The 288358-nt window shown below is 39.7% G+C and overlaps 2 protein-coding genes and 1 pseudogene across 5 annotated transcripts; all 3 read right to left on the bottom strand.

The window, feature by feature from the left end:
* Positions 1 to 84766: 84766 nt before the first annotated feature.
* Positions 84767 to 278429, bottom strand: LOC149141481 (mitogen-activated protein kinase kinase kinase YODA-like). 4 transcript variants are annotated; one of them, XR_016264566.1, is made up of 12 exons: positions 277730 to 278429; positions 277503 to 277590; positions 239013 to 239075; positions 238708 to 238868; positions 208632 to 208707; positions 176293 to 176352; positions 176080 to 176190; positions 125122 to 125337; positions 124912 to 125015; positions 124255 to 124787; positions 85889 to 86065; positions 84767 to 85131 (listed from the first exon to the last, which is right to left on the bottom strand). XR_016264566.1 is itself a non-coding variant. In XM_089448703.1 (11 exons), exons 1-10 carry the CDS (start codon positions 278383 to 278385, stop codon positions 124304 to 124306), a joined length of 2019 nt encoding a protein of 672 aa, XP_089304829.1. In that variant the 5' UTR covers positions 278386 to 278429; the 3' UTR covers positions 85234 to 86065; positions 124255 to 124303. The 4 variants fall into 4 exon arrangements, 1 of the variants encoding a protein (XP_089304829.1); XR_016264565.1 differs by having other exon boundaries at positions 84767 to 85019; XR_016264564.1 differs by lacking the exon at positions 84767 to 85131 and adding an exon at positions 85234 to 85548.
* Positions 111601 to 114927, bottom strand: LOC149141483 (uncharacterized). The gene is made up of 2 exons (XM_089447829.1): positions 112034 to 114927; positions 111601 to 111903 (listed from the first exon to the last, which is right to left on the bottom strand). Exons 1-2 carry the CDS (start codon positions 114236 to 114238, stop codon positions 111709 to 111711), a joined length of 2400 nt encoding a protein of 799 aa, XP_089303955.1. The 5' UTR covers positions 114239 to 114927; the 3' UTR covers positions 111601 to 111708.
* LOC149141482 (eukaryotic translation initiation factor 5B-like) lies at positions 271235 to 273041 on the bottom strand (annotated as a pseudogene).
* Positions 278430 to 288358: the final 9929 nt, after the last annotated feature.

Genomic DNA, 288358 nt, shown 5'->3' with positions numbered 1-288358 from the left:
ATCAAGAGGAAAAGAAAAAGTAGGTAAATCAACATCAAGATCGGTAAGTCAAGCTAAACTTGGAAATTTGTTTGATGATTTTAAAAAAAAAAAACTTAGCAATCTAACAAAACAAGTAGAAATGTTAATAATGCAAGATGAAGGAAAAGAAAATGTTGATATTTGTGTCACAGAATCACATGATGTTAAATCTTGCTCCTCATTACCAAGGTTGAAGGAAGTTCACCAATACGACAATGGAGCAAGTCAATTACCAATGCAACAATGTTATGTAGCTCCAAGAGGACCGTGGTAGCCTATTCGCCCTGATATGATGCAAGAGCCTAATTCACAATTTCAAGCTTATGCACATCCACCTCAAAGTAATTGGAACACACACTTTCATTGGCAACATTGGTAATCTCAACCCCAAAACCAATCTTGGCAATAAGGTTTGCAAGGAACTTATGGGATCCATGTAGAAATTCTCATTGTAGATTAATCTGATTATGCAATGTACTAAATCAAAATACTTAATATACTTCTAGAATCAAACTTGTGAAAGCTTAATTTATTTTGAGCAAGATTAAATAGAACACATATAACAAAGAAGAAGATTCAATCACACATGAAACACAGAAGAATACTCTGGGGAAAGCCTCATCTAAAAACCCCGCTATCTGTATTATCATTCAAGTGGAAATATCTCAGGATTACACAAAGATTTAGCTCTCAAGCTATCCAGCTCTCAGTACAATCCCTCACTGCTACTCATAGACAGAATAGACAACGCATATGCCTTCTCCTCTGTCCTCCAAGCCTCCTATTTCCTTGCGCAATTTCTCCTAGGTCCTCCAGCAGTAACCTATGTGATTCTCACCTCACACACTGCTCTAACCTCTGTAGTAACTGCACAATCCTCAAGGAATAAATTCCTTCTGCATGTAAGAGATATTCACATGGGAATATTCTAGCAACTGATAGTACATTGTCCCTGCCTTTAATCTCAACTGGGTCTTTGTCTGAACTGACATGCATGATTTATTTATGAGAGAATATTCAATTATATAAACAACGCTAGTTGAATGCATGCATGCATTAACTGACTGAACTCACAATTAGTTCCACAAACTGTTTGGAACTAATTTAACTGGACTTAACTCAGTTAACTGAGCTAACTAATTACAACTCAAATACAACTCATCCTTATCTCCTTAATTAAGGGATAACTTCCTCAATCAAAGGGATAATTATTGCATGTCTTCACAAAGACTTCATGTTTGAATTTCTCCAACTAATTAACTCAAGATGAATTAATTAATTATTTTTCAAACAACTGGTGAGAATAAATTCGAATTTTAATTCTCAATTTTAATTCAAGGACAAATTAAAATTGGAATATATCCTAAAATGCTATCTATAACAATGCTATTTTTACCATTTCTATTTTTAGCATTTCTTGTTGCTATTTTCAACACTCTCTCTCAATAAGAAAGGGATTATCTGCCACCCCGATCCTGTCTCTGTGGAACTTGAATTTACACATTGACAATGCCTTAGTCAAAATTTCATTATCTTGCTCCTCGGTCAAAATATACAGCAACAACATGATCCTCCTCACCACACAGTCTCTGAGATGATGATACCGAATGTCGATATGCTTGGACCTGTCATGAAATACTGGATTCTCAGAGAGTTTGATACAACTCTGATTATCACAATAGATCACAGTTGGATCCATCCTCTGATCAAACAAACCAAATAGAATTTTTCGCATCCAAATGGCCTCACATGCTGCCTGACTTGCAGCCATGTATTCAGCCTCTACTGAGCTGAGTGCAACTAACCTCTATTTCTTGTTGTACCAATAAACTGCAGTTGAACCAAGGTTGAAAATTCCTCCTGATGTGCTCTTCCGATCTGATGGACTCCCTACCCAATCTGCATCTGTGAAGCCCTATAGCTTCACTCCCTCCAACGGTCTGTAACATAATCCATACTGAGATGTGCCTTTCAAGTATCTCAAAACATGCTTTGCTGCCTTCCAAAATAGTTTGGTAGGCTGAACCATAGCTTGACTCAACTAGTTCACCGCATAGCACAAATTTGGTCATGTGTTCACTAAGTACATCAGTGAACCCACAAGCTTCTGATACATGGTAGCTTCTACTACTTCTCCTGAAGTAGCATCCTCCTTCCTCTAGTTACCTGCTAGAGGAGTCTTCATGGGCTTGCACTTCTCTATGTGGAATCTCTTGAGTATCTCATTGGCATACTTGCCTTGAGACACAAACACTTCCCCATTGTTCTGGCACACTTCCATGCCTATAAAGTATTGCATGAGACCCATGTCTTTCATCTTGAACTCTCTTGCAAGGTCCTCCTTGCAAGACATGATCAACTGATCATCACCTGTCAATATCAGATCATCAACATAAAGAACAATGATCAACTGCTTACCTTCCACCATGATGTGGTATAATTTCACATCTGCTTCACTCTTTGTGAAGCCCAACTCGGTGACGTAGTCGTCGATCCTAGTGTACCAAGAACGAGGTGCTTGCTTCAACCCATACAAAGCTCTCTTGAGTCGGCACACATGCGACTCATGATCGAAGGTCTCAAATCCTTCTAGCTGCTCTATGTACACCTCTTCCTCAATCTTTCCATTGAGGAAAGTAGTCTTCACATCCATATGATGGATCTTCCAACCCATCGGTGCTGATAGTGCCAACATCGATCTGATAGATGAGTACCTTGATATAGGAGCAAAAGTCTCATCATAGTCGATCCCCTCAACTTGTGAGAAACCACAGGCAACAAACCTTACCTTATGTTTCTCCACACTACCATCAGTAGCTTGATTTACCTTGTAAAGCCAACAAGAACTCACAACTGAATTGTTCTTCGATCTTGGAGCCACATCCCAAACATCGTTCTGAAATATGGAGTCATACTCCTCAACCATAGCATCAACCCAAATCGGATGCTACACTACTTCCTCAAAGGAAGATGGTTCGGTCTCTACACATTCCCCAACAAGGGCCATGTAACCAGTGTACTGCTCAGGTGACCTCCTCTGTCTGCGCTAAGAAGATGGCTCTCCCACATTCTCTCTTGCATCCATCAACAATCTGTCAGCTTCCCTTGAGCGCTTCTGCCCATCTCTGGAAGACTTTGCTTGAGTGGATGTCTCCACTCCTGGAACCTCTACATGTGGCTACTCCGCATCAGTCTGAGGCTCCTCCTCCTTAGGAACCAAAAGTTCCTCCTCTGCCTGCAACTTGAGCTCCCTCTCAAGAGAAACTTGCATGGCCTTCAGCTCATCGAACTTAAGATCTCTGCGAACCACTGTCCTCTGACTGGTAGGCAAATACACCCGATAGTTGTGGGGAGTATCAGTGTACCCCACAAGTATCCCCAACTCTGTTGTCAGCTCTAGCTTCTTCTGGGCATCCTTGGTCACATGGCAATAAACTGATGAGCCAAAGATCCTGAAGTGACCCACATCTAGTCTCTTCCTGGAGAAAGCTTCCTCTGGTGTCTTCATCCCAAGTATGCGATGCAGGCTTCTATTCTGCAAGTAAACCACTGTGTTGCATGCCTCAGCCCACAAATGAAGTGGTAGGCCTTGGTCATGCAGCATCGCCCAAGCTGCCCCCACAATCGTTCTTTTCTTCCTCTCGGCCACCCTATTCTATTGTGGGTTATGAGGTGCTGTCAACTCCGTTTAATTCCTTCTGCTGCACAGAAGTCCTTAAACTATTGAGAGACATACTCTCCACAATTGCCGCTTCGCAAGGCCTTGATCTTCTTTCCTGATTCTTTCTCAACCAAGGCTTTGAACTCACAAAACCTTGAGAAGGTTTGATCCTTCTTTTGCATGAAAGATCCAACATTTACGAGAAAAATCATTAATGAAAATCACACAATACCTTTTTTTAGCGGTGGAGGCTATCGAGAATGGTCCACACACATCTGTATGAAATCGCTCCAAGATTGCTTTAGCTCATCTGTCTCAATCATGAAAGGAATATTTTGCATAATTACCCAAGGTACAACCTTTGCATGTGTCCACTTGCTCAAGTTTACCTTTGGGAAGTCCGATAGAAATCTGTTGCATTATCTTCAAGGCCCCATGATGCGAGTGGCCCAACCATCTATGCCATAACTCGCCAATATCTTGGCTTTGCACCAATTCTATTTTGGAACTAAATGCAGCATAGTCATCTACCTCCAACTTGTAAAGATTCTTCACTCGAATCCCAATCCTCTTGGTCTGACCTGTGGCTATGTGTCTCAGGAACACCTTTCCTTTACTGAAGACTACATCATAGCCTTTGTCTTCCAACATCGCGACTGATACCAAGTTTTTCTTTAGTCCAAGCACATACTTTACATCAGTCAGGGTGAGAGGAGCTCCATGCTCCCTCTGAAACACAACCATACCTTCACCTGAAACACGGTACTTTCCATCATCGCCCATCTCTATGTGCATCTGAAGGTATTTCTCCTCCAAGGTACTGAATAAACTCTTATCGTCAGTCATGTGGAATGAGGCTCAACTGTCCAGGTACCAAACACAACCCACCATCGATGAAACCATGCATGCGATGAGGGTAAAATCCAATTCAAAATGTGAGGCCAGTGCCTCACCATCTGATCCTTTCAAGGATCCCTTCTTGGATTTATTCAATGGACAATTAGTTGCATAATGGCCCACCTAATGACAATTAAAGCATCTCACTTTAGATATGTCAATCTTCTTCCCACCATGGGAAGAACTCGATTTGGAATGGGAATCCTTCCCTTTCCCTTTCCATGCCTTACTTGCTAAGGCTAGATTTTCTTCATCATAATGCTTAGATGAAGAACCATCTTTGGTGCTCCTCCTGATCTCCTCCTGCATCAAATCCAACCGAAGTCATTCCCAATCTAGCAGTTTCTTTCTTCCATTCACTGAGTCCTGGTAGCTATGCTAGCTCTTAGGAAGACCGAGGAGAGCAAGACTCACCATATCATCATTAGCTGTCGTGATTCCTACACTTCCAAGCTCATCTCTGCAGGTGGTGATCTTGTTTAGATATGTAAAGATCGTGTCGCCATTTTCACACTTGATTTTCCGAAGCTTGTCCTTCAACGCGAGCTTCCTCTGGTCACTGTTATTTTGATATAGGTCCTTCAATGTCTTCCACATTAAAAATGAAGTCTCCTTCCCATGGAGACTCTAGAAAATATGGTCTCGAACTCCCTCCATAAGAATCCTCCTCGCTCTCGCCACACATTTCTTCCATTCCGCCAATTATTGGGCATTAGCTGCTGCTGGCTTGGGGATTTCTTGATCAATGAAGTCCTTCAAACCATTGTCCTCTAATACCACTTCCATGCGATCCTTCCATGCTATGTAATTCGAGCTGCCATCCATGGCATACTCGAGTCTCAATCCACTGAACACCATTGGTTAACTTTGAGATGTGATAAGAAATTGATTTTGTACCTACAATCAAGAACTTCAAACTTCGAACTTCTCCCTTCTTTGTATATTGTTCTCCACTTTGATCACCTTTACTATGATACCATGTATAAATTCTCACTGTAGATTAATCTAATTATGCAAGGTATAAAGCAAAATACTTAATCTACTTCTACAATCAAACTTACGGAAGCTTAATCGATTTTGAGCAAGATTAAACAGAACACATATAACAGAGAAGAAGATTCAATCACACATGAAACACAAAATAATACTTTGGGGAAAGCCTCAGCTAAAAACCCTGCTATCTGTATTATCATACAAGTGGAAATATCTCAGGATTACACAAAGCTTTAGCTCTCAAGCTATCCAGCTCTTAGTACAATCTCTCACTGCTGCTCATAGACAGAATAGGCAACACATATGCCTTCTCCTCTGTCTTCCAAGCCTCCTATTTCCTTGCATAGTTTCTCCTAGGTCCTCCAGCTGTAACCTGTGTGATTCTCACCTCACACACTGCTATGACCTCTGTAGTAACTGCACAATCCTCAAGGAATAAATTCCTTCTGCATGCAATAGATATTCACATGGGAATATTCTAGCAACTGATAGTACACTGTCCCTGCCTTTAATCTCAACTAGGTATTTGTCTAAACTAACATGCATGAGTTATTTATGAGAGAATATTTAGTTATCTGGAGAACACTAGTTGCATGCATGCATTAACTAATTGAACTCACAATTAGTTCCACAAACTATTTGGAACTAATTTAATTGGACTTGACTCAGTTAACTGAGCTAACTAATTACAACTCAAATACAACTCATCCTTATCTCCTTAATTAAGAGATAACTTCCTCAATCAAAGGGATAACTATTGCATGTCTTCACAAAGACTTCGTGTTTGAATTTCTCCAATTAATTAACTCAAGATTAATTAGTTAATTATTCTTAAAACATCTAGTGAGACTAAATTCGAATTTTAATTCTCAATTTTAATTCAAGGACAAATTAAAATTGGAATATATCCTGAAATGTTATCTATAGCAATGCTATTTTTAGCATTTCTGTTTTTAGCATTTCTTGTTGCTATTTTCAAAAATCCATCCACAATATCCTCATTATTTTCCTCAATATCCTCCATACCAAACTTCATGTTATCCTTACCATTCACCTCCACCACAACCACAACCCCATCCACATCCATCTCAAATATACACTCTCACTCAACTACCTATACCACCATTTCCAAACCCACACATTAAAGTAGCTTAGCCCACTTACAATGTTGAGGTACAACACTTCCAAACATCTCCTCTTGAGATCAATGGTATTCACCACAGCTCAAGAAGAGTATTCCAAAAAAGAGATTATCTTGATATCATTGAAGGACCACATCCAGAAAAAGAAGATTCGAAAGAGAAGATCAAAGAATTGTTTGTTGCACTTGATGAAGAGCAGACATCAAAATCAGATATTGAGAAATCTCCCTCATGGTTACTATCAAATCCTCCATGTATTCAAGAGAACAATCAACAAAAAGAGGAAGATTTGAAGTTCATGGGAGAAGAAGACATGAAGAATGATCCAGATCAGCAAAAGGACCAGGGACATCACAACTATATTGAAATATGGTTTCAAATAGTCACCAAGTTGCAACATCACTCTCTTCTTCAACTATGCTTGATCCTTTCAAGGTCAAATCATTTGGTCTCTAAAATCCAGGTACATGTAAAAGCATACTTTTCAAGCCTACACATCATTTTATCTGTCATCTTGATTTGCACATGGCTCTATTAGAAGTATTATTATACTTGAAAGTGATTTTGTTTTTCAAGTAGGGTAGGGTAGGGAAAAAAAATGAAAAATAAAAGAAAGAAAAAAATATCAAGTGAAAACCTCCTTGGAGGTGCCTGAGATTAGCTCATTGATTGAAAACCTCCATGAGGTAGTCAATGGGTTGGGAAAAAAGAAAAAGATCCTAGGTGAAAACCTCCTTTGAGGTGCCTAGGCAGACCTACTAGTTGAAAACCTCCTTGAGGCGGCTAGTAGGCCTAGAACAAAAAAAAGAGAAAAAAATGAAAAAATGTTTACTTCATGTATCTTTTTTATGAATGCATGTTCTCTCCAACATCTGCAAACAACAAGAACAAGTTGGTACCAAAAGGAAAATTGGTCAAGCCTAGTCAAAAGAAGTCAAATTTTGACTTTCTCCTCCTTTGCTCAAATGCTCCAACAAGGCAAAGGCCATGCCAATCCATCACCCTCATCTATTTTCACCATCCACCCATCATTCTCAAGCTTCTACCATTCAGTTTTCTCGTTGTCCTAAAAAACTACAGGATGCCCTGTTTTACTACAGGATACAAAAATACATAGAGTAGAAATTTGTTTTTGCCATAACTTGAAAAGAATGCATCCATTTGCCAAGCTATTTCAGGGGGAGATGCATATGGATGATGGTGACATGCTCAAGCAATTTCAACAAATTCCAATTTACAGTTTTCGAGAAATCGGTCTCCATCACCTACAGCCAATTTTGCATTTTCTCGATATCTGTGCATCCATTTAAAAATATGTTTCATGGGGAGATGCATATGGATGATGGTAACATGCCCAATACATTTCAACAAGCTCCAGTGCATGGTTTCCAAGAAATCAGCCTCCATCACCTTCAGCCATTTTTAGTTTTTCTCACGATTTGTGCATCCATTGACCAAAATGTTTTTATGGGGAGGTGCATAATGATGATGGGAACATGCTCAAAAAGTTTCAGGGAAATACATTCTACCGTTTGGGAGATATGGACAAAACAAGTCGTTGTCCTGAAAACCTACAGGATTCCCTGAGATCCTACAGGATACAGAACAGCACCTACAGGATTGGCAGTGAGTAGTTTTAAAAGGGAAAAATAGAGGTTGGCTTCATCAAGCAGTGTTAAGGAGATAGGCTCTACATTTCCCTGCATTTTTCAAAATGAAAAGAATGTAGGTTTTAACCCTGTATAGAAATTACCTGCATACGAATTCTAAAACATAGAAAATAAACAATGCAAGAGCATAACACATAAAACACATATACACAGAGATTTTCCCCTGGATCCCAAAACTGGGACTACCAGCTTGATTTTTCATTATGTTCCTTTCAATGTTACAATACATATTTATACATGCTGAAGCATCCAATACCATGGACCGAAAACCATCGCGCCCAAAACCATGGACCGAAAACCATCACGTCCAAAACCATGTGCGAAAAACATGCACAAAACCATAGGTAGGTCCGCCCAACCTAATATAGGGTCCAAAACCAAAATTTTCTGGGGCGCCGCCCTGAACCCCATAGAGTAACTACACCCCTCAAACCCCCTGTGACTCTCCCCACTACGCAATCAGCACAACGAAGGGGGGGCTCCGCCCCCTTCTAACCCCCCGGCTAACTACGTGGGCTAGTCGTGGAAAGAATATAGCACAACCCAACATTCTCCCACTTGTTGTTTTCTTTTCACAAGGGGCCACAAGAGAGCTTAGTCATTTATCCAGCCCTGCAATGCCCATTGTTTCTCTACACCAAGAGAACCTCTCAGAGCTCACAGATTTTGTTAATGCATCTGCAGTATTCTTCAAAGTGTCCACCTTTACTAGCAACACCTTTTTGTCTTCTATCATATCCCTCACAAAGTGATACTGAACATCAATGTGCTTTGTCTTTGAATGATATGGAGGGTTCTTTGCCAAGAAAATTTCACTTTGGTTGTCACAATCTATCCTTATAGCTCCCTGTACTAACCCCATACTTGAACACAATCTCTGCAACCAAACTGCTTCCTTGCTTGTATGAGTGGCTGCCATGTATTCTACCTCTGTAGTTGATAGTGCCACTACAAATTGTTTCTTACTCATCCAACTGACTGCACCTCCAAATAGGTTAAACACATACCCACTTGTAGATCTTGTCTGATCCAGATCTCTAGCCCAGTCTACATCAACAAAGCCATGAATATCCAATACTCTATCCAATCCTAGTCTTCCTTGGTAGCACAAACCATAACCACTAGAGCCATGCAAATACCTGAAAACCCGCTTCACTGTTGTCCAGTGCTCCTTCCCTGGTTTTGACATAAACCTGCTCAATAATCCTTATGCATGTGCAATGTATGGTCTATTACAAACCATCGCATACATCAGGCTAGCGACTACACTTGCATATGGAACATGGGACATGTCCTCTTCCTCTTCTTGTGTCTTGGGACATTGTTCAGCAGATAACTTTACACCTATAGGAATAGGAACCTTCACCAGTTTACTATCCTGCATATTAAACCTCTGCAATATTGTCTCGACATACTTCCTCTAGTTTAACCAGAGCTTCCTCTTTGTCTGATCTCTTTTAATTTCCATGCCCAAAATATAGTTTGCAGCACCAAGATCTTTCATGTCGAATTTGGAGGATAAATGGGTCTTCAAATCCTGGATAATTTCTTTGTCATTTCCAACCAGCAACATATCATCCACATACAAGACCAGATAAATAACACGGTCACCAATTAATTTAAAATACACACAGTGATCTGCTTTGCTTCTGGTGAAGCCAAGTCCCCATATAAATGTATCAAATTTTTGATACCACATCCTTGGTGACTATTTTAACCCATACAGAGACTTCTTTAACTTGCATGCTAGTTCTTTCTTACCCTTCACCGCAAAGCCTTCAGGTTGCTTCACGTAGATCTCCTCTTCCAGATCCCCGTGAAGAAATGTTGTCTTCACATCCATCTATTCTACCTCAAAATCAAAAGCAGCAGCAACAGATAAAAGTAATCTAATAGAAGTTACCTTGGCAACAGGAGAAAAAATATCACCAAAATCAATTCCCGACACCTTGGAATAACCTTTTGCTACCAAATGAGCTTTGTATTTCTCCACCTTTCCTTCTGCATTTGTCTTCTTCTTGAACACCCATTTGCTGCCAATGGGTTTCCTTCCAGCCAGCAACTCCACGAGATCCCAAGCCTCATTTTTGTGCAAAGAAGCCATTTCATTAACCATGGCCTCTTTCCAGATTTTTCCATCCTCTGAATCTACTGCTTCGTTCACAGTTCTAGGATCATCATCAGTAATAAATAAAGCAAAATTTGAATAGAAAGCAGATGGAATATACCTTTCTGGCTACCTTCTTTCTCGAACTGATATTCTCGCACCCAGAGTTTGTGGCTCTTCATCTTCTAATTCCTCCTCTGCTGTAGAGTCTGATTCTTCCTCCTTTAGCTCAAACTCTATCTTCTCAGGTTCCTTTGGTTGGACTTCATGTTTAATAACATCTTTCACCTCTCTGAACACCCAATCTCGGTTGTACAAAACCTTCCTTGTTATTGGATTCCAAAGCTTATAACCCTTTAAACCATCCTTATACCCAAAAAAGATGCACTTTTCAGATTTACTATCCAACTTGGTTCGTTTCTCCTTTGGAACATGCACATATGCATCACATCCAAATACCCTCAGATGTGAAAGAGAGGGTTTCTTACCAGTGCATACCTCTTGTGGAGTCTTATCCTCCAACATTGATGAAGGTGATCTATTGACCAGGTAACATGTTGTCTCCATCGGCTCTGCCCAGAATTTATGTCCTAACACGGCACCACTGAGCATGCTTCTTGCCCTTTCCATCAACATCTTATTCATTATTTCTGCAACTCCATTTTGCTGAGGTGTATATGGAGTAGTCTTCTTCCATGCTATACCACACTTCCTACAAAATTCTTCAAATTCCTTACTGCAAAACTCTCCACCATTATTTGTCCTCAGCACCTTTATCTTCTTCTCTGTTTGGTTTTCCACCGGAGCCTTAAATTCTTTAAACCTGTCAAAGACTTTAGATTTCTTCTTAAGGAAATATATCCATGTATTTCTTGAGAAGTCATCTATAAATGATACATAGTACACAGACTTACCTAGTGATGGAACCTTCACAAGTCCAAACACATCACTGTGCACAAGCTCTAATATCTGTTTTGCCCTCTTACCACCAGAGGGGAAACTCACCTGATTCTGCTTCCCATATACACAATTTTCACAGAAATCAAAATCCAGATAGCTATTACTCATACCTTCTATCATACCTTTACCATGAAGTATTCGAAGGCCCTTCTCTCCAATATGTCCAAGCCGTTGATGCCACAGCATGGTCTTCTCTCTAGAGACCACTAGATTTTCTGCTCCACTTTCAGGAACCACAGAACTGTTGAACCCATCAACAACAGTGCTACCTTGCAGCTTGTATAGAGTTCCAATCCGAACTCCCCGCATCAATACCAGTGCTCCCCGAACCATCTTGTATTTATCCTTCTCAAACACTGTTTTTACACCTGCATCATCCAGCTTGCTTACAGAAATCAGATTTCTAGCCAATGCAGGAATATGTAGAACACCCGGAAGTGTTCTAACCCTTCCACCTTGCAACTTCAACTTTACTTTTCCGTGACCAATAATTCTAGCCTTCCTATCATCCCCTAAGAAGACATCACCACCATTGTATTTCTCATACTCGCAGAACCACTCTCTATGGGGAGTGAAGTGAAAGGATGCACCTGAGTCAATTAACCATGCCTCATGATCTACATGTGTACTTGAAGAAGCCAAGTATACATCCCCACCTTCATCTGAGGTGGTTTTCACCTCTGCAAAAGGAGCATCATCAAATCCCTTTCCTTTGTCAGGAGCTTTAGATTTACAGTCCCTTTTGTAGTGCCCTTCCTTTACGCATTTCCAGCACACCACCTTTACAGGTTTTCCTGGAGATTTAGATCTCCCTCTAGATTTAGATCTCCCACTCGATGACTTATTTTTGTTTTTGTTCTAGGACTATCCTTGTACAGACAAAGCATCACCATTCTGGCTTTGCATATTTTTCTGTCTCATCTGCTCTGTCAGCAAGGATGAGACTATTTCATCAAACTACAAGGCAGTTGCATTGCTACCTACTGCAATAACCAGACTATCCCACGAATCTAGTAGAGAACACAACAAACTAATGCACTTATCTTCATCTAAAATTTTGATATCAACATATGATAACTAACTTACCACAATATTAAATGAATTCAGATGCTCTGTCACCGAGTCTCCATCTTTCATCCTCAGGTTATACAGCTTTTTCCGTAGGAATAGTTTATTCACCAAAGACTTAGATTGGTACAAAGTCCCTAACTTGTCCCACAAAGCCTTCATCGTAGCTTCCCCTGGTACATTCAGTAATACTGAATCTAAGACACACAATCGTATTGTGCTCTTTGCCTTCCAATCCAACTTCTTCCATTCTTCATTAGACACTCCCGTTGGTTTAGTACCCAGATCTACAGTGATTCACTGATCTTTATCCTTCAACAGATCCTCCATCTTGAGTTTCCACAACTCAAAACTCTGACCATTAAATTTCTCGATCTCTTTCTTTCCATTGCTCACCATCTTCTTTCACTACCAGAATCGATCCCGTAGATCTCCCACTGAACGGGGTCTACCACAGCCCCGAGCGAAACCCCTTAGCAACAAAGGCGTCCCCTTGAAGCCAAAACAACACTGATACCACATGTAGGTTTTAACCCCGTACAGAAATTACCTGCATACGAATTCTAAAACAAAGAAAATAAGCAATGCGAGAGCATAACACATAAAACAAATATACACAGAGATTTTCCCTTGGATCCCAAAACCGGGACTACCAGCTTGATTTTTCATTATGTTCCTTTCAATGTTACAATACATATTTATACATGCCGAAGCATCCTTCAAACCCCCTGCTACGCAATCGGTGCAATGAAGGGGGGCCTCTGCCCCCCTTCTAACCCCCCGATTAACTACATGGGCTAGTCATGGAAAGAATATAACACAACCCAACAAGGAACATAGAAAACCCTTCTAGTTTGCTGAAAGTGATTGGAGCATAAGGGAATTGTAGACACAGAATTTTTAAATTTGATATCAGACATATACAAACCTCCATCCATCAAAGAAAAATGATAGGGGGAACCCATCAACACAGTGAGGATTCATCAGCACCCTCCTGTACTAGAGATATTCACAAGGCACAATTGGATGGGTTTCTTTGAAAAATTGAGGGGATATGATGATGAAGTAGCCAGAGATTTGCAGTCAGCTTCAGTATGGAGATCCAAAGGTCAAATATGCTCCTCCAGAGCTTAGCAACAACATCACCATCCAATACGTGCACATCAACATCAACTCAACAGCGGCATGCGTGTCTCTCCAACAACCATCAAGTAGGTACAAGTATGCAATATTATTGACCTCTTCTCTTGAGCATATTATAGTTGGAAATTTGTTGTCAATGCATAAGAAATGAGGTTTTATAAGCTAAGGATGGGTCAGCAGTCTCATCCACCTTCAACTAGTTAATTGCAGCTCACTCCTTCACTCATGTAATGTTGAAAAGTCAAATTACGAAGGGTGATGATTTCAAGGAATAAGGATAGAGTTAAAAGAAGAAATTTTTTCAAAGGCCAAGTCACCACAGCACTCCAAGCCCTCCATCCACTTCATATTCACTATTTATTCATCATTCATCCATCCTATTTCATTCTTGAAAAAATAAAAAACATAGCATCCTCTCCATTTTCACAAACCTACATCATTTCTCATCACTCCCATACAGTTAGAAGACTCTAAAGGAAGAACGAATGACTACCACACGAAGGCAAAATGCTACTACAAGAAGGAAGAAAGAAAAAATTTTGTGCTAAAACCCAAAATGACAGTGCCTAAGAGAGACCTAATCAAAACATAGAACTCCAAGGCCATTAGGAAATCATCTAGGCCACAAGAGAGAAGAAGAAGGCAACAAAAGGAAATGACGCATCCACTACCAAAACAAAACTCAAACTGTGGTGATGAAAAGAGGCTTTCCAAGAGGTCTCTAATCTCTTTGTAACTTTTGTCCAAGGCCTAAAATATGTTATAAAAATGGGAGAATGGCATGGAAGCCGAGTAAGGGTCTGCCCAACCTTAGACTATCATTTATGCTCAAAAATAGTTTCCTATAGTTTTAACAGGGTTTCCTGTAGTTTTGACAGGAATTCCTATAGGATGTCCTAGTTCTCATCTAAATTCATTTTGAAGGTGTTAGAGGTGTCCAAATGGTGGAACAAGGTAGCAGTAGGTTGATAAGTGTATGGAAGACCCTGACAAATTGAAAAATATTCAAGAACTCATCTTGAATAAGGGAAAGAAAGCAAGCTAATGGTCTCAAGAAACAATGATTTTTCTTTGCACAAACATGTTTTTGGGCTTGTCCTTGCAGAACTTACAGCCAAGATTCTTAATGCACAAGAGAGAGGCCACCAGGGCCATGGGTGAGGCACAATGAGGTCACTAAGTTGCTCATAGGATGAGAAACACTTTCAATAGGGGGATATGATGGGCCTATAAATTAGACATAAATTAAGGCCCATGCCTGTAAATTAAACATAAATTAAGGTCCATCTAACCATCCTTCAGCATATTAAACCTCTCTTCTTGCATTAGCTAATTTATTTTTAACTTTGATATATTCATTAGGAAGGTTTGTGAATAATTGGATATTTGTGCCTAATATTATTTATTTTTGTGGAATATTATGAGAATATTGGGCAGATTATGAAGATTTGGAGGAGGAGATAATTTAGAGACTTGTTCCCTACTACAGGAGGATCAATAATAAATAATAAATCAACAAGATATTATGGAATTATGGCACAGATTGTGGAACTCCAATGATTGAGAAAATCTAGGAATGGGTTCCACTAATCAAGGGCTTTTGGTGGGGAAAACTTCCTCCATTCATGGGGAATTATTCCTAATCATTTTGTATAAGTACCAAATCGAATTTGCCTCTAGGGAATGATTGAGAAAATCTAGGAATGTGTTCCCTGCCATTTAATGCAGATTCCTAGTATTGGGGACCATATCCACTAATCAAGGGATTTTGGTGAGGAAATATTCCTCCATTCATGGGGAATGATTCCTAATCATTTTGTATAAGTACCAAGTTGAATTTGCCTCTAGGGGGGGATTTTCATTAGTGCTATTGTGGAGAGAGCTTATATTGTTGCAGGCCCATTGTATTTTTTGTAGGGATGTAATTGTATTGATGAAATAATGAAGATTGGTGTCATGTCCAGCTTCTAAATCTTGTTCTCCTCCATAGGTCTCTGAGTTTCCTTGGGCTTGGCCATCCCAGGAACCTTAGAGCCCTTTTGTATCATTTTCTTTCCTTCTTTTCACTGCTTATTCACATGCATCTTTAGTTTTTATTTCTTTCTATTTCTTCATTTAGTATTAATGATTTCTTGTTGTAGGATTGAGTTAAATGGTTGATGTGAGTTATTTTTCAGGATCACAAGCATTATTTCAGCCTTGGAAAAGCTTTGGAAGTTCATACTAATCATTGAGTTGCTTGGATTAGTCTTCTTATTCCCAACTCTAGATTGTTGGACCTCCTTTTTAGCAAAGAACAACAAATTTATGCTATTTTTTAGAGCATTCTAACAAGCTTCAATATAGTTGGTTCCACTTGCATTAGATCACAAAAACATTGCAGTTCATAGCAAAAACTACCCCATTTAATTTGCACTTGATTTGGTTAGGATTTTTTTAGATTTACTAGCTCACTAGTTCTCGAATTTCTAGATTTTTGACTAGTAATGTTTTTTATTTATTTTGCATGGGTTAACAGAGGTATTTTTTATTGATTTGACTTGGAATAGCGACCTAAAACATCCTATTTAATAAAAAAATTGTCCCATCCAATTTGGATTCGATTTGCTTGGTCATTAAACCCTCACCAATTTCATCATTTCACAAGGAAACTTCTCCAAGCTTTTTGAGCAAATCCATCCATCTCCCAACTTTAGTTTTGAGTTCTGAGTGGTCCTAGGCACTCTATTACCTCATTCCATCCACCAAACACCTTCCCTAAGCTTTTCGTCACCTTCAAAATCCATCCTTTTTCTCTCGACTTTATCCTGTAGGTTTTAGGGGGATCCTGTAGGTTTTTAGTACATCTTGTAGGTTTTCCTGTGGTGGCCTGTTTTGAGGAAAAATTGAGGGAAAAACTCCAAGAAGCCACACAAGGTCACCTAAGGGTCTCCCAAGCCTTCCAACCATCCACCACCATCTCCAAGCCACCTGCCACATCACCAAAAGAGATTAGCTTTCACACTCTCACATGAAAAAAGACAAAAAGAAAAACAAATTTATTTTATTCATTTACATGCACAGCAGTAGAAGGTTTGATGGTTTGAATCTGCATGCTTAGGACAATAGGATTGCATACATGTTAACTTAGCATTCTTTTGAAGCAAAGCCTCTTAGAATTTAGTTAGAAAACTGTGTGTTTTAGCATTTGATTTTAGTCTCTTTCCTTGTACTTTCTTTCTTGCAATAGGTTAAGGTTCCATTTCGAACATTTCATTCTCTGCAATTAGTTTAGGATTTGGCTTGAGTATATGCACTCCATTCCATCATGACAGCAAACGAAGGACACATTGTGTGCCACACATATAGTGTCGATACCTCTTAAGTTTGTACGAACCCCGGGTTGATAATTCAAGTCGATAGCCTTAGGAGTTGCATCATTCTTGTTGCAATACCGAGGCTCATCAAATACATCAAGCAAAAGCAGGGGAAAAATATTTAGGAGTACACTAAGAGAAAAAATATAGTCGTAACGCTGGATATATCCCTAAAGAACCTAGATGTACTCCTCAAAATATTTGGGTGGTCTACACTGCCATCTGTGGGATAAAGTGATGTTGTTCAAGCCTAGATCGATGGAAGAGGCTTGTGAAAAGGCACAATTTTGGAATAAGGAATTACTGTGAGGGGGGGTGAATCAGTGATAGTGATTTTTTAAAAACTTTTTATGAAAATGATTTCAGGTTTTTCCTCAATTGTCTGATACTTATGAGATAATTCATACATAAATAAAATGAGCAACAAGATGAAACATTCATATGTACATACAATCCATCACATGAGAAGCATACACATATTGACATTGGTATTTTCACGTGGAAACCCAAAGGGAAAAAACCACTAATTTGTTTGTTTTTTCGATGTAAATTAAGCACCTACTTAATTACATCAATTTGTTTGTGATCAACCACTCACAAAAGGCATTGATCCCCTTAGGATAGAAAGCACCTACTTGCTGATAGGCACCAACCTCTTATGAATGCAAGCCACCAGTTGTTCTTTCCATTGTTCTAATTTTCATACAATTTTCAAACTGAAAACAAAGGCCCATACAAATATAGAAAAGTACCAAATTGGTTTACTACATAATCAACTTCTTCTCTTGATCCTCCATTGTTTTGCAGTCTCTCTTGGCCTCATGTAGAAACTCCCTATTCTCTCCACCTTTGTGTTTTATTCCACAAGATCTCTGCAACGCACTGGTCTAGTTCAACACTTGGTGTATTTTTGTAGCTCACACACACTTTGTTCTCAATCTTCAGCACTTGCAACAATACTCTCTTCCCCACTTTTCTCAATGGAAATCACTGGTTTTGTTCATATGTTTCACACTTCCCAATGTTGCCTTTCCTACCTATTGGCTCACTTCCTGAGTGTACCTATGCATAGAACCTCCATGTTGTTGTTGTGTCTGATGTTGCACTTCTTGTACCTCATTAATCTCTGAATATGGGCACCTGAGCACCGTACTGACTCTTTATGTGGTACTTTATGTTGAGAATTAATTCTCAATCAATATTGCACACTTCAACTAGGCTTTGTCCTCTCTATGAACCTATTATTCATGGCTCTCTGAGCTTTTTTATTCCTCAGGATGGCCCTTACTTATTTTTTTAACCTCGAGATAGGCCCGACGCTCTTATCTGTGACTCGTTGTCCTTGTTGCCTTAACACAAAGATCTCTTCTTGTGCCATAAATTCATTAATAAACTCCTCTGGCTGGAATTTAATCTCAATTTGTTGAACCATTCCTCCTTCAATACCTTTGTACAGCAATATCACAGCTTCCCATATCATAACTTTTGTTAAAATAAACGTTATGAAATTTTGGCATCCCAAGGTTCCGAGCCCCTTTAGGCTTAGCCCCTTCTTGTTTTTTTTATATGACCGGGTGTTGTGACCCGGGGCTTAGCACTTAGGTGCTAAGGCTTCCATGCTCCTGTTGGGGGCCTATATCCTTATGTATTTTCTCTCCCTCTTGGTTCTTTGAGCTAAGCGCCAATCACATCAGAGCTCTTCTGCATCATAACTTTTTCAAATTAATTACGGAGGATTTCTGAGGTTTCAACCTCTGAAATACTTTTCTCATGGCACCACATAACATTTAGGTGCTTAGCTCTCTCTATTCCCTTAGTATTTTGGTTACCCTCAACCAAATGCCAAACTATATTAGAGCCCCTGGTATCGGAATTTCTCTCCAAATTATAATTTCGGAGGAGTCCTGAAATTTTGACCTCTGAAATACTCCATAGCACTTCGGTGCTAATTCTTGCTTCTACACCCTTGGTTTTCTGGGTTTCCTACGACCAAGCACCAATACTCATCAGATCTCCTTCTATCAAATCAGAGCTTTTTCATAAAAATTTAATTAGAGATTACGAAATCTCAACCTCCGATGTTCCAACCTCTGATATGATAGCATTCTATCATCATTACTCCACATGGCGCCTCCTCAGTGGTGACACGTGTCATCCGTATTTTCCCCAATATATTATTGAAAACCTAATAAAAATATCATGTGTCCACTATACATCCACATCATGCTAACATCATCTGCCATGTCAAATTCACAAGGCCAATCACCTGTCCCCATTTATCCTACCAAAGGAGAGAGAAAGGGTCTCTTCAAGCCTTGATTTTGCAACAAAAACCTTTTTTAATACTCCTTTGCATCCCTCAGCACTTTTAAAAATAAACTCAACAATATTGGTAGCTCCATGTATTGTAACTTCTCAAAATACAATTGTTAATAAGTTCTGAGGTTTTGCTGGCCTCGACCTTTCGATATTCTAATATTCACCTACTCTGAAGTTTCGACCTCTAATATTTTGGTCTTATGAAATTTCACTTGCTACCCTAGTTTCATGTTATATTGGGTCTCATTTAAGTAAACCACTGAGGTCCCGATGTTCTGACCTTCTGAGGTCCCAAGGCTCTGACCTCCAATATGACCTGCTCAGTCCTTTCAATATCGGGCCTTCTGAAATTCGGCTACCGATGTTTTGTGGTCTTGAGGTTCCAAACCTCTAAGGTTCTGGTTTTATGACCTCCGATATTTTACCTTTTGATCCATGAATTGTCGACCTACTCAGATATTTTGGGTTCTGAAATAGATAGGGTCTGAAATTCATCCTACCTTGGACTTTAAGACCGTAACTTTGGTAGTCAATAACTTCTTATCCAAGAGACCATTTCTGGACTTCCACATACTATTAGAAAGCTCTTTCAGAGCACTAACCAATTGTCATGGTTCCAAGATTATTTTAGTTGATCTCTTAAGGAATATTATCCTCCAAATTATGGGCCTTCCAACCACCATAGTCATCTTTTTATGGCTTCTCCAGTAAGCCTACTACTATGATGATTCTCTACAAGACACTTTAGCAACCATATCAAACAAGTCCAACCCATACTACATCAATGCAAACACACTTGCATCCACTAGCCATCCATATAATACCAACTATTCAAAAATATCCCCCTTTGGCATTAACAACAACAACATAAGCTTCCCCTGAAACCAGGCATGGTCTTCTTGATGGCTTCTCTAATGCAGTAGTAATCTTCTCCCCCTTTAGCATCAATAGCAAAGGATTCTTTTGAATCCTCCCCCTAAACCACTGCATCCTACTCTTAAATTAGTCCCTCATGCTGAGTAGCTACAAACACACTCTAAAATTGATTCATTTTGCAGGAGGAATCATGACTCCTATTTGTTGCTTGATATATTCAAAGGGTTCTCTTGTCAGTGTCTTAGTAAATATATTTGCAAGTTGGTCTTTAGAGGCCACATATTCAAGTCTAAAAATATTGGCAGCAACTTGTTCCCTTAAGAAATGGAACTTGATAGGGATATTCTTGGTCTTTGAAAGCATGACTGGATTCTTTTGTCCAAATCCTTCAGCGACAAAGGAACGTGATGATGGACAATTTTGTCTAGATCCTTCAGCGGCTACCCAAGGGTGACGCATCTACTTCTAACAGCTACTCTGGAAGCACCACACCCTTTAAGGTACAAGTTAACTTTGGCATTCCCATATTTGAGGGTCAAATAGATGCAGACGCTATAGATAAATGGTTAAATCTGATAGAAGGATATTTTTCCGTTCATGATTTTTCCAGCCAGGAAAAGATCACTTTTTCACTTCCCAAAGTAGGCCCCCACGTCAAGGACTGGTGGGAAACCTACTGTGAGCAGAAGGATGAAAGTATGAACTCATTGTTTTCAGCTGCACCCACATGGAACTTGTTCCATGGTGTCATCAAGGAGCAATACTACCCTATCGGTAGCTATGAGGATAAATACATAAAGTGGACAATGCTGCGACAAGGAAGGGACCAAGATGTACCAAAGTTTACCAATGTTTTTCATACCCTTTGCACGAAGTTTGGTATCAAGGATTTTGAGAACCATTTGGTTCTCAAGTACCGTGGTTTCTTACACAAGTACATCCAGGATGAGATGGAGTTCCTGAACATCTCCTCGCTCAGCACGGCATAGCGATATGCCGTTAAGATCGAGCAAAAGTTTAAGCAGAAGAAGTGAGACTTTGGATCTGTGAATCCAAAGTAAGGGAAACGTACCCCCAAACCGCAGAACAAAGGACAAAGCCAAGGCGGGGCAGCCCTGGACAACCCGCCAAAGCTGCAAGAAAATAAAAACACCACGGAGCTGAAGAAGGACACGGGAAAGTGGTGTGAGTTCCATAAGATCTCCACTCACAACACAAGTGAGTGTCGAGCCAAGCAGTCACTGGTGGCCAAGCTAAAGGCTTCGGAATCAGATGCATGTCACTCTAAGTCAGAACCCAACAATGGGAATGTCAAAGGGAAGCAGATTATCGATGTGGATCCCAATGCCACCATTGCCACCACGAAGACCTAGAAGGAGGAACCCAAATATCTAGAGGAGGAGGAGCGCCTCTTCCACTCCCATATGTGGGTAAAGGGTTCCCCGCTATAGTTCATTGTCGACAGCGGGAGCCAAAAGAACCTCATTTCGGCAAAGGTTGTGAAGCAGTTGGGCTTACTGACCATAACACATCCACAACTGTACACCATCGGGTGTCTTCAACAAGGATGAGATCTTCATGTGATCCAGCAGTTCTGCCTTCCATACAACTTCAAGCCCTTCACAGATGAGGTATTATGTGATGTTGCTCCCCTTCATGTTTGTGATGTATTATTAGGCCAACCATACTTATGGAAGCGACATTCTGTGTATGAGTCAAGGCCTCGTGTTGTTATTGTTACTTTGGGAAATAGTTTGTACAGGATACTGAAGGTAGCACCGCCTACCGCCATCTCTTTAGTTAATGCAAAACAATGCAGTAAGCTCATTTCCAAAACCGGGAAATTTGTTTTCCTGATGATACACCCTTAGGGAAAGAAGAAGACGGTGGCCACGAACTCCATATAAGGCCCCTCCACACGAAAAAAATAGATGGACAAGGTCGTCGAGCAGTATGAGGACATATTCACCTGCCCCGCAGGGGTACATCTGCACTGTCAGGTCGAGCACTCCATCGATCTAACCCTAGGTGTGCCGCTGCCCAATGGACCAATCTACTGGTGCTCCGTTCTGGAGAACGAAGAAATCAAGAGGTAGATTCAGGAGCTACTGCAGAAAGGTCACATCCGGCGGAGTTCATCGCTCTATGGGAACCCGATCATGTTGGTACAGAAGAAGGATGGGACTTGGAGACCTTGTATTGACTATCGAGCGCTGAACAAGATCACTATCTAGAATAGGTACCCGATTCCACGGATTGATGACCTTCTGGACCAACTGAAGGGGGGGGAATATTTCAGCAAGATCAACTTGAAGTCAGGATATCACCAGGTACCAAACGAACCCTTTGATGTGTGGAAGACTGCCTTCAAAGCCAAGGAGGGCCTTTTCGAATGGTTGGTTATGCCTTTCAGGTTGACAAATGCTCCTGCAACCTTCATGAGGTTGATGGATGACATCTTGCGGCCATTCACCAACTCATTTGCAGTGATATACTTGGATGACATCTTGATATTCAGCCAGAGTTGGGAAGAGCACCTCCACCACATCCGAAAGGCTCTCCAAACACTGTGGCAACACAAGCTATGTGCCAATTTGGAGAAATGCACTTTTGGCATGACCCACATTCAGTATCTGGGATACATTATTGATGAACGGAGGGTGCATGTGGATCCAGCCAAGATCCAAGTCATCCGGGATTGTCCAGATCCAACCACTTTGATAGAGGTCTGCAGCTTTATGGGTCTTGCCAATTTCTACAACAGGTTCGTGTTGGGATTCTCTCATATCACTTGGCCCTTGAGTGAAGTCACCAAGGGAGGAGCGAAAGAAAAAATATTTTGGTCTGAATCTCAACAGGAGGCATTCACGGAGTTGAAACATCGCCTCTGCTCTGCACCAGTGCTCACATTACCGGACTTGCAACAACCATTTGAGATCAAGATAGATGCCTCTGACTATGCTATTGGGGCAGTCCTTACTCAATAGGGGCATCCAGTGGCATATCACAGTGAGACACTTTCAGACACCGTCCGAAAGCATCCCACTTATGACAAAGAGATGTATTCCATTGTGCAGGCCTGCCGACAATGGAAGCATTACATTTTGGGGAAGGAAACGGTCATCCACACAGACCATCGGCCCCCGTAGTTCATACAGACGCAAGGGAAGTTTCAGAATGATCGCCATCAGAAGTGGTCCACATACCTACAAACTTCGATTTGAATATTAAGTATAAGAAGGGCAGCACCAATAATGTTGCATATTGCCTCAGCCGACCACTGATCATGGCGTTAACCACTGTGCTCAACTCTTGTGGGCACGAGACTTCTGATTGGCCACTTCTCTACAAAAGTGATCCAGAATTCGGCCACACATACGAGACGCTCTTGGGGGGTCAGCAAGTTCCAGATTTTCACCTCCAGGATGCCCTATTATGTCACCTGGGACACCTTTGTGTTCCTTCAAGAGATTGTGCCAAGATGATTTGGGAAGCACACTATAGTCAAGTCGTTGGGAATTTCGGGGTCGAGAAAACAGTGGCAATACCGCAGAAGTATTTCTATTGGCTTAATCTTCAACAAGATGTCAGGAAGTACATCATATCCTGCACTAGCTGCACCATTTTCAAACTGACCATCAAGAAGCAAGGCCTCTATACTCTGCTTCCTATCCCTAGTCGACCTTGGGAATCCATATCCATGGATTACATGTTGGGCCTTCCTTCTACTAGACATGGAAATGACTGTGTTTTTGTAGTCGTTGACAGATTCTCAAAGATGGCCATTATGGTAGCCTGCAAGAATAATATCACAGCGGAAGCCACTTCTAAACTTTTCTTTGAATGAGTGTGGGTACACTTTGGGATCCCACAATCTATCATCTCAGATCAGGATAGCAAGTTCCTCAATAAATTTTGGTCCAGTCTCTCATTGATGTTGGACACCAAGCTCACTAAGTCCACAACTTTCCATCCTTAAACTGATGGTCAAACAGAGGTCATCAACAGGATGATTGTACACATTCTGCGCATGTACAACTCAAAGCATCCATGCACATGGGATGAGAGCCTCCCCTATGTCCAAAATAGTTATAACCAAGCTCTCCACAGCTCGACTGCCCATAGCCTCTTTCAAGTGGGTTTGGGATTCCAGCCACTATGTCCCATTGATGTGGCCATGCCATTTGCAGCTACTCATGCAGATTCAGCTCATGTCCAGTCCGAAACTGATAAGGCAAATAGCTTAATTGAGCACATCCAACATATCTACCAGCAAGTCCAATACATTCTGGAGAAATCAAATTCCAAGTACAAGTAGCGACATGATCAACATCAGGTGCCACACAAGTTTCAGGTGGGCAACAAAGTCTGGTTGCATTTACAAAAGGAACGCCTTACCGGAGCCTATCGAAAACTTAGACCACTCTGATATGGTCCTTACACCATTACCAAGGCAGTGGGAGACAATGAATTTGAGCTCAGCATTCTCCCATTCCTTGGCCTGCACCCAGTGTTCAATGTGGACAGCCTTCAACCATACTTCCCACCATTGCTAGACACATCAGACATTGCAGAACAGTTCACACCTACATAGTTAAATCCAGATTGCATGGAACAAGCCACAACTGATCGAATCATGGACACGCAGATCAAGAACACCCAACAGCAAAGGATCCAACTATATTGAGTTGTCAAAGCAGGCCAACTCCTTCACCAAGGCAAGTGGCTCACTAGGGACCAAGTTCAGCAAAAGGTTCCTCATCTCATGGAGGAACTCAAAACAATGGGGACCATTGCTTCCTAAGGGGGGAGGAATGATCCAGGTGGATATTGGTGGCCACCTGCCTATCCCACTTAGACCCCCAACACTGTCTCTTTCATTTTTTCAATTTCCTTAATTGTAGCACAGTTTACTATTTTTGGCAGTTTTTCGGGTCCTGAACTTCCGAAGCCATTTTGAGGCCCTAAACGACATTTTTAGGGGAAACAGAGAGACCAGAAACGTTCCAAATTGACTTTCCAATTTTTTTCAACCTTCTCTTTGAAATCTCTGAAACGAGGTATTATGATAGCCAAACAGAGATCATATGCCAAAGTTACAACCCCGGGACGTTAATGTACCAATTTAACCAAACGGGGCCCACAGTTTTGGCGCTTCATCTCCTAGGGTCAGGTTTTTGGATGTTTAGGGTTTTCCAATGTTTCTTAATAATAAATAGGCCTTTGAGCCTCATTGTAACACAGTTCACAGGCATGTAGCCGCCACATCTCTTCTCAAAGATAAGCTACCATCGCCCGAGCTAGTCTTATTTCCATTCTGTTTGTAAGCATATTTCAGTATCTGGTATTAATGAAATGAAGTGTTATTTCTACTGCATCTCTGTATTTATGGTCATATCTGTAATTTGTTGGATTCTTGTTTAAATCCGGATCAATTATTCTATTCTTTATCTCCACTACTCCATTTTGTTGTGGATTTATAGCCACTTGATATTGCCCCCTAATGTCATGCTCTTCACATAATTATTCAAAATCTCTTGAAGTGTATTATTCTCCTCTTTCTAATCTTACGAATTTTATCTTTAAGTCTTTCTCATTTTCTACTTAAGCTTTAAATTTTTTTAGTTCTTAAATGCTTCCGCCTTTTCTTTTAAGAGCACGATCCAAGTGGCCCTAGTAAAATCATCAATGAGAAACATGAAATACCTTTCTCCTTTTGGGTTTTGTTCTCTCATTGGACCACAAATATCTGTGTGAATTAGCTCCAATGATCTAGATGAGGAAAACTCTTTCAACTTGAAATGAGTCCTAGTTTTCTTTCCAAATTGACATGACTTGCAGATTGAGTTATTAGGCCTTAATAGTCTTGGTAGTCCTCTCACAGCTCCCAGCTTGCTAAATTTTATTAAACTATCAAAATCCATAAATGGCCAAGCCTCTTGTGCCATAACCATGCTTCATTCGTCTTGCTTAAATAGAAGTTTACTCTAGAGTTGTCAAACACATATACATTATTGTAAGTTTTGATTGCTTTTCTCACCATCTTTCAATTCTTCACATTGCGGATCTCACGGTCCTTAGATAGAAAGGTCAAATCATAACCATCATCACACATTTGTCTAACACTAAGCAAGTTGTGTTTGAGACCTTCCACATACAACACATTTTGTGCTTTTGTCTTTTGATCAAGACTAACTATGTCTTTACCTTTAATTATCGTTAGAGCATTGTTACCGAATGTGACATTGTTTCCTCTGCCATTCTCTTTTAGCAACAGAAACTTACTCTTATCCCCATTAATATGCTTGGAGAATCCACTATCTACATACCATCTATTTTCTTGATTTTGTGGTGATAGAGCGAGTCCACATTCCATGTTATTTCCATGTTTTTTTTCTAATTCTTCTTGTCCATTCAAACAACTGACCACAAAGTGTTATGAGACCTGGATGGATACTCTATTGCTTCTGCAATCACTTTCCTTGTGCCCAAAATTATTACATTTAAAACATTCAACATCACTCAATAGGGGAGCGAAATCATTTCGAGTTTTGAGTGTAGAGTTTGGAGATCTAAAATTTTGATACTTATTGTATCTGAAATTTTCATCTCTTTCAACTTTGATCCTTTTACAATCAATAGCCTTATGCCCAAAGATGTGACATTTATAACAATGACCATACAATAAATGATTGTACCTGAATTTGGAAGGTCCATAAGTTTGTGCATGAAGGTACCTCTGTTGTTTGGTTGATTGATTCATCCTCTACTGGTGTGGTTCCTTGGGGTAGATGAAGTTATTATTATAGTGAAGGGTTCCTCTTTGGTTTGATCCCTTTTTGTCTCCATTGATTCTTTCTTGATGAAACTCACATTTCTATGTGGGTTCCTCAAATGTTGGGGACCTAAATTTCATCCTTCCCATAGAAGATTCCTATGGTATGGAGTAACCCAGACCTATTTTGTTTCCTAGAGATCTCTGGCTACTTAGAATTTGATCTAGCTTTCTTGTTCCTTCTGCAAAATTTCTCATTTATTCTTTTTTCAATCTTTGTTTTCTCAAGAACTGTTCTTAGAGAGACAACCTCTCCCTCGAGACTCTGACAGTTATCTTCCCATTCATGGATCAAATATTGAATAACCTCTTCCTTTCATTTAGCTTCTTCTAGTTTGACTTTTAAGGACATAATTTCATATTTGCATGTTTTTAGATCGTTTCCTTCTTTACCTTGAACAACTCATGTTTTAATTGTTTGTTATCTTCTTCTAGTTTCTTACATGTTCCTTGTTTTTCTTCTAGTAGAAGAGCTAAATTATCTTTTCTTTTAATGGATTCTTCGAGTTTTTCTTTTTGATAAAAAATCCTCATTGTTAGAGTGTACATATATTCTTCAGCACATTGTAGTTGTTCTCTTAGCTTCTTATTATTTTTCCTTGCTTTCTTTAACTCATTAAGAGCACTGATGAGTTCCCCTTCAAGGTCCACCACTCCTTCTTCTTCCTCTTTAGAGTCAATAATATTTTGATTCTTGGAGTCATTTCCAAATTCCATAAGTAAATACTTATCTGAATCATCCTCCGAAGACTTTTCATTGTATGACTCTAGTTCTGAGCTATCCTCTTTGGAGTAGAGCCCTTTCTTCTTATAGAACTTCTTCTTCTTGTGTTTCTAAAACTTGTTTCCAAATTTCTAATCATATTCCTTTTCATCCTTTTCTTTGTAGGGGCCTTTGGACGAAAATTGTACAACTCTTCCACAGTAAAAAAATTTAAAGGGAAACTTCCCTTTATATTTTCTTGAGCCATGCTTTAGTTTCCTGGCTAATTGAGCCATCTCTTGATCACATTCACAGCTAGAGCAATCTTGATGATATTTTTTCTCATTGACCTTCTTGGACACTTTGAACGTTGCTTCCTTAGGTTCATACTTTTCTCTTCCTACTCTCATCTCATAACTTGTGAGAGTACCAAGCAACTAATCCATCTTGAGATTCTTTAAATAATCCATCTCTTCAATAACGAGATTTTGGCATTAAATTTCATGGGCAGAGATCTTAAGACTTTTTGAACAATCATATCTTCCTTGACTTCTTCGCTAATTCCTCTAATCATATTGGTTACTTCATCAACTCTGAGGAATTATTCTGCTATGCTTTCATCTTCACTCATTTTTAAGATTTCAAACCTCATTCTGAAGGTTTGAAGTTTAGCCTACTTGACTTTGTCATCTCCTTCATGACCCTAATTGAGCTTCACCCACACTTCCTTAGCAGACTTACAGTGCATAAATTTTACAAGTTCTAATTGACTTAGTCCAAAGAGAATGGCGTTCTTGGCTTTATCATTATTTCCATATAACTTTTTACCATCTACACCAGTGGTAGGAACATCAAGGAAATTATAATCTACTAGTACGAAATTCCAAACATCTACTCCTAGGGAGATAAGATATGCTTCCATCCTTACATTCCAAAAGGTGTAGTTTGTCCCGTCAAAGACTGATATTTTTCTTGAGTAAGCCTCTTAACTCTCTTTCCTAGACATAATTCCTTATGGATCTATATTCCAATGGTTAGACTGTCCTTGAAGGAAATTGGCTCTAATACTAATTGTTGGAATAAGGAATTACTAGGGGGGTGGGGGTGAACCAATAATAGTGAGGTTCTTAAAACTTTTTATGAATATGTTTTTAGTTCTTTCCTCTACTATCTGATACTTATGAGAGCATTCATACATAAAGAAAATGAGCAGCAAGATGAAACATTCATATGTACATACAATCCATCACATGAGCAACATACACATATTGACACCAGTATTTTCATGTGGAAACCCAAAGGGAAAAAACCACCAATATGTTTGTTGTTATGATGTAAATTAAGCACCTACTTAATTACATCAGTTTGTTTGTGAGCACCCACTCACAGGAGGCATTGACCCCCTTAGGATAGAAAGCACCTACTTGCTGAGAGGCACCAACCTCTTATGAATGCAGGCCACCACCTGTTCTTGCCATTGTTCTACTTTTCATATAATTTTCAAACTGAAAACAGAGGCACATACAAATATAGAAAAGTACCAAACTGGTTTACTACAGAATCAACTTTTGCTCTCGATCCTCCATTATTTTGCAGTCTCTCTTGGCCTCGTGCAGTAGCTCCTTATTATTTGCACTTTTGTATTCTATTCCACAAGATATCTGCAACACACCACTCCGGTTAAACACTTGGGCTAGTTTCTCAGCTCACACACACTCTGCTCCCGTTCTTCGCACTTGCAATAATATTGTCTTCCCCAATTTTCTGAATGGAAATCGTTGGTTTTGTTCATACATTGAACACTGCTCAATGTTTCCTTTCCTGCCTGTTTCCTCACTTCCCAAGTGTAACTTTGTATAGAACCTCCATGTTGTTGTTGTGTCTAATGTTGCACTTTTTCTACCTCATTAAAATTTGAATATGGGCACCTGAGCACTTTACCAACTCTTTGTGTAGTTCTTTATGCTGAGAATTAATTCTCAGTCAATATTGCACACTTCAACCAAGATTTTTCCTCTCTAAGAACCTATCTCCTATCATTGATACTATCCATGATTATTCATGGCTCTCTGATTTAATTTGTACCTCAGGATGGTGCTTTTTTATTAAACCTCGAGATAGGTCTGATGCTCTTATCTGTGACTTGTTTTCCTTATTGCCTTGATACAACGATCTCTTCCTATTCCATTAACTCCACTAATAAAATCCTCTAACTTTCATTTAATAATCTCAAGTTGTCGACCCATTCATCCCTCAGTACCTCTGTACAAAAATATTGGGGCTTCCCATATCGTAATTTTTGTTAAAAGAGACGTTACGAAATGGCGAGGTCCTGAGGGTCTGAGCCCCTTTATGCTTAGCCCCTTCTTGTTTCTTTTATATAATGACTAGGGGCTTAGCTCTTAGCTGCAAAGGCTTCCAGTCTCCTATCGAGGGCCTATATCCTATGTGTTTTCTCTCCCTCTTGGTTCTTTGAGCTAAGTGCCAGCCACATTGGAGCTATTCTACATTGTAACTTTTTCAAATTAATTACGGAGGAGTTATGAGGTTTCAACCTTCGAAATACTTTTCTTATGGAACCACACAGCACTTAGGTACTCATCTCTTCTCTACACCATTGGTCCTTTGTTTCCCCTCAATGAGAATCCAAACTATATTGGAGCCCCTGGTATTGGAATTCCTCTCCAAATTATGATTTTGGAGGAGTCCTGAATTGTTGACCTTTGAAATACTCTATAGCACCTCATTGCTAAGTATCGCTTCTACGCCCTTGGTTTTTTGGGTTTCCTACAACCAAGTGCTGGTCCTCATCATAGCTCCTTTATCAGATCAAATATTTTTCATAAGAATTGAATGAGAGCTTACGAAATCCTGACCTCTGATGTTGCAACCTCTGAGATGACGTCATGTTTTCATTATTACTCCATGTGGCACCTCCTTAGTGGTGACACGTGTCACTCGGATTTACCCCAATAGATTACTGAAAAACCGTAATCAAACTATCATGTGTCCACCATACAACTTCGTGATGCTGACATCATCTGCCATGTCAACTTCACAGGGCCAATCACCTATTTCCATCTGTCCTACAAGAGGAGAGAGAAGGGTCTCGTCAAGCCTTGGTTTTGCAATGAAAACCTTTGTTAATCCTACTATGCATCCCTCGACACTTTTAAAAATAAATTCAACAATATCGGCAGCTCCGTGTATCATAACTTCTCAAAATTTAATTTTTAAGAAGTTTTCAAGTTTCGATGGCCTTGACCTTCCAATATTCCGATATCTTCCTGCTCCGAGGTTCCAACCTCCAATATTTCGTCCTTCCGAAATTTCGCCTATTGCCCTGGTTCCATGTTATCTTGGGTCCCTTTTAAGCAAACTTCCAAGGTCTCGATGTTTTGACCTTCTGAAGTCCTGAGGCTCCGACCTCTTATATGACCTGCACTGTCCTTTCGATATCATGCCTTCTGAACTATGCCTCTCAATGTTTTGTGGTCCTAAGGTTCCAAACCTCCAAGGTTTCGATTTTCTGATCTTTGATATTTTGCCTTCTGATCCCCAAATTGGCTGACCTGCTCCAATATTTCAGGTTCTGAAATCTCTAGGGTCTGAAATTCATCTTGCCTTGGTCTTTAAGACCCTAATTTCGATAGTCAATAACTTCTGATCCAGGAGGCCATTTATGGACTTCCACATACTGTTAGAAAGTTATTTCAAAGCACTAACGAACTGTCTTGATTCCAAGAGTATTTGAGCTTATCCCTTAAGGCACAATATCCTCCACAGTCTAGGCCTCCCAACCACCATAGTCATATTTTTATGGCTTCTCCAGTAAGATTGCAACTATGATGATTCTCTACAAGAGATTGCAGCAACCATATCAAACAAGTCCAACCTAGTTGACATCAATGCCAACACACTTGTAGCCATTAGCCATCCATACAATTCCAACTATCCAACACACAATACTTGGAAAACATAGGCCTAAAGAAAGGGAAATCAAGTGGATTGAAGCAGAAGGAGAAATATAACACTTTTAATGAGGGGAAGAAGAAGTAGAAAGGGTGAAAAGATAGGAAGACGATAGCCACTGACACATCAGTGAAAAGATCCCAGCAATTGCTACAACATTGAAAACCATACATAGGAGAAGTGTTGGAAGTTGCATCCAAAGCTTAACCAATAGAACAAAAAGAAAGATAATAAGAAGAATAATATCATGGCCACTAATTCGAGCAATCAAGTTGAAAGAAGCTCGAATGTGGATTAGAATATTGTATGCACATCAGTGTAGAAGGAGGTGAACCTAAGTAGCCTTCAGCAATAGGAAGAGAAAGAAATGACCAAACTCTTCCATATAAAGATACAGGTCAAGAAGACCAAGATTGATGCTTTGTTTGACTCATGATCGTAGGAAAATCTCATTGCAACAGAGTTGGTCAAGAAGTTGGGTTTGGAATTTCATGATCATCCAAGCCCATATCCATTGGGATGGGTAAATAAGGATGCAGATTTCAAGGTAACAAAAAATGCAAAGTTAGATTTTCCATAAGTGTTGATTTTATTGATGAAGTAGAACTAGATTTGGTTCCCCTTGATGTATGTGGAGTCGTTTTTGGGAGTCTCTACATGTACGTGTGAGATGAAATATTCATGCAAAATGCCAACCAATATTGACTCGCCAAGGATGGAAACTTGTTCACCATCAACACACACAAAGGCAAGTCAAAATTTTCATGGGTAAGTTTCAACCAATCCAATAAATTGATCAGTTCCAACAAGAACTATGTTTTATTTTTTTTAAGAGAAAATCAATTTGTAGGAGAGTCAGTGAGAGGCAAGGCATCCCTGGAAGGGTGTACTAAGAAATAGAAACAATAAATGGAATATTTTCTACAAGAATAGAGAGATGTGTTATGGGAGCCAAAAGGGTTACCACCTAAGAAGGAAGTGGAGCATGAGATCCAACTATTTCTAGTCTCCCATTTCCAAACATTGGGTTGTACAAATAGTTCTTTATAGAAGGGAGTGAGGTGAAGAAACAATTGCAACAGCTACTAGAACGGGTTGTCATTCAATCGAGAACATCAACATTTTGGTCACCCATCACCATTGTGCCAAAGAAGGGTGGGAATTGGCAGATGTGTATAGATTACAGAGCATTGAACAATATCACACTCAAGAACAGGTACCCCCTGCCTAGGATAGATGATCTATTCGATCAATTACAACAAGAAAAATATTTCACCAAGCTGGACTTAAAGTTTGGATATCACCAGGTCCAAGTTAAAGAAGAATATACATGGAAGATCGCCTTCAAAACCAGGAAAGGTTTGTATGAGTGGTTAGTCATGCCATTTGACCAATGTAATGCACCATCTACATTTATGACATTAGTGAATGATGTATTGTGTCATTTTACATCTTCATTTGTTATTGTCTATTTGGATTATATATTGGTATACAGTGCTACCTAGGAGTAGCACATCTCACGTCTAACACAGGTGCTAGAGACATTAAAGAAGCAAGTTACTAGAAAATCTCAAGAAGTGTGAGTTTGTGCAAAAGTATTTGGTTTATTTTGGGTATGTGATAGGTGGAGGAGAGATGAAGATAGATGCTGCCAAGATGGAGGCCATCATGAAATGGCTAGTTCCTACTAATGTTTCTGAGGTCAAGAGATTTATTGGGGCAACACAATACCTGATGAAATTCATAGCCTCATTTTCAATGGTATAAGCACCACTCCAGATTATAACAATAGGTGGAAAGAGTTTCCAGTGGGGAAATTAGGGTTAGCAGAGGACCATTGAGGAGCCAAAGAAGAAGATTAGTCAAGCACTAGTTCTGGTATTACCAAACTTGCAACACTCCTTTGAAGTGGAGACAGATTCAAGTGGGTATGTTATGGGAGCAATCCTAATACAGGGAGGAAGGATTGTATGATACCATTCTGAATTATTTCATGGGGGAGTTCTTAACTACCCTATCTACGACAAGGAGCTCTATGCCCTGGTGCAAGATGTGAAGAAGTGGAAGCACCATCTGATGGGAAAGAATATTGTAATCCACTCAGATCACCAGCCACTATAGTACCTGCAAACCAGAGTAAGCTACAACAAATCACACAAGTGGATGGAGTTTATACAATAGTTTGATTTCGTAATCAAGTACAAGAAGGGTAGCACAAACAAGTTGGTTGACATGCTCTCAAGACCACCGACAACAAAGATCACATCTTTGGGGACTCTTATGCAAATGGACCCATTCACCCATGACGCATATAGAGAGGCATATTTAGAGGATGAAGACTTCAACAAGGTGTTTCAGTAGTTACAGATTCAAATTCATGTGCATGATGGAAAAATCACCATTGACTACCATCTCCAACATGGGTTACTCTACGTGATGGATAATTTATGTGTTCCCAAAGGTGAGTGATTGCAGCTTATTAGAGAGGCTCATGCCTCCAAGGTTTCAAGGCACTTTGGTGTAGGGGAGACCGTGGCCAAGTTTTAGAGGTATGTGTATTGGCCCAAGATGCAAGGTCATGTAGCTAGATTCATAAGGGGATTCATGCTTTGTTGTACCAAAAATCCTAGCAATATGAAACATGGTCTATATCACCCCTTACCTGTACCCACTCGTCGTTGGGAAATAAATTCCATGGATTTTGTGGGAGGTTTACCAACAACCAGGAACGGACGTGGCTACTTGTTCATGGTAATTGATAGGTTTAGCAAGATGTGTGTTTTGATGCCCTATTAAAAGATCATAAATGGGAAAGAAGCAGTGAAATTTTTCTTTGGATAGGTTTGAGTGCACTTTGGGATACCAAGGAGCATCGTTTTATAAAAGGACACAATATTTATCAATGAATTTTGGACTATATTGTGGGAGAATATGCACACAAAGTTGAAGATATATACAACATCCCATCCACAAATAGATGGGAAGATATAAGTAGTCAACGTGAATTTGGTACAACTTATAAGGGGATACAACTAGAAGAATCCAAAGACCTATGATGAAAGTCTATTATATATACAACATTATTACAATAGAGGAGTCCACACTTCTATTGGAAAGTCCCCATTTGAAACTTGTTTTGGATATTTGTTTCCTTCACATTTGGACATTGCATATGGGCAACAAGGAGGGGTGAGGGAAGATCTTACAAGAGACGCATTGAGGGTTGGAAAAATTATAGAGAATATCAGGAATATCCATATACAAGTACAAGAGACATTGCAGAAGTCACAGGAATAATATAAGGCTATGCATGATCAACATATAACAGAGAAATCGTATAAGGTTGGAGACAAAGTATGGCTACAGTTGAATAAGGAGAGGCTACAAGGACCTAGTAAGAAAATCAAGGCTCTGTTGTATGGTCCCTGTTATCTCTGCTACAGTTTGCAGCATTTGATGGATAAAATCAGGTCAGGCAGTGCTGGTTTGGGTTGCAAAGGGTTTGCAACAGTTTATTTTATCCTTCCCTTTCATTTACCTTATTCCCTTATAACTCCCGCCACCTCCGTTTCCTCCTTCCACTTAAAACCTCCTTATTATTCTCCTTTAAACCCCTTTATCCCTGTTTTTCTCCCAAAACCCTGCATAAACCCTTTTTCCCTGGCTCCCACGCGTTTTTGTTTAAACATTATAAAATCGCGCATAAACCCTTTTTCCCTGGCTCCCGCGCGTTTTTGTTTAAACATTATAAAACCTCGTGTAAGTCCCTTTATTCAGTTAAAACCTTTATTCGCTTAATTTCAAAGCCCATATGATGTTAATCACATAACCGCACGCATATTCATGTCACGTCACTCAAAGCACGTGCGCATTCACCCACCGCCATCCGATCTTCTCCCGCGGGATCCGACGCTTTACGCAGCCCCCACTCCCGTAACTTGAACGCCTGTTAGTCAGCGGGGAAAGTTCTTTCCCTGCCGTCCCATCTGCCATATGGCGCCTTATTACTAGATCGCGCCATCATGTATGAAAACTGCCTGTCTCCTATGAGTGGTGCAGGGAAACCGCTTACCGCCCATACGTACGGCTCCCCGCTCGTTAACCTGCGCTCATCTCTGCCACCCGTTAGCCGTCGGATCTACCCGACCATGATCCGACGGTCCATGTTCTTCCCACGCATGTGCCTTCCGATAGCCCGCATACCCCGATCTCTGCCATCCAATTTGTCAGATCCAACGGCTTATGTTCAATCGCGCTTCCATCTCCTCCCGACGCTTCCCGCCATCCGATCTCGGTCGTCCATCTGAGCCATCCAATGGTTATTATTCTTTCCCATCCCATCATCTATTTTCCATACATTTTCCGTGTTTTTGGCCTGTCCCATGCACGCGAAGAAGGAAGGAAGACATGATCCGGTACTCTGCGCATTGAATCCTCAGCAACCACATTCAAAGAGCAGCACGCCCAGGGAAGGAAAGTACAGCCTCGAGCAGTTAAATGTCTTCAACAGATAAACACAGCATTCCACCTGTTCGCGAAGTACAGCAGAGTACCAGAAAGGGCCATTTTGTTCATTAAAAACAATCAAATTGTATCAAAGACCATATCTAATTGTAAATGTGGTTGGTGGTCCATTATGACCCCTCCATGCATAGGATAGCAGATATTTTTGTGATCAACCTCCATATATACCCAGAAGGAAAATGTAATGAGGTTGATGGATATTTTATTGATGTAAGGTTCAACTTTTGGAGACTGTAACTACTGTGATACCTGCAACGTCTGGTCTTCATTTTCAGCTAATGCAAGCTTCTTTTGCTGTTAATTTCTCACTTTCCACTTCTTCTTCGTTCCAGGCTGTGCCTGTTATGCATGTTTCATGTGCTCTTGATATTTAGCATTAGAGGGGCTGTCATCCCACCTCTGTGTTAGAATCTAGTATGTATCATTGAATTTGCATGCAGGATTCTATTTGCTTAATGTCAGAGAGTTGTCATCCTATCTGTGTATATAGAAATAGATTTGCAGACCTTTTAACTGGTTGTAGCCAGCCATCACAGGGTCCTGTGCATCAGCTGGTGTGGTCAGTATTCTCCATGCTCACCTAATCCTCAAACTCTGAGTAATTTGTGGTCTAAAGCCTTGTAGTCTGGGGGTGTTCACCCATGTCTGGGGTCAAGCACAGTAGAAGTGGTTATCTGGCTTGAATATGCATCATTTCTTCCATTCATCCGTTTCCAACATTTTTTTGAGTTTGTAATGTTCCCGAGCATCTCCAAGATACAACCTAGGAGAGTTTCTTGGGGTGATAACATTAATTGGCGCCGTTGCCGGGGAGAGGACAATTGAAGCTCAGCTTCCCTTGGAGAACAACAAAGTTCCAGATTTTGATGATAGACAAGGTCTAGGCACATATTTTGGTTATAATCATCTATCTGGCGACTCCATTGGAGGAAGACCAACATTTGGCGAATCCACATCAAAGTTCTGGCTCAGTTTGTGAGACACACTCGAAGAAATCCTCAGAAATCACCAGTTGAACCAGTGCCTAACCCTGAGAGGACTGTCAAATCAAAGAAAGCATCACAGAAAGGGGCATCAGGATCAGGTAAGCCTAAGAAATCTAATTCATCTCTGAAAGATAAAGTTGTAGCTGAAGACATACAGTTTGAAGATTTAGAGTACAGCACTGTTAATAAGGAAACTCCTTCAAAGATTAATTCAGCCCCTTATGCAGTTAGTTTCCCTTTGAATCTCAGTCCAAAGAAAGTTTCCCATTCAGTCCAAAACATCCCTTTGTCTCTGCCATCCATCACATCACTTCCTACCATTCAAACTGCTAGTATTCTTCCACATATTCCAATCATGGCAGGACAGCAAGCACCCACGAAGATAGAGAGAATTGTTGCTGCTAGATATGGACCTTTGGTCTTGCCTATCCCTTTAAATCCTATGCCTGTGGGGGAATATCAGAAATATATGCCTAAATTCACTGGCACAGAGGGAGTGACAACAGAAGAACACATGGAAGCTTTTTACAGTTATGCTGATAATTTAGATATAAGTGAAAATGATGTGTGGATGAGAGTTTTTGTCCAGAGCCTCGATGGAGAGGCCAGGAAGTGGTTCAAAGAATTACCCCAGAGATCTATAACAAATATAGAAGCATTCGATGATGCATTTTTGAAGCACTGGGGAGATAAAAATGACTTGATGTATTATCATACTGAGTTTGGTAATCTGAAGAGTGAAAATGGTGAATCTTTACCAGATTTCAATAAAAGATTCAATCGTATGTATAGTAAGATACCAGCTGAGGTAAAGCCTACCCCCACCTCTGCCAAACTCACTTATGCCAATGCTTTTGACTCATATTTATGCCTATTATTGAGAGAAAGAAGATGTGCCACTCTAGCTGATATACAGGATGCAGCACTAGAAGTGGAATCTAATATTATGGTTGCAGAAAATCTAAAAAGTCAAGCTGACAGAAGGAGGCAAAGAGGTCGGGCTTCTACCTCCTCTAGTTCTTCTACAGAGCCTAAATTAGACAAAATGACTAAGATGATAGAGTCATTGGCTGCTGAAATTTCTGAGCTGAAGGTTGAGCAGAATTCAGGAAAAACAAGGCAGCAGAACACATTTGCTCCAAGAAATCCTAATCCATTCAGAAGAGCAAATGAACAGTTACAAATTATGCAGAGGGATGAAGAATCAAAAGAAGAACAGAAAGTTAAAGCTCCTTTCCAAAATTTAGTCATGGAGGAGGAACAATTTGAAGAAGATGAGGATGAAATTCACTGCATGGAAGATAAAGGCAGCGCTGCATTTTTTACCTTGGCTGCTTATGAAGAATCATTGCTGCAAGAACAAAATAGTCAAGAATGGGATAGAGAAGTTGTTCTACAAAATGAACAGCAGCAAAGATACAATTTGATGTCCAATGCAAAAAATTTCAAGGAGAATGTTGCCCAAAGAGCTGTTGTCCAAACAAAATCACAGAATACCAGGCAGAAAAGACCAGCAGCTGATCCAGTCATCCTTAAAGCTCCAATTCAAGAGGTAAGAGGTTCTGACAAGTTATCTTCCTCTTTCAGCTTTGAATCAAAAGTCCAAAAGTTAAAAATATTTGTGCCTCTGGTAGAACTTGTAAAGAGTGAAGTGTTTAGAAAGCCTATCCTTGAGGGTCTTGAGATGAGATCCACACAAACCTCCACTGACTCTGTCAATTTGCAAGATGACAAGCCTGTTGTTGTACTTAGCCCTATGATTGAACCTGCTGATAATAATTCTCCATATTTTTATGTCTCCTTGACTATTCATGACAAAATCCTCCACAATTGCCTGCTAGACACAAGGGCCAGCCACAATTTAATGCCTAAAGCTGTCATGGAAGAGTTAGGCCTTGACATCACTAGACCATACCATGGTTTATGCTCTTTTGATTCAAGAAAGGTGAAATGCCTAGGATTGATTAAGGATCTGGCCACTACCTTAACTCAGCTTCCCATGAAGAGTATAATGATGGATATTGTGGTAGCAGATGTCCCTCCAAAATTTGGCATGCTGTTGTCTAGAGGATGGATTAAGAGACTAGGTGGGACATTACAGAATGATCTATCTTATGCCACTGTCCCAGTTTTTGGAGGAAAAAGCAGGAGATTGTACAGAGAAGCACAGTTGGCATATATCATTGGTGATGAGAAGAATCCTACTAATCATCCCATATATGCTGTGGACACTGATTTTGGAGCATGTATCCTCCAAATAGAAGAATCCCATAAGGCCTCAATGCAGCTCAAGAAACCAACAAATCAGACCGAGGAAGAGCAAGGAAGTCAGGTTTGGGAAATGTTCTTTGATCGAGCATGTTCCAAGGAGACTGCAGGAGCAGGGGTGGTGCTAGTATCTCCAAAACAAGAAAGCATTCAGTTGTCTTTTAAGCTGGTTTTTCAAGTCACAAACAATATAGCAGAGTATGAGGCTATGCTATTGGGTCTTAATGCAACAAAAGACAGAGGAATCAAGAATCTGAAGGTTTTTGGAGATGCTGATCTGATTATTCAGCAAGTCAACAAAACATTTCAGGAAAAGCACCCAAGGCTGAAAACATACAGAGATGAGGTATGGAGAATCAGAGATTATTTTGATTATTTTTGTATTTCATATATTCCTAGAGCCCAAAATCAGCTTGTTGATTCCCTTGTTGTTTATGCTAGTCTATTTATCCCTCCAATGCCTCCCAGACTGGTGTACGAAGTCCAAATGAAATATAGACCATCCTTGCCTGATAATGTCCACCATTGGAAAGTCTTTGAAGATGATGATGAATTGAATAGGTTCCTTCAAGTCATTGATGAGTTTTCCGAAATGCAAATTGATCAAGATAATGAAGCCTTGCAAGAAAGCCCCCAATCCCAGCTTAGAAATAAAATTGGCAAAAACAACGTTGTCCAGCTTCCTAGTAACCATATTCCTAAGGGTATAATTCCTCTTGAAAGACTGTTTGACCAAAATGATGTGCCTTACAAGGCTGCCCAAAAAGAAGATCAATCTGCAGTCTATAAGCATGATATAGGAAGTCCAGGTCAGCCTAGATACATAAATTTGTCCACTCATCTGTCTACTGATCAAAGTTCTGAATACTGTAATTTAATGAGGCAATTTGCTGATGTGTTTGCCTGGGAGTATAGTGATCTGAAAACATACGATAAGAACATAATCTAGCATAAAATCCCTCTGGAGAAAGACACTATTCCTTTCAAATAGAAGCTGAGACCAATAAACCCTATGCTTCTTCCTCTAATTGAAAAAGAAATTAAAAAATTGCTGGCTTCCAAGATCATAGTTCCTCTTACATATTCCAAATGGGTAGCCAATCTAGTGGTGGTAAGGAAGAAAAGTGGAGAAATTAGACTGTGTGTTGATTTTATAAATTTAAACAAATGTTCTGTTAGCGCTTGAAATTTCACCTCAGGCTGAGAAAGGCAAACTCCAAGGCAACATCAAACCACTTAGCCTCGTAGCTAGCCCTACGGGGCAGGAGAGGGCTCTCTCCGGTCTATCTCGGCAAAGATCTTCAACAGGCAGAGATAACCAATAAAGACCACTGATTTTAGGCTAGTAAACTGATAAAAAGGTTTGATTTGTGATTTTTATGGTTTTGGTGGAAAGTTGGGGAAAGGCAATTTTGGGTGCGGGGATTGGACACAGTTTTTGCAGGGGGTTCTTTGGGGCAAGGTAGGAGACTGTATTGATGCCTTTGAAAGAGTTGGATGGATGAGAATGACTGGTGAGGAGCTAAGGAGAGCAAGCAATCACCTTGAGTTCTCCTTAAACAGATGAAAACATTGATATTAAGCAAACTTAAAAGCAGAGCATGGCAATCATGAATTCTACTTTAACACTTCATTTGCCTAATTTGCAGAAGGAAAAGTGAGAAGATGATTCACATAAAAAACTTACAAGTACAAAGAGAAACACACCATCAATACATGTAACCATAGGAATCCCAAAAAGGACTGCAAAACCCTGGTCTTTCTTCCTGTGCCAAAATTGCAGAGATACAATAAGTAATACAATAGAAGCTTTCTCCCTCAAGAGTCCAACCATGAAAATGACCAAGAAAGTACATAATATAGGAAATCTAACATCTTTCCTTGCCTCTAGGGGTCGAGCTCACTATCCTAGGAGCTGTTTCAACCAATTCTAAACTGAGCACTGAAAACTAGGCAGTCAAAACAACTTGCCTCTATAAGCTAGGAAACCAATTCATTCATTAAATTTTTGCCTATCTCATGAATGAATCTTCTAGAAGAGATAAATGAGTGTCAAAATATCATAAAATTACATCATTTACAACAAGGAGGATCAAAATCCACTCCAAAAAGTCAAATCCAGTCAAAACTGCGTTTTGCTGAGCTGTAGGTGCATTTCTGTGAAAATAGCCCAACGCGTAGCGCCCTGATTCTGAACGCGTAGCGCGCCTTTGGAGCAACTTTTGAGGCACTTCTAGGTGTCCAAATGAGGCAAAAGTGGGCTTGTTGGAAAGGTCTGGATGTCTAATTTCCAACCCAAGTGGAATTTCTGAATTTGGTGACCATTTGCCCCTCCAAAATTGAAATCTCCCAAGACTGCTTCCTGTGTGTCAAAAAAGTGGCAGAAAATCATTTTTTGCTTTTTTTTGACCTTCTGGAGGCTCAAAACTTGATGAAATCTCTTGGTAATTGCTGAGCAGGGGTATTTTTGCATGAAAAATCCAAAAATTCTGAGTTTCCTAAAATGGAGTTTCCCATCTAAAGGGTCGCGCGCGGCACGCTACGCGTTGAGGGCAAAAACCTGTGTTTGGCACAAAAAATTCACAATTGACAAAATTTTCTCCAAATTTCTTGAAATTTGGGCTGGGAGTCCCCAATAAAGTACCATGCTCATTCAAAGAGGCTTTGGCCAAAATTTGGATTGGATCGGGCCTTTTCCGTCGTTTTAGTGCTTTGGCCAACCTCCTTGGATCTAGCGATTGTATTTTTAACATTTCTTTAAAACCATGACACCTGTGCAAAAAGTGAAGGAGGTTTTTCTTCCTTGGCCTGTTTTGGACAAAAACCTCTCTCAGTTTTCCCAAATTCATCTTTGATTGCTCTGAACCATCTTTTGAGTGAAACTTATCCCGATGTGTGAAACAAGGAATTTTGTGGAAATGAAGCGAAATGAAGGGGATAGGGGGCTTCTAAATTCTTGGGGAAATTTTTGGGACTGGGGAGGGATGTTGGGAAGCAGGGGAAAGTGGAATCTTAGAGATTGTGCGAGGGGAAGGGGTCCAAAAGGCCAAAACACAGGCCAAACCTAGAAAATTGCCAGGTTGTAGCTAGAAACTAGGGTTTGTGCAAAAATGAGGAATTTGGGGGATCTCAGTGATGGAAAGTATTTGATAAGGTACATGAAGGATAGGGGAAGGTGAATGAACATCTGGATACAAGTTTTGCTAATGATTTGTCCATCCAAGAGAAATTAGCTTTCAAAACCCTAGGAAAGGGAAATGACCTTGCCAAGGCACAACTGAAGCATGGATAAGCTGTAAAATGACTCATTAGACACTGACATGATAATGACAACCCTATGAATGATGATAGACTCAGCTAAATCGTGACATGGACCAACATTTGGACAACTTTAGAAGGAGTGAAAGCAAACCCTAGACCTAATGCCTAGTGACCAAATTTTGCTTGAAGACTCACTGAAATGACAAAATTTGACCTTGACACTTCAAAATCACTTTGTAAGAGCATGTTTGATCACTGGAGGAAGGCTGGAAAGACTGACACTAACATTGGCTCCAATGGGGATGGTAGCTCCTTGGAGGTGCCAAGAACGACAGATCTTTGGAAGAGCTAGACAGTGCCTTCATTCATTGGGCAATGGAGTCAAAAACTCAAGCTGAAATGCATGACTGAAAACCGACACAAACTAACTTAACAACAAGACTGAAAATTGACTCACAAAGGACTCATGACTCAACTAAAAACTGACTCGATACTTAAACACAACCGACAAACTAGAAATGATGCTCAAAGTGGAGCTTATTCATCACAACCTACTCTAACAGTTTCATTCATCACCTGATCAAGTGAAATGAAACAACCAATGCAACCAAGTAAGTATCTCGTCTGCTGGTTGAATTCTCCACAAGTTCTCGCTTATGAATAACAAGAGAGAACTACTGAAAGGCAACTCCCATGATAACTTAGAAACAGATCCGTAGAATGATATGAATTCTCTATCCACCTCCAAAAACACTGCATAAGGATCTTGAAATTCAAGCACACTGGAACTTAGCTCATCCAATGGATTACTTCTCGTTTCCTCATACCATGAATGCAAACTTTGATCTGAGCCTTGTGACGAGACCTCTGCTGAAAATGACAAAGAAACCAGCTGCTGGATCAAATTCATATCAGCACATGTTTCAAGCTCACCTGTAATCAATGGAAAAAGACTTTGACTGCAAACCTCATCCAAAACATCAGCTATTGGATCATGAAAAACTTGAAAAGACTGATGTAATGTATCCATTGAAAATGTATGACATCCTTCTAGCTGTTCATCTTTTTCTTGAGAGATTTTACGAAGATTCTACCTTATAAACTGAAATGCTTCGAAACAAAAGGGTATAGAATCTTCCTGCATCATCAAATCATGTATTTCGTCCTCCACAGCTTCATCTGTAATCTGCCTTTCAATTTCATTTGGTGGCTGCAAATCTGATGCTACAGGCTGCTCAAGAATTTTGTTATCTGTCTCGTCCTCAACATTAACACTGAGAGATTGCTGATTTTTTATAGGCTGTTCATTTGAAGATTTACTATGCAATCTACCCTTCAAAAACTGAAATGATTCAAAACAGAATGGTACGGAGTCACCTTGAATCATTAAATCATGTGTGTCCACTTCCAAGTTTTCAGCTGCAACTTGACAATCAATGGCTTTCGGGGGTTGCAAATCTGAATATGAGAAGTCTTGAACAAAATTTTCATTGCTCTCAAGATGATTCAAATCAAGACTTGTTGACATTTGATTTCTGATTGCATGGTAGTTATCTCTGATGAACTGAAACGAATCAAAACAAAAAGGCAAAGATACTTCACTTACTTCAAACTTTGATGCACTTTCCTCATCATTGTCATAGCTGCTATGCATCATTTGATCATTGTACTCGAGCTGCTATAAGTGAACATCCTCCTCCCACAAACTAGCTACTGATTTGTTTGCAAGATTAGCTTCTGTTTGGAGAACATAATCATCATCATACTGATCAAACTGAGGCAAATCATCAGTGTAAAGGACATCATCAAGCATACATGTCATATCAACAGATCTCTCTTCTTCACAATGATCTATAAAACAATCACTATGACAACTGGGATCAGAAACAAAATGTTTTGGATCAGCAACTTGTTCTTCTTCAATCAGCGAGCCATGAGCTTGAGCATCATAAGCATTTCTTGCGGTGACCTTCTCCATCATCTTTTCCACTGCACTTACCAAAATGTCAAGTTTCACCTCTAGAGATGTTGATTCTTCCGGATCTGTGTTTTTCATCTCTTCTTCCTTCAACCTTGCCCTTCGGATCAGCAGATGAGCTTCTACATTTACTGCACTGTTTTGAATCTCGTGAAGTGTTGCAATATCCCTTTCTCTTAGCTGAAACTCCATCTCCGGATCAAAGGCACCCGGATAGTGCAAGAGAGCAGATCTAGGAGTAGGCCTTATATCAACTGGCATTGAATAATAAACTTGATTAAATCTGGCCGAAAACTGTTGTACTGTCTCCCCTGGCAATCTTTTCAGCTGGTTATACTCTTCTACAATCAAGAAAAGGTTCTGCCCGATCATCCACCTATCGAGAAAAACTTTGACGAACTGCTGGAAATCTGAGATGCTCGCATCAGGCAGGGTTTTGAACCAACTCTTCACTTTGGCTTGCAAAGAAAGAGAAAAAAGCCTAATACTGACATCTTCTTCATCAACTTCAAAAAGATCTAGAAAAGATTCAAAATTCTGCACATGTTGCTCAGCGTTGACATTCTTACTTTCACCATCAAACCTCGGCAAGTATAGATCATAGTTTTTGGGGAAAGGATGGAGAACAGAAGGTAAAACAAGAGGTTTATACCGATCTGGAATTTTACAAGGTGTAGGGGTATGTACAGCAGGTATAGAATCAGTCTTGGTTGCTTGGGGCTCATCAATTCGAAGATGGTCATCACAAAATTCGGAAAAAGGAACCTGATCAAGCTCAAAGGCATGCAAATCTTTGGTTTTCACACTTTTCAAAGGGAAGGAATCAAATGCAGGCCTGGGATCTTTTCTCAAGCATAGTATACTTTGCAACGCAGTCTTGACATTCTTGGGAAAAGAGAAGAAATAATTTATGACAAAGAACAAAATGTCTTGGATGAAATTCCAACTTGAGTACCTGATCTGTCCTGCTGGTCAGGATCATCCTCCAGTGGAGTCTTTGGATCTGATCTCGAAAATGATTTAGAGTCGCCAAGTGAATGATTTCAGCCTTTCAAGTGTCTGATCGTTGTCCACCATCAACAATCAGATCTGAACTTGATACATGTACTGGGGTGAAATGCAAATGAAGTGCTGTATTCACAAGCTCACGGAGATGGACTGAAGCAGCGTTTATCTACTTCCGCTTATGCAAAGCAAAAGCGTTTCGAAGGCTACCTGGCATAACTTCAGGCTCCGTCTAAGACTTATGAGACAAACACATCAACCTACAAACAAGCTTGTTCTCCCCAGTATCGTCGCCAATATGTTAGCGCTTGAAATTTCACCTCAGGCTGAGAAAGGCAAACTCCAAGGCAACATCAAACCACTTAGCCTCGTAGCTAGCCCTACGGGGCAGGAGAGGGCTCTCTCCGGTCTATCTCGGCAAAGATCTTCAACAGGCAGAGATAACCAATAAAGACCACTGATTTTAGGCTAGTAAACTGATAAAAAGGTTTGATTTGTGATTTTTATGGTTTTGGTGGAAAGTTGGGGAAAGGCAATTTTGGGTGCGGGGATTGGACACAGTTTTTGCAGGGGGTTCTTTGGGGCAAGGTAGGAGACTGTATTGATGCCTTTGAAAGAGTTGGATGGATGAGAATGACTGGTGAGGAGCTAAGGAGAGCAAGCAATCACCTTGATTTCTCCTTAAACAGATGAAAACATTGATATTAAGCAAGCTTAAAAGCAGAGCATGTCAATCATGAATTCTACTTTAACACTTCATTTGCCTAATTTTCAGAAGCAAAAGTGAGAAGATGATTCACATAACAAACTTACAATTACAAAGAGAAACACACCATCAATACATGTAACCATAGGAATCCCAAAAAGGACTGCAAAACCCTGGTCTTTCTTCCTGTGCCAAAATTGCAGAGATACAATAAGTAATACAATAGAAGCTTTCTCCCTCAAGAGTCCAACCATGAAAATGACCAAGAAAGTACATAATATAGGCAATCTAACATCTTTCCTTGCCTCTAGGGGTCGAGCTCACTATCCTAGGAGCTGTTTCAACCAATTCTAAACTGAGCACTGAAAACTAGGCAGTCAAAACAACTTGCCTCTATAAGCTAGGAAACCAATTCATTCAATAAATTTTTGCCTATCTCATGAATGAATCTTCTAGAAGAGATAAATGAGTGTCAAAATATCATAAAATTACATCATTTACAACAAGGAGGATCAAAATCCACTCCAAAAAGTCAAATCCAGTCAAAACTGCGTTTTGCTGAGCTGTAGGTGCATTTCTGTGAAAATAGCCCAACGCGTAGCGCCCTGATTCTGAACGCGTAGCGCGCCTTTGGAGCAACTTTTGAGGCACTTCCAGGTGTCCAAATGAGGCAAAAGTGGGCTTGTTGGAAAGGTCTGGATGTCCACTTTCCAACCCAAGTGGAATTTCGGAATTTGGTGACCATTTTCCCCTCCAAAATTGCAATCTCCCAAGACTGCTTCCTGTGTGTCAAAAAAGTGGCAGAAAGTCATTTTTTGCTTGTTTTTTGACCTTCTGGAGGCTCAAAACTTGATGAAATCTCTTGGTAATTGCTGAGCAAGTGTATTTTTGCATGAAAAATCCAAAAATTCTGAGTTTCCTGAAATGGAGTTGCCCATCTAAAGGGTCGCGCGCAGCGCGCTACGCGTTGAGGGCAAAAACCTGTGTTTGGCACAAAAAATTCACAATTGACAAAATTTTCTCCAAATTTCTTGAAATTTTGGCTGGGAGTCCCCAATCAAGTACCATGCTCATTCAAAGAGGCTTTGGCCAAAATTTGGAGTGGATAGGGCCTTTTCCGTCGTTTTAGTGCTTTGGCCAACCTCCTTGGATCTAGCGATTGTATTTTTAACATTTCTTTAAAACCATGACACCTGTGCAAAAAGTGAAGGAGGTTTTTCTTCCTTGGCCTGTTGTGGACAAAAACCTCTCTCAGTTTTCCCAAATTCATCTTTGATTGCTCTGAAACATCTTTTGAGTGAAACTTATCCCGATGTGTGAAACAAGGAATTTTGTGGAAATGAAGCGAAATGAAGGGGATAGGGGGATTCTAAATTCTTGGGGAAATTTTTGGGACTGGGGAGTGATGTTGGGAAGCAGGGGAAAGTGGAATCTCAGAGATTGAGCGAGGGGTCCAAAAGGGAAAAACACAGGCCAAACCTAGAAAATTGCCAAGTTGTAGCTAGAAACTAGGGTTTGTGCAAAAATGAGGAATTTGGGGGATCTCAGTGATGGAAAGTTTTTGATAAGGTACATGAAGGATAGGGGAAGGTGAATGAACATCTGGATACAAGTTTTGCTAATGATTTGACCATCCAAGAGAAATTAGCTTTCAAAACCCTAGGAGAGGGAAATGACCTTGCCAAGGCACAACTGAAGCATGGATAAGCTGTAAAATGACTCATTAGACACTGACATGATAATGACAACCCTATGAATGATGATAGACTCAGCTGAATGGTGACATGGACCAACATTTGGACAACTTTAGAAGGAGTGAAAGCAAACCCTAGACCTAATGCCTAGTGACCAAATTTTGCTTGAAGACTCACTGAAATGACAAAATTTGACCTTGACACTTCAAAATCACTTTGTAAGAGCACGTTTGATCACTGGAGGAAGGCTGGAAAGACTGACACTAACATTGGCTCCAATGGGGATGGTAGCTCCTTGGAGGTGCCAAGAACGACAGATCTCTGGAAGAGCTAGACAGTGCCTTCATTCATTGGGCAATGGAGTCAAAAACTCAAGCTGAAATGCATGACTGAAAACCGACACAAACTAACTTAACAACAAGATTGAAAATTGACTCACAAAGGACTCATGACTCAACTAAAAACTGACTCGATACTTAAACACAATCGACAAACTGGAAATGATGCTCAAAGTGGAGCTTATTCATCACAACCTACTCTAACAGTTTCATTCATCACCTGATCAAGTGAAATGAAACAACCAATGCAACCAAGTAAGTATCCCGTCTGCTGGTTGAATTATCCACAAGTTCTCGCTTATGAATAACAAGAGAGAACTACTGAAAGGCAACTCCCATGATAACTTAGAAACAGATCCGTAGAATGATATGAATTCTCTATCCACCTCCAAAAACACTGCATAAGGATCTTGAAATTCAAGCACACTGGAACTTAGCTCATCCAATGGATTACTTCTCGTTTCCTCATACCATGAATGCAAACTTTGATCTGAGCCTTGTGACGAGACCTCTGCTGAAAATGACAAAGAAACCGGCTGCTGGATCAAATTCATATCAGCACATGTTTCAAGCTCACCTGTAATCAATGGAAAAAGACTTTGACTGCAAACCTCATCCAAAACATCAGCTATTGGATCATGAAAAACTTGAAAAGACTGCTGTAATGTATCCATTGAAAATGTATGACATCCTTCTAGCTGTTCATCTTTTTCTTGAGAGATTTTACGAAGATTCTGCCTTATAAACTGAAATGCTTCGAAACAAAAGGGTATAGAATCTTCCTGCATCATCAAATCATGAATTTTGTCCTCCACAGCTTCATCTGTAATCTGCCCTTCAATTTCATTTGGTGGCTGCAAATCTGATGCTACAGGCTGCTCAAGATTTTTGTTATCTGTCTCGTCCTCAACATTAACACTGAGAGATTGCTGATTTGTTATAGGCTGTTCATTTGAAAATTTACTATGCAATCTACCCTTCAAAAACTGAAATGATTCAAAACAGAATGGTACGGAGTCACCTTGAATCATTAAACCATGTGTGTCCACTTCCAAGTTTTCAGCTGCAACTTGACAATCAATGGCTTTCGGGGATTGCAAATCTGAATATGAGAAGTCTTGAACAAAATTTTCATTGCTCTCAAGATGATTCAAATCAAGACTTGTTGACATTTGATTTCTGATTGCATGGTAGTTATCTCTGATGAACTGAAACGAATCAAAACAAAAAGGCAAAGATACTTCACTTACTTCAAACTTTGATGCACTTTCCTCATCATTGTCATAGCTGCTATGCATCATTTGATCATTGTACTCGATCTGCTGTAAGTGAACATCCTCCTCCCACAAACTAGCTACTGATTTGTTTGCAAGATTAGCTTCTGTTTGGAGAACATAATCATCATCATACTGATCAAACTGAGGAAAATCATCAGTGTAAAGGACATCATCAAGCATACATGTCATATCAACAGATCTCTCTTCTTCACAATGATCTATAAAACAATCACTATGACAACTGGGATCAGAAACAAAATGTTTTGGATCAGCAACTTGTTCTTCTTCAATCAGCGAGCCATGAGCTTGAGCATCATAAGCATTTCTTGCGGTGACCTTCTCCATCATCTTTTCCACTGCACTTACCAAAATGTCAAGTTTCACCTCTAGAGATGTTGATTCTTCCGGATCTATGTTTTTCATCTCTTCTTCCTTCAACCTTGCCCTTCGGATCAGCAGATGAGCTTCTACATTTACTGCACTGTTTTGCATCTCGTGAAGTGTTGCAATATCCCTTTCTCTCAGCTGAAACTCCATCTCCGGATCAAAGGCACCCGGATAGTGCAAGAGAACAGATCTAGGAGTAGGCCTTATATCAACTGGCATTGAATAATAAACTTTATTAAATCTGGCCGAAAACTGTTGTACTGTCTCCCCTGGCAATCTTTTCAGCTGGTTATACTCTTCTACAATCAAGAAAAGGTTTTGCCCGATCATCCACCTATCGAGAAAAACTTTGACGAACTGTTGGAAATCTGAGATGCTCGCATCAGGCAGGGTTTTGAACCAACTCTTCACTTTGGCTTGCAAAGAAAGAGCAAAAAGCCTAATACTGACATCTTCTTCATCAACTTCAAAAAGATCTAGAAAAGATTCAAAATTCTGCACATGTTGCTCAGCGTTGACATTCTTACTTTCACCATCAAACCTCGGCAAGTATAGATCATAGTTTTTGGGGAAAGGATGGAGAACAGAAGGTAAAACAAGAGGTTTATACCGATCTGGAATTTTACAAGGTGTAGGGGTATGTACAGCAGGTATAGAATCAGTCTTGGTTGCTTGGGGCTCATCAATTCGAAGATGGTCATCACAAAATTCGGAAAAAGGAACCTGATCAAGCTCAAAGGCATGCAAATCTTTGGTTTTCACACTTTCCAAAGGGAAGGAATCAAATGCAGGCCTGGGATCTTTTCTCAAGCATAGTATACTTTGCAACGCAGTCTTGACATTCTTGGGAAAAGAGAAGAAATAATTTATGACAAAGAACAAAATGTCTTGGATGAAATTCCAACTTGAGTACCTGATCTGCCCTGCTGGTCAAGATCATCCTCCAGTGGAGTCTTTGGATCTGATCTCAAAAATGATTTAGAGTCGCCAAGTGAATGATTTCAGCCTTTCAAGTGTCTGATCGTTGTCCACCATCAACAATCAGATCTGAACTTGATAACATGTACTGGGGTGAAATGCAAATGAAGTGATGTATTCACAAGCTCACGGAGATGGACTGAAGCAGCGTTTATCTACTTCCGCTTATGCAAAGCAAAAGCGTTTCGAAGGCTACCTGGCATAACTTCAGGCTCCGTCTAAGACTTATGAGACAAACACATCAACCCAAAAATAAGCTTGTTCTCCCCAGTATGGTCGCCAATATGTTAGCGCTTGAAATTTCACCTCAGGCTGAGAAAGGCAAACTCCAAGGCAACATCAAACCACTTAGCCTCGTAGCTAGCCCTACGGGGCAGGAGAGGGCTCTCTCCGGTCTATCTCGGCAAAGATCTTCAACGGGAAGAGATAACCAATAAAGACCACTGATTTTAGGCTAGTAAACTGATAAAAAGGTTTGATTTGTGATTTTTAGGGTTTCGGTGGAATGTTGGGGAAAGGCAATTTTGGGTGCGGGGATTGGACACAGTTTTTACAGGGGATTCTTTGGGGCAAGGTAGGAGACTGTATTGATGCCTTTGAAAGAGTTGGATGGATGAGAATGACTGGTGAGGAGCTAAGGAGAGCAAGCAATCACCTTGAGTTCTCCTTAAACAGATGAAAACATTGATATTAAGCAAACTTAAAAGCAGAGCATGGCAATCATGAATTCTACTTTAACACTTCATTTGCCTAATTTGCAGAAGGAAAAGTGAGAAGATGATTCACATAAAAAACTTACAAGTACAAAGAGAAACACACCATCAATACATGTAACCACAGGAATCCCAAAAAGGACTGCAAAACCCTGGTCTTTCTTCCTGTGCCAAAATTGCAGAGATACAGTAAGTAATACAATAGAAGCTTTCTCCCTCAAGAGTCCAACCATGAAAATGACCAAGAAAGTACATAATATAGGAAATCTAACATCTTTCCTTGCCTCTAGGGGTCGAGCTCACTATCCTAGGAGCTGTTTCAACCAATTCTAAACTGAGCACTGAAAACTAGGCAGTCAAAACAACTTGCCTCTATAAGCTAGGAAACCAATTCATTCATTAAATTTTTGCCTATCTCATGAATGAATCTTCTAGAAGAGATAAATGAGTGTCAAAATATCATAAAATTACATCATTTACAACAAGGAGGATCAAAATCCACTCCAAAAAGTCAAATCCAGTCAAAACTGCGTTTTGCTGAGCTGTAGGTGCATTTCTGTGAAAATAGCCCAACGCATAGCGCCCTGATTCTGAACGCATAGCGCGCCTTTGGAGCAACTTTTGAGGCACTTCCAGGTGTCCAAATGAGGAAAAAGTGGGCTTGTTGGAAAGGTATGGATGTCTACTTTCCAAACCAAGTGGAATTTCTGAATTTTGTGACCATTTTCCCCTCAAAAATTGCAATCTCCCAAGACTGCTTCCTGTGTGTCAAAAAAGTGGCAGAAAGTCATTTTTTGCTTGTTTTTTGACCTTCTGGAGGCTCAAAACTTGATGAAATCTCTTGGTAATTGCTGATCAGGTGTATTTTTGCATGAAAAATCCAAAAATGCTGAGTTTTCCTAAAATGGAGTTGCCCATCTAAAGGGTCGCGCGCGGCGCGCTACGCGTTGAGGGCAAAACCCTGTGTTTGGCACAAAAATTTCACAATTGACAAAATTTTCTCCAAATTTCTTGAAATTTTGGCTGGGAGTCTCCAATCAAGTACCATGCTCATTCAAAGAGGCTTTGGCCAAAATTTGGAGTGGATCGGGCCTTTTCCGTCGTTTTAGTGCTTTGGCCAACCTCCTTGGATCTAGCGATTGTATTTTTAACATTTCTTTAAAACCATGACACCTGTGCAAAAAGTGAAGGATGTTTTTCTTCCTTGGCCTGTTGTGGACAAAAACCTCTCTCAGTTTTCCCAAATTCATCTTTGATTGCTCTGAAACATCTTTTGAGTGAAACTTATCCCGATGTGTGAAACAAGGAATTTTGTGGAAATGAAGCGAAATGAAGGGGATAGGGGGCTTCTAAATTCTTGGGGAAATTTTTGGGACTGGGGAGGGATGTTAGGAAGCAGGGGAAAGTGGAATCTCAGAGATTGAGCTTGGGGAAGGGGTCCAAAAGGGAAAAACACAGGCCAAACCTAGAAAATTGCCAAGTTGTAGCTAGAAACTAGGGTTTGTGCAAAAATGAGGAATTTGGGGGATCTCAGTGATGGAAAGTGTTTGATAAGGTACATGAAGGATAGGGGAAGGTGAATGAACATCTGGATACAAGTTTTGCTAATGATTTGACCATCCAAGAGAAATTAGCTTTCAAAACCCTAGGAGAGGGAAATGACCTTGCCAAGGCACAACTGAAGCATGGATAAGCTGTAAAATGACTCATTAGACACTAACATGATAATGACAACCCTATGAATGATGATAGACTCAGCTGAATGGTGACATGGACCAATATTTGGACAACTTTAGAAGAAGTGAAAGCAAACCCTAGACCTAATGCCTAGTGACCAAATTTTGCTTGAAGACTCACTGAAATGACAAAATTTGACCTTGACAATTCAAAATCACTTCGTAAGAGCACGTTTGATCACTGGAGGAAGGCTGGAAAGACTGACACTAACATGTTCCAAGAAAGACAACTATCCTCTACCCAAGATGGAGCGTTTGCTGCAAATGTTCTCAGGAGCTAAAGTAATGTCTTTCTTGGATGGTTTTTCAGACTTTAATCAGATTGTTGTACACCCAGATGATCAAGAGAAGACTACATTCACCACTCCTTGGGGCACTTTTGTGTATGCTAAGGTGCCTTTTGGATTGATGAATGTTGTAGCCACCTTTCAGAGAGCTATCGATATAGCATTTGTGGGAGAGAATGATAAATTTGTCCTTATCTACCTTGATGACATAACAATTTACTCTAGCAGCCATCAAAATCATTTGCAGCATTTGAAAAAAGTGTTCTTGAAGCGCAGAAGGTTTGGGATTTCAGTCAATCCTAAGAAATCTCAATTTGCTTTAGAAGAAGGCAAGTTGTTAGGACATGTTGTCTCAACTGCAGGTGTTCAAATTGACCCAGAAAGAGTCAAAGAAATACAGGCTTTTTCTGTCCCGAGATCAAAGAAGGATATACAGTCCTTTCTGGGCAAGATTAACTTTGTAAGGAGGTTTATCCTGAATTTTTCTGAATATGTGAAGCATATTACCTCCATGTTGAAGAAAGGGTCAGAGGTTAGATGGATTGATGCAGCAAGAGGATATTTTGAGTCTATTAAAAAAGCCATTATGGAGGCTCCCACATTAATAAGTCTAGATTACAGCAAGGAGTTCCATGTATTCTCATTTGCCTCTGAAGATACCATTGCAGTTGTTCTATTGCAAGAAGATGAAGAAGGTTCAGAACATCCAGTAGCATTTTTCAGCAAAAACTTGAGGGATGCTAAACTGAGGTATGATATTATCGAAAAATAGGCATATTCTCTTATTAAATCCTTGAAAGCATTCAGAGTTTATATCGTGCATTCAAAGATAGTTGCATATGTACCCTCTGCTGCAATTAAAGATGTCTTGTCACAACCTGATGCTGATGGAAGAAGGGCAAAGTGGATTGCAAAGATGATAGAATTTAATATAGAACTGAAGCCCACCAAACTGGTCAAAGGTCATGGGCTTGCCAAATTATTGGCTGAGGAAAATTGCAGGTCTTTAGATTTGATTTCCTATGTACAATTGCAGAAAACAGTCAGACAGATAAAGAAGAGGAAGCAGTTGAACCAGAGGGTAAGCAGTCAGTGGCCGAGAGTCTAGCTTCTTGTAATTGGTATGCCGAAATAATTAATTTCTTGCTAAAGCTAGAAATCCCTTCAGGATTTACTCAAAGTCAAGCCAGAACTTTAAAACTTAGAGCAGCTAAATATTGCATCAATGAAAATTTACTCTACTTGAGGGATCCATCTAGAATATTTTTAAGGTGTCTAGACAAGGAACAGTCAAAATAAGTTATGCAGCAGTTTCATTCCAGCATGTGTGGAGGACACCATTATTGGAGAACCATAGCCCATAAAATTCTTAGAGCTGGGTACTATTGGCCCACTTTATTTTCTGATGTATTTGTTTTTGTTAAATCTTGTGACAGGTGCCAAAGATTTGAAGGAAAACAACAGTTGAAATCTCTGCCCCTAAAACCAATTCAGGCAAAAGGACCTTTTTAGCAATGGGGCTTGGATTTTATTGGAGAAATCAATCCACATTCCAGTGGCCAACACAGGTGGATATTAGTAGCCACTGATTATTTCACTAAGTGGATTGAAGTAGTCCCTACCAGGAAGGCTGATCATAATGTGGTCATGAAGTTTTTGACAGAGAATATCTTCAGCAGATTTGGTTTTCCACATAAATTAATCACAGATAATGCACCAGCCTTCAGGGCAAAAGAATTGGTGGAAATGTGTGATTCTATGAGTATTAAACTTGTTCATTCCACCTCATATTATCCACAAGGAAATGGTCTAGCAGAATCCTCTAATAAAGTCTGATAAGGATAATTAAGAAGCTGTTAGAGGACAATAAAAAGAATTGGGATTCTAAGCTCAAGTATGCACTGTGGGCTGACAGAGTGACCATTAAAAAATCCACAGGAAATTCTCCTTTCAAACTGGTATATGGCACTGAAGTTGTATTCCCAATTCAACTAGATCTCCCTGTGGAAAAATTCCTTCAAGAAGAGCAGGATGAAGAAGAAGACATGGCAAAAAGGATCATTGATTTAGCAGAGGTACATCAAATTAGAGAACAGTTGGTTGAAAAGGCTGCAGCACATCAGAGAAAGGTCAAGGAATCCTTTGACAAAAAGGCAAACGCAGATAATTTTCAGATTGGTGACTTGGTTTTGAAATGGGATGCACTAAAGGAGAAGAAAGGTAATCATGGGAGTTTGATGCTTTCTGGACAAGGCCTTTCATTATTTCACAAGTTCAAGGGAACAACACCTTCATACTGAAAAGTATGGGAGGAGAGACAGTTTTTGATGGCCCAGTTAATGGGCGTTTTCTGAAGAATTACGTCGTTTAAGGTCTTTGGCCTTAAAAGTTGTAAATATTGTGTTTTTATCAGTTCTAGTATAGATGCAGTAGACTCCATGCCCAATGGAACACTAGGAATTTTGACTAATTCGTTCTCAGCTGGAAAGGCATTGATCTGCAGGTTCTTGAGACCTCACAGGGAGGATCTCATCCCCAGAAGGAGCCAGTGTTAGCTCTGCTACAGTTTGCAGCATTTTATGGATAAAATCAGGTCAGGCAGTGCTGGTTTGGGTTGAAAAGGGTTTGTAGCAGTTTATTTTATCCTTCCCTTTCATTTACCTTATTCCCTTATAACTCCCGCCACCTCCGTTTCCTCCTTCCCCTTAAAACCTCCTTATTCTCCTTTAAACCCCTTTATCCCTATTTTTCTCCCAAAACCCCACATAAACCCTTTTTCCCCGGCTCCCACACATTTTTGTTTAAACATTATAAAACCCCGCATAAACCCTTTTTCCCTGGCTCCCGCACATTTTTGTTTAAACATTATAAAACCCCACATAAACCCTTTTTCCCTGGCTCGCGCGTTTTTTTTTTAACATTATAAAACCCCGTGTAAGTCCCTTTATTCGGTTAAAACCTTTATTCGCTTAATTTCAAAGCCCATATGATGTTATTCACATAACCGCGTGCATATACCTGTCACGTCACTCAAAGCATGTGCGCATTCACCCACCGACGTCCGATCTTCTCCCGCAGGATCTGACGCTTTATGCAGCCCCTGCTCCCGTAACTTGCACGCTTGTTAGTCAACGGGGAAAGTTGTTTCCCCACTATCCCATCTGCCATGCGACGCCTTATTAATGGATCGCGCCATCATGTACGAAAACTGCATGTCTCCCATGAGCGGTGCGGGGAAACCGCTTACCACCCATACGTACGGCTCCCCGCTCATTAACCTGCGCTCATCTCTGCCGCCCGTCAGTCGTCAGATCTGCCCGACCATGATCCAATGGTCCACGTTCTTCTCGCACATGTGCCTTCCGATAGCCCGCATACCCCGATCTCCGCCATCCAATTTGTCAGATCCAACAGCTTATGTTCAATCGCGCTTCCATCTCCTCTTGATGCTTCCCGCCATCAGATCTCGGCCGTCCATCTGAGCCATCCAACGATTATTATTCTTTCCTAGCCCATCGTCCATTTTCCATACATTTTCCGTGTTTTTGGCATGTCCCGTGCACGCGAAGAAGGAAGGAAGACATGATCTGGTACTCTGCGCATTGAATCCTCAGCAACCACATTCAAAGAGCAGCACGGCCAGGGAAGGAAAGTACAGCCTCGAGCAATTAAATGTCTTCAGCAGATAAACACAGCATTCCACCTGTTCGTGAAGTACAATAGAGTACCAGAAAGGGCCATTTTGTTCATTAAAAACAATCAAATTGTATCAAAGACCATATCTGATTGTAAATGTGGTTGGTGGTCCATTATGACCCCTCCACGCATAGGATAGCAGATATTTTTGTGATCAACCTCCATATATACCCAGAAGGAAAACGTAATGAGGTTGATGGATATTGTATTGATGTAAGGTTCAACTTCTGGAGACTGTAACTACTGTGATACCTGCAGCATCTAGTCTTCATTTTCAACTAATGCAAGCTTCTTTTGCTGTTAATTGCTCACTTTCCACTTCTTCGTTCTAGGCTGTGCCTGTTATGCATGTTTCATGTGCTCTTGATATTTAGCATTAGAGGGGTTGTCATCCCACCTCTGTGTTAGAATCTAGTATGTATCATTGAATTTGTATGCAGGTTTCTGTTTGCTTAATGCTAGAGAGCTATCATCCTGTCTGTGTATAAAGAAATAGGTTTGCAGACCTTTTAACCAGTTGCAGCCGGCCATCACAGGGTCCTGTGCATCTGCTGGTGTGGTCAGTATTCTCCATGCTCACCTAATCCTCAAACTGTGAGTAATTGGTGGTCTAAAGCCTTGTAGTCTGGAGGTGTTCACCCATGTCTGGGGTCAAGCACAGTAGAAGTGGTTATCTGGCTTGAATATGCATCATTTCTTCCATTCATCCATTTCCAACATTTTGTTGAGTGTGTAATGTTCCCAAGCATCTCCGAGATACAACCTAGGAGAGTTTCTTGGGGTGATAACAGTCCCTTCAATATACTAAAAAAGGTGGTTGATAATACATATCAACTCAATTTACCACCATATGTGCATTTACTCAATTGTGAATGTAGAGAATCTAAAACTCTATGAGCCTTCCATGATAGATCAAGAAGAGGAACAGGTCCTATCTTCTGTGGAGTATTTGGCACCAGATGCTTAGGAAAAGTTGACAGAAGATACAATTTTACAGAAGAGGTCTAGAACTACAAGACATGGGCAGCATGGTCTTTGAAAGATTGGATTGAAAGGACAACTTCCAGGCAAAGCTAAATGATACGCCCAAGAGAAGTTGGAGGAAAATTTTCCTCACACCATTCAGTAGAGGCTTTTGGGGATCAAAAGCCTCTAAAAATTGGGAGGTTTGACGTAGATTGGATCATTACATTGTTTTTCATCCATCTTGATGCTTTCATAATGGAAAAAGTGGAGGAATCAGCTCACAGACCCATTTTTTACTAACAAGACCTAATTTGGAAAAATAGGGTTTGAAAAATTCGAGAGCATTTTTAGGAATCAAACAACTTTTTTTGGGGGTAAAACTTTGTTTCTTTAGAGCCAAACCTTTTTTTACCGTTCTACACACAAATACTTTTCCAACAACATAATAATCATGTTAATCAGAGTTCATATGCGAAAGTTATGTCACTAAGAAGTTGACCTTCCTATTTTAACTACCATAATTTGATAGGATGCCACTTCATCCCCCATTATTCATGAAAAAGGGGTTATCCATGTGATTATGATGAACAAGACTCTAGAAGAGTCTATATTATAACTTTGGTTAAGAGTTTAGGTAGTCAAACCTAACCACTAGTAGCTTATTGGGCTATGTTATAATCAGGCCACTAGGAGGAAAAGGGGTTCCATTCTTTTGAGCGCATTTCTTCCATAACTAAGCAAAAATAGCCAAGTGAGATAGAAGATAGACCACACAAAGATAATTTGTGCACTCTAGTAGCCCACGGGCCACAGGCCATACTTATTTATACTCGTAACCATATTTTCATTCAAATAAAGAGAGCGGAGTGACCTCACTTTCAAGTTACGTTTTTCTCCTGAAATGGTATCCCATGTCATATCGTGTGCCAAATGTGTTTGCGAGATTTTATTTCTCCATTCTCTATTTTTACATAATTTTAATTCGCATGCATGTGCCATTAACATAAATCTACATATCTATAAATCTAAAGAGATGTGAAATTATAATAGTGTAGATTTTTTATTATTAAGTATAATTTTAATAAATTTGTTGTGATGAACTATCCATTGGAATATCCACAATAATTTACAGAACATTAAAAATGGAAGAAGTAAAGGAAGTTTATGGGCACTCTCAGGAGAGGCATTAGTGGAGATGATTTTTCATACTCATCTCATTTATTTTGTAGTTGTGCATTATTCAAGACTTATTACATCTGGTAGTGAAGACTGCTCTGCAAAACTATGGAAAGATGCAACATTGGGCATGACATTATATTGCATGGTGTTTGGTTCTTATGACATTGAAAATAGTTTTGGAAATAGATACATTGAAGAGTATAACATCCTGCTTGATTCAAATTCCTTTAGGAAGCACAAACTTGGGAGGAGCACCCTTTGTTATTGATGTCAAAGGGGGAGATAATGAAAAAATGGGGTAAAACTAACAAAAAGTATGGAGAGAATGCCAACAAGGGGAGCGGTTATCAAAAGAAGCATACATCAAAGTATTTCCATCAATAGCAAAGGGGAAGACTGTAGAAAATGGTTTTTATTGATGTCAAAGGCTATCCAAATGAAAGAGAAAGATGCATATTCAAATAGCATATTTCGATACCATTACAAATTATATATGGCATGCCTTCTAACTCCTCACAGTTGAGGAGGAATTAATTTTTGAATGTATTCATTTAATTATCCTAGCTTTGCACTAGTCAACCCAGTCAGTGAACAAGTCGACCCTACTTTAGGGGTCAAATGCTCTAGAAATAGGAATTGAGGATGAGATATGTATGCCATAGCTCAAGTGAAATTTTCAATATGTTTTAGGTATTAAAGGTGAGGTCTAAGATAAGGTTGAGTTGAGGAAAGAGTGGCAATCCGAGCTGAGGGTGAGCTGAGGGAAGAGTGATCTGAACTGAGGGAAGAGTCTCGAGTTTGACCATAGTGTCAAGCTTACCAAAGAGTGACAAATTGACACATATCTAAGCTAAAAAAAAAAGGAGAACCAAATCATGACAGGCCCAATCTAAGAAGAAATAAGCCAGCAGACTTCCAAATTGTCAAGAAAGGTCTGGATATTTTCTTGTCTTTATCAGTGTTTTTATTCTTGGTTCATGTTGGAGGAGACCAATCCTTTCTTATTTATACCACATATGGATAGGGAACTTTAAAATGAAGTGACAACAGATTTGTAATGGCTAACTAAGTGCTAGAGCAATAAGGAAAAGGGTATAGTGTGGGTACAAGCTTCCAGGAGGATAGATCTTATTTTGAATAGACAATAATCCTAAATGTTGACAGTGATTAAAAAAGTACTAAGTCAATTTCAGTTGCAGAGGATCGGTTTTGAGTTGAAAAAATAGTCTATGAAACTAATTATTGGGGTTTGTCAATAATACCTGTAATGAGTAGCCTAAAGTTGTTGTGTACAAGTGAAAAAATAAGAAGGGGTAGAGATAGATAAACTTTGCCCAAGAACGTCTATTTCTAGTCCTTGTGAGAATTTTGTGGTGACCATAGATATTTTAAGGTTGGGTCTGTGTTATTTTGATGACACGTGAGAGTGAGAACTGACTGTGTTAAGCCCAATCAGAAGTAAGCATAAGTTGAAGAGACAAGCCAAGTTGGAGATCTAATCCAAATTGAAGAGTCAATCCAAGTTAATGAGCAGAGAAGAGTATAGGAATACAGGTGGTTGTGACCGGTGTTAAAGGTGAAAACCTAAGAGTGCAATGGTTGGGTGACAACTCTTGTAGAAGAAAGGAAATTTGTGTGAACTGGGAGAAGTTTTGAAGTATCTTGAAGAAGTAGGTTGGTGCTCATTGAAAGGATTGGAGTCTCCTTTAAGTTGTGCCTACAAATATGTCGAGTTAGTGCCTAGCTAGGGGACTGAAATCTCCTATAGGTTGGTGCCTACAAAAGTTGTAAGTCGGTGCTTAATTTGTACAAACAAGTTTACAAAATATTTACAAAGATAAATTGTATAAGTGTCTCTATATAAATATTTGTGTTTCATGATTTATGTGCATCAAATGTTTTAAAAGCTAAAAAAAAAAATATTAACAAAACATTAATTCACCCCGCCCCCTCTCAGTATTTCCAATAGAACAAACAACTAGGAAAAGTAGTTCAAAAAGAAATTGAAATAATGTTGGATCAAAAGGTAGCCAAGAGAACCAAAGATAAAGAATATTTTCAGTATTTGGTCAAATGTAAAAAACCAGCCAACAGAGGATGCTACTTGGATGACAACAATATAAATTTCCAAGTATGGCATAAGCATTGAAAAGCTAATGAATGGCTATTTTCTTCCCCAAGAGTCTAGTGCATGAGCATCTACGTTTCAAAATCATTTTTGACCTTCCTAGGTTAAAACCCATTTATCAAAGGAAGTTGGTTTCCTTAATTTTAGTTAAATAGTAATATCTTCCTAGTTGTAAATCTAGAAGGTATCTATGTTGCTAGGAAGTTAGATGAGTGCCATTTAGTTGCTATGTAAAAGGTTAGACTTAGCCAAATTAAGAATTCGTTAGATAATCTAGAAAAACAGGTTGACTTTGTTTAGTTGAGTACAGGGAATTTATGTAATATATTTTCAATGTAATTGAATGTATGTAGAAAGGTTCTTAATTTTGGAGTGTGAGAGTGTGTAGAGGAGGAAGAATGTGTGGAAATTGTCCAAAGTGTAATATCCCCCTTCAATTTGAATTAATATATATTCTTTATGTGTTTTTATGTGGTATTTAAGGTTATGTGTTAAATTGGGGGCAAACAAGGTCAATTTCTTCTTTTATTTTAGAAGAATCAATTTCTGCAAGTGAGCCAGTCCTAGTTCTGAATCTCGAAGTTGGCATGTTATAATTTTCTCTACAACATCTATCATGCAAAGAGGTATTATATCGGAAAAGTATCCAACTTGAAAAATTTCAAGTGACTAAGAAATCACTCAGAGTCCACACTAAATTTCATATATGAGCTATAAGACATATGGGGTGGACCCCACTACAAGTTAAACCAACGAGCAGATCCCCAGATAATTGGATCTGTCACTTTTCCAAAATTTCACTAGTTGACAGAGACATAAAAGTGTAAATCACATATTGCCATTAATATGGACCAAAGAGATATAGCTCAAAATTTATTCAGGCCTGGAGAGTTATCCAGTTAAAGAATTAAATCTAGGTTCAAAGGTATCTGTATCAACGAGACCATATTGTCAATCTTCGGATCTGGCACAAGTGTAAAATATATCTAGGTTTTTGAGACTCCAGATCAAGGAATTTATAGATCAAACATCCAGATCTTTGGATTCCATATTCCACCTTAGTTTCGGGATTCGCACCGAAGGAAAAGGAATTTTGAGATTTTTCGCAAATTAAAAAATTTGGGAATTTATGAAGGAAATTGGATGTTAAGTTCGAAACATTGTTGTGATTTTAAAAATACAAATAAACCATCTACAAGAGGGAGAGATAACAAACCTTTCATAATAACTTTGCAAAGCATCGATTCACAATTAAGGGAAAAACCAGTAAAAGGAGTCTAAAAGGCATCATCATCCCTATCATTACTCCTTATCTTACGCTCATTACTTTCTTCTTCCTCATAGTCTTTTGACTTAATCAGATCTCTTAATTTCCATAAAACATCAGCATATTTACCTACACTTTTATCCTTGTTACTTTCAATGTCCTTTCTTGATACCTTTTCCTCCATGTCATGTATCTTTGACAATGTTTCCTCTCTTTCTACCACTCCTCGTTGGCACCATTCATTCTCCAATGATCCCATTGTACATTGATTCTCTTCTTGTTCTCATTGTAGAGCTCCTAACTATATTGTCTTCCCCCCATGTCTTCCCACTTTCTTTTCTTTCTTTTCTTTCTTTTCTTGCTTTCCCATCTATCTAATCTTAGGTCTTCTTACATATTGCTTGTCTCTTCTCCTTCTCTGTTGTTTTGTATTGATCCTTTTCCCTTGTTTCTCAACTTACCTAATCTTCTCCCCCTTCTTTTCACCCATCCTATCAGGGATCCATAAGCATCAATCCATTTTCCACAAGCAACATCTTGATCCAAAGCAAAATTTCTACTAGTAATCTTCCCCTATGATTGGCTTCAAACTTTTTTCCATGCTACTAAAAAATTCATTGCACTCAATAGTGACTTCTACCAGATATCCTTCTTTAATTCTCTCAACCCAAAATTTAGTCACTCTAGTGCACTTATTGTCAAGTATCTTTACCCTTATGACTGCTTCTTTGTTCCAACCATCAGTTCTTAGACCCTCCACACAAGATTAACGATTGTCAATATTTGTATTCATTCATGAAGCAAATAAACAAATTTAACAAAGAATAATTCATGAAGTTTTAAATAAATGTACCTTTTCTTCCATATTTTTCTATTGATTTGTATATTTTTGGTCTCTCAACATAAAAAATCCTCTTCTTTTTTTCAAAATCTAGTCCTATATCTCTTTCTCGATGCCCTCCACATCATAGCCTCATTTTTTTTTAAATATCATAATCATTTAGGTCCTAGTAATGAAACCAATTATTGGCACGAAGTTTCAGATAGGGTTAAAAAACCTTACCAATAAATACCCCATAAGCATCGACATTTTCAATCTCTAGAGACTAGAGAAGGTCTCATCTGAGATACTTATGAGAATTACAAAAACATTGTAGTCAAGAAATTTATATATTCACAACAACATTAATAATCATATGCATACACATTAAATCATTCACACAAACGCATTTCTATCATAGCACAAGATTCAGGGAGAAGGAAGCATCCAATGTTCATTATCTCATTAATAAGTCAAATATGTACATTGCATACATCAAGCCAAAGGCCTTTATTGGACAAGACTCTAAAAATATCATCAAATACTGCGCAAAAATCTCCTAATACTTTCTTGTATATATTTTTATAAATGTATTATAATTAGGGCAACCCTAGCTATTAATCTGTGGATTACAAAATACTTGCGAATGAAAAATCCCACAAGATTCCTTAATGGAAAATTGGCATGATATTACAATTCCTCGCATAATACTAGATAGTCATCATGCACAATGTAAACCCTGGATTGTGCAACATGATTGTGTACAACCAATTCTTCAACATACAACACTTATGCATCTCTTCAAAACTTACCCCTACTCTAGTGCCAACATCCTTAACAATGCACAAAACAACATCAATGGTCTAGTTTTATACACTTAGGAAGGCTACCTACTATTACCACAATAACTCTTTCTCAAACTTCTAGTTGGCTATGTTGATTTGTGTAGCTTGGGAGGTACTCCAAGCCCTAGTGTTCAAGGGTTGGAGGTCAAATCACCCCAAATGAGCTTGTGGGCTTGAGATCCAAGCTTGGGGGTTTTGCCCCCATCGTGATTTGGGTCAAAACCATGATGGATTTATGACATATGATGGATGAGGATGATGGTGCTCGGCGAGACGATTCCAACGCAATGAGAATCATCCGATTCTAAGTTGTCATTACAGACAAATGATTTTTTGAAGTTGACTAATTAATTATTGGTTGTCAAGTCATGTAGGTTTGATGTAAATAAGCCCAATAGAAGGGTCTCTTCATTAACTCGGTGAAGCCCCTCCTTAGGCTATAAAAGGATGGTGCTATGATATTGCTTGAGCATCCATTGTGTGGGCAATATATCCTCCATCGAGCTTTAAAATTTGGTTTCCCTAGCCGCAACAAGAGAGGGTCAAGACAACGAGGGGACAAGTCTGTATTGGAGGCCGAGGAGAAGCATCAGAAAGGTTTGTTGAAGGCCGAAGTGTTGGGTATAAATGCGGACTTGTACAAGGGTTGTTTTAAGGGTCAAAACATGTCCAAATAGGGATATCTGTAGAACCGATTTATTGGGCCTGTGGACTGAACAAGAGAGGACTTGGATAGCGAGAAAGGGATCATCTTGAGGATTTGTTTAGGGTGGTTGTCTTAGGGTAATACTGGAATCTGATTTATTGTTCAAGGTCCGAGATTGTAGGGTTGTGTGGGCCTTAGGAATTGTTTGGAGGAGCCCACGTGGATTTTTGGGAGGCCTACCATGTAGCCAAGGTGACAGCAGGCACATCGGATCAGAAGGCAAGAGGACAGCATCAAAGTGAGTTTCAGATGGACCCTTGGATGATGGATTGGGTGTCATAAGTCTGTTGGAGGGTAGTATGTTGGCTACTCAAATTATCCCTAGAGAAGCAGACAAGAAGGGTGTTGTTGGTGCATGATTGGGTGAATTATTGCAGCCTTATGCGTAGTCTTTGATGAACAAAAGAGGCTACTAGAAGGCAGATTGGAGCCTGAGACTTGTGTGTGGAGAAGGAATTCTACAACAGATGTTGGGTAGTCCTCCTAGCCAGTGTTCATTGTGGGAGATGGAAATATTGCAGTGATAGGTGGAAGCCCTTCGTGCCCTATGTTGGCCTTCATCGGTGCAGCGCAGGAAGATCATAGTCAGTTGAAGTCCCTGAGTAGTTGAGGAGCAGTAGTGGGCAGTTGAGAGTTGTTCATGAGTGGAGCTATGAACAACTCGACAGGAGTCTCGATGTGTTGTAGCCTTGATGGATGAAGGCACAACTAGAGAGAAGATTGGGTAGTTGAGATTCAGTGGCCAAATGGACTTAGAGAATTGATAGAGGCAAGAGCTGCAGAACAGAAGCCGAAGGACCGGGTAGGTACATGGTACGACCGAGGGGAGCTGAGAGAGTCGACCTCATCAGCGAGATGGTCAGAGTATCTTGTTGAGGGCAAATTGGTTGTCGATGGACTAACAAAAAGCCTCAGTTTTGTATCTTGTACTAAGGGTCATTATCCCTTGTATGGGAGCCCTAAATTGTTGTATTATATGTTGTTAATATAACGAAGTTGGGTTGAAAAATTAAAAAGTTTTCTATGTTCTGTACATGTGTGATTTACTGTTTTAGATTTTCGTTGTGCAAAGTAGTTTATGGTTGAGTTCTTGGTTTGGTAGTGTTAGTGATTTTAAGACTCTAACCTAGACCCAAGGTCACGGAAATTCAACATGGTATCAGAGCGTATCTAAGCTACTTTGAGGGACATTGAATCAGAGTGTGCACAGTGAAACAACTCAAAGGAATTGTTAGTGTCTAGATCATGGAGTAGAGGGTTCAGCTGGAGACATGGGGATGTGGTCTCGATAGACTACATGATGAGATGGGTTGGGAATTCTAGTGGATCGGTGGTGACCCTGGTGCACTTTAGTATGTTGTGTGGAAGTTTGTAGATCGTGGGCTTCCTATGTCTTGTCATGGATGGTCAGGACAACTCGAGGGTTTCTTTAACATGGACAAGATCATCTTGATCAAGATGGCTTCATGTGATGGACTACAGGTTGTCAGGCAACAACCTTCATTGAATCGTGATGTTGCATATCCAAGATTGGAGGGATTTGCATGAGTGGTATTTGATCTAGGAGTATGAGTGCTTGCAGGACTGAGCCAGTGGAGATCATGTAGGATAAGAGGGAGTCTAGCCTTAGAGGGAGTAGCCCTATGGAGGTTTTGGGATCTTCAAGTTCGGATATGATGAGGCAAAGGCACTACCGAGATTTTCGAATTCATTCTACAGGGTATGTTGCAGTGACGGATGCCAGATGGCCTAGTGTCATCATTGGATGATGATGGTTACTTCCTAGTCTTGGAAGTACCTCGCTCACTAAGAGGGAGTGTTGATTTGTGTAGCTTGGGAGGTACTCTAAGCCCTAGTGTTCAAGGGTTGGAGGTCAAAGCACCACAAATGAGCTTGTAGGCTTGAGATCCAAGCTTGGTGGTTTTGCACCCGTCGTGATTTGGGCCACAACCATGATGGATTTGTGACATATGATGGATGAGGATGATAGTGCTTGATGAGACGATTCCAATGCAATGAGAATCATTTGATTTTGATTTGTTGTTAGAGAGAAATGAATTTTTGAAGTTGACTAATTAATTATTGGTTGTCAAGTCATGTAGGCTTGATGTAAATACACCCAATAGAAGGGTCTCTTCATTAATTCGGTGAAGCCCCTCGTTAGGCTATAAAAGGAGGGTGATATGGTATTGTTTGAGAATTCATTGTGTGGGAAATATATCCTCCATCGAGCTCTGAAATTTGGATGCCCTAGCCACAGCAAGAGAGGGTCAAGACAACAAGGGGACAAGTCTGGATTGGAGGCCGAGGAGAAGCATGAGAAAGGTCTGTTGAAGGTCGAAGTGTTGGGTATAAATTCATACCTCTATGAGAATTGTTTTAAGGTTCAAAACAGGTCCGAATAGGGTTGTCTCTAGAACCGATTTGTTGGGCTAGTGGACTGAACAAGAGAGGACTTGGACAGCAAGAAAGGGATTAGCTTGTGGATCTGTTTAGGGTGGTTGTCTTAGGGTAAGACTAGAGTCTGATTTGTTGTTCAAGGTCCAAGATTGTAGGGTTGTGTAGGCCTTAGGGATTGTTTGGAGGAGCCCACGTGGATTGTTGGGAGGCCTACCAAGAAGCCAAGGTGACAATAGGCACATCAGATTGGAAGGCAAGAGGACAGCAACAAAGTGAGTTGCAGATGGACCCTTGGATGATGGATTAGGTGTCATAGGTTTTTTGGAGGGAAGCATGTTAGCTACTCAAAGTAGCCCTAGAGCAGCAGACAAGAACGAAGTTGTTGGTGCATGATTGGGTGAAGTATTGCAGCCTTATGTGTAGCTCTTAGATGGACAAAAGAGGCTACTAGAAGGCATATTGGAGCCCGAGACTTGTGTGTGGAGAAGGACTTCTATAGCAGATGATGGGAAGTCCTCCTAGCCCGTGTTCATTGTGGGATATGGACATCTTGTAGTGATAGGTGGCAACCCTTCGTGCCCTATGTTGGTCTTCATCGGTGCAGCACAGGAAGACCATAGTGGGTTGAAGTCTCTGAGTGGTTGAGGAGTAGTAGTGGGCAGTTGAGAGTTGCACACAAGTGGAGTAGTGAACAACTCGAAAAGAGTCTCGATGTGTTGTGGCCTTGATGGACGAAGGCACAACTAAAGAGCAGATTGGATAGCCAAGATTCAGTGGCCAAATGGACTTTGAGAATTGATAGAGGCAGGAGCTACAGATTGGAAGCCGAAGGACCAGGCAAGTACAGGGTACAACTGAGAGGAGTTGAGAGAGACGGCTTCATCAGCCAGATGGTCATAGTATCTTGTTGAGGGCAGATTGGTTGTTTATGGACTGACACCAAGCCCTAATTCTGTATCTTGTACTAAGGGCCATTATGCATGGTACGAGAGCCCTAGACTGTTGTATTATATGTTATTAATATAACGAAGTTGGGTTGAAAAATTAAAAATTTGTCTATGTTATGTGCATGTGTGATTTATTGCTTTAGATGTCCGCTATGCAAAGTAGTTTATGGTTGAGATTCTTGGTTTGGTAGCGTCAGTGATTTTAAGACTCTAACCTAGACCCAAGGTCATGGAAATTCAACAAGCTATCCAACTGAAGGGGGTTTCCATAGAAATAGGATTGCTAAAGTTATGGAGTGGAGTTACAAGGTGATTTTTGAAGAGTAAGCCTTCATAAGATATATGGTAGTATTATAATGGGTTATTACGAAAAGTGAGAAAAAAAGGTGATAAAAAACCCAAAAATTGGCACCTACCAAATCTTGGGCAAATGGAGTCAAGGAAAATCACTCTTAAAAGGGTTGTTTTGTGAAAAATTAAGGAAGAGAGGGCTACAAATAGAATGCCACAATAAACCTTCAATAGTTATAGAAATGAGTCTTATATATCCTTATTCGTACTACCCTTAAACAAGTTAATGAAAGTGTTTCCCGAGTCTAATGATATATTAATTACAACAACTTTGTTTGATGGTGAAGAATTAATATATGTAGGAATATAAAAGTGAAAGGAAATTAGAAAGTGAATCTCCATGCATTGCTTTTATCCAAATGATAGATGCTCCATTACAAGGCATTCGCAACACATTATTTGCTAGAGATTCATACAATTATCCAACAACATAAAAAACATGCAACCAAGGTTGGATCAACCAATTGCACAATCACCATTCAACCAAGGAGAAGTGAGACTTAACCAAATATCTCCATCAAGTGATCAAATGCAATGAAGAGAAGGTGTCCCATGAAGATGTATCCCCCCAAGTGCGTCCAATGCTCCAGGAGTATCAACAACAAATGCCCATAAATTTGATGAAATTTCAAAGTGGAAACTTCATATAATGTAAATTATAATGATATGCTCCAACTTGGGGAAAAGCACTCCTCTTGGGAGCATGTGAGAACCCCAAAATATCTGGTTGAACGTGTCAAAGAGAAATAAGAGGCAAGACCATGTGGTGGGATTGATATAACTTAACACCCATAAACATCATAGATATAGTCTTCTTCTTTTTCTTTTCTTTTGTTTTTTAAATTATCATTGATTCAAGATTTAGCTATAACAATGCCAAAAAGATGCATGAAGGTAAATTAATTCTCATATGTGTTTAGTTTATTCATCCTACCTACTCTAACTTATGATGACACATTAAGTTAAATGGAAACAAGTAATGAATGAAACCATCCAAACATATCCACAATGGCACATATGCTACCTTTGTATTGCTAATTATCCCAAACAAAGTTACATGAATAATTATGTTAATATTGGTTGGAATTTCTAAGACATTATGGCTACGAAATAAATTTATATTATAAAGATTATAGCTAATACAGAAATCTAAACAAGAATAACATGTTCCAACACATGCTGACTCAATTCAATGTTAAAGAGGATTGAAAAATGACTTGGAAAATATGCATGGTAGCCCTTCATAAACATAAAAAAAATGTCTCTCCAAATGTTTATCAACAATAAGAATATAATTTACACCTCCAAAAATTAAAGATGTAGACTCTTGCAATAAGAAAATGTCTTCTTCTAAGCACGGGGATGAAGTATCAAATGAAATCTCAAATGTTGAAATGAAACTCAAATCACAAGTACATAGCTAAAAATGAGTGTCCTATAATCTACACTTAATATCTTGTTGCCCTGTACAATTTTCAATTTTCGGTATTAAAAACATGATTTCCCATTGAAAAATGGCATGCACATTCATCAAAATCTGAATAAGATGGATAGAAATTTCCAAACACTTTCATGTTCTGAAAACTAAATGAATTCAATATTTTTCCTCATAAATGAAATTTAAAATTTATGCAAGCTATGAAAATCTGAAAAATGTGTTATCCTAAACAAAACTCAACCCCCAAAATGTATATTTTACTTGTAAATATATGCATGAAAAAAATATCAAATAAAGGCGAGCGCACACACACACACACACACACATATATATAGAAAAAATCACTCTGCATACTCCAAAAAATCTAAAATGTCTATTGTTGCATATTACTGGAAAATTATTATTCAAATCCCCCCACCACAAGGCAAAAAAAGAAACAAAAAAAACAACTTTTATGACTACCTATATTACCTAAAATCTACAACATTAACATTAATATTTTGATTATTCCAGTCTTTATGTGGAGCTATAGAATCTCCAATAACCTCATGCACATTCACAAATTTCTCTTCATCCAGCGTACCATGTTTTTCTCTAGAATACTAAAAAAAAATTTATCAATGTTCCATTTTTGCACTTTAATTATTTAAGAGAGGCTTTGGAGTCTTTCATAAACAACAATCATATGATTCAACTTTATTTTCTTGTCTTTACAAATTTCAACCCAAAAAAAAAAGCATCATATAATTCTTCCATTCAATCATGTTCATCAATCCAAAGTTCTTGAAAAACTATGATGAAAATGCAAATGAAATTGTCTCACCTGAATTGAAACTATCACACCATTCCCTTGCATTGTTTTTCATAAAAGGTACAAACATTTTGATTATTACGATTCATGGACAAGATTAAACTTTTCAATAAAAATCACAAAACAAGCAACAAAAGATGGAGATAATCTCAAAGCACGTTTATTCCATGGTTCATAATGAAACTCATGTGGATATGCATGAATATGTGAAAAATCTTAAGCAACAAGCAATTTGTTCCACATCTTGCAATATAAGGACATATTTCAAATTTGAAATATACATGGATCTTAATACATCATACCAAAATTTGAAACATGGAATCACCAAGGTAAATTCTTCGAGTATTTACTTGCCATTCTCACCTTAAAATTAGCAAGCCATCAAATGTAGAGTTGCCAAGATGGGAAGGTGGCCTTCAAACCAACATCCTTATCAAAATATTATGAGACATTGTTTTCAAATTTCCCCAGAGATGGACTACATCTCCGACAATGGTGACAAAATGTTACAACAAAATCTAGCACCCATGAATGATGTAAAGTACTAAGCATCAAGGGGTTATTTTTGTGCACTTGGAAAGGGTAGCCATTGTCACCAATGTAACTCATCCTCACACTTTTGGTTGGCTCGTCTTCAGCTCAAGTGGGGCTTCCTTAAAAATAATATTTCGAAGGTTATGGAATGAAGGCACAAGATGATTTTTGAAGAATAAGACTTAACAAAATGTATCTTAGTAGTAGAATGGATTATTAAGTGTTATGAGAAAAAAAGATCATGGAATGCCCCAAGACTAGTGCCTACTAAATTTTGGGCAAAAATTAAGGTGGTTTATGGCATGTTATTTGCATCCCTGTCACCCTTAATCATTCACAAAATAACTATCTTTAAAGTTATAATCATTGACTCCATTTTGCCCAAGATTTAGCCAACACTACAATCACATCTTCAAATATTTCTATATATTTTATTCTCACGTCACTCAATAATCAATTATACTACTACCATACGTTTGGTTGAGACTTACTTTTCAAAAATCACCTTTGTGCCTCCACTTCATAGCTTTAGCAACCATATCTTTAAGGAAACCCTACTTCAGTTGAATAAGAGCCAACTAGAGGGGCGAGGAAGACCTATTTTGGTGATAATTGGTAGCCTTCTCAAGTGCACAAAACTAGCCCCTTTATCCTTAGGACTTTACATCATACAAGAGTGAAATATTTTATTGTAACACACAACACGCACACATAACAAGACACATGTAATGGAACAAAAAGGTGATGGAATACCCCAGGTTAGTGCCTACTAAATTTTGGGCAAAATGGAATCAAGGAAAATAACTCTTAAAAAGGTGATGCACTAGTGGCAAATTTTGGGCAAAATGGACTCAAGGAAAATAACTCTTGAAAATATTACTTTGCAAATAATTAAGGTTGATTGTGGCATGTTATTTGCATCCCTTTCACCCTTAATTATTCACAAAATAACCATCTTTAGAGTTTTCATCCTTGACTCCATTTTCCCCAAGATTTGGCTAACACTCGTCTTAAAGTATTTCCATCATCTTTTATTCTCACATCACTCAATATCCATTATACTACTACCATACATTTTGTTGAGTCTTAATCTTCAAAAATCGTTGTGTGCTCCCACATCATTGCCTTAGAACCATATCTTTGGGAAACCCCTCCTTGAGTTGAAGAAGAGTCAACCAAAGTGTGAGGAAGAGATATTGTGGCGACAATGGATAGTCTTATTGAGTGCTCAAAACTAACCCCTTGATGCTTATGACTTTACATAAACGAGAGTGCTAGATTTCATTGTAACACACAACACACACTAAACTAGACACATGTACTCAAAAATGGCTACGAATTTTAATTATTATAATATTAATCATAAAAAAATGTTGTTACTCTTGAACATGATATTGGACAAACTCATCATTTTATCAAATAATTCCATGAATGAAAGTGTTGATATAGGCACTAAAATTCACAAAGCCTATACTTTTCTCATTCAAACTATAGATCGCAAAGAAAAACGAATATATATATATATATATATTAGCTACCAAACAATGTTGAAGAACATCAAGTCAACTTGTTGAATCAGCGAAAAACCTAGGATTTTTTCCCAAACCATTGACTTTGCCACTAGTCAACCAAATTTCTATTGAAAGTAGAGATTTGGTTTTAGAAGTCAATAGCAATAAACATAAATTTGCCACAATGTACTTAGAAACTATTAAAATAGAGAAATATTGCTTTAAAATTGTTGAGAATGCAACAAGATGATGGAGCTTAGTGGAAAGGCGTCGCCTTCACTAAGTGGGCCCGCAGGCAAATTATGACGCAAAGTCTATTTTTAGACATATGGATCATGGTCTATGAGTTGCAGGATGTTGTTTATGGATGATTGGTCATGTTGGGAAAAATAGATGGACTTCTATTTTTTGTTCACAGCGATGTGATCAGAGTCTATTTTTAGACTACTAGGCTAAAAAATAGAAACATTCAAATATTATTAGCCCTTAGTAATATTTGGACTCTAAACATTATCTTATTCTCTTGGAGCACTTCAGTTTGAGCTACAGATGTGGCACATGCAGATGTCAGAAGGAAATACGCTTTCTTTGTGGGTCAATTGAGCTATTGCATGGAGGACTTCAGTTAGAACTCATGCATGTGAGTTATGTGGAGTTGGATGTGGAGTTGATGGAGTTGTGTTCAGTTGAACTAGTTGTATTCAGTCTAACTGGAGAATACACTAGTGATGAGTTGTGTGAATTGATTGTTAATTAATTCACTAATTATTAACTCATAAAGAAACTAAAGAATACATCAGTTAACTCAGTGCATGGACAGTTCAACAGAGACAGGTGTTAGAAGTAAGTGAAAGGGTGAGTTGTGACTATCAGTTGTGCATGAGATTTGCACAAGAATGGATTGAGTATGCCCATGAGGATTGCACAGTATATGCCCAGTGAAATAGCTTGTTCTCACGTGATTTTCAATGTGGGTGATTCCTTTGAGGTATTGTGCAATAGAGGCAGGCAAAGCAGTGGAGAAGATTTGAACCTGTGACTTGTTCGGATCTGAGCTAGTTTTGTGTGTAACAGGTGGAGATAGTACTGAGTACTTGTGAGGAGTATTGTACTATGTATTGTTACATGTTATCAATCATTAATATACAGATAGTGTGGGGTTTTCAGCTGTAAGCTTTCCCCGGGTTACATACTGTGTTAATGTGTGCATGCGATTGATGTTTCATTGTTTTTAATGCTGCTAAATTGATGATCAACATAGAGGAGGTTATGTATTATGCATGTATTCCGATAGTGTATAATCAGGATAATCTCTGTGAATAAGTGTCATATTATTCAAAATTTCTACATGGTATCAGAGCTGTTGATCATTAGATCTACTATTCAGAAAGTGTTTACATTTTATTTCTTCAGGCGGAGTCTGTAATCGGGTCAGGTAGCCTCTGGATTCATCCTTCTTTTGGAAGGTGAGATATCCGGTGAATGCCCATACAATCAATCTCTGTACGAGAAATACTTTGTTCTCACGAATTTTAGATCAGAGGTGGTTGAGTTGTTGAGCTGGTGGAATTCGAATTTGCAGCAGTGTTTTCTTGGTGTCAAAGTTGAAATGTCTTTCAACGGATTGCGATTGGAGTATGCTCTTGAGGGCAGCTCGAACTATATTGCATGGAAAGACAGGATGGAGGCAGTGTTAAATGATAATGGGTTGAAGGAGTTCATAGAGAATGATGTCCCAAAACCTACTGATGCTGCTCAAGTCAGGGATTGGCAAAAGAAGACAACAAAGTGTCGAAGGATTCTGTTGGAGGGCGTGAAGGATCACACTGTGTCCAGCCTGCATGGAAAGACTTCTCCATACTTGATGTGTAAAGCGTTGACAGATCTATTCCAAAGTAAGAGCGATCAGAGGAAGCTGGCGCTCAAGGATAAACTCAGAAACATCAAGTGTGAGAAGGGAGACAGTATGCCCAAGTATCTCACGAAGCTCACTCAGTGCAGAGATGAGCTGGGAAGTGTGGGGGTGACTGTCGATGATGAGGACTTGGTGAGCTTGGCTCTCCTTGGTCTTCCGAAGAGTTGGCATTCCTATCAAGACTCTGTGAATGGTCGGGAGAAATTGCCAGGATGGGAGAGACTTTGGTCAGATCTTGTGGAGGAGGAGACTAGGCGGAATACTAGGGACGGATCTTCATCAAAGGCAACTGATGAAGAAAATTGCGCTTTAGCTGCCAAAGCAAAGAAGGGGAAGAACAAGAAAGCTTCTCATTCCGGTGCGAAATGCAAGAAGCAGGACATGTCCAAGGTGAAGTGCTTTCACTGTCACCAGCACGGACACTATGCCACTAATTGTCCGCAGAAGAAGAAGAACAAGCAAGCTGCTGGATCTGCAGCAGGAGAGGCTCTAGCCTCGCAGTTTGAGCTTGATTTTTCATTGATCGCATGCTTGGTTTCAAGTGTGATGGGATTGGTGTGGTTCTTGGATAGTGGTGCGTCTTTTCACATGACAGGAGATCGAGATTTGTTTTCTGATCTGGAGGAGAAAGATCTTGGAGTGCACATCGAGATGGGCGATGATGGTAGATACAGTGTGACCGGTATCGGTACCATTTCCTTTGAGAGGGAGTCTGGTAAACCCTTTGTATTGAAGGAAGTGATGCATGTTCCAGGATTGAAGAAGAATCTTATCTCTGTGGCGATGTTAGAAGACAAAGGATATGATGTTGTTTTCAGCGAGGGAAAGGCTTTCTTGCGCAGTAAGACAACTGGAGAAACTCAGAAGATAGGGGTTCGAGTCAGGAACCTTTATCAGTTGCATGTAGATGGTTGCGCAGTAATGGCATGCAAGGCAGAAGGATTGGTGAGCCGGGATGATGGCGAGCTGTGGCACAGGAGATTCGGTCACCTTCACCATGGAGCCTTGAAGATACTGCAGCAGATCACTACGGGGCTTCCTAAAGGCACTCTTGTGCAGTCAAATCAATGCAAGGGGTGTACTTTGGGAAAGTTTGTGAAAGCCACCTTTCACGAGAAGGATAGTTGCGCCACGACGATCCTTGAGAGAATTCACACAAAAGTGTGTGGACTTTTCTCAGTAGCTTCGACAGCAAAACACAGGTATTATGTGATCTTTGTTGATGATTTCTCTTGTAATTGCTGGATCTTCTTCATGCAGAAGAAGAGCGAGACATACTCAGAGTTCTGTGAGTTCAAAGCATTGGTCGAGAAGGAGTCGGGGAAGAAGGTGAAGGCTCTTAGGAGCGATAATGGTGGTGAATACATCTCTGGCGAGTTCAAGGATTTCTGCAGTGCAGAAGGGATTCGAAGAGAGCTCATAGCTCCCCATAACCCACAGCAGAACGGGGTTGTTGAGCGGAAGAACAGAACGATCGTGGGTGCTGCACGAGCGATGTTGCATGATCAGGGCCTACCCCTTCACTTGTGGGTGGAAGCATGCAATACAGCAGTATATGTGCAGAACCGTTGTCCTCATAGGATACTTGGCATGAGTACACCCGAGGAGGCTTATTCTAGTAAGAAGCCTGATCTTTCTCATTTGAGGATTTTTGGTGCTAACGTTTACATGCATGTGACGAAGGATGCCAGGAAGAAGTTGGAGCCGACCGCAGAGGTTGGGATATTTGTGGGGTACACTGATACGCCCCACAACTATCGTGTGTATTTTCTAGACAGTGGTAAGACTATTGTGCGATGGGATATAAAATTTCAAGAGGAGAAAGCCATGAAGTGTTCGCTTGAGAGGGAGCCACACTTGCATGCAGATGAGGAGCTATTAGTTCCTAAGGATGAGCTTCAGGACGTGGATCAGCCACAGGACGAGGTTCATGGAGTGGAAGAGACCACTCATGCAGCGCCAACCATCAGAGGGCAAAAGCACTTGACAGAAGCTGAGCGACTGGCTCAAGATGCAGAGAAAGTTGTAGGACCACCTACAGCGCAACGCAGGCAGAGACAGTGACCTGATCGGTACACTGGATACATGGCTCTTATGAGCAAATGTGTTGTGACTGAGCCATCCTCTTTCGAGGAAGCTGTGGAGGATCGCGCATGGGTAGACGCCATGGTGGAAGAGTATGATTCGATTGTCAAAAACAGTGCATGGGAGATTGTTACAAGACCGGAAGGGAAATCAGTGGTGGGTTCGAGATGGATCTACAAAGTTAAGCAAGCAGCTGACGGGAGTGTGGAGAAGTACAAGGCAAGATTTGTTGCCCAAGGCTTTTCACAGATAGAGGGGATCGATTATGAGGAGACCTTTGCACCTGTCTCAAGGTATTCTTCCATACGGACGATTCTTGCTCTCTCAACGCAGATGGGGTGGCACATTCATCAGATGGATGTGAAGACTGCGTTCCTCAACGGAGTCTTTGAGGAGGAGGTGTACATAGAGCAGCTCGAAGGTTTTGAGATCTTCAGCAGCGAATCGCATGTGTGCAGGCTCAAGAGAGCGTTGTATGGGTTGAAACAAGCACCACGTGCTTGGTACACACGGATAGACAACTATTTCACCGGACTTGGATTCTCCAAGAGTGAGGCGGATCCTAACCTATACCAGATTGTGGTGGTGGGTAAGTTGCTTATCATTGTACTTTATGTAGATGATTTGATTCTAACGGGTGATGAGCTGTTGATACTTTCATGCAAAGATGATCTTGCTAAGGAGTTTGAGATGAAGGACTTGGGCCTCCTTCATTATTTCCTGGGATTGGAAATCTAGCAGCACAGTGATGGACTATTTGTTTCTCAGGGTAAGTATGCTCGGGAGATACTGGAGAAGTTCAACATGCATGGCTGCAAGCCTGTTGATACTCCTCTTCCTGGAGGTTGGAGGAAGGAGGATGCCACTTCAGCAGAAGAAGTGGATGCCACTGTTTATCGACAGTTGGTGGGGTCGCTTATGTATCTGGTCAATACACGACCTGATATATGCTATGCTGTTAACCAGCTTTCACAATCTATGGTTAAGCCAACCAAGCTCTTCTAGAAGAAGGCAAGCATGTATTGTGTTATTTGCGAGGCACATCGGGATATGGATTGTGGTACAGACAGAAGGATGAGGTGAAGCTACGTGGCTTCACGGATGCAGATTGGACAGGGAGCCCAACGGACAGAAAGAGCACATCAGGAGAGATCTTCAGTATCGGGTCGACAACAGTTTCTTGCTACAGCAGGAAGCAGAGATCCGTGGCACTCAGTTCAGCAGAGGCCGAGTATATGGCAGCAAGTTTGGCTACATGCGAGGCTATATGGATGAGGAAGATTCTGGTCGAGTTGTTCGGTTCTTACTTGGAGCCTACTGTGATTTACTGTGATAACCAGAGTTACATTAAACTCTCGGCTAATCCTGTATTTCATGATAGATCTAAGCACATTGACATCAGGTACCATCATATCAGAGATTGTGTGCAGCGGAGAATCATGTTACTTTCATACATTTTAATGGAGGATCAGGATGTTGATATCTTGACGAAGGCGCTCACCAGGAGCAAATTCGAATACCACCGAGGCAGGATAGGGGTTGCTGATAATCCATATCTTGTTGAGAGGGAGTGTTAAGAATGCAACAAGATGATGGAGCTTAGTGGAAAGGATTCGCCTTCACTAAGTGGGCCCGCAGGCAAATTATGGCGCAAAGTCTATTTTTAGACTATGTCTATTTTTAGACATATGGATCATGGTCTATGAGTTGCAGGATGTTGTTTATGGATGATTGGTCATGTTGGAAAAAATAGATGGACTTCTATTTTTGGTTCACAGCAGTGTGATCAGAGTCTATTTTTAGACTGCCAGGCTAAAAAATAGAAACAGTCAAATATTATTAGCCCTTAGTAATATTTGGACTCTAAACATTATCTTATTCTCTTGGAGAACTTCAGTTTGAGCTACAGATGTGGCACATGCAGCTGTCAGAATGAAATACGCTTTCTTTGTGGGTCAGTTGAGTTATTGCATGGAGGAGTTCAGTTAGAACTCATGCATGTGAGTTCTGTGGAGTTGGATGTGGAGTTGATGGAGTTGTGTTCAGTTGAACTAGTTGTATTCAGTCTAACTAGAGAATACACTAGTGATGAGTTGTGTGAATTGATTGTTAATTAATTCACTAATTATTAACTCATAAAGAAACTAAAGAATACATCAGTGAACTCAGTGCATGGACAATGCAATAGAGATAAGTGTTAGAGGTAAGTGAAAGGGTGAGTTGTGACTATCAGTTGTGCATGAGATTTGCACAAGCATGGATTGAGTATGCCCATGAGGATTGCGCAGTATATGCCCAGTGAAATAGCCTGTGCTCACGTGATTTTTAGTGTGGGTGATTCCTTTGAGGTATTGTGCAATAGAGGCAGGCAAAGCAGTGGAGAAGATTTGAACCTGTGACTTGTTCAGATCTGAGCTAGTTTTGTGTGTAACTGGTGGAGATAGTGCTGAGTACTTGTGAGGAGTATTGTACTATGTATTGTTACATGTTCTCAATCATTAATATATAGATAGTGTGGGGTTTTCAGCTGTAAGCTTTCCCCAGGTTACATACTGTGTTAATGTGTGCATGCGATTGATGTTTCATTGTTATTAATGCTGCTACATTGATGATCAACGTAGAGGAGGTTATGTATTATGCATGTATTCCGCAATAGTGTATAAGCGGGATAATCTTTGTGAATAAGTGTCATATTATTCAAAATTTCTACAAAAATTGTGGAATTTTTTGAAAATATGCATAAATTCAACTTTAAAATAGAAATTATCATGACATTTCTATTGAAACTGACTAAGATCTAAAATTGATAATAATAAAAAAACCAACTATTTATTTTCTTTATTTTTTATATGGCATTGATTCTAAAAGTGGTACGAATCCATCTATACAATCATATAGATTGTTCTTATAGTCATGCAATTGGACAAAATGACTACCCAAAAAACCTTGCCCAAAACCCTACGAATCAACATTATTTTCTCCCCTTTCTAAATTTTACCTACAATTTAACCTAAAAATTATTCAAATATACCTTAACACTCCTTCGACTTCTTGGTGTATATCAAATGAAGTCTCTTAATGTATCACTAAACATGGAAGTCTCTTAACGTATCACTAAACATGGAAGTCCCTTTGTTTTTCTCTTGCTTTGATTTGACTTCCACTCACTGTGATTTAATACTTTATTATGAAAGCCTAATACACAAAGAAACCCAAAACACAAGGGAACCAAAAGAAAGAGTAATTCATAAAATATAAAATGAACAAAAAGCCTTCTTTATGATAATGAGATAACACAAACGATGGAATGACAAACATATACTTTAAGATATTAATATAACATTTAAACATAAATTAACATAAAATCATAAAATAGCTTAATTAATATGCCTAAGCCTATAATCGAGATGATCTTTCTCTTCTAATAATAAGCTCTTTCAATTGCCTTTACCTTTTGATATTTTCCTTTTGCAATAGGCTTTGAATAATCTCTTATACATTGTAGCATAATAAACTAATCACGACAATGTATCAACTCGTTATGAACGTTAATAACATTATTTTGTGGTTTATAGGTTTTATAGTGTTTCTTAATTAAAATGCATTCTATAATTGGTATGTTTTTTCATATGCTTTAAATGGATAAACTCATCATATAGTTTACATATTGTTTTCATTCCTTTCATCATTTGATAATACTTCATTGTACATATGGACTAGTCAAATTTCATTCCCTAATGCTTCCTTCTTTATTTGTTACGATCATTCACGTGTTTTAAATAGCTAACCCTGGGGTATGGCTTACCCATTGATTTCATTTTATTCCTTCATTTAATAATACTTCATTGTACATATGGCCTACTCATAAGTGTCACTTCCTTTTTCATTCCTAATGCATCCTTCTTTCTATGGATTTAGATGGAGGAACACGCTTTTAACTATTACCCACGTGTGTGTGTGTGTGTGTGTGTGTGTGTGTGTGTTATTTTTCTTTCCATTGGCTTACAAAGATTGCATACTACTTTATACTAGGCTCTTCTGAAATTATAATACTCTCCTTATCGTGCTTTTTGACCAATATAATTTTCATGTTCTAGGTCACAATTACAACTAAATAAGGTAGCAAAAGCTTCAAGGTTGCTTCTAATTTGTAAACACTAGGGTACTAATGCCATTTTCTAAATTCAACATTTAAACATTGGAAATTGGAAATTTTTCCAAGTAAATGGTACATAAAAACAATATATTTTATTGAAATTCATTAATATTGAAAGTTCAAGACTTATAATCACTTAAACATATTTAATCAAACATGGTAAACAAATTGAAACTTCGATAAATTAAATGATATTAAAAAATATATATTCAACAAATGCCAAAAAAAGAAGACTTTTCGTTCAAGTTGATGAATTCAACCATAAAAAGGAGGCTGACATGTCTTAATTCGTTTATTCAACAAATGCCAACAAATGCCAAAAAGAGAAGACTTTTTGTTCAAGTTCATGAATTCAACCATAAAAACTAGGCTGGCATGTCTTAATTCCTTTTTTCTATGCTCTGCGCACTATAATCCATATAGAACTAGCCACTTTAAAATAAAAATTGAATTTTTATTTCATATTCATTACTTCTTTTTCTTTTAAATCCATAAAAATAAGTAATCTTATTTTTCTTAACAATAGCCAAGAATTTTAGTTTTAATATTTTTTTTTCTAAAGTCATAATAATAAACATTGATCTCTATTTTTCCAAAAAAAATCTATTATATATATATATATATATATATATATATATATATATTATTTATTTATTTATTTCTTTTCAAGTTATAGTTGGGAGATATTTAACTAGTAAATGAAATTAAATAGATTCAAAAGAATCATTAGTCATGTAGTAGTTCCTAGCAAACAGAACAAACTCAACTAAATAAGATTTTTGTTTAAGTTGATGAATTCAACCATAAAAAGGACGCTGACATGTTTTAATTCGCTTTTTCTATGCTCTGCCCCATTCTTAAAGCACCATAATCCATATAAAACTAGCCACTTTAAAATAAAAATTGAATTTTTATTTCATATCCATTCCTATTTTTTTCTTCTTTTAAATCCATAAAAATAAGTAATCTGATTTATCTTCACAATAGCCAAAAATTTTAGTTTTAATATTTTTTTCTAAATTCATAATAATAAACATTCATCTCTATTTTCCAAGAAAAAACATAATTCCAATATTATATATATATATATATATATATATATATATATATATATATATATATTCATTATATATTTCTTTTCAAGTTATAGTTTGGATGTAAATAAAATTAAATGGATTCAAAAGCATTATTAGTCATGTAGTAGTTCCTGGCAAACAGAACAAACTCAACTGCTCGTAACATGTACCAAAGTTATATGAACCACATACACAATAAAGTTCTGAGAGCACTAAGTTCATAACCATTGTTACAAAGACAAAAAAAAAAGGTGGTAAGGGACCTAAAATATAAAAAATGGCACTACATATTTTTATATAAAATATTTTTGAAAAACTGAGGCAAACAAACAAAGACATTAAAATAGTCCTGTATTATAAAGAAAGGAGGTAAGGAGATCAAAAATATGAAAAATGACCCTAATTTTTTTATATAAAATACTTTCCATATAAAAATAAATAAATTAGAATATATATATATATATATATATATATCATTCCAATCTAGTAAATAAAATTAAGTAGATTCAAAAGAATTATTAGTCATGTAGTAGTTCCTGGTAAACAGAAGAAACTCAACTAAATAAGATTTTTCGTTCAAGTTGATGAATTCAACTATAAAGAAGAGGTTTACATGTCTTAATTCATTTTTTCTATGCTCTGCCCCATTTTTAAAGCACCATAATCCATATAAAACTAGCCACTTTAATATATATATATATATATATATATATATATATATATATATATATATATATATTCCAATCTATTTCTTTTCAAGTTATAGTCGGGAGATATTTAACTAGTAAATAAAATTAAATAGATTCAAAAGAATTATTAGTCATGTAGTAGTTCCTGGCAAACAGAACAAACTCAACTAAATAAGATTTTTCGTTCAAGTTGATGAATTCAACCATAAAAAAGAGGCTGACATGTCTTAATTCGTTTTTCTATGCTCTGCCCCATTCTTAAAGCACCATACTCCATATAAAACTAGCCACTTTAAAATAAAAATTGAATTTTTATTTCATATTCATTGCTATTTTTTTCTTCTTTTAAATCCATAAAAATAAGTAGATTTAAAAAATAAGTAATCTTATTTGTCTTCACAATAGCCAAGAATTTTAGTTTTAATATTTTTTTTCTAAATTCATAATAATAAATATTCATCTCTATTTTTCCAAAAAAAATATAATTCCAATATATATAGATATAACTTGAATATATATATATATATATATATATATATTATTTTATTTGTTGCAATCTATTTCTTTTCAAGTATAGTTTGGAGATATTTAACTAGTAAATAAAATTAAATGAATTCAAAAGCATTATTAGTCATGTAGTAGTTCCTAGCAAATAGAACAAACTCAACTGCTCATAACATGTACCAAAGTTAGATGAATCACATACACAATAAAGCTCTGAGAGCACTAAGTTCATAACCATTGTTACAGAGACAAGAAAAAAAAAGGTGGCAATGGACCAAAATATTAAAAATGGTACTACATATTTTTTATATAAAATATTTTTGAAAAACCTGAGGCAAACAAACAGAGACATTAAAATAGTCCATAACTATCATAGACCTGTATTATAAAGAAAGGTGGTAGGGAGACCAAAAATATGAAAGATGGCACTACATTTTTTTATATAAAATACTTTTGAAAAGGAAAACCAACAAAGACATTAAAATAAAGAAAATGTCCATAATTATCATAGATTTGTATTATAGTTCAATTTCATAATACGTGGTCCTTGAATTCAGAATCGAATGAAAAATAAATTTGAATAGCACCGTACACCTACATATTTTAATTTCTATGTAATTGGATTTAAATTGAAATCATAGATCTAATTATTTAAAATCAATATTCCATGACTTCAGATATCAATCTCTTCTCCAGCAAGATTCGACTAACTCCATTTGTGGATTCTAAGATATTTGTTTTGCTGATGCGAATTGAGGCTGTTGCGTGGCACTATATGACTTAGAGACGACTGACTCTCAAGTGTGTATTACATGGACATATGCGGGTCCGAATTGAGCAAAACTGAGCTTCCTCCACATATACATAATGGTTGTGGATGGATAACACCTTAAACAACTTTGTTGTTAGCGTGGATGGAAACAGCCTTACAATTTACTTACTGCAAAGTCTGCATGTAGCTGAGATGAGAAGAGGCACTACACTGAAGACTTTCTGAAGGCGGCTTGGAATGAATACCACAAATACTGAACCTGGAGGCTGGCACTCACAAAATTTGCCAACACATTTATCTTCAAACAAAGGACTAGCGAACTCACTCATTGGTGGCACCAATATGATTTTGAGCAGATAACTCTGTGGAGCAAATTTGGATGGAAAATTATGCTTTTAGAGGTAGAATTGAAATTCCGGCATTATGAGGGGAAAAAGAAAAGGCTTTTAGCACCTGTTTTACAAAGTTTTAGAACTGCAATGAGTTCTGGCATGTCAGAGTAATTAGTATGTGAATATTTGCACACCATTTAGAAAACCCATCCAACCTTCTAACCGTGTTTATAACTTCCCAAAATAAAGAAATTTAAATAAGTAATATACTATCATAGACCAATGTGAATAATACACTAGTATACTAATAAAATGACATAACAATCTGTGAATGAACTTTCTACTTTACTCTTTGATACAGAGAATTCATCATCTATGAAAAATGGACAAAACAAATTTAAGATTCAACCTGGGAAGTAACATAAACGAACATTTGTTGTATAGCCTTGCTTTTTCTACAAATTTTACAGGCATTGATTGATGGGTAGTTATGGATCATATACAGATCAAGACTCGTAATGTGCCCACAGGCAAGTTCTTTAAGCAAGGAAACATTTACCTGTCATCCATGGCCAGGCCACAGGGAAGAAATTAAATTTATAGAATCTTTATGAGCAGAATTCCAAAGAAGTTAACAGTAATATGAGCACCTAGCTTGGAAAATTTCTTTACAATAACAAATAGACTCCTATACAGGAAATTGCAAATATTATAGTGATTCAGGCGTATTCCAGAAGCTTTTCACTGCCTTTCTGTGCCCATTAAACATCACAGCAGTAGGTTCAAACCTTTCATCTTTTAATTAAAGGTATACTGCTGATATTTAGTGACACTACCACAAAATATCTAGTTGTACAAATTCATATGTGCAATTTCACTATCAATCTAAACATACTTACAGTGGCCTCAGACTGGTTCTTTCAGCATCAAACCCCTTCATGTTATGCACGAAACCTTGACTTTTGACTTAATAAAGAGCTAGATATTTCTATGAGAATGAGTTGCAACCAGAAAGAAGACCGCATTTGCATTTGAACATAAAGAATACGTTTGCTTCAAGATTTATCGAGTCTGACCTGCAAAACATTGCCATGTCAACTTTCACAGGCATTCTTGACTTGGATACATGAAAGCATTATCAAACAACATGGTTTCAGTGACAAGGAAATACGAGTTCATCTGTGTCTAAGGTCCATCTATCAGATGTAGTGTATTTAGTCTGAATGATAAAAGCGTTAATTGGAAAAATAAACTCAAAAACTTCTTTTGTCATATTCAAGATAAGAATTTGTGTACACTACGACGACACTTGAGCATAGTGGCATATTTAACATATTATAACCCCGCAATATTGGAATAACTGGTTATTATAATATTGTTTCAACATATAAATACTACAACTACTGAATTCAATAACAAAAACAAAGGTTAAATATATTGGTAGCACCTTCCAGGAATCTCTCGGGGTTGTTGACAGTGATCCCCATCCTAGTTACAACCTTTGTGGGTTTTTCAAAAAGGTATGTGATAATATTCATGTACCTTGAATTTCCACAAACCATAGCATACCAAACCATCCAAATTTTATGGATACAATCAAACATATACCATGAAAAAAAACATGATTCTTTTTCTAAATTCTTGAAACAAGAACATTAGGTTAAAAGAATATTTTACATTTCACTTAGTTCTGCCAGCTTAACTTCACATTTATTTCACCCGAGAGGAGTGTTCTCAGTTTTTTCTTGAAAGATCATATGTTAACAAACTCTGTTAGGTGCCCTGTTTTCGCGATGGAGCAGAGGATGCAGCCTCTCGCGGCAGCTAGGGTTTTGCCCTAGTCTGCTGCCCATTCTCCCGGTGCAATCCTTCTCGCAGATTCCCGCTGTGTGGTTTCCGCAGCTCACTGATCAATGATGAACTCTTGTGATTCAGCAAGGAAATCATCTCTCTTGAAGGAATGGCAGCTGGTTCTGCAAATTCTTCCTCTCAGGCAGCTCAAGCAACGGTTTTGTACAATACCATGCTGAAATCCGAATCTGTTCTTCTGGTAGCTCAAGAAGCTCCCGCCTTTAATGTTCCTTTGGAGGAGGAAGCCTTTAGCTGTGAATTGTTTTTTTCAGATCAAGTTTTGGTCTACAGATTTAATGGGTTTTGGCCGCGGTTGACTGATCTCCACTGGTAGATTTCTAATTCATGGAAACCTCTCTTAACTGATGAACTGAATATTTACCCGCTGGCTAGGGGTTTTTTTGTTGTTATCTTTATAATATTGAGGGTATGAAGATTATTTGTGAATCCGGGACCTGGTTCTAGGTAGTGCTAGTCTCTTCATGCAGCCCTAGTCTCCTACCTTTGATCTAGTTACAGTGTCAATCTCCACGGCTCCAATTTGGGTAAGGCTCCCGAACCTTCCCCTGCATCTTTGAAATCGACCATCATTAACTTCCATTGGAAATGCAATTGGGACGTTTTATTTCTGCAGCCCCGAAACTAAAAACAATTATCCCACTTATGCTCGAATATGCGTGGAGATGGATTTTAACAAGGGTTTGCCTACCAAGATAAACCCAGTAGCTACAAACTATGTATAGGTTCAGAAGCTTGATTATGAAAATGTTTCATTTCAATCTCGAGTGTGTTATGAAACAGAGCATGTAATCAAAAACTACCCCAAACGTTTGCAGAATAATAGAGGCAGGAAAAATAATTGGAGGCCCAAATGGTGGGAAGGAGCTTAGAGCGAACATTATATGGTATACAAAGAAGAAGAGACTCAAAAGACAACTTGGAAGAAGTTCTTGTCAAAGAACATTCATCGAAGGAAACAAAAATCAGTGAGGAAGAAGTGCATGTCAATGAACACCCTCCAGATTCAATGACAGTGGAAGCTCATTCGTAGCAAACCCTTGTGAAAGTTGGATCCCCTTCTGAATCCTCAAGGAATAAAGCTAGAAAAGCAATTTCTTGGGCAGATCAGGCAGATGAGGAAGAACCTACAGACAACATGTTAATTTTAGATAACAATGGCATGTTCTATGCTTAAGAGCAATTTACTTCAATTTTCTTATTAGCCCTATATCAATTTCCAGATTAGCAATCACATTAACATGACAATAAATGCAGATAGAACATAAATAAAACAGTAGAAGACAAGCCAGGACAAGAGGACACAAGATATGGCGTCACCCAAGGACAAACCCCAATGTGGGGAAATCCTTTAATCAATTCTTCTTATTATTCTTCAAAAATTCAACAGAGAGAGTGAGTACAATATGCAATATTCACTTGCCCAATCAAAGTGAATTCTGTCCAGTCAAACAGCAGCCACAGAAAGCCCTAACCAGAAAGTCAACGCTGGTAAACAGGGTAGATTTTGACCTCCAAAACAGCTCAGCCAAACTCAATCAACTTGGCTTCCAACAGAAAATCAAATCAGCCCAAAACAGTCCAAAAATACTCAATAAAACTTGGTCAACGCAAGTCAATGCTGCAGTCAACGCTGGTCAAACAGTATGGACTGCCTCGATTTCTGTGCCCAGAAATGCAGCCTGCCCAAACAGAAAGAATCCCACTAATCCACAGTCAAACAAAGTCAAAGCTGCTGGTCAACGCTTGGTCAAACTGTCCCTGAAATTCTGTCAACGCAGAAAACAGTCTTTTTGTTCTTTGCACGTGTGGAGAGAGGCTGTCCTGAAATCCGTACCCAATCATAAGAGGAGAGAGAGACGTGTGAGAAGGTGAGTTATGTCCAAATGAGGCAAGGCACCTTCTATTTATATGCAAACGTTGAGGATGAATAGACGTGACTATTGGGCTTCTTAGCCTACATTAGTTTGCTGGCCAACCTTGACAATTTGTCCATAAACAAAATAAATTCATAATTCCATTTGTACATGTCAGGATGAGATGACCTTTAGATCAATCCTACATCTCTCAAACAGAGGAATCCAATAAATATATCAGCTGCATCATAAGAGCTGTCCAAGGTGGAGTTTGGCCATAGTTGCCAAATTTAACACAACAACACTCACTCATTGCAAGGGTGACCCATTGGATTAAGGAGAAAACACGAATTGGATCCAAGTTGGGAAGAAGGTCAAAATATTTCGCCAAGGAAAACAAGAAGGCAGTCAAAATCAAATAAAAAAGTAGTGAAAAATGGAATGTAAATGTATTTGGATTATGGGAGTGTTCTGGAAAAAATTTAGCTGGAAAGGGAATAAAATTTTATTATCATTGGGTACTCGCTTGAGGGTTTGGATTGAGCCTCTGTGCTCAATCTCAAACCCGCAAGGAATATTGGTAGCTTTGATGAAATGTAACAATTCTGGGCCAGAAAGCAGCTTTCTTTCTTAATAAAACTATCATACCCGTTTCATTAAAAAACAAACTTTGTTATACAAGGTCCAACAATTGTGATCTCATACAAACCACCAAAACACTTGATAGTTTCAGAGATTCAATCCACTGAAATGCATGCAATGATTTTAGGTAGCCCTACCACTGAACCAAAAAGTAGGCATTGGCGTGACAGACATTATCACCAATAAAGTTGTCCAGGTTTTATCACCAAACCACTATGAGAAACTCAGATCAAAATGTCAACCTTCATGCATGAGTAGTAAATATTCAAATATCAACAAATAAGCTTGAGCCACCTTTTAGGTGTGACACTGATCATGTTGACTTTCCTTGGAATCACAGAATTACAAAATCAAGGAGTCCTGTCAAAATCGCTAGTGGATCCATGCTCCTGTATCTAGGTGATTCTTGGCTGATTAGAAATGGTTCTTGTCACTAGAAACAATTTTCTTATATTGACCCTCTATTCGAACTTGCTAGAGGCAGTCTCACTCTGACGTTATATATCAATTCTTACCAAGTAATGGTCGAGCTTTGCTAATGGCTTGGTGGTGCACATATGGAAGGGTGCAACATTTTGTTGTTTTTTCAGTGAAGCACAACCTTTATAAGACCCTTCAAGACTCGCGGGTCTTGACGAGTCATATGCCAAAATGAGTCACTCTCATAGAACCCGCACATAAGACCCTTACCCAAAGACTCGTATAAGACTCGCGTTGACCCGTTGACTCACGCACTACTCATATCAAACTCATACGGAACTGTATAAGACCCGTCCCTGGCAGCAAATTTCAATTTTTTTATTTTTTTTATTTTTTTCTTGAGATCAGGTGGAGGCAAAGGAAAAATTGAGGGAGTCTGTATTTTGTCAAGTCTTATACGAATCGCTGATTCAATAGCCAGACAAGTCTTATACGAGTACGAGTCATGCGATATTGCTTTTTTTAATAAAAGAGTGCATGCACAAAGTACATGAAAATGGAAGTTTTTTTGTTTTCTTTGTAGAATCAAAGGGCTAGCCCAAGGCAGGCTGCCTGTAAGCACATACCACCTACCATTCTCTCTCAAGTTTATCATTTTTCATTACATCATATATAGCATCCAAACACAGTTATGGTGGATTCACCATCTAGTGCAGATATTAAATACGTGATGGTCACATCATAGTATAATATTAACCCTTACATTTGAATAACCAACATACACATGTATGCATCATTAACTAATGTTGACCAACATTCCCGTATAACAACACGTATATGCATTATTATCATCCTAACAGCCCTCGTCAGTGGTCAATATTTTATCATAATCTCTCCCCCTGTAAGACAAACTTCTGATGAAGAACTTGAAATCGACTCAATCTCTCCTGACATCCTGGAACTCTCCACTGGTATTCCGTGCTGTCACATAGAAACAAGAGTTTACAACTCATTTTCAAACTTACCTAGGTAACTCAATGATGTTTCCTCTACTAGCTTGCCATCACTCTCATTTGAAAGTAGAAATGGTAAATTTCAGTTACCTTCCCAGAGCTACAAACTCCCTTAGACAGCCACCATTGGACACCCTTAAAATGTTCCTTTTACTAGGAGACCCACCTGAGACACTTTCTCCAGAATACCTTCCAGGAAACTAAAAATCCAAGAAATTATTAGCAAATACATTCTCCAATTTTGACACTGGGTTGAGAAAGCCCAAAGCCACATCCAAACTTTACCAGGTGTCACCACACCATACATTTCTATTGTTGAAAACGTGTAAACAAAATGTCAGAAATTTATTATGAGAGTTCATGCCCAAATTTTGGCTGTAACACCTTCCCACATAACTGCTAGTGACATCACTGCCAGGTCACAATAAGATTTAATATTTATTCTTGTACCCAATTATCTACTTTTTCGTTGCACCATCTCACATAATTTCTTTGCTGCGAAAGTCACACCTAAGTTGTACCATCACACTGAGATGAAGGTGATACCTCTGCTAAAAAGCCACCTCGTTGTGAACATTGCTATTGTACCTTAATGCCACAGCCAAAGAGAATCACAGGGCTAGCCCTAGGCAGACTAGATGTAAGCACATCACACATTCCATTCACTTTCAAGTTTATCATCTCTCATTACATCGTGTATGGTACCCTACAACAGTTATGGTGGTTTAATCACCTAGCACCAACATTAATTGCAGGTTGGTCACTTGTTTCTAACAAAAAACATTTATTTATATGATCACACGTCGATAAATTATTATTTGTGTGTTGGAATTATCCTTACACATTTAACAATCTATTGGAGACCATTATTGCATCGAATCAGGTTTGTTTTATTTTCCCTGTTCTTTGATTGCCAAGATGGCAATGATGGTGGTGGCAGACCTAATGACTGTAAAAAAAGTTTGTGACAATAGTTATGGGTCTCGACTCTCACCCCACTACCCAAGAGAAGAGGCAATACATCTCTGTTTGCCTCAAGTGGAAGCATTGACCATGCCAAAACATGCAGAATTCCCAAACTGCACAGAAAGGCGACAGTACTGTACACAACGGCAAATCAGTGACAACCTCACAGCTCTCCTTGGTTATAGAAAGCAGAGACCATGTTCCTTGAGCATAGCGGAGATGGGAAATCTGCATGGAACAAGCTCAGTACATGGCAGGTAAACTGATGAAATTTCTTGTTTCATTTCTTTTTGTAACAGTTTATGATTTTATTTATTAAACATATCTTTCATCATAAGCCCATACACAATTAAGTGTGCTGGTTTGTCCCTTTATATTTTCATTTTTTGACGAGTCTCATTTGTGATAGCAATGTAACAATATTTAGTATTTACAACATAATCTCACGCACAAATCACCCTGAAGTCAGGAAAATATTGCATGCTCTGATAGCATTATATGATGAAACCCAAGATTCACATAACCATAAAGATAATACTCAAGAATAACAACAACAATAATAAACTTGTACAATGATCGCCCGATCTGTAATATGTATTGGACGATTACAACTTAGGTTGTGTCACCTCTTATATATGACATCAGAGTAGATTAGATATAGCCCCTAAACCTAGGTGTGGGACCATTAGGACCCCCACTAACAATCCATTTGACCATAGGACGGCCACTAAGGGTTTACAATCATAACCCAAAGAGTCAAGGTGTCCTTTAAGGGTCATGTCAGAGAGACAAGATTAGCCACCATAACACTAGCATCCCCCCTTAAGCTTGACTTGGAAATACAAATAAGGAAAGGTGGGAAAACAAGACAACCCTTAAGACCACGTCAGTCACTAAAGGTGCAACAAATAAAGTAGATATTACATCCCAACACAGAGAACTCATCAGTCTACTATCTTATCTTTGAAACCAGATCTTCAATTATGTCGTCTTCCTCCATTTTATTATCATACAACATAGTTTTTAATTGTACCAAGAGTAGCGAGGTGCTTTACAGCCCAATATGAGAGAGATGTTGCCACGTAGTGTTAGATAATTCTACATTAAAAAATGATAATGAAATTACATTTACAACAAAAAAATAAGAGATACAAGTCGGCTTTAAAGTAAAAGTAAAAAAAAATACAAATCCTATTTAGAGTAAATTTAGATTTATATTTTTGAATTAGAACCAAGGCTGCTTGGAAACAGGAACGGAAGCAACAATTTTCAGAAGCTTCTAGGTCGGGAACAATATTTATATAATATATATTTTTATATATTTTGATGCATATATATCAACAAAAGCATGTAGAATGATGAATTAGTTATAAAAAAACATAAAAACATGGATTAAACCATATAACATCAATCATATAGTAGATATAATCTTCATCAACCATAGGTCCAAAAGTTACAACATCTTGAATCTCATCATGTTGGGTGTGGTGCTTGATTATCTTCTTGATTCAGAGGTCTTGTTTCAGTCACGTTTGTATCCCAATCCCTGACGGGGGGATGTGGGGGGGCTTGCCTCCCCACTACTATTGTAGGGCGGTTCCGAGGAAGTGGCAACAACCTTTGAGCCCCCTAGCAGAAAGGAAAATTTTGAGAACTTTGCCTTGTAAAATATTGTAATTTTGTAGTCAATCTAGACCATTCATTAGGCATAAGATCTTACGGCAGAAATTATGTTAATTTCAGGTTTTTTTCCCTAGAAGGCAACCCTTGGTTTGTTTGGGGGAATTGTATTGCGGCTAGGTATTACAGTAGAGCAAAAAAAAAAAATTGTGAAGAAAAGAAAAGAAATTTGCTTCCAACTCTTCTAAATGTAAGGCTCCATCCTTCAAATTATCCTCCTACAGGTTGTCCTAAGTGATACTCTATCGAATCGAGTCCACTCACAATAATGCGTCAACATCCTCAAGTTGTAGTGTACATAAACCAAGAGTTTGCCCGATTTTCATTGAGGCAGTTTCTTTTAGCATTGTGGATGAAGCTATAGGTGCTCCAACATCTCTCTACAGAAGAAGTATTAACCACCTATGAAAACACTAGGGAGAGAGTGAATTTTTATGGCGGGAGTGAACTCCCAAAAATCGCTCCCAAACGAGAGTCATTTGGGAGTGCGCTCCCTAAGTGCTTCCGTTCGAAGCGTGCTTTGGAAGCGGGTGCGAGGGGCAGGGGTGCGGTGGCACTCTCCCACAACCCTGAGTAGAACTAGAAATGGAAAATATTGTTTTTTATTACATAGCAATAATAATGATAACCAAGATATACATTTGATTATGAATTTGTTTCTTAATTAGTTTGTAACATGAAAATAAATAATTATATGTGCACATATGTACATGACAACATTTAAAAGAATATAATAGCATAGATCCATCTTAAATCCAAATCTATCAAGTCCATCTTAAATCCAAATCTATCAAGTACAAAGAGGAAGCTAAATTTTTAAGGTGCAATTTTTTTATCATTTAATATAAAGGAGTTAATACATGACATGGAATTAAATGATAAAAAAAATTACACCATAAAGAATTTGATCCCTCGCAGTGCTTGATAGATCCTGGTTTAAGATGAATCTGTGTTGGTTATAGTACTCCACTCATTCACGGTTTCATAAAAGTTTCTTAATTTCTCTCATGTAATTTTAGCTTCCTTGAATTACTATGGTGTTTAATAACATTCTCAACTATAGATAAAGTTGAAATTATGGGGCCTATCTATTTCTACTTTCAAACTTGTTAATTTTGTCACTATGAGTAGGTTTTTGTCCAATCCAATGGTCAACCCACCAAACCCCAAAGATTTTTAAAGAAAATATATTCTCCATAAGGATAACCCAAGACTCATAATTTTTTTTTTCCATTTAAGTTTTGTGAATCTGATTATGTAGTTCTGGCCACTGCATGTTTTTTCAAACTACAATTCACTCCTTATTTCCAAAAGTTCTAAAGCGAATGAATTTAAGAGGTAGCTTAATATACATCACACCTAAACTCCACTTCTTGACTTGAGTGTATCTCTTTGACAACTAGTTTCTACTACTAATGGGGCATATATTTTTGTCTACTCGAATTTGAAAAGCACTTTTGCATGTATCAATTCAAGGTCCTTCCTGTTGATTTGGGGTAGCATCAAATGTGCTATAGGCCTCCAAATTTTGTAGGGAGGCTTGGGTACATGTGTTCCAAAGAAACCAGAAAATGTTTTGGGAAATTCCACCCAGAGGCAATTTTATTAAAATAATTAATATTTTTTAATGGGACCGACCCTAAGTCTAAACTTAGGAAATTAAAAATATTGAAGGGTATTAATCTAATTGTGGGTGTAACTTCTAAAAGAAAACGAGGATCAAGCTAAAATGATCTTAGCCATTGATTAGCCTTTAATCTGGGCCATTGAATGTCAACGAGAAGATTATTTAAGGGAGCTTGAGGGTCATTTGGAAAACACACCAAGAGATCAAGAGATCGAATTTCTGAAGTGAGAAGTTCTCAGGAGGAAGTTTTGATCGAGGAGATTTCTTGCAGTTGAGGGGCAGGGATAGCATCCGGAGAGAGAGAGAGATTTTCTCAACCGGAGAATCATCAGCAAAGAGAGGTAGAGAGTGATCTAGCAGCTCTCACGCAGAAGTTGACACAGGGCCACAAAGGACCATGCAGAGGGTGAGAGAGAGTTCGAAATTTTGCTGGGCAGAGACAGTTTCAGAAGCCGGGAGCCGAGGTGTGAGACCGGGAGGTTGAGAGCAGTGACTCCAGGCTACAAATCAATCAGTTGGCTGGGTGGCGCAGTGTCTAGAGGGGTTGACGCAAGGACCGCGTGAGGACTGCACAGAGGCAACATAGGGCCTGCCAGAGGCACAGTGCACCTCATCCAGTGTCCAGATCAGCCAGGGTTTTTCTCAGTGATTGTGTGAGGTAATCTCACAAATCTTTCTGCCAGTATTTCTCTCTTTGTAACTGAATAACCCTTGAGGTATTCAGAATTTTCTACTGCTTAATAATAATAAACCCTCAGAGTTGTTGCACCAGCTTTCCCACATTGGGTTTTTCTGAGGACATTTGTCCAAAAATAACGGTCTCAATTGTATTGTATTTTCTTTCTTGCTTAGTCTCTTGTTTCGCATATAATTTAATTAAGTGAAGGTTGCAGAAGTATTTACTTCGATATTTACCGTAGGACACAGTAAATAAATTGTATGGATTAACAAGTAGGAGAAGTAACATTAGTTTGTTACAGTAGGAATTCTGCGTCTGTGGAATTTACACATGGTATCAGAGCTGCAGGTAGAACAAGAAGAGCAGTGTCGGTAGATCCAACATTGAGCAAAAGAGGGAAATCGAAAAGCGGCAAGAGGCAACAGTTCGAAACCCCAGAGGGTTTGCGCAGTTCTTAGCCGGAGGGCTAAAATTTCGAGGCAGTCTCTCTCCGAGTGAGTCGACGGAGAGAAGGGCTTCCAGATCGATTTTTTGTCAAGGCAGAGGGAGCAGCGTTGAAGCCTCAGCATGAGTAGAACTGGTGGGACGCAGATTTTTCTGCAGGCAGTTTGCTAGGCAAAAAATCGTTAGAAGAAAGAGGAGAAGCACGGCTGAGGGAATTTCTTCCTTATAGAATTCCTAGCCAAGGAATTCGAATTCTTTAGAGCTGAGCAGTAGCAAGGGGCAGGTGTTTTACTAGCTCTAGCAGGGAGTGCGTAAGCTAGCCCAACAGCAGCACAGAGGAGAGAGGAGGTCATTCGACTTTCTATTTGTAGCAAAGATGGCAACTAGTGGCTTGAGGGATCAGGATGGGTTGGATGAAGCATCCAACTATGTCATCTAGAAGGCTAGAATGTCATTCCTTCTAAATAAGCATGCCCTCAAGACATATATCAATAGCATGGTGGTTGTGCCTGCAGATCCAGATCCGTTGAAGAAGTACAGATCAGAAATGGCGAAGGCCAAGAGGATGATCCTTGATGGAGTAAAGGATCACGTAGTGTGTCATGTCGCTAGCAGAGGGACTGCTAAGGAGATGTGGGATGCCTTGGCAACGCTATATCAAGGATCTTCCGAGCAGCGGAAGATGTACTTGGAGCAGAAGTTGAGATCTGCTCAGATGCAGAAGGGGGAGCGTGTGGATCCATTCCTCATGAAGCTTAAGGAGACCCATGATGAATTGTCTGTTGCGGGGCATACACCTCAAGATTCAGAGTTGGTTAGACTGGCCCTCAATTCTGTCTCAGATGAGTGGTAAGTCTTTTGTACAGAATATCCTAGGCAGAGCAGCATTGTTGAATTGGGATGAGATGTGGGCAGCTCTAAAACAAGAGGAGCTAAGGAGAGATTTAGTCAAGGTCAAACTTGACGGAAGCAACACTAATGGGTCAAAGCCCAAGGAGACGAAGAATAATGCAGCTCTTGCATCGAAGGGACAACAGGGCAGAGTCAATTTCAGAACCCGGGAACCGAGGTGTGAGACAGGGAGGCTGAGAGCAGTGACTCCGAGCAGCAAATCAACCAGCTGGCTAGGTGACGCAATGTCTAGAGAGGTTGACGCAGGAACTGCGTGAGGACTACGTAGAGGCAGCGTAGGGCCTGCCAGAGGCACCTCATCCAATGTCTGAATCAGTCGGGATTTTTATCAGTGATTGTGTGATGTAATCTCACAAATCTTTCTGCTAGTATTTCTCTCTCCATAATTGAATAACCCTTGAGGTATTCAGAGATGTATTCATAATTTTCTATTGCTTAATAATAATAAACCCTCAGAGTTGTTGCACCAGTTTTCTCACATTGGGTTTTTCAAGGGACATTTGTCAAAAAATAACGGTGTCAATTGTGTTGTATTTTCTTTCTTGCTCAATCTCTTGTTTCCGCATATAATTTAATTAAGTGAGGGCTGCAAAGTATTTACTTCGATATTTACCGTAGCACACAGTAAATAACTTGTATAGATTAACAAGTAGGTTAAGTAACATCAGCTTGTTTCAGTCGGAATTTTGGGTTTGTGGAATTTTCACACTTCTAGCATAAATGTCTTCCCACTATCCACTGTCTGCAACTCCTTTTCAACAGTGTCTGGTCTAATTGTTAGGATATTCCGACACATAGGAAATAGTTAAGTATAACTTGGTCTAGTATAGAGTTAGGTAAAGTGTGTTTATTTACTATGTACTTTTGTAACTTACAATCCAATGGTCATGATATGTAGTGATCCGACAGCTCATTCTCTCCTCGGTATTATTGACACTTGATCTGTGGCTTAACACCCAATTGGTCCATGATCTCTATTTAAAGAGCATGGAGAGTCATTTGTAGGGTAACCGTTCATGAGAGAAGCTTATGTAAATTTTTATTCTTTTATTAATAAATTGTCTGAAGTGGCCGTGTTGGCTCAGGCCATGGACTGTTTCCCTCTTTGAGGGTTTTAACCACGTCAACAATACTGGCGTATTGATCTGTGATCTATTTGTGAGCGGTGTCCTTTGGTGTTTTGTCTGAGGAACTTACCCTGTACATTCCTACATGGTATCAGAGCCAAGTTGAGGACAACATCCATTGGTGATCCAAATCTGAAGCCAGTAGAACTGCATCTGACTGTCGTTTCCTAGATCTACTGTTTCTGACTGCTTTCGGGCCGAGAGGACTACTCTACTGTGTTAGGAGCATCTGTTCCAGTGAGGAACCCCTTTCGTTTCACACGAAAAGGTTTCCGGTAGCCCTAGCTACGTCATTTTTAAGATCTGGAGGTATACAGTATTTATTTGCAACCAGAGTTGCGGGGGAGCGCTCCCCCCCCCTCGCTCCCGTTCCCAATCCGCGCTCCAGGCGGGAGCGGCTCGGGAGTGGGTCGAGAGCGCGCTCTCGAACGGGCGCGATTTCGGGAGTGCGCTCCCGATAAAAAAAATTGCGCTCCCTGCCAATTTCGGGAGCGACATCGGGAGCGTCGCTCCCGTAGTGAAAATTTAACGCTCGGGAGCGATCGGGGAGCGATCGCTCCCGATCGCTCCCAAGCGTTAAATTTTCGCTCCGAGAGCGATTCGACCCTCGCTGGGAGCGATCCGGGCGGAAAAAAAGCCGCGGACGCGAAAAAAAATCCAATTTTAAAAAAAAATAAATTATGTTTTATAAACTCAATGGGGCAAACAAAAATTTCATTATCACTTGAATGAGAGCAAGAGCAAAGGAGCAAGGAGAAGCGAGGAGCAAGTGCCGAGGAGCGAGGAGCAAGCCTGCAAAGAGGTAAGTAACTTAGTAATTTAGTTAGTTTAATTTAGTTAGGTAGTAATTTAGTTAGTTTAATTTAGTTTATTAACTATATTTAGTAAAAAAATCATGAATCTAAATTAAATTAATTAATCTAAGATTCTAAATAAATTAAATTAATTTGCAGATTCAAAAGCCTACAAATATCAAACATCATGGACCTGGCTATATTTCTTGGCATTTTCCTCTTCTTGGTCCCTTTTATGGTTATTATGGTGCTGGAGAGTAGGAAATGGAGGGGCCAAAATGAAGAGGGGGATGAAGAAGTTGGAGAAATTGGATTTGATGAAAACCCCAGTGAGGAGGAGCTGGAGGAGGGTGAACATGACTCTCAAAAAACTAAACAAGACCAAAACCCATTGTGGAAATATGTTAACAGGCTTGAAGCAGGGAGAGGGGGTGGAACCACTAAATTTCATTGCCCCCATTGCAACAATGATTACACAGGTTCATACACCCGTGCCAGAAAACACCTCTGCGGGAAAAGGCCATGGGATGGAGACAAACAAATAGGAATCAAAACTTGTCCAGCGGTGTCAGCAGCGGATAGAGCCAAATACATAAGGGAAGAGGAGGAAGCCCAATACAAATCAAAAAAATCAAGGGGTTTCTTTGAACCAAGCTCACAATCACAAGCACAAAGAACTCCTTCAGCATCCTCCCAAGGCAGTGGATATGGAGGCACAGGGTCATCAGGTTTAAGGCGTAGAACCATATCAGATTTCCTTGATGAGGGGTGTAGGAATGATGTGGATTCAAAGGTTTACAGGTTTCTCTATGCATGTGGGATACCATTCAATGTTCTTCGCTCACCTTATTGGCACGAAATGGTTTCTGCCATAAATGATGCCCCTGAAGGATACAAGAGCCCTGGGTATGACAAGGCAAGAACAGTTGGACTTGATCATGAAAAAGCAAAAATATCACATTCTTTGAATAGAATGACAAGTTCTTCGACTGACCATGGGGTGTCCATTGTATCTGATGGATGGACAAATGTAAAAGGCAAGCCATTGATAAGTGTTCTTGCTGTGTCTGTTAGTGGTGCCATCTTTCTAACTGCACATGATTACTCAGACAAGTTCAAGACCGCCATCAACACTGCAGAAGCATTACTTGAAACAATTGACTGTATTGGGCCATACAATGTCATACAAGTCATCACTGATAATGCTCCTAATTGTAAGGCAGTGGGAGCAATTATTGAGGATAAATACCCCAACATATTTTGGTCAGGATGTTTGGTTCACACATTGAACCTTCTGATGCATGATATTGTCAAGAACAAAAATGCACAATACAAATGGATTGGTGATTTGTACAAGAAAGGCAAACAAATGATAAAATTTATTACAAATCATAGCAATACCCATGGCCTTTTCCGCAGTCACTCGAGATTGGAGTTGTTGAAGATTGTGAAGACCAGATTTGGTAGCTATTACCTCACCTTCAGGCACCTTTTGAAAGTAAGAGAGTCATTGGCTAGCATGGTATCAAGTCCACATTGACAGGTATTAAGGGAAAGGGCTACAAATGCCACTGACAGGGGAGGTTTTGAACTGGTGGAGGAGGCCGCTCTTGATGGTCAGTTTTGGACAAGTGCGAGGCAAGTATTGCATTTCACCAAGCCCATTTATCACATGATTCAGTTTGCAGATACAGACAAACCAGTGATTGGCGAGGTGTATGAGCAGATGGATACCATGTTGGGGCAAATAAGAGATATTGTTCATAACAGAGATCCCGACTTGTACAAACTGATTCATGATTGTGTGTGTGAATGGTGGAATAGACTTAATCTTCCACTACATTGCTTGGCGTATATCCTTACGCCAAAATATTACTCTACATCTTGGTTGGGCCAACCTGCACCAGGGGGTGGGATTAGGACCAAACCCCATTTAGATGCAGAGGTAACTAGTGGATATTTGCAAGCATTAGAAAAGTTGATACCTGACAGGGAGGAATGTGCAGTTGTGCGCCTTGAAATAGGCAAATACTTTAGTGGCACTGGTTTGTTTGGTACCTTCACAGCAGTGGAAGACAGAGACAGATTTGATACTCTCACATGGTGGGAAACATATGGCGACCATGGACTTCTGCCAAAATTGGCAAAAAAAGTTCTATAACAGGTTGTGAATACTCCTTCTGCAGAGAAGTGTTGGAGCACCTACAGCTTCATACACAATGTGAAAAGAAACAGACTCAATGAAAACCGAGCAGAAAGCTTGGTTTATGTGCACTACAACTTGAGGTTGTTGAGTCATTACTGTGATCGGGCTTATGAGGATCCCACATATAAAATTTGGGACAATCACCCAGAGGATGACAATTTGGAGGATGGTATAGTGCATCTTGAAGAACTGGAAGAGGAACTTATAAGGGATGAAGATGAAGCAGCTGCAGCTGCAACAGCCATGCGCCCTCCACCTCCACCATCCAGTAGCAGTGCTCGAGGTCCGAGTCTTGTTCCTTTGCTGTCACCACCTCCATCTACACCCTCACGTGGAGGGCATGTGCCTTCTAGTTCTGGTCATCGGTCTGTGCAGGAGACTCCTAGAAGACCACCACGACCTGCTTATACTCCTGGAGACTCTTGTGGCAAGGGCCACATGTAGATTTACAGTTTACTTGTCTTTTCTAGTTTCTATTAGTTTTCATAACTGTTGAGTCTTGAGTCCTTGACTCTTGACTCTTGACTCTTTCATATCATAATGATATTTTTTGTAAACAGTATATGACTGTGACAATGAAAATTTGAAGTTTGAAGTTGGCAATTATAACTCATTGGTAATGATTGTGAATTATGAATATGATGCCTCGTGAAAGACTAAAGTTGTTTCATTTCATTTCATTATTCATGTTTCATTTTATAACATTTCATTTCATGTTAAAAATTAGAAGTTAGGACTTCGAAATATCTAAGATATTACTTCCTGTAATGGTTAAACTTAGCTTACAAGTACAACTTTGGTGATCAATGATGATAAATGTTATATATTGAATTTTCAATTTTGAAAGCTTGAAGTTGAAACTTTAAGATTGAATTTGATGAATCATGATTCACGAGACTCAATATGTTGCAGTTGTAATATGTATTTTACTAACTTGTGGACATGGTTGATGAAGATTATAATTTCTAGATGATTGATGTGATATGGTTCAATGATCAATCTATGTTTTTTTTATGTTTTTTATATCTAATTCATCATTCTACATGTTTTTGTTGACATATATGTATCAAAAATTAAAAAATATAAAATATATATATATATATATTTTTAAAAAATCGCTCCCGGATTCGCTCCCAAACCGGGAGCTTCTGAAAATGGTCGCTCCCACTACCAAGTAACATAGTTTGCAACTTTTAGTTATTTTCTCTCTGTTTATTTCGGTTTATTTATCTCTTTGTTTTTTTATTACCAGATCCACACCTTTCATTTTTGTGTATGCTCTTTGCCCCGCAACTCTGTGCGATCTGGGCAAATCAAAAACAGAAAGGAAGTTTTTTTTCTCATGCGTATGCTCTTTTCCGCCGCGCCTTAGTGTGATCTCAGAAAAATCAAAAACATTGAGGAAAATTGTTAGTTTCTGGCTAAAGCTAACTTCAAGCCATAAGGTTTTTTTTTGTATGTCCGTGTTGGGTTGTGTTTTTTATTTTGTAGGAAAAAAGGAGCTTTCTCAAGCAAGCACGCACCCCAAAGCTTCAGTGACTAAAAAAAACCCCTTTCATCTTTTCCAAAAATTACTAACCTTTTAATCTAACTCACTTGGTCCAAAGCTACTTTATGAGAATAGAGGTCTTGAGTTCAAGTCTTTCTTTTTGTTGAGCTAATTAGATTAAGTTTGGAAAGGGGGCGGATTTTTTTTTAAATATAACATTATCATTCATTTCCGCACATTCTTGCACTTCATCGGCATCTTCAACAACTTTTCTTCAAAAGCCATAACGTCTTCATCCGGAAGCCATTTTCAGAGCTGTTTTTTTTTAATCGACCTATTTTTTCGAGATCTTTCCATTCGAACACTTATTTTCAACATCTATAGCTTCAGTTTCCGTTAAAATGGAAAGCCCATGCCAAGTTATTCTTGATAGCACCAACTACTTCCAATGGTGGTCCTACATTGTGGATTTACTTAGAATTAAAGGTCTTTACAGAATAGCCTCAAGCCAAGAAACCAAACCGAAAGATGAAGATAAGGCAGCCAAATGGGAAAATAGGCAAGATCAAGCACGTGGGTTGATAGAGATGTCTATTTCTTCAGACCTTAGATTCCATATCGCAGAACTTGATACTCCTAATGAAACAATGAAACAGATCACTAAAGTTTTTCGAATTAAAAATGAACTTAGAGCCCATCAGCTCGAAAATGAATTGCTTACATTGGACCCCAATAATTTTTCTTCCATTGAAGGTTTTCTATCCAAGTTCAAGACCCTTAGATTTCTCTTGGAAGGTGTTAAGGCTAAGAAAGAAGATGGTAACCTTATCTATTCCATTCTTACTAAGTTGGGACCAGCCTACTCTATGTTTGTTTCCACCTTCTATTCTACAAGAGAAACCTTCATTTCTCAAGGACAAGACTACAAGTCCCCTTCCTTTGATGCCTTTTGTGATTCCTTAATAAGAGAACAAGAAAAACTCTTACACCTTGGTCTTCTTAATCTTGGAAACTCTTCTAAGAAAGCCTTAGCCACCCAGCAGCAACCAAATTCAAAGAATCCTAAGAAGCCGTATCCTAAAAAGAATGGTCCTGAACCAAACAAGGGTCCTAAGCAATTTCAGCCTCAAAACGAACAATCATTTCAACAAAATGATAAGGCAAATAAAAACAAAGGGAAGAAGACTGATAAACATTGCCACTTTTGTAATCGAGATGGCCACTTAGAATCCAAATGCTTTAAGAAGATGGAAGCCTTGGAAGCAGCAATGAAGAAGCATAACATCCATTTGGAGCACTCTTCAACTTCAACTTCATCTTCAAGAATAGCATTTTCTACATGTGGTTGTCAAACATCTCGGTCTGGATATGCACTAAATGTATCTTCTTCTTCTAATTCTCATGAGTGCATCATTGATTCTGGAGCTTCTTATCACATGGCCAAAAACAAAGCCATGTTTTCTTCCTTAAATGATTGTAACACCAAAAATATATATGTTGGTGATGATAGATCTCTTAGTGTTGTAGGGACTGGAACTGTTCATATAGACAATGGTCAATTTAATGAAGTATTATGTGTTTCAACCTTATCCTGCAACCTTCTATCTGTATATCAAATAACTCATTCAGGTGAAGGTAAAATCGTTGAATTTTCACCTCACAATGTTGTAATTAAGGACCTAAAAGATCTTAGACATATTTTAGCTACTGGCATTGTTGATGATTCTACAAGGTTGTATAATTTTAACAACTCTGGGTCATCAAATCTTCCCTCGGTATTTGTTGCTCACAATGATGAAGTGACCAAACTTTGGCATGAGCAATTTGGTCACTTAAACTATCACTCCCTTCAGAATCTATGTAAAGAAAATATGGTGACAGATCTTCCAATGGTATCTTGCAGAGATGGTGTTTGTTCTGGATGTGTACTCGGAAAACATCATCGGGGTAGTTTTGAAAAACGTGCCTCTTGGCACGCCTCAGCCCCTTTACAGCTTGTGCATAGTGATTTATGTGGTCCACTTTCAGTTGTTTCATTCTTTGGCTACAAGTATTTCTTAACTTTCATTGATGATTTCTCCAGACACACTTGGGTGTACTTCTTAAAACTCAAGAGTGAAGTATTTAACATGTTCTTGGCCTTTAAGGCCTTTGTTGAAAAACAATATGGACATCAAATTCTTAAGCTAAGATCTCATAATGGCGAAGAATATGTTAACAACAAATTCATCAACTTTTGCACTGAGAATGGAATTCAAATGCAACATATTGTTCCATATACTCCACAACAAAATGGTGTAGCTGAAAGGAAGAATCGCACCTTAAAAGAAATGGTTAATTGTATGCTTCAATCTAAAGGACTTAGTCTTAATTTTTGGGCAGAAGCAATTAACTGTGCAAATTACATAATAAATCGCACTCCTACTAAGGTTTTAAAGAATATCACTCCAGAAGAAGCATGGAGCTCAATTAAACCAGATGTAAGTCACTTTCGTGTTTTTGGAAGTGAAGCATGGGCCCATATTCCAAATGAGAAACATAAAGTTTTAGAACCTAAGAGTGAAAAATGTATTTTTGTTGGATATTCTGAATATGTCAAAGGATATAGACTTATTCTACTTAAGTCCAAAAATGTTATCATTAGAAGAGATGTAAAGTTCGTTGAAAATATATCGGCCTATGAGCCTAGTTCGGTGGATGTGCCATCTCTCTCTATCTCTTCTACTTTTGAAAATATTTCTTCTTCAGATGATGAAAGCGAGGATGACAATCCTCCCCCACCTTCTCAGGACCTTCCTTCAGCTCCCCAACTTCCAAAATGGGTTCGTGCTACTCAGGATGCAACAGGCGCTCTTGTCGGTGATCCTACAGATCAGCGACGTACACGTTCTCAGTTCGACAGAGCCTCTTCTTTACTGGCTCAAGCTTCAGCGAATTATGATCCTGACACCTTTGCAGAAGCTTCAGGCCATCCAGATTGGGACGCAACTATGAATGAAGAATATCGTTCATTATTGGCAAATGATACATGGGATCTTGTTCCTCTACCAAAGGGACGAAAACTTGTTAGATGCAAATGGGTTTACAGAACCAAGTATGGACCAAATGGAAAAGTTGATAAACATAAAGCTTGTCTTGTTGCTAAGGGTTTTTCACAAGTTGAAGGCATTGACTATACTGAAACCTTCTCCCCTGTTGCCAAAATGAACTCTATCCGCCTTGTTCTTTCCCTTGCTGCCTCTTTCAAATGGGAAGTCCATCAGATGGATGTTAAATCTGCCTTCTTGCATGGGGACTTGCATGAAGAAATCTATATGGAACAACCTACTGGCTTTATACAAACAAACTCCAGCCTTGTATGTCGGCTTAAGAAATCCCTTTATGGTCTCAAGCAAGCTCCTCGGGCTTGGTATGCCAAAATGGATAGCTTTCTTTTAGAAACTGGCTTTTCTAGGTGTCATTCTGACAATACTATCTACACCAAGAAAGTGGGCAAGTCTCTTATCATTCTTGTTCTTTATGTTGATGATCTTATCCTTACTGGTAGTGATCCCAACCTTATAAACCATGTGAAGTCCAGCCTTAAAAAGAAGTTTGAAATGACAGACTTAGGACACTTGCATTATTTTCTTGGTCTTCAAGTCTTGCAATCCAAGGAAGGTATTTCCCTTTCCCAGTCCAAGTATGCTTGTGATCTTCTACGCCATTTTCACATGGAAGACTGTAAGCCAGCCCCTTCTCCCTTTCAGTCTGGAGCCAAACTTTCAGTCACTTGTACTTCTCCTGAAGTTGATGCTACCTTATATCGTCAACTTGTAGGAAAACTTTTATATTTGACCCATACTCGTCTTGACCTTTACTTTGTTGTTGGCCTTATTGCTCAGTTTATGCAAAACCCACATGAAAGTCATTGGAAAGCAGCTAAAAGAATACTTCGTTATGTTCGAGGTACAGTTCAGTTTGGGATTCATTACAATGCAGAAGCATCTTCTCTATTGGTTGGTTTCACTGATTCTGATTGGGCTGGTGACCCTGATGATCGGAAGTCTACTACAGGTTATGTGTTCACTCTTGGTTCAGGACCTATTACATGGGCTTGCAAGAAACAAAGTGCCATTTCTCTTTGTTCAGCAGAAGCAGAGTATCGTGGTGCCGTAGAAGCTAGTAAGGAATCCCTGTGGCTTCGTCAGATCCTGTCAAAGTTTGGCTTTCAGCAGCAGCATCCGACTTCACTTTGGTGTGATAATCAAAGTGCCATTCAACTATGCAAAGTTCCAGTCCAACATCAGCGCAGCAAACACATTGAACTGCACATGCACTTCATCAGAAATCTCATTCACGACCATGTTCTTGAAGTGCAATATTGTTCAACAGATGATCAAGTTGCAGACATCTTTACAAAGGCTCTCACAGAGGTGAAGTTTACTAAACTTCGATTTATGGTTGGAGTTCAGGAAGTTGTCACTAAGGGGGGATAGGCTCTAGTGCCTCCTTCCTTCTCCTATTGTGTCATATTCGTACATCCTTCAATCCTATCCCAAGTTGTTCTTAAGGGGGGATATTAGGATATTCCGACACATAGGAAATAGTTAAGTATAACTTGGTCTAGTGTAGAGTTAGGTAAAGTGTGTTTCTTTACTATGTACTTTTGTAACTTACAATCTGACGGTCAAGATATGTAGTCATCTGACGGTTCATTCTCTCCTCGGTATTACCGACACTTGATCCGTGGCTTAACACCCGATTGATCCATGATCTCTATTTAAAGAGCATGGAGGGTCATTTATAGGGTAATCGTTCATGAGAGAAGCTTATGTAAATTTTCATTCTTTTATTAATAAATTGCCTGAAGTCGTCGTATTGGCTCAGGCTGTGGATTGTTTCCCTCTTTGAGGATTTTAACCACGTCAACAAGACTGGTGTATTGATCTGTGATATATTTGTGAGCAATGTCCTTTGGTGTTCTGTCTGAGGAACTTACCCTGTAAATTCCTACACTAATACTGCAAAAAAACTTCTTTTACTGTAGCTAAATATCATGAATCTATCCTACTCCTGATGGGTTGGTGCAAAATCATTTTTTTGCTACCACTTTTCTTTTCTTTCTCTTTTTCTTCTTTTTTTCGAACTAGGTTGATCCTAGGCTAGGGCCAGCCTCAATGTTGGATGGAAGAACAATATACTCACTAGTGGGATGTTATCACCAGGATTGTGCAAAGTTCGATCGAGCTTGGATGGCCCTTGGGATAGTTTAATTCCCCCAAAGGTGGCTCTCATCCTCAACCACTCCCCATGATATTTGAACCTATGACTTGGTGGGGACTAAACCCCACACAAACCAATTGGTCTACACCTCATGGGAAGGGGTTGAGGATGGGAGCCATTTCTGCTACCATTTTTTACCAAAAACTATTTCCTGCTAATATTGGGGCATCTGTTTGTTGCAACATGAAGGCATCTTCAAAACGTTTTCTTTCTCCCCTTTGGCAATCATGTCTATCAGGTGTGATATTTATCTCTTCCTTTCTTCTCTACCCACGTTCGGTTCTCTGCACACAAGACATCTCTTATTTATTTATTTGTTCATGCTATACCCACATCGAATTTGACTCTCATTTATTCCTTTCTGCTACCAACAAACATTACTCACTGTTAAGTGAATACCCATCTTCCACATTCATGTTATTTTCCTTCCCTTGAAACTACAAATTGTCTTGACAGGATTTATCATTTGACAGGGATTTTTCTCCTCTCAAACTCTATTATGGATATAATATATATAAATAATAATAATTAATTAGTGGTAGTATAGAAGAGGTATGTCTCTAAGAACATGACCATTCATGAAGGGTCACCTGCCACTAGGTATATAAGCGGGCCCTCACGTGTAACCATCTCATCATATCTCACTTGTATTCAAACATTCTTATATAAGTATATTATTCACCCATGATGGACATTCTTATATTTCAGATATTCTGAATATTTTGCTGCATATACGAACTTTGTTCATAACGTTTGGTATCACGGTATCAAAGCCAACTCTGATCCGGGCCTTTGGCAATCAACTCGTCGTCAAGTTCATTGTCGTTCGGTTGAGGCTATTAGCCACAATTTTTTTGGAGATTCTCCATTTTTTCATCAAGCCTTTGGCCATTACAAGAGGGTAAAAATATTAATATATATAAAAGAAATGAATTGTCTAATTAGAACTTTGAGGAGAGAACACGGCTTCGCTCGGTCTAGGGTTTCTGCAACCCCTGCTACGGCAGTCTACCCCTGACAAAGTTCAGCCTTGACAGACCCTGGGCGGATCTGCGGCCTTTCGTTTCCTGCAAGCGATCAGAGGAATCATGCAGCCCCCTCAGGGGGAGGGCGATGTGCCTCCCCCAAAGGACGATGGCCAAAAGCAACAAGTTGGAGCTAACGACAAAGAAGAGAGGCAGAACGAGGACAACACAGACAACAGCGAGCATCAGGACAATGATCAAGCTCAGAAGGATAAGCCCAAAGTGAGCTCATCCACATGCAGGCCAGTGGCCACTCACAGGCCAAAAGTGGAATTTCCTAGTCACCGAATCAATGCCAGAATACAGTTCATGAGGGATCACGCGTTGATAGGCAAGTTTATTGGACTTTGGCCGACTGAGAAAGCGCTAAGGGGCTGGATAAACTCCAAATGGAATCCAAAGGGTCACATCACTCTGCAACTAGGGCCAAAGGGTTTTTTTACAGCCGTATTTAACTGCTTGGAAGATCGTAACAGGGTTCTGGACGGAGGTCCATACTTCTTCAACTCCGCAGGCCTATATCTCAAAGGGTGGGTTGAACGCTTCAATCCTGATAAGGAAGATCTTAGTTGTGCTCCTGTTTGGATAAGGCTGTATTCGCTTCCATGGGAATACTGGGAGGAAGATTCCCTACAAGAAATCGGAAATGCTCTAGGCGAATTCATCAAAGTAGCAGAGGAAACAAAACTGTGCAGATACACATCATATGCCCGGATCTGTGTCTACATGGACCTCAAGCAAGCCCTGCCAGATACGGTAAGTCTTTTCCATGATGATATTGAATGGATTCAGCTGATAGATTATGAGCATGTACCGTTTAGATGCAGGAAATGCCATGATCTGGGCCATCTCTTTAGAGATTGTCCTCTAAACAGAAAACCCCCATCTCAAATGGACTCAGACAATCCTGCTCCTGATGGGTTTACCAAAGTGGTAAATCGCAGAAGAGGTCATAAGAAATCGACAGCCAATACCAGGACCAATCCAGCTAACTCGTCAAAACCCTCAACTAGCAATAGTTTTGCTGCTCTGGCCAGTGATGATGTTCAAGAACCTGAAAAACTACCTCTAAATGACAAGGAAACCAGTAAAGAAAAGCAAACCGGGGTCTCACCGCAGCCAGGGGAGAGCCAGTTCAGCAAATCGATCCCTCACACCCAAATCAAACTCCCAGCCTGGAGCTTCCAAGGAATGGAAGTTGATAATCCAGCACCCAGCTCAAAGGCTGTAGAGGAAACAACTGAAGACTACCAAGAGCCCCAACTCATGGAGGAAGACCCTGAGAATATAGATATTGGTGAACTGGACATTCTAGGACTAGAGCAGGCATGCAAAACAAGAAACTTTGATAAAATCCCAGATCGGCAAGTTGACAACCTGGTGGAGGTCCTCACTCGCGCACAAAAAAAATACTCTCTGGGGGTCCAGATTGGTAGTCAATGGGATGGAAAGTTCATTACCAAAGACAGCAAAAAGCGAGGGAGGAAAACCACTCTCGAAAGAACTATCAGAATAGGAGAAGTGCTAGTTGAGTCAGGCAGATATGCCAAGCTGACCAAGTATTTCAACATCAACCCCAACCCTTCTCAATGAAGTTGATCTCATGGAACATTAGAGGGCTTAATAGCCCAAGGAAAGGCAGGCTTCTAAAAAATATGCTTATGCAGGAAAAACCTAATATTCTCTTTCTGCAAGAAACAAAATGTAACTCGACAGTTTTGGAAAAAATGGCAGCAAAAGCTTGGCCAGGAGGGATGGTAACGGCTGTTGATGCTCAAGGGGCGTCGGGAGGACTTGCAGTTCTCTGGGATGCGCGAGTGATTCAACTTGACAATATACACACAAACAAGAACTTCATCCAAGCAATATTTCACATAATCGGCACTAACATCCATGGTCACATGACTAATGTGTATTTCCCTCAGGAAACTATACACAAAGCTGAAATCCTGGACACCTTATCGGAGCTCAACTCAAACAGGTTGCACCCGCTATGGATATCTGGAGGTGACTTTAACATGATCGCAAGACTGGAAGAAAAACAGGGAGGCAGAAACAGAAGCAACAGAGATGGGAACATTCTAAAAGACTTCATACAGAATAATTGGCTAATAGATCTACCTTCAAACAATGGCATGTTCACATGGAACAACAAAAGAGAAGGCTCGCAACCAGTGTTGCACGAAGCGGGAGCGAAGCGGGAGCGAAGCGGAAGCGCGAAGCGCGGAAGCGTCATTTTCCAAAAATCTAGGGAGCGAAGCGTCCGCGGAAGCGTCTGCTATATATATATATTTTTATATATTTTTTTGCATTTATACTCAAAACAAACATCCCAAATACCAAATTAATTGTAGAAGACATGAAAACATGCATATTTTTGCATAAATCAAGATAGATATGGCATCCATGATTCCATTGTAGTTACTAGTATGTACAACAATCATCTATATTCTAGCTATTACAAACATACATCAAATTTTTAAGCATATTATAAAACATAAAACATTTAAGCATATTATGATTTATCTAGCAAGTGAGCAACTGTCAACATTTGTCATGTCCAAAATTCAAATAATAATGTTTACAAAATATGTCACTTGGTCACCGCCAAGCCAAAAAGGTTCAAAATTCAAATTCACAAGTCTACAAGTCTAATGAGTAATCTATAGACTATGACAAAAAGAAGTAGATTGTGAATATATCTACTAATCTCTCCTCCTTCCACCACGAATAGAACGTGATGGCGTGCCTCCACGTGGTGGCAATGAAGAAGATGGTCCCTGTGTAAGTCGTGGCACTGGAACTGATGAAGAAGAACCCCCTGCTGTTGGTGTTGAACCATGGAACCTAGGACCAGATGGGGGTGGGGGTGGTGGCATATCAACACGGTCATCATCATCCTAGAATCGCTCAAAAAATTCATGCAAAAAAAAAAAACACTAGTTAACAAAAAAATTAAAAACATGAATTAGAGAAATGCTTTATAAGGGAAAATTGGAAAATTCATACGGTATACCATAATGGACATACCAGGAGAGCATCCTCTAATTGCTCTAGTTGCAACACTCCATCCTCCAAATTGGGCTCCTCTGGATGCTTGTCCCAAATCAACAAGTCTTTATTAGACTTTGCATCTTCACAGTAATGGGACAACAATCGCAAGTTGTAATGAACATAAACCAAGCTCTCTGCCCGGTCTAAACTCAACCTGTTCCTTTTAACACTGTGGATGAAAGAATAAGAGCTCCAACACCTCTCTGCAGAAGAAGTGTTTACCACCTGTGATAGCACCCGCAATGCCAAACTCTGTAGAACTGGAGTAGGCCCTCCATGCATGTTCCACCACTCAAGAGCAGAAAAATGCTCTCGATCTTCAATTGAATGCATGCTCCCAAATGGACCAGTGTTGAGCGTATAGTTGCTCAGCTGTCTCCGTACCAATGCAGCCTCCTCATTATCAGGGATTAATCTACTCAATGCAGCCATATATTTTTCGTGAACCTCTTTATCTTGGTGTGGTTTTTTCCTGCTTCCCCCCCCAGGTGCTGGTTTTGAAAGCCATGATGGATGATAGTACCTAGGTGTCAAAACATATGCTAATGCATGCAATGGAACATTTAGCATATCCCATCGCTTTTCCACCTCTTCACGAATATAATTGTACAAGGTGGTATCTCTAGGCTCAACAATGTCTTTAATCTGCCCCAACATGCTATCCATTTGCTCATACACCTCCCCAATTACTGGTCGATCTGAATCTGCAAACTTGATCATGTAATAAATTGGTTTGGTGAATTGCAAAACATATTTAACCTGTGACCAAAAGTAAGTGTCAAGAACAGTGTCCTTGACTACATCTGCAGTAGCACCATCTGTACACTGGTTAATTTCATCCCATGTTTCAGCACACACCAGATTAGTTAAAGCTTGTCTCACCCTCACTAGCCGCCTAAAGGTGAGGTAATAACTAGCAAATCTTGTCTTTGCAATTTTAAGCAATTGCAACTTGGAGTAAGTGCCATAGAAGTAGTTTACCCTTGTATGCCCTGTGATGAATTTAATGAGCTGCTTCCCTTTCCTGTAAACCTCAGCAATCCACCCACATTCTTTGTGTTTCACAATATCATGCATCAAAAGGTTCAATGTGTGAACCAGGCACCCAGACCAAAAGATGTGTGGATGAGTACGCTCAATAATTTTTCCTGCTGCCTTACAATTTGCTGCATTATCTGTGATCACTTGAACCACATTATTCGGACCAACATCTTTGATTGATTTCAATAGGAGATCTGCAATGTTTTGTGCAGTTGCACTGATGGAGGAGGAGTCATGACATGCAATAAATACTGCACCCTTAGAAGAAACACCAAGAACATTTATCAAATGTTGGTTTCTAATATTTGTCCACCCATCTGATACAATGGATACCCCATAATCCACCCACTCATGTGTAAAACGTGTCAAAGCTCTTTGAACCTTAGCTTTTTCTCTTTCTAATAACACTGTTCTAGCTTTCTCATAGTTGGGGGCCTTGTATCCTTTTGGGGCTTCATTGATGGCCTTTACCATGTCATGCCAATAGGGAGAGCGAAGCACATTGAATGGTACACCGCAAGCACAAAGAAAACGGACTACCTTTCCATCCACATCATCCCTCCCAGCAACATTAAGGAAATCCCCTATTGTTTTTCTACCTCCAGAGGTTGCAGAAGTACCATAAGGAGATGGGCAACTACCAAATTTAGAGGTTGCACTTGATTCTGAATGAGTTTTTTGTTTCTTGTTTTTTTGTTGTGCAGCCATCTCTATTTTGATGTATTTTTGTCTTTGTTCACTTGAAATTTTTGTGCAAATGGCTACCCCCACAGAACCCTTTTTTTCATCACTCTCTAGCACCCCACAAAGATGCCTCCTCAGACGGGTATATGAACCCGTATATGGTTTTCCTCCATGACAATCATGAGGGCACATCCATTTGTAAGATCCACCACCCTTTCCCCCTTCAAGTTTGGTCACAAAGGTCCACAAGGGATTTGATGTACCTTTCCCATCTTGTGCTTCAGTGTCCTCTTCAAGTTCATCCCCTTCCTCTTCAAACCCTTCCTCCTCATCATACATTGGGTCACTACTATTAGGAGTCCCAAGTTCATCCCCTTCCTCTTCCCCTCTATTCCTCACCCTTGCCATCATTAAAACCAAGAGTGGAATGATACATAGAAGCCAAAAGAACACCATCTTGGAATATGGATATAGGTGGTGGACAACCTGTAAATAAAGGAGCAAGTAGAAACAATGGGAAAGAGTAGGAGAGGGAGGAGAAAAATACAATTTTTTTTTCAAAAAAACAAGGGAGTTTGGGGTTTGAACTTACCTCTTTAGCTCTTGTAGATGAAGTCCTCCAAGCTCTTGCTCCAAGCTCCTCCTCCTTCTCCTAGCTCCTCCTTCTTCACTCCTCCAAGCTCTCCTCTCTTCTCCTCTCTTCTCCTCTCCTTTCCTCTCTTCTCTTCTCCTCTCCTCTCTTCTCTTCTCCAACTCTCATAAACTCAAAGTGAGAAAATGAGAAGAGAATGGGGGCTTTATTCTTTTCTAAACTCACCCTAAAGTGACCCTAACCCACCCCTAACCCACCCCCTCATGCTTAGTTAAGTTAGATATTAAATGAAATTAAAAAAAAAATTTGAACTGCGCGGGTTGCGTTCGGGTTGCGCCCGGGTGGCGTGCGGGTGGCGTGCGCTTCCGGGCAGGTTGCGTGGCGCCACCCCATGCCCGAACCGCATGCCGAAGCGCGATTCCGGGGTGGCGCAACCTGTTTTGGCAGGAATCGTTAAAAAAAATCGGAACCGCGCAACCTTGAAAACGGAACCGCGATTCCTCTGTGGATTCCGGAACGCAACCGCTCGGGGCGCGGTTCCGGGTTTGGATCCTCCGGGGGGGGGGGCGATTCCGGTAACATTGCTCGCAACAGATAACTTCATGCCTTGATAGATTTTTACTATCAGATAATGCAATTCATTTGGGGGGAGAATTCATTGCTTCCATCCTACCGATATCGGGCTCTGATCACTGGCCAATAGCATTGCAGTGGAATCGACCCGGCAACAGCATTCGGCATCCTTTCCGGTTTGAAGCTTTTTGGTTAACCCATCCGGATTTCAATGAATTAGTCAGATCAACATGGCTCAACTTTAATCCCTTTAATGGCTCTAAGATGTCTAAATTCCAGCAGAAACTAAAGCACCTTAAAGGTGAAATCAAGCACTGGAATCATACATCTTTCGGCAACATTTTTCAAGCACAGAAAACCCTTAATCAAGAAATGAAGAATGTGCAGCAAAGGATCATAATCGAAGGACGCTCTGAGGACCTAACAAAACAGGAACAAACTCTTGAAGCCCAAATCCTAGACAGAGCAAAACAGGAGGAAACACTATGGCGACAGAAATCAAGAGTAAAGTGGCTGAAGGACGGGGAAAAAAACACAAAGTTCTTTCACAGAACCACAGTGCAGCGCAGAATGAACAACTACATATCCCACATCAAAAATGAGCAGGGAGCAAGGATTGAGACTCACGAAGGCATTGAAAATGAGTTTCTCAGGTATTTCAAACAAGCCCACCAAGAGCCCAACATAGATAGAACGCATGCTATTGACAAAGTTCTGAGAAACATTCCCAAATTAATCACAGAGGAGCATAATCTTCTCCTTCTTCGTCCCACAAGCCTTCAGGAAGTCGAGAATGCTGTGCGTCAGTTGAAAGCAGGGAAAGCACCGGGTCCGGATGGATTCACCTCCAACTTTTTTCACAACTTTTGGGATCTAATCAAAATGGAGGTTTGGCAAGTTGTGGAAGAATCGCGCACTTTAAGATGGATGTACCCAGGGCTGAATGCTACCTTCATTGCTTTAATCCCCAAGGAAGAAGAATCCAGCACTCCAGATAAGTACAGACCGATTGCTCTCTGCAACATTATTTATAAGATTGTCTCAAAAGTTATAGCTACCAGATTGAAATCATTGCTCCCTCTCGTTATTTCGCCGGAGCAATCTGGTTATGTAGAAGGCCGGTAGATTACGGATGGTATTATTTTAACTCATGAAATAATCCATTCTCTGAAGCAATCAAAGAAACCTGGTATGCTGCTTAAAATTGATTTAACCAAAGCTTTTGATAGCTTAAGTTGGGTTTACATTCAAAAAATTTTAAATGTCTTTGGCTTTGCCCCTTCTTGGGTTAGATGGGTTTTGAGTTTGTTATCTTCCTCGTTCTTTTCTGTGCTTATCAATGGTATACCTTCGCCCACTTTCCGTCCCTCCAGGGGTATCAGGCAGGGAGATCCCCTCTCTCCATTCCTTTTTGTCATTATGGCAAAGGGGTTGGGAAGAAGCATCAAATCCGCTCTGCACTCCCAGCGGCTCAAGGGCTTATCCTTTCTCAATTCTCCCACTTACTCTCATCAGCAATTTGTAGATGATAACATGCTCTTTGGCCATCCTTCTGTTCAGGAAGCGCGCCTTCTCAAAGCTCTCCTATCGGACTTCTCTGAAGCTTCAGGAGCCAATATTAATCGAATCAAGTCTCAAATCTTTTTCTTCAATACTCCGGTCCCTACCCAAAATGCCATAGCCCGCATTCTTGGTTTTACTATTGCCTCTCTTCCTTCTAAATACCTTGGAGCGCCCTTAATGGCCTCGGCTCTCAAGCATTCCTCATGGAAAATCCTGCTAGAAAAGCTAGAGGCGCGTCTCTTCCTTTGGACTCATAGGGCTCTTAACATGGCCAGCAGACTAGTTCTCATTAAAGCTGTTCTTCACTCCATGCCTCTGTATCTTTTTTCAATTTTAGCAGCTCCCAAATGGGTGCTCAAGGAAATAAAGAAGCTCCAACGTAATTTCCTATGGGGCAACTCAGGTCCCAATCGAAAGTGGGCTCTGGTTAAATGGGATAAAGTATGTCTTCCGAAGAAGGCTGGAGGTATTGGTCTAATGGATCCGGGGCACAGCAATGAAGTCATGGGAGCCAAAATTTGGTGGAGATGGCTCTCAAAACCCAACACTCCCTAGGCCTCCCTATGGACAGCCAAATATGCAAACAATAGCCCTATCGAAGAAAGAATTCAAATGCAGAAGTAAGTACGAGCTCAGTGATTTGGAACTCGGCCATTCAACATAGGAAACTAATACAACAGCATAGCTTTTGGGAAATTAAGAATGGCAATACAGCTAGGTTCTGGGAGGACTCCTGGCAATAGCTCCCAAAGATCAAGGACATCCTCTCTAACCTTCACTTACCAGAGCAAGATTTGCATGAGCTAGACAAGGTTAGTCAATTCTGGAATCCTTCTTCCTCACAGGGGTACAGACGTTGGATTGAGGCTAAATAGATATTACTGCATGGCTCTGAGCAAGCTCAGACCTCTCTTTCCTCCGAATTACAAAAAAGGCAAATCCTCTCTTCAGAAGGAATGGACATTCTAAGGTGGGGGTATGAAGAGAAGGGCACTTTTACCACAAGGGAAGCATACAATGTAATCATCAAGGAACGGATAATCAAAGATGTTCTATGGAATAAAATCTGGGATTCCTCCAACTGGCCGAAGGTATCCACTTTTCTTTGGCTCCTATGTCACAATAAAATTCTCACTTGGGATAACCTCAGAAAAAGGAATTTTTATGGCCCATCTATATGTCTCAACTGCAAGCAAGCAGAGGAATCAGCTTTACATCTTATGCAGACTTGTCAAATAGGACGAAAGCTGTGGGAAAAGGTTAGCTTCCGTTGCCAAAAAGAAGGCAGAATTCATGGGGATATTAAAGCTACTGTTCGTAACTGGAGTCAAGCGCCTTACCAAAGCAAACTCCTCAACACTCTTTGGCAGCTTATTCCTGGTCTACTGATGTGGAACATCTGGAAGGAGCGGAATCGCACGGTATTCAAGGACCAATCCATGTCTACAGAGCAGCTCTGGACCAGGCTACACCAGAACATCAAAGAATCCCTATCCATTAAGACCTGGCCCCAAGAAGACTTTCCAGTGCTGTCGCAGGAACAATCCATCTGGGCCAACTGGAATATTCATCTGAATCAAAAGCCTACATTCAAAGGCAGTCCTTCTCTGAGTGATCAAATCCCGACAAGATGGATTCCACCGCCCAGCAACATGATTCAGCTCAATTTCGACGGAGCCTCAAAAGGCAATCCAGGAAAAGCAGGATTCGGGGGAGTCTTTAGAGATCATCACGAAACTCCTTTGTTGCTCTTTCTTGGATCAAAAGGTTGGGACTCTAACAACTCAGCGGAACTGGAAGGATTATGGCGAGGTCTCATTTTAGCTCAGGATAGAGGATTTTTCCCACTCATCATAGAAGGGGATTCGCAAATTATCATAAACATGGTTACAAAAATCATGCAGGGTACTCCCACACACAAGGTCAACAGCAGTTGGAGAATGGCTCAAAGACTTGAGCTAATTGACAAATGGCTTTCTCAACACAGAGCAATTTCATTCAAACACACGAGGCGAGAAGGAAACAAGCTGGCTGATTTTCTAGCTAATATAGGAGTGGAATATGGGTTGGATTTCTTTGCAGGTTCGCTCTCCAGCATTGCCTCAAAGGATCAGCTCTCAATTTACCATAACATTGTGAAGAATGATATGAACCAGGAAGTAGATACACACCCGGATGCGGGTGTCCTCGAGGCTCATTTAAGGCGGATTAACTCTCCGCCGGCAGCTGTCTTTGCACCTGGCGATCCGGCACAGCTCCCACAAAACCACAGCAACTGATATGAATGCAATGGGGTACAGAATGATGGTTAAGCATTCGACAATGAATGCGCGCCCTGTTCGAGATCCCGCGCAGGCTGTTTTATTCATGGCTCAGCTTCTGGTTCCAGCTATCGCTCTCATCGGCTCCTTCCATGTCCGTCTGCTTTTTTTCCCGCACCCCTATTTCGCTCTGGCCGCTTGGGGGTTTATCCGAAATCTGTTTTCTACCTGGTTCGCCCACTCTTGCCCCTATTTTGTCTGGTCCTACTTAATCCCCTTCTCAGGTCTCTCTGTTAGTTTGAAGATGGTGCGACACCGTGGTGTTTCTCGCCGTGGAGGCACCAGTGGTAATCGTGGCCATGCTTCTCAGTCTGCCCCCCAGAATATCGTTCCGCTGGCTTTAGCCTCCCCGCCCTCTGACCATGGCAGGCCCTTCCCGCACAACTCCTTCCAAACCACCCGTTTCAAATTTCACAGTCGGCTCAATAAACCCGTTCTGTCAGCCAGCATTACAGTTATCTTAGCTGAGGAGGAGGATAAACCCAGCAGCTCTGTTCATACCACAACGTCTCAGTCTCAGGACGACAGTGTTCTTCAGGGAGACGTGGTTGGAACTGTGTTCAATTGTGACAATGTGCAGGAAGAGGGGAATGTGCCTGAAGCACCTCAGCCTCCAGTTGATTCTACACAGCGCAATTTGCCTGCGGTCGAACCGGAGCACCCTCCTGGTGGCAACCTGAATTTGGAAGCTCCTCCAGGTGGCGGCGACATGGGAGATGGGGACAACGCCGTCGACATGTGGATGGGCTCTCCTAGCCAGGTGGAAAAGGACGCTTCGGACTCTCTGAAACATGCTTGATTTCTTCGGTACAATGCACACTGATGGCAGTCTCCCTTCTGGTCTTTATATCATTTTGCTATGCTTCTCTGGATTATGTCAATTTTGTTCTGTTTCAACTCCTGGTTAGGTATCGATACCAGCCATTATAGTCTAATGAGTTGTATCAGGTCATGGCTCAGAAAGCCATTGTTTTTGCTAAATTTTGTATATGGCTATCAGGGCAGAATGATTATTAGTAACGCCATAGTCCTCGATAGTTTTGCAGTGATGTTCACAACTTTGGTTCGCACTTTTGTCTGTAAGGGATCTGAAAAACATGTCTTAAGTCTTCGTAATCCCGGGATTGTTCTCACAGGGGTTTATGTCTATCAAAATATCTAGTTGAGGGATGGCTTTAGCCTCCTCTGAGGTCTTGACCTCTCTGTAAATATTTTTTCTCTTTTTTAATAGAAGTAGCCTTTACGCAGAAAAAAATATATATATATATAAAAGAAATGAAAAAAAAAAGAATAATTAAAAAAAAGGTCAAAAGTAAAGGTATATATATACATATAAAAGAAAAATAAATTAAAAAAAAAAAAGAGAAAAAAAAGGTTATATAAAAAACAACGAAAGAAAACTAACACAAAAAATAAAGAGAAAAAACGAGTAAGAAACAAAATTACAATAAAATATATAAAAACAAAACGCAACAGTAGGTGTAGTCGCCTCCACTAAATATGCCTACAGATGTCATTGGTCACCCTGTCCCCACTAACCCTCTGTCAACCTCGCTCCTTAGCCATACATTGGTGTCATTCGTCCTTCAATCACCGCCAGCCTTGTTCACCCCGCAACCAGCCACTCTGTTGTCTTGTCTGACTACTATCAACCACTACCACTGCCATGTTGTGAAGAAATTCAGGCTCCATCTAAAATCCTTCATCGCCACAAGGACGCTGCCAAAACAATAATTTGCCAGATTCAGCTGCCCCACACAAACAGCGTATTCATTTAACAATTTGGTCATCGTTGTAATTCGTAGACCATATGAAGTTCGTACAACATAAAAAAACCACAAGGGCACAACTTGTGAGAAAAGGCACAAGATTAAGTTTAAAGAAGTGCTTACGAAAGGTTAACATAGGATTTAATTATTTGACCTTGTTTAGATAGGTAAAAAGACATTAGAAAAATCATTTGATATATAAAGGGAAAGATTAAAATATTTTAATTCAAGTTAAAAAGCCTTATTTATTAAAAAAAATATCCAAACGAAACTTTTCAATTCAAATGAAGTGTTCTTATATACGAGGTTATAAAGTTATATAGAAGTGCTTACGAAAGGTTAACATAGGATTTAATTATTTGACCTTGTTTAGATAGGTAAAAAGACATTAGAAAAATCATTTGATATATAAAGGGAAAGATTAAAATAATTTTAATTCAAGTTAAAAAGCCTTATTTATTAAACAAAAGATCCAAAGGAAACTTTTCAATTCAAAGGAAGTGTTCTTATATACAAGATTATAAAGTTATATATATATATATATATATATATATAGATAGATAGATAGATAGATAGCACTGAAGCACAGTGACGTGAGGTTTCTAAAAATCTTCCATTACTGGTTTCCATTTTACTTTTTTAGAACGAACTTTAGGGTTTAAAAGTAACCCCTTTTTTTAACTTCAAATCTAAAGTATATAGATTTGAAGTTTAAAAAAAGGGGTTACTTTTAAACCCTAAAGCGCATTCTAAAAAAATAAAATGGAAACCAGTAATGGAAGATTTTTAGAAACCTCACGTCACTATGCTTCAGTGCTATTTAAAATTAAAAAGACTCTTGCAGGAAAAGATGTCACTATTTCTATCTCACCTACCAAAGATAAATTATATAAACCCTAGAATCGCAAACCAATTAGTGATTCCTGAGTCAAATACAATCGAAAAATTACACTGTTTTGAAGAAAAACAATATGACATAACCAATTTACAAATAAACATTGGGGATTATACATTTATATCGCAATTCTTAGTTCGATCCCTATGGAGCGATCAAGGTGACATTATTTTGGGTTCATCCTCAATGGAAACATTAGGGTTCATCCTAAACACGAAGGAGAAGTTTTTAAAATTTTCCTACAAGAAGAAAAAATTAAAACTAAGGGATGTTACATTGAAATCAAATTTTGTAACACCAGAAGGCACACAAGATATCTCAAAACTAATTCTTCAAGAAAATCAAAAGCGACGCAAAAAATGAAAAGGAAAGTTGAAAAAATCACCGCTGACAAAAATGAAGAAGTTTCTCGACTTAAGGACCACAATGAAAAATTGTTGACGCAAATTAAGAAGCTTAAGAACGACATGAAGTCCTTGGAAAACAAAGTACAAAAGCTTATGAAAAAGGAACCATCGAATATCCAAATATGGAAATTCAGGAAAAAGGAATGAATATTGATCCAATCAATATCACAACGCAAGAAGATGACATCCCAGTTGAAGTAAAAACATATTCGGATGTTGCAATTCAAACAACAAAAATTTCAAGAGAAAATCTAGTGTTTAACCAACCAACTTTAGTACGAGAAGGAAATAAAATTCTTCAAGTAGATAAAAAAATCACCACAAACATGATAGGGAAATCAAATCACAAATATTCCTTATCGACACCCAAATCATAAAGGCAGACATCTCAACCAGTCTGCAAATCCATATCACTCAAACCATAAACAATTAACTTATATTCCAAATAATATCGATATCACCATAATTCAGTCTTGTGATAACAAGTCATCTCAAGTTTCCAGTAACCGCGAGATTCCACAGAAGATTGATTTAGGATGGTTAGCTCCCTTCTCAACTCGACAATTTTGTTTATCACTCAGAGGATCTTATCATCTTGTATCAACGAAGATGACAAATCGAAGAATCCTGAAAGATGTGAATCGATTACAAGACAGAGAAACAGATGTCACGTCTCGTCAGCAACAAGCTTTGAGGAAAAAGATTTTCTGAAGAGAAAGGCAATGTTATAAATATAATACATATAAAAATAATGTAAATATAAATAATAATGATAAATTAGTGATTAGTATAGAAGAGGCATGTCTCTAAGGACATGACCATTCATGAAGGGACACCTACCTAGAGGTATATAAGTGAGCCCTCCTTTGTAATCATCTCATCATGTCTCACTTGTATTCAAACATTCTTATATAAATATATTATTTGTCCCATGATGGACATTCTTATATTTCAAATATTCTAAGTATTGTCCTGCGTATACGAACTTTGTTTGTAACAAACTCACAGAATCTACTCTCTCAAATGTCAAGTATGCTGATCCTGCATTTCTGGAGGGTCTCATAGAACACCTGCAAATCTTCTTCGTTTCTCAGAGCTCTCACAAGTGACAAAACAGCAGAAGTTCATCTCTGTTTCTAGTCAAACGTCCTCAGACTCCTCTCCCATTACCATATTTATGACTTTTCATGAATTGATTTCCTTAATGGAGCTTAATGAATTTGAAATGCACTTTTTTATTTATTAAAAAATTCTAGAATACCTTCACTAGCCAATATTGTGCTTGCTCTCCTGAAGTAGAACTATTTTACCACAACCTTCCAATATTTTATTCTAAAGTGGAGCATTTATTTCAAGTAATAAAGAATTACAATTTCTTAAATATTTTTCCTTTACTTTCACGAAGCATAACAACATTCTAAAAGCCTTGCACCAGTTTTATTGCCGTCCAATATCTCTGGTCTCCAGCTTGGATCTTGGTCTCCTTCCTACTCTCCAATTCTGATCTACAACAATCTCCAATCACAGATCACCGGCTTTGGATCTCTGTAAGATCCAATAGCACGTTGATATAAATAGAATTAATTTAACAAAAAAATATGTGCACAATGGATCATAAGGGTATAATTCCCTGAAGCATGGGAGAATGTGCTACTCATGAAGCAGAACAACATTCCCACAGCCTTGCACCATACTTTACTCTCATCAAATGTCTTCAGTCTCCAACTTGAATCTTGATCTCCTTCCTAGTCTTCAAGTCTAACCCACTCTAGTCTCTGATCACAGTTCACAGTCTTTGGATCTCTGTAAGCTCCAATAACATATTACGAAAAGATACTCATGTACGATGAGATGATATTTCTATTAAGATCACTATTTCCATTGCTTTGTACATATGGATATGACTCCCAAAAGTATGGGAACATGTCTACCCTCTCATGAGCTAGGAAGGGCTTTATTTACTTGTCTAAATTTCACATTAACTTTATAATTAAGTCTATATAAAAGCTTTAGTTAACATTGATCATCAACCTACCAGAAAGCTGGATAACTAGGTTTTCCTGAACTTCAACAGATCAGATTGGGATTTGTATAACAGAATCCACTATATTTAAGCATGTAATCACTAACTTGTCTTCGGATTAGAGAGTATACAGCCATCCTCACATTACTGCTACAACTGTTTCTAGCATAAAATGGAAGCATTCAAACGTTGCAAATTATTTTTATTGGCTTTAAAATATCCCATAATCTGAAGAGAATCAAACTTCATCTTGAGGTAACATTAAAATAGAATTCTGCATAGTATAAAAATCCAGAAACAGAATGTTGTGAAAAGAGTAGCAAACTAACCCCTGATGTTGATCCTGCTGCAGCCAGTGTGATCAACCATTGAAGAGCTCTATGGAAACTTGCAGTCTGCAGGATATGCTGAAGTCCTCACAGGAAATTGATGCATATTTTCCCTTGCAACCCCTAAAAGATCATGCTGTCTACTGCGATGTTCCTCTTCAAATTCATGTGATAGCCTACCCACATTGATTTGTATTCTATCAATGTCAGGCATTAAATCACGTCTTCTTGGGCTTCCTTCTGGTGTGCGAGTAAATGGAGAAGTCCAGTTGAGATCATTACTAAACTCTGAATGGCCTGCTATATTCAAGACACCCCCACACCCATCCCTTCCACGAGGAGACCTTGGTATAGTCGATGGACCTTCCTTTGTGACACCTGTTAGGAACCCATTGTTAGGAAAGGCTCCCCCTGTTGGCATACCAACAAGCCGTGGAGGAGATAAACTGCTAAATGGCTCAAGGGTAGAACGAGGTGAAAGCTGAGGATTGGAATAGTGAGAAAATATTCCAATTTTGGGATAACAATTTTCACTGCAATAAACAAGGACAATGCAGTAATGAAAAATCAGTGAGACAGATAAACGCAGTTGCAGAAATTCATGTTGACCTAAGGAAATTAAACACCAATGGATTTCAAATATGCCAGAAATGTAACCTTGGTGTCTGGTGCTGTTTTCCATTTGCTGAATGCAGGACTGGAGACATCCCCGTAGTATCAGAAGCATAGACATTTTTATCCCGTGGACTATGTAGAATGTTCTGCAAAACATTGAAAATCATAAGATAAGTCTCAAGATAAAATAATAGACCAAAAAGAAAAGTTAAACATAGCTTTCCCCTGCAATTTTGACATATCAAAATTTACCAAAGATTTAATGCCGGATGTTGCAGAAGCCAGCAGATCAGAACTATCCTGCTGGGTAGCATTTTTGACAAAGGGATGCTCAAGCAACTGCGATGCTGTTGGCCTTTGTGCTGGATTCCTACACAAGCAACAGTAAACAAAATTTCTGCCCTCTGGTGATAAAGAATCTGGTATCGGTGGGACCTCACTCTTAAACACCTTGAACATTGCTGCAGCCTGATTTAAATAAGTATTATTAGTGGAGAATACAACAAAACCATAAACAAATAAGCTAAACTGCAACTTGCAAGATATCCAAAACGTTTGAGGCCATTCACCTAAATTATGAAATTCATACTCTTGAATGAATGCAGTCTGTGTAGTGCCAAACATGAGTGGAAGTAGATCTAATTATTGCATTTCTCATCCACAAGATAGAGTCTATAATCACAGCTATCTTCAATTTATAGAACAAAAAATGATAACTCTATTTCAAAAGACCTAGCACTCATTAGTACAAAAAGGATGAAGCAAAAACAAGAATTGATCAATCCTCTCCCAAGCTGTGATGAGATTGCCCAAAATCTTTCTTTCTGTATGAGCTTAATGAACTGCGACCCTCCAATTAATTCCCTTTTGAAGTCCCTGGGGATGAGCTTGATATAATGATCATGTTGCTAAACAATTAAAATAATAATAAATAAACAAAATCACAATATGAACGAAAAGATAATAAATAAAGTAATAATGGGAAAAGAAAAGAAAGAATTAAGTAATGACCAATGGCTCCTAGGGATGGGAGTCTATATAAGGAAGAAGAAGAGAAAAGATATTTATTTGGTGCTTCAAGCAATAGGCTAAGAAAATCTGGCATAATAGTAGATTGAGGGCTTAGGGATGGCCATCCATAGAAGGGTATGGTGCAGCTGAGCCTATAGTTGGGTGGAGAGTCATCCCCCAAATGTTGGTTGCGGTGAGCAGGATCTTTGTGGAGCAACAGTTCAACACATTCCATTTGTAAGGAGATTCTTCACCTGGCAGGTAAGTTCCACCACTCACTTTGATTTTGTAATTGGGGATAATCAGATTTTTTTTTTTTATATGAAATTCTATGTATATGATTATCCAGCTATTACACTTGATCACAACACATTGATCAACTCTCCAGTCTTTCCTGCTCCAATGGTTTCTTGGCTCATTTCAATCACGCTCCAAAATGTTTGGCAATATTCAACAGGGAGGCCATCTGGTGGTCCTAGTGACTTATCACTCTTCATCCCCCTTATCGCAGCCACAGCAACTCTTTTCACACAGACTTCAGCTACAGTTTGCATGAATGGAACCCTGTCTGAGCCAATTCATCTCTGGAAACCTATCCATTATGGTTGTTCCTAGAATCCTAACCCCTTGTACATGATATCTGCATGTGCTCTTGGATATATGTTAGAAGCAGCAAGAATGCAAGGAAAAATTGAAGAAATTTCCATTCCAGGAGGTGACCAATTAGTTAACATGCATTTAGCAGATAATTCAGTTTTGACCCAGCTTTCCCAGCACTTTATTGAAGGCACCATGCTATGTCTGGAGAGTTTTGCAGAAGCCTGGGGGACAATGGTAACTAAAGATAAGACAGAAGTTTTTCTGTTTTCATAATGGCCAATATGAACTTCCAATTAGATGAACATGAAGTGAAGAATAATAAGGTCAGATGAGATTATCAGGTATTTGAGTATCCCTTTCAGCACTGATATTTCCCCAGTGGAGCAAAGGAAGTGGGTGATGAACAGGTTTAAGAAGAAGATAGATGTATGGAATAAACAGGATCTTCCCTTAGAGGAGAAACTGAAAAATATTCAAGAAAATTCTGGAAGCAGGACATTTATTACTCAGCTTGTCTTTTCCCCTCACACGAAGGATACAAACAACTAGAAATGTCATTGTAAAACATTCGTTGGGGCAAGCGAGGGGTAAAAGCACTGCCCATGGTGGCTTGAGACATTTGCACTCTTCCAAAAGAAAAAGGAGGCCTAGGGATTGGTGATATCAGAGCTCAGAAAATAATCCTTTTAGACAAATGGATGATAAGGATGGGGGTTAGAAACAATGTTATCAGAACCAAACTGGTGATCAAACCAAAAAACCTTGTGGACTGGGAACCGGTCTGAACCAGACCAGAACAGGAAAATAACTGGAAAAAAACAGTTGACCAAAAACACATAAAATATTCAAATTTTAAAGAAAAACATACATATACATGTGCCTTTGGGGGCTTTTGCATAATGCAAAGTTTGTTCATGTGATTTGTTATATCCTTAAAGCTGGGTCATCCACTTAGCATAAGCTGTTTTTAATGCTAAGTGGCAGCTGGGGCACAGCAGGACTCGAACCTGCGACCATTAGGTTAAACCCTAATGCTCTACCGCTGAGCTACATGCCCCGAATGATTCTGAATCAGTCTGAGCCTGCTTACGCATCCTTTTAGACCATTTATTAGGTCTACGCTGGTACCCCAGCTTGGGTGTGTCAAGTAGCCGTAAAACGCACGCAAATGGCCTTGAAAACGAAATTCCACGGGGCTCTCGATGCATGCATCTGGGAAAGGGATGAGGTTCGATGGCCTTTAGATTTAACCTCTCCCTCTCCCTCTCCTTAACAGTCGAGCACCTAAAGGTCCTCTCCTTAACAATCGAGCCTGCTTACGCATCCTTATGGTCGAGCAACTAAAGGTCCTTATATTGAGAGCGAGAGATGTGCACCTCGGCGAGATGGCGTAATTACATATATAAAAAAACACTCTGGTTTTTGACTCATTTGTATGAATCCAAACCATTTATACACATAAGAAAAAGTTCTCATTTATATAGCATATAAGGGTGCACATAACCAAAATAGCATTGAGTGCAATACATCCCTGAACCGAAAATACATCAACAAATAGACTCTAGAGTCTAGATGGCCTCTAGCATCCAAAAGAAATCATGCTACAACAAATACCTACATATCATCAAAATCATTGCCTATATTGGATCTTCGTCATCAATATAACCCTCTAAGCATTAAAATAAGATAGAAAAAATGTAGCATGTCAAGTCAAGATTTTGTTTGAGGGCTAGTTACATTTTTAGTAGAGTCATGATAGAGGAGTTCGACAACCAATGCCACTAACATCAAAGTGCATAGAGGCATTGGTGCTCTTTATTAAATACTAGTTCCTTAACCTCGTACATGACAAAATCCAATGGGAACATTGCAATCCCCGCAATCTTGAAGTACTGAAAAATTATTAAGTCTGCTGGATTTTGAGTGAAATCTAAAATTCTACTTTCTTAGTATGAAATCAAATGAGGTTGGAACCATTCACAAACATCCTGAGTCATTTCATGGTATGTTAAAAATTTAAATAAAATGATTACTTTAAGAATTTAGCTTTACCATGAATTACATAGCAATAATAGGACCATAGGCTTGAATATTAGGCTGAGGACCATAGACTTGAATATTAGGCTGGCCTAGGGGACAATTAGAAGTGGGCCAACCAAATGAAAAAATCAAAAAATAGGCAAATTTTTACGCTGACCCAGGAAGGTACAAACCACACAGAACTGCTCCCGAACCGGCCGGTTCTATGGAATAGGCCGGTTTGGACCGGTTTTGGGCCAAAAACAGTCGGACCAGCTGGTTCCGCTGGTTCCAGTCCGGTTCTGATCATTGTTTTAAGATCCGGCCGACTCGGAACCAACTCGGCCGAGTTGGTCCGAGTCGGAAGGGAAAAAAAAAAAAAAAATTCAACCCGGCAGAAAATTCGGTTCGATTGGCCGAGTTATGACTGACCCGGCCGAGTCATAGCATGACTCGGCCGAGTCAATCATAACTCGGTCGACTCGGCCGGATCTGTAACTACTCGGCCAGGTAGCTGACAGTGGCCAGTGAACCATAAAAACACGCCTTTTTTTTTTTAATTTTTCTAAGTGTGGGGGGCTCCAAAGGGGTTTATGAATTAGTTTGCTGGTCTTTGGGGTCCATTCCCCTCTCCCAAACCCTAGTATTTGATCATATTGCCCTACTAAGGCTATGCTATTCATGGTAATGTTAAATTCATTCTCCTTAATCTTCATTTTCATCCTTTTACTTAAATTTTTAACATTACCATGAAATGACTCAGGATGTTTAAGAGTGGTTCCGGCCTCATTGGATTATGGTGAAAGTAGAATTTTAGATTTCATTCAAAATCCAGCAAACTTATTGGTTTTTCAGGATTTTAGGATTGGGGGATTGCAATGTTTCCATTGAATTTTGTCATGTATTAGGGTATGGAACTCATATTTAATGAAGAGCACCAATCCCTCTATGTACCTTGATGTTAGTGACATTGGTTATCGAACTCCTCCGGGATTCGCTCCCAAACCGGGAGCTTCTGAAAATGTCACTCCCGCTCCCATTTTCGCTCCCACTCCTCGCTTTCGCTCCCGCTCCTAAGTAACACTGAGCCAGATGATGTTGGCAACTCTAGCAGTAGCCAGTAGTACTGGTCACAGACTTTTGTTGTAGAGGCCATTTCTAGCCTCCTTGGTTATGTGTTTTGTTTTGATCTCTATATCATCATCGTGTATGTATTGGACAGTGCACTGGGTGCCACTTTAATATAATGGATATATTCATGAGCCTACTTTGATCATATGTTGTCTTCTATCGATATTCTGATGCTGTGTGTTTGGAAACATGAATGAAAATCTTTTAAAATTATGTGTTTTTATAAAAAATAAATATTTAATGTATTTTTTACAACGACCGAGTCATTAAAATCGAGCCGGCCGAGTCTAAGAAGAAACTTAAGATCGCACCCTTCTATTGTCTGGTGCACCCTAAACTTCGAGTAGTGACTTGTGTTTCTAATTTGACAAATCTACATGAAAGTATGGAGTGATCAACCTAGTCATCCAAAGGTGGGGCATGGTGTGAAAGAACTGAGATATATGGCTGAAAACTATCTTGATTAAAAGGGAAAAGCATTGTCGGTCCTAGTACTTAAAGAAGGTAGAGAGGGAGTCTCTCAAATCCCGATATAGGCAGTGATAACATCCTCTGATCTCATATTATAGAGGGCACCTAAAAATGAGGTGCATCTTCATCTCTGGCTCCTATAGGTGGCACATTTGGCATATCCTATCTAACCATCGCATATGGTGGTCTTTCTCTATCCAAAGTCTATGAGAACCAAAACATAAAACATGCTCACCGAAAATTAAAACATCAAAACAAACATTCTTCAAATGCTTCTTCTTTGACAATAATCCTTAGACCCAAGGTTACCTAGGACCGGGAGCAAAAACGGGGAGCGGGAGTGACATTTTCAGAAGCTCCCAGTTTGGAAGCGATTCTAGGAGCATTTTTTATATAATAGATATTTTTTTATATTTTGATGCATATATGTCAACAAAAGCATGTAGAATGATGAATTAGATATAAAAAAACATTAAAAAAATCATAGATTGAACCATATAACAACAATCATCTAGAAGTTATAATCTTCATCAACCACCTCCACAAGTTAGTAACATACAACATATTGAGTCTCATGATTCATCAATCTTAAAGTTTCAAGCTTTCAAAATTCAATATATAACATTTATCATCATTGATCACCAAAGTTGTACTTGTAAGCTAAGTGTAACCATTACAACAAATAATATCTAGCATGAAATGAAATGTTATAAAATGAAATGAAATGAAACAACTTTCATGAAGCATCATATTCATAATTCATTACTAATGAGTTATAATTGCCAACTTCAAACTTCAAACTTAAATTGTCATACATTGTTTACAAAAAATATCATAATAAATACAAAAGAGTCAATAGTTACAAAAATTACTAGAAACTAGAAAAGACAAGTAAATCTATTATCTATTGCTAATGCTTGAGCCTCTTGCCATCACGAGAAATGTCTAATTTTTTAGTCTTGTTGGAAAATCAGGATCTTTGTCATTAATATCACCCTCTAAGCATTAACATCCAAAGGTATCTTTGGCATTACCTCTAGATCTGTATAGGGATCTTTGTCATTCATATCACCCTCTAAGCATTAACATAAGATAGAAAAAGCATAGCATGTCAAGTCACGATTTTGTTTGAGTGAAGCATACATTTTTAGGAGGGTCATGATAGATGAGTTCAACAACCAATGTCACTAACATCAAGGTACATAGAGGGATTGGTGCTCTTGATTAAATATGAGTTCCATACCCTAATACATGACAAAATCCAGCGGAAACATTGCAATCCCCCTAATCCTGAAATCTTGAAAAACTGATAAGTCTGCTGGATTTTGAATGAAATCTAAAATTCTACTCTCCATATGAAATCCAATGAGGTCAGAACCTCTCTCAAACATCCTAAGTCATTTCATGGTAATGTTAAAAATTTAAGTAAAATGATGAAAATGAAGATTAAGGAGAATGTCACTTTTACTTTAAGAATTTAACATTACCATGACTCACATATCAATACTAGGGCCATAGGCTTGATCATTAGGCTACCCCACTCAAAACTTATTTGTTTCTTTGAAAAAAAATTGTATTTGGAATATTACTGCAAAAAAGACTAAACATTCCCGAAAAGGCAGGGAGTGTTTTTTTTTAGGGAGCGCGCTCCCACTCGGAGCTTGAATTGGGGAGTGTGAAGGGGGGGGGGCGGGGTGCGCTCCCTCGCAACCCTGCTTAGACCCTGGTAAAGCCCCATCAAGTTGTTTTGTAACCTTCATGAAGGTGTAGCTCCCAAACTAAATTCTTGAGTTCCCAAAATCCACCTCCCCAAATTCTCAAATTATTGATCTCCTAGACTATTGGACAATCATCCATGTTGAGCTTCATCCATAGCGCTTCATCAAATTGTCTCATGACCCTTCTAAGAGTATAATCCCAAGATCTGCAAACCCCTAATTATCTACACAAACATCCATACTAAGTTTCATCTACACTAAATCCCTTCCTCTCTTCAAAATCAGGGCTTCTTAAAATACAAAAAATCATTGTTCTTTGGTAAGGTTGTCACCATTGTCAACATTTGGTGGATCTTCAACAATGGCTACATTAGCAAAATTTGGTTTCTCTTTGAGTTTTACCTTGAGAACATATTGGCTCAAACTCTATAGTTCCATGCTGTGGGACCTTTCTCTTGCAATAATTGTTGATTTTCTAGACTGGTAATTACTTCCAATGATTTGTCCAATATTTAATTCTTAATGTATCACATTCATCATTAAGCAATTATACATAGAAAATCTCATCTAAACAATAACAACAATAGGATCAAGAAGAGACAACCAAGCATAAGAGACATAGAAATTACCCTGGAAAAACCCCAAACCAGGCGAAAAAACCAGCAACCTTTTCTTAGAGAAATTTGTCCAATCCAACAAGAGATACAATCTAATCTATCAGACAAAAACAAGGTCAATCTGACCATAAACAAATCCAGGTCAAACCTGGTCAAATGGAGATAACTCGGCCTACTGTGATAGCCTCAAAAAAATCCAATCTTCTTTAGGGATTAGGCCTTCCACCTCAGAGAGTTAGATCTGCCCAAATATTTCGATCTGCCCAGAACTTGGTCTACCCATCTCTTTACTTTGTTGCCTGAACAAAAGAATACAATAAGTGACCCAGAATTTCTTGCTTGAGATGGAGAATGAAATGTCATATATATTGAATGCATGAACCCAAAGTGATGCGTCTATAGGGCAGGGAAACATGCACTTCTAAGAGGAGCCAACCTTACATTTTTCGAGGCAAAATTCACAATCTGAAATTCAAGTTTAATTTCTTTTGGAGCCAACTTGAGACAAATCATATTCTTGATTTCCTTTTAATTTTTGTGGGCTAAGACAAATTATGAAGACCAACCATAACTACAAAAATTCAACACTCCCTCTTCAGCTTGGGAGGTATTCATGATGACTTCCATAGATGTTCTCTTATTGATAAAATTTCTCTATCCAAAGAAAAGTTTGAAAGAGCTCAGTTATGTTAATGAATCCATCCATTACATGTGGAAAGCATCCCCGCATCAGCATCAAATAAAGGAACTAGTTCTCCACTAGTCCTAGAGTCACCAATTTATGAAGTTACTTGGAGTCTTGCCAAGAACCCACCTAACCCATGGGGAAACCACACCAATTTGCCAAGTCACCACTTGGAGTCTTGTCAGGAACCCCACCCGACCCATGGTGAAACTTGGGCCCATTTACCATTCCCACATGCTGTCACATGTCATTGAATGGTAACAATACTTGCCCTGATGCTATGAGCCACTCGCTCAACCCACTAGCCAAACCCCATGGCAATATGGTCAGACCCCACTGACCGGGGGAGCATTCCGGGGTCTTGATGCTCACTAGGCCAATCTCCCCAACCATAAACCATGGCTTCACATCAATACCCATGACCTAAGGGAGATTATATGCCCCTTCATGCTACAACATCAACACTCCCTTCAACCAAGGGAAGCATTCTCAATCACTCCTAGCTTGTCCCAAAAGTATACCAACTTCATCTAGGGGCATAGACTTTGTGAGAATGTCAACAACCAACTTGATCATAGACATACATAGGAGCCTCACTGCTCCACATGCTTTGACCTATCATTACGGTCATCTCCTACACTTGATCAAACAATCCTGCAAATACCCTTTGAAGTTGCACTGCTTCACAATTAGCCAAACAAGTTGCAATATACTTTGCTTCAGTAGTGTTGTCAACTTCTTGTTCATCATAGCAAACCCCAAGTTGAATCATCATCCTGATTCTCAATCTATGAATCCCAGCAGTTGTATGAGACATATCTCAATCCATATCCAATTGTACCATGTTGATACCTGAACACATGTTGCGCCACGTCTTGGCTCAACCAAACGCTGACTAGTTTGAATCCAATACCATAGTTGCTTTCTGGTTACCCTGACTGGGTGCTCCCCTCTAACGCTGAAACAAATTTTGCTGAGACAATCCAGATTCCAAACTGCTTCCTCTGCCACTCAACTTCATCAGATTGGATACCAGGGGAATGGCCATGGACTTGTTTTCCATCATCCCAAATCTCTGTAACAATACACTTCATTTTGAACAAGGAAGATCTCACCCTGATTTTGCCACACTTCTAGTCCCAAGAAGTATTATATCCAACAAAGATCCTTCATCTCAAACTTAGAGATCGACTTCGTTTGTAATGACTGCTCCCTCTATCACAGAAGAAAATCTTCCTGCCACTGTTGCTCCCAAGTGAGTCCTTCCACTTTCATCAAAAACAAGTCATATGATAACAAGATTAACAAAGACTCTTCAAATATCCATCAATTCAAGATCATCATGCCCAAGGTTCATGCAAAGCCTTCTTTAGTCAGCAAACATGAGATTTCCTCTCATGTACCTTAAAGTCTAGAGGATATTCCATGCACTTTTCTTCTTCCACAATTACTCTATTACGAAAATCGGTCTCCACATCCACCTAACGTAACCCATAAAAGCAACAAATATAATAGTTCTAACAAAAGTGTACCTGACGACAATCAAATGTCTTCTCATAGTCCTCCCCATCTTCCTAGGAGAATCCTTGCTTTGCATTTCTCTATGCCATTTACCAAATGCTTGATCTTGTAAATCCATCTTGAAGTCATCATTTACTTTCCACAAATCTCAACACAATGACATCCTTCAATTTGTTGGTCTACTTGCTTCCTCTTGTCACAAACTTTTGCTATGTTCTTCCAATATTTCCATCTGCTGCTAGAGCTTTGGCAGCATTCACAATGTACCTACAATACTCACTAGGAGGCTAACTCAGCAAGAAAAGAAACAAAGACAAGAGGCTAACTAAGATCAAAACAATAATAATAATCAAGGAAGAGCGATATAAAGTACTTATCTTTGAGGATTGTAAGGAATTGTCAGTGCCCTCTTGATCTTTGCCTTTCTGCAAAAATCATTGAGATCCATCTGCAAATTCATAATCCTCGTCCTCGTCATCAGCATGTTGCTTTCCATTCCTTTATGAGCTAGGGTTTCTTCTTTCAGCAAAAGCATCAACCTTCAATACTTAAGCTCTAGCTCTAGGGTTTTGTTCGCAAACCCTAGGGCTTTCTTAATCATATCCTTCAAGATTTGTCTAGGGTTTACAAACCCTAGGACTATCAGATCTTCCAAGAAGGGATTACACTTTAGCACAAGCGTTATAACTTTTTTCTTCTCAGCGCCCTCTATTTCTGGAGCACCTTTCTTGATTACAATCGAATTGATCATGTCTCAAACGTTTGAAGGAAAAACTCAGCCATATATTGTTCTAGCAATAGTTAGAATCAAGCAACGGCTTCAGCAGCATCTTTTATCATAGTTACAATAGTACAATGCAAGTCATCCTTTGCATCTTTGACAAGAAACCTTAGTCAATCATACAAGATATTTCAAGGTATTAAGGTTTGCAACTTCAAAGCAATACTTCTGCTTTTGAACACATATCTTATAGTGTGATGCAAGTCAAGTTCGTACTTCAATCCAAATGATCTCGACAGGCCCCTTATCTTGCCTTTAGTTCTTATTTGAACCATAATCCATATTCAAACCTGTGATGATGCCATTACTTCTTCAAGCTACAGATTAGCAGGTGCATCTTCTACATCCATTGAATGATAGTACACAAGATCCTGAACAATAGCATGCAAGAACCATATTCAAAACATACCTTTCAGGTCTTCTAGGGTTTACAGACCCTAAGGAAAAAGTAAGACCATCATATCTGTCATGTGCAACTTTTCTTGTCATAGTTAATATAGATGGTGACAGTTTCTCAAACCCGCATGCAACTGTATTGATCATGACCAAGTGTCCAAAATGCCCATACTTTTTGATGCCAAAACTCATTCCTCTTTGACCACTCTTAGGCATCAAAACATACTCTTTTGCTTCCTTTACATCAAGTAACCTGAAAATCGCATGCTCTGAGAGGGTTAGTTGTACATTATGTTTTCCTTCAATCTTGTATTCCTCCCTTTGTTCTTGAGTTATGCTACCAAAACCACCTTTCCACTGATAATTCCAAACTTCTTTTTCCACTGTATTGTCTTGGATCAACGAGTATAATTCTCAGTCAGAACCATTAATTTAGCAGTCTTGCTTCTATAAAACAGTCTCCTTTTGATCATGTGACTTGGTCTGAGGATTTTTGTTCCTCTGAATTTTGCAATACAAGTTTGCCTTTAAAGTCATTAACGATCTTTTGCAAACAAACTTCAGCAGAGGACAATTTCACTGAGTTTTCTATTGACTAAGGCATTTCGGACTTAGGTCTCTTTTGTGGCCTAAACCTGAGGTCCTTCGACCTTGTAACAGATGGACTGAGGCTAGAACTTTAAGGTTTCGGCCTTCTGAAACTCAAACTGAGGCCTTCTAGGCTACTCGCACTAAGGCCTACTAATACTGAGGCCTAATCCGCACTGAGGCCTACTCACACTGCTGTCACAAAATTCTTGTCCAACTTAAAACTTTGTGCTAAAAGCTTTGGTCCTTAAAACCATAACCGGACTTCAGATGAGGGCCACCTTTTAATTACAGCCAGAATTCAAACCAGGACTTTAGTCCTCCTTCATACCCTGGTGAAAACAAAAACTTGTCTTTTCTTCAAGTCCCTTTAGTGGCTGCTCTTTAACCATGCTCTGATACCATGTTGATTTTCTATAAGGATTTTCTACACTGATAATTACTTCCAATGATTTTTCAATTATTTAATTCTTCTTGTATCACATTCATCATTAAGCAATTATACATAGAAAATCTCAACTAAACAATAATGACAGTAGGATCAAGAAAAGACAACCAAACACGAGACACAAAAATTACCCTCGGAAAACCCCAAACCAGGGAAAAACCCAGCAACCTTTTCTTAGAGAAATTTGTCCAATTCAACAAGAGATAAATCTGATCTATCAGACAAAAACAAGGTCAATCTGACCATAAACAAATCCAGGTCCAACCTGGTCAAATGGAGATAAACTCGGCCTGTTATGATAGCCTTGAAAAAATCCGGTCTTCTTGAAGGATTAGGCCTTCTGCCTCAAAGAATTAGATCTGCCCAAAACATTGTCTGCCCATCTCTTTACTCCTTCGCTTGAACAGAAGAATACAATAAGTGATCCAGAATTTCTTGCTTGAGATGGAGAACGAAATGTCATATATATGGAATGGATGAACCCAAAGTGGTGTGTCTATAGGATAGGCCGACATGAACTTCTTGGAGGAGCCGACCTTATATTTTGGAAGAAAACTTCAGAATCTGAAATTCAAATTTTATTTCTTTTGGAGCCAATTTGAGACACAAATAATATTTGTCATTTCCGTTTACTTTTGGAAGGCCAAGGCAATTTATGAAGACCAACCCTAGCTAGAAAAATTCAACAGTAATGACATTCAATCTCCCCTTTTTGAATTTTCTTTATGTGATCTTCTATAATTGTTTCTCAAGTATTGTGCAATCTCAAGCTGAGGATCACCTTCCTGTAGTAGTTCTTTTTTCTTCAACTAAGAGAGGTGAAATCATGTCATTTGAAGTCTGTGAAAGACATGAGTAGGATTAAAAACAACATTACTATATTTCGAAGATAGACTATTTAACAAAATAGCTTTAGCATCCCCTTCTTAATCTTCAGTAGCATTGATTTCTGCTAGTAGTTTGATGAGAGATCTCAAATTGTTTATGTGGCTTGAAGTTGACATAGTGACTCCATCAACCATCTTGAATATGAATAACTTTAGCTTTTAAAAGAACTTTGCATTTACCCCGTTTTCTCCAAACAATTTATTCAAATTATCCCAGATTTTCTTGGATGAACTTTCGAGATCTATATGGTGTAACTCTAAATCTAAAAGAGCAGAGCCAATAAAGGCTTTACCATATCTTCTCTGCCATTCCATTAATTTATCTGGATTTGTGAGTGACTGCTCAGTCCCTTTTACTATTCACCACAGGTTCTTGTTCATCAACTACATCTAGATTTTCACTTTCCAGGTATGGAAATTGCGATCAGAGTATTTTTCTAATGATATTTCCATGCTTAACGTCCTAACAGAGAAATCTAATAAACTACTCTTTGCTTGAACTAAAAACCCAAATCAGCCAAAAATGCTGAAATTAATAAACACCTGCAAACCCAAGTGATAGAAAAACAGAAAAAATAATCTATGTTTTAAATCTTCCCCTGTATACTTCCAAACCATTTACAAACCCAAGGCAATACCCTTATCCTCAGATTTTGGAATGAAATAGATTGTACCTTTGAAACTCTTCCATGACATTTTTACTGCGATAGGAAGTTCTCTCCTCAAGATTTGGCTTCCATGGTGATGGACTTCAATCAATTTCTTGAGGTTCATTCTACACAGGCTCACTTCAGCAACCCTGGGAGGAATGCGGAATGGAGCAATCAAGATCTTCCTACTACAATAACATGATACAAAAAGATCTAGAACAGCAATATCACGAAACCCTAGAGAGGGTTGATGAAAGAATCAAGCATGTAAAAAGATAAATGCAATGACATAATAAATATTTATTATTATGTAAACATCAATCCCTATTATAGTAGAGTCAACCTCCTTATGTAGGGTTACACACTATTACCCACCAAAATGGGTAGCACCATATGAGGAATTTTTTCTCCTACATTTGACAGCCAGCTGGCCAGCCAAACAGCCAGCAGCCCCTGCCAGCCACCACTAGTAGATGACATACCATGTGTCTCCGCCACTTGCATCAACCATGTGCCTCCCACCTTCCGGCATGCTTGGATGAAGTTCGGCTGCTATTTAAAAGGTACTTTGATCATCTTGCAATCAGGTGCTTATACTTGCTTGTTTTGGGCATTTAGTATGGATAATGGGGTGATCTAGAAGATTGACTGACCTTGACCATAATCTTGTTCTCCCACTGCCACTTGCATCAACCATGTGCCTCACACCTTCCGGCATGCTTGGATGAAGTTCGGCTGCTATTTAAAAGGTACTTTGATCATCTTGCAATCAGGTGCTTATACTTGCTTGTTTTGGGCATTTAGTATGGATAATGGGGTGATCTAGAAGATTGACTGACCTTGACCATAATCTTGTTCTCCCACCTCACCAGGGGGGTTAATCTTTGATCCTATTCTAGTGGGACCTCCCTTAAGGACCTTCAAGTTACAACAGGGACACTACCTAGAAAGCCATCGCTGAGATAGCATGTTCCATTTTCCCTATTGTTAGTTTTTGTAGCATCGTATGTGTTCTAACGTTGAGATTTGGGGAGAGGCTAGAATGCACAAAATCTCCAAAACCCATAAATCGTTTCTAGAAATTCCACCTAGAAATGATTTAATTAGATTATTAGTCTAAACTTAGGGAATATGACTAATTAATCAGTTTTAATTAAGTCAAGCATAAATGATTGTAATGTTCCAAACTTAAACAAATAGTGATATACAAAAGCCAATTCGATTTTTGCACAGAAAAATTAAACTATCAACAAATATTCAATACACAACAGAAATAGGAACCAGCTGAGCCATTTTATTTATTAATGGAGCAATGTACAATAGTATGGAAAGAGCACCTGGGCTTGCCTCAAGGGCAAGCTAGACAGAACCCAGGTGTCGACAGTAATCCCAAATGCTAGAAAGCAACTGCTCCTCTAAAGCTCTACGTTGTCTCCCAATTACGGCAACTGCTAGCTAGAAAGGAGCTACAAGAAACCTCGCCTCCGGTGCTTGGAAAATGATGAAACTTCAACCACAAACTCCTTGGCCAAAACCCAGAAAGGGTTTGGCCTGGAACCAACCACCCAAATTCGACCTCCTCTATGGCCTACGCCCTCCAAGCAGCTCCAACAAAACGGCTTGCAAGAAATGGCCACAAAGTCTTCCTCCCAGCTCTGGAAAGGAAGCAAACTTCACCCCAAATGGCTCCTTCAACCTCCACGGCAAAGCTCAAACTCAAGGGCCGATACTCAACCCACCAAATGAGCTCCCCAAACATTGTCTCTGTGCTAGCCCAAGTAGTGCGAAAGTCACACTGCCAAGCCTGAAACTCAATCAGCTCCCAAACTCCCCCAAAGGCTGACAATCCTACTTAGCCTCTCCTCCGGAAAATCTCACAGCAAAACTCCACAAACAACTCGGCCTCCTCTCTCACTGCGTCCTCCAGAAATACGCACCACCTGGAAGGAAATGCTACTGCTGGAAATCACAATGTGAATCTCCTCCTGAAGAAATGAAGGAAACCTTCCTAGGGTGGCACTCGAAGTCCCCCAAAGAAAGGATGAGCTCTTCGCCTGAAGAACTCGTGCTAAACAGCCAGTGACTCGGCTAAGCAGCTCGAGCAACCAAGAGAAATCGATATACACTCATGAATGAATGAGAAGAGGAGAGTTGCCCTCCTTATATAGTTTTCGTGGGGGAATTTTCCCTCCATTTCGTCCTCCATCATGGGCCCCACTTAACCAACACCATGCAAAAGTTATCTCCCCTCTATGCATATCGAACTAGGGAGTGCGTAATTCCCTAGTGAGGGTGGCCCCCATGTGTAACTTAACTTTAAAACAAAACATCTTCTCCTAGTCTAATCTCCTAATAGCATCGAATGGGGTCCACTAACTCCAAAATTGGCCCCATAATACAAAATTAAATCTTGTTCCAAAATTATTTAGGAAGGGACATTACAATGATCTAGAAACTCACATGGATCGACTTCAAGTTAATCCTAGCCATCGATTAAGATCTAATCTTGGTCGTTGAAGTATCAACAGAGGATTATAAGAAGAAGTCGATGGGGCTTGGAGGAATCACTTGAGAGGTTTGATTTCATCAACAGATCGATTTCCAGAGTAGCAGCAGTCAGTTGCCGAAGAGAGAACCAGTGAGATCGAAGCAGTGAAAGAGGGACAGCGACAATGAAGTCGGAGGAAGGATTCCAGATCCGGTGAGTGCATTTGCAGAGAGGCAAGAGAGCCACAGTGAGACTTAGGCAGAACTGCATAGTAGCCTCTAGAGGCAAAGTCGATTTGCTGGGAGAGACTAACGTTTTCAGTTCCAGAGGTCGGGAAAGAGTCCCAGAGTGTTGGAGAAGCGTCTTTCTGATCAGCAGAAGGCAAAACGACTTCATCAGAATTCAACAGAAGACAAGTTGTACAGCTAGCTATGTAGAGAAGCGCAGAGGCTGACGGAGTGCCTCAGAAGGCCGAATCTTTGAAGGAAAGTGGTGTTGGGAAATTGCCTGTGGGGCGAGGAAAATTCCTCTCCATATTTTTGCCAATTTTTCTCTGTAGGATTGCCAGTTTCGGCATCCAATCGTACTCAGATTATTTCACTATAGCATAAGAATAAAACCCTCAGTTGTTGCATCAATTTTCCCGAGTTGGGTTTTTCCGGGGACATTGGTCCAAAAATAACTATGTCATTTTATGTGCGCTAGTATTTCTTCCAACGTTTATTTCTTCCACAATTTATTTGTGTAGGTTGCAGTGTGATTGATTCAATATTTGTTATAGGAAACAATAAATAAATTGTTAAGAATTAATTTAACAATTAGGAGAATTATTTCCAATTGTTGCAATAGGAATCGGGTTTCCGATTTTTCACATGGTATCAGAGCACAAATGATCAGCCAGAGAGCTCAGTAGCGAAGGAAGAGGGAGTTTCGTTGTTCATTGAGGAGCAACAGGTCGAAACCCCAGAGGCAGCGCAGTCACCTTGGCCAAGAGATCGAATTTCTGGAGGAGAATCAATTTTTTCTGAGAGAGGGACAGAAAAATTCAATCTCTCTAAATCGAGGAATTCCAAAGGCAGAGGGAGCAGCCAGTGTTTTTCGCAGAGAAGATCTCTAGCTGGACACAGTAGTTTTGAAATAGTTTGCTAGAGCAGAACTAGAGTTAGGTGGAAGAAGAGCACACGCTGAGGGAAAATTTTCCTCAAGGAACTTCTAGTCTCAAGAAGTTCGATTCCCCTTGCAGATCAGCATTTGTTGTGACCATATTTTCTCACGCCAAGAAGGGAGTGCGAATAGCCTAGTAGCCGATCGAAGCAGGTGAAGAAAGAGGAGAATGTGACCCTTGCATTGAAGGGTCTCAGTTAGGGACAGAGGGAGCAGGGAAAGAAGAAGGACCTGTCAAAGGACAAGTGCTTCAGGTGTAGTGAGCTTGGTCATTACAGCACCCAGTGTCCTCTCAGGAAGAAGGACAAGGAGGAGACGCAGGACCAGCAGGCAACATCAGCAGATATCGATAGGCTATCCTCCAGGCTGGAGGAAGACTTTGCCATGTTTGTTGACATACCCCTAGGAGTGAAATGGGGTGACTTGGTTTTGTAGCCTCCGAGTGCTACAGATGGGCAGGATTCTTGAGGAGGTCCACCTCTTGAATTAATACCTTGCTATGGGAGCCCACAGTTTTCAGTAGCAGGATGGATCAATGGCAGTAGATGCAGTCAGATGCCAGAGTGACAGATGCAGAGTCTAGTTGCAGTGAGATGTAGGTGGCACAGTGCAGAGTCAACAACAACGCAAATGCCTCAATGACAGCGCACATACTAGCAGTAGTTAGAGACTCGGGTGACAGATGCATCATACTGATCACAGTTGATTCAGTGTTTAGGATGTTTTTAATTGGGGAGGGAGTTGTAGTGCAGATGAAGTGTTGGCAGCAGAGTCAGCAGCAGCATAGATGCAACACATATCAGAGTTGCACAATAGTTGGTGGGCAACAGCAACCAGACATCAATAGCGTGACAGGAGATGATGCAGAGACAGGGTGTTGCTAACTTGCTACATGGGACACCAACACTAGAACACATTCCTCGCTAAGAGGGAGTGTTAGTTTTTGTAGCATCAGATGTGTTCTAGCCTAGAAATTTTGTGGAGGCTAGAATGCACGAGATCTCCAAAACCCATGAATCGTTTCTGGAAATTCTGCCTAGAAATGACTTAATTAGATTATTAGTCAATTTTAAATATTGCCTAAGTCTAAACTTAGGGAACATGACTAATTAATCAATATTAATTAAGTCAATGCGTGAATGATATAGAAACTCACACTGATCGACTTCAAGTTAATCCTAGCTATCAATTAAGATATAATCTTGGCCATTGACGTTTCAACAGAGGATTATAAGAAGAAGTCGATGGGGCTTGGAGAAATCACTTGAGAGGTTCGATTTCATCAGCAAATCGATTTCCAGAGTAGCAGCAGTCAGTTGCTGGAGAAAGAGCCCGTGAGATCGAAGCAGTGAAAGAGGGGCAGGGACAGTGAAGCAGGAGGAAGGATTCCAGATCTGGTGAGTGCATTTGCAGAGAGGCAAGAGAGCCACAGTGATATTGACGCAGAGCTGCGTAGTAGCCTCTAGAAGCAAAGTCGATTAGCTGGGAGAGATTGACGTTTTCAGTTCCAGCCGGGAAGGAGTCCCAGAGTGTCAGAAAAGCGTCTTTCTGCAGAAGGCAAAACGACTTCATCAGAATCCAACAGAAGGCAAGTCGTCCAGCCAGCTACGCAGAGCAGCACAGAGGCTGACAAAGTGCCTCAAAAAGCCGAATTTCTGAAGGAGAGTGTTGCTGGGAAATTACTTGTGGGGTGAGGAAAATTCCTCTCCCAATTTTTCTCTGTAGGATTGCCAATTTTGGCATCCAGTTGTACTCAAATTATTTCACTATTGCATAATAATAAAACCCCCAGCTACTGCATTGGTTTTCCCGAGTTGGGTTTTTCCAGGGATATTGGTCCAAAAATGATTGTGTCATTTTATGTGTGTATGCTAGTATTTCTTCCAATGTTTATTTCTTCCGCAGTTTATTTGTGTAGGTTGCAGCATTATTTATTCAGTATTTGTTGTAGCAAACAATAAATAAATTGTTAAGAATTAATTTAACAATTAGGAGAATTATTTCCAATTGTTGCAATAGGAATCAGGTTTCTGATTTTTCACACCTATATCAAACTTAACACCTTCCATGCCACATTACAAGCCCTATATCTCACATCCATTCTTCGGGTACAACTTTCCATTAGTTCTTGGGGATTTGGCACTCATATGTTCACATACCTTGAGTAGGGCCTCAAAATCTTGCCCTGGGAGGTTGATGCAACTAAAAGAAAATGAGAAAGCAATATCATGGCCACAATGAAACAAAAAGAAAGATAATCAAAATGCAAAAAATGGACGGAACATAAGCATTAGCACGTGAGCAAAACCCTAGTATGAGCTCTACCTACCTCGTATGGCCATCACTTAGATCCTAAGCACATGCCACTCCATTACATCAAAAAATACTGAGTACATGATGCTCCAATAAATCAAAAAAGGAACCCTTGCATGTCCCAACCCTGATGAGCAATAAACTCACTCACATAAAGGGGTAATAAAATTGCTACAACGTACAACGCAAGCTCTAACCCTTGAGCTATAAGTGGTAATACAAGGTAAAATCAAGAAGAAGTAAAAAGTGCACAAGAGGGGTGGAAAAATCAAGGTTGAGATGGTTGTTGAGAAACCAGGTATAAAGTAGATTAAAACTTGATTCCTCTTCTTCATAATTACTTGTGAATGTTAGATAGCCTTTTATTATGTGTTATGTCTTCTTCATCAAGCAATTATACAAATGTTCAATCAACCAGGAAAACAAAGAGACAAGAGACACCAAAATTTTGCTCCAAGCCAGGGCAAAACCCCACAAGAGGGAAAACCCAATAGCAATCATTCTCTTATAGAATCATGCCAAAATGAGATATCCAAGACCAAGACCAAGATCAATACCAAGACTCGAACTGCCACCAAAATTCCATGTCCATCCCTTCACCAAGTCGTTTCCAAAGTTAAAGGCAACATAGGTCAAACTAGTCAACATCCTGAAATTTCGCTCTTGAAATTTCAGGCGTGCAATAAGCTCTGAAATTTGGTCCTATTAGTTTTTGTAGCATCGGATGTGTTCTAGCCACGAAATTTGGTGGACAGGATAGAATACATGAGATCTCCAAAACCCAGAAATCGTTTCTGGAAATTCCACATAGAGATGGTTTAATTAGATTATTAGCCGATTTTTAAATATTTCCTACGTCTAAACTTAGGAAATATGGCTAATTAATCAGAATCAATTAAGTCAAGGTGAGAATAGTCTAGAAACTCACACAGATCGACTTCAAGATTATCCTAGCCCTTGATTAAGAATTAATCTTGGTCGTTTGAGTCCCAATAGAGGATTATAAGAAGAAGTCGATGTGCACTTGGAGAAGTAGCACCAGAGTCACTTGGAGAATTCGATTTTCCAAAGTAGCAGCAATTAGTTGCTGGAGAGTTCAAGCTTCAGTGAGGCAACAGAGATAGTGAGGGGCAAGGACAGTGATCTGAAGGAAGTTTTCTAGATCCAGAGAGGTAGCAGCAAGAGGGCCAAGTTATTCCTAGTGAGGCAGAGCAGAGCACTGTGTAGTTGCTTCAAAAAGGCAGTGCGATTTGCTCGAGAGAAATTTGTCCTCAGTTCAAAGAGGGTCCAGAGTGTCGGAGAGGCAATTTCCTCAGCAGAAACAAGCAGAACGACTTCATCAGAGGTAGGTTGGAGGCTTGACGTCATAGGGTCTACACAGACCAATGTAGAGGTTGACGCAAAGGGTCTAGGAGGCCAAGTTTTCTCAAGGAAGATGTGACAGGATTGCTTGGGGAAGAAGTGGGAGAAGCAGGCCGAAATTCTCAGAGGCAGCGCAGTTCCTTGACAGGTAGGTCGAGTTGCTAAGGCAAGGGTTCAATTTTCAGTTGCAGGTTAGCAGAAAAGTCGATTTGCCCAGGATTGTAATTCCAGCAGTCAGAGGGAGCAACCACAACTCAAATTTTCGCTAAGCAAATTCCTGGTTGACCGCGGAGAGTTCTGTAAAATCCACGCGAGTGGAAGAGAAACGCACACATAGCAGACGGAAAATTTTCCTCAAGGAACTTTGAGTCTCGGAAGTTTGAATTTCCGGTTACAAATTGGCAGTAGCAGTTAGTAGAGTGACGCATTCCAAGAGGGAGTGTGAATAGTAGAGTAGTAGCCGAGAACAGGGAAAGAGGGAGCTTTCGAAAATTTCAGAGATGACCACTGCAGGGCTTAGAGATCACGATATGTTGGATGGAGCTTCCAACTATGTCATCTGGAAGGCTAGGATGTCTTTCCTTCTAGATGAATATGGCCTAATATCCTACATTGATAATGTAGTGGCAGTTCCTCAGGGTGACGACCAGCTTAAGGAATATAGGAAGGAGATGGCACGAGCAAAGCGGTTGTGATCCTGTATAGAGTCTGGGACCATATAGTCTCACATACAGCAACCAAGGGAACGGCCAAAGAGATGTGGGATGATCTCTCCATGCTATAACAAGGTACTTCTAAGCAGTGAAAGATTTTCCTAAAGGAGAAGCTGAGATGCATCAGGATGCAGAAGGGGGAAGCCATAGATCCCTTCCTCACCAAGATTTAGGAAGTTCGAGACCAGCTTTCAGCTGTTGGGGCAGCGCCTCATGTGAAAATTTGAAATCCTCGAATCACTACTGCAGCAACTGATTATATTTCTCCTACTGAATCAAGTTATTTACAGTATTATACGGTAAACATCGAAATAAATACAACTACAGCCTTCACAACTTAAATAATATGTGGAAACAAGAACTGAGCAAGAAAGAAATAGCACACACAAGTGACACCGTTGTTTTTGGACAAATGTCCCCGAAAAAACCCAATGTGGGAAAACCAGTGCAACAGGTGATGGTTTGTATTATTAAGCAGTAGTTTTCTGAATACAATTCTTCGGATGCCCAAACTGGCAATCCTATACAGAGACCTAACTGGGCAAAAAGATAGTGAGATGATCTCACCCTATCACTGGAAGATCCGATACTGATCTGCACTTGAGATGAGCCTTTGCGCAGTACTACGTTACACCCATGCAGTGACTGCGTCACTGTTGTTGTTGTTGGGACTACGCTGCACCTCCTCCTGATCCTCTTCTAGCTGGAACTTTGGCCCTCTGGCCTCCTGGTCTCACACTCCGACTCCGACACTAGATCCCAACTGTTTCTCAGCAGAATTTCGGACTCCTTCTAAAACTCTACGCTGCCACAGCGTAGCTCTGTGTGGCCCTGCGTCAACCTCTCTGGACGTCTTTCTGCCCTCTCTGCCTTGTACTCTCCAGATCAAGAAAACTTCCTCCGGAAACTATCCATGCCCCTCAATGCAAGAAATCAACTCAATCACTTTTCCGGCAACTGTTGCGCTGCTCTCTTGAGAAATCGATCTCTTGATATCTCACTCAATGTGTCTTCCAAATGCCCATCAAGCCTCTTCTTATAATCTTCCAGTTGAGTAATCAACAGCCCAGATTAGATTTGAATCAATGGCTCAGATCATTTTGGTTTGATCCTCGTCTTTTTCTATAAGTTTCACCCCCAGTTTAACTAATACCCTTTAATTATTTTAACTTCCTAAGTTTAGACTTAGGCATCCATTAAAAATAATTAATTATTTTAATAAAATTGTATCCCGGTGGAATTTCCCAAAACAATTTATGGGTATTCTGAAGCTAGTTGTGCAATTAATTAGTAGATATGTAATATGCTCAAAATCAAGTGTTAGGTGCTAGGTTTACGGGAATTCTAACATGATGAATAGTTCAATGATGTCATTTGTTCAAGGATCAAGTAATGTTACATTGATGATAGTTGGGTATTCATAAATCATTCAACATTTGTATTAAGTTCGAACATCATAAACCCCTCTAACTTATTACCGATATGCCTGTCATTTTATTGAGTTAGGTATGCCCACTACTTTTGTACTTTATCATTTTTCCTCATGTTGTCATGCTTAATTTAAGGGGGGGTGTTGAACTAATGGTAATATTTACTAGTGGTCATTTACCATTAAAAATTGACCTAGTTAACACTATTTTATTATAATCTAGAAAGTGATGGCCAGCCTGGTCAATCATGTGGGCCCATAGCCACCTCATAAGGGAAGGTACCCCACTTCATGATTTGTGTATAAATGCACAAATCATGCCTCATTTGTATGATCTTATCAATTCATTAGTGATCGATTATTTTGCCTAAGGGAACATATCTCTCCTATTGTTTCTCTCTTGGAGTATTATTATTTTGGTTAAGCATCTCTCTCTCCCTCTCGTGCACCTATTGGTTGATGCTTCGTTGTTTTAGGGCTTGCATTATCCTCTCTCTTTGATGTCTCGCATGACTCAAACAAATATGTTGAACATGTATTCAAGTTAGACAAGCTGCAATTGTTGTTGTGCTTTTGTTAATACCAATAAGTACATGAGTTTGGATTAGACCCACCTCTTCCCCTCTCTAGTGACACTTCCTCTCCTTTACGGTTGTGAAAAAATGTAGCCCACACCTATGAGACACCAATTGGAAGCACATTGAAAGGGTTCCCATAACCATGCTTTCAAAAAGAATTCAAGTCAAGTGCCCTTAACTGGCACATACCAACATTTGGAAAAACCTTTGTAGCGCTTTATTTGGGAAAATGCCAAATATCGATGGTTTAAGGGTTTTCATAGAGTTAATTGGAATCATGGTTGCAATGTCAGGGACTATTGATGGAATGGGGATTGTCAAAAGCCATACTCAAGCTCAAGCCTTGTGTGCTAAAAGGGTTATTTTGAGCCTAGGAAGGAATGGAGGCCTAGGAGCTACTCCTTTGTAATTGTATCAATCAAGGAACTCCTTTGGAAAAGATTTTATGGTTAGGATTGAGCCTATAAACTCTTGTTGTCACCCCAACTATGGTTAAAATTAAAGGAACCTTTGTTGCCCAAAGCACATGGAAGGCCTAGAAGGCTATCAAGCCTTTTCTAAATCAAAAAGGTTAAGGGATTAGGTTTGGCTTGTTTGTCAACAAACAATTAATTTGGTGATCATCCAACCTTTGACATGAAGGCAAGACTCTAGTTGAATGAACTTGGTTTTCAGCCTTAAGATTTTTTAGAAGCGGAATTAAGAGCATTTGAGACCCCTTTGACTCAATCCAAAGATTGGACCCCATAGTCTATCAAATAAAAAGCACTTAAAACTCTCCAACCTTGACAAGTTGGTTTTGGGATGGGTGAAAGAGCTTATTCTAAGCTCTCTCCTATTAAAGTGGGGACTTCAATCGCCTACTAACAAGTGGAGGGACTCAAAGTGGAAGAAGGCCAAGGCCTAGAGAAAATATATCAATTAGTGGCAAGTGGATATATGTGGTGTCACAAATCTTGGCTTGCAAAAAACTTAGAGACTCAAATCTAAGTAGACTATTTGGTCTTTCATATGTTATAGTGTCTAGAAACCTTTAGTTGAGATGAAAAAGTCCTTTTACTTGGTTCTTTATCTTATTGGCCATAGACTAGTTCACTATTGAATCCACCAACACCTTATAGTCTATTTTACAAGCATCTTAGAAGCCTCCAACATCTATTTTTGGTCATGTTGCTTTTGCCAAGTCTTCCAGAAGTGGGCCTCTAAATTTTGTTGTCAACTCCTGCTTTCTCACCTTTCTTGGAAATTGTCCTATTAGGGGATAAACTACCCTAGGAGGTTAAGTTTCACATTGCCTAGTACTTCGTTGGAATTGCAGTTTTAGTTTTAATTAAAAAAAATAATGCAATTTTATTTAATCAACACTAACACCCAAGAATTTTTCAAGTGTACACATGTTAACCCTTAAATTTGCCCCTTACACATTTAGAGGGTTAAGGAGCAGCACATTTCAATAGGTTGGAGGTTCAGAGATAGATATAGATACAAGTTAGGGGTTGGTTACCATCGAGATTAGTTGCAGGATTGATTCATAGATGTTTCAGACATAGTTTTGCACAAACTAGAGAGTTGCAATTTTTAACAGATTCCCTAATTTGTAGTAGACGGAGTTCCAAGGATGATACAACAATATTGATCACATATTTGGACTCCTTGCGAACTCAGGATTCCAATGTTTCTGGATGACATGCATGGCACTCATCATTTTTAAGAAGTTTTGTCTGGAGGACACACATGTCAGAGATAATGGTATATTTGGAATCCTTACAAGATTCAAGTATGATAAGCTACTTACAAGCAACATGCAAGCACTGTCTATCTTTAGCAGTGTTTGCATGTCAATTTTGATCGTGGATTTGGATTCCTCACTTAAAAACGAATGCAATACATATAATTTCATAAGATTGCGAGGACTTTCTATTTTTAGTAGAAATCACATGTTAGGGTCTGATTACACATTCAAGTTCCCCACAATGTTCTGAGTCTACCAATGGTGTCTTCATCTAAATCTGAGACAGTTCTATTTTTAACAATTGGCGCATGGAAGCAGTAATTACATATTCATACTCCCCACTGAGCTCTAAGCCTGTCTCGGTAGTTTCATCAGAATCTTAGTGCTTTCTATTTTTAGCAGTCATTGCATGGGAGAACTGACAACGTATTATTGTTCCCCATAAGATTTTGAGTCTACTGAGTATAATATTGTGGGCATGTTGTGAGATTTCTATTTTTAAGAGTGATTATTTTTAGGTGTGCTATTTATGGCAAGGTCCCCCTATCTAGTTTGGGCATATGTTTCATATTTTTTAGGGGGAATGCCTAATTTTAGCAGCATGAGGAAGCAATCTATGGGTTGACATGTGGCAGCAATTGTGAGTGGACGAGTGGCATGAAATTGGATGAGTCGTCAGTGACATGGCAGAGGATAAGTTGACATGGCAATTGAGAAAATTTATTTTTCTCTCTCCTATTTTTCTCCCTCCCTGGTGTGTTTTCCTTTCCTAATTTCTCTCCTATTTTCCCTCATCAATCCCTAATTTCTATCCTACTTATTTTTCCATCTTTCCTCTAATTTGTCCCCTTAAATTCTCTCCCATTTTCTCTCACATTTTTCCCTATTCTTCCTCATAAATTCCCTCCCTTTTTTCCTGCCACAAAAAAAAAAACTAATTCGACCCCTAAATTTATCCAATTTGAATTGTTAAAAAGGGAGTAGAGAAAAATTAGCCAAGTCAAATTGCCTAAATTAGAGTTATTTTTGTCTCATGGCAACTCAAAGTTAGTTCAACTCAAGCAAGGGCCACTTAACTCAGTTTCCTCTCCAGTCAAAGCTCGGTTAATTCAACCATGTGCAGTAATAGGCAATAATGGGAATTCAACCTCTCCTTCTCCTGGACACAAATTGCAAAGGGGAAAAATTATATATACGGCTGAAAATCCAACCTTCCAACTTGAATTTCCTTGAGCAAGAGCAAGCAGCCATTCTTTCTTCTCTCCATTATCCTTCTCTCTTTATTCTAGCTCTTATTACTTTTTGTCTAGATGTCATTGTATTCTATGACAATCATCTTGGTGCTACCAACCTTTTGCTTCTCGCGAAAAACAAAAAAATCAGTTTTGACCCACCGACTCTGGTTTGTTTGATTCAATGTTATCTTGTGCAGATTATTAAGACTTTTCAGCTACTTATTTGGGCAATTAGCCACTTAGATACACTTTCTTCTTGCATTATTTTTCCATATAATGGGCTGATTTATGAAGAACTATTCCACAATTTGAACCGAAGGATTTTTCACACTCATTTGGCCACTAAGTTGTTGGTCAAACAGCTTTTATCTTGCTATTTTTTTTGGTGTTTTATTGCAGATTTATAGATTAAAACATCAGGTACAAAAATTAGGGACATCCTCCTGAGATTGGCAAGCACTAGCCCAAACAGAAAGGAAGATTTACTAGTGGCACTTATGGTACATTTTCCTATATGTTCACTGATTTTTAAAGTACATATCAGTTCAAAGGGTGTAAAAATTAGTGCTAACAAGACAGTACACTGATGTGTATTAATCTTTCACCATAGATCACAATGCAAGTCTAGAAGGTGGAGTTGTATATGACGCTATTATGCCATCTTTTGGGGTATTGGGGAGATGTGGTGCTCCATGTGTTGAATTTCCACGATCTTGGGTCTAGGATGGAATCTTAAAATCTTTGACGCCACAAAACCAAGAATCTCAACAATACTACTTTGCATAGCAGAATATAAATAGCAGAGAATCACACATGCACAAGATATAGACAACTTTTTACATTTTTCAACCCAACTTTGTTATATTAAACAACATATAATATAACAGTCTAGGGCTCCCATACCAGGGATAATGGCCCTCATACATCCACTAGTACAAGATATAAACTGGGGCTTGGTGTCAGTTCATCGACAACCAATCTACCCTCAACAAGATACTCTGACCATCTAGTTGTTGCTTGCTCTCTCAGCGCCTCTCGTACATACCTTGTACCTGCTCAGTCCTTCGGTTCACGATCTACAGCTCCTACCTCTATCAATGCTCCAATTCCATCTAACCACTGAACCTCGACTGTCAATTTGCTCTCTAGTTGTGCCTTAGTCCATCAAGGCCACAACACATCGAGACTTTTGTCGAGTTGTTCAGAGTTCCACTTGTGAACAACTCTCAACTGCCCACTGTTGGTCCTCAGCTACTCAGGGACTTCAACCCACTATGGTCTTCCTGCACTACACTGAAGAAGACCAACATAGGGCACAGAGGGCTGCCACCTATCACTGCAAGATGTCCATCTCCCACAATGAACCCAAACTAGGAGGACTACCCATCATCTGCTGTAGAAGTTCTTCTCCACACACAAGTCTCGAGTTCCACAAATTGCACTTGGTTGATCAGACCCTTGAGCTCAACAACTGCCTTTCTCGCAACTACCTATGTCCATCAAGGTGTTGCTCACCGGGCTCCAACTTGGACACTATCACGCTGTCCTCCAGCAAACCATAAGTGCCCAATCCACGTTCACACTTGGTCCACTCTCATGCTACCCTCCAACAGTCCACAAGTGACCAAGTCCACGTTATAGCATCTGCAACTAATGAGGGCATCCTCACACCTAAAATACCCTTACACACGGCTGCCCACAGACTTCTCCAACTCTGCCCTGTCGATTTGGGGTAGCATCGGATGTGTTCTAAGCCTCAAATTTTGCAGGGAGGTTTGGGCACAGGTATTCCAAAGAACCCAGAAAGTGTTTTTGGAAATTCCACCCATAAGTGATTTTATTAAAATAATTATCATTTTTAATGGGTTTCCTAAATTTAAACTAAGGAAAATTAAAATATTAATGGGTATTAATCTAATCAAGGGTGAAACTTCTAGAAAAATCCATGGATAAAGCCAAAACGATCTGAGCCTTTGATTATGTTTTAATCTAGGTCGTTGGTTGTCCAAAAGGAAGATATAAGAAGGGGCTTGAGGGTCATTCGGAAAACACACAGAGAGATTAAGAAAATCGATTTTTTGAAGTGAGAAGTTCTCAGGAGGAAATATCTATTGAGGAGATCTCTTGCAGTTGACGGGCAGGGATAGCAGCTTCCAAAGAGAGAGATTCTCAGTAGGAGATACATCAGCAGAGAGAGGCATTGAGTGTTCCAGAAGCGTTGATGCAGACGCTGATGCAGGGCCAGAAGGGCCACGTAGAAGTAGCGCAGAGGGAGAGAGAGGAGTCTGAAATCTGTAGAGGAACAGAGGAATTCGATTTTCAGAAGCTGGGAGTCGGGGTGCGAGACTGGGAGACAGAAATCGAATTTCCTAGGCAATAGATCGACCGGCCAAAGAAGTGACGCAGCACCCAGAGAGCTTGACGTTGCGCTGATGCAGATTGCATAGAGGCAGCTAGAAAGGTCGGGGTGCAGTCAGTTTGGGGTTGGATCAGCCAGGATTTCTCAGTGATTGTGTGAGGTAGTACTCACAAAGCTTATGCCAGTATTTCTCTCTGTAACTAAATAACCTTGTCAGGCATTTAGTGATGTATTCAGAATTTGCTACTGCTTAATAGTAATAAACCCTCAGAGTTGATGCACCAGTTATCCCGCATTGGGTTTTTCTGAGGACTATTTGTCCAAAAATAATTGTGTCCTATGTGTTGTATTTTTCTTTCTTTCTCAGTATTTTGTTTTCGTATATGTGTTAATTAAGTGAAGGTTGCAGATGCATTTGCTTCGATATTTACCGTAGAACACAGTAAATAACTTGCATGAATTAACAAGTAGGAGAAGTAACATCAGTTTACTGCAGTAGGGATTCTGGCTTAGGAATTTTCACATGCCCTTTGCTCTACAATAGAGGAGCTATTGCACAAATCTAGGCTTCATATGTACCGTTGTTCGTGCACTGAGTTTTGATTATTGGTTAGGGCTTCCACTTACACCTACAGCATCCCACTAACCCAACCAAAACTCACCTAATCTTTTGTGGCTTCTTCCCTTTACCAAGTCTGGCAACTCGCTCTCATAGATGATTGCTCCTACCACTGTTTTAAGTTTGTTTTTCCCTCTAAACAATTCATTAAGGACTTCGGCTAGTTCACCATAGGTCTGTCACCTTCTTGGACTAATTCCCATGCCACATCTAGCCCAGAACAACTCTTCTTCCAATGCGGACTCTTAGCAGATTACACCTTCAAACTAATCGCTCACTATAGAATCTGTCTCCTAGTTAGGGAATCTAACCATCAAGTCTGCCCCTCGTCTTCGACTTCCATAGGCTACCCAAACTGTCCACACTTGGACAACACCCACTTAGCAACAATTCAACATAGAAAAACACCAACTTACCTGTACATATGGGTTGGTGCACTGCTGTAGGGTAATGTTCTGGTTAGGGCAACATAGCAGACCCAACGGCGTTCACAAGATGCTGCAACAATGCCCTCATTCACTGCGGTTTCCACTCCTTCTTCAGCCCTCTGCCCACGCTGCCTGTTCCTCTGCTCCATCACCATGAAATAGGCCTTACGACCCTCCTAACCAGCCCGGAACAGGCCTGCAGTACCTCCAATGTGACCACAGGGCCTGCGGCTCAACAAACAACGATAAACCACCCTTCAATCAACACCAAAACGACCCAGACTTGCTCGGATTCCTATGCTTCTCCTCGGCTTCCATAAAAGGTCTCACATCTGCCCAATATGCTCCTCTGCCTTCTCTCCTTGAGCTGCAGCTTCCACAAGTATTATTTTCACTATGAATGTTGCTCTTGGTATGTCAAATGAATGCTCCCTCGCCTTGTATTTATAACAAATCCAAGGGCTCCAATGAATGTCAACAAGAGGGCTTTCCAACCTGTCATTAGGCCTCTTAACACTAGGCCGAATTGACTTCAACTCATGCAAACCCACACATGTACTTAGAAAATTCATAACTCAAGTTCTAGAGCTCTAATTTGAGTGATTTTCGAAGCACTGGAATTGCCACGCCAAGCTCTATCACCTCAAATTTTCTCATGCTCAAATTCATCATGGTTTTGGCCCAAATCCCGATGGGTGCAAAACCCCAAGCTTGGCTTTCAAGCCCATAGGCCTACTTGTGGCACTTTTCCTTCCAATCCCCGAACACTAGGGCTTGGAGTACCTTCCAAGCTACACAAAAATCAACACTCCCTCTTAGCGAGAGAGGTACTTTCCATACTAGGAAGTAACCATCATCATCTTCGGCGACACTAGCCCATCTAGCATCCATCCCTACAGCATACCCTGTAGAATGAACCCGACAATCTCAATAGTGCCTCTGACTCATCACATCTGAACCTGAAGATCCCAATGTGAAAATTCCTAGACTCGAAGGAACCCCTACTGCAGCAAATCTGAATCTACTTCACCTACGTGATTTTTTAACATACATTAACCAAGTTATTCTTCTGAATACTGAAGCAAATTACTTCTGCAACTTACACTAATTAAATATTTGATCTTATGAAACAGAAAACAGAGCAAAGAACAAGTACATAGGACACGCTTATTTTTGGACACAATAGTCCCGGGGAAAACCGAATACGGGAAAATCGATGCAGCAACTCTGAGGGTTTATTATTATGCAGGAGAAATATCTAAATACATATCTACAATGCTCATCTACCAATCCTTTACAGAGAAAATACTGGCGGAAAATATGAGTGAATTTTACCTTACTTCACCTAACAGAATTTCGGTTGATCCGACACAAGATTGGCTAACCCCGGCTATTTCTGCATTGGCTCTGTGTCAGCCCTGCATCACCTTCTCTACCCTCTGTGTCAGCGCTCTCGGATGTTCCGTCATTTTTCGGTAGTTCCCGGCAGTTCCTACAGTTCCCGTAGTTCCCGACTGTTTCAGCAGTTCCGGTTGCTCCGGTTGTTCTAGATTTTGTGTGATAGGCAACTTTTCTGCTCTGCGGTGGCCCTTCTGGCTCTGCATCAGGACTGTGTGGGCCCAGATTGGCCCAGCGTCAGCTCTTCTGGCTATTGCGTTGCCTCTCTGCAAGCTCTCTCCGCCTCTATTTTGTATTTTCCGGAAAGTCCTCCCGGATTCTCTCTGCCCCTCAGCTGCAAGATCTCCCTAATCAATTTTCCTCCTGAGAACTTCTCACCTCAGAAAATTGATTTCCTCAATCTCTTTATGTGCGTTTCCAAATGAACCCCAAGCCTCCATTTTATAGTTTTCCTGTTGAGTCCTTCAACGACCTAGATTAAGTCTCTAATCAACGGCTAAGATTAAAACATGACTTGATCCGCCTTCTAGATCATTCTCACCCATATTTTGATTAATACCCATTAATATTTTAATTTCCCTAAGTTTAGACTTAAGAACTCCATTAAAAATATTAATTATTTTAATAAAATACAATCCGTGTGGAATTTCACCAAACGGTTATTGGTTTCTTTAGCACTCATGTGCCTTGGCCTCTCCACCAATTTTCAAGGCTAGAGCACTTCCGATGCTACCAAAAACTAACACTCCCTCTTAGCGAGGAAAGTATTCTAGCAACAATCTCCACCTGCATGCTGCTCTATTCTGAAGCACCTCCTTTCTGCACTGTTGCTTCCACCAACATTGTGTTGTTGTCGCTACTATACTGCTGCCCATGACATTGTCACTACTGCATCTGTACTAAAGCTCCCTCTCAAATGTTGCATCTGTTATGCTGCTAGCACTGCCACTGCTAACACTGCAACTCAGTTGTTGAGAGAAGCAACTGAAAAACATCCAAAATTAGTTGAACTTAACTGTGTTTAACATAATACAATGAACGTTGGAATCTCATTGTTGCTGATTCTGACCCCCTAAATCTTCTAAGCTGTTTTTGACTCCTGAACTGTGCCAACTGCATTGTTGCCAACCTTGCTCTGCGTTGATCAGTGTCTGGTCCCCAGCTACTGCATCTGCCCTCCAAACACTCCACTGCATCATCTGACACTAAGTCCATCTCGCTACTGCTAAACCTTGGGCTCCCGTAGCAAGGAATTGATCTAAGAGGTGGACTCCTCAAGGATCCTGCCCACATGTAGTCCTCTGGACTACAGCTCAATATCACCCCATCTCCCGCCTGGAGATGCGTGGGCACTCATGCAAAACTCATCCTCGTCAATCTTTGTTGAAGCTGCCTTAGGATCATGTTTCTCATCCTTATCCTTTTTCTTCAAAGGACATTGGGATGCATAGTGGCCCATCTCGCCACAACTAAAACATTTCATCTTCGAAATGTCCTTCTTCCGCTTTTGCTACTATTGTCCTTTCAATGCTAAAGTTGCGTTCTCCTCCTCCTCCTTCGTCTTCGTGTCACTCCCACTGTTGCCACTGAGGTTGACCTTCACTAGGTCCCTCCTTACCTCCTCCTGTTGAAGAGTCGCCCACATCTCCTCCCATGATGGTAGTTTCTCTCTGCCCAATATGCTTTGGACGAAAACTTGCCATTCATCCGAGACTCCATTCAAGGTTATCCTCACCATCGCGGTTGGCTAAGGAGTGGACCCCATTGCAGCAAGTTGGTCTCTAGTGTCCTGAAGACGCTGAAGATAGAGGTTCACCCCTTCTCCTTTCTGCATCAAGGTCCGCTGCAACTTCTGCTCCAAATACATCTTCTGTTGTTCAGAAGAGCCTTCATACAAAGAAGACAAGGCTTCCCACATCACTCCAGTTGTATCCTTGCCCTGCAAGTGTGAGACCACATGATCTCGAACTCCATCGAGAATGAGCCTCTTTGTCTTCCCCTACTCGGCCTTGTACTTCTTCTTTTGATCGTTGTCAGCAAGAACAACTACAACACTATTGACGTAGGCCTTGAGATCATATTCCTCCAGAACAGCTAAGATTTTGGTCTTCCATATGACATAGTTGGAAGCTCCTTCCAACCTGTCCTGATCTCTGAGCCCATGTGATGCCATCTCACCCAACTATTGAACTGACTCCTGTAGTCACTGCTTAGCTGCTCAGCAAGTGAGAAATTCGAACTTTCTGGCAGAAAGTTCTTTGAGGAGAAAATTCCCCTTCTATGTGTCTTAGCTCTTTTCCATCATATTTCTGCCCCGGCAGAAACTGTGTTGACGCTCTGTGTCACTCCCTCTACCTCTGCAAACTCATGAACTAGAAATCATAGCTTTGTCGTCTCACTCAGAGAGAGATTCCCTCGGTTCTGCTTCCCGGCAAGGAGTGCACAATCCCTTCAAGGGGATTCGAATTGCTGCCAAGTGCAGATTTCAACCTCACTGCTCAGCACTGGATCTACTCTTTCTGTTTCAAAATCAACCCTTTGATACCATGTGAAAATTCCTAGACTCGAAGGAACCCCTACTGTAATAAATCTGAATCTACTTCACCTACTTGATTTTTTAACATACATTAACCAAGTTATTCTTCTGAATACTTAAGAAAATTACTTCTGCAGCCTACAGTAATTAAATATTTGATCTCATGAAACAGAAAACAAAGCAAAGAACAAGACACATAGGACACACTTATTTTTGGACACAATAGTCCCTGGAATAACCCAATGCGGGAAAACCAGTGCAGCAGCACTAAGGGTTTATTATTATGCAGGAGAAATATCTGAATGCATATCTAGGATGCTCATCTAGCAATCCTTTACAAAGAAAATATTAGCGGAAAATCTTAGTGAGTTTTATCTCACTTCTCCCGGCAGAATTTCGGTTGATCCGGCACAAGACTGGTTAACCCAGGTTATTTCTGCACTGGCTCTGCGTCAGCCCTGTGTCACCTTCTTTGCCCTCTGTGTCATCTCTCCCAACTGTTGCGGCAATTCTCAGCAATTTCGACAGTTCCCGACAGTTCTGGCTATTCCGACAGTCCTGGATTCTGCGTGACAGGCAGCTTTTCTGCTTTGCGCTGGCCCTTTGGCTCTGTGTCAGGACTACGTGGGCCCAGACTGGCCCAGCGTCAACTCTTCTGGCCATTGTGTTGCCTCTTTGCAAGCTCTCTCCGCCTCTCTGTTCTGTATTTTCCGGAAAGTCCTCTCGGATTCTCTCTGCCCCTCAACTGCAAGATCTCGCCAACCGATTTTCCTCCTGAGAACTTCTCACCTCAGAAAATCGATTTCCTCAATCTCTCTACCCCAAGCCTCCATTTTATACTTTTCTTGTTGAGTCTTCAACGGCCGAGATTAAGTCTCTAATCTTCAGCTAAGATTAAAACATGACTTGATCCGCCTTCTAGATCATTGTCACCCATATTTTGATTAATACCCATTAATATTTTAATTTCCCTAAGTTTAGACTTAGGAACTCCATTAAAAATATTAATTATTTCAATAAAATACAATCCAGGTGGAATTTCACCAAACGGTTTATGGGTTCTTTAGAACTCATGTGCCTTAGCCTCTCCACCAATTTTCAAGGCTAGAGCACTTCTGATGCTACCAAAAACTAACACCCAAACCTCCATAGGGTTGCTCCCTCTGAAGCTAGACTCCCTCTGAACCTACATGATCTCCACTGGCTCAGTTCTGCAAGCACTCATCCTCCTAGATCAAATACCAATCATGCAAATCCCTACAATCTCGAATATGCAAAATCACGCTCCGATGAAGACTTTAGCCTGCCAATATCCACTCCATCACATGAAGCCATCTCGATCAACCTGATCTCATCCATGCCAAAGAAACCCTCGAGCTGTCCCAACCATCCATGGCAAATCAACGGAAGTCTATGATCAGCAATCTCACCTACAACAAATTGTTGTTCACTAGGCTCACCACCAATCTCGCTGCCAAGTCAATCAAGACCACATCTCCATGTCTTCAGTTGAACCCTCTGCTCCATGACAAAGACACTCACAACTCCCTCTAGGATGCTTCGTTGTGCACACTCTGATTCACTGCCCCTCAAAGTAGCTCTAATATGCTCTGATATCAAGTTGAATTTCTACTATCTTGGGTCTAGGATAGAATCTTAAAATCTTTGACGCTACCAAACCAAGAATCTCAAAGATGCTACTTTTCACAGTGGAATATAAATAGTAGTAAATCACACATGCATAGGATATAGACAACTTTTTACATTTTTCAACCCAATTTCGTTATATTAAACAACATATAATACAACTGCCTAGGGCTCTCGTACCAGGGATAATGGCCCTCATACATCCACTAGTACAAGTCTACAAGATATAAATTGGGGCTTGGTGTTAGTCCATCGACAACCAATTTGCCCTCAACAAAATACTCTGACCATCTGGCTGTCACATGCTCTCTCAGCTCCTCTCGGTCGTACCCTGTACCTTCCCAATCCTTCGACGCCTAATCTATAGCTCCTACCTCTATCAATGCTCCAAGTCCATCTAGCCACTGAACCTCGGCTGTCAATCTGCTCTCTAGTTGTGCCTTAGTCCATCTAGCCACTGAACCTCGACGGTCAATCTACTCTCTAGTTGTGCCTTAGTCCATCAAGGCCACAACACATCGAGACTCCTGTTGAGTTGTTCACAGCTCCACTTGTGAACAACTCTCAACTGCCCATTTTTTTTTTTTTTAAATCTAGGATAATCGGTAACTGGTGAGAGTTATCCTGAGCAGACCCAGGATCAAATCTAACTGGCTACCACTATAAACCTAGGCTACATGCAACAACCTGCAAGCCGCAAAATAGCAGGAAACTTATGCCTCAACAAGCGCCGAGACGTCCTCTATGGCGTCGCCTACTCTTCTAGCCAAGACACAACTGCCCATTGTTGCTCATTAGCTACTCAGGGACTTCAACCCACTATGGTCTTCGTGCGTTGCACCGATGAAGACCAACATAGGACACGAAGAGCTGTCACCTATCACTGCAAGATGTCCATCTCCCACAATGAACACGGACTAAGAGGACTACCCACCATCTTTTGTAGAAGTCCTTCTCCACACACAAGTCTTGGGCTCCACAAACAGCTCCTGGTTGATCAAACCCTTGAGCTCAACAATTGTCTCTCTTGCAACTACCTTGGTCCATCAAGGTATTGCTCACCGGGCTCCAACTTGGACACTATCACGTTGTCCTTCAGCAGACCATAAATGCCCAATCCACATTCACACTTGGTCCACTCTCACGCTGCCCTCCAATAGTCCACAAGTGACCAAGTCCACGCTGTAGCATCTGCACCTAGTTAAGGCATCCTCACACCTAGGAGACCCTTACACACGGCTGCCCACAGACTTCTCCAACTTTGCCCTTTGCTCTGCAATAGAGGAGTTATTGCACAAATCTAGGCTTCATATGTACCGTTGTTCGTGGACTAAGTTTTGATTACTGGTTAGGGCTTTCACTGAAACCTACAGCAGCCCACTAACCCAACCAAAACTCACCTAATTTGCTGCGACTTCTGCCCTTTACCAAGTCTGGCAACTCGCTCTCCTAGATGACTTCTCCTGCACCCCTTTTAAGTTTGTTTATCCCTCTAAACAGTTCATTAAGGACTGCGACTAGTTCACCATAGGTTTGTCCGCTTCTTGGACTCATTCCCATGCCACATCTCTTCTTACAACGCAGCCTCTCAGCAGATTACACCTTCAAACTGATCCCTCACTATAGAATTTGTCACCTGGTTAAGGCATCTAACCATCAGGTCTACCCCTCCTCTTTGACTTCCACAAGCTACCCAAACTGTCCACACTTGGACAGTGCCCACTCCGCAACAATTCAACATAGAAAAACACCAACTTACCTGTACATATGGGTGGTGCACTACTGTAGGGTAACGTTTTGGTTAGGGCAACATAGCAGACCCAACAACCTTCACAAAACCCTGCAACAGTACCCTCATTCACTGCAAATTCCCCTCCTTCTTAAGCCCTCTTCCCACACTGCATGTTCCTCTGCTCTAGCACCATGGAATAGGCCCTACAACCCTCCTAACCAACCCAGAACAGGCCTATGGTACCTCCAATGTGACCACAAGGCCTGCGGCTCAACAAACAGGGATAAACCAACTTTGAATCAACACCAAAACGGCCCAGACTTGCTCAAATGCCTCTGCTACTCCTCGGCCTCCATAAAAGGTCTCACATCTGCCTAATATGCTCCTCGACCTTCTCTCCTTGAGTTGGCGCTTCCATAGGTATTATTTTCACTATGAATGTTGCTCTTGGTATGTCAAATGAATGTTCCCTCACCTTGTATTTAAATTTTATACCAAATCCATGGGTTTAAATTTTATACCAAATCCATGGGTTGCAACGAATGTCAACAAGAGGGCTTGCTAGCTTGTCATTAGGCCTCTTAACACTAGGCCGACTTGACTTCAACTCATGCAAACCCACACATATACTTAGAAAATTCATAACTCAAGTTCTAGAGCTCTGATTTGAGTGATTTTCGAAGTGTTGGAATTGCCACGCCAAGCTCTATCACCTCAAATTTTCTCATGCTCAAATTCATCATGGTTTTGCCCCAAATCCCGATGGGTGCAAAACCCCAAGCTTGGGTTTCAAGCCTATTATGGCCTAAATCTACCTCAGGCTGAGAAAGGCAGGTCTAGGTAACATCAAACCACGCTTAACCTGGTAGCTAGCCCTACCAGGTCGGGAGAGGGCTCTCTCCTTATCAATCTCAGGGAAATATTGCAAATAATGCTTGAGATGATTGATGTAAAGACCAATTTTAGGCTAGGTATATGCTCAGAGGAATTTGATTGATTTTAATGGTTGTTTGCTGCATCAGATGAGGAAGGCAGTTTTGGGTCCGGGGAATGAACTCAGTTTTGCAGAGGTTTTTGTGGGGCGAGGTAGGTAAGTGCTTTAGTACTTTAGATTAGGTGTAATGGAGAGTCTTAAGACTGGTGAGGAGTTGGAGAGGGCATGGAAATGCCATGAATCCTCTTCAAACAGTAGAAAACATGTAAAACTAAATAAACCCTAAGGTAGAGCATTGCAACATCAATGATTTCCACCTTTAAACTTGATTCATTTATTTAAGTAGAAAGAGAGAGATAATGTCACACATAAACATATCATAACTTGATTCACAGAAGGAAAAACAATACTAAGTCACCTTGCCACAAGAATCCCACAAAATGCTGCAAACCCTGGTCTATTTCCTTGCCAAACTGCAGAAATGATGTACAATAATGCTCAAAACATTCACAAGAGTCCAGCCTTGACAAATGACTAAGAAAGTACAAGATATAGGCTTCAAACCACCTATGCTAGCCATCAGGGGTCGAATCCATGAGAAAAGGGGTGGTTTCAACCATATTTAAACTAGGAACACAAAAATAGGCAGTGGAACAACTTGCCTCTAAAACTTAGGAAACTGATTCATTCAGCTCAAAACTACTTACAACTGATGTATCTACCTCATTAAGTCAATTTTTGTCATTTTTACATCATAGTACATCTATTTACATCATATCATATCATGAATTTGTTTGTCTATGAGAGAGAAAAAGTCAAACTGGAAGAAAACTAGGCGAAATTCTGAGCAAACAAGGAAAATTGGCACTTTTTCATGTGCATAGCGCCATTTTTTCTGTGCGTAGTGCTTTTTCCAAGCTGCTTTTGGAAGGCTTCCTGGGGTCCAAATCAGGTGCAGGATAGCTCATTGGAAAGCTTGGTGAGTCTACTTTTTGGGAAAACTTGAATTTTTTGATTTGGAGTCCATTTGCCCCTCCAAAAATGCAATCTCCCAAGATTGCTTCCTGTGTGGCCAAAAAGTGGCAGAAAGGGCATTTTTTGAGTGTTTTTGACCCTTTTGGAGGTCCAAAACCTGTCAAAATTCCCTAGCCATTTCTGAGCATGCATAACTTTTCATGATGAATCCAAAAATGCAAAGTTTTCTGCGAATGGAGGTCCCCATCAAAAGCACACCTGCCGGGAAAAACCTATTTTTTCCCTGAAAAATTCAAAAATGCCAAAAATTTCACCAAATTCCTTAAAATTTGGCATGAGTGATTTGTGTTAGGTGCTATGCTAGGCCAATGAAGCTTCAACCAAGATCTTGAGCTTATCATGCTATTTCTTGCTCCTCAAAGTTCTCCTTAACTTGGCTTTTAGGCTTCTTATCCTTGTCTTACAAATTTTGTTCCCGGCCAAATAGTGATAAGCCATGTGGCGCAACATCTTCTTCTCCTTGTTGGCTTTCTCAAGCAATTTCTCCAAGTGAATGTTTACCCTCTCTAGGCATTTCACAAAACTGGTAACAAGACTTGATGTTTAAAACATATTACTGCAAGAGGGCAAGCTAGTAACTCTGTGAGAGTGGTGGGCTCCTCCCGGATATGTTTTCCTCGTTTATGTGGTTTTCTTGGTGCATGAGCCTCTTGGGAAGAATCACTGACAATTTCATCATCCCTCTCATATGCTGAGTTTGTCTCCATACTTGCAAATTTGGAGTGAAAAATGGATGAGTATGAAGAGATTTTTATGAAGATGAGTAGAGTAACTGTTGTTTTTTTCTTTTGGGAATTGAGGGGTTGACTGGTAGTATAACTGTAAATGAGGGTTTTGATGATGGAAGTACGGTTTTAGGGAATGTATAAGGTTTAGGAAATGGAAATTAGGGTTTTGAGAATGGTAGGAATTATGTATAGGGCTTAGGGTTTGGTGATAGGGGGTTAAGGTGAGAGCCAATGGGAGAGGGAAAGAGGAAGGGATTTAGGGAAATTTAGTGCAGGGGCATAGGATGTAGGAAGATAATCACAAGGGAGTTAAAACAACAAAAAAACACAAAACCCTATGCAAGCTTGGCAAGACAATTTTATAGGCAACTAGGGTTTCATTTTTAAACACTCAAATCACCATCATGGATGAAAAAATCCATTGCTAGACCATATGAGAGGGTGAACTTACTTGTAGAGAAGTCAATTGTAAATTTGGAGGCTTGAGAAATCAATGCAATGTGTTTTGTAACTTAGCCAACAGATGCGTCGCGCCAACGCCCAGGGGCGTAGCGCACTTTCTGTGCATAGCGCCCGTTCAATTTCCTTTGTAAAACCTGCGCCTAGTGCATAGCGCCAGGCAGGTGCGTCGCGCCAGTGAAAAACTTGAATTTTGCTGCAAATTTCCCTCTTTCTCCTCAAAATGCGATTTTCTCCTTTGCTCTCTCTCTCTTGCACAAAATGAAGTTTTCAAACACCAAGGAGAACTTTATATACATCTTGACTTTAATTTTTCATTTAGAAACCCACTTTCCTAAAGTTGAATTCACTTTGCTTTAAAAACCCTGTTTTTTTGCAGTTTGGCTCTTTTTGTCATTTGATGAACTAATGCTTGGATGTTTTTGTTTCTTGCAGTGGCTGGAGTGCTGGAGTTGGCAAGGTGACCAAGGGCTGTAGCTGAAGCTTTATTACATATGAAAACATTAAAATTACATAAAATTTGTACATGAAATAGAAAAACTCTGTTTTCACCTCAAAACTAAAAACCCTTTATGGAGCAAATCATCAGTGAAATTTGTGATTTTATGAACTTATTATACATCCTCATGTGCCTACTGACCTCTTATTGAGTTTTTGAAGACCATGGTGGCAAACCCTAGACCTAATGAGACCTAAAAACCCTAAAATGACTTTTGCAAATGGAATGAAATAAAAAAGACAGCAAATGACCTGTACATGTGAAAATAGGCCAACAGATAATTGGCATGAGGGAAATTAACAAAGAACCACTAGAATCAGTTGATCCATGACCTAATGGAATGCAGTTGATCGGATGGGACACCTAATATGCATGCAAAAAGAGAAATTTGATCATTGATGGAGGGATGAAGATACCGACACTAACAAAGCCCACAAGCCTACTTGTGGCACTTTGCCTTCCAATCCCCGAACACTAGGGCTTGGAGTACCTCCCAAGCTACACAAAAATCAACACCATGCACCATGAGCAAGGAGCCCCATGTTGAGTCTCCAGCCACTTTCGCTTAGGGTGTAATATAATTGTGCAATACTCTGTAATATTTGGTTATCTTATAATATAATAACAATGATAATATCTAATGTATGGCTATGTTGCGTGAGTTTCTGGAATGTGGGAACATTGGGAACTTGGGTACGGGTATCCGGAACGGCTAGAGCTTTCCCCAAAATTTACAGGAAACTGCTAATCAGGAGCAGTAATATTATATAATAAAAAAATAAAAAAATATTTTTTTAATTATATAATTTATATAATAATCAAAATTAATATTGATTCAAAATATTAAAATATTAAAATCAATTTAAATATATAAATAGTAAATATATAATCTCTCTTATATATAAATATATTCTCTAGGTGTCTCTCTCTTTGAGTCTCTCCCTTTTATATATATATATATAAAATGTCAAGTTCATTATCAGTTCTTTGAGATGTTTCTCTAGTTATTCTTACGAGAAAAAACAACTCTAATGTTTAAGCATTGACTGCCACATACAATATGCACACACAATCTTCTACGATATATATACATAAACAGCAAAAAAAATACTCATCAGCGTGATATCCCAAATATCGCCCTTATCTCGAGGTGCCACACGCTTCCTTAACCTATCAAGAAATTGCTCCAGTTTCTCAATTAAGGATATAGGTGTTAAGGATGTCTTTGGCCTTTCTTCCTGCGAATGTTTCAACATAGGCTCATGTTTTGTGGGCAGTTCAGCATATTTCTCTACAGGCTTTGTATTCGCCAACCCCAGAGAATGTTGGAACTCCAAAAAAACCAGTCTTCAAAGCTCCTGGAACTTTCCCCAACTCCCATTGCAGCAACCGCTGAAAAGGTAACGTTCCCATACAGTTCCAAAGCTCCCGGGAGCGTGGGAACCATTGGAACGGGTTTCCCACCTCTCGGGAGCGGTTCCGGTGTAACAGAGATTTATGGTCATATCCTAGCCAGACACCAAATTGATGTATCAAACCTCCTTGTCTCTATGACCAGGAACCCCCTTCACATGTCGATTTGAATGCTTAGTATATGGAGGTGTATATACCCTAACCCCTCCAGATTCAAACATGTACCCCCCAGGAGGAAACACATGTTCAAATACTCCATACACATCTCCCTTGCCTGGTCAGACAGTATACAGCATCTACATTTCACTGTAAGACCTGTTAAAATTGTTTCTGCAACACACTATGCTATCCATCACCGCATTTTCCTTTGATATTTGTGTCATATTGGGAAAATTTGAATATCCCTTGAAGGGCCACAATCCCGCTTGAAAGCTAGAACACATGTTTTAATTGTTGCAAACAATGTAGTAAGATATGCTCCAGAAATTCTTCAACTAAATAACAGAAAACTCATGTCAGATTACTACTTTTCACTGCTAACCACAAGAAGGCTTTTATTTTCGACCATAAGCCAAAATCCTAAACTATTTTTCAGACATTAATATTTGTTGGTTGAAAAGGAATATTTCCAATGAGACTATATACCCAATAAACGATATACTCGCCTTGAATATGTATTCCGTGCCTTAATTTACTTCATTGTGCTGAATTGAAAGCGTTCATTTCTGAAGCTGTCCCCATAAAAGATCTTTTGCCTCATTGGTGATGCCAGAAGACCAACTTGAAGGAGATTTCCAATTTCCTTCCTTACATGTTCAACATTGTAGTTGAGTACATGGATCTTTAAGATAATAATCAATTGTTTCCCAACCTACATTGTGAAAGATGAGCTGAGTTTGCTCCAATTATGGATAATTAATCAATGGATCTACTTGTTCCCAAGAGTCTTCGCAAAATCAGATTGTCCAGCCAATTTGACCCGTAAAAGCCCAATTACAAATATCTAAAGATAAACTTCGAATTCCTTTAGAAACTAGAAAACCATTGCATGTTGAATGCATACTCCAACCATAATAACCATTGTTACACTAACAATTGAGATATTCTATGTACAAATACAAGTAAAGGGACATATCTAGACTCTTTCCAAATTCCAACAAGCCTCTGACAAAATACAGCTAGACTATTGAAAACACACTTACCTCCATTTAACTAGATGGTATTGCAATGCAGCAAAGGGCATAAGAAGCCCCAGGTCCACCATGCAAACCAATAACCACATTGTTTGTTATAACTTATTATGGACTACAAGCGTGCACGTGATGGCATACCACCACTTGTATAGCACAATAAAAGAACCAACCAGTATCTAGCTGCCAAACAAAGATACTCACTTTACCTATTAAAGAATCAAAATTAACAGGTTTGACAAACTGGCACATAAACAAATTGGGATATTCTTCATCGGTTACGTTGGACCTTGGCATGAAAAATAGCCTAGTAAAGATATGGATCAATGAATATCTAATCATATAAGTATATTTGAGTAGCCTGTGTTATAATAGCAACTCAATACAGAAAATGAAATGTGAAAGAGAAATGACCTTAAAAGCTCACACATTGTCACAAGTTCAAAAAAGAACATGGACAAAGAAACTTGTGAATCTTTAATCACACTGTGTTAAAATTGGAACTAGGGGCAAACTCCATGTGGGTCATCTTATTTATGGCAACCGATATTTTTCTTGGATCCCTCTCATCGAGAGGTATAGGATTGATCTAAAGATCATCCGATTCTGATAAATATTCATGGAGATATGAATTTATTTGTGTTATGGGACAATTCGTCAAGGTCGGCCAGCAACTAAATAACCCCCACATGTGCTCAACGTTTTAGTATAAAAGGAGGTGACTTGATAGTCATTTCCACACACACTTCACTCTTGATTTCTCTCCACTCGCTTTGGGTTTTAGTGGAAGAGAAATCTAGGAGGATGAAGCCCTAGACGCAGGAGGAAAGGAGACTATACAAGCTGCCCTAGCCGCAGTCCTAAAGGATGCCTGAACCGCAGTCCATTGTGCAACACACAATACATCATAAAGGAGCTCGTTGAGGACGATAACTTCTGAGTTACGCCGCAGCAAAGAAAGGCAATTCCAGCGTGGATTTCAGGACTGTCTTAAGGGTAAACAGGGGTCCGAAAGTGTTGGAAGGGAGCTGTGATATACGTTGGGCTAGGCCGAGTTGAAAAGCCTCTTCATAAGTTTGTTTGGAGGCTTGCGAATAGGCTGGAGCAATGTTTGAGGGATGCTGTATTGCAATAGGAGTGTTGTGTGGTAGGTCGTAGGCCATACCACAGCAACAAAGGATTGCGTGGGTTGTTTTGAGGGCTGGTTTTAGCCCTTACCCTCAGCGTGGAGGAAGAGTGTCCCTCCTAGCCCAGGCCACAGTTTATTGAGGTTGTTTAAGGGTTGTTCAGGGCAGGCTGCTAGGCCGAGTAGAGGAGGAGCAAACGCTGGTAATTGGGTGACTGTTTGGGCACGTTTTGGAGGAGGCCGAAAAGCTACAGCAAGCTAGGCCACAGGCCATAGCAAGTTGTTGGAGTTCTAGGGCTGCGTTGAGGTGGACAGCCCCTTTAGAGGACAACGTGGCATGGGAGGAGCCTCTCCAAGGCAGGCCGCAGCCCTTGAGGGCTAGTCTTGCTGACTGTGTGTTGGGTTAAGGGCAGTGGTACAAGCCCTAACCAGAAGTGCAGGCACAGCAGTGCAAACAGTGGTGTACAGCAGTCTTGGAGCAGCAGTTGTGATATGTGTTGGATCCATTCTTTGGGTCAGTTTGGATCAGATTGTTGGGCAGTCTATGGGAGCCAAATTGGTAGACGTACATAGCAGCAATGGTTCATGGTGGAGACGTGGGACAGCAAGTACATGGTGCAGCGAACATGCTGCAGTAATGGCTCATGATGGATACATGGGACAACAAGTACATGTTGCAGCAATCATAGTGCAGTAATGGTACTTGGAAGTTGGGACAGCAATGGTACTTGGTGCAGCAACTACATGGAGCAGCAATGCATAGCATAGCTCAGCATAGTACAGCAGTACAATGATGGGTACAATCATGATTACTGGAGCATGATGAGATGCAGCACATTGATGATGGGTGCAGCATGGTGCAGTATAGTGACCTGCGGCATGATGATGAGGAGCAGCACAATGATAGGCGCAGCATGGTGATGAAATCACCTAGGAGAATCAGTTGAAGGCACGAGTTCAACTACCTCATGTATCATCTACTTAGAGATGATCTATGCTCTTATTTAAATAAGTCAAAGTGTTGAATTTTATTGTATATGTACTATCTCTCTCTCTCTCTGCTGAACTATTGAAGAACATATAAGAAAAATTGATCAAGGTTTTCCCCACATTGGGATTTGTCCCTGGCTAGCGCCACATCTTGCGTCCTCTTGTCTTGGCTTGTCTTCTGCGATTTATGTTTATGTTCTATCTGCAATTTACTATTACGCTGATGTGATTGCTAATCTGGAAAAGATATTGAGCTCACTGTGAAAATTCAAATAAATTGCTCTAAGCATAGAACATACCTAAAATTAATATGGTATCAGAGTTGAGGTGAAGACAAAGCCCAAGCAAGAGTGAGAGCAATCATCGAAGATAGTTGGGAAAGGACAAAAGGCTCAATGGGTTCCTCATCCCTCTTCAAATTCACCAAGGGTGAAATCGAAGTGGAGAATTTTATCAGAATGGCGCAACGAAAGCTTTTGATGACCTACCTAAAGATCACTTCAATGGGAAGTTCGGATCTAAGGGTGGAAGGAACGGAAGATGCCTTGCTTGCAATAAGTTCGGCCATTATGCGAAGGTGTGTCTGAATGGTAGGGAGTCAGGGACACATTACTTGATGATGATAACAATCATTCCAGGGACATCTTCAATGATCGGAGGAATGACAGATAATGCAGGTCATCAAGGAAATAGCTAACTCTTCAAAGAAAGCAAGGAACCCCAGGTATGAAGAATCAAAAGTTGTTTCTGATAAGATAAAGAAGCATTATCTTATATTGGCCCTCTCCTCTAGTCTCTTTGGGAATCTAGCTTATTGATCATAGTACTTCAAGGCACTTCATCAAATAGAAGGTTGCTCTCTATAATTTGGTAGAGATGGGAACAAACGTGGAATTATACTTGGAGTCAATGCCACCTATCCGGGAAAGGGTGTAGGAAATATTACCCCTCAATTGAATGAGGGTAACTCTATTCATTTACAAAAACCTCTTTTATGTACCTAATCACAAGAAGAACCTGGTGTCCATTTCGGCAATGGAAATCAAAGGTTTCAGGGTGGCATTCATCGATGGAAAGGTACGTGTTTGAAAATAGAATTTTCAAAGATGCTTTTACTCATGGGTTCAGGGTTGGCAATTTGTATCAAGTTGCAAGAAGTCCATTGGGGACCATGTCGGTTGACACATCTCATCTATAGCACCGGAGGTCTACTTATTATGGGGCCCTACCTGATGTGAGTCAGATGGTTACAGGGATGCCTGAATTCAAGAAGAGCATGAGGGTACATGTCTGAGATGTACCGAAGGAAAATCATATAAGGGGACCATTCCCCTCATGTAGCAGGTCCACAGGTTTGGAACAACCCGAGGGGTTTGAGATTCATGATCGGGAATCTAATGTATGCAGGTGGAAGAAAGCCCTCTATGGCTTGAAGCAAAACACCCCAGGCTTAATATGAGAGGATTGGCAGCTGTCTGATGAAGCTGAGATTCACTAGGAGTGAAACTGATCCAAACCATTGCTTGAAGGTTGTGGATGATAGACCTCTCATACTAGCACCTTCTGAGGACAACCTCTTTCTAACAGGTGCAAACCCTGTCATTTGCAAAAGTAAGAGGGAGTTGGGTTCCGAATTTGGAATGGTGAACTACAAGCCCGTGACTACCACGATGGAGCTTATCTTTCAGAAGTTATGTGGTAGTGATATTGGACCAGATTTGGGAAATGCCTCTGAGTTTCATAAACTCATTCGCATTGATGTTCTTGGTGAACTTCCACCCGGATACATGTTTTCCAGTTAGCATGTTGGGCTCATATTTGGTAGAACCTCACTGGATTGGTGCCAAGAATCATTTGAGATATCTAAAGGGCACAACCTCTCATGGATTGAGATACACTGCCGAAAATGTGAAGCTGCATGATTATTCTGGTGTTGATTAGGCAGGAAGTGTGGAGGATCGCAAGAGCACTTATGAGTGTTGATTCTCTTTGGGTTCTGCTTCGATATCCTGGATGAGAAGGAAGCAGAAGTTGGTTGCTATAAGCACCGCTGAAATCGAATACATAGCTACGTGTATGACCTCGTGTGAAGCTGCCTGGTTGTGGAAGCTCTTCAGTGAGCTATTTGTACATATGATGGAAACCACCGTGATCTTCTTTGTCAACCAGAAGGGGATTCGATTATTAAGGAATCCCAAATTCTATGATTGCTCCAGCATATAGACATCAGGTACCACTTTATCTGGGATATGGTACATCGATGAGCAAGAAGGCTACATCGCATTGAGACTGATATGCAAGTCGCAGACATTCTGTCGAAGCCCCAGGGAAAGGTCAAATTTGTGACTTTCTCGAACGACTTGGAGTCGTTGAGAGACCCTCTTATGAGGGTCCTATATGATGCATGCATTGAACTCTAGGAGCTCCGGGGGGGCTTGGGGTACTTCTTGGAGCAACAAGCGACCATAGGGTGACTCACCCTCGCCTAGTCGCGCGTTGTGTACAAGGTGAATGGTTCAGCCTTCCCCTGTGATACCCCGTGGCGACTTATGGACAAGATGAGTAGTTCTCCTATCGAGGCATCCTACCCATGCAGTCTGGGACTCATGGGAAGTACCTCACATTTGGCCAATGAGTAGGGAAATGGGGTTAGGGACCATAGTAGTACTAACGATGGACACATCATGTATCTACCGTACTCCCTATGATAGGATGACCGACATTGATCTGGGATCAATTGGAACTGAATTCGGGTCAGTAAGAGTGATATAGCTCACTCTCTCTTGGAACTGATCTGGGATCAATATGAGTGGTTTGAGACACTCTTTTGATATTGATCTGGGATCAATTGGAACTGACTTCGGGTCAGTAAGAGTGATATCACTGACTCTCTTTTGGAACTGATCTGGGATCAGTAAGAGTGGCATGACACGTTCTCTTCATATGGGACTAACTTCGAGTCAGTAGAGAATGGTATGAGACATTCTCGATCAATTCTTCTTCTTCATGTTTCAGCAGAGCAGAGTGATGCAGGGCACTGATGGCAGAGATAGTACAGTATGGCAGATGGATCGGTCAATGGAGTTCTCCCTAGTTGAGAGGGAGTGTTAAAATTGGAACTAGGGCCAAACTCCATGTGGCTCATCTTATTTAGGGCAGCTGATATTTTTCTTGGATCCCTCTCATCGAGAGATATAGGATTGATCTAAAGATCATCCGATTCCGATAAATATTCATGGAGATATGAATTTATTTGTGTTATGACACAATTCGTCAAGGTTGGCTAGCAACCAAATAACCCCCACATGTGCTCAACGTTTTAGTATAAAAGGAGGTGACTTGATAGTCATTTCCACACACACTTCACTCTTGATTTCTCTCCACTCACTTTGAGTTTTAGTGGAAGAGAAATCTAGGAGGATGAAGCCCTAGACGCAAGAGGAAAGGAGGCTATACAAGTTACCCTAGCGGCAGTCCTAAAGGATGCCCTAACCGCAGTCCATTGTGCAACACACAATACATCATAAAGGAGCTCGTTGAGGAGGATAACTTCTGAGTTAGGTCGCAACAAAGAAAGGCAATTCCAGCGTGGATTTCAGGATTGTCTTAAGGGTAAACAGGGGTCCGAAAGTGTTGGAAGGGAGTTGTGATATACGTTGAGCTAGGCCGAGTTGAAGAGCCTCATCATAAGTTTGTTTGGAGGCTTGCGGATAGGCTGGAGCAGTGTTTGAGGGATGTCGTATTGCAACAAAAGTGTTGTGTGGTAGGCCGTAGGCCATACCACAGCAACAAAGGATTGCGTTGGTTTTTTTGAGGGTTGGTTTTAGCCCTTACCCTCAGTGTAGAGGAAGAGTGTCCCTCCTAGCCCAGGCCACAGTTTATTGAGGTTGTTTAAGGGTTGCTCAGGGCAAGCTGCTAGGACGAGTAGAGGAGGAGAAAACGTTAGTAATTGGGTGACTATTTGGGCAGGTTTTGGAGGAGGCTGAAAAGCTACATCAAGCTAGGCCACAGGCCATAGAAAGTTGTTGGAGTTCTAGGGCTGCGTTGAGGTGGGCAGCCCCTTTAGAGGACAACGTGGCATGGGAGGAGCCTCTCCAAGGCAGGTCGCAGCCCTTGAGGGCTAGTCTTGCTGACTGTGTGTTGGGTTAAGGGTAGTGGTACAAGCCCTAACCAGAAGTGCAGGCACAGTGGTGTACAGCAGTCTTGGAGCAGCAGTTGTGATATGTGTTGGATCCATTCTTTGGATCAGTTGGGATCAGATTGTTGGGCAATCTATGGGAGCCAAATTGGTAGATGTACATAGCAGCAATGGTTCATGGTGGAGACTTGGGACAGCAAGTACATGGTGCAGCAATGGCTCATGGTGGATACATAGGACAACAAGTACACGGTGCAGCAATCATAGTGCAGCAATGGTACTTGGGACAGCAATGGTACTTGGTTCAGCAAGTACTTAGAGCAGCAATGCATAGCATAGCTCAGCATAGTACAACAGTACAATGATGGGTACAGTCATGATTAGTGAAGCATGATGAGATACAGCACAGTGATGATGGGTGCAGCATGGTGCAGTACAGTGACCTGCAGCACGATGATGAGGAGCAGCACAATGATAGGTGCAGCATGGTGATGGAGTCACCTGGGAGAATCAGTTGAAGCAGCATGTCTTCAACTGAGTTCAACTATCTCATGTATCACCTACTTAGAGATGATTTGTGCTCTTATTTAGATAAGTCAGAGTGTTGACTTATGTTGTATATGTACTTACTACAGTCTCTCTCTCTCTCTCTCTGCTGAACTATTGAAGAACATATAAGAAGAATTGATCAAGGGTTTCCCCACATTGGGGTTTATCCCTGGCTAGCGCCACATCTTGTTTCCTCTCGTCTTGGCTTGTCTTCTACGATTTATGTTTATGTTCTATCTGCAATTTACTATTATGCTGATGTGATTGCTAATCTGGAAAAGATATTGAGCTAACTGTGAAAATTCAAATAAATTGCTCTAAGCATAGAACATACCTAAAATTAACACACTGTCTTGCATACTTTCTGCCATTTTTCCATCTAATTTAAAATCTAAATATGTATTAACCAATAGTGCCAGAAATGGGTAGTGTAACAACAAACAAAGTTTAACAGTGGGAATGTCAAGATTTTTTCAAAAGGAATGACAGAGAATGATATTTCATGTAAATGGGAACTTGCATTACATAATTTTGCACCATATCAGGTAACTACAATAAAGAAAACACAATCGTTTAAACCAGTCTAAAAAAAACATTTTGTAAATCCTCAACATCAGACAGAGCAAGTAAAAAGAAATCACTTTCATAAAGGAACCAAAAGGTGAATTGTCATGCAGTCTTTGTTTCCTTAATCTTGCCTCTTGTATTTTCCTGCAAAAGGATCACTGTATTGAATTTAAACCACCTAAATATTAAATTCTTCATCTTAAGATGCAACAGTGGATACCAGACATTAACATTAAGATATTAAGCAAAACAAGACACAAAAACAGAAGAGAAGTGTTGTTTAAGATATCGTCTCAAAAGGTAGATATATCATTTCATTTCCTTACCCCCTCATATTCACTCCATGGAGGTTTACCCGTAGCCATCTCAATAACAGTACAACCTAAACTCCAGATGTCCACAGCAAGATCATGGCCTGTGTTTTTCTGCATCAGGACCTACGCATGACAAATGGAGGTAACTTCAAAACCATCAAATGAATTTTAAATGGACATTGTCAAAACCACGATGAAAAGAAAATGGAACTGAAATGGGTATACCTCAGGGGCCATCCAATATGGACTACCCTTCAGAGATAGCGGGGTCGCTGGGCCATTTATCTGCAGTACAGGCTTGCATTATGAGTTAACACATCAAAACACCATTATCATCTATTGAGACCAAAGCAGGTACTGTAACCAAAAAGCACGAATCCCCACCATCTCTTATTGTTTCATTTTCCTAGGCAGCTCGTAACAAGGGTAAGCTGTCCAAATGATTAAGGTATTGAACAAGCTGCCAACTTTAGCATCCATATTTTAACAAACAAAAGGCAATCGCAGACAAAGCCCCAAGTAAATACAATCATAACAAATTATCCAAAACATCAACTTTGGAATTGATATTTGGCTATTGTTTGACTCAACTTGCTAAGCAGAAAACATCAGCTGGGAATAACCAAATGATAAAGTGAAAATGTATGAAAGAACGATACATGAAGTTTATCAATACCCATAGGCCATTGCATTCCAGTTAAGGATTTGAAAGGCCCCATTCTAAGTTAACCTTTGTTATATCTCCTTAGAAACTCTTGGCTAACAAAGCAAAGTCAACCTTCCATCTCCTCAAAAACCCTTAGCAGGAAAGCTAAGAGATAGGACAGATAAAGAGAAGAAAAGATCATCAAATGTGTCAATGAAGAAATGAGTGGACAATGAAAAAGGGTTTACTTGAGCAAGACAAGGCATTGTCAATAAATTAGTCTGCCAAGTAGTCACTTGACAATAACTACTACAGAAAATACTCTTCAACATCTGCATCAACATCATACAACTTCCATCCATCCACATGCCTGTGGAGAAGAGGACAAAGTTGGAGCCCTCAAAGGAGAAGGACATTCTAGTTGAATACAATGAAGAATCGAAGACATACAGGATCAATATACCAGCATAGCAGAATATAGTTGTGAGCAGGGATGTCAAGTTCGATGAGAACTTGGCTTCCAAGAAATCTCATGATCTACCTACAGGCTACAGTTGCAGAGGATATCCAGCAGGTGGATCCAAAGGATGAGCAGATTTAACATACTTCTAATGCAGGGGGGCAGTCTTCAGGGGAGGAGGGGCAGCTAGCCCCCTCCAAATCAGACACAAGGCCCGGGTGGTTTGAGCAAACCTTGAGAGATGCCCAAGATCATGTGGAAGCTCCCATAACCACATTTAGGGAAGCAAGCCTCCACGGAATTTTCTGACATATATGGCTTTGATGACAAGCAACATAGACTCATAAAGACTTCCAGCTCTGAGGAAGCAGCCAGCCAACAAGTATGGAGAGATGCCATGGTGGAACACAACTCCATCATGAAGAATGATGTCTCGGAGATTGCACCAAGACCAGTGGGAAGTCAGTGGTGACTTCTAGGCAGTTGTTCAAAATCAAGCATGCAGCGGATGGCAGTGTGAAGCGCTGTTGATAATATCAATGATATTTGAAAATATCGCGATATTTTTGGCAAAACGATATATCGCCAAGAAAATATCGGCTATGTTTAAAAATCTGCAAAAAAAAAAAGTGATTTTTCATGCTTGCTGATATTGCAGATAAGATGTTTTCTGGACCCTCGCTGATATTTTGCCGATACTGATATTATCAACACTAGTTTGAAGTACAAGGCGAGATTTGTGGGCCAAGGATTCTCTCAGAAAGAGGGAGTAGACTACAAGGAGACTTTTGCTCATATTGCTAGATACTCTTCTATTTGAGCAATGATATCTATTGCCTCAAAGATGGGGTGGAAGATTCACCAAATGGATGTGAAGACAACATTTCTCAATCAAGTTATACATGAAGAGGTATATGTAGAGCAGCCACAGGGGTTTGAGGTAGATGACAAAGAGTCACATGTATGTAGGCTTAACAAATCCTTGTATGGACTCAAACAGCGGTTGAGGGCATGGTACTTCAAGATAGAGAGCTATCTGCAGAGCATCGGCTTCACCAAAAGTGAGGCAGATTCCAACCTATACTTTCAAACTGGTTGGATCTGAGCCCCTCATCTTGGTACTCTATGTGGATGATTTGTTTCTTATTGTGGCAGAGAAGTTGATTATTAAGTACAAGTCATACTTGGCAACAGAATTTGGGATGAGACATTGAGCCAATGGCATTATTTTATGGGGCTTGAGGTTTCGTAGAGATCGAGAAAGATCTTCCGTGGACAAGGGAAGTATACAATGGAGATCCTAAATAGATTTGGGATGGAGGATAGTAGATGTATAGCTACTCCGATGGCGACCAACCTGAAGGTGTATTCTTCAGAGTTAGAGCTGGCAGACTCCAGATAGTATAGGAAATTGATTGGCTCATTGATGTATCTGGTCAACACTCGACCAAACACTTGTTATGTTGTGAACACCTTGAGTTCGTACATGGTGGAGCCGAGGTAGGTGCATTGGATCACAGCAAAGCATGTGCTCAGATACTTGCATGCCATAGTGGAGTATGCCTTGAGGTACCTTGGTGGAGATGGGGTGAATTTGCAAGGTTCATATTCAAACTAGGCAAGGAGTGATACAAATCGAAAGAACACCTTTGGTTGTTGTTTCAATTTGGGGTTTGTTGGCCATTGGAGTGGCACCTGATGATTATATGAAAAACTACATGCCCAAGGATGATCCAGAGGACACTTGTATCATCACATATCAGTAGTCAACAGAGTTTTTTAACTCTACTTCTATTCTCTCGTCATCTTTCTTGTACCCAGATTTTACACCCTATGGGCAATTGAGATAAGTGATACTAATTTTTGAGTCTGTAACAGGCCTAGGATGTTGCGACTCGATCAACAAACGAGTACACCTTAGAGTGTTTTTTTTATCTGGTTAATTATCCCTTCTTTTTCAAAAGTGGATAATTTTATGGGTTTTTTTCACTCACTTTTTACCCCAAAGTCGAGGTGATGGTTTGAAGGTTGCGTCTCTAACACATCTTAGTGTCTAGAGTTGATGTATATTAACCATACTAGATCACACAAAAAAATTCATGGAATTTGGTTAGGTCTAGATAGTCATTTTTTAATATTTTAGATTTTCGCAGGACAAAAATTGCAAATAAAATTGTATTTAAATTGTAATAACTGTAGTCTAGAGAAGTTGTATGGGGTATGAGTAATAAAAAAATTACACCTCTCACCCTCAACTTTCTACTATGACACACTTTGAGAGGTTAATAATGTGTTTTGGACCCTCAACACCCACATTTCCTAAGTTTAGTGGAAATTGTGGCATTTAATTAGGCTAGAATTAAATAATATAGTGAGAAATAAATTATTCCATGTGACAAAATGACGTGAAAATGACTTGGAAATTATCCTAAGTCAAAGAGTTGAGTCAACGAACATGTAGAAGATGACTGAGCACACTGCATCATAAATACACCATTATTTGGCAAAATCGAATTTCCCGAAGATAAAGCAACAGTTGCATATGTGGAAAATCGAATTTATTAGAGGAACTCATGTACTACGGGAATATTCTACAAAATATTTAGACTGAGGATTTCGTGGGGCCTTCTCTCACTATTAGCTCAAATTGCTTCTACACTTAGCACTTCACATGGAGGATTACGAGTTTCACTTGAGGAAATCACGCAATTCCTAGGGATCTGTGCAGAGCATCTTTGGGATCATCATTTGAAGTGGTGGCACTTGATTCGAGTTTGATTTGGTTTGACTAGAGTTATCTCATTGCTTTGATTCACTCATGGATATGTTTACTATGCCATATAAAGAATTCAATTCTCCTTGGGTGCCAATGAACAATTCGATTTGTCTTGGTGTCTTTGTCATCTCCAATTGGAACTGGACTTGCTCTTTCTTGGGATTTTCTCCAAGTTTAATTCTCACATGCATTCTGCCTTGGGATCATAGTTTTAAAATTCAGCCGATTCGAAACGGAAACGACCGAGTTGATCCATTTCATTGCCCAAAAATGTGACTCGGTGGAGGAAACGGTTCAGTAGGCCGAGTCATGGCTGACTCGGCCAACTCGGCCGTTTCTGTATTGACTCGGCCGAGTCATAACCAGTGGCCTGTAATCCCATCAAAACAGTGATTTGACATTTTTTTATGAAATTTTGAAGTGTTTGCTGATTGGTTTGAACTCCAATGTGTTTTATGAATTAGTTAAATGTTATTTGGGGTCCATTTCCCCCTCCCAAACCCTATTTAACACACTCAAATGCTCTCTACTATTGATATGCTATTCAAATTTCATGGTAATGTTAAATTCTTAAAGTAAAAGTGACATTCTCCTTAATCTTCATTTTCATCCTTTTACTACATTACCATGAAATGACTCGGGATGTTTGAGAGTGGTTTCGACCTCATTGGATTTCATATGGAGAAAGTAGAATTTTAGATTTCATTCAAAATCCAGCAGACTTATCAGTTTTTCAAGATTTCAGGATTGGAGGATTGCAATGTTTCCATTGAATTTTGTCACATATTAGGGTATGGAACTCGTATTTAATCAAGAGCACCAATCCCTCTATGTACCTTGATGTTAGTGACATTGGTTGTCGAACTCCTCTGGGATTCGCTCCCAAACCAAGAGCTTCTGAAAATGTCGCTCCTGCTCCCGTTTTCGCTCCTGCTCCCAAGTAACACAAAGAAGAGAAACCGTTTGGATCAAAAACGGTTAAATGATCTAGTTTATGTCCAATACAACCTCCGGCTCAGACGAAACCATTTGCTGAACAAAAGACCTAATTCAGATCCCATTGTGTTGGAAGACATTGATCCAACATCAGATTGGGTAGTGGAGAGTCGTCCAACAGAGTTTGATCCTGATGAGGATCTTGATTTAGATTTAGATATTGAGACATCAGTTGAACTTGAACATGTTGTTCAGTTGAATGCAGATCCCAATCCACCAGCCTCAGTCTCACAGCCAGCAAGGACTCCAGTTGTAGGTGCTTCCTCTGCTCAGCCACGACAGAAGCGCAGCCGCATATCTACTCTATCTCAGCTTGCATCTGCTGCAGTTGCACAGCCTGCTAGTGGTACCACTTCTACAGCTGCAGTTGGAGATGATGATGATGAGGAGGAGCCATGGGGCCCCCTGTCTGACTCTGATGATGATCCAGAGATTGATCGACATGATCTTGGCTCCTCTGGCAGTAGCTACTAGCCAGTAGTTGTAGTACTAGTACTGGAGTCTGGTCACAGTTTACTTTTGTTGTAGAGGCCATTTCTAGCCTCCTTGGTTATGTGTTTTTTGTTTTGAGTCTTTGATCATGTATGACAGTTGACTATGTATTGCCATTGGGTACCATTTTGATATAATGGATTGGTTCATGAGCCTACTTTGATCATATGTTGCCTTCCATCTATATTATAATGATGTGTGTTTGGAAACATGAATGAAAATCTTTAAAATTATTTTTAAAATCTTTAAAATTATGTTTTTTTATAAAAAAAATAAATATTTAATGTATTTTTTACAACGACCGGGTCATTGAAATCGAGTCGGCCGAGTCATTACTGTTTCGGAGTCGGAGTCGGAGTCGATCCTCGGCCGAGTTGGAGTCGGAGTCGGAGTTTTAAAACTATGCTTGGAATTTGCTCCCAACTCTCTATATAATGAGGCTATCTACTCTCATATTGTATCATGTTATGAGCTATTAGGCTCAAGGAAACTCTGCCATTTTGTACTTGCATACTTTCTAAATATAATCAAGACTTTGGGGCTATCTAGTTGGTGTGCTCTTGACATTATGAGGTGATGTCATTTCATGCTATTGCTATTGTGTTTAATTTCTTTTGCATATTGAATTAATATTAGTTTATACTTGTCATATTGCTTGGACTGATGTGTGCAAGCTATCTTGCGCAAATCATTGATTTACTGTAGTATTCTAGGAATAAGTTTGCCAATTCATTTTAGGATGAATGTTTGGTCTATCTTATTCATTATATTGCTCTAATCATTTGCAAACTAATACTTGTTCAAGTGTATAAGAAATATCTCTTGTATTGTGTGCAGGAATCCACCTGAAAGTGGTAGAAATCTCAATTAGATCAACTCACTCCTAGAGTCACAGCGATCCAAGACTCACCCATTTTTTTGCTCCAAGTCTTCCATTGAACGAAAAGCAAAAGGGAGTTTTCTTAATCTATAGTTACTTGATCATCCATTTAAATTTAAAATACTTCTTTGATTCTAGTTCTTTCAAAGTTATATCTCTTATTCAAGAATCATTTCCAAAGCTAGGCAAGTATGGGGGCTCACTCCCATTACTTGAGCTAGTATTTTGTATATTAAATTGTAGTTTAGTTTTCTTTTCTTTTTCCTGGCTACACACTGACGATTTGTTTTTTTTTTTTGCAACCCATAGGCTTGAGCATTGGGCAACGAGGAGCTTGATGGGAAGTAATGGGAAACTACTCACTCATGTGTATGCAGGATCCCCTCACATTATTCAAGGATTGATTTCTAGGGAGGCCGTAAGCATCTGAGGGAGAGTTGCAAACTCATGTAGGTCGTGGGCCTTTTGAGCGTTGTGAATCTCTTTTCGAGAGTTTTTCTCATCTTCAAGCTTGTTGTTGTCATATGTGTTGTGAGAGAGTCTAGCTTTATTAGATTCCTATCTTTGTAAAGACCTCTCTGATATTGTGGGCATCCCTCTTAGAGGCATTTTTACCCACTTTAAGCGCTAATAAAAGATAATAATAAAAAATGTTTGAGAGAACTTGGGATTTTTTCCCATGGTATCCCCCTTCCTCACTTAAAAGAGGGAATTGTGTAGGTGGACTAATTTTGCTTCTAATTTTTCTTAACTTTTTAGCATTTAATTTCATTTTCTGCATGCTTAAAATCAACACAATTCCTTCCACACGCAATTTTTACTAATCTTGTATTTAAATTCTCACATGCATAAGCTTCCAAATTGTAAACTTGAGCAAATCTTATCTTATGTGTAAAAACTTCATACTTTTGCAAGTTTTAATTGTTTGATAGTTTCTTCAAATATATGTTACTACTTGGTCAATTTATGTTATATGTCATGGAAACTATTGGAACATTATCATTTATTTGAAACAATTGTAGTTTAAAGCAATCTATTTCATTTTACTTTCCTAATTTAAAGCAAACAGATATGAGCTCATTTACATTCTAGTCTCTCAAGTTTTGCAACTATCTTATATCAATTTGAAGCATTTGCATGTAGCATTATTTTAATTGAGGAATTAACAGCAATTTGCACTTCATCTAGGCATTTTAGTATAGGAAGGCCCCAAGGCTCATTAAAATTTTATCTCCAACACAAGTTGGTTGAAGTAGACATCTTAGGGACCCTCTACTCCTCTATTGACTCCTCACTGTAAGATCCATATCTTTGGGCGAGGGTGAGGTCTGAGGATTGAAGAGTTAAATTACAATCTTGTTGTAGAAGCAATTAATAAAATTAACCAAGAGCACTTTCCATTACATTTAATTTACTTATCTCTTGATGGTTTGAGTTTTCATATGCAAAGTCTATTCCAAAAGCAAGTATTGTAATCCTTTCAAACAAGTGTTTTCTTTTCATGCTTCAAGTCTAATGTCTTGGTTTAGCATTTCCTTTTTACATTTCCAAGTTAACTACTAATTGTTGGGTTTTGGAAAGATATGCTTCACATGTTTTGATTCATAAATTTGATTATCTCAAAAGCATTTTTATATCTTGCACTATCTTGTGCTAACAATCTTTTGTTTACATTTCAGGGTTACTTTGTTTTCTCTTTTGAGAACATTGCATTTTACTTTGAGCAAATATATCTTTAAATTGTTGAGAAAATTCTTTACAAGGCGATAGTTTTATGGTTTTCTCGTGTTAATGATTAGCATTGTTATTTCAAGTTGCTCACATCATATTTGTTCATAAATCCTTAAAAGTAATCCATTTTCACTATAATACTCTCCTAGAAACTCACATTTTTTAACTAAACTTTTCATTAAGGACCACCCCCTTAGCTTACCTAGGAGATAGCTCAAACGGAGAGACTTGGGATTAGTGTGACAGTCCCTTCTCTGAGTTCCCTGCCACCAACCACACCTTGTGGGGTTGAAGGCTTTTCTCACTAACTTGTAGGTAGGTGTAGACGTCAAGGTCAACATTTTTAGCGTCATTGTCAGGGACAAGCTTTCTTGTACCTGGGAAAGCGACTAACTTTTTGGTTTTCACATTTTTGAACTTTAGATTTAGATTCTTGCTCAAGTGGCGACTCCACTCGATCCAAATTTTGCAAGAGTCTCTACTAGGAGAAATTCAAGTGGTTTAGTTAGCCCCTCTCCTAATCCTGAAAGTGTTTTTGGAGAGAGGTTAAATAGACTTTCTCATAGTAGAGCTCTTGCTAGTCTTGGGCAAGAGGTTATTTCTGATATTCAATTGTTTTTTCAAGAGCAAGTAGAGCCTAGCATCATGAATGATCTTTTTGCTCCTTGTGACTTCACTAACATTGTAATGTTCCAGAATAGGAAAAACAATGATATGCAAGCAAATAGAAAATTTACACCACAGAAAATTTTAAAACAACTTAGTAAACACCCAAAACAATCAGAAATATGGAAGCAACCGAGCCAATTTATTATAACTAGTGCAAGAGTACAAATATATGGAAGGAATACACATGGGCTTTCCTTTTTTGGCAAGCGGAGCAATGCCCAGGTGAAGCAATGATAACCCAGAAACTGTCCAACTGTTGCTCTGCGCTACCCCAGCAAATATGCATTGTCTGCTACAAAGATATGGCTGAAAACCCCACCTCTAGTTCTTAGAAAATTCTACAAATTTATCTCTAAGGTCCTTGTCAAAAACCCAGAAAAACCCAGAAATGGTTTGGCCTAGCTTTGACCTTCTAAAATCTAACCCCAAAAAGGCACTGTGCAGTCCCCAACAATTATGCACTGTCTGCTGCAAAGATGTGGCTGAAAACCCCACCTCCGGTTCTCAGCAAATTCTACAAATTTATATCTGGGGTCATTGTCAAAAACCCAGAAAAACCCAGAAATAGTTTGGCCTAGTTTTGACCTTCCAATATTGACCCCCAAAAGGCCCTAAGCCCTCCAAATCTGCTGAAGCACATTGGCTGCCAATACACCAACAAAATCCTCTCCAAAAACTCCTGAAATGTATTAATCAACTCCACAAATACTTCCCTTATTTCTCCTGGCAAGCAATAGCCCCAATGGCTGAAACTCTATCTCCCACATATGCCCAGTTTCTCTCTTCTACTCTGGCCAAAGAGTCTACAAAATCATTCCTAAATATTGCTGCCACTTCCAGCCCTCAAACTCACCCAATAGCCGACAAATCTATTAAGTCTACTTCTCCTAATTTTTCCCGATAATAGCCCTGCGAAAAAATGTTGCAATGGCCACACTAGATCCACTACTGCGTCCTCCAGAAATACGCATTGTTAGGGCGAACTGAATACAAATGCTGGAAATCTCTCTACAAATCTCCTCTAGATGATAATGGGTGAACCTCTCTAGGGTGGCACTCGAAGTCCCCCGAAGAAATGGTGAGTTCTCTGCTTGGAAAACTCTTGTTAAACATCAACCCGACTAAACAGCTCGACCAACAGAATCAAATTCGATAAGCCAAGGATGCCAAATGAAGTATGTTGCCTTTCTTTTATAACTTTCGTGGAGCCTTTCTTCCCGCCTTTTCTTCCCTCTCATGCATTACGAATCATTGGCTTAGGGAGTGTGTATTTCTTATGTGGGTGGTCCACACATATCATTAACAAAACCAAACAAAATAATATAAAATTAACATGCCTCTAACTCCTAAGTCTTCTATCAAAAATCAAATGGGCCCTGTCATCACCAAAATTGGCCCCCAAAATGCACAAATAAATCTTGTTCCAAAATAATTTAGGAAGGGACATTACAGTCCTCCCCGCCAAAAATTGTTTGTCCTCAAGCAATGCCTAAATAAGTTCCCTCTCTGACTGTTGATCACCATTGTAACCACCAATAATACCAGGGTCCCAAATGTACCATTGAGTCATCCCCAATCTCAGAACTGTCCTGACATGAAGGAATCCCTCGATACCAGGATCCCAAACCATCCTAAACAATGTGAAGCACACCTTTCTCTGTTCGCTATCCAACCAGATACAAGTACCAGAAGCCCTCTGAATACTAGCAATAAGTAGAGCATCATGATAATGTAGGACTCTGCCCAACTCCCCATGAAATTTCCATACTGAGTAGTCCATCTCATGCACTAGAAGAGTAAACTCCTGAAGTTGGAATCCAATCCTAGTGGAATTGAACCCTCGTCTACCTGGGCCTCCCCTGATCTCCTCTTGTCAATCACCCTGCCACATCGGTGAAGTTCCCCACACCATCAACGAATCACTAAAACCAAATGGAAGATCTGGATGACCCTCCCCTGTAGAAACCAGCTCACCTCTATGGGTAGCTGAACTACTCATCCCTGTTACGCCAAAACCCCCTGCTCGTGGCAGGAAGAACCTATCCTGCTAACATCGTGACACTCTAGTCATGACTGACTACCTAGCATGCTCGTACCAGAGCCTCCTCTCCCATAACTCTCGGCCATAATCTATGCGATGATCGAGGCTAGGCCAATCTTGCCAAAGAGACGCCTATCACTCCATGGCTAGCCCCAATCCTAAGCAACAATTTGCCTCGTCATATGGTGAGGGCTTCAGTGATCCCCCGTGTGTCCGCATGTGAACGAATCAGTCTCCCTGTTATCACGACCATGCTCACTAAGGAGTGCAGTATCCCACCAATCCATTGGTTCCATGGATCCCATAACCATACTGGAGGTTCACAACCCCCAATCCTCTCTGCCTGTCGTTGTGATATGTTGCCAGTTATTGGGATCCCTTTGTGCCCCGTCTCTGACTCCTATAGGTATCCAATAGGTAGGCACCAAACATCAAGAACCTGTGTCACGAATATCCAGCTGCTTTGTGCCTGCCAAATCACACAGCGAGATCTGCTATCCCAGCTCCTGATGATGTGCCCGGGTACTACCAAAAGCCTAGGCATCATCCTGCCAACAAGGACTATCGTCCTCCTCATGCTGACCTAACGCCTCGAGTTGTCCAGTTGAAAAAGAACCATGTAACTCCCTCTCGGTCACCTCCCCAAGTGTGAGCCTAGGGGTGGAACATATGCTACCTCGACAATCAACCATACCATCCCTAATCCTGTAACCATCAACTCCTGCACCAATAAGTGTCTCAACTAGAGAGTCTCCTCTCGGCCCATGACACGCAATGTCTCATCCAACTGCTTAGGGTGAGGCTCCCATACCCTACTACCTGAATGGAGAGTGTCAAAGGGCAACAACCAAACCCTCTGCGACTGTAAGCAACACTAAAGGATGATGGGTGGGTATGTCCCAAAGAGTATTATTAAGAGTCTATTGGAATTCTCAAGAGTAATCCTACAGACGACCCTCTCTCTGCCTTGGATCTGTTGATAACCCCCTCGAGGCCATGCCTCCATTAGACATTATGTCCCCAGAGGCTCAACAATATCCTCATCGATCTTAGGTGAGTTGAGTCCAATGGTACACCTATTGTCCATGTCCATAAGTCTCCCTCTATATAACACAAGCCACATCCCTCTATATAGCACTGGACGCTACGACGTGACTATGTGCAGTCTTGTGTACCACTACCTACTATCATACCACCCTATAACATATGGTATCCCGCATGTGCCAAATGTTTATTTCTCGTAGCATCGAATGTGCTCTAAGCCTCAAATTTGCAGGGAGGCTTGGACACATGTATTCCATAATACCCAGAAATCATTTTGGGAAATTCCACCCGGAGACAGTTCTATTAAAATAATTAATTATATTTAATGGGTGCCTACGTCTAAACTTAGGAAATTAAAATAATTAGAGGGTATTAATTAAATTGTGGGTGAAACTTCTAGAAGAAGACGAGGATCAAACCAAAATAATCTGAGCCATTGATTAGAATCTAATCTGGGTCGTTGGTTCTCAACTAAAGGATTATAAGAGGAGGCTTGACAGGCATTTCGAAATCACATCGAGTAAGAGATCAAAGATCGAGTTTCTCAAGAGAGAAGCGTAGCAGTTTCCAGAGAGAGATTTGAATTGATTTCTTGCAGTGAGAGAGAGGCAGGGATAGTAGACTGGAGGAAGTTTTCCTGATCCGAGGAGTGCATAGCAGAGAGACATCGTACTCCACAAAGAGGTTGACGCAATGCAGAGAGGCTAACGCAGTGCAGAGAGGCAGCACAGAGCTTCAGAGGGAGATCCGTACTTGTTGAGGAGAAGTCGAGTTTCAGAGGCAGGAGCTGGAGTGGGAGCACGGAGAGCCAAAAGATCGATTTCCCAGAGCAACAGTTGATGAGATGCAGGAGAGAGAGACATTGGTCCCAGCAGGCTAAAGTAGGACTGCGTAGGCTGACGCAAAGGCGACGCAGAGGCAGTAAGGGGCAGCTCATCTCGAGCTAAGGTCAGTGTCGGATCACCGGTGGAAGTGAGAATTTTCTCACTAGACGTTTGTCAGTTATTTTCTCTGCATGGATTGCTAGTTCTAAAGCATCCATAGATTTGTACTCAGATTACTACTACTTAATAATACAAACCCTCAGTTGTTGCACCGGTTTTCCCACACTAGGTTTTTCTAGGGACATTTGTCCAAAAATAACTGTGTAGATGTGTGTGATGATTATTTCTCTCATGTGTTGTATTTAGTTTCCACGATTTTTATTTGTGTAGGTTGCAGTGTATTTAATTCGATATTTGTCGTAGCACAGAGCAAGTAGATTGTTTAATCGAATTAACAATTAGAAGAATTAACATCAGTTGTTGCAGTAACTGATTTTTCACACCAAAGTGTCTGCCACTTTGCTAGTGACCCCACCATGACACGCGCCATGTCCCCTCGTCCATCCTGGTAGACCTGAGTACCCTAACTCCACTCCTGCTAGAGGGGGTATGTCTGTTGTGTCGATCCTCTGTGACCCCTGTGTCCTAAACCTCAATGGGAGAACATCATCTCTATACAATATCTAGTTTGGTGGCCTACCCATGCCACCTCTTCCAACCAGCTCCTGCGAGAGAATGTTAATCATCTTGCGACCCCATGCGCAACCAACATGCCAATACAATCCATGGAGCATGTTCACAAACTACCTGTCTGCTAATGCCCACTGAAATTCCCCTAGGGAATGTATGTGCTTAGTCACTAGGTCGACTACCTCATCAATGCCATAGCCATCCCGCATGTCTGATATCAAAAAGGGAGATCCACCTAGATCCCAGTGCTAACCTAGGCCTCTAGTGCCCTCGGTGTCTAAGAGCTCCTACTGAGCCTTACTCCAAACTATGACCATCTCCATGAGTCCAGTCCACTTCACCGGGTACAAACTCAAAATTTCCCGCCATCCAAACCCAAGAGAGGGATCAAATGCACGAACTCCCGCACATAAAACAACCCCGACATACGAATGTTGCACCTTGTGCAACTCCGATCGTCTCATCCCACTATCCAGATCAACACATGAGATCTGACTAGGTAGATTTGTCTCCCTCTCTCCAAAGGGCAAAGGTAACCCAATAGTGCTGCTAACCTGGTCATCCACTCTGGTATGTCTAGACAACTCTACCTCCCTCAACCCAATGCATAAGGGTGGGCTAACAACGATGTAGATCCCATTAGTGTGCCTCTTAAGCGAACTGTGCTGAAATCCCAATGTGTGGTCTCTATGCTGCCCCTCATCAATGGGTAGCCCAAAGGATGGTTGCATATCCTCATACATCATGGCCTCTACACGAGCCTCCCGCTGCTCCTCCATAGACAACCCAACATGTAAGACATGCTCACCAATCAGCTGTAGGTGACTGTCGTCCGACAACTCTGTACCTATTGGCTCCTCATCAACAATGAGGATGCCTCCCAAGACCTCATCAACCTGTGGTGCACTACTATCATCTGAGAACTCGATCACAACCCAGGATACCTCAACAATGGATGACATCTCATCGACGAGTGTATGCTCAACTATCTCCTTGCCAACCATGGCCCCTTGAACTACTCTCTCATCTTCTTCCTTAACCCTCTCCATCATCCCAGAATAATTCCACTAAATCTCCATTAGTTTGTGCATGCCTCTTAGTTCACAGAACTCTCAAAAAGAAAGGGACGCCTTAATGTAATGACCTAAAGATTGGTATGCCCTCCAATTTGCTTCCAATAACTCCACATCAATTGCAATCATGTCTTGCCATCTTGATGCATTACCCATAATTTTGGGCATAGTGGATTTGTTGTATAATTGAGAATGGTCTTGATTCCCAATCGCAGAATGAATCAACCTTTCCCCCACATCAATCATCATTTGTTGCACCCTAATCACCTCATTGAAGGTTACTGCCATGTTGTTTGATTCTAATCTTTCTTTGGATCCGATGATTTCTTAGCTTTTTATTTTGGTCTTGTCATAGAATGAAGGGTTTCCCACAGGCTGAGCCAAGATTATGGCTCTGATACCACTATAATGTTCCAAAATAGGAAAAACAGTGATATGCAAGCAAATAGCAAATTTACACCACAAAAATAATTAAAACAATTTAGTAAACACCCAGAACAATCAGAAATATGGAAGCAACCGAGACAATTTATTATAACTGGTGCAAGAGTACAAGTATATGTAAGGTATACGTCTGGGCTTGCCTTTTTTGGCAAGCAGAGCAATTCCCAGGTGAAGCAATGATAACCCAGAAACTGTCCAACTGTTGCTCTGCATTACCCCAGCAAATATGCATTATCTGCTGCAAAGATATGGCTGAAAACCCCACCTCTGGTGCTCAAAAAATTCTGCAAATTTATTTCTGAGGTCCTTGTCAAAAACCCAAAAAAAAACCAGAAATGGTTTGGCCTGATTTTGACCTTCCAAAATCGACCCCCAAATAAGCACTGCACATTCCCCAACAATTCTACATTGTCTGCTGCAAAGATACAGCTGAAAACCCCACCTCCAGTGCTCAGAAAATTATGCAAATTTATCTCTGGGGTCATTGTCAAAAACCTAGAAAAACTTAGAAATGGTTTGGCCTGGTTTTGACCTTACAATATCGACCCCCAAAAGGCCCTACGCCCTCCAAATCTGCTAAAGCACACTGCCTGCCAATACACCAGCAAAATCCTCCCCAGACACTCCTGAAATGTAGCAATCAACTCCACCAATACTTCCCTTGTTTCTCCTGGCAAGCAATAGCCCCAATGGCTCGATCTCCCACATATGCCCAGTTTCTCTCTTCTACGCTGGCCAAAGAGTCTGCAAAATCATTCCTAAATATCGCTGCCACTTCCAGCCCTCAAACTCACCCAATAGCCAACAAATCTATTAAGTCTTCTTCTCCTAATTTCTCCTGGCAATAGCCCTCTGGAAGAATGTTACAATGGCCACACTAGATCCACTACTGTGTCCTCGAGAAATACGCACTACTGGGCCCAACTAAATACAAATCCTGGAAATCTCTCTAAATCTCCTCTAGATGATAATGGGTGAACCTCTCTAGGGTGGCACTCGAAGGCCCCCAAAGAAAGGGTGAGTTCTCCGCTTGGAAAACTCTTGCTAAACAGCTTGAGCAACAAAATCAAATTCGATAAGCCAAGGATGCCAAATGAAGTGTGTTGCCTTCCCTTTACAACTTTCGTGGAGACTTTCTTCCCTCTCATGCATTTTGAATCACTGGCTTAGGGAGTGCGTATTTCTTATGTGGGTGCTCCCCACATATCATTAACAAAACAAAAAAATATAAAATTAACTTGTCTCTAAATAAATTGGACCCCAAAATTGGACCCCAAAATGTAGAAATAAATCATTTTCCAAAATAATTGAGGAAGGGACATTACAAACATAAATGGCTATCCTCACAATATCCCTGACAAGGCTATTGAAAAGTTGCGTTCCTTTTAAGGTAGCAATGCCATTAGTGCTACATCACATGTGAAAAAATTTAATTTTTGTATCTTTAAATGGTGTAACACTGCTAATTATGAGGATGTGAAGATCGAACTTTTTGTTTTATCTTTAGAAGAGGATGCTTTTGATTGGCTCACTGAGCAACCTGCTAACTCATATAACTCTTAACAAGCCATTCTAACTGCATTTTTAGACAAGTTTGGAGAGAAGAAGGAAAATAGGCATTTGATCAACGCCATTAGCAATATGAAGAAAAATGAGAATGAAACCATGGAGGAGTTTAACAAGATATTCGATGGATTAGTAAAAAGCATGTCTGCTACTGTTAAACCCCCTGATGAATTTATTTTATGCTCATATCTGGATGCTTTTGGTGTTGATACTGCTTATGAGTTGAGGAAGGAGCCTATGAATTTAAGTGTAGCTCAAACTGAAACCTTAAAAATGGAAAAGGCTAGAAAGCAATCAAGAAAGTCTGAACTTCCTGGTTTCACTAGAGGGCCATCGAAATCAAATGATTCCAAAGGCAAGGCAAAAGAAGTGACTACAAATGATCCTATTAAGGAGTTAAACCAACTCATCAAGAGTATGGAAGTAAATCACACTAGTCAAATGAATGATATCTAAAATCGATTAGTGGCCATGGAAAGAAATCAAGGTAGGAGATTCCCAAATAGAGGAAATGATGGATGGCAAAAGAAAGGACCTCTCAATGACCATAGGCCACCTAATCCACTTGAGTCTACAAACTTAGTTGATGATTCCATGCCTTATTGTAGACCTTATGATGACATACATGATGAACTCACTTGTCCTTATGCAAGAAGGATCCTAGAAGGAGATATGGTGGGAACAAGTGAGCAAATCAATGTAGTTGGAAAAGAGCATCATTTGTCCTTGGAAAATTGGATGGGAGTTATGGAGAGTAGTCAGAAGGTAAATAAAAAGTCTCCATCCTCCTATAGTGTGAATAATTTTGAAGATTTGGATAGGATCACTGAGTTATATGGAGAAAAGCCTTCATCAACTCAGATTTTAGAGATAGCCAAGGATAAAGAAAGGGGAAAGAATAAAGAAAGAAATCATAATAAAACTTTCACTCCACCCACATCGAAGTTGAATATTGACTTGGGAGGATGGATTAATAATGCTAAGATTTTAGTTCCTGTCACTGAAATCATGAAGATTCCCTCCCAAAGATATAAATTGTTGAAAGCCATTGATGCTCCCAATGGAAAAGAAATGTTCAATTTTTCTAAGGATAGATATGAGGATACCCCTATCACTCTGCATAGTGATATGTGTAGAGATAACAAAGACCACCAACCTTTTTTCATCACTATGTTGGTCAATGGAATGCTTGTAGACAATTGTATGTTTGACTTTGGGGCATCATCTTGTGTCATGACTAAGAAAGTCATGAATCAGTCAAATTTGAGGATTTCTAGACCCTACCACAACATTTGTGCAATGGATTCAAAGATCATTGAAGTTTGTGGCTTGATAAAAGATCTTCAAGTCCACTTGGTTGTACATCCTGACATTATGATCACCATGGATATTGTGGTGATTGATGTGCCTTATGCTTGGGGGATGTTATTGTCTAGAAAGTGGGGCGCTGATATTGGGGTAGTTTGCAAATGGACTTAAGTAATGCTACCATCCCTAATAGTGAGGGCATCATGGTTAGATCGATAGGGAGTTGGAGAGAGAGTTTCATGTAGAAAATCCCAAGGAGCCTCATAATGAAATTATGTATGAATTTGATAACTTGGGAAAATATGCTATCCTGGCTAATCCTTTTCCTCCTTTGGAGAAGGAGGTGGATTGTAAGAAGGATGGAGTTTGGCACATGAATTTTGATGGTGCCCATTCTAGGTATGGTACGGGTGTTGGAATTGTCCGTACCTTCTCTCTTGGTCACATATTCAAGTTTGCCCATAGATTGGAATTTGATGCAACCAACAATGTAGCAGAGTATGAGGCCCTATTGTTGGGTCTTGAGTTGGCAAAAGACTTGAGGATAAAGTTGCTTAGTATCAAGGGGGATTCTGATCTAGTCATTCTTCAAACCAAGAATCAATTTACATGCAAGAATGATAGGATTAAAGAAGTATTGAAATGTTGTTTGGGACACTATGGAATATTTTGATGCATTAGATCTTCAAGCAATTCCTAGGGAAGGAAATAAACAAGTTGATGAGTTGGTTGTTGTTGCATCTACATTACAGCTTGGAGAGAACTTGATGAATGATAAAGTTAAGATGGAGATTATCTTCAGCATTGGCAAATCTTTATTGATGAAAGCCAAGTGGTTCGTTTTTTATATAACATGGAGGAATTTTCTGAATTTAAGGTTGGCTACAAAGAGGAAGGTTGTGATTATGAGGAGTGTAATGTGGTGACAAATCCCACTCCTAGGGAACGTGTAGCTTTGGAGCAAATGTTTGATAGACATGATGCTTCAAAGAGAAAATATGATAAGAAAATTGACCTAGGGGAATTCGTTGAAGTGAATATGGGTACCCCTCATGATCCAAAGATTATTAAAATAGGCAAGGGTACCAATGAGCAAGAAAGGAAGAATTTCATAAATTTACTTCATGAATATAGATATGTTTTGGCTTTTCATATGACGAGTTGAAAGGTTATAGGGAAGATGTTATGGAATATACTATCCCTCTTAAGGATGAAAATGCCAAACCCTTTAGGCAGAAACTTGGGCAAATCAATCCTAAGTTAGCTCCCTTGGTGCAAAAAGAATTGCAAAAGATGCTTCAAGCTGGTATTACTGCTCACACTAGGCATTCCACATGGTTTTTAAACTTGGTTATTGTAAGGAAGAAGAATGGATCAATCAAGCTATGTGTAGATTTTCGAATCTTAATTTAGCTTGTAAAAAAGATAATTACCCTTTACCTAATATGGTAACATTATTGCAAAGGGTAACGGGATCTGGAATGATGTCTTTGTTAGATGGATTTTCAGGATACAACCAAGTCTTGGTGAAGAAGGAGGATAGACATAAGACAACATTCACCACACCATCGGGTACTTTTGAATATTTCAGGATGCCTTTTGGATTAACGAACGTTGGAGCAACTTTTAAAAGGGCTATGGACTATGCCTTTAACGGTCTAATTGGAAAATTTATTGAGATCTGTCAAGATGATTTAACTATTTTTTCTAAACATAGAATCTCCCATATAGAAGGAAAAATTTTGATAGGTGTAGAGAGTATGGAATATCCTTAAATCCTGCTAAATCTATTTTTGGAGTGACTGAAGGGAAGTTGTTTGGTCACATCCTTTCAAAGGACGGGATCAAGATTGACCCTGAAAGAATTGAGGCTATTCAAAAGATTATTTTGCCTCATAATATTAAAACCCTTCAATCCTTCATAGGAAAGATAATTTTCTTAGAAGGTTCATTCCAAATTATGTGGAGATTACTAAGCCCATCCAAACTCTCTTAAAGAAAGATGTTAAGTTTGTTTGGGGAAATGAGGGTAGAAAAGGGTTTCAAAAAATAAAGGATTCTATTGTCAAAGCACCTATTCTAGTAAGCCCTGATTATTCAAAGGAGTTTTTTATTTTCTCTTTTGCATCCGAAAATACTATTGGTGGGGTGTTTCTTCAAAAGAATAATGAAGGGCATGAGCAGCTTATTGCTTTTATGAGTAGGTCCCTTCAGGGGTCTGAGTTGAAGTATAGCACCATGGAAAAGCAAGATTATGCTTTAGTCAAGTCTCTTAAGTAATTCAGATTTTATGTGGGGTATTCTAAGATAATTGCATTTGTTCCCAACTCTGTTGTAAAGGATATTTTAGTCCAAGTTGATTGCTTAGGAGCACGAGCTAGGTGGGTCTCGAAGATTCAAGAGTATGATTTGGATATTAGACCTACCAAGCTTTTGAAGGGCCAGAGATTGGCCAAAATCTCGATCGAAGGGAATGAGAAAGCAATAGGAATGATTTGTCAAAATGATTTGGAATTAGCTTCATCAGAACTTCAAAGAATGAGTCAACTTGAATCGTATAAAGACATTATTCAGTACTTGCAAAATTTGTCATGTCCTAACCATTTAGTTGGCCATAAGAGAAGAGCATTAAGGATTAGAGAAACTAAGTATTGCATTGTGAACGATGGTCTGGGTTGGAGAAATCCGGAGGGGGTAATACTTAGGTGTGTTGATGAAGTTGAAGCCAGAAAGTTTCTATCTAAGTTTCATTCAAGATTTTGTGGAGGGCATTATGCTGCTAAGACTACTACCCACAAAATCTTGAGAGTTGGTTATTTTTTGCCTTCTATTTTTGTTGATGTGCACAAGTATGTTAGAGGTTGCCAATCTTGTCAACTATTCATTGGGAAGCAGAAGTTAGCTTATTTGCCTTTTTAGCATCGTGGAGGCTCCCTTTCAACATTGGGGGCTAGATTTTATAGGGAAATTTAATGAAAATTCAAGTAATGGCTACTCATGGATTATAACCGCCACTGATTATTTTACTAAATGGGTGAAGGCCATCCCTACAAAACACGCCACCGACAAAGTAGTGATGGATTTTCTTGAAGATAAGATTATCACTCGTTTTGGTGTCCCTGCCAAGATTACTACCGACAATGCCAAGGCTCTTAGCTCCACTGAATTCTCATCATTTTGATTTAAGTATGGCATTGTTTTATCCCATTCATCAAACTACTATCCTCAGGGTAATGGCTTAGCAGAGTCTAGTAATAAGAATTTGATAACCATAATCAAGAAGATAGTAGGGGATAACAAACAGTCATGGGATAGTAAAATTAAATATGCTTTGTGGGCTGATAGGATTACAAAGAAGAGTTCTACTGGGAGGAGTCCCTTTGAGTTAGTTTATGGCTTGGATGTTACCCTTCCTGTGAATTTGAGGCTACCAGCTTACCAATTGCTACAAAGTTTTACATCTGATAAAGATGTTGTGCAATGTAGGATTGACCAAATTGTAGAAATGGATGAAACCAGAAGAAGAGCCTTTGAGCATTGTTGTAAAAATCAATCTAAGGTAAAAATAAATTTTGACAAATCATCTAGGAATAGACTGTTTTCTAACAATGATATGGTTTTGCTATGGGATCGCAAGAATGAAATGCCATGTAATCATGGTAAGTTTGATAGTTTGTGGCTTGGACCATACATTATCAAGGAATCAGCTAGACAGAATTCCTACCATTTGAGCACTTTGGATGGAGAACCACTCGAATTACTACCTGTGAACGGCCAACTGCTCAAATTGTTCTACAAAGAAAATATTTGATGCCACGGGCCATCTTTTTGTATCATATTTTTAACCTTATCCCTTGTCATTTTTGTTTAATTAGTTTTTGAATAAATTGTCATTTATGCTCTTCAAATAAATTTCCATTTCTTCATTTATGTATTTTATTTCATTTGACCATATTTTGAATGGATACTGCTGATATATGTCTTTTGTCGGTAGATGCATATTCCAGATCTTGCACACTATCACTTTGTATCTAGCATGCATCCCCATATGGAGCCAAATGTTGACCACTGGAGTGGCACCTAATGATTATATGAAAGACTTCATGCCCAAGGATGATCCAGAGGACACTTGTAACATCAGATATCATCATTCAAAAGAGTTTTTTAACTCTGCTTCTATTTTCTAATCATCTTTCTTGTACCCAGATTCCACACCCTGCGGGGAATTGTAATAAGTGATACTAGTAATGATCAACTTTGAGTCAATAACAGGCCTAGGATGTTGGAAATCGATCAGCAAACGAGTACACCTTGGAGTGTTTTTTTTATCTGGCTAATTGTCCTTTCTTTTTGAGAGGAGGATAATTTTCTGGCTTTTTTCACTAACTTTTTACCCCAAAGTCGGGGTAAAAGTTTGAAGGCTAAGCCCCTAACACATCTTTGTGTTTAGAGTCAATGTATATTACCATACTAGACCAAACAAAAAATTTTGTGGAATTTGGTTATGTCTAGGTAGTCATTTTTTTAATTTTTTAATTTCTCGTAGTTCAAAAATTGCAAATAAAATTGTATTTAAATTGTAATAAGTGTAGCCTAGAGAAGTTGTATGGGGTATGAGTAATAAGAATTACACTTCTCACCTTCAACTTTCTACTATAACACACTTTGAGGGGTTAATAATGTGTTTTGGACCATCAAAACCCACATTTCCTAAGTTTAGTGGAAATTGTGGCATTTAATTAGGCTAGAATTAAATAAAATAGAGAGAAATAAATTATTCCATGTGATAGAATGGCATGGAATGACTTGGAAATTATCCTAAGTCAAAGAGTTGATTCAACAAAGATGTGGAAGATGACTGAGCACACTGCATCATAAATACACCATTATTTGGCAAAATCAAATTTCCCAGAGATAAAGTAGTTGTAGCACATGTGGAAAATCAAATTTATTAGAGGAACTCATGTACTAAAGGAATATTCTATGGAATATTTAAACTGAGGGTTTCGTGGGGCCTTTTCTCACTATTAGCTCGAGTTGCTTCTACACTTAGCACTTCACATGGAGGATTGCGAGTTTCACTTGAGGAAATCACACAGTTCCTAGGAATCTGCGCAAAGCATCTTTGGGATCATCATCTGAAGTGGTGGCACTTGGTTCGAGTTTGATTTGGTTTTATTGGAGTTATCTCATTGTTTATGGTTCACTCATGGATATGTTTACTTTGCCATATAGAGAATTCGATTTTCCTTGGATGCCAATGAGGAATTCGATTTGCCTTGGTGTCTCTGTCATCTCCGATTGGAACTCAACTTGCTCTTTCTTGGGATTTGCTCCAAGTTCAGTTCTCACATGCATTCTACAATGGGATTTGCACCCAACTCTCCATATAATGAGGCTATGTGCTCTCATATTGTATCATGTTATGAGCTATTGGGCTTGAGGAAACTCTGTCATTTTGTACTTGCATACTTTCTTAATATAATCAAGACTTTGGGGCTATCTGGTTGATGCTCTCTTGACATTATGACGTGATATCCTTTCATGCTATTGCTATTGTGTTTAATTTTTTTTGCATATTGAATTAATATTAGTTTATACATGCCATCTTGCGTGGATTGATGTGTTGATTTGGGGTAGCATCGGATGTGCTCTAGCCCTCTATTTTAAGACCCGACCGAATCAACTCCAAAACGGCCAAGTCAAACCGGGTCAGATGGTGGCCGGGTCGAAACGGCGATTGAACCGGACCGGTCGGCCGGGTTGTTACCAAGCCGGCCAAGTTGGCTACCAACTCGGCCAGCTCGGTAACAACCCGCCCAGCTCGGCCGAGTCCGAGCCAACTCATCCGGCTTGGTAAGAGTGGCCAGTCAACTCATTTCAGCGGCATTTTTTTTTAAATTGATTTTTGGGGACCCCAAAGCCCACTGTAATCTGCCTTTGGGTTCTTTGGGGTCCATTCCCCTCTCCTAAACCCTATAAAACCCACCCAACCCCTCTCATTTCCTCACAGCCATCTCATTGCATTTGAGTGAGAGTTTGTGAAGAGTTGTGGAGTTTGTTTTTGGAGCAGCAGTGAGGAGTCTTGGGCAAGCATTGTAGCAGGAGTGAGGAGCTTCTTGGGCAGCCATTGGAGCAGCATTGAGGAGTTGGTTTGTTGGAGCAACTTTGAGGAGGCAGTTTGTGCCTAGAGGTATTTTTTTTCACTTCTAAAAATCTGTTTTTGCTTATTTATTTTTTTGTGCAAATCTGGAAATTGAAAAGAGTGTTTTTTGTGAAAGAAATGAACATTGAAGCAATGTTATTTTTTCTGTTTTCATTTTCAGATTTTTTTTCCTTTGATTTCCAAGTGAAAAAATGGCACCTAGAGTGAAAGATGTTGCTTGGGCATATGTTGAAATGGTTGATAGTCAAATGCATTGCAAATTTTGCCATAGAAAAATTAAGGACGGTCTTGGGGGCATTAATAGGCTGAAACAACACTTGACAGAGATTAAAGGTCAAATTACTCCATGTGAATCACCAGAAATTGGGGAGATTAGGAAGGAATTGCTAAATAATTTTGCGAAGTTTAAAGAAGAAAAGGCTAGGCAAAAAGAATTAGACGCTGAAATTGGGAGGAAGAGGAGTATACAACAAATGATGGCTACCAACCCCCATTTTTATTTTGAGGGTTCTTCTTCTATCCCTTGTACTGATGCATCCAACCCCTTCCGATATGTTCCTCCCTCTTTGGAGTCTATTCAAGAAAAGGGTAAAGGTAAAAAGGAAAAAAAGGGTGATATGAATATCAAAAGTCATTTCACTATCACACCCTCCTCTCCATTAGATGCACATGGTCCTCAAGCTAGTAGAACTTTGCAGCCCACTTTAAATGACCATTGGAAGAAAGAATTGAGGGAGACTACTTGTGATTACATAGCTAGATGGTGGTATGATGCTGATATCACCTTCAATGCTTCCCGTTCACCATATTATAAGCCTATGTTTGATGCCATACATGCTGCTGGAAAACGCTTCAAAGGCCCTACTATGCATGAGATAAGGGGGTATCGTTTGCGAAAAGAAATTGCCTCCATTAATGAGTATTTGAAAGATTTCAAGGACTCATGGCCAAGAACAAGATGTAACATCATGTCAGATGGATGGACTGATCAAAGGAACTGTACCATCATAAACTTTCTTATCTTCTGCCCACAGGGAACCGTGTTTCTAAAATCAGTTGATGCATTTGATAGGGTGAAAGATGGACAATTGTTCTTTCAGTGATTGGATGAGGTTGTTGAGGAGGTGGAGGTGGCTAATGTTGTTCAAGTCATCACAGATAATGCCTCTAACTATGTTCTTACTGGTAAATTGTTAGAGGAAAAACACAAAACCATATTTTGGACCCCATGTGCTGCACATTGCATAGACCTCATGCTTGAGGATATGGGCAAATTAGATTAAGTCAAAAATAATGTAGATCATGCCAAAAGCATAACAAAATTTATCTACAATCATTCATGGATTTTGAGCCTTATGAGGAGACACACAGGGGGCAGGGATATTACTAGGCCTGCCATCACTAGATTTTCTACACATTTTTTGACATTGCAATCTATGCTTTCACAACATAGAAACTTGTAAAAAATATTTTCCAGTGATGAATGGAATCAAAGCCAGTGGTCTCACAAACAGGATAGCAAAGAATTGAAAAAGAAAGTTAATGAAGAAATATTTTGGAGAAAGGCAGCAGAGATTGTGAAGCTTGCTGAGCCACTGGTTAAGGTGTTGCGGTTGGTGGATGGGGAAAGATTGGCTATGGGCTTCATTTATGAGGCTATGGATCAAGAAAAGGGGCAAAGAAAGAGGGCATAGAAGGATAAAGTGGCTAAGTATGGGCCCATTTGGGCAATCATTAATGAAAGATGGAACAATCAACTCCATCGCCCTATACATGTAGCTGGGTATTTTTTGAGCCCACGGTATCATTATAAGGTCTGGCGGTAAGAGCTTTGAGGGAGTAGGTTAGAGATGGATTGATTGACTGCATTGATCCCAATTGGAGTGTGATCAGCTGGAGATACACCGACAGGTCACAACCTTCAGCAAAGCCACAGGTACCTTTGCGAAGAACCTAGCAAAGATTGCAAGGGAAGCAGATGAGCCAGGTAAACAAAAATTTCAATTTTCAAATTCTTAATACTTATTTTGTTAAATTGTTTATAATTTGAAAGTTGGATATAATTTGTAATTTTGTTGAGCTAACTCATTACACTTGTATATATTTTTGCAGCACAATGGTGGGAGGCTTTTGGTAGCCATTGTCCTGAATTGCTGAAGTTTGCAATTCGTATTTTGAGTCAAACTTGCAATGCTACTGGGTGCGAGCACAATTGGTCTGTCTTTGAGAGGATTCACGCGAAGAAGAGAAACCGTTTGGATCAAAAATTGTTAAATGATCTAGTCTATATCCAATACAACCTCCGGCTCAAACGCAACCAATTGCTGAACAAAAGACCTGATTTAGATCCCATTGTGTTGGAATACATTGATCCAACATCAGATTGGGTAGTGGAGAGTCATCCAGCAGAGTTTGATTCTGATGAGGACCTTGATTTGGATTTATAGGTGGAGGCATCACTCGAACACAATGTTCAGTTGAATGCAGATCCACTTGTACCAGCCTCAGGGCTAGCCCCAAGTCCTCCAGTTGCAGGTGCTTCCTCTGCTCAGTGACAACAGAAGCGCATATCTAATCTATCTCAGCTTGCAGCTGCTACACAGCCTGCTAGTGCTACCACTTCTACAGTTGTAGTTGGAGATGATGATGAGGAGGAGCCATGGGCTTCCCTGTCTGACTCTGATTTAGAGGTTGAGCCAAATGATGTTGGCTCCTCTAGCAGTAGCCAGTAGTACTGGTCACAGTTTACTTTTGTTGTAGAGGCCAATTCTATCCTCCTTGGTTATGTGTTTTTGTTTTGATCTCTATATCATGTATGTATTGGACAATGCACTAGGTGCTATTTTGATATAATGGATATATTCATGAGCCTACTTTGATCATATGTTGTCTTCTCTCTATATTCTAATGCTATGTGTTTGGAAACATGAATGAAAATCTTTAAAATTATTTTTTTTATAAAAAAATAAATATTTAATGTTTTTTTTACAACGGCCGAGTCATTGAAATCGAGTCGGCCGAGTCGATACCGAGTCAAAGTCGAAGTCGGAGTTGACCCTCGGCCGAGTCGGAATCAGAGTCGGAGTTTTAAAACATTGCTCTAGCCATGAAAATTGGTGGAGAGGCTAAAGCACATGAGATCTCCAAGACCCAGAAATGGTTTGGGCAGATTCTAACTGTTTGGAAGATATTAAAATAATTAATATTTTTAATGGAATTCCTAAAGCACATGAGACCTCCAAGACCCAAAAATGGTTTGGGCAGATTCTAACTGGTTTGGAAGATATTAAAATAATTAATATTTTTAATGGAGTTCCTAAATCTAAACTTAAGAAAAATAAAATATTAATGGGTATTGATATAAAACTGGGTTAGAAAGTTCCAAAAGACATGGATCAAGCCAAATCTAATCTTAGTTGTTGATTAGAGATATAATCTCGGTCGTTGAAGGACCAACAGGAAAAGTATAAGAGGAGGCTTGAGGGTCAGTTGGAGAATACACCAAAGTGATCAGTGATTCGATTTACTAGAGCGAGGTTGCTAAGCAAAGTCGAATCAACGATCAGCAGCGAGAGGCAGTGAGTACTGGACGAAGAGGCAGAGATAGTGTCGAGAGACTAGCGCAAAGGCAGAGAGGCAGACGCAGAAGCCAGAGCAGGCCACGCAGAGCCCAACAGAGATAGCGCAGAGGCCAGAGGGCCTGTGTCATCCACGCAGAGGGTAGCAGGAGTGACGCAGAGGGTCCCAGAGGTTGCGCAGTGCCTCAGAGGGCTGACATAGAGGCCAGGAGGGTTGACACAGTGCTTTAGTGTTGCTGGAGAGGGTTTTGTGGGGCAAGTTTTCTGAATACCTGCTTCCGAATAGAGAGGTATTACTGCTAGTTATTTTTCTCTGTCAGGTGAGCCAGTTTGGCACCCAGTTGTACTCAAGGATATATTGCATAATAATAAACCCTCATAATTGTTGCACTGGTTTTCCCACATTGGGTTTTTCCGGGGACGAGTTGTCCAAAAATAACGGTGTCACTTGTGTGTTTGTTTTCTTTCAGTTGTTGATCTGTAGATGGTTGAGACTGTATTATGTTTATTTCGATGTTTATATGTTTAAATAACTTGTTCGTAATTAACAAGTAGGAGAAATAAACCAGAAAAAATACAAATAAAATTTCTAACGGATAATAATTAGAAATTTCAACATGATGTGTGCAAGTTGTTTTGCACATATCATTGATTTAGAGTAGTATTTCGGCGATAAACTTGCCAATTCATTTTAGGAGGAATGTTTGGTCTATCTTATTCATTATATTGCTCTAATCTTTTGCAAACTAATACTTGTTCAAGTGTATAGGAAAGATCTCTTGTATTGTGTGCAGGAATCCATCTGGAAGTGGGAGAAATCTCAATTAGATCAACTCACTCCCAGAGTCACAATGATCCAAGACTCAGCTATTTTTTCGCTTCAAGTCTTCCATTGAACGAAGAGCAAAAGAGAGTTTTCTTACTCTATAGCTAATTGATCATACATTTAAATTTAAAATACTTCTTTGATTCTAGTTCTTTCAAAGTTATATATCCTATTCAAGATTCATTTACAAAGCTAGGCAAGTATGGAAACCCACTCCTATTACTTGAGCTAGTATTTGTATATTAAAATGTAGTTTAGTTTTGGTTTCTTTTTCCTAGTTTCCCACTGACAATCAGTTTTGTTTTTTTTGCAGCCCATAGGCTTGAGCATTGGACAATAAGGAGCTTGAGGAAAAGTATTGGGAAACTACTCACTCGTGTGTATGCAGGATTCCCTCACGCTATTCAAGGACTGATTTCTAGGGAGGTCATAAGCATCTGAGGAAGATTTGCAAACTCATCTAGGTCATGGGCCTTTTGAGCCTTGTGAATCTCTTTTGGAGAGTTTTTCCATCTTCAAGCTTGTTGTTATATGTTTTGGGAGAGAGTCTAGCTTTGTTATATTCTTATCTTTGTAAAGATCTCTCTCATATTGTGGGCAGCCTTCTTAGAGGCATTTTTACCCACTTTAAGCGCTAATAAAAGCTATAAAAAAATTGTTTGAAGGAGCCTGGGATTTTTTCCCATAGCATCCCCCTTCCTCACTTAGAGGAAAGATTTTCGTGGGTGGACTAATTTTGCTTCTAGTTTTTCTTAGTTTTTTAACATTTAATTGCATTTTGTGCATGCTTAAAATCAACACAATTCCCTCCACACGCAATTTTTACTAATCTTGTATTTAAATTCTCACATGAATAAGCTTACAAATTGTAAACTTGAGCAAATCTTATCTTATGTGTTAACACTTCATACTTTGGCAAGTTTTAATTGTTTCATAGTTTCCTCAAGTATATATTTCACTACTTGGTCAATTTATGCTATATGTCATGGAAACTATTGGAGCATTATCATTTATTTGAAACAATTGTAGTTTAAAGCAATTTATTCCATTTTACTTATTTATTTTCCATTTTATGGTGCAGACACATATGAGCTCATTTACATTCTAGTCTCTCAAGTTTTGCAACTATTTTATTTGTCTTTGAGGCATTTGCATGTAGCATTTTTTTAATTGGGGAATTAAAACAATTGGCACTTCATCTAGGCATTTTAGTATAGAAAAGTCTCAAACCTCATTAAAATTTTACCTCCAACATAAATTGGTTGAAGTAAACATCTTAGGGACCCTCTACTTCTCTATTGACTCATCACTCTGAGATCCATATCCTTGGGCAAGGGTGAGACCTGAGGATCGAAGGGTTAAATTGCAATCTTGTTGTAGAGGTAATTAATAAAATTAACCAAGAGCATTTTCCATTACATTTGCTTTACTTGTCTTTTGATAGTTTGAGTTTTCATATGCAAAGTCTATTCCAAAAGCAAGTATTGTAATCCTTTCAAACAAGTGTTTTATTTTCATGCTTCAAGTCTAATTTCATATTGATGTCTTGGTTTAGCATTTCCTTTTTACATTTCCAAGTTAGCTACTAATTGTTGGGTTTTGGCAAAATATGTTTCACATGTTTTGATTCATAAATTTGATGATCTCAAAAGCATTTTTGTATCTTGCAATATCTTGTGCTAACAATCTTTTGTTTACATTTCAAGGTTACTTTGTTTTCTCTTTTGAGAGCATTGCATTTTACTTCGAGCAAATATATCTTTAAATTGTTGAGCAACTTTCTTATAAGGCACTAGTTTTGTGGTTTTCTCATGTTAATGATCGGCATTGTTATTTCAAGTTGCTCACATCATATTTGTTCATAAATCCTTAAAAGTAATCCATTTTCACTATAATATTCTCCTAGAAACTCACATATTTTAACTTAATTTTTCATTAGGAACCACCCCCCTTAGCTAGCCTAGGAGATAGTTCAAACGGAGAGAGTCGGGATTAGTGTGATAGCCCCTTCTCTAAGTTCCCTGCCACCAACTACACCTTGTGGGGTTCAAGGCTTTTCTCACTAACTTGTAGGTAGGTGTAAGCGGCAAGGTCAACAGGGTCTACAATAATTTCCTGGTTCAGTAAGAAGCACACTTCAGTGGCACTTAGTTCAGCAAAAGCTGAGTATATGGCAACTAGTTTGGCTAGTTGCCAAGCAATTTGGTTTCCCAAGTTGCTTACTGTTGAAATATGTAACTAGGTGCAATCTTCATAAATGTATTTGAGATGTACTTATCAAAAGAATGAAGAAAATATTTTTATTATTATCAATATGACTTATTAAAGCATGGGTTTCATGCTTGGGTCATCATGTTGTAGGTCAAAGTGTCCATTGAGGACTTCTAGGATTTATTTTGAGTCATTAGAGTCATTGTACATTAAAAGAGACCCTTCTTGGGCTTTCGAATCATGTAAAAAGAATTATTTTTGAGTCAAAAATAAATTTAGATTTCTCCACACCAAGTCGGCCTCCAGATAAGTAATTCGACCTCCCTGGAAGGCTATAAATACAAGGCAGTTCGAATTCATTTGGAGCACCTCACTCCCTCACACATAGTTTGATTTCTAACGCTGGAAGCTGGAAAAGTGCGAAGTTGAGAGAGGGCTAGAAAAGGAGCTGGAAAGAAGTGTGAGTTTCTAGAAAGAAATAGAAGACCTCAAGATCGGAATTTTGGGACAACTCTCACTCAGTTCTGAGGTGTATCAAGGGATATCAAAGATCTCCAAGTCTGGTCGAAGCTGTTGTTGCTACTGCTACTGGGTCTAAGCTACTACTAGGTCGAAGTTGTTGTTGATGTTGCTAAGTTGAAGTTGCTTTGGAAGGGTTTTCATCTGCTAGAAGGATTGAGGGTTGACTTGGTGTGGAGGAAGTCTCTGCCTGGGTCTAGAGTCTTGGATTATCTCAAGAAACTATTGAAGGAAGAATTGTTGACTGGGTTTTCCCTTAGATAGGGGTTTTTCCCTGGCTATCCGCCTACTTCTATTGTCCTTGTGACATTGTTGTGAGAAGAATTTTTTACCTTTCTAATTTTCTATATAAGATTGATTGATCAAGAGCTATAGCCTACGGTGATTCATTATGACAATCAAAGTTACATGAACTCTCGAAGAATACAGTGTTTTATTACACGTCGAAACACATTGAGATCAGATACCATTTCATCAGATACATGGACCTAATGGGACTTTCTAATCAACTTTCTAATCCAGGGACTTTCTAAAATGGCATTTGAAAAGTTTGATTCAAATCTGAAATTACATCAGGTAAAATCATGAAAACAGATTATCAAAATCAACTTATTGTTTAAAAGCAATTATTTGATTTTTTTGTTAAAACCTCAAAAGTGATATGCTGAGTTTAGTCTGCATTTATTGTTGATTAGAAAATCTAGAATAGGCTAATGGAAATCTGATACAAATCTGAGAATTAAAATTCCTAATTCAAACCCTAAATCAGATTAACAAACTAGGCTACCTACCTTTTAACCTCCACAACAATATAAGATTGGTTCGACCTACGGATTCCCCTCCCAACTAGTACTCTTCTAGCCTAAAGAGAGAAATGCAAGACCACTGAAGTGACAGTGGGTAGTTTCCCTAAATTGCCCTTGGGGTTTGACAACTCGTGCTTAGGGGACTTTTGCACCATCTGGGAACCTGGGAGGTAACAAAGTGCAATGTTTTTTCCCCATAATGGACAATTATTTAGGGCATCCATTGCATCATCAATTATCAACCATAAAGTTCCCTAGGCCATCCAAAGATCCATCAACCTGTAGTACCTGCCTTCATAATAAAAATAACAATAGTTAAAAAATTCACTCATGTAGGGCTCATGCAAAATGAGAGATAACACAGCCCAAGGAAGATATCTTTCATTTACGATGCCCCATCTTAATTTTCACAAGATCCCAATTTGGCATGCATTTCAATGGTAGCCCAAAGCAAATTGATGGTAGAAGTTTAAGAGCTTTATCAAATATTATTTTGGACAGAGGATACCAAAAGAATGCCCAAAGCTTGGACTTGGGCTAAGGTGAATTTCCTCAATATGCTTCAAGAGAGTCTGGAAGCCAGCTAAAGTTTTATTTACATAATTAGGAGCAACTTCTCTAAAATTTTCACAATGGGAATGCTTCCTTTAAATATTTGGCTATGCTAGATGGAACACTAATGCTTCTAACAAACATCTTGTCAGTGTTAACTTAACCATGCAAGAAAGCTACATACAAGTTGGCATATGGTCCCAATTATTCTGGTCTCAAAACAAAGCAAGTATTGCAATGGTTAAAATATATTGAAATTAACTTACATGCTTGGCCATTCCAAAGTCTGCGAGCTTCACCCTGCCAGAGGTATCCACAAGAATATTTCCACCTTTTATATCTCTGCAGAACCAGTCATGAGTAGAAATAAGAGAACTAAAACAAAAATTTCCGTAGAATTAAGAGAAGTGTGTGAAATGCAAAAGCAAAGAAGACATCCTTATAAAAAATGTGCCACCCTAAAATGCAATCACTTCAGTAGAAATTTGAAATTTGAAGTAATAAACTCTAAAACTTTATCTACATGCAATATTTGCACAGGGATTCCCCACATTGTTGAATTCAAAGGCTTTTACATATGGAGTGTGGACTGCTGCTGACACGCTTGAAGCTAATTGGATTTTGTGTTTTAGAACTGTTGGGGACCCACAAGCCCTTGGCCCATTGATTCTTTATTAAATTACACTGTTAATGCAGAAGTAACATTTATAGTAAAGCATTTTAGAAAACATAATGGTTATCTTAATCCAATAGAGTTAATGGGTAATACAATTCTTTTTTAATCCAGTAAGATTTATCATTTCAGGATTATTCAAGAAAAACAAGAAAATTTTATACAATGTAAGATATAAGCTGCTGCTCAAAACCAGGACAAAAAAGTAACACTGTGCCACCTGAAGTAGAGCTAATATTCAACAGAAAGAAAATTCAAAGGGATATTCACTCCCTTGATAATTCAATAGGTCCTTCTCAAGAAATAACAAAGTGAAAAATTATATTAATATCCACAGATATCAAAAGCAAAGAGATTCCATCAAATGAAAAATCCCTGTTATGTGTCATGAATATCAACCTTACCTAACAATCACCATATATTTAATATTCCAATAATATTTCATATATTCCCTAGAATGCTTAAATTGAAGATCCACCCCTTGCCTGCTAGCTTCAGTGATGCAGGTGATAGAACTTAGTTTTGTTGTTGGATGTTTATGAGCTTCCAAATGCCACTAGGTTAGTCCATGTAGATTTTAATACGGTTGAGAATCAAGAAGATAAAGAACTCTTATGTCAAGGTGTTGTATGGTTAAAAGCTAAGTTGCACGAAACGTGGAAACGGGTACGAGTTTCCGAAACGGGAAGCGATACGAAACGCAACCTCCCCAAATTTTGGAAATGGGGAAACGCGAATATATATATATTGAAAATTATGTGCAATCATAAAGCATAAATGATACATTCTAATTTATTACACTTAAACATTAAGATTTAATTTACATCACATTTACTCATGAATGATCACATAATGAAAATAAAAATATCGGAATATCCAAAAGCAACCTTTATTATATATCCAAATCTCAAAATCAGCCTTTATTTATATTAATATATGAGGTTGCAAGTACAATAAAGACTATAAGGCTGCAAGAGAGAGATCTAAATCAGGATTTTCTGCATCCACATCCCATTCTTTAGAAGGACCATTGTTGTATTGGGAGTCTCCTCCTACATAGTTGAACGACCTTAGTGCTCTTGATTAAATACACGTTTCATACCCTAGTACCCTACATGATCTTGATTATTGGGAGTTTCCCCTGCATAAAGGGCTTGGTTCTCTTGATTAAATACAAGTTCCATACCCTAGTACATGATAAAATCCAATGGAAACATTGCAATCCCTCCAATCCTGAAATCCTGAAAAACAAATAAGTCTGCTAGATTTTGAGTGAGATCTAAAATTCTACTTTCTCCATATGAAATCCAATGAGGGCGAAACCACTCTCAAACATCTTGAGTCATTTCATGGTAATGTTAAAAATTTAAGTAAAAGGATGAAAATGAAAAATAAAAGAGAATATCAATTTTACTTTAAGAATTTAACATTACCATGAACTGCATATCCCTCAAACTTCCTGATGAACTACATATCAACACTACGGCAAAAATTCACTTTTATAACTTTAAACACGCATCTAGAAGTAACAAGAAGTTACTAACATACACTAAAAGTAAATTAAAAAACACACAAGTTAATGAGGAAACGTGGGTCGTACGGCCCTGAAACGCGTTTCCAGCCGTACTGGCCACGTTTCCGTTTCGGGAAACGTGGCAGTACGGCCGGAAACGCGTTTCACGGCCGTACCAAATGCGTTTCCGCGCTTCGTACCCGTTTCCATACGGAAACGGGCCTCTATACCACGTTTCCTGCAACATAGGTGAAAAGTAAACCCGGATGGCCTTCAAGGCCAAGCTAGGGATTTATGACTCTAATCACTTCAGGCACCATGAATTCTTTAATCTTTGGCTTCCATGAAATAATTTTTGCAAGGGTAGCCACAAGGGTCAGCTCTAATGATTGAACCATTTACCCAAGGAATGTTGTTTACAAGGAGGCCTTAGATCACGAGTTCAAATGTCATCAACTGCCTCAAGGTTACCAGCCACGATTGTGGCTAGTGGTTGAACTGCCCTACATCTAGATATCCTTGGCAAGAGGGGGGATTTTGCAACATTTTCATTGAAAAAAAAAATGCAAGGGTCTAGAACAAATTCTATAGAGATTAGATAGAGCAATGTTAACAGAACAGGATTCATTTTATTTTGACCCATCTGGGCACCAGTCAGTGCAGGTCAATGGCATAGCCACCCTCTCTAATCAAATCCCATCTAGTTTACATTACTTGGGGTCCCTAAAAGGTGTGCATGCATAGAACAAGCTATATAATGAAAGCTTATCAACATCGAAGCCCTAGTTGTGTTGCATCATGCATGTATCAAAATTGTCTGGAACCACAAAAGTGAGCTTGCAATCAGGGCCTTTTGACAGATGACTTGATAGCTACTTTGGGTGAGATGTTTAATGAAAAATATATCAAGCTTGATGGTTTTCCATGTGAGTTATGTTGAAAAGTGTAACTAGATTCGGTCTTCATAATGACATGTAATTATGATTTTATGTAATGAGATGTAAAGAAGAAAAAATAAAAAAATTGTATTGACTTGCTTCATGGGTTTCATGAGCAAGAGATTTTATTTTCGAGTCAAGACTCCCATTGAGAGTCTTTAGGATTTATTTTTCATCTAGCGTCATGACCCTTCCTAAATTATTTTGGAACAGAATTAATTTCTACATCTTGGGGCCGATTTTGGAGGTGATGGGGCCCATTCGATTTTATTAAGAGGCTAGACTTAGTAGAAGTTATTTCGATGTGGTTAATTTGTACGTGGGGACCACCAACACTAGGAGAATACACATTCCCTAGTTCGATTTGCATGGAAGGGAAATCGATGGTCAAGTGAGGGACCCATGAAGGAGGGAAAATGGAGGGAAAAGTGTTCCACGAAATCTATATAAGGAAGGCAACTCTCCTCATTTCAGCATCTTATCTTTTGACATATTGAACTCAACCTTAGTTGCTCAAGCTGCTTAGTCAGGTTATTGTGCTATTTAGCACACGATTGTCTCTGAGCAGAGATCTCAACCCTTGCTTCGGTGGATTTCAAGTGCCACCCTAGGAAGGCAATTCGTACTACCTTGGAGGAGAGTCGGTGGAGTTTCACAATCATATCATTCAGCATTTGTCTCAGCCAGTACATGCTTCTGGAGGACGCAGAAGGGGAACACGGAGGGCTTGCTTGTGGGTTCATCCGGGTAGCAACTGTCGGGGAGTTTGGACATTGAAGCTACAGTGGAGGATCAACCTTCCAGGAGATTTTTGTAGCAAGAGGTTGTTGCACTAGAGTAATTCGATTTACAGTCACTTGGGCCTGCGCAGAGAGCCATCACTGGGCTCACGTGGGAGTCAGAGGAAGGAATTGTAGAGCTAGAACTGGCCGAAAGAAGTAGGAGATCAATTGGAAGGCCATTTGAGGAGGATTGCTGGAGCTAGGAGAGCAGAGATTGAAAAAATTGGTGACAACAACAAAATTCGAAATTGGAGGACGGCCAAGCTGTGAAGGGTCAATTTTTGAAAGTTGGAACCAAGGGAAACCCCTTCTGGGTTTTTATTGGTTTTGGGCAAGGGTCACACTCCTAATTTTATAGAATTTTCTGGGCAGATCTGAGGGGTCAAAAAGGGGTCCCAACTCAGCTAGCAACTAAAGGAGCTAAGCGGAATTTGGGCCAAAATTCTAAGGTCAACATTTGGCTAATTACTTCATGGGTTATTATGGGTTTCTTGCGTAGATGTTGGGATTAATTTCCTAGAATTTTCTGAGCAGCATGGAAGGCTCTAACAACAGACCATTTCAAGCAGCAGCACCTTTCTGGGCAATAACAATGCAGCTCTTGGGCCGGATTAACAGCAGATTTGTGGAGGGTGTTCCATTGTTCATTTTGGGCTTTTTGTTAATTTTAGGTATGTTCTATGCTTAGAGCAATTTACTTCAATTTTCTTATTAGCTCAATATCAATATCCAGATTAGCAATCACATCAGCATGATAGTAAAATGCAGATAGAACATAAACATAAACAGTAGAAGACAAGTCAAGACAAGAGGACACAAGATGTGGCACCAGCCAGCAACAAACCCCAATGTGGGTAAACTCTTGATCAATCCTTCTTATATTCTTCAATAGTTCAGTAGAGAGAGCTAGTACAAATATACAAAACTGATATTTATGACAGCAGCAGTAAGGCCTTGACCAGAGAAATTAAAGCTGGTCAAACATGGCAGAATTCTACTTCTAGGTAGCTTGATCAAACCTAGACAACTTTGGCTTTCAACTGTAAATACAATCAGCACAAACACTGCTCATAAATCTGATTTCATTCTGCAATTGATAGCTGATCTGATTTGGGCACTTGAATAAGTCCTCCCTATGAAACCGTGGCACATCCTTGACTGCCCTTAGCAGTCCTTGCTATAGTGCTATGGCCTACGGCCTAGCACATAGCAACCCCTGTAGCAAACGTATCCCAAATAGTGTCCATTCATTATTAAAGCAGCAACATTTAGCCTATAGAAATGTCAACACTTGAACGTGCTGCCATGCTGCAATTCTAGGACTGGTTAGGGTACTAACCACATACCCTAACAGCCCATCAAACTGGCCCAGAATTACTCCTAATGGTTGTGGTTGTCCTCCAATGGAATGCTGCCCTCCACGCTGCCACTTTGGGACAGTTTCAAGCCCAACGCTCTTACTTATCTCCCAAACACAGTTGCTGCACCCAGACAGTCCCAAACAGCAGCATTGTCTTCTTCATAAACTCAGCCTAGCTAACAGCATTTGCTAGCACCCAAACACATTCATTTTAAGCCCTGTCTTCAACGATTACTAACCTTGTGACTGCAGATTCAAGCACACCTAAACCATGCCCTAGAACAACATTATTTTCCATGCTGTCAAAGACTTCCATGCTGCTCTTTCTATGCTCCATGTTGTCATAGAGCTCCTTCTTGTTGCGGCTAGAGCTCTCTTATGACAGCGGGTAAGGCTTCTTTGTGACAGCGGATGAGGGCCTCTACTTGGCTGCAAGTTAGGGCTTCTTTAGCTGCGGGATAGAGCTCCTTTTAGACAGCGGATCAAAGCCTCTTTGACTGCGTAATAGAGCCTATCTTTGTTGAGGCTTAGATCCTTTACTGACTGTGTCTAAGAGCCTTTCCTTGACTGCGGTTATGTCTCCTTCAGGACTGCAGATTAGGGCTCCTCCTAGCTGCGGATGAGAGCCTCCTCTTGCTGTGTATATCCTCTTGCTGCACATAAAATCCTCCTCTTGCTGCGTATAGAAGCACCTTAGATCTGTGGACAAATCTCCTTCAAGACAGCGGCTAGGGCTTCTTCATGAGGACTACGGCTAGGGCTTCTCCTTCTAGACCTCTCTTGCCACCAAACCCAAACAAGTGGAGAGAGATCATGAGAGAAGTGTGTGTGACAAATGACTTGAGACCTCTTCTATTTATAATGCAACATTGAGGTTGAGATGGGGTTATTTTCTTGTTGGCCGACCTCGACAAATTGTCAAATAACACAAATAAATTCATATCTCCATAAATACATGTCAGAATCGGATGATCTTTAGATCAATCCTACACCTCTCGGAGAGAGGAATCCAAGAAAAATATCAGCTGCCATAAATAAGATGACCCAAATGGATTTTGGCCCTAGTTACCATTTTTAACACTCCCTCTCAACTAGGGAGAACTCCATCTGCTAATCCATCTGCCAGTTCGTACTATCTCTGCCATCAATGCACTACTCTCCTGAGCTATGAAGAAGAAGAAGAGATTGAGAATGTATCATATCATTCTCTATTGACCCGAAGTCAGTCTCAAATAGAGAGTGTCTCGTACCACTCTCACTGATCCAAAATCAGTTCCAAATAAAGAGAGTACCTCATACCACGCTTGTTGATCCGAAATCAGTTCTAAATAAAGAGAGTGTCTCATACCACTCTTACTAATCCAAAATCAGTTCCAAATAAAGAGAGTGTCTCATACCACTCATACTGATCCGAAATTTGTATCAAATAAAGAGAGTGTCCCATACCACTCTTACTGACTCGAAGTCAGTTCCAATTGATCCCAGATCAATATCATCCTAGCATAGGGAGTACAGTAGTACACGATGCGTCCATCGGTAATACTATGGTCCCTATCCTCATTTCCCTACTCATTGGCCAAGTGAGAGGTGCTTCCCATGAGTCCCACACTACATGGGTAGGATGTCTCAGTAGGAGAAGGATGAACCACTCATCCTGCCTACATGTAGCCATGGGGTATCCCAGGGGAAGGCTAAACCACTCACCCTGTACACAACAAATCAGTAAGGGAAGGCTGAACCACTCACCCTATGGTTGCTCATCACTACAAGAAATACCCCAAGCCCCCTCGGAGCTCCCAGAGCTCAATATCCATATCATACAGGACTCTCAAGAGAGTGTCTCTCCACGACTCCTAATCATTATCGAAAAGTCATTTATTTGACCTTTCCAAGGAGCTTCATCAGAATATCGGCAACCTGCACATCACTCCTAATGAGATGGAGCCTTATTGCTCCTCGATGTACCATATCCCAGATAAAGTGGTACCTAATGTCTATGTGCTTCGAGCGATTATGAAATACAGGATTCTCTGATAATCGGATCCCACTCTGGTTGTTGCAACGGATCACGGTGGTATCCAGCACATGTCCAAACAACTCACTAAAGAGCTTCCTCAACCAGATAGCTTCACAGGAGGCCATACTAGCAGCTATGTATTCAGCCTCAACAGTGCCCAAGACAATCGATTTTTGCTTCCTACTCATCCAAGATATCGAAGCAGAACCCAAAGAAAAACAGCATCCAGAAGTACTCTTGTGATCCACCACACTGCCAGCCCAATCAGCATCAAAATAACCATGCAACTCCGGTAGTGTGTCTAAGTCCATGAGTGATTGTGCCCCGAAGATATCTCAGAAGATTCTTGGCACTAATCCAATGTGAGTGATGAGGCTCAGCCATATGTTGGCTCAACATGCTAACTACAAAACATCTATCCAGACGGGAGTTCACCAAGAACATCAATGCTATTATGAGTTGAAGAAACTCAAAGGCATTTCTCAATTCAAGTCCGACAGCACTATCGCATAACTTCTTAAAGTTAAGCTCCATCGGGGTAGTCACATGCTTGCAATTCACCACTCCAAATTCAGAATCCAACTCCCTCTTATGTTTGTAAATGAAAGGGTTTGCACCTGTCAGAAAGAGGTCATCCATATAAAGCACTAGTATGAGAGATCTATCACCTTCAACCTTAAAGTTAAGGATCGGATCAGCTTCACTCCTAGTGAATCCCAACTTCATCAAATAGCTATCGATCCTCTCATACCAAGTCCAGGTTGCTTGCTTCAAACCATAGAGAGCTCCCTTCATCCTGCTTATATGACATTCCTGATCATGAACCTCAAGCCCCTCGAGTTGTTCCACATCTATGGTCTTGCTATTACTAGTAAGTTTTCGCTCGGTACATCCCGAACATATACCTTCATGCTTTTCTTTGAACTCAGGCATCCCTATCACCATCTGTCTCACATCAGGTAGGGCCTTACAATGAAGATGGGCAGACCTTTGGTGCCATTGAAGAGATGAGTCACACGACATGGTCCCCAATGGACTTCCGGCAACTTGATACACAGTGCCAACCCTGAACCCAAGAGTAAAAGCATCTTCAAAATTCCTTTTCCAAACACGTACCTTTCCATCGATGAATGCCACCTTGTAACCTTTGTCTTCCATTGCCGAAATGGACACCAGGTTCTTCTTAAGATCAGGTACATATAGAACTTCTTGCAACTGAATCATGTTACCCTGATTCAATTGAAGAGTAAAATTCCTTACACCCTTTATGTGATAGGTGGCATCGTCTCCAAGAATAATCTCCAAGTTTGTCTCCTTCACTATCAAATTAGAGAGAGCTTCCTTGTATCTGGTGAAGTGCCTTGAAGCACCACTGTCAATAAGCCAATTTCCCAAAGTGTCCGAAGGTGAGGTAGTGGAGAGGGCCAATATAAGATAATACTCCTTTTGCTTATCAGAAACAACATTTGATTCTTCATACCTAGAGTTCCTAGATTTCTTGGAGGGTCGAACATTTCCTTCATGTCCTGCATTCCTTTTTCCTTTGCCATTGAACTTGTCATTCCTTCGACCATTGTTGTTGAAGTTGCCCCTGGAATGATTGTGATCATCATCATGAGATGTGTCCCTTCACATAGTGGCCAAACTTATTGCAAGCAAGGCATCTGCCTTTCCTTCCTCCCTTAGATCCAGGCTTTCCTCTAATGTTAGATCAAGAGACATCTTCCATCCATGATAGACAGATTTTTCAAGGAGTTTATCTTCAGCCGGGGAGTGGGTTGAGGAACCCAATGAGCCTTTGTCCTTGTCCGTCTTCGGTGATTGCTCTTTCACTCTTGCTTAGGCTTTGTCTTCACCTCAGCTCTAATACCATGTTAATTTTAGGTATGTTCTATGCTTAGAGCAATTTACTTCAATTTTCTTATTAGCTCAATATCAATATCCAGATTAGCAATCACATCAGCATGATATTAAAATGAAAATAGAACATAAACATAAACAATAGAAGACAAGAGGACACAAGATGTGTCACCAGCCAGGGACAAACCCCAATGTAGGGAAACCCTTCACCAATTCTTCTTATATTCTTCAATAGTTCAGCAGAGAGAGCTATTACAAATATACAAAACTGATATTTATGACAGCAGCAATAAGGCCTTGACCAGAGAAGTTAATGCTGGTCAAACATGGCAGAATTCTACTTCTAGGTAGCTTGATCAAACCTAGGCAACTTTGGCTTTCAACTGTAAATACAATCAGCCCAAACACTGCTCATAAATCTGATTTCATTCTGCAGTAGATAGCTGATCTGATTTGGGCACTTGAATAAGTCCTCCCTATGAAACTGTGGCACATCCTTGACTGCCCTTAGCAGCCCTTGCTATGGTGCTATGGCCTGCGGCCTAGCACATAGCAACCCCTGTAGCAAACGTATCCCAGATAGTGTCCATTCATCATTAACGCAGCAGCATTTAGCCTATAGAAATGTCAACACTTGAACTTGCTGCAATGCTGCAATTCTGGGACTGGTTAGGGTACTAACCACAGTCCCTAACAGCCCATCAAACTGGCCCAGAATTACTCCTAATGGCTGCGGTTGTCCTCCAATGGGATGCTGGCCTCCACGCTGCCCCTTTGGGGCAGTTTCAAGCCCAATGCTTTTACTCATCTCCCTAACATAGCTGCTGCACCCAGACAGTCCCAAACAGCAATGTTGTCTTCTACATAAACTTGGCCTAGCTAACAGCATTTGCCAGCACCCAAACACATTCATATTTAGCCCTGTCTAACCTTGTGACTGCGGCTTCCAAGCACACCTAAACCATGCCCTAGAACAACATTATTTTCCATGCTGTCACAGAGATTTCCATGCTGCTCTTTCTATGCTCCTTCATGCTGTTATAGAGATCCTTCTTGCTGCGGCTAGGGCTCTCTTGTGACAGCGGATAAGGCTTCTTTGTGACTGCGGATTAGGGCCTCTACTTGGCTGCAAGTTAGGGCTTCTTTAGCTGCGGGATAGAGCTCCTTTTGACAACGGATCAAAGCCTCCTTGACTGCGTACTAGAGCCTATCTTTGTTGAGGCTTAGAGCCTTTACTGACTGTGTCTAAGAGCCTTTCCTTGACTGCGGTTATGTCTCCTTCAGGACTGCAGATTAGGGCTCCTCCTAGCTGCGGATGAGAGCCTCCTCTTGCTGCATATAAGTGCCTCCTCTTGTTGCGTATAGAAGCACCTTAGATCTGTGGACAAATCTCCTTCAAGACAGCGGCTAGGGCTTCTTCATGAGGACTGTGTCTAGGGATTCTCCTTCTAAACCTCTCTTGCCACCAAACCGAAACGAGTGGAGAGAGATCATGAGAGAAGTATGTGTGACAAATGACTTGAGACCTCTTCTATTTATAATGCAACATTGAGGTCGAGTTGGCGTTATTTGCTTGCTGGCCGACCTTGACAAATTGTCAAATAACACAAATAAATTCATATCTCCATAAATACATGTCGGAATCGGATGATCTTTAGATCAATCCTACACCTCTCAGAGAGAGGAATCAAAGAAAAATATCAGTTTCCATAAATAAGATGACCCACATGGAGTTTGGCCCTAGTTGCCAATTTTAACACTTCTGCTAGCTTGCCTAGAGCAAGACCAGGTGCACACATTCCAGCACCTTGTTGTACACCACTTCCCATTTAATAAAATGAGTAGACAGCGTAGTTTGGTTGCCAATTTTGTCGTCTGATCATGATGGTCTAATTTAATTTTATGGTATTATTTTTATTGTCCGCTTTGCATAGCACTATTTTCCCTAGTTTGGAACATTACATCTAGTCATAAAATGTTAGAGTCATTGTCATGTAATGAAGTCATGTTACACTTTGCAAAAGGTCAATCTTGTCTATGTAAAGTATCCTCCAAGACCTTGTCACGTATCCTCTTCAAGTCGGCCTACAACGATGGAAGAACATGCTAGATGAAGTCAGCCTAAATACAAGTAATCATGTCGACCTAAAGGAGATGAGGGGAAGTGTATATATAGACTAACTCGGCCTCACTTGAAGGCAAGCAACTCGATAGGCTTTCGATCAAGCAAAAGTGCAAAGAAAGGGTGAAGAAGGAGTGCGAAGAAGGGACTGCAAAGAGAAGTGTGCAGGAAGGACAAGAAGGTTTATTCTGGGCATAGCGAAGAGAGATTCTTCTAGATCAGCGAAGAAAGTGTTTTCTTCTGGAGAAGCGAAAAGGAGCTTCTTCTGGGCCTGCGAAAAAGGTTTCTTCTGGGATAGCGAAGGAAGTTTCTTCTGGGGTCAGTGAAGAAAGGGTTTCTTCTAGGCACTTGTTCTAGGTAACCAAGCTAGAGATCTAGAGATCGAGTTTCTCTAGAGGAGACCAATGAAAGCCTAGAGATAGAGATTCTCTAGGAGAAGTCAAAAAGAAGCAATGTGAAGGATAGAGACCGAGTTTCTCTGGATGAAACCAAGGAAAGATGTTCGAGATCTCGAAGGGAGTCGAAGCAGAGAAGAGGCAGAGCATCAATATTAGTGACAAGGTTCTTGGGAGGATACTAGAGTCAAGGATCTGTGTCATGGTCTTGGTACTCGTCAATTGAAGATCTAGAAGAAGAATTTTGATTGGGTTTTCCTCTCGAGAGGTGAGAGGTTTTGGCCCTAGCTGAGAAGCCTACATACTGTGTGTAATATCCCGTTTCTGGGATATTCCTCAAACCCAAGCAAACTCCAACCAAACACGTCCAAATGATATAGTGACCGGGAAACTCAAAGTGATAAAAATAACAGTAGTACAACATATAATAATGTGAACATGAAATATAAGCAGATACTCAAGAAATGCAGAGAGAAATGTTAAGCCATTTTATTATACTGAGTAATGGAATGAGTACAGGAGGTGATCAGAAATATGGCACCTCGACTTGCACAAGGCCAGTGAAGCAATACACTCAGAATAGCAAGGAATGGCCTCTCTCTGAACTGCGTCCAAGCTACTGGAGAACTGTCGTGCTACTGCTACAGCTGGAAATCAAATGAGGATTTGGGGTTGTTCCCCTCCTCAGAAAATGCTGAAACTCTGGAATCAGACTCTACTCAAGAAACCCAGAAAACCCCAGAAAGCTTTTCTGAAATAGCCGACCTCCGAAAATCACCCCCTTAGGGATCTATGATGTCCCTCCAGGCTCTGCGCTGCCACTAAATAGAATCCACCAAAACTCAGCCCGAAACTCTACCAAAATCCTCCAATATGCAAGAGTTGATCCCTTGTTCAATCACCCAACTTTAACCCTCCACAAACCCCCAATCTGGAACTCCCACCAAAAGAACTGAGTCCCTCTCTCCCAAGATTGCGCAGTCCTCAAATGCTCAGCTTCTCCACAACGCCAAAGATCAATCCTACTGCAAAAGACTGCTGGAAACTACCTTGCTCGAGTAGGCACTCGAAGTCCCTCGGGGCTAAGGGCGAGATCTCCGAACGGAGACACTCAATGCACTAAACAGTGCTGCAGACCAGCTAAACAGCGAGCGTGCTCTAAGTCGAAGTGACTAGCTCAAATGCACATAATCGAATGACAAAATGAGGAGGCTCCCCTCTCCTTTATAGCGTTGGCCTCTCTCAATCCCAAGGCCCACCTCCTCCAACGCAGTCCCTTTCTTGCCACGTGTTCCTTTCCATCTGTGTAGTCCCTCCAAGTGTCTGCGTGGGCCCCATCTCTGCATGGCCCTTTGGCCCCCTTGGCTCCCCTTTAAGTCAAAACGTTGTGCTACTAGGAAGTGACTTTATTCTAAAGGTGAGTTATGTCCCCCTTTTCCTCACCTTTTTATTTATAAATAACTATAGAAGGCAAAATTGAGCAAAATCAAATATTCCAATTGGCCATGGCTAATTAGTAATATTACACTGTGTCACTTGTCTTTTATTATGCATATTGGTAATTGACTTGATGAAGAGAACACAATAATAACATAACGAAGAGAAGATTATAAGCTAAGAAGTAAAAGTATATCACAAACAATTATCAAGCATAGAAATCTTTTAACTATTCATGCCCTAGATTTCTCAACATGGTATCAGAGCTTAGGTGTTGAAGTCAAGAAGGGGCATTTAAAGCAAGTTGACACACGAGAATCGAGCTTCATAAAAGAATCAAAGCAAGTTGAAGAACTCCAAGCCATCCAATCAAGAAAACATCAAGCATCGAAGAAGGATCATAGTAGATGCAAGGGCTACCAAGGTCAAGATCTTCAAAACCCTAGATCAAAGAAATTTGCACCATCAAGAGTCTTGAAACAATCTTCAAGAAAGAAGGAAGACTAAATCATTCAAGGAGGATCGTGAATCAAGCTCTCTCTTATCAATCTCTCAAGAAGCAAATCCTCCATCAACATCGAAATTAAGGAGGATGCAAGCATCAATCTCTCAAGTAAGCCTATGACCATATCTGATAATAACAAAATGTATTTTTGCAAGGAAAGCAATAAACGTGTCATGTCCCAATTTTTATTCTTCTTCATAGTACAGCCAGGGTGGATTTCCAGGGCAGGGGATGGCCAGGTCAGTGGAGCAGGTTTATGTCATTAGGGTCCCGATGGAGTTTCGAGGAGTTTTTACGAGATTTGATGGCATTCACTTGGCATATTCCATCATCCGCACAGTTTGACTTTCGTTCCGTTGCATTTCGACAACTTCCAAAAATCATCGTTATTATTGGGCATAACTTAATTAATTATGCTCGAGGTGGCCTTCCGGGGAGATTAATTGATGGAACACCTCAGTGTAATAGCTCGTTGGAACTGGAATGAGAAAATATATAGGATGGGATGCTAAGAAGAGACTTCCAGTGGCTGAAGAGAGTATAGTGGGCAATCTGCCATTTTCCTTAGTTAAAAATGACTTTAATTAGTCATTTAATTAAGGAAAAATAATTAATTGGAGAAAAAGGACCAAAAGTGACTTAAGTGAAATAAAATAAAATTAAAAAGTCACTTGATAAAGTCAAAGTAGAAGCTTCTAGAATAATAATAAAATAATAAAATAAGATGCTTCTAGAGGCTTGGAGATCAATCCATGAGACCTATAAAAGAGGAGGAGAAGGTCATTTGGAGACATCTTGGTTTTGATATTGTTTCTTGTATGTGAGGTTGAGAACCTAGTTCTCAACTCCATTGGTAGCCCCAAGACTGAAACCCTCGAGTGATTCAGTGAGATTGGGCAAGCACCCATCTCCCTTTGGTGGATTCATTCAGAATCCACAGGTGTAGTGATTGATTTCCTGTTTCAGTTTGGAGGTCGACATTAGCATTATTATCTTGGAGGGCCATTCCCAGCTATTGTATTGGCATCTATTTCTATATAATAAAGCTGGATTTTGTTGCTGCATTTCTCATTGTTCTTCATGTTGTGATCCTTTAATGAGATTTTCGTGCAATTTGTGGGTTTATTGTTTCTGTCAAATTTCTGGTATTTGGGTTTTTACATGGCAATCTTCTGTTAAGTGCATGATAATTTTGTGTGAAGGGTTTGTTCCAAATTTTCTTCATTTGGGACATTACAAAATTGATTGGGGCTACAAATTTCCTTGCATGGAAGAAAATGACACTCCTAAATCTTCTTGAGAATGAGGTCATGGATCACATCAAGGGATCAATAACACAGAATCCAAAGGAAGATACTCAAGCACATGCTAGATTCATGAAGGGAGAAGTGAGAGCCCAAAGGATTCTTATAGAATCTATAAAGACTCTAATCCCATATGTATCTAAGTTGGAGACTGCAAAAGCTATATATGACAAATTGGTAGAGTTGTTTTCCGTAAGTATTGCAAGAGAAGTAATCTCATTAAGGCAAGAACTCTACAAACTGAAGATATCCAAGGAAGATGGAATAGCCTCATACTTTATGAGGATATCAGAAATTTGAGATCAACTACAAGAGCTGGGAGAAGTCATGTCTGATAGAGAGATGACCACAGTGGTACTGAATGCACTACCGAATTAATGGGGTAACTTCAAGTTTATATGGGAAGAAAGAAACTACTCCATTTCAAGATCTATGGTCACTCTGTAAGATTGAAGAAACCAAACTGAAGGCAAAGGTTGATGTTGGACCAAATGAGCAGAATCAAGCATATGTTGCTATGGCAAGAAAGAAAGGGAAATTTGGAAAGTTCGGTCCTCAAAAGAAAAGGAGGAACATGGATAAGGTAAGATGCTATGGATGTCAAGAACTTGGGCACTATAGAAGAGATTGCCCTAAACGTAGTAAGGATAAGAGGAATAGAAGCCTACATTACTGAAGAAGTGAAAGAGCCTAAGTCAAAGAAGTGTAATAATGAAGAAGTAAAAGATCTCTACTATGACTGAGATGATCTTCTTCATAAAAGGTATTTTTCACTTGTAAATTATAGATAGGTAGCAATGTAAATAAGATAGGATGCAGCAGATTAGAAAATAGCATTTTAATAGAAGCATCAAAAGTAAGAGCTCGTGAAATGAGTAGCAAAAATAATGCCTGAAAGAAATTCTATTTACAAAGAATGGGAGCCCTTGGAAACCTCATTGAAGTAGAGGTCATCATCGACTAGCATCATCATACAATAATCAATAAGGAAACATCTGTCGAGTAAGGATATGAAAGACCCTCAAGTTTGTCTCATGGAATCCTAATCAAACGATTCACCGATCTAAAAGGAAAGCAAGAAGTTCCATCAGGAATTCCAACTCGTGGGATTCAGGGGATGATGGTATGATGACATAGCTAAAAAACAGGTCTAAAAGAATAAAGTTATTTAGTTCAAATGAAGTTGCTATTGGGAGTCTAGATGATCGAAAGGAAAGATGAGGTCTGTATTCTTACATATATTATTATGAAAGTCATGGAATATGGTTGCAAACAATATGGATCACTATTTCCATCCTGGGAAATATGATCAAGAGAAGAAGGGATCTCCTCCTCTAAAAGATTGCAGAAAGGCATAAGTCACACTAGATGAAATCAACATAATATGTTCTCATATGAATCATGAGGAAGTTGACTACAATTGAGAAACTCTGATTGGAAGCTCCTGAGAATGAAGTGTGAAAAGAAAGGAAGAGATCATGAAAATATGCAACAAAGGTAGAAGGCATTCAACATCCGAGTCCAAGAAGAGTTGACTAGAGTATCTCCCAAAAAGATATGAAGACTTTGATAGGAGTCGAAAAAAGATGGAGACCTTTAACAAAGGATATCTTTGGGAAATGTGTCAATCTGTATGTAGGATGTTGATACGTACAAGAAGATGTCATGATGAAAAACCATCACAAAGGTAATTTTGATTTAAGTGTTCATTTCTTATTTTTGAACTAATATCTAGATGGGCTTACGTAGCACTGCCTAAGGGAAGATTTGTGGATGACTTCCAAGAGGACCATATTGAAGGATATAAGATCCTTCCGAAAAATATGGCGAAGGCAGAATGACATAAAGCAAAGGCTAGATGAAAAAACTGATGGATCACTTTCTGATAAAATAAGGACATGACTAACTCATGGATGAAAGTGATGGATGGTCTGTGCCCTCTGAATGTGACCCAAAAGATGAAGACTCCATGAAGAAAGAAATTGATGACATCATAGAAGAGAGGAGTTCTTCATGCAGTTGGTTGTTCCACAAGGAGTTGTTGTAGATCCCTAGTTAAGAGGGAGTTGGAAAAAGAAGTTTCTTACTTGGAAGAAACTTGGAAATTCCTAAGCCAAGAGGGAGCTTAAGTACATTCCTTTTGTACGAATGAGTACATTCCTTAATGGAATATGTCGTCCTTGTTTGAAAGGGAGAGATAGACATGACATTCTAGTCTTCACCTGGGAAGACGGAATGGAGGATTGGGTAATCATTTGGCATCTGATGCTCTTTGAGGATGAGATAGGGCATCCAACAGAAAGAGTAGTCGTGGAGGACTGATATTCTTTGAGGGCTAGGGAGTCCAAGATAAGAATAGTCCTCATGGAACATACCTTGAGATAACCCAAGTGGGGTATGTTCCGAGAGAGACAATGATGAGGATGTCTATAAATCATTGGTCTCGCCAACATTGAGCTTGGATCTTGTGGAGATAAGGAGTGATTAGTCAAGGCCTTGCTATGTAACAATGTTGGTTGATATGATGCTATACAAATGAGTTACCAATCCGAATTCTTCTTATGAGAAATTCTTCAGATTGAGAAAGTCCAAGTACCATTATGAATACCTCCCTAGTTAAGAGGGAGTGTTGAAAAGTATAACTAGGTTCAGTCTTTATAATGACATGTAATTATGATTTTATGTAATGAGATGTAAAGAAGAAAAAATATAATTATTGTATTGACTTGTTTCATGGGTTCCATGAGCAAGAGATTTTATTTTTGAGTCAAGACTCCCAATGAGAGTCCTTAGGATTTATTTGTCATCTAGTCATAAAATGTTAGAGTCATTGTCATGCAATGAAGTCATGTTACACTTTGTAAAAGGTCAATCTTGTCTATGTAAAGTATATCCTCCAAGACCTTGTCACTTATCCTCTTCAAGTCGGTCACTTATCCTTGAATTTATCCTCTTCAAGTCGGCCTAACTAGAAGAAGTCAGCCTAACTACAAGTAATCATGTCGGCCTAAAAGACATGAGGGGAATTGTATATATATAGCCTAACTTGGCCTCACTTGAAGGCAAGCAACTCAACAAGCTTTCGATCAAGTAGAAGTGCGAAGAAAGGGTGAAGAAGGAGTGCGAAGAAGGGACTGCAAAGAGAAGTGCGAAGGAAGGACAAGAAGGTTTCTTCTAGGCATAACGACAAGAGATTCTTCTAGATCAGCGAAGAAAGGTTTTTCTTCTGGAGCAACAAAAAGGAGCTTCTTCTAGAGCAGCGAAGAAGGTTTCTTCTGGGATAGCGAAGGAGGTTTCTTCTGGGATCAAGGAAGAAAGGGTTTCTTTTGGGGCACTTGTTCTAGGTAACCGAGGTAGAGATCTAGAGACCGAGTTTCTCTAGAGGAGACCAGTGAAATCCTAGAGACCAAGATTCTCTAGGAGAAGTCGAAAAGAAGCAGTGTGAAGGATAGAGACCGAGTTTCTCTTGAAGGAGCCGAGGAAAGCAGTTCGAGATCTAGAAGGGATTCGAAGCAGAGAAGAGGCAGAGAATCAAGATTAGTGACAAGGTTCTTGGGAGGATACAGAGTCAAGGCTCTGTGTCATGGTCTTGGTACTCGTCAATTGAAGATTTAGAAGAAGAATTTTCATCGGGTTTTCCTCTCAAGAGGTGAGAGATTTTGGCCCTGGCTAAGAAGCCTACATACTGTGTCAATTGTCTTTTATTGTGCATATTGGTAATTGACTTGATGAAGAGAACACAAGCAATTATCAAGCATAGAAATCTTTTAACTATTCATGCCCTAGATTTCTCAACAAGTTATACAAGGCCACATGGTAATTCGTTTCGCCTGACTTCCTACAAGCTTGTAAAGAATCTCTTAAGAAGGTGCCTTCATGATAACTGGTAGACAGTGCAACAATTAATTGGTAGACATTTTCCTTTGGTAGCTTGGTGAATCTTCTCCACTATTCTGAGGTGCACACAATCAACAGTTATAGCAGTAGTAAGGTGCCTTCATGACAGTCTCGTACAACAAGAGTAATAGTGCAATCCACAGACTCATACAACATATTGATGGCAACAGTTTATCACAGTTTCTATGCATGGCAAAGTATGAGTGATTGGTGTAGTTAAGCAGGAGACCTAGTATATTTCTAGTTTTACTACTATAGTTCCATTATTAGCTTGTTCAGATTCAATTAAATTTAGTTCAGTTCAGAGTTAGTTTAGTTCAGCATGCATCAGTAGGAGGATGTAGATCCCTAATCATTTAAGATGCTCCTCTGGGTAAGTTTTCAATTTAGATAGAGGGCACAGATGTCAGGGAAGGAGATGCATGCTTGCATGCACCAGTTTTCCTTCCAATTGAGGCACACTTTCTTGGCACCCTTACCAATGCACCTAGGGTGCACTAGGTAATCAAACTAGGGTTAGGGTTTGACTAAGTCAACCTAAGTGCTTCATGCATGTGACCAGATACATTGCATTATATGTAATATGTATATATAATAAGTACAATGGATAGTTTTTCTAAATAAAGTTCGTCCATAAAGGGAAAACTTGGATGAGAAGAAAAGTTAATAGAAGAAAAGTCATCTCATACAAGGGAAAACTTGAAGTTGAAAGTGAGAAAAAAATTAATAAGGCAAATACAAGAAAAGCACAAATCTTTTGATACAATACTTACGTCCACATTTTTGAATTTAGTATCATGAATTCTCATAAACGTGAAAAGGTTACAAGCATCAAGTAGGATGCAAAAGGGATGTCCACTTGAGGCAACATCGTTTCCTGAAAAGAGGTTCTAAGGAAAGTCTACAAACAATATACACCATATACATTTTTGAGTCCATACGTTAAAATTCATTCAATCTAAATTCACAGCCTTACTTAGATTACAAGCCAAGACCAAGCTGGATACTCTGCTTAAAACATACATCGTCTTTGATGGTGACAATAATTTCATACAATCTACACAAGACCTACAATCAGGCATTCAACCATTCACTCAAGGTGCAATCTTCTACCAGGGACAACTTAATAAAACAAAATCATACATGCATAAGAATAATATACAAAGTTGAGAAGAGAAGATAACTTTCCCATGTAACATAATGGATATATGAATACAACTTACACGCTGCCTCAAGAATTCAGCAACACATTTGAAGAAAGCAACAAAGCCTAAGCTCTGGAGGAAAGGGTGTCCAATCAGTAGTGTTGACCCTGCCGCCTACACCTACCTACAGGTCAGTGAGAAAAGCCTTCAACCCCACAAGGTGTGGTTGGTGGCAGGGAACTCAGAGAAGGGGTTGTCACACTAATCCCAACTCTCTCCGTTTGAGCTATCTCCTAGGTTAGCTAAGGGGGGTGGTCCCTAATGGAAAGTTAAGTTAAAAACAAAGATGTGAGTTTCTAGGAGAATTGTTAGAGCTAAATAGATTATTTATTTAAGATTTATAAGCAAACCTGATATGAGCAATAACCATAAACACATAAGATAAGCATGAGATACATAAACAACCAGTGCCTTCAAAGTATTGCTCTTTAAGAAATGAATTTTTTATTTTATTTTTGCTTAGAATGAAGTCAAACGCTTTCAAATGAAAGCCCAAATAACCTTGGACTTGGGTTTCCCAACGGAAAAGGGTTACTTAGCTTATGCTTTAGCTTTCTTCTTTAAACTTGAATTGCCTCCAGGAACACCTGTAGGAAAGCAAGCAAAAGAGTTAGCATGCAAAAAAAAATACAAAATTCATTTCTTAAAGAGCAATACTTTGAAGGCACTGGTTGTTTATGTATCTCATGCTTATCTTATGTGTTTATGGTTATTGCTCATATCAGGTTTGCTTATAAATCTTAAATAAATAATCTATTTAGCTCTAACAATTCTCCTAGAAACTCACATCTTTGTTTTTAACTTAACTTTCCATTAGGGACCACCCCCCTTAGCTAACCTAGGAGATAGCTCAAACGGAGAGAGTTGGGATTAGTGTGACAGCCCCTTCTCTGAGTTCCCTGCCACCAACCACACCTTGTGGGGTTGAAGGCTTTTCTCACTAACCTGTAGGTAGGTGTAGGCGGCAAGGTCAACATCTTTGGTGCCGTTGCCGGGGACAAGCTTTCTTGTACCTGGGAAATCGACTAACCTTTTGGTTTCAGCATTTTGAACTTTAGATTTAGATTCTTGCTTAAGTGGCGACTCCACTCAATCCAAATTTGCAAGAGTCTCTACTAGGAGAAATTCAAGTGGTCTAGTTAGCCCCTCCCCTGATCCTGAAAGGTTTTTTAGAGAGAGGTTGAATAGACTTTCTCGTAGTAGAGCTCTTGCTAGTCTTGGGCAAGAGGCTATTTCTGATATTCATTTGCTTTTTCAAGAACAAGTAGAGCCTAGCATCATGAATGATCTTTTTGCTCCTTGTGACTTTACTAACATAAATGGCTATCCTCACAATATCCCTGACAAGGCTATTGAAAAGTTGCCTTCCTTTCAAGGTAACAATGCCATTAGTGCTACATCACATGTGAAAAACTTTAATGTTTGTATCTTTAAATGGTGTAACACTGCTAATTATGAGGATGTGAAGATGAGGCTTTTTGTTTTATCTTTAGAAGATGATGCTCTTGATTGGCTCACTGAGCAACCTGCTAACTCATATAACTCTTTACAAGCCATTCTGACTGCATTTTTAAATAAGTTTGGAGAGAAGAAGGAAAATAGGCATTTTATCAATGCCATTAGCAACATGAAGAAAAATGAGAATGAGACCATGGAGGAGTTTAACAAGAGATTCAATGAATTAGTAAAAAGCATGCCTGCTACTGTTAAACCTCCTGATGAATTTCTTTTATGCTCATATCTAGATGCTTTTGGGGTTGACACTGCCTATGAGTTGAGGAGGAAGGAGCCTACGAATCTGAGTGTAGCTCAATCTGAAGCCTTAAAGATAGAAAGGGCTAGAAAGCAATCAAGAAAATCTGAAATTCCTGGTTTCAATAGAGGGCCATCGAAACCGAACGATTCCAAAGGCAAGGCCAAAGAAGAGACTACGCATGATCCTATTAAGGAGTTAACCCAACTCATCAAGAGTATGGAGGCAAATCACACCAGTCAAATGAATGCTATCCAAAATCGATTAGTGGCCATGGAAAGAAATCAAGGTGGGAGATTCCCAAATAGAGTAAATGATAGATGGCAAAAGAGAGGACCTCCCAATGACCATAGGCCACCTAATCCACTCGAGTCTACAAACTTAGTTGATGATTCCATGCCTTATTGTAGACCTTGCGATGACATACATGATGAACTCACTTGTCCTTATGCAAGAAGGATCCTAGAAGGAGATATGATGGGAACAAGTGAACAAATCAATGTAGTTGGAAAAGAGCATCATTTGTCCTTGGAAAATTGGATGGGAGTTATGGAGAGTAGTCAGAAGGTAAATAAAAAGACTCCATCCTCCTATAGTATAAATAATTTTGAAGATTTGGATAGGATCACTGAATTATATGGAGAGAAGCCTTCATCAACTCAAATTTTAGAGATAGCCAAGAATAAAGAAAGAAATCATAGTAAAACTTTCACTCCACCCACATCGAAGTTGAATATTGACTTGGGAGGATGGATTAATAATGCTAAGATTTTAGTTCCTGTCATTGAAATCATGAAGATTCCCTCCCAAAGATATAAATTGTTGAAAGCCATTGATGCTCCCAATGGAAAAGAAATGTCTAATTTTTCTAAGGATAGATATGAGGATGCCCCTATCACTCTGCAAAGTAGTGATATGTGTAGAGATAACAGAGACCACCAACCTTTTTTCATAACTATGTTGGTCAATGGAATGCTTTTACACAATTGTATGTTTGACTTTGGGGCATCATCTTGTGTCATGACTAAGAAAGTCATGAATCAGTTAAATTTGAGGATTTCTAGACCCTACCACAACATTTGTGCAATGGATTCAAAGATCATTGAAGTGTGTGGTTTGATAAAAGATCTTCAAGTCCACTTGGTTGTACATCCTGACATTATGATCACCATGGATATTGTGGTGATTGATGTGCCTGATGCTTGGGGGATGTTATTGTCTAGAAAGTGGGGAGCTGATATTGGGGGTAGTTTGCAAATGGATTTAAGTTATGCTACCATCCCTAATAGTGAGGGCATCATGGTTAGATTGGATAGGGAATTGGAGAGAAAGTTTCATATAGAAAATCCCAGGGAGCCTCATAATGAAATTGTGTATGAATCTGATAACTTGGGAAACTATGCTATTCTGGCTAATTCTTTTCCTCCTTTGGAGGAGGAGGTTGATTGTAAAAAAGATGGAGTTTGGCACATGAATTTTGATGGTGCCCATTCTAGGTATGGTAAGGGTGTTGGAATTGTCTTTACCTCCCCTCTTGGTCACATATTCAAGTTTGCCTATAGATTGGAATTCGATGCGACCAACAATGTAGCAAAGTATGAGGCTTTATTGTTGGGTCTTGAGTTGGCAAAAGACTTGAGGATAAAGTTGCTTAGTATCAAGGGGGATTCTGATCTAGTCCTTCTTCAAACTAAGAATCAATTTGCATGCAAGAATGATAGATTAAATAAGTATCGAAATGATGTTTGGGATAATATGGAATATTTTGATGCATTAGACCTTCAAGCAATTCCTAGGGAAGGAAATAAACAAGCTGATGAGCTAGCTGTTGCTGCATCTACATTACAGCTTGGAGAGAACTTGGTGGATGATAAAATTAAGATGGAAATTATCTTTAGGCCATCAGTTCTTGACAATCTAGAGCATTGGCAAATCTTTAATGATGAAAGCCAGGTGGTTCGTTTTTTAAATAACATGGAGGAATTTTCTGAATTTAAGGCTGGCTACAAAGAGGAAGGATGTGATTATGAGGAGTGTAATGTGGTGACAAATCCTACTCCTAGGGAATGTGTAGCCTTGGAGCAAGTGTTTGACAGACATGATGCATCAAAGAGAAAAGATGATAAGAAAATTGGCCCAGGGGAATTCATTGAAGTGAATATTGGTACCCCTCATGACCCAAAGGTTATTAAAATAGGCAAGGGTACCAATGAGCAAGAAAGGAAGAATTTGATAAATTTACTTCATGAATATAGAGATGTTTTGGCTTTTTCATATGATGGGTTGAAAGGTTATAGGGAAGATGTTATGGAACATACTATCCCTCTTAAGGATGAAAATGCCAAACCCTTTAGGCAGAAACTTAGGCAAATCAATCCTAAGTTAGCCCCCTTGGTACAAAAGGAATTGCAAAAGATGCTTCGGGCTGGTATTATTGCTCACACTAGGCATTCCACATGGTGTTCAAACTTGGTTATTGTGAGGAAGAAGAATGGATCAATCAGGCTATGTGTAGACTTTCGAAATCTTAATTTAGCCTGTAAAAAAAATAATTACCCTTTACCTAATATGGAAACATTATTGCAAAGGGTAACAGGATCTGGAATGATGTCTTTGTTAGATGGATTTTCAGGATACAACCAAGTCTTGGTGAAGAAGGAGGATAGGCATAAGACAACATTCACCACACCATGGGGTACTTTTGAATATTTAAGGATGCCTTTTGGATTAACGAATGCTGGAGCAACTTTTCAAAGGGCTATGGACTATGCCTTTAAGGGTTTAATTGGGAAATTTCTTGAGATCTATCAAGATGATTTAACTGTTTTTTCTAAAAATGGAATTTCCCATGTAAGCCACCTAAGGCAAATTTTTGATAGGTGTAGAGAGTATGGAATATCCTTAAATCCTGCTAAATCTATTTTTGGAGTGACTGAAGGGAAGTTGCTTGGTCACATCATTTCAAAGGATGGGATCAAGATCGATCCTGAAAGAGTTGAGGCTATTCAAAAGATTCCTTTGCCTCATAATATTAAAACTCTTCAATCCTTCTTAGGAAAGATTAATTTTCTTAGAAGGTTCATTCCAAATTATGCTGAGATTGTCAAACCCATCCAAACCCTCTTAAAGAAAGATGTTAAGTTTGTTTGGGGCAATGAGGGTAGAAAAGGTTTTCGGGAAATAAAGGATTCTATTGTCAAAGCACCTGTTCTAATAAGCCCTGATTATTCAAAGGAGTTTTTGATTTTCTCTTTTGCATCCGAAGATACTATTATTGGGGTGTTGCTTCAAAAGAATAATGAAGGGCATGAGCAGCCTATTGCTTTTATGAGTAGGTCCCTCCAAGGGTCTGAGTTGAAGTATAGCACCATGGAGAAACAAGCTTATGCTTTAGTCAAGTCTCTTAAACAGTTCAGAGTTTATGTAGGGTATTCTAGGATAATTGCATTTGTTCCCCACTCTGTTGTAAAGGATATTTTAGTCCAAGCTGATTGCTTAGGAACTCGAGCTAGGTGGGTCTTGAAGATTCAGGAGTACGATTTGGATATTAGACCTACCAAGCTTGTGAAAGGCCAGGGATTGGCCAAAATCTTGACTGAAGGAAATGAGAAAGCGATAGGAATGATTTGTCAAAATGATTTAGAATTAACTTCATCAAAACTTCCAAAATTGGGTCAACTTGAATGGTATAAAGACATTATTTATTATTTGCAAAATTTATCATGTCCTAACCATTTAGTTAGCCATAAGAGAAGAGCATTAAGGCTTAGAGCAACTAAATATTGCATTACGAAGGATGGTCCGGGTTGGAGAAATCCGAAGGGGGTAATACTTAGGTGTGTTGATGAAGTTGAAGCCAAAAAGCTTCTATCTGAGTTTCATTCAGGATTTTGTGGAGGGCATTATGCTGTTAAGACTACTACCCACAAAATCTTGAGGGCTAGTTATTTTTGGCCTTCTATTTTTGCTGATGTGCACAAGTATGTTAGAGGTTGCCAAGCTTGTCAACTATTCACTGGGAAGCAGAAGTTAGCCACTTTGCCTCTTCAGCCTGTGGTCGTGGAGGCTCCCTTTCAACATTGGGGGCTGGATTTTATAGGGAAATTTAATGAAAATTCGAGTAATGGCTACTCATGGATTATAACTGCCACTGATTATTTTACTAAATGGGTAGAGGCCATCCCTACAAAACACGCCACCGAAAAAGTAGTGATAGATTTTCTTGAAGATAAGATTATCACTCGTTTTGGTGTCCCTGCCAAAATAACCACCGACAATGCCAAGGCTTTTAGCTCTGCTGAATTCTCATCATTTTGCTTTAAGTATGGCATTGTTTTATCCCATTCATCAAACTACTATCCTCAAGGTAATGGCTTAGCAGAGTCTAGTAATAAGAATTTGATAACCATAATCAAGAAGATAGTAGGGGATAACAAACAGGCATGGGATAGTAAAATTAAATATGCTTTGTGGGCTGATAGGATTACAAAGAAGAGTTCTACTGGGAAGAGTCCCTTTGAGTTAGTTTATGGCTTGGATGTTACCCTTCCTGTGCATTTGAGGTTACCAGCTTACCAATTGCTACAAAGTTTTACATCTGATAAAGATGTTGTGCAATGCAGGATTGACCAAATTGTAGAATTGGATGAAACCAGAAGAAGAGCATTTGAGCATTGTTGTAAAAATCAATCTAAAGTAAAAAGAAATTTTGACAAATCATCTAGGAATAGAATGTTTTCTAACAATGATATGGTTTTGCTATGGGATCGCAGGAATGAAAAGCCAGGAAATCATGGTAAGTTTGACAGTTTGTGGCTTGGACCATACATTATCAGGGAAGCAGCTGGACAAAATTCCTACCATTTGAGCACTTTGGATGGAGAACCACTCGAGTTACCTGTGAACGGCCAACTGCTCAAATTGTTCTACAAAGAAATTATCTGATGCCATGGGGCATCTTTTTGTATCATATTTCTAACCTTATCTTGTGTCATTTTTGTTTAAGTAGTTTTATTTCATGAATAAATTGTCATTTATGCTCTTAGAATAAATTTCCATTTCTTCGTTTCTGTACTTTATTTCATTTGATGATATTTTGAATGGATACTGTTGATATATGTCTTTTGTCGGTGGATGCAGATTCCAGGTTCTTGCACACTATCACTTCATATCTAGCATGCATCCCCATATGGAGCCAAATGTTGACCACTGGAGTGGCACCTGATGATTATATGAAGACTCCATGCCCAAGGATGATCCAGAGGACACTTGTACCATCAGATATCATCAGTCAACAGAGTTTTTTAACTCTACTTCTATCTTCTCATCATCTTTCTTGTACCCAGATTCCACACCCTACGGGGAATTGTAATAAGTGATACTAATAATGATGAGTTTTGAATTTGTAACAGGCCTAGGATGTTGGGACTCAATCAGCAAACGAGTACACCTTGGAGTGTTTTTTTATCCGGTTAATTATCCCTTCTTTTTCAGAGGCGGATAATTTTCTGGATTTTTTCACTCATGTTTTACCCCAAAGCCGGGGTGACGGTTTGAAGATTGAGCCCCTGACACATCTTGGTGTCTAGAGTCGATGTATATTACCATACTAGATCACACAAAATGTTTCGTGGAATTTGGCTAGGTCTAAGTAGGATTTTTTAATAATTAAAAATTTCCCGCAAAACGGGATTTTTTTAATTATTTTCTATGTAATGGTGTAAATAAGTGGCCTTAGGAAATGTCTGGGGTGTATGACTACTCGAAATTCATCCTCAAAGGCCCAGCATTATCCTAAGACCCACTTTGAGGGTCAAAAAATGACTTAGAGCCCCTCAAAAGCCGATTTTTCAAATGACAGTGGCAAAAATGAGGAAAAAATCAAAAAATTCAAAATAAATCAAATTTTGACATGGAAAGTTAAAGGAATATCAAAGGTGATGTAGTAGCAATGTGGGGCCCACCACATGGAGGAAAGTCAGTCAAAGTTCCAAGTGGCAAGTCAAATGGTCCAACGTTAAGTTAAAGAGGCAACGTTGAAATATTACATATGGCTAAAGTTCAAATAATTTTATTTATTTCAATATGTTGGTGCAAATTAAAGTTTGAATGGGGACAAAACTGCCACATGGGACAGACTTTGTCTCCCACTTGTCCCCCACTAAAACTCATGGAGCAGTGAAGTTTATACGCAGCAGTTTATGCATATTTTAAGCTCACGGATTTGGAAAAGTTTGAGTGGGGACAGAACTGCCACATGGGACAGTTCTTGTCCCCCACTTACTCTCACTTGTCTCCCACTCACATACATATCAGCCAATGGGATCAGCGCAGGGATATGTTACTGCCAGCCAAAAAGGATGATACGCAGCAGTCTACTCCAGCCTATAGGCAGCCAGATTTAACACGTGTTTATCACCGTTTCATATGTTTGAGTTAACAACTAGTTGAGTGGGATATTTTTCCTACTTACTCCCACTAAGTTTCACAATTGTCTAATCAAAGTAATGCGTATATCAGTTAAGGGGATACGCTGGCAGCTTAAAGAAATTTTTGATGGAGATCTACAGCAGTTCATTGGCAACCTACAGCCAGTCAGCTTGCCACTTGTGATTTGATTTTCTACATTGGGATTGTCAATCCATCTCCACTTGTCATTGGAATTTTCCTTGGGATCATCTCCCATTTTCTTATTTATATGAGTCTTGAGCTCTCATTTGTGATGGATAGAATGAGCTGTTGGGCTTGCGGAGACTCTGCTGGATTTTGTACTCAACTTTTATATAAATAAATAAAAGTCTTTGGGGTTACTAGCTTCTCTTGTGGTGCATTCTTTGGTTGATGAGGTATACCTGTGTCATTTGATGTTATTATTCATTCGATTATACATTGCTATCTAGTTGTTTTTTTTGTGCATTTGCCTGAAGGCATTATTGTCTAGGGAGGAGAGATTTGCAGCTATCTCAAATCTCCTTTGGGCTTGGTATATTTTGTGCTCTTGTTGTAGCTTGTCATTTTCAGTTGAATGAAAAGCTCAACTTGGTCTCTATATGCCAAGTCTCTTTTGCGCTAACAATTGGTTTGCAGGCATTTTTGTGTTCAAACTTCAAAGGATAGGTTGCCAACTCTATTGGAGTGTGAGGACTTCTTCGGTTGGAATAGTCACCTCCAAGGATATCAAAGGTCCCACAAGTTGTTCAAGCCAACAATCTCATAAGACATCAAAAGATTTATTTAAGAGGGGGTTTCTTGAACCCTTTGCTTATTTTCTATCTTGAAAAATTATCCCATATTTTCTTCTTTCATTTGTGTGTGTATTGGTTTTATCTAGCATTTGAGGCCGTATTTTTTTTGCATGCTAACTCTTTTGCTTGCTTTCCTACAGGTGTTCTTGGAGGCAATTCAAGTTTAAAGAAGAAAGCTAAAGCATAAACTAAGTAACCCTTTTCTATTGGGAAACCCAAGTCCAAGGTTATTTGGGTTTTCATTTGAAAGTGCTTGACTTCATTCTAAGCAAAAATAAAATAAAAAATCCATTTCTTAAAGAGCAATACTTTGAAGGCACTGGTTGTTTATGTATCTCATGCTTACCTTATGTGTTTATGGTTATTGCTCATATCAGGTTTGCTTATAAATCTTAAATAAATAATCTATTTAGCTCTAACAATTCTCCTAGAAACTCACATCTTTGTTTTTAACTTAACTTTCCATTAGGGGCCACCCTCCTTAGCTAACCTAGGAGATAGCTCAAACGGAGAGAGTTGGGATTAGTGTGACAGTCCCTTCTCTGAGTTCCCTGCCACCAACCACACCTTGTGGGGTTGAAGGCTTTTCTCACTGACCTGTAGGTAGGTGTAGGCGGCAGGGTCAACAAGTAGAACAACTGAAAAGGCCAAAACAATGGAAAAGAATGTATAGCCAGGATTTCCAAGTTTTCATACACTTTAAATAATCAACTATCTTACATAATACAATTATCTTCTTTGAAATTCCATTTGTACTACCAAAAAGTGCCATGTTTATTTCCAATTTCTGTCTAAAAAGGGAAAAACAATAAAAAAGCATGCATAGTTAGGCATTCCAATTATTTGTATGGATGTAAATAATCACATTTCTAAAATAATATAAATATTTACAATCACGAAGTATGCATAGTTAGGCATTCCAATTACATTTATGGATGTAAATAATCACATATCTAAATTAATATATATATATATATATATATCATTGGCACTAGTGCTTTGCTTATTTCCAGTCTCGACTCTCCATCACCCATATTTCTGTGACTTCTTTAGATGAAGCATCTAGAAATTCTGCCTTCTATTCAGTCCTGATCTACGGGTCAGTATCCCAGTTTCTAAACATGATCTACAAGTCTGCAATCCAACAGTTTCTAACATTTGTCTCTACACTGAAAGATCCAACTCATCATTTCTAATGAAACTGTCAACAGGAAGAACATTCTCATGCCTAAATAATTCTCATTGCATATGCTGATTTATGAAAACTAGGAGACCTGATAAGGAGAAGAGGGAGAGAATTTCGAATTTTAGTTTAAAGAGAGAGATAGAGAAACAACCTGTGAACTGTGTTCATGCTGTGTAGGTAGGCCAACCCAGATAGAATTTGGCGTGTGTATATCCTTATTACAGGCTCTTCAAGTGGCCCATAATCATTAATTAACTTGTGGATTGAGCCTCCAGGAACATATTCTAGATATATGTAAAATAAATCCTCCACCTGCACATTTCAAACAATTTCTAGGCTATCATAACATCAGCCAATACAAAAAATCGAGCGCAGAACCAGCCAAGATACATCATGGCAGAGTGAAAGACAATAGTCAAAGAAGAAAAGAAAAACAGTATGCAAAACAGCACCCACAGTTTCACTGCCATGGTATTGTACAATATTAGGATGTTCCAACCTGCTGAGAAGATTTATTTCCTGCAGCAACAAACAAACAAACAGTAGATGTCAAGCATGACATACTGGTTTTTATTATGTATTAGCAGAATGTGTGCTATAGAAACCAATAGTATGTTCCTTCTGTATCAAGAAATCCTATACTCTGGCTCAAACAGTTAAAGCCCCCTCCCTAATTCAACCATGGCATTGCCCTACCCTAATGCAGCCATGGCCTACCAATGCCAACCTTGGGGTCAGTAGAAAAATTGCAAAAATGGATCCATTGTAAGAAAATACAATAACGAACAACATCAAACATGAAGGCATAAAAGGCAAGCAGAAATTTCAAATGTCTAACCACCTGCCCCAAAGAAACTGACAAGAAAAAACAATATAATAGAAGCTAAAAGGATCACCCTTCATTTTCCAAAAACAGCATAACCAACAAGCTGTAAGCAACCATTGAAAAGCCTTGTATCAAACTGAGAAGTAGCTACATTCTCCATTAGGTTATTTCACAGAAGAAAATGCATAATCGATTTCTATGATCAGATGATTATCCAACTTGACAGTCAGTAGGTTCAATTGGAGGTTCAATGTAAATCTTAAAGTATAAGTAGGTCCTTAAAAAATTCTAATCTTAGATGTGTTCAATGGATGTTAAGATCTCTACACTGGAATTCTAAGAAGTTTCTGTTATTGAAAGGTGCAACCTTCAACAATAAAATTAACACTACTAGACTATACATAAACTTCTCCCCATTAAATGTGGCAGAATGCTGTCAAATAATCAAGAAAGATATGAGTGGGCTTTTTGAAATAAAATATAGCTATGTTTTAGCAGACTCCTCGTCACATACAAGAATTCATTTCCAACAAATATCAAGCAAATAACTGTCATCAAAAGAAGCATAGAAAAAGAAATTGGAAATATTAGCCTACCTTTTAAATAACAACTATTCTCCACAAGCATCACTGCTGATATTATACTAAAGTTGCCAATTGTTTGATTGCAGTTGATGAAATATAAGGAGTGAGTTCCTTTCCATTCCTACAGTGAAAGAAGACTCTTAGTCTTAATTGACTCTATATATCAGTTGGTACTAGAGACTGACACTCAGGTTCTTTAGAGTTTGCAAGTCTGGTTCCATTTGGAGGTTTCCCACCCAGAATTCCCCTTGAACTCTTAGCAAACTCTGCACCAAGATTTTGAGCCAGCCTTGCATGTTGACTTCCAAACAGCCCTTACAGTAAACTTGCATGCTCATATCTCAAAACTTATTCAATTCTATGCAAATTTCCATTCCAAATTTTTAGCAATTTAAGCAGTTGGCAGAAGCAGCAGAATTCTTACAATTTTTCAATGCAATTTTGACAATCTCCAGCGAAATTTCCATCAAACCAGACATTCTGCTGATTCTGGCCAAAATTAGCAGAATTTCCATTGATTCCTGAGACTTCCAATTGATATCTCCCAGAACTATATAAATATTTGGCACTGGTGAATTTTTCACGAAAACCAACAAAACAGACGGAATTCTGTCTCTGTGCACTTTTCCAGCAGAGTCTCTGTTTTACTCAACAGACCCATGACAGCTTGCAGTCCAAGAGACTCATACTCTTCCCAGGAGTCCAATCTTGTTCAACCCCCAGTAGATCAGTTGCAGAAACAACACCATCATCAATGTAATTTCCTAGCGGAGAAGCTTCCTCTGCAAAGACCCAAAAAAAACAGAGTTCAAAGCTATAAGATGATGCAAGACACGATGCCTATGTTTCAGCTGATGATGACTACACAACAACAAACATTACAGCAACAGCAACCAGCTCAGTCTCCTTGGCAATGTGAAATATGAGACTCCCTCCCAGCCCTGTGTATCAAGTGTCCAACTATCAGACACTCTGACACTTGCTCCAAGCACTGAACATGCATGGGACATTTCTAGTTCCATATCCATAAGCATCAGATCTCATTCAGAAGCCATCAGTCCCAGTTCCTGCCGATGATCATGATCATGATCATGATTAAGCAGCTTCTTGCCTTAGTGATCCAAACCTTCATAAGCAAGCTGAAGATTCTGATGTCTGCTACTGAGATCCCTGCTGCCCATGTATATACAGAGATAACCCTGGCAGAAAATTTTCCTTCTAGGATGCAGATTTCAAGCCAGCAGCCTCATATTATTCTCAGATGCCCCTTGCCCACTCATTGGTCAACTCATACACTTGATCAGATTGCTCACTAGATGAAGACAAGTCAACAACCATGAGGTACATTAACCATTGTTTCATACCAAGTGCTTACATTCAAAGCTTTTGACATTTAAGTAAGGATCATGGGTTGAAATCAGATAATATACCATGATGCTTGGAAATTATGCTTGTTGCCTCATTTCACCTTGGTGGTCATCTCTTTCTTCTAGTAAAGTGCAAACTCCTTGTGGCTTTTTCCTCACTGTCTAGGAGTGGCACAACTCCGAGGCCTTAATTGATGCAGTGTGTTCACACCCCTCCATACTTAACACTGAACAGATGTCATTTATCCTTGATCCATTGTCCTTTCTTTTGTTTGGTTTTCGTCAGTTGCTTGTACTGGTTCCCTATTTATCTCATCCTATGAGAAGAGGGGCTCAAAAAAACCCAGAGGCTGATGCCACTACAGAAGAAAGAATAATAAAAGCTTATGTCAATTGTTAAAATGCAAAAAAGTGGCAAAGCATGAATGATGATTAAAGGCCAAGAAACTTGAGCTCTACACCCTCATGTGAGGCCATCACCCTAGTCCCGTGATATCACGCCCATCAAAGTAAAAGGGACTTAAATAAACATCCCAACCCCTATGAACGATAAGAAAGCTTGCTAAGCAAGCCACATTAAAGTCAAGAAAAAGGCTAAGTAAAAGGTGGAAAAAACAATGCCAAGGAAAGAATAACTCCAGTAATGCAAGCATTCCTTCCACAAAGGCGCTCATGGATGATGGTCTTGCTTAACACACACATAATACTATGACACCTCTCATGAAGTACACCCCAAAACATATCACTTATCATTGACACCTATTAATTGAAGGGTCAGCCAAAGAATTGTTCCTCCCCCCTAGGGTTGGAAGCATGTGATAGGGCACTTGATGATCCTCCCATACCTAAATCTGGCAACTCGTTTAAGGTCATAAGCTAGTGTGAAGTTTGAAGCTGATAGTTTTTGTGATATTCTTAGGCTCTAACATTGAGTATGGTCCATGTTTTATACTTTAATGACTCTTGTGCCCATGCTAGAAGACCTTACTTGATTCTTTGAAGCTTTCATTTGATGATGATCCATAGTCCTTTGAAGAACATTGATGAGGCTTCACTCATACCTCTTGGACATTGATGACATTCCCTTTGGAGGGCCTTCCACTGTACCTTGGACATTGCATATTAGTTGATGGACATTGAGCTTGATGATGACCTGGCATGCACCTTGAGACTCCTCCAATTCCAACATCTTGGGCATTGTCCACCGAAGCTAGGGCATTGCTTATTGATGATGATGTAAGCTTGAAGAAGATGATGTTAGGCTTGAGAGGGTACTTTTGATGATGAGAGATGATATTTGATGAGGAGACATGCCCCTTAGACCATTCATTGCCCCTTTTAATGGAAAGACATATCTTTTGAGGATAACGTCCCCATTTTAGACCTCTACACCCACACGTGACCTTTTTAAGGGGACTTTTCATGTTATTTCATTATATTTTCACATGTGAGTCTATATCGAGGGTTGGTTTTGATGACCTATCCACCTTGTATCATGGACTTTTCATATTTTTGCGGCTTTTCGCCTAATTAGACTAAAGTGCTTGGTTTCCTTCATATAAATAGAGAGGAGTGCTTGGTTCATTTGGTGATTCCACAACTTGAGAGACATGCATCCCTAAAACTATATCTCTTTTCTCTAGTTCACTATGGAGCGCTAGTTGAACAACAAACTTGAGGACTTCTTAAATGTGGATTTGATCTCTTTTCATGGATATTTATGGAAAAGCTTGGATGAATGCATGGTAAAACAAGTACATTAACTTCTTTTATCTTGGCTTCATGTTTTATTGGATGGATGATGCACGTATTAAGCATGTTAGCATGATATATGTTTCATGAATCTTGTTAAACTAACCCTTCTTCCAAGACTTTTAGGAGGTAGCATGTTAGCTCCCCCTGTTAATCTATCTTTGAAAATTTGAAAGCCTTTAAATGAAACCCTAAGGTAAGTATGTTAACTTTCCCTAGTTCTTTTGAATCTTATTTCTACTATAAAGTTGCCCTATATTTGCATGTTCCTACACTCCATTAGCTCTAGATTGAGAAGATGCTATCTTGTGACAATCCTTAAAACCCTAAATCATTTTTTTATTTTGTTCTAGCATAATTAGGGTTTATTTACAGAAAAATCATACATTTTCAGCATTTATTGACTCGCACATTGATGTCTTAGGGTTAGGAATTGTTTGGAATTGATTGGATAAGCAAAAGTCACATTTAGGTGCAATGTCTAGCAATTCATTAGGGTTGACATCTAAAGTTTAAGTGTAGTTACATGCCTTTTTAGCCAGAGAAAATTGTTGTAATTTATTCTCTTATTTACTCATAATTTTATCCTTCATTTTACATTTTATTACAATAGTTTTTGGGGCTAAATTTGTTGTTGTTATAAACTATTGTATTGCTGCAAATTTTGATTTAAAGAGCTAGTTATGACTGCCAAGTGCAATTTTTAGATTGTAGGTGTTTGGAAACCAATTTGAGCCTCTATTGGTTGACCTAGATCACAAATAAATGTGACAATGAATGCAGGATTTCAAATATGGTGAGCTAGATCAACCAATTAGACTAATTAAACCCTAGATCACAAAACAAGGGGAAGGATTTATAAGAAAGAAGTTTATAATTTTAATTTTTTGGGTGGTCAGAAACAAGATGGACCAATGACTTATGCATTGGGTGATGGAATATTTCTTTCCCTACTGGATGCTTTATAACTAGTGTGAAGAAGTTCTCTCCCACTTGGTACTTGAGAAAGAAGCATCAATTTGAAATCAAATAAACTAAGGCTCCTAAAGAAGATTAAATTAATAGAAGTAAATAACCTACGCTAGCCAAATTTTTCTCTAGACAATCAAGTAGTAATGAGACAAAGTCTAGGATGACATTTCTCTCAAATACAATTATAAAATTTATCTAAAGAAATTTCAAAGATGCCAAAAGATAGAAAAGAAATTCTTACCTTTTAGGTTTCTACACCATTTACCAAACTCTTTACTGCTTCAAGAGTCAAGACTAATAGATATTTGATCTCCCTCATAAATATGAAAATTTTCACATAATGGAAAGAAAAATACCAAAAATGAGTGACTGGAAAGCTTTTTAGTATTCTCCAACAAATCGAAATGAAGAAGGTTCCTATGAAAATTTCAAGTCCAAAATCCTATTGCCACAACTAGAAATTATTCTTCTAATTGTTAATTAATTTAACAGTTAATCCGCTACGAAAAGTACCAAATAATTCACACTGCAACCTTCACAAATAAACTGCAGAAGAAAAATAGTGTTGGAATCTGAGAAAATCTAGCACATACACACAAATTTTACATAGTTATTTTTTGGACAAATGTCCCTAGAAAAACCCAACTTGGGAAAACCAGTGCAGCAGTTGAGGGTTTTATTATTATGCAACAGTAAAATCTGAGTACAATCTATGGATGCTCAACTAGCAATCCAAACAACAAGAAAATTTGGCCAAAATGATCAAAGGGAATTACCCTTCTTCCACAAGCAACCCTAGCACAACTTTCCTTCAGAAACTCGTCCTCCTGCAACCCTCACGCTGGCCTCTGCACAGTGCTTGTTCAAGCCCTATGACGTCTAGCCCGGAACTGCCTCGATGAAGTCGTTATGCTTGTCTCTGCTGAGGAAATCGCTTCTCTGGCACTCTGGAACCTCTACCCAACCTCTGGAATTGAAAACGATTTTTCCTCCAGCTAAATCGAGTTTCTCTTCTGAAGCAATTGTGCAGTCCTCTGCGCTGTCCCACTAGGAATAACTCAGCATCTTACTGCAGCGTCTCTGGATCTGGAAAACTTCCTCTGAACCACTGTTTCTGCTTCAATCTCTGGCTCTCCGGCAACTACTGCTACTCTCTGGAAATTAATCTGCCAAGGAAATCGAACTGTTGAAGTGTATTCTCCAAGTTCCCATCGACTTCTCCTTATAATCTTCTGTTGGAGCACCAACGACCAAGATTATAACTTAATCAAGGGCTAGAATCATCTTGAAGTTGATCCATGTGAGTTTCTAGAGAATTCTCACCTTGACTTAAGACTTAGGAGACATTTAAAAATAGGTTAATAATCTAATTAAGTTATCTCTAGGTGGAATTTCCAGAAACGACTTCTGGGTTTTGTAGATCTCATGCATTCTAGCCTCTCCACCAAATTTTGTGGCTAGAACACATCCGATGCTACAAAAACTAACACTCCCTCTTAGCGAGGATTGTGTTCTAGTCTTGCACACCGAGTCACAACACTTTATCTATGTGTCATCTCCCATCACGCTGTTGATGTCTGGCTACTGCTGCCCACCAATCACTGTGCAACTCTGATGTTACATCTATGCTACTGCTATACCGCCGCCAACTCTGAATCTGCACTGCAACTCCCTCTCATCTATTGTTGCTGCAACTGCAACTGAGAAGCATCCAAAATATTGAATCATATGTGTTCAGTGTGATGCATCTATCTCCTAAGTCCTGACTGCTATTGGCCTATGCACTATCACTGAAGAATAGGCATTGTTGCCAACTCTGCATTAAGCCATCTGCTTTGTTATCAACACTGCGCCGCGCTCCTCAGCATTTGACTGCTACTAGTCTACAACTGTCACTCTAGTACTGACTGCATCAACTGCCACTGATCCATCCTGCTACTAAATACTATGGGCCCCTGTAGCCAGGTAATGATCCATGAGATGGACTCCCCTCAATGACCCTGCCCACTCTCTGTAGCTCTTTGGGGCTATAGCACCAAATCACCCCATCTCATTGCTACAGGTATATCTGCAAACATAGCAAACTTTTCCTCTATCCTAGAGGAAATCTTGTCTATTTCCACGGATGTTGCTTGCTAATCCTACTTCTCTTGCTTGTACTTCTTCCTGAGAGGACATTGCGCGCTGTAGTGACCACACTCACCACACCTTAAGCACTTGACCTTTGGCAGGTCCTCCTTTTTCTTCTTCTTCTCCCCCTGCCCCTGATTGGGACCCTCAGATGTGAGGGCCACATTCTCCTCCTCCTTCACACCATTCAATATGCTACTATTGTTGCCATTGATGGAGCTTTTTAGAAGAGTTCGCCTCAACTCCTCCTGCTACAAGTCAGACCACATCATGTCCCATTCTAGTAGCTTAGCTCGTCCCAATATACTTTGGACAAAGACTTGCCAATCCTCCGAGACACTGTTCGATGCCAACCGCACTAGCTCTATTGGTTGAGGTGTTGCGCCAACAGCCGCAAGCCGATCCCAGACCTCCTGAATCCCGGTGAGGAAGGGATCTATGCCTTCCCCTTTTTGCATCCTGATGCATCTCATCTTTTCTTCCAAAAACATCTTTCGTTGCTCGAAAGTACCCTGATATAGTTGGGCGAGAGCATCCCACATCTGTTTGGCAGTATCCTTGCTAGATATATGTGAGACTATATGGTCCCGGACTCCATCCAGGTCAACCGCTTCGCCTTCACCATTTCCCTCTAGTATTCCTTCAACTAATTAGCATCCTAGGGAACTGCCACAACATTATCTATGTGGAGCTTCAGTCCATATTCATCTAACAGGAAGGACATCCTGGGGTTCCAGATGACACAGTTAGAGGAACCCTCCAACCTATCCTGATCTGTAAGCCCTGTTGCAGCCATCTCTGAATCTGTCGAAAACTCCCTCTTTCCCTGCACTTGGTTGCTAGTTCTACTATACGCACTCCCTTTTGGATAAGAAAATTTGCACTCAGCTACTGCCAATCTGCTACTGGAAAAAATCAAACTTTTGAGACTCGAGGTTCTCTGAGAGAAATTTTCCCTCCGTGTGTGTTTTTCTCTTCCACCCGACGTTGATTTTGCTACTACAAAACCCTCTGCGTCGAACCAAGGAATATGCTCAGCGAAAATATGAGCTCTTGCTGCTCCCTCTGACTGTTGGAATCACCATCCTAGGCAAATCGAATTTTTCTACCAATCCTGCAACTGAAAAATCGAATTTTTGCCCCAACATTTTGGCCTACCTATCAATTAAACTGCACAACCTCTAGGAATTTTGGCCTGCTGCTCCCTCTCAGGAGCGAAATTTTCTCCTCCGCTTCTGAGCTTCCCGACTGATCACTCACGCTTTCATACCATGTGAAAATTTCAACTTTAAAATCCTATTTCAGCAACTGGAAATTATTCTTCTAATTGTTAGTTAATTTAACAATTTATCTATTACGGCAAATACCAAATAATTCACACTATAACCTTCACATACGAACTGCGGAAGAAAAATAGCGTTGCAATCTAAGAAAATCGAGAATACGCACAAATTTTACACAGTTATTTTTAGACAAATGTCCCCCGAAAAAACCCAACTTGGGAAAACTAGTGCAACCGTTGAGGGTTTTATTATTATGCAGCAGTGAAATCTGAGTACAATCTATGGATGCCAAATCCAAAGAGCAAGAAAATATGGCCGAAATTATCTAAGGGAATTACCCTTCTTCCACAAGCAACCTCAGCACAACTTTCCTTCATAAACTCATCCTCTTGGAACACTTACACTGGCCTTTGCACAGTGCTTACGCAGGCCCTATGAAGTCTAGCCCAAAACTGCCTCTGATGAAGTCGTTCTACCTATCTCTGCTGAGGAAATCGCTTCTCCGACACTCTGGAACCTCCACCCAGCCTCTGGAACTAAAAATAATTTTTCCTCCAGCTAAATTGAGTTGCTCTTCTGAAGCAATTGCGCAGTCCTTTGCACTACCCCACTGGGAATACCTCGGCCTCTTGCTACGGTCTCTCCGGATCTGGAAAACTTCCTCTAGATCACTGTCTTTGCCCCTCACTATCTTTGCTTCAATCTCGAGCTCTCCAACAAATATTACTGCTCTTTGGAAATCAATCTGCCAAGGAAATCAAACAACTGAAGTGTATTCTCGAAGTTCCCATCGACTTCTTCTTATAATCCTCTATTGGAGCACCAACAACCAAGATTAAAACATAATCAAGGGATAGAATCATCTTGAAGTCGATCTATGTGAGTTTCTAGAGAATTCTCACCTTGACTTAATTAATTCTGATTAATTAACTAGTTTTCCTAAGTTTAGACTTAGGAAACATTAAAAAATAGGTTAATAATCTAATTAAGTCATCTCTAGGTGGAATTTCCAGAAACAATTTCTGGATTTTAGAGATCTCATGCATTCTAGCCTCTCCACCAAATTTTGTGGCTAGAACAATCCGATGCTACAAAAACTAATAGTTCCTCCTTATATAGAATGGAGTTCTTCATCCTCTACAACAAAATACAACTAGTGGACTCAAAACCATGAGCATTTCAAACCACTAGCTCAATACCATGTGTGGCTTAAAAACCATAGGCTCTTAAACAATATGTCATTTACAAAAATGAAAAATTCATCCTTCGAAATTCAACAAGGAGATTATTTCACAATGAACTATTTCAAAAATTACCTTAAAAAGTGGGTGTTGTTAACACCCAAATTGTATGCGCATGATAAAAGCCCCATCCACAATGCACAATCTAACAAGAACCTTTTAGAAAGGTCATCCACTGTCACCTCAGTACCCTGTCCTCTTGCTTTAGGCCATCTCTTCTTCGACTCAAGGGGGGCTTCCCTACTAGAATCACTAAGGCTTAGTCAAAAGAGCACAAGGTGGTACCAATGGTAACCTCAATGAAACATTTTTCTGGAATTTTTTTAGGGCATTTTGAAAAAAGGTGATGGAGAGATATGAAGATCAATGCCAATACCCTTCTAAGGCTATGGTGTCAAGAGGAATCAAGTGGCAAGATGAGATCAAGAAGAAAACCATCTTAAGTCAGTTATCCAGTGTTTTGTGGATTAGGGCAAGAGTTTAGAACCCGGTAGATAAATTACCCCCGTGGCTAATCAAGGAAAATCATAAAATCATGGCACCACTATAAGGCATCCCTCCAAGGCGAAAGCCTTCAACCAAAAGGTCTACTATGGCATGAAATAGAATCACAATCCTTACTAAGGAGCATTGGAGTATGGCCTAGCAAGGAGGTTTAAAACTTACACCAAATCAACAAAGGAGAAAGTGTGAAAAGATCCTCTAGATGTCCTCCTTCCAAGTGACAAAGTTTCCCTTCAAATGGATCGGCCTTAATAGCCTTGTGTGTAATGTTTCTTCCTAGAATAATTTCCCTAATATCAATTTCAAAATTTTGCATTTTTGACTATTAAGGGGACCCACAAAATTTTGGGGATGAGGCTTATGAGAAGGGGGCCGAAATAATTTTGTTAGTGGAATGTGGGGGCCACACCCACATGTAATACACACCCCTTGGAGAGAAAGGTCGAATTTTCCAAGGAAAGAGGTCGAAATAGTGGATGGCGGGACCCACATGGGGAGGCAAGTCAAAATTATAAATAGAAGGGGCATAGCAGCTATTGGCATCTTTTGTCAACTTATCTATTTTCTTGTTGGTCAAGTTGTTTAGCAGGGTCACAAGTGTTGCTTAGCACAGAGCTTTCTAAGGGGAGAGTTCACCCTTCTTTCGGTGGACTTCGAGTGCCACCGTAGGGAGGTAATTCATTGCTACGTGGGTAAGGAGATTTGTTGAGTTGGAGATCAATTCAGCAGCGTTCCTTCAGCCAATTCGTACTCCGGTGAGTACGCATTTTGGAAATCGTATCACTCATTTCAATTGGCTTCTAGGGTGTTTTGTCGAGAGAAATTTAGTATAGCTACTCCAGGGGAAGATTAAGCCTTGTGAAGAATTTGGGGGTCAAAGATTGTTGCTTTCGGGCAGGTCAAACTTATCTTTCCCAGGGCCTGCACAGGAGACAAGTCCTAGGCACACGTGGGAGTTGAGGAGAGGGCTTGTGGAGCTGGGTTGTGTAGAGGAATTGAAAGAGTCGTCCGAGGAAGAAAATTTAAGCATTTTGGCACCATTTCAAGCGTTGCAGCAGAGGCTTTTCAGGAGGGTTATATTTTCCAACTAGTTGTGGAGGTTGTGGTATTTGGGGGTCAATTTCGGGGTTCAAAACTAGACCAAACCCTTCCTTGGTTTTGGTGGGTTTGTTGAGAGGAGAATGGGCTAATTTTGTAGAATTTTCTGAGCATGGAGGTGGGGCAAATCTTCAGTTTTTCCAGTGAGCAGTGCAGTCTCACTAGGGTCAGCGCAGATTCTTGCAGAGGAGTTGTTCTACAGCGATTGGGCAGACTTTGTTGGACACTTGAGGCTTGTAGCTTGCCTTGAGCAAGCCCAGGTGCATTCCTTCCATCATACATTGTACTCCTATCATTTGATAATAAATTTTGGCCCATTTTGGCATGTTTCTGGAGCATTTTTGGTTTCCAAATTGCATGTGTCATTTCTTGTGTTAGATGTGCTTAATTTGCTTTGTTTATCACTGTTAACTTCCATTTAGGATATTACATTGTGACAGTCTTGAGTAGTCACAATAATGCCTTTAATCATGTAGAAGAAATGACCAAGAAAGAACAACTTCTAAATAAACAAACATTCACCACATAGATAAGCCTTAACAACAAAAATGTTCCCATAAATATATTTCAATTAAGCACAAAGGAAAGGATTGCTCTCACAATCCAACCATGAGTGAAAAAGAGGGAGTGCATCTCTTTATACAAGGGATGCATCTCTCCCTTTACAATAAAATAATAATTTTTTACGTGATTCCTTGAATCAAGCTAAGTAAATCAAAATTCTAACTAATTAATATATCACAACAATAAAATAAAAGTGGTTTAGCCATTTAAATTTTATACAATGATCAAATGAGGTCAATTCCCATAAGAGGGGCGGATCCACCAAAGAAGAGCACAAAATGGTCCAAGCTGCCACAGCAAGCCTTCAAATGATCCAAAAAATTGACGTAGAGTCAACATTCCAAGGAAGATGGTGATCCAAGTGTGGAAAGGTCTCCTCCCAAGTCAAAAGGGATCCAACGTCCTTCTTTTCTAGTGCAATAACTTCATGAAAACGTGGTAATACTCCATCAGAAAGGGGTGGCACCATGATAATAACTCCATAAATCAAGTGATATAATTGCCCAACACCTCCAAATAGTGTCCCAAATGAAGATCCATGGTCATGCCTTGGGTCAAAGCACTCCATAAAGCATAGAAGATGTCCTTCCAAGTCAAATTGTGGGTCATAAAACCCCCATCCAGCCAAGTAAGGTCAAATATAATGAAGTTAGTCCCCACTCTAGCTGACTTAGTCTTCAACATACTTCATCCAAGCTATATCCACATCATCTAAGGTATACCGAGAGAGTGACACATCATCCACATTACCCTTCCAAGCCATCCAAAGTACCCAAATCGCTGCCACAAGTGTTGTACGTGCAATTCAGCCATCAAATGATATCATAATCAGCCCACAAAGTGACCAATAAGGACAGTGTTCAAATAATTTCCAAATGGCATGCATAGGAGACATCCAAGTGTCCACAAACAGCCCCAAAACTGCCTCAGGAGGTGAAACCAATACTTTGGAATATGTGAACTTGAAAAATATGAACTACCTTGGGAAATGTGAAAGCACCCAAAAATCAGAATCCAACCAGATCAGGAAGGGGGGCTAAGCCATGCCACCAACTTCTCCGTTCATCAAAAATTTTACTATCGGTACCCCTTCTGAAAGGACAGGTAACAGGTGCATTACAAATACATGGGCCATAAGGTGTGCCGCTTCCTCAAATTAATGTTTTCATCGGCCATGCGTACAAAGTGGAAGTCCAGAGCAATCTTCTTCAATGTTGGAGCTGATGTATCAAATTGGATCGTTGATGTGGCATTCTTCTTTGAAATGAACAGTGAAATCTGTAATTGGAATGGTGATTATAACCAATGTTTTTAAAACCGGAACCGATGACCGGACCGGTCCACCTAGTGAACCAGTTTACCGACTGGAACCGGTCGAACCGGGACTGGTTAGGTCTAAACGAACTAGTTTTAGAAAAATACATTAAATAATTAATTTTTAATGAAACAAAACTATTTTTAAGATTCAAAACCATGATTCCAAGCCAATAGAGACAAAATATGCAAAGTTTGCTCATTTATATACCATGTAAAGGTGAATATATCAAAATGGCACCGAGTGCAATACATATCATTGACAAAATAGTAAACTACATAAGCAATGAGGCTCTAAATGGCCTATAAAGTCCAAAAACAATGCTGCAAGCTATGAGGCCATTGGCCTACTACAAGTCTACAATGTACACACGATCAATCATCAAGTTCATCACCACTACTGGACACAAGATCATCATCAGGAGCTACATAGACATCATCTGGTTCAGAGTCTGAGGATGCCTCAGCCTGATCTGCAACTTGTAATGTGGCGCATCGCTATTGATCCGTCTTATGTGTGTTGTTGTGTGAGTTGAATCTTTCAATCGTTCTTATGTGTCTTGTTGCGTGAGTTGAATCTTTTAGTCATTATGATGTTTGTGACATGTCACTTTCATTTACAACTTATCATGATAAGCCCTTTTCCTTGTTGCAATTTACTTGATATTGAAGTTTTACTTTCTTGTGAGGTTGAGATTTTTTGAAAGTTTAAGTAGCTTGCAAAATGCAACATTTGCAAATTCTTTTCCTTTTGCTCCCTATCATAAGGATTGGAGTTTTCAATCTTTCATTTACATGTGATCTGATGCACATTATTGAAAGTTCCAAACTTGTTTCTTTTGCTTTGTGGCTCTTATGGTCTTATTGCACCTTTATTGATACCCAAAGGTACATCATTGTGCAACGTGTTGTGGTAACTTTGAACTTCAAAACTTGCGAACTTTGTGCCATAGGTTGATATAAAAAATCAAAAGAAAGAGGCAGTTGATCAAATGACACAGGCTTAAAAGGTTCAAAGTCTAGGAGATTTTCACCTTGTCATAAGTATTAAAAAGTTAAAAGCTTCGATGATGCATGCCATATTACAAATATGGAAGGTTGCCAAAAATTAGTGAATGTTGTTGGGACTAGCAAGTTCTAAGTTTAAGTGACATGAAAAGTGTCACAATGAGAGTAACTTTCGAGGAGGTGTGTGTCGAAGCTTGAAAACTTCAACAAAATACTTGAGGTGAAGATAAAAGAGGGACTAGTAGATAGAAAATTAAGGCTTAGCAACACTCTACAAATTTCACAAGTCATGAGCTCAATGCCAAAAAGGCTTTAAACAACACAAGCTAAAGATCTAATGTGAAACCAAGAGCTTGTAGGTAAAATGTAGTTGTTTCAAGATGTAGGTGGACTTTAAGTGGCAATGGACGCTGATTCCAACTCAAGCTCGTTTCATTTGAGTCACAACCTCTACTAACTGCACATCTTGAAAGTTTGATGTTAGTTGAACCAACCTAGCTCATTCACATAAACATTATATAGTAACCGGCCAGTTTAGGATGGAACCCGACCAATTTAACTACAACCCAGCAATGTTTTTAAAACCGGAACCGGTGACCGGACCGGTCCACCTAATGAACCGGTTTACCGACCGGAACCGGTCTAATCGGGACTGGTTTGGTCTAAATGAACCGGTTTTAAAAAATACATTAAATAATTAATTTTTAATGAAACAAAACTATTTTTAAGATGTAAAACCATGATTCCAAGCCAATAGAGACAAAATATGCAAAGTTTGCTCATTTATATACCATGTAAAGGTGAATATATCAAAATGGCACCGAGTGCAATACATATCATCAACAAAATAGCAAAATACATAAGAAATGAGGCTCTAAATGGCTTATAAAGTCTAAAAACAATGCTGCAAGCTATGAGGCCATTGGCCTACTAGGTATTCTGTGTAAGTGTATATGTTTCCATTGTGTTAGCCCTTGAAAATGCACTCTTCTCTTTTAGGCTTTAACTACTATAGAGGCCTCTATTAGAAGGCCCACTGCCCAAGGGCAGCGTGTGAAGATGAAGGCTTGCCCATTGGCCTTGTTACGCACTCTTTTTTCTGGACTAAAAAGGGGGCCTGAAGGTGCCTTTATGAAGAAAAGGGTGGTGTGAAGCAAAGTAAGCTTGATGGAACTCATTAGTTGGATCCATGGACTTCCCAAATTGCAAATGTCAACCACGTTAAACAAGTTTGTACATGGGCGAGACCTGAAGGCTGACGCAGAGGATGAACTTGCAGCCTTGAGGAGTCGTGCAATGTCTTGGATGTTATTAGAAGACACATATGATTGCAGTGAAGTTACGAGCCACATATCTACTGTAGAATTCGTCCAAGAAATCCAAAAAGAAGTTGCTCATTTTAAATTTGTAAAAATTCTTCCTTGGTATTCTGTGTATTTGAATGTGAGGAGTTGGACTGAGATAATAATGATGAGTTGAATACTAAAATGGGGTGTAAAGTTCTTGCTGTGGCCAGTTATTTATGATAACCAAGCCAACTGACTTAACTCATAAAGTTGTAATGCCGTAATGCAAAGTTCCTTTCAGAAAAGGACTGAGCAGAGAAAAGGCAGTTATCATTAAAGTTGAAGGCATTTGGATATAATGCACCCTGTGGAGATATTCTACTTAATCTAACATATGTAATGGAAGTTGGTACATTGGCTCAAATTACTAGTATACAGGGAGATCAGGGGTTTCTGGTAGGTCCTTGACACTTGTGGATTACGGAGTTGGTGAATGAGGATCCTCTCATAGTTAAAGATGGATATGTGGACAGTCCAAATGGTGACAGTTGAAATGTAGACATGGCCCTGCCTAAAACCGGCCGGTTTAGGACAGAACCGGCCGGTTTGTTACAAACCGGTCGGTTCCGTCCTAAACCGGTCGGTTCCGTCCTAAACCGGCCGGTTTTCACCGGTTAGGGCAAAAAAATGGAGAAATCAGCATTTAAACCGGGTTTTTTAACCGGCCAGTTAGACCGGTAACCGGTTTTCAAAAACGGTTTTTAAAACACTGCAACCCAGCTGGTTAGGGCCAAAAATCAGCCAAAGCACCTTCCTGACCGGGTTTTTCGGCCGGTTCCAACCGGTGGCCTTGCTGACCAGCAAGTTTGACCGGTTTAGGACCGGCCGTTTTAAAAACACTGATTATAACCCCTTTGTGAGCAATTAGGTAATGTAAATATTAATAATTCTTCCCGACATATATAAATGAAAGTTAATATTTTAATTTGCCTAAGTTTACTAAGAAGGACAATCATGAACCCTTATACATGTGACCAAGTCTTAGGGCAATTTGTGTTTCTCATGGTTTAAACAAAGGCGATTCATATGGTGAATAATTATGGATGGTGAATGGAAGGGGGGTCCTTCATGGCATGACCATCAAGGTCAACCAATGCGTTAGTCTTTCATGTTTTCCTTGTCCATCTTTCGAAGAACTAGGACTTTTTTTTCAATAGCCTTTTAACAGGGAGCTTGGAGCATTGAGTTGCCATTCCTTGGCATTATTTAATTACCTCCTTTTCTCATTTATTTAAGTGTTCAATTCATCAAACACATCCATTTTATGTAGACATTCTTTAGACAAGCCAGGGGCTAGGTGATAGCCTCATACTGATGTGGCATTGACTTAAACTTCATTTTTTAATTTAGCATTGCTCTTGACCTCTTTGCCCTTTTAGATATTCTATAGAAAACCATGGACTTCTCTTTATTCAATAAGGATTTCATATGCTTTCATGCTTTCACTTTCATATAGACCTTTTAATGGACTTTGAGAAGTGACGCATGAAGGGGGGGTAGCTTCTTTTTCATGACTGGAATGGTGGTCAAGGGAATAAGGTGGAGGGTGTTATGTGTGGAAGGGATATAGAGCACTACCTAAGCTAATCAACCAATAGTACAACCTGACCACAGGAGATGACACACTTCTACAGGTAAACTATGTCCATCACAATAAGATGAGACAAACCAATAAATTATACATCATGAAATGTTGGTAACTCCTACTTTAGTAAACATCACTGTCACCACCCACTATAACTCACAACACCATCCAATTCATTTGTGTACATCATCAACAATTTGTATAGGAACCTGACTGCATCTACCACTGAAGTGAGAAAAACATCTGATGTATAATGGTTGAGCCAGCATAGGCATGTGTATGAGAAGTTGAAAGAGCAATCAAGATGAATGAGCAACAACTGTGAGCAAGGAGCTCCTTCAAGCAGCAACATCACCCATGTAAGAGTGTGTCTTAAGGGTGTTACCCTGAAGGGGCAACACTATATTTCATCACATTTTGGCAATTGACATTGCTTAACATGTATTCTCAGTTATCTGAGCATGAAGGATAGAATTGTGTTAAAATGTGCAACTAAGGCCAAATTCCACTTTGGGCAGCGCATTGACCTAAGATGATGTTTGGACAAAATTCCTCTTTTCGAGAGGACCAAAATCGACCCTGGAAGCATTGAATTCAGATAAGGAGAAATATGTTTTTGATGTCAAGCCCACAAAGGCACATTTGGTCAAGGTCGGCTTGGGGTCAAATTGGACAAAATTGATCCCCCTCCAACGCATATAAATAAAGGAGACCCTCAACCTCATTTGACACATTCATCACACAACATTTATTCTCTCTCCATTAATTGGTTCGTAGAAGTCTGAGGCAGCCTATTCTTCCTCGCACGAGAGAGTTCTTGGAGCTATTTTGACCTACGTTGACTTTCTGTTTAAGGAGTCTTTGACCAGTGTTGACTTTTGGACTTTTGAGGGGATGTTTGACTGTGCTTTGACCAAGAGAAGACCTATCCTAGTAGGCCACATTATCTGGCACAAAACCAAGGCAAGAGGAGTTGTTATGCTAGGGTTGACCGCAGAGTTGCAGGACTGTTTTGACCACAAGTTGACTTCATCATTTGATTGGGTTTAACCGCCATTTCATTGTCCATTTTTGTTGTTGTTGACCACCAAGGAAGGCGAAGTTTGACTGACTTTGATCAAGCTCACGAAAGGGAAGTTTGACCACTGTGTTGATCGTTGACTGTTGACTGGTTAGGGCAAGTTGACTTTCCAGAATTGTAGAACTTCATCAAGTTGATCAGATTTATATTGGTTTGGGTAATTTGCAAAAGTCAAGTCACATTGACTTTGACTTTCATCATTGTACTCTATTGGACATTCTCTCTCTACTGAACATTTGATATTTGATAATAAGAAGGATTGATTAAGGGTTTTCCCCATCTTGAGGTTTTGTCGTGGCTTTAGCCAAATATTGGTGTTCTCTTGTCTTGACTTGTCTTTTGCATTTATTATTTTTCTATCTACAGTTAATGTCAATGTGAATTAATGGTGTATGTCATTGCTATTAGAAATAAAAGTGGGATTAACATTGGGCTAAAAAAGTACATTGAAATAATTGTTGCAAGCATAGAACATACCATTATTATCTAAAATTAACATGGTTTCAGAGTTGAGGTGAGGACAAGCCCAAGAAAGAGAACAAGCAATCATTAAGATATTTGTTGACAAGGACTAGTCTCCATGGCTGCTACTTCATATTTCAAGATTTAGGATAAGCTCAATGACAAGTCAGATTATCATGCCTGAAAGATGACTCTTGATTTGACCTTGGAGGAACATGAAGTATTGGACAATGTGCAAGAGAAAGTGGTCGAGCCTCCTTCAAATGCATCTGCTGCTGCTAGAACAAAGTATAGAAAAGGTGAGGTCAAAGCTAAGAAAATTTTAATTGACTCCATTCAAAAGCATTTGGTTTCCTATATTTCTGATTTGGAAACTTCTAAGGAAATGTATGATAAGTTGGTTGGGATGTTCAAAGTGAACAATGCAAATCAAATCCTCTTTCTCAAAAACAAGTTGAAGGATATCAAGATGGATAAAGGGGAGTCTATTCAATCCTATTTTATGAGAATAACTCAAGTCAAGAATGACCTTCTATCTATTGGAGAAGTTACTGCTGACAAGGAACTCACTCTCATTGCTCTTGGAGGTCTTTCAAGACCATGGGATACATTTGTCACCACCATTCTCAATAATGACAAGATACCTGGTTTTGATGAGCTATTGGCTAGATGCACTCAAGAGGAAACAAGGATGATGGAGAGAGATAAGTCCTCCAATGGAAATGAACCTACTGCTTTCTCTACACATGCTAAAAGGAAGAATGATTCAAAGAGACAGGGTCAAGGATCTAAGAAGGGATTCAAAGGAAGAGGCAAAGGAAGATGCTACAATTGCAACAAGTTCGGCCACTATGCTAGAGAGTGTCCTCACAAGAAAAATCCTCCAAGGGATGACAACAACAACAACAATTACAAAAGCAATAACAATCAAAGAAACAACAGGTATAACAATAAAGGAAAAAGGAATGCTCCCACTGCCCGAGAAGGAAATAATTGACCTCCCAAGAAGACGATTAATCCCAGGTATGATGAAAATAATGTTGTAGAAAAACAAGATGAATTATATTTATTTTATGCTCTATCTACTACCTCTCCTCTAGATACTTTGGATCATTGGTTAATTGATAGTGGAGCCTCAAGGCATTTCACTGGATATAAGGAGGCCCTCTCAAATTTAGTTGAGAGGAAAACTAATCTAAAGATTATTCTTGGAGATAATGCCACTTACCCCGTAAAAGGGATAGGAATTGTCACTCTTCACTTGAAGTTTGAACTATGGTCAAACCATACATCTTCAAGAAGTCTTGTATGTCCCTGACTTGAAGAAGAACTTGGTGTCTATTTCTATGATGGAAGACAAGGCTTCAAGGTAGCCTTCATTGATGGAAAGCTACATGTATGGCATAGAAACTTCAAAGATGCTTTTACTCTTGGGTTTAGGGTTGATGGTCTTTATCAAGTTGGTGGAATTCCTTTGGGAGCATTGGCAAGTGATACCTCTATTCAATGTGAGCTATGGCACCGGAGATTTGCCCACTTACATTACAAAGCCTTACCTAGGGACCAGGGTAAGGAAGATGGTCACAGGGATGCCTGAACTTCATATGAACCATGAAGGAGTTTGTCAGAGTTGTGCAATTGGGAAACATACAAAGAGACCATTCCCTTCTAGTGAAAGCAAGACAACTGATATTCTTCAATTGATCCATTTTGACTTGTTTGGTGTCTTGCCTGTAACTTCATTAGGAGGATACTCATAATATGCAATTTTTGTGGATGGCTTCTCACACAAGACATGTATTTATTTCTTGAAGAGGAAGGATGATGTGTTCAAGTGGTTCCGCTCTTTCAAAGGGTTGGTGGAGAATCAAACAGGAAAGAAGATCAAGACGTTGAGGACTGACAATGGAGCCAAATATGAATCTAATGAATTCAATGAGTTTTGCAGATAGGTTGGCATTAAGAGGAAGACAATTGTTCCATACACTCCAAAGCAGAATGGTGTTGTTGAAAGAAAGAATTGAACCATTATGGAAGCCACCCATGCCATGATCTATGATCAAGGTCTACTGAAATTCTTGTGGGGAAGAAGCTGCTAACGCTGATGTATATGCTCAAAATAGAAGTCGTCATCAAGCTTTGGATTTCAAGACAACTGGAGAAGTTTTCACTGGTAAGAAACCTGATGTTTCTCATTTTAGAATCTTTGCTTGTTCCATGTATTTTCATGTGCCTAAAGAGAAAAGGAACAAATGGGAAGACTTCGGGAAGAAAGGTGTATTCGTTGGATACAATGAAAATTCAAAGGCATATAGAATTTATGTACTTGGTCAAAGAGAGGTAGAAGTAGAGATGTTACCTTTGATGAAGACATTGCCCTCAGGAAAGCCAAAGATCTCCCCATCTCAAGGAAGGAGGATGATGCCGCTGAAAAACAAGAAGAATCTTCGATGGACAAACCAATGCCCGATGTTGATGGTTCGATGGATTCTCTTGATCCACCTCCTTGTGAACCCTCTAAATCAAAGAAAAGACCACTATGGCTCAAAGATACACTTGAAGATGCAGAAAAACATTTTGCTCCAACAGGTAAGTTTCAAGAAAGTAAGAAGCCCAATCGGTATCAAGGATACTTGGCTGCCATGAGTACTATTATTCAAACTAAACCTTGCACCTTCGAAGAAGTCATAGAGCACCAGGTATGGAAAGATGTTATGTCTGAGGAATATGAATTGATCATGAAGAATGATGTCTGGGAAGTGGTGCCTAGACCCAAGGACAAGTTCGTGGTCACTTCAAAATGGATCTTCAAAATTAAACATGGAGTTGATGGAAGTACTAAAAAATATAAGGCAAGGTTCGTGGCTCGTGGTTTCTCTCAAAATGAATGAATTAACTATGATGAAATATTTGCACCAGTTGCTCGATACACAACTATCCGATCCATAATTGCTCTAGTTGCCAATCAAGGGTGGAGCCTACATCAAATGGACGTCAAGGTTGCTTTCTTGCATGGCTCACTTAAGGAGGAAGTCTACTTGGAACAACCTCAGGGGTTTGAAGTACAAGATCGAAGGACAAATATATGCAGGTTGAAGAAAGCCCTCTATGGGTTAAACCAAGCCCCTGCGGCTCGGTATGAGAGGATTTATAGCTAGCTTATGAAGTTGGGATTTTCAAGGAGCTATGTTGATCCAAACCTATACTTTAAGGTTGAAAGGGACATGCCACTTATTTTGGTCTTGCATGACGATGATCTATTTCAGACTGGTGCAGACCCTCTCATTTATCAATGCATGAGGGAATTGACTTTTGAATTCGAGATGAAAGACCTAGGACCGATGCATTACTCCCTAGGCTTGGAGGTCTGCCAAAAGCTAGGCAAGATTTTCCTTTCTCAAGGAAAATACATTGTGAAGCTCTTAGGAATATGTGGGATTGTGGAATGCAAGTCTGTGTCTACTGCGATGGAACTAAACTTCAAGAAGCTACGTCGAAGTGTTGCTTGTCCCAAATTGGAAAATCCTTCTGAATATAGACAACTTGTGGGGGCCCTAATGTTCTTGGTAAACTCCCAACAGACATATGCTTCGTTGTAAATACTTTGAGTCAACTTATGGTTGAGCCTCATCATATACATTGGATTGCTGCTAAGAACCTCTTAAGATATCTTCATGGCACTATCAACTATGGTCTGAGGTACACTGTCAGGAATCTGAGACTACATGCATATTCTGATGTTGACTGGGCTAGCAATGTGGTGGATAGAAAAAGCATGTCAGGATGTTGCTTCTCTTTGGGATCTACTTCAATTTCTTGGATGAGCAGGAAGCAAAAATCGGTTGCTCTAAGCACCATTGAGGCCAAATATATTGCAGCTAATATGGCTTGTTGTGAAGCTATTTGGTTGAGGAAGCTCTTTAGTGAGTTATTTGAGCATGTGTTGGATACCACCGTTATTTATTACGATAACCAAAGTGGGATTCACCTTTCATAGAATCTCGTGTTCCACGACCGCTCCAAGCATATTGATATCAGGTACCACTTTATCTAGGATATGGTACAACGGGGAGCAATAAGGCTCCAACACATCAAGATTGATGAACATGTTGTTGACATCCTCACGAAGCCCTTTGGGAAGGCCAAGTTCTTAGCCTTCCGAAAGAGACTTGGAGTCATGGAAAGACCCTCCCATAAGGGTCCCGCTTGAGTTGGACATTGAGCTTTGGGAGCTCCTGGGGGTCCTGTGGTACTTCTTGGAGCTATATGAGCATAGGGTGAGTGGTTCAGCTTCCCTTGTGAAGTATATACCACAGTATGACTGAGCACAAGGTGAGTGATCCATCTTTCCCTGTTGACAATAGTATTTGAGCACAGGGTGAGTGGTTCACCTTCCCCTATGGTTGATGACATACGCATAGGATGAGTGGTTTATCTTCTCCTATGGCATATGAGCAAGATGAGTGGTTCACCTCCTCCTGCAAATGCCCCAGCATACATCCTACCCTTGCAACTTATGACTCTTGGGAAGTACCTCTCATTTAGCCAATGAGTTGGGAAAAGTGGTTAGGGACCATATCACTACAGATGGACACATTGTGCACTGTCATACTCCCTACGTCTAAGATGCATGATGTCCAACATCAAGTGCGATCGAGGTTCTACCCCTAATTTTGTTGACTGACTTTTGTCAATGGAAAGAGAGTGGTAATGTCTTGTGACTCACTCTCGATTGATCCTTCTTATTATATATATCAATCTTTAGCAAAGACAAGACGAGATGCAGAGAAAGTACATGATGGCATGACGATGGATGGATATTGGCAAGTGGAATTCTCCCTAGTTGAGAGGGAGTGTTAAAATGTGCAACTATGGCCAAATTCCACTGTGGGCAGCTCATTGACCTAAAGATGATGTTTGGATAAAATTCCTCATTTCGAGAGGACCAAAATCGACCCTGGAAGCACTGAATTAGGATAAGGAGAAATAGGTTTTTGATGTGAAGCCCACAAAAGCACATTTGGTCAAGGTCGGATTGGGGTCAAATTCAACAAATTGGTCCCCCTCCAACACATATAAATAAAGGAGACCCTCAACCTCATTTGACACATTCATCACACAACATTTATTTTCTCTCCTTCATTAATTGGTCCATACAAGTCTGAGGCAGCCTATTCTTCTTCACATGTGCAAGTTCTTGGAGCTGTTTTGACCTACGTTGACTTTTTGTTTAAGGAGACTTTGACCAGTGTTGACTTTTGGACTTCTGAAGGGCTGTTCTACTATGGTTTGACCAGGAGAAGACCTGTCCTAGCAGGCCACATTATCTGGCACAAAACCAAGGCAAGAGGAGCTGTTTGACCAGGGTTGACCGCAGAGTTGCAGGACTGTTTTGACCACAGGTTGACTTCATCATTTGACTGGGTTTGACTGCCATTTTGTTGACTGTTTTTGCTACTGTTTGACCACCAAGGAAGGCCGAGTTTGACTGACTTTGACCGAGCTCAAGAAAGAGAAGTTTGACTGCTGTGTTGACTATTGACTGTTGACTGGTTAGGGCAAGTTGACTACTGTTGACTTTTCAGAATTGCAGAACTTCATCAAGCTGATCAGATTTATATTGGTTTGGGTAATTTGCAAAAGTCAAGTCACATTGACTTTGACTTTCATCATTGTACTCTATTGGACATTCTCTCTCTTCTGAACATTTGATATTTGATAATAAGAAGGATTGATTAAGGGTTTTCCCCATCTTGGGGTTTTTTCCTAGCTTTAGCCAAATATTGGTGTTCTCTTGTCTTGACTTGTCTTCTGCATTTATTGTTTATGTTCTATCTACAGTTACTGTCAATGTGAATTAATCGTTTATGTGATTGCTATTGGAAATTAAAGTGGAATTGACATTGGAATAATAAAATTACATTGAAGTAATTGTGCAAGCATAGAACAGACCGTTGTCATCTAAAATTAACAAATTGTCCATTTCTTTTATAGTCTCCTAGCAGATGATCTTGCATTTGGATCTCAAGTTTCTTTACTAGAGCTTGCTTTGTATACCAAAGATACACCCCATAGATATGTGACTTATATCTCCCATAAGGGCAGCACTCACACATAGCTGCTAAGGCTTCATGTGCATTCTTTAAGGTCTGCATGTTTATGTGATCTAGTTTTAAAATGATGCATGGGTCTGCAAACCAAAATCTCGATGCAACTTATTGCAAATTCAAATTTCAGACCAGAGTCTGATTTCCGTGATTTAGACAGAAGTGGCTTAAAGCTGCACGATAATCTCATGAATCTTCAACATATGGTGCCCAGTAGTAATAAGTATATGTATATTCAAAATGTACTGACGAGTATGCCAACAAATGAGTGCTTGCTTTTCCAAAAGGAAAGTATCTCGTGTTGGGTGGATTCCTCCAAAGCTATATTGGATTACTTTTCTTATGTCAGATGATCATTAATGGCCTTCAATGCCCAGAAATATTAGCAACCAATCAAAAGACAAATTATAATCCACATAGTTTTTAGAGCAGTACCCATGAACTCGTTCGAAAATGAATTACAAATCTTAGGAACAAGAGACTAGCAACAAAATCAAATAAGATTATGTGCATAACAGTGATTAAAAATATCTTGCACAATGGCTTGATGGGATCTTTGTAATAGGCCAATCTCCCTGCATTGAGAAACACTGTTTTACATACATAGATAGAAGAAGAGCTGTTAGCATGCAATGCAACCTCCACAGACTCTAATTGGACAAAGTTGTCACATATATCATACTTTGGTATTTTGAAAGAGGAGATAAAACATGTCTAACACGAAACTTGCCATGTGGCACACATCAAACATGCTCATCACCATCTGACATTCATTGTAATTATCTATGGGGCAAAAGTCACCCATGGTGCATCATACTGGCTCATTAATCTCAGTCTCCACAGACTTGGATTATTTAGCATCACTTGTACTTGTAGTGGAAGACAATGAAGAATATCGCATAATTGACATTGTTGCTGTTACCACTCTTTACGTCCTAGTATAACGTAATATCTATAAATACATTTATCGAGTAAGTCCCATTAGGAGTTATTCATCCCAAACAATGCCTTCATAATTTTGAGATTTGCATAATATAAAGGCAGTGCCAGTACATGCTTACAATCACCAATTCTTAGGCCAGAACTAACGCTCATGATGATGCAATTTAAATACAATCATTTATCTCTTTTAATTGAAAAGGTAAAGGTAACCATAATATATTCATATGACCAAGTCAGTATGCTCATAGCATGCATACCTTGAGACAAGTTCATTGAAACCAGATGCTGAACTTTGGAAACTGAGACAAGGTTTTTCGAAAACAGGTGTTAAGACTAAGTCATGGTAGTAAACATGTATTATGGCTAATGTACAAGAAGGAAATTTTACAGAAATATGCTGAATGGCCTGATTTACCATAGAATTGCTGTAATATACTAGGGCAATTTTGTACTAGGATTTTCAGATAACTAGGGTTTCAGAATTTCTTTGCTCAATTAAGAGACAACAGTTCATTCAGTACAATACCATCCAACACATGGTCACTATTCCACAATAGAATTCAAAACAATGTTGTAACAGTCCAATAATGCCAATACAACCCAGGTTCAACAGTTCCAATACAAATGAGTTTCACAAGCTTAAAATATTGTGCAAATCAAATCCCATCTACAACTTTGGAAACTATTCTACTACCACTATCCAGAACATACCCAACTAGGGCTGATAAATTTCCTTTCTCTGTATGCTGCTATCTTCAGAGCTCTCTAAACCCTTTTTATGGTTCGTAAGTTGTCCCAACAGATGACAGACTTAGATCAGAACCTCCATCAATAATTCTGATTTGCTATAGGTCAGGGTTACCATCCGACGATCATGGAGTAGAGAAAAAGGTGATGTAAAGATTCAGCGTCCGATTTGGTTCACATAATTTCTCAGACCTGTTTGTCGAGACAACAATTACTCGTGCTGCACAAATCCCAAACTTGGTGTTGTCAGAGTGTCTGCGAGCAGGTTCTAGGTGCACCGCAGTACCAGCCACAAGACGCCTTGCGCACATACCCAATTTTTTGCCTCAAAGAACTCGTTTACACGCAAAATCTATCATTGCGAGTGATCTCTCGTTACTCATGTAAGTCGGATTTGGTCTTTGGCTACATGTGCAGTCCGTTGGTTAATCCACATTGTCTGTCACAAAGTCAACGCTCACTTCTATCGATCCATTGATTCAGAACGTGCCGTTGACTTCAGGGAAACTACACTACATCAAAATTGCCTGAGTTGTGTGCTACCACAAGAACACTACAGTAGATGAAGGGTGGTCTGGCTCTAGTCCGACATTGAATTGTTCAGACGCTTCCTACGATTGTTTCAAGGAACCCTTCATACTTAGCTTCAGGATGAGCCAATTAAATGAGCAATCCTCTACGTGATCCAGCGTTAGAGATTTGACCTATTTTGCCTTAGAAGATCTGTGGTCGCCTTAGAAAGTTCATTCTACTGGCCTTAGAGACTTCGGTGACCTCAGAACTGACATTTCTTGCTTAGGATGCTTTCAGCCTTCTTCAGAACTAACCTTCAATTGCCTTAATCGAATTCTCTAGCCTCAGAAAAGATTCAAAAATGTGAAAACCTTTGATAGATTCAGACAGAATTCTTCCCTGCTTGCCAAAACATAAGTCGAAAGAAAAAAGAGAAAATAAGTATATCAACTAGGGTGGAATAATTCACCACAGAAATTGATAGGAGAGAAGGGGTCTTAAAATCCTCACAGCCTTAGGATCAAGAAAAACAGATATAAATGATCCAATCCTATGATGATCCAAATGAATTCAACCCCCTTGTATTTATAGATTTCCTAGAGGGGATTCTCTCCTTAATTGATTGAGTAAAATTCACACCAAACCCCAACTTTGGGTTTCTTTGCTCATTTGGCCCAAAACTTGCCCAAACATTGGGTATTTTGCGGTTTTCCCCTTTATCAAGGACTATAGTCTACAAAGATCAATAGGCTACTTCGTCTCTTGAGCGATTAATTTCTCGGGAACATTACAGTCCCCCCTTCCCAAGATTGCTTGTCCTCAAGCAATGACAAGTTCTGTTGCTGTCCAATTTGTCCTCCTTCCTTGATATTCAAAGTCAAATCAAGTAGATATTCAGCCATTTTGATAACTTCTTGTAATTCACGTTCCTTTGTCACTGCAACCCTCTTTTTATCAACATCCTTTGCCTTTCCTTCACTAACAAGATGCTTGTTGGTTTTGGGTAGCATCGGATGTGCTCTAGCCATGAAATTTGGTGGAGAGGCCAAGGCACATAAGATCTCCAAGACCTAGAAATCGTTTGGAAAAATTCCACCGGATGAAGAGATATTAAAATAATTAATATTTTTAATGAGTTCCTAAGTCTAAACTTAGGAAAATTAAAATATTAATGTGTATTAATATAATATGGGTGGGAAAGTTCTAAGTAACGAGGATCAAGGCAGTTCTAATCTTAGCCGTTGATTAGGGACTTAATCTCAGTCATTGAATTGTCAATAGGAAAAGTATAAGAGGAGGCTTGTGAGTCAGATGGAGATACACCAAGTCGATCACTCAGTTCGATTTTTTGGGGCAAGGTTTGGTGAGGAAATCGAGCAAGTGATCTGTTGTAGCGGGGGGCAGTTTGGCAGGAGGCCGAGAATACATAGCAGAGAAGCAGTGAAAGTGCCAGAGAGAGCGCAGAGCCAAGGAGGGTTGATGCAGAGGCAGCTAGGACTAACGCAAAGGCTAAAGAGGCTAGCGCAGAAGACGCAGAAGGTCGTAAAGCTGACGCAGGCAGCGCAGAGGGCTCCAATGTTGATGCTGGGCTGAAGAGATAGCACTGAGGAACTTCTGTGTGGCAAACTGGGAGATGATCAGCTGACGCAAAGCCGTATGAGGGTGACGCAGTTCCAGAAAATAGTTTGGAGCAGCTTTCACTATCCAGCTAAGGAACAATCGAAGTTACTGTGGGGCCAATCATCCGGTTGCTGATTAGCCGGAATATCTGTCTCTGGAGAAAGGGACTACTGTTGAGGATAATCTCTGAAGGGTGAGCCATTTCTGGCACCCTAGTTGTATTCAGAGATCTGCATAATAATAAAACCCTCATATCTGTTGCACCAGTTTTCCCGCATTGGGTATTTTCGGGTACAATTGTCCAAAAATAACGGTGTCCCTTGTGTTGTCTCAGTTTATTTCAGTTGTTGATCTGTATATTTGTGAAGGTTGCAATTGTGTTTATTTCGATGTTTATATGATTAAATAACTTGTTAATGTAAATAACAAGTAGGAGATAATAAACCAGATATTGCAGTAGGGGTTTCTGATGTGTTAGATTCAAAAATTTTCACATAGTATCAAAGCATTACAGATCATAGGAGAACTAAAGACGCCAACAGGAGAAATCTGAAGAATTTGCAGCAAAAGCAGTTGTCCCGAGAGACAGCGTTGCTCCAGAGCGGAAACAACAAGAGAGGAAGTGACGCAGAGCTTACATCATCATTTCGAGCTAGGAGGAGGGTCAGCGCAGAGGCAGAGAGGGGCAGATCAAACCTACGCAGTGCCCGATCATCTTTCTCAGCCAGGAAGGATCAACGTTGTGGCCAGGAGGAGCAGATTCAGCCTTTGCCGGGATTGCGCAGAGCCTAAAAGGCTCAGTTTCTTCAGTTGTCGGGGCTTGGGGAGCTATGGGAAAATTGTGATTTGAGGAGCTGGTGGGACGTTGTTTCTGTCGAAGCAGAACAGTGTCTAAGGAGACAGGACCAAGGTAGAGGGAGTCACTACCTCGACGGATTTCTAGCCAAGGAATCCAGATCCGAGTTGCAGTTGCAAGGAGGATTGGAGAGGAGTGATTCAACAGTTGGCCAAAGGATTTCCAGAAGGGAAATCAAGACTTAGAGGGAGATTTCCAAGAGGGGAGTCGAGACTCAGAGGGAGTCCAGAAGAGGAGCTGAAATGGCAGTGAACGGACTAAGGGATCAAGACAGGTTGGACGGGGCTTCCAACTTTGTCATCTGGAAGGCCAGGATCCTAGCAGTCCTGGATCAACATCGCATCAAGGATTATGCCTTGAAAATAGTGGCTTTCCCAGTTGACCCAGCTGAGAACGAGAAGTATGAGGATGCAATGGCAAAGGGAAAAGTGCATGATCCTAAACGGGGTCAAAGATCATGTCATACCACATACTGTTGAGAAGAACAAGGCAAAGGAGATGTGGGACACCCTGACCACCTTATACCAGGGCTCTTTCGTGCAGCGGAAGATGCTATTGGAGAATCAGTTGTGGTCATATCAGATGCAGAAGGGAGAGAAGATAGATCCATTCCTTCTCAGGTTGCAGGAGATTCGCGACCAGCTTACTTCTGTGGGGTCTACACCGAATCCAGAATTTATGGTCAGGACTACCCTGAATGCAGTCTCTAAGGAGTGGGAGACATTTGTCCAAAGTATTTTGGGCAGGGCTACTCTTCCCGGTTGGGAGGAGATGTGGGCAGCTCTTTGCCAGGAAGAGATCAGGAGGATGACCAAGGCGGGGAGTAGTGGCAAGGGAGGTCGAATCAAGAAAGAGGAGGATGCGGCTCTAGCATCTGCGGGACAGCAAGGGAAGAGGAAGAAAAAGGACATCTCCAATGTCAAGTGCTTCAACTGTGGGGAGCTAGGACATTATGCATCTCAGTGCCCCAGGAAGAAAGGCAAGGGAGAAGCTTCTGATTCAAAGGCAACTCTAGCAAAGGTGGAGAAGGATGTCGAGACTGATAACGATTGTGCCATGAGTGCTCATGCACCTCTAGAGAAGAGGTGGGGTGACATCGAGTTGTAGTCAGAAGGACTACAAGCAGGGGCAAGATCCTTGAGGTGCCCAAACTCTTGGATCACATACGGCTACGGGAGCCCTTAACGACAGTAGCATGATGACAGGTGTCGGGTGGAGCAAGGTGTGATGGAGCGACAAGGCAGTGCTAGAGTGCAAAAGTCTATAGCAGCGCAGTGGAGATTGAAGCAATGTGAGAGGCACATAAGAGGTTACAGCAGCACAGTGGCAGCAGAGGTAGCTTCAGCATCACAAGGCTTCCAGACTGACCAGGTTGTGAGTGATTGGTGAAGTCAGTGATTTACTTCTCGATAACTAAGTTGCAGTGCAGCAGTTAATAATGGCAGTGTTATGGGCTGCATGAGGCAACATTTTGAGAGAGAGTTGCAGTACAGATGTAACAATGGCAGTGGCAGTGTCATGGGCAGCAGTATAGGAAGCAGCAGTGCAATGGATGTGGGGCAGCAGTACAAGAAGCAGCACAGAGGACCGATGTGTAAGATCAGTGTGATGCTTCTATGATGAAGCATTGCCAGAGCACATTCCTTGCTAAGAGGGAGTGTTGATTTTGGGTAGCATCGGATGTGCTCTAGCCATGAAATTTGGTGACATGAGATCTCCAAGACCCAGAAATCGTTTGGAGAAATTCCACTCGAATGAAGAGATATTAAAATAATTAAAAAAATTAATGTGTTCCTAAGTCTAAACTTAGGAAAATTAAAATATTAATGTGTATTAATATAATATGGGTGAGAAAGTTCTAAGTAACGAGGATCAAGCCAATTCTAATCTTAGCCGTTGATTAGGGACTTAATCTCGACCGTTGAATCGTCAACAAGAAAAGTATAAGAAGAGGCTTGAGAATCAGTTGGAGATACACCAAGTCGATCAATCAGTTTGATTTTCTAGGGCGAGGTTTGCTGAGGAAATCGAGCAAGTGATCTGTTGCAGCGAGGGGCAGTTCAGCAGGACGCCGAGAATACATAGCAGAAAGGCAATGAAAGTGCCAAAGAGACACCGCAAAGCCAAGGAGGGTTAACGCAGAGGCAGCCAGGACTAATGCAAAGGCTAGGGAGGCCAGCACAAAAGACACAGAAGGCCATAAAGTTGATGCAAAGGCTGACGCAGGGAGCGCAGAGGGCTGCAGGGTTGACGCTAGGCTGAAAAGGCTGCACTAAGGAACTTTTGTGGGGCAGACTGGGAGCTAATCAGCTAACGCGGAGCCGTAGGAGGGTGACGCAGTCCCTAGAGGGTGACGTAGTTCCAGAAGATAGCTTGGAGCAGCTTTTGTTGTCCAGCTAAGGAACAATCGAAGTCACTGTGGGGCCAATCATCTAGTTGCTGATTAGCCAGAATATTTGTCTCCGGAGAAAGGTACTATTGCCGAGGATAATCTCTAAAGGGTAAGCCATTTCTGACACCCTAGTTGTATTCAGAAATCTACATAATAGTAAAACCCTCGTATCTGTTGCACCGGTTTTCCCGCATTGGGTTTTTCCGGGGACAATTGTCCAAAAATAACGGTGTCCCTTGTGTTGTCTCAGTTTATTTCAGTTGCTGATATGTATATTTGTGAAGGCTGCAATTGTGTTTATATGATTAAATAACTTGCTAATGTAAATAACAAGTAGGAGATAATAAACCAGATATTGCAGTAGGGGTTTCTGATGTGTTAGATTCAGAAATTTTCACAATGATTTGGCACAATCTTCAACACACAAGGGAAAACTGCTTTCTCAGTTGATTTCTTTTTCTTGTCTTCTTAATGTTGTCAACATAGGCTTTAAACTGATCAAATAAATGATAAATTATGTCGGCCATAAAAATCTTCACACCAAGGTCATCGGCAAGCTCACAAGCCTCTGGAGTAACTTTCACATCAAAAGCCAAAATTGCAGCATACTCTTTCTTATTTATTTCAAGCATCACACTAGACCGCATGATATCTATTTTACGCACATGACCCATGTTGATCCCACCGACAGGGATGTTTATGGCTGGACTCTTCAAGAACTCAAGTAAAGCTTCCAAAGGTCCCAGAGTTCAAGCTTTCACACAAACTCCCTTGCCAATCTTGTCAATCCGAGATATTACATTTTTCATATCTTGCATTGCTTCATCCTTGAGATCTTCCACATCATAATTGGTTCCTACAAAATGTAACTGAGTTCCTGCTATATTTTGCTCAAGCCCCTGTGCAGCCCTCGACTCCTTGTGATGTTGGTAAGATCCCTTTACTCAAATCTCTGTCATTGGATGAGGAGTCAATAAAGCACGAATAGTGGTCACAATGGGACCCTGCATTCCACACACCCCAATCTGGTCTCCTTCATGAAGCACACTGTTTAAGAGTATAACATCAATTGTAGTTCCCAATCCCTCAATCACCTTCACCTCTAGGACAGTATATTGAACTTCACTAATGTGCACGAGTTTTTTCTCCATCATCTTTTGTGTCGACTGTATAAGTAACAACAAAAGGTCCAGCACACCTTCCCCACTGGTTGCACTAGTAGGCACAATACTAACGTATTTTCTGGCTTCTTTATTTCTGTAGTACAGCTCAGAGTTCAGTCCTTGTTCCTTGAGCTGTGTAATAATCTGACTCATTCGATGCTCAAATTCATGCTGCAGACCAAGGATTTGCTTGATATTTTGAATCTCAGCATTTCCCTGATCTATTTATGGCTAGCTTCCCTTACATTCAGCAACTTTCCTCTAAAAGGGAACACACCATAGTGGTTACCACCAACAACAGCTATTCCTGCCATAGCAAGGGCCTTAGCTGAATCTCTCTCTGTTAAAATTAGAGTACATTTCTCAGAATTCCTGCCACCTGCAACAATTGCATCATCATGCTTGGTGATACCAGTCAGCCTTTGTCTCTTGGTTCCATCAACTTTCTTGAGACCCTTACTTTGTTTGAAATCTGCCCATGACAATATGTTCTCAACCAATCCACATTTTGCCACTTTCTTCAATAATTCTTGAGAGGGTTCACATTTTGAACCAAAGCTGTTCTAGCGAGTAGTCAGTGCCCCCTTTGTTTGGGAGTCAAGAGAAGGACTGTTAATTAAAGAATTGACAAAGTTCCATAAATGGTTCTTGATCATATGTGCTTTCACTGCAGCATTCATTTTCTTCTTATTTACAATGTTCATCACATGGTTTGCTACTAAATCCACATGAGAACCACCTTTAATGTTAGCTATTCCATTAACAAAGCTTACTTGTTGACACTGTCCAGCACTTAAGCTCACACAAACCTCCCATCTGTCACTTACTTTTTCATAGATTCTTGGAAGAGGCTCTGGCTTTGATTTGGAAGTTGCTTGCAAGTATAGGCCAATATAGTCTTGAAAAGTCTTGACAGGCAATCGCTGTTTGTTCAGCTCAACCTTATATGTCATCCCAAGACACCCAGCAATAGACACAACTCTCTTCCTCAACAAGGAAACAACATCATCTTGCAAGTATAGGCCCATATAGTCTTGAAAAGTCATGACATGCAATCGTTGTCCATTCTGCTCAAACTTATCTGTCTTCTCAAGGCACCCAGTGATATCCACAACTCTTCCTCATCAAGGAAACGACGTCATTGATGGGTCATATTAAATTTACTTAAATCGGGCTTAATTGTGACCTTGGTCCAATTCTCTCCTAGCTTGCACTTTGTAATAACCAGGTCTGACTTAATGCCCATATTGCTCCTAAAAACCTTATCCTTGTCATCAATACTGCCATCAATACTATTAGTAGTAGTACCCTTTGTCTTGCCATTAATCGCATGCTGGTCATCAGGTTGTTCATCCATTTCTTCATCTGATAAAATATTATATGGCTCCATATCACGACCAATACCCACTGAATTCTATAGATCTTCCTCTGACAGCTTCATAGTAGACCCTGTAATACTCTTGGTGGAGTTGTCAGTATCCCTATTTGATGTCTTTGTGCTTGCTACTATTGAGATTGAGCTGTACAGTAACAATTCACTGCAAGAGGTGTCTGGAGAGTCCTTGCAGACATTACTGCCTTTACCCTCCTTTATACCAGGAATACTTTCATTATTTCCTTCAATATTCTGCATATCTGAAATTTGAGTGACGTTGCTATCAGAAAGGGTATCCCCTTCCTTGAGAAGTCCATCCTGTTCCTTGAGACTTAGCCGACTTCTTTCACCTTCAGCACTGTTACCACTAGCTATGGTGTCTTCTTTAGGATTTTCCTCCTTTTTAGGGGGATACAGCCATGTCCATGCTTTTGCCTTTGCTTCAGCTTTTCTTATACTTTGTTTTACAGGCCTGGGCATATGATCAGTATCACTCGATTTGTTTTTCTTGCAGCTAGCCAAAAAATTGTTCCATATATTTGCTCTGTTGTGTGCCCTTTAATTCAGGTGTTTCATCAGCCTCCGAAGTCATGGGTGTGGCAGCAATTATCTTCTGCTAAGTCGGTTGCCCAAAGGTGCCCTGCCCAAAAATTGATATGCCACCGAAACCACCAGAAGCAGATCGTTGTGCCTGACCAAAATTACCAAAAGAAAATGCACCCTGCGTTTGGGCATGATTTGGTGATTGAAGACCATTGAACAGGGAAGGAGGTGATTGGACAAGGCTTGCTGGCTTGCTCTGCCACATCATCGCTGGTGTGTTGCTAGAGAACAAGTTGTTTTCAAAAGCAGGAGTGCTTTGGCCAAAATTTGGTGTTGAAGATTGAAACATTACAAATGACTGATTACTTCTAAGAGGTGTACTTGATTCATATGCAGTAGTTGACCTTAATGATGTGAAGGACCCCTAAAAACATGCAGGTTGAGATGATTGGTGCTGCTGCAATAACTTTTCCCAATACTGTTCATTCTCCATTGACCCTTTCCTGAAGACCCTGGGTCCGTGACTTCAGCCCAGTCACTCACAAGTTGGCAGAATGAGCCTGCTCTGATACCACTGTAATATACTAGGGAAAGTTTGTAATAGGATTTTCAGATAACTAGGTTTTCAGAATTTCTTTGCTCAATTAAGAGACAACAGTTCATTCAGTATAATACCATCCAACACAATGTCACTATTCCACAATAGCATTTAACACAATGTTGTAACAGGCCAATAATGCCAATACAAACCAGATTCAACAGTTCCAATACAAATGAGTCCCACATTGTGCAAAGCAAATCCCAACTACAACTTCGGAAACTATCCTACTACCATTATCCAGAACATCCCCAACTAGGACTGATAAATTTCCTTTCTCTATATGCCACTATCTTCAGAGCTCTCTAAACCTTTCTTACAGTTCGTAAGATGCCCCATCAGATGACAGACTTAGATCAGAACCTCCATCGATAATTCCGATTTGCTACAAGTCAAGGTTACCATCCGATGGTCATGGAGGAGAGAAAAAGGTGACATAAACATTTAGCCTCCGATTTGGTTCGCACAATTTCTCAAGACTGTTTGTGGAGACAGTAATTACTCGTGCTGCACGAATTCCAAACTCAGTGCTGTCAAAGTGTTCACAAGCAGGTTTTCGGTGGGCCGCAGTACCGACCACAGGACGCCTTGCTCATATACCCAATTTTCTGCCTCAGAGAACTCATTTACACACAGCCTTCTATCATCAGAAGTGATCTCCTGTTACTCACGTAAGTTGGATTCTGTCTTTGGCTACATGTGCGATCCGCTGCATAATCCACATTGTCTATCACATAGAGTCAACGCTCCCTTCTATCAGAGCCACTACCTCAGAACATGACATTGACTTCAGGGAAAACTACACTGTATCAACATTCCCTGAGTTGTGTGTTTCCACAAGAAGATTACAGTAGCTGAAGGGTGGTCTGGCTCTAGTCCGACCTTGAATAGTTCAGATGGTTCCTGCGATTACTTCAAGGAGCCCTTTGCACTTAGCTTCAGCATGAGCCAATTAAATGAACAATCCTCTGCGCGATCCAGCCTTAGAGATTCAACCTATTTTGCCTCAGAAGATCTGTGGCTGCCTCAGAAAGTTTGTTCTACTGGCCTCAAAGACTTCGGTGACCTCAGAACTGATGTTTCTTGCTCAGGATGGTTTCGGTCTTCTTCAGAATTAGCCTTCTGCTGCCTCAAGTGAATTCTCAGGTCTCAGAAAAGAATGTGAAAGCCTTTGATAGACTCAAACAGAATTCTTCCCTGCTCGCTAGAATAGAAGTAGAAAGAAAAAAGAGAAATAAGTTTATCAACTAGGGTGGAATCTTTCACCACCGAAATTGATAGAAGAGAAGGGGTTTTAAAACCCTCAGAGCCTTTAGGCTGAAAGAATAACAAGAAAAACAGAGATTAATGATCCAATTCAATAATGATCCAAATGAATTCAACCTTCTTGTATTTATAAATTTCCTAGAGGGGATTCTCTCCTTAATTGATTGAGTAAAATTCACACCAAACCCCAACTTTGGGTTTCTTTGCCCAGCTGCCCCAAAACTTGCCCAAACATTGGGTATTTTGGGGTTTTCCCCTTTATCAAGGACTATAGCCTACAGGGATCGATAGGCTACTTCGTCTCTTGAGCGATTAATTTCTCGGGAACATTACAATTGTACTTATTATGATCATGGATGAGGTTGTTGCAATTATGAAGGAGAATTGCATATGAAATGGAAAAAATAAGAGTGAATTGTGAGGGGAAATGGTCCTCAAAATTTCCTATGCATGTTCGTTGATGCATTCATGAGTATATTGGCTCTCTATTCTAGTACAGGGAACCTCGATTAGGCTTTAAGTTAGCTGTCACCATGTGGGTCCATCTCTCCCCTTTATATTTATAAACGGCCCTTTTTGTTATGAAGATTCTGTTTCTTTTCGCTGGCATTAAGCTTTCTTTTGATGTATTTTGAAATGCATAGTATTGTTTCTGTCTTTACAGTATCTTATTATGCACGACCATAACAATCTTAATCCTCCACTCAGTGCTGTAAATAAAGTTGTAGCAGAAGTTAAACTTGGTTCTGTTGCTTGTTTCTATTGAAACTGCATTTAAAATTTCACACTTCAAAAATATACAATGTTCAAATGTTTGATTATAAAGAAAACACTTGCACAGTTTCTTGGAAATGGAGGCTTAAGTAGATTTGAAACATGTGTATACTTATAATGTGAGAAAAATATCTTTCTAGCCTGTTAACAATATACTGCATGTGTAATTGCTTCAAGAGGACTTAAAGGCGAATCGAGAGCAAAGCATAGGAGAATTCATTTTATTTAATTTTTTTCTACAGGAAAAGTGTATATTTTATCAAAACAAATTCCGTGGTCTAGAATACTATTTTAGCCTGTTAACTATATACTGCATGTGTAATTGCTTCAAGAGAACTTAAAGATGAATCAAAGCAAAACATAGGAGAATTCATTTTATTTAAATTTTTTCTACAGGAAAAAGTGTATATTTTATCAAAACAAATTCCGTGGTCTAGAATACTATTTGTATGGGCCAGAGAACAAAACAGAATTTAGCAAGTAAAGGAATAAAGAGACAGTCACTTTCATTATTCTCCATAACTTTGTATTTTCCTTAAATTCATCTAGCAGATATAACACTCTTTGCAGTGCATGAAAAGTTCAAGAAAGCCAAAAAAAGGTTAGCTTATTTGAGTACATACATTCTATAGAGTTGCATGCCTACATCCATTTCTGTATGCATAAGAATAAATACACATCCTACAAGGACAACCATTCTAGTTTAGAATGGGGGTCTTATTTTCACTACTGTTGTCTTAGGGGGGTTTTTTTTGTACATCCCATGTTGTTTATTGGACTTCATAGGATGGACGTAATCCTCAGTTCCTTTGACCTAGTCTTGTCTTTAGTGGACATTAATATAAATTCCAATTTCTAGGGGAATATATATATATATATATATATATATATTTTTTTTAGCTTTTACATATTGCAGGATGAAGTGGGAAAAACCTGTTCCAGTTGCTTGATACTCTCAGAAGATCTGGAATCATCAGGAACCAGGGGGACCTCTTTCATGGCGCACATATCCCCAGTTTCTCTGCACCATTTTGCAATGAAAGCATACAACAGTAACTATAAGATCAGCATGCATGTCTCAAACTGATGACTCTTTCCATTCTAATCATCAAGAAACTAAAAATGCATCAGACTCTTCTTGCCAAGGAAATCAAACTCACCTGTTAAAACCAACATAGACAGTGCCAAATGTGCCACTACCAAGAAGCTTTCCTTTTTGCCATCGACCTGGGGTGACCGATGTCTCAATTCTTCCACTGCTACGCTGGACAACTGCTGATGGAGAAGATGGCGATAAAGGAGGAGGACCAACAGGACTAGTATTGCTGGGAGGAAGTGGCAATGGGTGTACATTGTTAACATCATCATGCCATCCTGTTGAGAAGTCTAAAGCCAGCCTTGATTGCAGAGGAGACATTGCTCCAGTGTGAATTCTTGATCTCTGAACAGGACTTTTTATCCTTGGACTCTGGAGTGGTGAAGGATCTGGGCTAATCGGGCTTTTGTCTGACGAATGTTGTGCAATCATTTCAGCCATCCAATTTTGGCCCAATGATGGAACTGATGAACAAGTTCCAAGCTCCTGTCCATTACCAGCCTTGAAATTTCTCACAGGCAAAACATCACCACTGCTCAACCTTCGTGGACTGAGGGCAGGACTTGAAAAGGCAGTTGTCGGAGCACTTTTAGCCACACCACTCAACCTAAAATAATTACCATCCCCCCGATCACCCTTAAGTTCTTTTATTGATTTTCTCTCCTTTCCTAGATCAAATCCAACTGATTGTGCTGACTGTTCCGGTGACTTATGGTTCATCTCAATAAATGATGGTCTGAAAAGTAAGAAAACATAGATTAGTATCCATGTCACTGATCATCCTCTGATTGCACTCTCTCTCTCTCTCTCTCTCTGGCTTAAACAGTAAAAACCAGTACCACCACCTGCTTAATGATATAGCAGAGCTCAATAATATGTTAGACATAGTAATGGTTTGTGACTTCAATGGGAGGACAATGAACCTACAGGTGGCAAGCCTCACAGAAACTGTGCACCAGCTCTGATTAACCAACAGAGAAGAACAACAGCACATGCAATCAAAGAACTCATCCAATCTAGGGATGAAATTCTATCCATGTGCAATGCCCACAATCTAATACCACTAATTAGCATGCTGAAGGCACTCTGGAGAAGCTACATGTTCTAATTACAACAGGCAAAGTGTAGTGGATTATGTTATTTTTCCAGTTAACAGAATAGAGAAAATCACAAACTTCACAAGACAGAAGTTTCATAAAGAAATGACTTTGGCTTATTGACCACTTGTGGAGCTAAAATGGAAAATAGATATTTTAGGAAATAGGCAGAAAATCATAGCAGAAGCATCCCAAATAACAATAGCAATCACCAAAGAGAAAGCAGAGATATTCAAGAAGAAGATAGAGAAAACCACTACATAGACAAGCCTTACAAATGCAACAATAGAAGTAAAGGATAAATGTAACAAGCTGATTAAGGCTATTCAAATCAATGTTACCAGACTCGGAATCGGCAATAAATTGGCAAGGAAAAAGAGCGAAGAGTTTTAATCGGATCAGGGAAAAATCGGTGATTTCAATAAATAAAGACATACACCTATATTGAATTAAGCCAACCAAACCAAAACAACAAAATAAACCAAAAAAAAAAAAAAAAATCATTGATATTCAATAAAGCCATGTCCAAACAATGCATAATATCAATAGATGTCCAAAATATCATGAATAAATAAGTACATGATATATGTTATGACTCATGAGTTCAAACATGATCCAAAGTACTGAATCCTGACTCGTAACTAGTGACTACATAGAACCAGAAGCATCTGCTTCTAAAATTTTATAAAATACTGCATACTAATCAATGAAAAAGCACTGACTGAAATCTCTTGATCGTTGTTGAAATGATACGATAATGGTTTGCTACTGAAACCTCTGACAGATCACACATGCACATGTTGAAGCTACATTGGAGCACACTGCACACTATGTCTCTATTACACTACGACTCTATGATGCGGAGTAAACTGAAACTGAAACCATGCCTCTATTACCTTCTCGGCGTATGAGTTGTGGGCCTGAGCAGTGAGATGTTAGTTACAAATCGGTGTTTAATTTTTAACCTAACTAAAGCACGCAACGAAAAATGCAGGAACCCTAAAAGTTAAAACCCGTGCTTGCCGAGTTTGAGGGTTGAAAATCGCCTCAGTCGCCTAAATTGCAATTATTCGGTGAGTCGCAAATCAAACTCGGTCAACTATAGTTTGACTCGCCCAAAGTTAAATCGGATTGTTTGAGGGAAGAGCAGAGTTTGACTCGTGATTAATCACAAGTGATCGGAGATTCATGTTTCACTGATCCAAATGTGTCTCAAGCATTCCAAACCTAAGGGGTTAGAGAAAGTGAATTAAACAGATTCAGGGTGAACACTTGGTTTAACGAAGAGTACAAAGAAGCTAGAAAACACTTCAAGAAGAACAAGCCCAGTGAAAGCCTCAAGGCCTACAAGCAAGTCGTAGAATTACAAAAGCGTATGTAAAAATCAAGCAAAAGGAAATACAGGAGATGGCAGATAAGAATCCAAAATCAGTCTAGAAAGAATTAAGGGTAAAGAATCAGGTGTAGGAAAATGACAATATGGAAGAGTAGTTGTTGACCAATACCAAAGGCCTCCATATAAAACTTGCTGAGAGAAAAAGCATACCAAAGATCAATATAAAGGGAATGGTCTTCACAAAAGTGGATGTACACCAAGGCATCAAGAGGTTAGCAGCAGGAAAAGCAAATGGCATTAATGAGCTCCAAGCAGAGCCCTGAAATGGAGACAAGAATTCCTTAGCCAACACATTGCAGCCATGTTCAACCGAATGGTCAAAGAGGCTTTTTCAGAGGGTTTGACAACAAGCCTTCGCACATTTTCAAAATAGAGGAAAAAATTGACCTAAGGAACTACAGAACCATTATACTTTAGCTAATATTCACCCAGCTCAATGGAGGGATCATAGAGAGAAAAATCAGCAAGCAAGAAGAGGAGAAATGTAAAAGGGCCTCAGGCCAAGATAGGTTTAGAGTCAAATCCTCAAACATTGACCACTGCCTTGGCCTGAGGCATGTGTTCAAGAAAGCGTGAGACACCAAAGATGAAGAACTATGGTGTTGCTTTATAAACTCAAGAAGGCTTTTGACACAATCCATGAGAAAAATTATCGGAGACGTTGGAGGGATTAGCAGTCCCTAGTGAGTGGAGAACATTGATACACTGTGTATACAAGCAAATAAATGCCAAAATCAAAACCAAGAACAAGTTGTCAGAGAACTTTGATAATGATATTGGAGTGAAAAAAGGCTGCACCCTCTCCCCCACACTCTTTGGACCATTATAGAAAAGGGTCCAAAATACAACTTCTCAATAACATAAGTGAAAAATTCAGCAAAAATCAGCAAACTGCAGTAATGATGAAAATTTCCAAAATAAATTAATTTGTTTCAATTTTTTAGACATATAAACCAACAACAACATCAAATAAACACATTGAAATATAAATATGGAAAAAACACTAATATATATCATATAATGGATGCCAAATCAAAAATGATACATCAAAGTTGATACTGAATCTTGAAACCTGATAGTTGTCCAATCAAGGACTCAAAAGATGACAACCAAACACAAAATGACATAAAATATATAAATGTATCTCATCGTCATGAGTCTTCTACAATGACAAAACTAGCAGCTAGCTATCTAACATCAAATCCCTCTCCCCCCTTTTATAGGGAAAGGTCATGGCTCATTTGCCACTAGAAGGTCCTACATCATTTGTTTGATGTCGAATGATGGGTGTAGCAATATCAATCTATGGAGAAGGTGATGTTGATGCTTTCATATCACCCTCCATGATGTTGAAGTCTTCCCCTACCCCCCACTCTTGCTGCTCCTCCCCTACCCATTGTGCCTATTGTTGTTGTTGCTCCTCCTCTAACCACGTTGGTGCCTCCTCCATAATAGGTACCTCATACTCCAACTTCCACTCAGGCAATATGTTAATATTGTCCAAGGAAAGAGCATCCACACCAAGTATCTTCTCCGACTACCTCACCCACAATCAAAGATTGTAGTGAACATATACCACATCATCAAGAGGTGGAAAATCCAACCTGTAAGAGGGTCATCATTATTTAATGAGTCTTGACGTCATATATATGTCGAAGGATCATAAATTGTAATAGTTCAAATTACTTAGGTGAAGCTCTAACTTGTTGTGCTTCTTTGAGTTTATTTCTTCAAACACACTCCAAGTGCACCCACATCGTGAAATATAGGTTTGTCTCAGACCCAAATGGAAAATTTGAATTTGGTGCTTTTGCTCCATAATATTTTCACCAAACATCTAACAAAAATAAGGAAAAAAAGACTTAAATTACATCTAGTTACAACATAAATTAGAAAATAAAGAAAACATAATTCAACTTTCAAATAAAAACACATTTAAAATTTTAAATTGTAATGGCTTAGGTGGAATCAAGATACTCCTTTGCTTAACAACATCAACAAAGTCAAATAGTCCACCTTCCAAATACATCTCCATCTTGCAATTAATTGTTTTGCTAGTGTTGGAAGCATAATCCTCTTGTGTTATGCAAACTTGGCTTATTCACTTGAGAGGAAGACGAAAAACCTAAGTTGAACACCAATTGTCATGAGAAGTCCAAGGGACCTCTTGGAATATGAAACCAAGGGCCAATGAATTGTATTAATATGTACATCTTGTGAGTAATATGGAATCACATGAGTTATCCAAATTGGTCTATTATTTGGTGTGTATGTTCAACAGTGGTATCAGAGCTAGCACAAATTTTCTGGGTTTGTGAGCCATGCATGTCTGGACTTCCAAACCATTGGTTTTGTGGCCTTCCCTTGACCTAAGTGTTGTCGGGCAATCTTAATACTGTTGTATTCTACCACCAGCAGATCCATCACTACTTTTTCTTGCATTATTCTCTTGTCGTGCTCGACCCAGCACTTTTTCCTCACCCAGGTCTCTGCTCGCTTCTCTGCATGATAGTCAAGCCCGGTACCTGTTCATTTCTCAGGCTTCAACACCTCTAGCCCAAGCGTTTCTATAATATTACTTGCCACCCTGTTGATCAATTCTATTCTTTGCCATCTTTGCCCCCGCTAGTTTTACCTGCTCATTGTTTGGTGTACAAAAACACCTTTTAGATCAGGAATGTCAACATAGGTTATATGAGTATGTCAGATCTTTCTCTATCTCATTTTTAGCTAGTGTCGACAACAGGGATTTCAAGTGGGCACACCAAAACAGTCATAACCTTCTGGTTTTTCCTGGCAAGATAGTTGTCACTGCCCATGGCATTGTTCTACAGGATATGCCAAATTTTGAGAGCCATTTGTGGCATTGGAGTTGTGAAGGGCTTCAATCAGGGCCAATACAAGGTTAATGAAGGAGGCGCTAACATGGTGGTACATGACTACACAAAGGGAGAAAGATTGGGGGTCGAGATAGTGGGCACCTTCGTTCTTGTTTACATAATTTTCTCGCCCACTAATGCCAAAATAATTGCCAGGATTCTCACGTTCCTCTTCTGGAGCAACTTCCCATAGGGTTCACAATTTTTCTAGTCCACCTTGTAACAATTCCCATCACCGGAGCTGGCATCAACCTGGCTTGAAGCTTGGGAGCTATCACCATCTACGACAACAGTCACGCCTAGCACGACCATTGGATTTTCTAGATTGGTACATTTGTTAGGGCTGGCTTGGTTGCAATTTACCATGTAATTGTCATCCATGCCATTCCCTTCAAATCTCACCCTTAGAAGCAGTGAATTGGAGTAAATAGAGGATTGGTAGCACCTGTGTATTGTTGTCAAATGTATGTATGGTCTTCATGGTAGATGATAGTCATAGTGTGTAAGTGTGATTTAGGCCAAGGGCCACTCGCACATTCTGCTTTAAAATGCTCTCGAGGTTGGTGATAGTTGGGACATTTTCACAGGAGCCAACATTATTGTCTGAGATCGGGTTGATAATTTGATTATGAAGCTACCAAAGGAGCTAGGAGTTGATGTGAGCAAGGTTGATGTAGAGTATTAGGCTTCGAAAAAGGGCCCCCCTCAATTGTCCTTACCCTTGCCATCTCGTGGCGTAGAGCCAAAAAAATAAAAATAAAATAAACTCTAGGAAATCGCTTCATTGCAATCATTTTGTCAAGTAATTTGCCTACAAATTTGAGCACTTTGCCGACGATTTTATGGTTGTTCTTGCATTTTTGTGGGTGTTCAAGTTCGAACGATTTTGATGCATTCGACGTCTCAAAAATCAAATTGATATCTTTGACCTCCCAACCAACCACCCATAAGGTCCTAGGAAATATGCGCCCGACTTGAGAGGATCAATGAAGAAATTCATTTGATGAGTTGCCAGACTTGCCATAATTTTTGGTTCTGTCACAATATTGCGACTTGGGAGTTGTCATAGTTCCCTCAAATAGCTTTTGCATCGTGGCCGCCACATCAAAATTTGAAGAATTTGTGGATATGTGGTGATTTCCTAAATTAGGATACGTCTCCTCAAAGAGTTAGCACAGAGTGGTGGACAACATACCCCTCTAACACCTTCTTGGAAACATCTTTATTTGTTGAGTTGGAGTTGTTAAAACTTAAAATAATGGCTAGAATTGATGACTTATAAGAGTTATTGAACACTCTAATAGTCTCTACTATGGACGATACAATAAAAATCAGCAAAGCTTCTCTCATTGATATTCACATCTATTTACAAGATGCAAAAGACAAGATTGAGTTTCGTCGGCTCGAATCACGGCTACAATAAGATGACCTACAGCGAAAGAATCAACATTCTGAATTGGTGTATGTTTAGAATAACTCCCTTTTTTTCTCTAAAGTTAACTCTCATTAGCAGCGAGAAATTAATCAGATTAGTGAGGCCATTTCAAGAGCAGATTTGCATGAAGATGTTAGCTTGGATTTCATAGGCCCATCATCAAATCTTGGGAAGAACTTATCAACAACAAGAACAGAACCAATTTTGAATATGAAAAGGATGTGTCCTTTCACATTCCAGGCTATTCCAAACCCATCCAGCTTCAGAGTGTTGGGTTCCTTCAAGGCAATTCATCTTCACCTACTCCACATCATGCTCCTCTTCCACAGCCACTTCAGATTGTCAAATGCCAACATTATGATCAAGTTGGCCATGTGAGAGATCAGTGTTTTCATCTTCACCCTTGTGAGCATTGTGGAAAACATACTCATCATTCGGAGAAACGTTCCAAACACAAGACTCCTACAAGAGAAAAGATTTACCTTGGATGGATCGCTTCTTGGAAATGGTCTTCAACAACCAAGAAGATATATTGGTCATACCTCAGAGTTCAGTCTCAAGTATTGACACATCTTGCAGTGTAGATATCTTCACCTTCTCACTTTATACCTAACAAGGGGGGAATTGATGGTCAGCTACTAGTTTCAAAGATATATCAAGCAGGCCTGAGCCACAGCCTAAACTAGAACCAACTACCAGAGTTCAGAGCCACAGTTAGCCATAACCAAATTCAAAGTTGTAGACAGAGACAGATTCATGCTCCATGAGCATGTTTTGGTTGGTGGCCAGCCTTAAACCACCACCTGTAGAAGACTTTGGCTTCTACTACCCATTTCATCAATTTGTGGTCATCTTTAAACCATCATTAGGGAGCACTTCCACTTTGCAGAAGACTTTAGCTTCTAGCCAGGCTCAAAATTTTTATTGGCACTGCTTTGAGCCTAGTTCCAAAGTCGGTGGTTAGTCTTAAACCACCACCGGTAGAAACCTCAGGTTTTGCTACTTCATTTGGTTTGTGGTCTTCCTTAAATCACCATTTCAAAGAGCACATCCAACCATTGGTTGCCATGCATTTTTGTATTTTAGCTCTCTTCTTGGACTCATATACACCCCTTCGGATTAAGGGGGGAATGTTGGAAACATAATCCTCTTGGGTTATGCAAACTTGGCTTATTCACTTGAGAGGAAGGCGAACAGCCTTAAGTGAACGCCAATAGTCATGAGAAGTTCAAAAGACCTCTTGGAATATGAAACCAAGGGTCAATGAAATGTATTAATATGTACATCTTGTGAGTAGGAATCACAAAAGTTATCCCAAATGGTCTATTATTTGATGTGTGTTCAACAGCTAGCATGAACATCAAGTACCTTCTTCTGGAGAAATGTCAGGATCCTGGAGCTCTCCCATCACCCTGCCATCAAAATCAAAGTTGCATGAATAAGTATATGAAAAGTTGAGGAAAAGAGTTGCTACATGAATGGGTTGACAAAGCATCTTTGACCATAGACTATCAATCAATCTGTATCATCATGTATTTTATCATATATGGCGATACCCTCGTCCACATAATAAGATCAAATAACTCTTTGGCCCTATCCATGACCTCCTACAAATAGCCCATTGTGAGCTTATCTTCATAAAACAAGAGGAGAGCCTTTACGAAAAGTCTGCTAACCATGCACACCCCATTCACTCCTTCCCAATGTTGCACGAAGTGGGGATGTTTTTTGGATGCAAAGCGTCATTTTCCAAAAATCTAAGAAGCGAAGTGTCTCTAAAGCGTCTACTATATTTATATATATATATTTATTGCATTTATTTTCAAAAAAACATCCAAAATACCAACTTAGTTGTAGAAGATATGAGAACGTGCATATTTGTACATAAATTAAGATAGATATGGCATCCATTGTACATCAATGATTAATTATTCACAGTCTTGAGAAAGTCGTGATTAAATTGCGATTTTTTTTTTGCATGGTGATTTAATCGACCGATAAAATCGGCGATTTTTTCCCAAATGAAAAAATTGCGATAAAATCATAAAAATTGCCAAAAAATCATAAAAATCGACAAAAAATTACCAAGAATAAGATAAGATTTTGAATTCATTAAATAATAATAATAATTGAAAAAATGAATATTTTTGGATTTTTTTAATTTTGCCAATTTTTATTGATTTTTTCCCGATTTTTACGATTTTTCCCTTTTTCGAACCCTTGGTGAGCGCTCTATATATTCCCTCATTCAATCACTAGGTAGGTGAGTAAACAATAGCCTTGAATCGGGATTGATGGAATTGACTTAGTTGATAACACAACAGTAAGAGTTATTCGATTTAATCTCGATCGCGACTTTTGCAACATTGATTATTCGAGCATCAATGATCAACCATCTAGATTCTAGCAATTACAAGCATACATCAAATTTTTAAGCATATCATAAAACAAAAAACATTTATAAGATAAAATCATAAAACATTCAAATAACTTATCTCGCAAGTGAGCAACTTTCAACATGAATCATGTCCAAAATTCAAATAATAATGTTTACAAAATAGGCACCTAGCCATCACCAAATACACATTGAACTAGGAAGAGTAAGAAAGAAAAGTTCCAATTCACAACGAGTCTAATCTATGACAAAAGTAGTAAATTGTTAATATATCTATTAATCTCTCCTCCTTCCACCACAAACTCTCCTCCTTCCACCACAAACACTATGTGAGCCTCCACGTTGTGCAATGAAGAAGATGGTGGTTGTGGAAGTTGTGGAACTGATGAAGATGAAGCCCATGTTGTTGGTGTTGAAGAATGGAACCTGAGAACCATGGGACTGGATGGGGTTGGCATCTCAACTCAATCATCATCATCTTGGATTAGAGCATTGTTAGTTTTTGTAGCATTGGATGTGTTCTAACCACGAAATTTGGTGGAGAGGCTACATGAGATCTCCAAGACCCAGAAATCGTTTTTAGAAATTCCACCTAGAAGTGACTTAATTAGATTATTAACCAATTCTTTTATGTTTCCTAAGTCTAAACTTAGGAAAACTAGTTAATTAATCAGTATTAATTAAGTCAAGGTGAGAATCATCTAGAAACTCACACGGATCGATTCCAAGATGATCCTAGCCATCGATTAAGTTTTAATCTTGGTTGTTGGTGCTCCAACAGTGGATTATAAGAGGAAGTCGATGGGCACTTGGAGAACACACTTGAGAACACCAGAAATTTGATTTCCTTGGCAGATCAATTTCCATAGTAGCAGTCAGTTGTCAGAGAGCCAGAGATCAAAGTAGTCAGTGAGGGGCAGGGACAGTGAGTCCGAAGGAGATTTTCCAGATCCGGAGAGGCAGCAGCAAGTGACAGAAGTGATCCACGCAGAAGCAGCGCAGAGACTACGCAGAGCAGTTCAATTTAGCTGAGGAGGAGTTTGATTCAATTTCCAGGGGGCCAGAGAGTCACTTCCAGCAACAAAGACATGCCATTTGGCTTGCTCAGCAGTGATATCGAGCCACACGTGTGAGAGACAGCATGGAGGGGCTCACGTTGGGGTTTGGACGGCCAGTTTTCTATAGAAGCCAGTGTCGGGATTGCTTGTGGGGTGAGAGAATTTTTCTCTCTAATTATTTATGTCAGATACTTGTTGATTGGATTGCAGTTGGGCATCCATAGATTGTACTCAGATTTTCACTACTGCATAATAAAATAAAACCCTCATCTGTTGCACCGGTTTTCCCGCATTGGGTTTTTCTAGGGACTTTTGTCAAAAACAATGATGTTATTTTTATTGTGTGTGTGCTAGTATTTTCTCAGTTCTAGCGCTATTTATTTTCCGCAGTTTTATTTGTGAAGGTTGCAGTGTGTTTATTTTCGATGTTGTC

Source organism: Pinus tabuliformis, chromosome X, assembly GCF_031772625.1.
Source record: "Pinus tabuliformis cultivar Carrire ecotype Pingquan chromosome X, CPIR1, whole genome shotgun sequence".
NCBI lineage: Eukaryota > Viridiplantae > Streptophyta > Pinopsida > Pinales > Pinaceae > Pinus > Pinus tabuliformis.
This window is presented reverse-complemented; position numbering and strand designations above follow the sequence as displayed.

Coding starts and splice junctions, on each gene's coding strand:
- LOC149141481 (XM_089448703.1), bottom strand. CDS start 278,385: ATGAACCATAAGTCACCGGAACAGTCAGCACAATCAGTTGGATTTGAT. Junction 238,869..239,012: donor AATACCATGGCAGTGAAACT/GTGGGTGCTGTT, acceptor TGAAATGTGCAG/GTGGAGGATTTATTTTACAT. Junction 124,788..124,911: donor AAACAGCACCAGACACCAAG/GTTACATTTCTG, acceptor TGTTTATTGCAG/TGAAAATTGTTATCCCAAAA.
- LOC149141483 (XM_089447829.1), bottom strand. CDS start 114,238: ATGGTGTTCTTTTGGCTTCTATGTATCATTCCACTCTTGGTTTTAATG. Junction 111,904..112,033: donor AATTAGAGGATGCTCTCCTG/GTATGTCCATTA, acceptor GAGCGATTCTAG/GATGATGATGACCGTGTTGA.